The sequence below is a fragment of the Anolis carolinensis genome, chromosome 5 (assembly GCF_035594765.1).
Source record: "Anolis carolinensis isolate JA03-04 chromosome 5, rAnoCar3.1.pri, whole genome shotgun sequence".
Lineage (NCBI taxonomy): Eukaryota > Metazoa > Chordata > Lepidosauria > Squamata > Dactyloidae > Anolis > Anolis carolinensis.
Window position 1 is genome coordinate 139,493,230 of NC_085845.1, and position 288,358 is coordinate 139,781,587.

Here is a 288,358-nt window from a genome sequence, read left to right on the forward strand (position 1 = left end):
ATTTTACAAATTAAGCACCAAAATATCATGTTAGACAACGAATTTGGCAGAAAAAGTAGTTCAATACACAGTAATGCTATGTAGAAATTACTGTATTTATGAATTTAGCACCAAAATATCACGATATATTGAAAACATTGACTACAAAAATGCGTTGGATAATCCAGAACATTGGATAAGCGGGTGTTGGATAAGTGAGACTCTACTGTAAATACTACATAGCATTACTGCGCATGGAACTACTTTTTCTGTCAAATTTGTTGTATACTATGATGTTTTGGTGCTTAATTTGTATAACGATTACCTAATTTGATGTTTAATAGGCTTTTCCTTAATCCCTTCTTATTATCCAACATATTCACTTATCCTGCTGGCCTGTTTATGTTGGATAAGTGAGAGTCTACTGTATATTTCTAATCTTATATTATCTGCTTAGAACTGGATTATATGAGGCCCTGTCTTCACAGCTGGATAAAATGCCCACTGAAGTGGATTATATGGCAGTGTGGAGTCAAGATAATCCAGTTCAAAGCAGATAATATAAGATTATAAATGGGTTATATAGCTGTGTGGAAGGGCCTTGAGTCTACACTGCCATATAATCCAATGCAAATTAGATAATCTGTGGAAGAAGCCTAAGTGAGGCCTAAATCTCCCTGTCCCCTAACTGAAACCTGGCTGTCCCTTGGCTGGTTGCTAGGCAACCAAATGGGCAGAGATTAGCCCTCTAAACTGGCAGCAATTGGATAAAAAAATTATTGCTCTCCCTCTAATTAGGACTTTGTTTTTCTTTTCTTTTTGTTGTATCAACCTGGAGGCATGGATGATGGGTTGTGTTGTCAAATTTCTAGGTTGCAGGGCCTGTACTTTTGTTGTTTTGTGAGTTGCCGTGATGCCATCACTCTTTTATATATATAGACTAGCTTTCATAGGGAGGAAGTTCCAGAAGCTAAAGTCACGAAGAGGGTCTCCTGAAGATTTAATGCAGAGATAAATTAGTATGAAGTTAGGAGAGGCATTATACAGCTCTTGTCTGTTCCTTTTACATCAGTCAAAGGTAGTGGACCTGATTTCATGGAAGAAAACCCAGTTTCCTGTTTTATTATGTTTGCTGTTTAGAAGCAGGAGGTAAACAGTGGTTTGTGGAGATTGCCTTTGGGGTGAGAACATGCTGAGATATGTGTGTGTGTGTATGCTTGGATGATCTGCTGCCCAGCCACATACTATTTGGCATTAAATTAACTCTACTTTCTGTTAAATATAAACACACCTGTAAAGAAACAGTCATCATATAAACATTTTTCTTTATTTTAATACGTTTGTTAGGTCATCACAATTATAAAGGTAAAGTACCATCCAAGTATTCAACTGTACAAACATCAAAATCCCTACAAGAATCACACTTTATTTACAGGTGTCCTAGACAGAGCATTATTCTCTCCTCATAAATAGCATCCCATATTTTCACACATAAACCTCCAATCTGCATTTCTCAAAGTATGTTTTTTACAGGTTTTTCATTATTATACTAAACCATGACATCACAAAAGTTTCCTTAGCCCTCAAGATCTTTTTTTTTTTTGTCATCTTCATTTGGCCCACAGCAGAATTTTTTGTGTGTGTTAAGGTAGCTCACAATTAACATTGCCTTCCACACACATGAAGCATTTGCTGTTGAAATGGATGTGGCAGTCTAATACAATCCAGGATTATCAGCAAGTAGTTTGCTTACCCACTCCAGCCTCATCATAAATCTTTCAGTGTATCATTTTCTCTCAATAGCAATAAATCTCCCTTATAATTGGATTCTTCATAAGCATTGCTTCCTCAAAGATCTTAAAAGTGCTTTTGATTCCAGCTACGGAGATTTTAACACATTAGGGTGGAGATGGCGTGCAACTGGCTCTTTATTATTCCAGTCTTTACAGTCAGGTTTTAAACTTCTTTACAACTTATGAATCAAACACTGACAAAATATTCTTGAAGTTTTCACAGTGTGGTATTTTATGTCCTAGCCAAACCATTATTTATACATCTTTATATCTATATATATAATTAAAAATAAAAATTTCTGTATAAAAATAGAATGCTTTGAAAGGGTTTACACCAAAAACAACCCCCTAGGTATTAATCCTACACCACTTTGTACAGTAGAATGCACATAATTCCACAGGAACAGAAATGAAAAATGGCGCTCAGTCAGAAGTTAAGAGCATAGTTGTTTTTTTTTTCAAACAAACCTTTTACATTATTTCTATTTTTTTTTTAAAAAAACCTTTTAATTTTGGTCATCATGAAGATATGTATAGTGTGCCACAATCTATAGGATCAGCTGAAGGCATTAAGAAGGAAATAGGTATCACAACTTCTCCCCAAATTTGCTTACAGAAAGCACACCCAGCTTAGCAGCAGCCTGCATTGCTGCACTACATTTGGCTCAAGGTTGCCCCCCATTCTTTGAAAAGATCTCCATCTTTTTTCTGTTGAAGCCTCTTCTTTGATTTAGCCTCTGTGGCTAAAATCTCCAGCCATTGCCTAGATGTCCTCACAGGTCTTCTGCATAATTTCTAAACCTTCTCTCTGAAACCTAATCTTTGGCCTACTGATTGCAGAGACTTCTGAAAAGATTAAATTCTTGTTGAATGTAATGGGAATGCTTTCTTCAAAGACCTTTTAAACTAACCATGTTCTCAGAACTGCCACATAAATACAGCAAAGCTTTCAGACTGATGTAGAAACCCAATCATTTTGCAACCTTGATCATGTAGCAAGCAGCCATTGGGTCATCTGGGCAACTGGATGCCTCTCAAGCAGAGTATTTGCTGTAGTGAGCAAAGCAAACTTTGACAAAGGATAGCAGAAATCTTTGCAATCCTGAAATATCTATTATTCAGTCTGGCTTTTATGCAACGAAAGAACTGCTGAGCAATAGTACAAGCTCATTCTTTAAGTGGTGGACACCCTGACTTCCTCATGAATCTCTGAGTTGGCCAGTTGTACATAGTATAATTTATAACAGCAGCAGGATTGCTCAGAGATGAGTAGATGCAGTATTTGTAACAGCAGTAGTGTTCACTACTACCTGTCACACTTGAAAACTGTATTCGGACAATATACAATTGTGTAGCTTTCAGCAACATGAAATTGTCTCCCCCAAATAGTGCAATTTGTACATTACACACACGTGCGCACGCACACATAAACAACAGTGCTTTCACAAAAACCAGCTGGCAAAAAAGTAGTTGGCAACTATTTGTTTTCCCCCTCCATTGTGATAGCAGTTAATATGCCTTGTCATGTGTCAGCATCCCGATCTATATTGTCTTGCGATGACAAAAGAGATGGATAGGGTGCAACACACTTCACATTGACATAGGTGGTGTTCACATGAACATAATGCTCCCCAACAAAAGTGGAGAAGATCATTGATATATCTGAAACCAATTCAGAAAATGCTGGCCGTAGTTCAGGTTTTGGATGCCAACATTTGAGCATGACTTCGTATCTGCAATAGAAAAGCAAGAAAAATTAACATTAATCTGTAAATATTACTAAAACCTGATAATATTTGGATGGAGCTTTGCAAATTATTTTCTTACAGTGCATCTGGGCAATATTCAGGTTGTAAGAGTCTTCTTCCTTGTAGTAAGTAAACAGTGATATCAAAAGAGTTGACATCAGGGTAGGGAGGGGCCCCTCTTGTCATCAGCTCCCAAAGTAAGACTCCAAAGGACCACTAAAAACAAAACAACAGAGAAAAACCAAATTACAAGCCTGGAAAGCCTGAACCCAGTGAAAGTGGTTATGTATATTTAAAATAATTATGGTTTATCTCTCATAAGGTCTATTAACTAAATAGTGTACTGAAAAAAATCAGCCAGAGAATATAAAGTCCAAGAAAAGTAAATACACAACCCAACAAAAATAAATACTTGGTGTTTTGGTTTTTAGGCCTATTCCTGGAGTTATCTGGGGTGCTGATTCAAAACATTGCATTGGCTAAATTGCATAAGCTCTAGTTTCTCAGATATGGTTATCATGATTTTCTATGGGTGAGCAGATGTAGACTAGTAGATGGCATGTTCTGTATCTCAAAAACAAGAACCAATAGGAGAAAACTGGTGCTACTTTTGGAACCAGCAAGTCAAATATCCCTAGAAACAGGTCTAACTTTTGAGGCACCAAAATGTGTGTTGCCCAGTGGTATCTATACTATAGTGGTTTCAGTAAATATAAATTATGAAATACAGTTAGGTATATTTAAAAGAAAAAAAAAACATACAGGCTTAAATCTGATGACTAGCTTCAACCAAAACAAACCCACTAGTAAATCAGTAAATCAAGCCTTATGTAAGTTCCACTAATTAAATGGTCTGCTTTAACAATTGGATTTAGGCTGAGGTACTATTATATAAAAATAAAGTGCTCTGAGAGTGCATTCATTCACCTACAAAATTACTACAGAAGATAACACTTGGTGTTTTTGTATAGTTTTAGATCAGATGAGTTGTCAAGATGTCCAGCATTCTGACTGACAGCATTAAAGGTCTCAGGAGAGAACTCACTTTCTACTTACTGTCTGATATTTTTTAAATTGCCAGTGATTGAACCTGTTGCTTCCTGCCACACTAATGATTGTGCATACTTACTACAATTAAAATAATTCTCTATGTAAGTTTTAAAAACAAACATTATTGACCTATAGTGGGAAAAGAAGGCACAAGAAGAATCTACGGGAACTCCCTTTAGGATTGGGACCAACCATAATCCTAAACAGCCAAAGCACACACTGATCAAGAAACAAGCCAATCAGGTCTAGGTAAGACATGAATAACACTATGCACAGCTACAACCCTATATAGCTCAGTGTAGTGTAGTTGGTCTATATACGAACCTGTACTAAACTGAGACATACATTCCCAAAATCTACTGAAAAATGTCAATAAAGCTGCCCCACATGGCCATTCAGATGTGGTGATCAGATAAGATTGTAGGAGTGTCTCCCCTATGTACCCACAGCCCGATAAGAAATATATTAGCTCTGTCAGTTTTCTCTGGAGGTCTCAATGCTGATGGGATAATTTCACTTAAGCTGGTCCAAAGAGCTGCAACCAGGTTGCTTACTGGGGCAGGTTACAGGGAGAGGACAACCCCCCTGTAGCAGCAGCTTCATTAGCTACCAATCTGTTTCCAGGCACAATTCAAAGTGCTGGTTATGACCTTTAAAGGCCTAGATGGTTCAGGTCCAGGATATTTGGCTGACCACATCCCCTTGTAAGAACCTCCCCTGACACTGAGATCTTCAGGAGAGGTCCTTCTTGGTCCCACCTCCATCTCAAGCTCGGCTGGTGGGAATGAGAGAGGGCCTTCTTGGTGGCTGCCCCTCGACTCTGGAACTCCCTGCCCAGGGAAGTCAGAACGGTCCCCTCCCTGCTGTCCTCCAGCAGCTGGCTAAAACCTTTTTATTCAAACAGGCATTTAAAGCTGAAAGTGTTTTAAGATCTAGTCAGGGTATGCTATGGTTTTTAACTCTGAATATGTTTGATGGATTTTAACTGAATTTTGAAATACTTTTTGTGTTTAATTCTATTTTAATGTTTATATATTTGTATATTTGAAATTGTGTACTAATGCTTTTATGTTAAGCTGCTTTGAGTCTCCTTTGGAGTGATAAAGCAGGGTATGTAAATATAATAGTAATAATAATAAGTATAATCGATTGTGATGTGTATATCAATTCTGAATGTGTGCATTGCAAAAAAAAATGATTTGTTGTCAAATGTAATGCATAGCTTCCCCTTGCCTGTCAATCATTCTGTTGCCCATCTAGAAATAGCTGACAGGGAAGAGGAAGCTGTGCATTACATTTGCCCCTTCATAAGGTGGCTTCCCAAGTAAGGTGTCATTTGCAAGGCCTTCAAAACTGAGAGAGGAAGTTTTAAAGACCTCATGACTGAGGCCAGTTGGGAAGCCGTGCCCCTCTGTCAGTCTAAGGTGGGTTTACATGCACAATTCTAAACTGCCATCAAATCTAATGTACACCTCACTTTTGGCTATGTAATTTAGCCCCCCCAAAAAAGAGATGGGCATTCAATTTCAGTAAATATGGTAGTTGGGTATTTTTCTCATCTGAAGGATGGCATAGTCATGCAGGACAGTTTTAGGGGAGAGGGAGGGTCTTTGCACACGGCAAATGGAGGAAGGGAATACCAACCCTTACATTGTTACCCCAGAAAACACTATCTGTACATGGAAAGAAAACATATTATCTAACAGGATGTCAGCTCATATCTAGACATGAGAGGTTTGCAGACAAAATAACATTTCAAAGGATAAGAGGGATTCTGACCCACAATATTCTTGACTCCCTCTCCACCCAATGTTTCTAAGCCAAATTACTTAAAAGTGAGAGCTTTGAGTCTTAGAGGAGAAACTGAGTTGCTCAAACCCAACTTCCAAGTAGGTATCTTTTCCTGAAGTTATGGTTATGTTTCTTCTAAAACACTGTTATCTACAATTTTGTTATCTAAAATTCTGTGGTTTGAGGCTGTGGATAGAAAAGCAAAACAGGAGTAACCCATGACCAGTTTATTTTGCAGGCCAAGAGAGCTGCAACTTAGTTCAGAATTAGAATCCAAAGATTTTTTTTACATTAATCGACCATATCATTCTTCTTGTTTAATATTTCCAGGAATGTCTTGAAATGTGGAGAGTCAGCAAGACATAAATAATTATAGACACATTACCACATCTGACTTCGTAGTGAACTTCTGCGTTTGCAAACTTTCTAAAGCCATCCATTTTACAGGCAGCTTGGCTCCTGTTTTATTGTGTACACTGTAGTACTCCTTATCGTAGACATCTCTAGCAAGGCCAAAATCAGCAACCTTGACAGTAAATTTTTCATCCAGCCTAGAAAAATGACAAAATCATTATCGGGAATTGAGAAACACAATTTGTATTGCTTTATGACATCTCTATAACCATAGCTTTTTAACATCATATTTCATATTTTAACAAATAATAAAATAGAGACCTAGTTTAACTGCTATATACCAAAGAAAAAGAACAAATCTTCAACAATCATGCTTTTATTTCCATTAAGTTATTATTATTATTTTATTGCTTGTCCGTCTCTCCTCATGGCTTGAGGCGGGTTACAACATTGCTAAAAACACATAATCATCTAAAAATGTTCTATAAAATACACATATTAAAAATATCACTACAAAATACACAGAATAAAGATTAAACATAAGACCAAGTTTAAAATTTGTGTTAAAACTGGCTGGGTAGAGGCCAAACTACAAAGATTGAGTCTTTGGAGATACTGAATTGAAGGTTTAATGGATGCTGGATTAGGATGGGAAAATGTTGGTTCAAATCTGCACTTGGCCATAAACCTCACTGGGGAAGTCACAATCTTTCAGCCTGATCCAGTGGTTCCCAACCTTTGGCCCTCCAGGTGTTTTCGACTTCAGCTCTCACAGTTCCTAAAAGCTGGTAAGCTGGCTGGGATTTCTGGGAGTTGAAGTCCAAAACACCTGGAAGCCCAAAAGTTGGGAACCACTGGCCTAATCAATCTTATAGTGTTGTTGTAAAGATAAAGTGAGTAGGAGGAACATGTATGCTACTTTCGGCTCCTAAGGAAGAAAGGAAGGATAAGCACATAAACAAAGAGAGCACCAGCATCTCTTATTTAATTGCTCTTATTGTAAACTTACTATGAATTGAATTATCTATTTAACATAGCTCCTGTACAAGTATCTTGTTACATTCAGGTTTGCATCACAAGAGAAGCCAACACTAAACAAATTTTAGAGTCACGACACCACATGCCAGCTAGTGGAACATGTGCAACACGTTTCTGTTTGTCAAGTGAATGGCATCTGACTCCCTGAAATGAGAGTTCTCATTAGTTTGGTGCTTTGTTCCTATATTATACTAGCCTGCTTCCATTTTTTTTGTACTGATGACTAAAGTTGAAAGACTTGGATAGTCCAAAATGGCTTGAATCTTTCTCTTCCTCCCTCCTTCCAATAGCTTATAACCTCATCACTATTTAAAAACAATAATAAAGGAGATAAAAAAGTGCTAACACTTATCTGCTATTTTAATAGCAGATATAGAGCTTCTTTATTGATATACTTATGAACCCTGTAAAGAAGCTGCACTTCTTTTCAAAGGGATACTTGTGTTTTTATGATGATGGAACTCAATCACCATGCCTAAACAAGAAAACTATATTAATTAATGCTGTTAAGCTCATTAATTCATAATGTAGGTGATGAATCAGCATAATGATGCCGACAACTATTGTACCAATCAGTCATTGTGTGTACTAAACTGTCTGGTCACCCAGACACTAATAAGATGCTTTGCATAATGTTTGTTTAGTTTACAGAGGTCAGAGAAAAATAGAGCCGTGCTATGCACAAAAAGCCCCTATCAGACCAGATCTTTTGTTTTCTTTCAGTAATTCAACCATGTTTATTTCAATTAGGCATGCAGTTTATGACTAACTTTAAGCCACGGCATAAAGGGACTTGTGAATAGTAGTTCTCTAAAAGCACAACTGTTGGCAGTGCAGGAGCTATCCAACGTGTCAAATCTGCTTTGGGGATACAGTTGGGCAACTTGGCTATCTCTTGGAAAGCCCAGTATAAATTTTATGCACTGACATGCAATTCATCAGTTGTTTAGGCCAGGGCCAGGTATATAATGAATAATTATTCATTTATTGTGTGCTCAGGTTTACGGCCCACTTCTCAAAATATATTTTTCCAAAACAGCTTACCAACAACAAAAAATAATAATACCAGCATCGGAAAAAGGAAAGAACATTAGTATTTAGAGCTTACTTCACAAAAAGTAAAAACAAGGAAACAAATTGAAAATGGATACATTCAATTTCATGACATCATTGGTTTAATCTGTGAATTACATCTTAAAACAAAATGACAAAACAATGTGCCATAGACTGCTTGTAGCCCTCAAAAACTTTTCTGTAGACACCAAGTGCGTTGAGAGCACTCCAATCACCTTCTTCCACAAAAGGGCCACAATTGCTCATTAAATACTGACAAACATGGAGCAGCTTTTTATTTAAGACACCCTCTAACTGCAATTCATTATAATCGTATAGAATCATAGAGTTGGAAGAGGCCTTGTGGGCCATCCAGTCCAACTCCCTGCCAAGAAGCAGGAAAATCGCATTCAAAGCTCCTCCGACAGATGGCCATCCAGCCTCTGCTTAAAAGCCTCCAAAGAAGAAGGAATTGAAGTCTTGCCACACTGAAAACCAGCTGAAAGCCAGAAATGTGAACTGCAGGTAGAATTCTGGTCACTTTTGCCTGTGGAGATCAAATTTGGCTCCTCCTTGCATCAATTGCTCTTCTCTTTCTTAAGAGATCTCCTTCCTAATGCAAAATCATATCAGGAATGTAAAATCACAGACTGATCAATGCCCTTGCTGGCTGTGGCTGATGGGAGTTAGGGGTCTAGTAACATTGAAGGTTGTAGTTCCCTAACTTTATATCACACAGCAAAATAAATAGTAAGTAACAAGTTATCAGGACATAATAACATGTCAGAAAAGAATATCAGGAACACAGAAAGAATGAGCTTCATAGGGACATTTTGGGTCTTCCTACTGAGCAGCAAACACTCTTGGTCAGGAATATTTCAACACAAGAATGCTACAAAGAAAACAGGTTTTGATGGAAAGATTCTGTAGTTTCCTGGAAAGTAAGTCTAATTGAATGCAGTAGGACTTGCTTCTGAATAAAATAAAATGCTCTGTAAGTGATACAGCTATCAGGCGAAGGATCATAGTTCTAGGTGTCGTGACAGTCAACAACTGGAGAATTCCATTAATGTACATTTATAATGGATGGGGTACAAAAGCAACAAATTAAATTGTGCTGAGTTCTTTTAAGAACAACTCTTTAAAAGTACTTTGGAATGTGATTACTTACATGCAATTTCTTGCTGCTAAATCCCTGTGGACAAACTTTTTGCTTGCAAGGTATTTCATCCCCTTTGCCACTTGCAGACCAAATCCAATCAAATCCTTTACTGTTGGGTTCTGTAAATTGTGAACAGTGATGCAAGTTGAAACAACGAACAACAAATCACAGAAGAATTAATTGTAGTTTTTTTTAAAAAAATAACTCCCGAGATGAATATTCAAGTTTCTACTTTAGTATCTTACAGGGTTTTGAGTTTTTTAATGGTTTTTTCTGAGCACTAGATGAAAGACAGAAACAAGTGGTACACCAAAGAAACAACCCTTTATGTATACTGTAATATATAACTTTTTCTAGCTATTTAAAGCTACATTAGAAAAATAAGCTGTATAAATACCAGATAGAAAGTTAATCAATGGTAACGTGGTTATACAAATCAAAGTATATCACTTGTTAATCTAAGTACTATCTTCTATTCCTTGCAATTAATTTTCAGTTCCACTAACACCTAATTTCCAAGGACAACAGGAGGACGACTTTTGGACATTACCTGGTGCCAAAAAAACTCAGGTATCAAAGCTCTCATTTTTTGGGAGTTTTAGAAACTTTTTTCCCCCAGGGATTATTCATGGTTGACTGCATGCTCTAACTATATGTACAGATAATGTTTTTGAGGTGTTTAACGCACATTTACCATATACTTTGTGAAAGGGAAATAATCTACTGTTTGAAAAATGTGGCTTAAGTACACAAATCAAGTGATTCACATAGACAATTTAAAACTATTCCTTTTGATTTTTATTCCACAGCAGAAAAACACGAGCAGACCACATAAGAGTTAATGCTTTTATCATGAACAGAAAACTCTAAACTATTGCCTTCCTAACCAGCTCCTGAATGTACTTACATGAGACTCATTTCTAATAAAGTTTCGAAGATCTCCATGTTTCATGTAAGGAAGCACAACCAAGGGAGACCCTTCACTGGGCAAGCAAATTCCAAGTAATGACAGGACATTAGGATGTGTGAAATCTTTCATTATTATCCCTTCTTTTAGGAACTGGGCGACTTCATCCAAGTCTGTAATCCCTGAGAAATGCAGTAGCAAAAATAAATAAATCCAGGATGCATATTTCTAGTACATTTCAAAACAATGGAAATTTGCAGGAAGAAATATCAAAAGTGATACTTTGAAGCCTATCCCTGTAATTACAATAAAATACAACAAAGTAAAAACTGATCATATCATATCCAAGTCAAAGACAATAAATGTCATATCCACATCAAAGAAAAGAAGGGTCTTTCCAGATAGGACTTTTATGATTGCCATGACATGGATGACCTTCAATTACTGGTTATTCCAGTTTTTCTGACCACTGGTGGAAAGACAAAACAGTTGTCATCCTGAACCCTCCATTAAGGGTTTGCAGGACAATCTGTAGCCTACTAGGAATGCTATTTATGTATATTCATAGTAGGTTGAGATCTTGGGGAGAAATCTGGCCCCTGGGATATCTTGGATGGCCATGCATGCTTCCCCACGTTTTTGTGCTTTACTATACCTCCTTTCAAAACACTGAAATTCCTCTCTTAAGGCTAATTCCCAGTCCATAAAACCTGTAGATCAAAAGTGCTTTTGGCCCTGCCCATCTTTGATAAGCAGCTCCAGAATTTCTCTGAAATTGAATTGGGTTCTTGGACTGAAAACTGATTCCCCACCCTTGATATATATGAATTGATGTTTATCATTGGCAGAGTGTACTTAATATGTCCTCAATATACACTTGTAATTTCAAAATTCTTTCCTTATGTTTATTATTGCACCTCCCTTCCTTTTTCATAGACTAGTAACAATAAATAGAAATGTCCCAACTGAAAAGCAAGAAGAGGGTCATTCCTTGTATGTGCCAATTCACTCCTGCTGATTTCCAACTGTCTTACTCATAAAAAAGCAAACATAAAGCAACTCTGCAGCATGTAAAATGATACTGCTATACATCTTTCAATCTTCCATTTATCAGTGGAAGAATAATGATATGAACACGCTCATGCATGGATATGATTAAACATAAACAACAAAAAAGAACTTAATGAAAGTAGACCATATTCAAGTAAAACTACGTAATTCTATAATACAGTGTGATATAAATTGCTTCTGTTTATTCTAAAATTGATTATAGCTCATTCTATTGAAAAGTTGTGTGACTCACTGTTCAAAGACTTCACAGCACAATGAATTTTCCGGTCGTCAGTATCCAACAAAGTTCCATGATAGACACATCCAAAGTGTCCTGCATAAAAATAAGCAAGACTAATGTAGTAGACTCTATTTTCTTGTAGACAGTTGCAATATATGATTACTTTAATCTAGATGCCCTAGATTCACACTAGACAAAAGCAAGTACCTTGCATAATGCATAATCAATTTACAAAATTGACTGGTACATTTAAGAGTGAATAAACATTTATCCAGATGGCTTAAAGAGATTGAAACAAAATCATGGAAAACAAGACTGCTGGACTACTGGATGGTGATGTCAAACAACAAGAGAAGCCTCTTGCTTTCTTTGTGCTCTACTTATAGGTTTTCCCAGAAGAATTTGGTGCTCCACTGTTAGTAAGAATGACCACAACTTATTGATAAGATCCGCATCTGGAGGGCCACAAATTTGACCCCTGTGGTTAAACCAGTGGTTCTCAACCTGTGAGTCCCCAGGTGTTTTGGCCTACAACTCCCAGAAATCCCAGCCAGTTTACCAGCTGTTAGGATTTCTGGGGGTTAAAGGCCAAAACATCTGGGTTGAGAATCACTGGGTTAAACAATTTGGACATTTTCTTAAAATAAGGAATAGTGGCACAATTTTAGTGTAACTGCTTCACTTGGCTGAACATATGTACTTGGATAAAATCTGCACATTTTATATTGTTATGGAACTAATACTAAAAACATGAGAAAATCTATTTTGTTAGGATCCAGCTGAAGTCCTATACATGATTACTTGGGAAGACAATTATATTTCATTAATACAACTACAGTACTTGATAATCACGCAAATAGTAAAAAGCATATGATACATGCTGCTAGAGAACTGTTAACTGAGAGAACCATTTAATTACTTACCTCTTCCTATTACTTCATTAAAATGCACAATCAGGCTATCAGGACCAATAACCACATGCTCAACTTCCTTGACCAAGTCTGGATTTAAGGCACTGATGTCAATGTGAACATTAGTCTGTAGCAATGGACTGGCTAAGTCAGAGTCTCCCGTAGACATAATGGGAGATAAGTCTCCGTGAGGATACTGGGCTGGTCTGCATGAACCATTCTGAGAAAAAGTTGGAAACTGATCTGCAAGGAAAGTGGCAGTAGTTATTTCCATCACGGAAAGGCTTAAATCTTATTTATTTAAAATTTTCAAATCTCTTTCTAAATAAGTTCAAGTATGATTTCCAGAATTACTAAAGCACATCAAATCAATACATGTAATATAACTTTCAAAATTTCATTCAAAGTAGAATCTAATAGGACTAAGATAAGAAAATCTTTGTTGTATTACAACCTTGGGAGAAAAAGAGAAAACAGATAGATCTGTTTGCCTGGCCCCATGTCTGTCTGTTTACGTATTCTTAACAACATGCCTGAAGCTTAAAAGGGAGGGGGAAGCAACTACCCTTCTTGAAGATGGTTCTCCACTATGGACATTCCTGTATCACTAGATCCAGCTCTAAGCCCCAGACCAATGAAAGCAGTTACTTCCAGTGTCAAAGGGGTAGCAAGCGTTCTATGGGTTTTAGTCAGAATATTAAGTGAGGTATTGAAGGTACTGGATCTATTTTGGGATTAGATTCACCACCTTCAATGGTTTTGTCAAATCTGGAATAAACTCCACAGCAGATTTGCTGCCCTATGATATCCCCAGCCACCAGGGCTCATATCTAAAATTTAAGTATTCATTATTAGCAAGAAGTCCTTCGAAGTCAAATTATAAACAACTTGCAAAAAAGCAGGGCATTATCTCTCTTGTCTTATATTACCATGTTCTGCTTAATCTTTCATGTATTATGTGTTATTATTGTTTGTTTATTTAATTTTTAAATTGTTTATATATCTATTATGATGTATTTTATTAATTTTATATTATTGTGAGCTGCTCCGAATCCCTTCGAGGAGAGGGCACAGGATACAAATAATTTTTATTATTATTTATTAATAATTGTATGATTTTTCCTTCATTTGCAAATGGGAGTAACACTGATCATCTCAAAACTTTTACATGCTTTATTTTAAATGTTAAATAGTACCTTTCCCACTCATAAAGCCACTGCTACTTTGCCAAGACTCAAAAAGATTGATTTGGTGTGATGCAAGTTCTTACCCTGAAGGAAGTAAATGATAAGGCTCCACCCGAGTCTCTCTACCTCAAATTGAACTACTCTACAGTCTCCTGCACTTGCGTTATATTTAAGGGACTATAAAACTGGAAAATTACACATTAGCATAAAAAAGGAAATACCAGAGAACATGGGTTATTGTCAGATTATAATTTGACGGGCAGTTGGAATCTGAGAAATACTTCCCAAGTGCCTATCACGTTATTTTTTCAGCGGTAAATATTCAACTAGGAAAGTAACCTGAATGATTCATTTCCTGAAGCTGTAAAAAGATAACCCTTTAAAATACAGCCCATGAAAAAAAATTCCTATAAATTTTCAAAATACACACATTGCAATATTTCACTTTAGAACAGAATTTAAAATGATTAAAAGCATATCAAATGTCTAAAAGGGTCTTTTAGACTGTTTTCTAGATCCTGAAAAGAAATTAGGGTTAGTCTATTGTTATCTAACAATTAAATGAGAAGGCTATACAATGCAAATCAGTAGTCAGAACTCCTTAGCAAGATAATCTACACTGTAAAAAAATCAATGCTGTGCAACACCACATTATTTGCCATGGCTCAATGTTATGGAATAACTGTAGTTCTGGGGGGGGGGGGGCAGCATTCTTTTGACAGAGAAGGCTAAAGACCTTGTAAAACTACAACTCCCATGAATCCAGAACACTGAGTCATGGCAGTAAAAATGGTGTAAATCTGCATTCATTCAACAGTGTAGGTACATCCTAGAAGAGATAATGTGGTCTTGTTTCGTCCACATACAAGGAAGTTCTTATGACAGTTACGGCAGCTGAATCAGAGCAACTTCATAGATCTTTCTTCCCTTTTGTAAAAGGTAACCTTTACTTGTGCAAAGAAATCTGATTTACTGGATCAAAGGGATGCTTTAAAATTGAATGACAATGACAATACAAGAGCAATGGGCATATTACTCAAGGCAGATTTCTATAATTTCATCTATTGCTTCACTTTTTCTTTTTGTTTGTGCTGTTGTTCTTATTATTACAATGATGGTAGCCTGAGATCAAGATACAATTAATAGAGTTGGAGAGCTACTATTTCCATTGTTGCAGCATAATTTTACTAGGATGATTATATCATGAGTCTAATTAATCCCAAGAAGGTACGTGGGTAAAGCAACAGCATAAGTGCACAGCTCCTGTCCACACTACGTCCTCCGTATCCGCCCAACAAAGGGGAAATGGGGACCATGGGGTACTGACTGGCCATATGTGACCACCTATTGGAGGCTGGCCTTGTCTTGGATTAAAAATATGCAGGGTGTCTTATCAGTCAGCAGCTCAGCTAACTTTTTGTCTTTGAAGCACATTGAAAAGAAAACTCAACCAAGAGTGAAGAATTATTACAGCCTGACATCACTTTAACTGCCATGGCTCAATGATGTAGAATCATTGGAGGCATAGTTTTACAAAGTCTTTAGCATTCTCTGTGAAATAGTGCTATTGCCTCAACAAATTACAAATCCCAGGATTCCATAGCATTGAGGAGTTGCTGTTAAAAGTGGTATCGAATTGCATTAAACCTGCAGTGTAGCTGCACCACAAGAATTACTAGCTAACCCACACTTCTGAAGTCACTGGGTTTTTCACCTTCCTAATAGAAACTGGATTCACCTTCTAATAATTGTAGTTATCTTCAATGTTGTTTGATGGTTGGTTTTATTCTGTCACATTCCAACGGGGCATGGGAGGCACTAAGTGTGAGGGGGGGGGGTATGCTGCCCCCCAGTGAAAGAACACCCCAAGGATCATGGTTTATGAGGCTACCAAGTGAAAGCCTTATAATCATAGCATCATATAATAAGACTTGGAAGAGACCACATGGGCCATCTAGTCCAACCCACTGCCATGTAGAAAAAGCATAATCAAAGTACCCCTGACAGATAGTCACCCAGCCTCAATCAGATGCAGGATCCATGTGACTAGTGTAGTCTTCAGTAGTCCCAGTTAACTCTATACCTCAATTTTCCTGTTTTTTTTTTAAAAAATGCATGTATTAATTGCCTTACATCTCTGCCAAATTAATGCAAACTGTAAGCTAACAAAGGGATATGGCCTGTTTTCCCTATAAATGGACTCAACTGTGTTTATTTCCCATTTTTCTTTTTCTGCTATAAGGGGTGAAAATACTGTAACCTTTTTGCATTTACTAATGAGAAAAAAGATAATACCTTCTAAGAAAGTTGACCTATAGTCTACAGATTCACTTGAGACCATTTCTGTTGTAGGGCTCACACTCCTTGCACTCACAAGTCTGTCCAAGTGAGGAGTGTGCACTCTTCCATCATAGCGAACAATCTCTCTGCCTAAATCTTCATGTGGAAGAAAGCAAGATTTTGTGATTACAATCCCACATTTTTCCAATCTAGTAAAACCAATGAACATTAAAACAGACACAGCTTTAAAAAGTATCACATCAAGCTTTAAAATATATTTAAACTATCAGTAAAATTAAATTTAGTTAAAAACATAACCATGAAAAAGAAGAACAAATATAAGTTACACAACACATGAAACACTCTCAAGCAGTTAACCCACAACTAACATGGTGTTAATACTAAACTTAAAATTATCTATGGGACTAGATTTTATTGTTGCTTTTTCAACGTGTCAGAGAAGCAAAAGCAGTTTTACAAAGGGTTGGTATGAAGTTTTCTTTTAAGTCTCAAGTCTTCAAGGCAGTGCTAAATTGGAATTATACACCCACAGTTCTGCAGGAATGATGCTACAAAATGCACATCTTCTCCATGTATCAATAAACAAATGCATACATTGTCAGTTTGGTGTTAGAGTGACACCAGAAATTTACTAGAGGCAAAATATGCACATTATACCAGGCAACATAATGATATTTCATGTCCATTTAAATGGTAGGTACTGAGTGAACAAGTTGCAGCTTTTCTAGGTAGTATTTGGAGCTGCAGTTCAACAACATCTACAAGGAACTTTGATAGAAAGTTTTAATAATGTCACCTTTCTAAAAATCTATTATTAAGAACTGTTTGTTACTGCTGCTCCTATGACTGCAATCCTCTTCCCAAATCTCGGAACAATCTTTTATTTTCTCTCTCTTTCAAACCTTTTTCAAAACACATCTTTTGCAATATGCCATTCTTTAACAGCCTAATCTTCACTCTAAAGTGTAAACAAAATTCTAACGTCAGAGATGGGAATCATGCACCCTTCAAAATGCTATTTAACTATAATTTCCAGCAGTCATTGTCATTACAGCCAACTGTGCGCACTGTTGAAAACTGCTATCCAACGACAAGATTACCACCACTGGTCTAAGCAGATATATCCAGATTTCCACATATTTTATCATTTCCTACTCATATGTCATTTCCCCATGTAATCTTTTTGGGAGAGAAAACTTGCATTTCACTTAATCGAAAGTGCAGTAAAGTGAAGAAGAACAATAATTACTACCTTTGATTTGTTTTCTCTTTTTTCTCCACAAGAAAAGTCCAAAGAGCAACAGTGAGAAAAAAATTGTGGTTGACACAACACCTACAATGAGCGCTGTGGAATTCGGATCAGGCTGAATCATTACTTTCCCAATAACAGCGGGTGCAACTTCTTTCTTCCACTAAAAGGGGGGGAAAGAAAAGTAAAACTTTCAGTAAGTGTTTAAAAACACACTGACCAGCACTCACCATAAAGTAACTAAATTTCCCACTGTAGAGATACCCATGAAATTTGGATATGTAATTCCTTTCTCCTGCTGATTCTTGTTTATTTGTTAGCCTGATTTCCAGCAGGTAAAAAAAGGTAAAGGTTTCCCCTGACGTTAAGTCCAGTCATGTCTGACTCTGGGGGTTGGTGCTCATCTCCATTTCTAAGCTGAAGAGCCGCCGTTGTCCGTAGACACCTCCAAGGTCATGTGGCCGGCGTGACTGCATGGAGCGCTATTAATAATGCCGTTAGCAGGTCAGGCATTATTTACTTTTTATTAACATCTACCACTCATGTTTCCAGATTGCGTCTTTTAACGTTGGCTAACACACATTTTGGTGCCTCAAACGTTAGACCTATTTCTGGGTATATTTTTTGTTGGTCTGTGCTAATAAAAAATCCTTCTGAAAAGATAATAATTGTGCACATCTTATTCTAAAGCAAAACATGAAGGGGTGAGTTGTTTGGGCTGCTACAACAATTACTTTCGCAACCATGATTAGATGGGCACCACAAATTTGGCCCTCAGAGATCCAGAGAAGTTGTCTCCTTGCTCTAGATGTCATCTCATTCTCAATAGTTCTGCTTTGTACACCAACTTCGGTTTCACACATCTTGAGAAGATGGAGGACTCAGATTTTGTTATATTCAAGAATTTTTTAAAAAAATAATATGAAGTATATTAAATGTTCATTAAAAGATCATATTATGTTCCTGTTATGCTACCAGAAATCCTAGTTGTTTACAGGTTTACTAACTGAAATACTGGCTTACCTATTTGCACTAATATTTTACTCTAGCCATGTAAATAATTACCAATCTACTAGTCTGCTTTCAGCATTCCTTTGTTAAAGACCTGCTAATCCTAAATGGCTTCCATCTTCAGTCTTTCAAGGATCTTTGCCAATTTTGTTGTTTTGCTGAAAACTCAAAAGCATTGTAACAAGAAGTAACAATAGTAAATGAAGGAAGCCAAATTATTTGATGTCACATGACAATATTTCAATCAACTGGAATGCATTTGGCAACTCCTCTGCCTTCATCAGTCCATAATGTTGTTGCCCATCAGATATGTATGTTTTTCTTTCTTGCTGGGCACATAAAGAACACACAAATGTCATTAAAACAGTGGACAGTAGAAACACCTTAAAATGCCTGCATGCACCAATGAACACATACTGGCTCCATGTTTCATGGAAAGGCAGTCCCCAAGTTACAAACAAGTTAGGTTCTATAGGTTTGTTCTTATGTTGAATTTGTTTGTAAGTCAGAACAGGTATATTTTAAGTGTAACTCCAGCCAAAAATACACATAGTTAGGCTTTGGATAGCAAAGGGAAGGCTTAATACACATGTAGGGTTTGTTTTAATGTCTGTGTCCCTGTTCAGAAGACTTCACCTCACTTTCCGTTCCTGTGATAACTGGATTTCGGGGAAAAAATGCTTGTTTTAAAAACAAAGGTTGGTGATAAAGCTTCAGTGGAGACACCTTTTCCACATGATAACTCTTTCAGGAGTGAATTTCCCTTCCTAGGGGAAGATATCTCTCACCTTCTGTTGTCTCAACCTGTTTGTAACTATGTCAGTATCTGAATTATTTTAATGTGATTTAACTGAATGATGTAACAAAGGCACAGATTTTGAACCTTTTAAGAATATATAATTTAACATACTCATGTAAGATAGTATAGGCTGAGACACTGTGCAGCACTGAAAGTAGAATACTGATTTTTGTGAATGGGGGGGTGGGGTTCAATCATTGTTGGGATTCCTCAAGTCTATGAGAGGATACCACAAAGGCTTACATTATGCTTGTTTAGGTACCACTCTTTCTATGTTAACAATATGAAACACAGATGTTTTGTTTTCCAGTGCCCAATTGACAATCTTCTGAGGGCCAAAAATAAGCAACATTGAAATTTCGTATATGAATAATCTATTTTTGAAGCCACTGTGGGGTAGCTCGAATTTTTATTATTCATGCCCTCCCTCATGGCTTTTGAGATATTAATCATCTCCTTGAGTCTTGGATGGGGGAGGGCTTGATACAGATATGTGAATTTCCCCAATTAAATAGAAAGCACCTGGAAGAATAGAAATGGTCAGGAAGACCAAGGCAGGGAGAGTATTAGAGCTTCCTTCTCTCAGAACCATTGTTTGTTGTTTATTCATTCAGTTGCTTTGTGACCTCATTGACCAGCCCACGCCAGAGCTCCCTGTTGGCTGTCGCCACCCTCAACTCCTTCAATGTCAACCCAGTCACTTCAAGGATACCATCCATCCATCTTGCCCTTGGTTGGCCCCTCTTCCTGTTTCCTTCCATTTCCCCAGCATCATTCTCTTCTCCAAGCTTTTTTGTCTTCCCATGTGGCCAAAGTACTTCATTTTTGCTTCTAATATCCTTCCCTCCGGTGAGCAGTTGGGCATTATTTCCTGGAGTATGGACTGGTTTGATCTTCTTGTGGTCCAAGGCACTCTCAGGATTTTCTCACAGCCATTACTCCAAACAAAAACTTCAAGAGGATTTTTTCTAAGGCAGTGCTTCTTATGGATAACCAAACCCCACGACTTTAGATTAACTTCATCTTTATTTTCCACCACGATCCGAAATCACTTCTTTTCAAACATGCTTTTTAATCTATTGATGTTTATCACAACCTTAACAAAAATGTAGGGGTATCTCTGAGTTTTTCTCAATTAATGCTGCTTTTTCTATATTAAAGCTTGTTATGAAGATGGATTATTATTTTTATTTTATTTTATTGTTAATCAAATAACTCCCTTCTAGAGGATAATATAACATTTTACACAAGTTATTTTTGAAAATCTTTCCACAGAAAGTCAAATTTGTATATTAATGGGACTTTTCTATCACAACAGCAGATAGAATTGGCTTAATTTGAGGGGCGGAGTGAGAAGTGTCCCATTAGGACTGATTTGGCAATATACTTCCAGCAGCCACAGCTGTCCAGCAAGATAAATTGGCTGCAGCAAGCAGATTTTTGCCAGAGAAATAAAGAGTAAATTATGCCAACAGCCATCATGGAAAACAACCTCTCACCCCTTGTTTAATCACAAAGCATACTACATCAAAGGACATAAAAACTCAGTTCCACTGATTTGATTACTCTTGCATTTAAAATTGCAAGGATATTTACTATCAAGCAACTGTAAATTTGGCTACAATAGATAATGGCTTATGATCCTGGAAATCAAAACGTGGAAAACCAACTCTAATGTGATTTTTCTGAAAATCCGAACAGATTGTGGAAATGCCATGTTGACAATTATTAAGGGCAAACGTCAAGTTAGACTGCCAAGAAGACTAGTTATTTTTAGACATTTCCAACTTTAGAGCAGAAAAGACCCCAGCTGACACCTCCAATTGCAGGTGACATAACAGTAGCAAAGGATGGAGTATAAAGTCCTTTCCCTACACCATACAGACATACTATCCTTCTATTGGATATGACAACATTCTTCAAGCCTTCTCTAGTAATGTATATCTATGATCTTGTTACTTACTGTTTCCTGTATGTATGTTTTGGTATGCAGTTTCCTTTACTGTATGGTTCCTGAGAAATTACAAAAAGAGCTGCAGAGCACATGCTCTCATCACTCTCTCCTTTTAACTATGTGACCTGTTGATAGCTGTTCTGTTATAAGAGAAATGTCCTGGCCGGATGGCACAGAGAATTATCTCAAACATATATGAATCTGGATTGATAAATTTTGTACCTGTGTATGCTGAACACATGAAGGTTGTGAGTAAACCTAATCTATGTTATTTCCATCAAAGTCTTCTTCATTTTTGTCTCTTGAGTGCATGAGATAAAACAAGTTGTTTTATTGGAGAGTATATATTTTTGGGCACTGAAAAACATTTCTAAAGCTCTGCTATTTTTTATGCACTGGCAAAATCTGTATTCCTAAAAGAGCAGCGATAACAGGTTATCTAACAAATGGAACCATTGCTTAGCATAATTATATCTGGTTGTATACCACAAGAGAAGATTCTACTCTAAAGGGTTTTTGGCTCTTCTCTGAAAGATCGTGAATTTCTAAAAGTAATGATCTCCAAAAGGTGTTTTCCACAAGGTTATAAATGATATTTTCCACAACCTTCACTGTGTGTCAGACCATCCATGTCAACACCCAACTGCCAAAAAAGGGAGAAAGTACATAGAAGAAAGAATCATGGAGGATACAAGATCAGGAAAAAGCTGTGTGATAGAGTGAAGAGACTTAGGTGCCCACCATTTTACTGTAAGTGTTGTATCCAACTAAATGCATAAAGTAGAAAAAAGTTAGAAGCATAGTGCACGAACATCCCCAAACAGGATTGGGACATGAATTCTGAAAGTAATACAATAATACAGAGGTAAAATACCATTAGATACATAATGTAAATATAAATAGCCTACCACTATATTCAATTCGCTGTTGGTATCCAGGAGCTCCTTAGGAACTGTACAAAAAATAGACTGCAACTTCAAGGTGATATTCTCACAGCTTTTGTTTCCAACTTTTAGCACTTCACCTTTAACAGCTTCCGAGTCAAGGTTATTTCCCTAGGAAAGCAAAATATAAAATAATTAGGAGGGCAAACTACACTGAAGACAATATGAAAGCTTTACCAAATTAGATTCATTTTTCATCAGTAAGCTTCTTTATTTCACTCACAATTCAAACACAAGATTGAAAAAGACATCAGTTTACACTCATTACTTTCTTAGTTTTAGAAATATAGTGAATTTCTGAATTGATTAGAATGCAATACTGAGGATGACCACTGGCTGAAACCCTGTTTTGTAAAATCCTGTTGTTCCCAAACATTACCCTTACTAATGGCCACAGCAGTGTATTTTTCTTTATTTGTTATTATGTATTTTATTTTATATTCTGCCTTTTACCAGTATGGGACTCAAGAAAGTGTTGCTATATGCTGTAACCTGACCCATCACTTCTGTCCAAATTCAAATAAAAATCAAGTTGTTAAATCACTGAAACAATGAAACAAATGATAGATTGGTTACAGATTTCAACTATTGAAGGTGTTGACTCTATTCTGGGAATAGAGTTTAGCACAATGGAAAGCTCCTTTAAAATGTGGACTAGCTTTTCAGCCCAAATTTGCTGCCCTAAAAACTATGGAGCCACTGACAACCACTGGCAATCGCTATGGGAGGCTGAAATGGGACTGGTATTAAAATTTATTTATTTATTTATTTCAAATATTTCTATCCCGCCCTTCTCACCCGGAGGGACTCAGGGCGGCGTACAATTGGCAACAATTCGATGCCGATACATCATTAAAAACAACAACATATAAAAAATACAACCAATTAAATACAGTATAAAATATAAAACATAAAACGTGTTTAAAATCCGTTCGTCCAATATCCTCCAACTTTATCCATATAACAATCTGGGTCGTCTTTATCATTTATTCATTAAAAGCCTGGGCACAAAGCCATGTTTTTAAGGCTTTTCTAAAACTCAAAAGGATTGGGGCTTGCCGTATATCTCTGGGGAGGGTGTTCCATAGCCGGGGAGCCACCACCGAGAAGGCCCTGTCCCTCGTTCCCACCAGCCGCGCCTGTGAGGCAGGCGGGACTGAGAGCAGGGCCTCTCCAGATGACCTCAGGGATCTTCCTGGCTCATAGGAGGAGATACGTTCGGACAAGTAGATTGGGCCAAAACCGTAAAAGGCCCTTCCATGATCAGATGCACTCAGGAAATGTCATCTCAACATGCATAATTATCTAAATTTATATTTCCATAATACTTTGAACTAAGATTAATGTTAAATTACTGCCTTAGACCAATATGGCCTTTAGAACACACTAGCATAGGCCAAGTCCTAAGAGATTGTATGGGTACTTCAGTTTTGGCCATACGACAATCAGGTGGAATGCTTACTAAATACACTGGCAAAGTACTGATCTTGTGAAATTGTACCTAAAATGTGAATCTCATCTGCACAATATTAATTGTGTTTCCAAGTGGACACAAAAATCTATTGCAGTGTGTTATGGTAATGTGCTATGATCTACAAGTCTTGAAATAAAACTGTTTGAAATATGTGTTATCTTGGATGGCTAGGGATTCTAAACAGTTCCTTGACAGTATCAAAATGACAATATAGGTTGTCATTCAAAATGCCTATTGAAATAAAGCATGCTGTGAGGAAAATGTGATCCTTGGCTCAAGCTGGGTAACTGCAATGAATGACCATTACAACAAGATGGGGTCCTGCTATCATCTATGGCAAACACCCAATTATGTTTGCTATATATGGAAACATCCATTATGATACATGGAGAGATATTATGATACTAACACACACCACACATCCATTCTCCTGAAATTTTTCAATTGCACTTCAGACCATAGCAATATTGCTATGGTCCTTACAACAACAATTTCAGGATATCATATTCTGATATTGTACTTGAATTTAAGTGGCAAAGTACTGATCTTGTTAAAGTGGAGTAATGCATGACTGTACTATGCTTTGACTGATCAACTGTGCTATGTAACCCAGAGGTGAAGGAAAGATAAAGCAGTAGAACAAGTAATATCACAAGTTACTTATTTCCTTATTAAATTGATAGCACAATTTTACATAAATTTTAACATTTTGAATTCTGTCTGGGAACAGAGTGGTAGCCAGCACTAATAAAGCTGTGTATTGAAGAAGGTGCATCTTTCCTGCATCAATAATAGTCTGACCACAGCACTTTGGAGTAAATATTTCCAAATACTTTTCAAAGGCAGTCCCACACAGAACATGTTGCACTAGCCCAGTGGTTATCAACCTGTGGGCCCCCAGATGTTTTGGCCTTCAGCTCCCAGAAATCCTAACAGATGGTAAACTGGCTGGGATTTCTGGGGGTTGTAAGCCAAAACACCTAGGGATCCACAGATTGAGAACCACTGCACTAACCCAAACAGAATGAAAATGAGATGTCAGTAGGACTCAACCAGCCATTTCCAGAAATAAGTAGTCTTTATATTGGTCTCATATGGACCCCGGTCAGCATGCAGATTGAGAGATGACTCAATAAGTATACCACCCAAACTGTGAATATCTTGCTTTGTTGTATTATTACTCTGAATTGGTGTTTACACATTATGTGTAACTGTTTAAACCATCAGGTTATATTTTACAGGTTATACAGACCACACAGATGTCCATAAAACATTAGACATGCAATATGAACATCCTGGTGGCTTCTGTTTATGCAGTTTAAGAAAATCATTATATGGTTCAGTTTATATAATCAGGCATTCTGCTATACCCAAGATTCTTTGGAAATCTGAAACAGACATTAGCTTGGTTTGGAAGGTATTTAACTAGATATGGGCAGAAAAGCTGTAAGACAGGATATAATGTACTTTTTCCTCTGAAGGGAGGGAAAAAGTAAGCACAGGCAATACAATAGAGGTTTTGTTCTTGATTAGGACTCAGGCATCACTACATTGTCAGTGACTTGATAATGATTACCATTTATAAAATGGCAATAAAGAGTTATGCAAAGAAACTGAAACTGGCCTGATGATTCAGACTCAAATACCATGTCTGTATTTCCTGGATAATGTACAACCTTCAAATCAATAAAAAGTACATTCAAGGAGAGGCAAAAGGTGATTTCCAAAACCCAAATCATGGACTGCAGCAGTTCTATCAACCAACCTGCTTTGAAGTTGCAAAGTGTCTCATTACATTAGTTGTCCTAGGAATGCTTATAAAAGGATGAGTGTAAATCGAGGATGGGAATAATGGGGCCTTTCAGATGCTGTTGGAGTTTATCTCCAAGCATTCCTTAGCATTTGCTTTGCTGACAAAGAGTGATGGGAATTGCGGTTTAATAAAACAGAGGAGGCCACAGATTCGCCAGAAGTTGTAAAAACAAAATGCTCCAAATAAGGACAGGTTGCTTACCTGTAACCGTGTTTCTTCGAGTGTACTCTGTGAATTCACACTAATGGAGAAGGCTGCGCCTGCGCAGGCTCCAACGGATACTCTTCCAAGCTAAAGTTTGAAATTTGGCGGTAACCCCGCCCCTCTTCCCGGAGGGTATAAAGGGCGCCCTCCGCGCCCGCTCTCCAGTTCCTACGCCGCAAAGGCAGCGAGAAAGGGAGAGGTTTGCATGTGGGGAAGGAAGGGCGGGATTGTGTGAATTCACAGAGTACACTCGAAGAAACACGGTTACAGGTAAGCAACCTGTCCTTTTTCTTCGTGTACTCTGTGAATGCACACTAATGGAGACTAGCAAGCTGAGGTGTAGGTAGGTGGGATAGCAAACCCGATAACCAGTCTAGTGTCCAAACAACACATTTATTGAGCACAAGGTGCAAAAATAGGCAAATGCAACGGTCAAAGAAGCGATGCAATAGCATATAGTGCAAAAAAACCGATCCTTGTTGTTAGGATCCAGAACACAATCATAACATTGTAAGTGGGCAATAGTCTGTAAGAAAATACAGAGGTAGGCATAAACTCATTCTCTGAAAACAGAGGGAGAAGTATTCAAAAAAATACATTTCAGTGCAGTGGGTAAGTATAGTACACAAGCACTATGTTAAAGAAACCCTGAGCACATTGATTACAAACGGGGTGGATGACAACGGTCAGCCTGTAAGAAGGATAAACCCGAAAACTGGGTTTGAGTAAGGCAACAACATTAGGTAAGGCAGGAGGAAAGGACGGACCTGGCAAAAGCCGAGTCCTTGAGGTTCTTTGAGTCCATCCTGTAGTGTGAAACAAAGGTGGATGGAGTGGACCAGATAGCCGCTCGACAGATGGAGTCGAGAGGGACGCCCCTCAGGAAGGCCGTAGAGGTGGAAAGGCCCCTCGTAGATCTAGGGCGGATCGAAGAGGGGGGTTGGCGTTTGGCCAGCTGATAAGCGAGCTCGATGGTCTGAGCAATCCAGTGTGAGAGTCTTTGGGAAGAAAGTGGTTCGCCCAGTTTATGGGTAGCGTAAGCCACAAACAGTCTAGGTGACTTACGTATGTCCTTAGTCCTGTCCTTGTAGAAAAGGAGGGCTCTCCTGACATCGAGGAGATGGAGTTTCCGTTCTAGAGAAGAAGAAGGATTAGGGAAGAAAGCAGGAAGTATTATGTCCTGGTTCAGGTGAAAAGCAGAGACCACCTTAGGTAGGAAGGTGATGTCCGGGCGAAGGACAGCCCTGTCGTGGTGGAAACGGAGATAGGGTTCGTCCACCCGGAGAGCAGCCAGTTCCGAAGGCCTGCGCGCAGAGGTGATAGCGATGAGGAAGGCAGTCTTCCAAGAGAGAAGGTGAAGGTCTGCAGAGGCCATAGGTTCGAAGGGAGCTGAAGCTAGTTGAGAAAGGACGAGTTCGAGGCTCCATCCGGGAGTCGGAGGTTGAACTGGAGGATGCAAGTTGTTGTAACCTCGAAGGAAGGTCTTAATGAGGTTGTTAGAAAAGAGAGAGGGTTGTCCCTGACGTTGGAAATGCCAGGAGAGAGCAGCGAGATAGGATCTTATCGAGGCCAGAGAAAGTTGACGATCCGCAAGGGAAAGTAGAAAGTCCATGACCAGCGGGATCGAAGTAGAGGCGGGATCGACGCGTCGGTCCCGAAGGAAAGTTTGGAATTTTGCCAGCTTGTAAGCATAGGCCTTCGATGTGGCCGGTTTGTGAGCGGCGCGAAGGATCGCCTGCAGGTCTGGGTGGAGAGAATTTAAGGAAGTATCCTCCAGGCAGTCAGGTGTAGGGATGGGACGTCGGGGTGGAGGACCTGTCCCTTCTGTGAAGATAGTAGATGAGGGAGAGTTGGGAGAGTGCGGGGAGGATCCGCACACATCCGGAGTAGCGTGGGATACCACGGCTGGCGTGGCCATGCAGGGGCGATCAGGATGGCCGATGTCGGTGTTAGATAGAGTCTCTCTATCACTCTCGAGATGAGAGGGAAGGGAGGAAAAAGATAGACGGGTTCGATAGTCCAGTCGAGAAGAAACGCGTCTCCGAGACAGCCCGGAGTCGAGTTTGGAGGTAGTCTCGCTCCGAAGCGAGGAAGTTGAGCGTTCGAGGGGGAGGCAAAAAGGTCGAGAGCTGCCCAGCCCCAATCGTCGAAGACGGATTTCAGGATCTCGGGATCGAGACGCCACTCGTGGGGGGAGGTCGTTATTCTGCTTAGAGAGTCTGCTAGAGTGTTTTGAGCCCCCGGAAGGTGAACTGCCGACAGAGTTATGTGTCTCGCTATGCACCATAGCCAAATGTCCATCGAGAGAGCCATGAGTTTTCTCAAGCCCGTACCCCCTTGTTTGTTGATGTAGTACATGGCTACTACGTTGTCCGTTTGGATTAGAACAGACTTGTGGGGAAGAAAGCGAGCAAACGCCCGGAGGGCTTTGAAGATTGATAATAGTTCTAGAAAGTTTATGTGGTGAGACCTTTCTTGGGTGGACCACAGGTCCCTGACGGTGAGGTACGACATGTGGGCTCCCCACGCAAAATTGGAGGCGTCGGTCGTGATGGTGACAGACGGTAGGGAGGGATGGAAGGGAAGTCCCACACAAACGTTCGCTGGGTCCTGCCACCAACGAAGGGAGAGGCGAACGTGGTTCGGTATCGTGAGAAGCATCGAGCTCGGATGCCGATGGGGTTTGAAAGAGTCTATAAACCATCTTTGGAGAGGTCTGAGACGTAATCTGGCGAAAGGGGTAACCATGACCGTGGAGGCCATGTGACCCAGAAGAACTTGGACCGCGTGGGCTCGGATCCTGCGGTTGCGGAGGAGGAGAGAAAGGTGCTGTTGAAGGGCTAGGAACCTGTCCTTCGGTAGGGAGGCGGTTTCCGTGATGGAGTTGAAGAGAGCTCCAATGAAACGGATCTCTGTGGTTGGGAGGAGTTGAGACTTTGAGACATTCAACTGAAGGCCCAGCTGCTGCAGGAGAGAAAGAGTCTGTGAGACATGGTTTTGAAGGGATGAGGGGTCGGACGCGACAATCATCCAATCGTCCAGATAAGGAAAGACCATAATGCCCTGTTTCCTGAGGTGCGCTGCCACCACGGCGACCACCTTTGTAAAGACCCTTGGGGCCGTGACAAGGCCGAAAGGGAGAACTGTGAACTGGTAAGAGTGTCCCAGGAGCTTGAAGGAAAGGAAGCGTCTGTGGGATCGACGCACCGAGACGTGGAAATACGCGTCGCGTAAGTCTATAGAGGCGAAGTAGTCTCCGTGTCGGAGCATCGGGAGGATGGAGGCCACTGAAACCATTCGAAATTTTGAAGGCAGAATGAAGAGGTTTAGAGCCCGTAGGTCGAGGATAGGCCGAAGACTTCCGCCCCGCTTGGGAACCGTAAAGTATCTCGAGAAGAAACCTCGAGTGTCCTGCTCGGAAGGAGAAGGCTGGATTGCGCCCTTCGCCAGAAGGGAGTCGACCTCGGCGCATATTTCCGGTGAAGGGTCGGTGTGGAGGATGTGACCCGTGGGTGGCAAGGTTTCGAATTCCAAGGCATAGCCGTCTCTGACAATGCGAAGAACCCAGGCATCTGAGGTGATAGACTCCCATTCGCGGTAGAAAGGAGCTAGGCGGTCGAGAAAAGAACAGAGAGGAAGGATCTGGTCGGGGCCTAGGAACGGCATGGTAGTGGCAGTAGTAGTGGAGATAGAAAGATCCCCGAGAGAGTGGGCGTCAGGCCCGACGTTGGGGTTGTGGCATAGCTGCAGGACCTTTGCCCCGACCTTTCGGGACCTGGTGCTGGCGGCGAGGTTGTTGCTGATGACTGTGGTGACTCGAGCTCGACGAGCGTCGAAACGGCTGGTGACGAAAAGGCTGAGGGTAGCGATGGTACCGTTGCGGGAACCATCGGGTCCGCTGAGCCTGAGGTTGATTGGTCCCGCACTTTGTTGCGAGAATCTTGAAGTCGTGATTGGACTTAAGTTTGTCATCAGTGCCAGAATTGAAAAGGCCTTGGATGTCGAAAGGAAGGTCTTCGATCACTTGTCGAGAGGAAGAAGAGAGTCCTGAGGACCGAAGCCATGCATGCCGTCTGATCGCGACCGCGTGGGCAATCATTTTTCCGGCGGTATCACCGGTATGCTTAGCCATTTGAATTTGGTGGTGTGCGAGAGAGTCCGCCTCCTGTTGGAGGGTCGAAAGGACTGACCGGTCTTCGTCAGAAAGCTTGGCGAAGAAAGGTTGGGCTTTCTCCCAGAGGATCTGTTGATAAGCGCCCATGCAGGCCCCGTAGTTTGCCATACGGCAAAGGAGGAGAGCACCGGAGTACAGCTTGCGGCCTACCGCATCGAAGCGTTTGCCCTCTCTGTCGGCCGGGGAGTTGGAGTGTCGACCCGACGATTGGGAGGCCTTAATCACCATGGAGTTTGGGTCAGGGTGATGCTTGAGCCATTCCAAGGCTTCGTCATCGGTTTGGTACCAGGCCTCTATTTTCTTAGAGGTTGGAGGTATCGAAGATGGAGTCTTCCAAGATGCCTGGATGACGTCCAGGAGGTATGGAAGAAAAGGCAGCAAGGTGGCTGGCGGGGCTTGGGCTTGAACCCTCTTGAAAACGGGGTCGGTAACAGCCTTTGAAGTTTGTTTAATTTCCATCCCCAGAGCGTCTGCCATTCTGACCATCTGGTCGGAGAAAGCCCGAATATTATCCGTCGGGGAAGGTGGGTCGACCTCGTAGGCGTTGTGAGGCGGGGAGAGGTCGAGACCGAGAGAAACAACGGAGGCGGAGAGTATCGACTCGGGGCGTTCGATATCGGGGTCATCCTCCTCGGGCCCTTGAGGGGACCGTGGAGGAGAAACAAGCACAGAGTCCTGATGGGGTATAACCTCAGGAGCAGGGAGAGCCGGCTGTGGAGGAACGCCCTTGGACGCGGAGGCCTGGGCGGTGCGGGCTAAGCGCGTCATCTGTCTACCCCTCTCAGGTGTTTGAGCCGGGGGAAAGAGCTCTTGTCGAGCCGGAAGACGAGATGGTGCCGGCTGGGGAGCCTTAATAACTGTCCTGACCGACCGGTCGGGGGAGGCTTGAGCGCCCACATCCGAGGACTGACCATGAGGAGAGGAAGAGGAGCGGAGGCGTTGTGCTGGTTGGATAGGAGAGGATCTCCTAGAGGAAGGCCCAGAGGAGGGGACGTCCTTCTTCAAAGACGCTGAGGAGGACGACCTCTGGATCATTCGTTTCTTTGCTGGGGGTTGTTTCGACGCGACCCTCAGCGATTTTCCCGGCGTCGGGGGAATCGGGCACACAGCTGCCGAGTCAGATTGAGCCCGTCTGGATTCCTCCTGAGCCCTCTTGAAGGCAATCTTCATGGCAGAAGAAGATGGCGGCGAAGCCAGGCGGGATCGAGTGGAAATGGCCGAAGCCACCGAACTCGAAGTTGATGAAGGGCCCATCTTGCCCGACCGGGTGGATACCGTAGCGGTGGTCACCGTGCAGGGCGGTTTGGTCGGTCGCGGTCTCGAGGTTTTCGAGGTTTTAGATGATACCGACGGAGCAGGCCTGGACGCCATCGAGGCTGAGGTGGAAGTGGAAGCCTCAGGAGCAAGAGTTTTTTCGTAAAGAGCTGCACAGAGTCTCGCAGCTCTATTTCTTCTGGCCTGAGCTGTAAAGGCCAGGCAAAAACGGCAGGTACCGACGACGTGGCTTTCGCCAAGGCAGAAAAGGCACTTAGCGTGGCCGTCGGAATCTGGAATCTTAGCGGCACACTGAGTGCACCGTTTAAAACGCGTGGTTGACATAAGAACGAAGAGTCCGAAGTGAGCTTTGCAGCGGAAAAAAAGGAACTGGAGAGCGGGCGCGGAGGGCGCCCTTTATACCCTCCGGGAAGAGGGGCGGGGTTACCGCCAAATTTCAAACTTTAGCTTGGAAGAGTATCCGTTGGAGCCTGCGCAGGCGCAGCCTTCTCCATTAGTGTGCATTCACAGAGTACACGAAGAAAAAACATGTTAACAGAAACATTTAAAATTCTACGCCCAAGCAATTATCTGTTACCAGTTGCTGGGGTTCAATTTCAGACAAGAAAACTATAGCACTATGCATGTGAGAAAACAGTGACATTTGTAGAAGTACCTAAAAAAGGCGCGCCGGGGGGGGGGGCGCTAGGGGTGAGAAGCTCCATGGAAAAGTGACAGAAGGGTGCAAGAATGGAACAGAATGGTAGGTAGGGAGGAAGAGACAGGTAGTGCATCTACACTATAGAATTAATGCGGTCTGACCCCACTTTAACTGCCATGGCTAAATGCTATGGAATCTTAGGCATTGTAATTTGGTGAGGCACCAGTACACTTTTGGCAGAGAAGGCTAAAGACAACTTCAAATACAACTTCCAAGGTTCCATAGCATTGAGCCATAGCAGTTAAAATGGTGTCAAGCTGCATTAATTCTATGGTGTAGATGCACCCAGGGACACATTTAGCCTGGACAAGAGAGTTTCCTCCTGCCTTCCGATTGTTTCCTCTTACAGTGGAAGATATAAACAAACCACAGATATCAGTCTGTGGTTTGCTTTTTTTGCTATGCTCATTAGGTAGCAGCAGTCAATGATCTGGATTGTTTTTCAGTCAAGCCAAAGAAACCACCCCAAGACAAATCCAGGTGACAAACATGCTGGATTATCCCAGTATCACATCCCTTTGTTAATTTATCAGTGAATCTGCCCAGGGTTTTAGTATAAATTTTTAAAGAACTATCCAAAGTGCTGAACTATTTCAGCACCTTGGATAGTTTGGGACTGATTTACCATCTCACTGACATCAGAACAACCAGCCATTGTTGGCATGCTACCTGTTGCTACATCTGGACCGCATAACGAACCACAGGCCAAGAAATGCTAATTCTGCAACAAATTGAAATTGGAAGCTAATATACTGCCCCAATACCAAAATACTACAGTGAGCTTTGAAAAATCATATGTGCTGGATGGCTTTTTCCTAATGGTTTTAATGGCTGCATGTTTTTGTGAAATTATTAAATTGGACTGCTCAAACTGTTATTTAAAATGTTATTAGAGGTCATTAGCCTGCACTTTTTAAAACTGCTGCTGGAGAATTGAGCTAAGAGCTGTTGGATGGTCAACATTTTATGTTATGTTTTGGGTTGTATGCCACATTGTTAGGGTCATGTCTTACGAGACAGCTTCAAATGTTTACAAAAACAAGAGATAGCTGCATAAATAGGTTTTTGGTGTCATATTTAATAATAGAAGAACTTTGTTCTCTTTGAGTTGGATAAAAGCAACATTGTGGTTTGTATATATGCACTTGCTGGAAGCAAAATGTGCCACATCAGATTAATTTTCCTGAAAAACCAAGTGATAAAGGCTCTGCTATTCTTCTGAAACTAATTAAGAAAATAGATAAAAGAATTTTGGTTTGGAAAGAATTGTTTGTTCACTGAACCAAGTGGCCATTTAATTTCATGCTGTGCTTGCTTAATTATTGGTCGACAAAATATGATCATGAGGCATGTAAACTTCTGTTTTTCTGTGTACATAAACTCATAGTGCTGCCAATCCGGCCCACAGTGACCTTTTGACTGAAGGAACTCAAAAGCTGGCCCACAGTTTATGAGTGCTTCTCACTTTGTGTTTCAGCTTGTGGGGGAGGAGGCTGAACAATCATCGTTTATCCTATATTGCATTTCTCATTTTAAATGGGAATTAACTTGGTGATATTATTTAAGGATATAGCAATATTCACAATGTGCAGAGTAATCTTATACCAAAGCAATCAATGCTAGTCTCCTAACAAGGATGGTACAGAGATAGAAGTAAGAATAAATATTCATTTTCAGTGTAGATACATCCACTTTTAACTCCCGAATTTAATTGAATAAGAAAACAGAAACAGTGTTAAATATTTCTACAGCCACATAGTACCTGTTCACATGGATATCGGCCAAATGTGCAAGTTATAGTAAGTCTATAGGGAGATCATCAGGATTAAAAAAAATAGTCTTGTTAGTTGCTTCTGATCAAATTGCTTCCAGATACTTTTTATTCTCAACAAGTTATGTATGTTTGAGAAGCCCAGAGCACTGGTAGAAAAAGCCTATTTGTCACACATATAATTGCTTACCTTAATCATTATATTTCTGTTTTTCTTTGAGATTAGCACTGGTTTCTCTGAGGAGGAAAAGACTGGGTCGTTCACATAATCAAAGTTGAAACCAGATGGGATGACACCATCAAAAATGAAAAAAACCTTTGTCACAAAAGGCAGTGTCAGATTAGAGGATTTCAGTGAAGGAGTTGGGCAACAGATTATTTCTGAATTTGAGCGATGGTTACATGCCTGCAATATAAAAGGAAACAAAATATTTCAGCATCAAGTGCAGGCCTGAAACATTTTATATGAAAGGCTATGGATTTCACCTTCCTGATGTACTGTGTTTAAAAGAAATGGTGAAAATATCATTGATAATTCCTTTTAATATAGCTCAAAATTACCTATAATAAAACTTCACACTTACGTATATGATGAACTAATGTTCAACCATGAATGTACTTTGTCATACATAGCTAGTACAGTATCAATGAAAAAACAGTATTAGAGTGGATGGAAGTCTATGGATATTTGTTTTGGAGATTCATTAATGTTTTCTTCTATCTTTACATCTCACTAGCATTGCAGAATTCCAGTTTAGTGTTAATATTCAAAACCGAGCTTTTTAAATCTAAATTTTGACCCATTTCATATGCCAAGCATTGATGCTGGTATCAAACAAAGAATAGTTTAATAGTCATTACAAAGTACTAAGTAAGTCAACAAGGTGTTCTTAAAAAATTGTCGTTGTTAATGATGATAATAGGAAAAGATGGATAGGCAACAATGACTGCTGTTGCTACTACTACTACTACCACCATTATTCTGCCTTTTCCCCAGATCAATACTCAAAGAAGCTTATAAAAACTATAAAAGACATTGCCAAAAATCCACCAGATACAAAAATTAAAACTAGATTCAATTAAGTACATGTATACCAGCACAAGAAATAGCAATATCTAATACACTGTGTAAGAAAAGTTTCCAGACATCTTATACCAAAGAAGTAGAAGGAAGATGTGAATCACAGAAGCTTGAGTTTCATTAGACTGGCATCTCATCATGATAAACCATGGTTTATCCTGGCCATCAAATGCAACCTACACCCAGACTACATAAATGTATTTCATATGGACATTTCTATTAATCTTATGAGCTATCCATATATTGAGGAAAATATCTCTAACCAACTTGATACATAAAAAAAATCCAAACAAAAACAGATGATTAAACTGTTGGTGATCTGTCTTTCACCAATGTGGAGATCCTGATGCATTTTATGACTGATTCAAGTCCAAACTACACATTGTACTGGATCCACAACTAACAGACCCCTTTTAAAATTAAAACAAAATTAAAGGGTAATGATCAGATGAAATGGCAAGTGAAGTGTTCCGGATCATTTATTACCTCTTTTTACTTCTCTAAACAAAACATTAGGTGCCATTTGAACTTTGTAATCTTGGTTTAACAGCCAGCATTTTATAGTATTTAAAACACTGAGCTATGGAGTAGTTGTTGTGTGCCTTCAGGTAGCTTCCAACATATGGCAGCCCTAAGGCAACCTATCATCGAAATATCTGTTCAGGGGGTGGAAGTTGCCTTTACTATCATCTGAGATGACTGCTCGTGACTCACTTAAGTGGGTTTTCATGGTTAAACAGGGATTTGATATGTCTCCAGTGTTGTAGTCTAATGTTCAAACCATTACATCACATGGCTCTGAAAAAACAGGTTTCAAATTCTTGCTCCGTCATGGAAACCCATTGAGTAACTCACATGTTCTTTGCTTCAGAGGGAGGCAAAGGAAAGCCTCCAAATCTGGCCAAGAAAATTGTGTGACAGGTTTGCCTTAAATCAAAAATGACTTAAAGACACTTAACAACAACACTCCCCACGTCTGTTCCCTGCAGAGAAAATAGCTCTGTGAGATTGTCATTTATAACATAAAAACAGTGCAACTATGCAGGATTAAAAGAGTTAAATGTCTCCTGCTCCATCACATTCACCTTCCAATCAGATTGCTGGCCACCCATGCAGTTGATTAAAAAAAACAAAAACGTAAAAAGGTAGAAAAAACAGGAGATCAACCAAGGTCTTGCCAAAGCAATGTGTAGTTGTCTCTCCAAAATGTGAATAAAGGAGCTGACCCCTGTCACCTTTTTCTAAACTCATTTGCACATAAAACCTCCCTAGAATTAATTTGAGGCTCTTGGTTCATATGTCCCTGGGAAATTCTGCTCCAATTGCATCCTTTTTCATTAGACAGAGCAGGATGAATAGTACATGGCAGAGAACTGTGGCCTTTTATTCAACGGGAGCAACAAGAAAAATAAACCAGCAATGGAATTTAGTTAAGACAATGGGAAAAAAACATTCCAAATGCCTGCCAGAACGCTATGGGCACCTCAAGCTCAAAACTGGCAACCATTAGGAATGTTTTTTCCACTGTCCTACCTAAATAAATGTAGAGTTACTGATTCATGCATTTGGCAAAGGGTGGGAAGGTCAAAAAGAGATCTTTCTGCACAGCACTTGCTCAGCTAAAAGCCATTTATCTCTTATGCCAGAAATTGTCTTATGTTTGCTGCCTAGAAAATCAAAATTTTCCACTCAAAAAGAACCACACAAAAACAAAGATATATGCTAGTTTTATATACTTTGAGGCCAAACTATATTTGCATTTTGTGCTACAGTTCATGCAAAAGCTGCTCCCCACAGAAGGAAATTTGGATAAACTAGCTCTGCAGGCAGTTCCACTTGTTGACGTTTCCTCTCCATTTTTATGATAGTTGTTTTTCCTCTTTTTTCTTTCGCAAAGTGATACAGTTCTGATTCAATGAACTGAAATGAGCAAGACTGGATTGTGTACATGCATACTTAATTTCCCCCCAGTTTTAACATGTAAGCATACATATGGAGGAGTTAAAATAAACGCATCAGGTGGCTTCTAAGTGGGACAACAATGACAAAAGGATTGTATGAAACAATCCCTGCCTATATGTTCCTGGCATTATATTGCCTCCAGGATCTTTGCCAGATAAGTCTACTTCTGGAGGTTGTAAGCTCATTCTTACAGGAGGTATTTATGCTTGGATGCAAATCCATCAGGCGTGTTGTAATTATGTCCTACCATGTAGCTCTGGGAATTAGGTGAGCTCCAAGAACCTTCTTATGATTTGATTTATTTAGTTTAGCATTACAGAACATAAAAAGGGATTCCTCTACCACCTTCAGGGGAAAATGATTCAGTTTATTCATCCGCTTCCTTCTGTTGATGAAGAACAGATTGGTTTCTCTTCAGATCGTATAAATCTGAACAGATTGATATGAAATAAGGCACAGCATTAATTATTTTAATCCTATGAACTTCAAAGTACAACTAGCCTGGATCAATGCAGAAGGTTTTATACTGAATCAATGGAAACTTAGTAAATCAGCACTTACTTAAGTTTTACTTGCTGAATGTATTTACTTCAGTTAGGACTCACAATTGGAATTAGGTCTTTGTGTCGCATAAAATAGACAACATTAAAATAATAGCAGTATGGCACTGACTGAATTGTGTGATCCTAAGCCATTTCGTTATTGGTTACTGGGTATCCTGAAGTTAGGAATTGGTTGGGTTGATGAGAGAGGGTCTTTTTAGTCCTTATGAACACTTTTCTAAAAAGGAATATATTATTTTTAACAGGTAATATATGTTTTATTTCCCTGCCTGGTTCTAACTCCTTGTTGTTAAACCTGATTTTAGATATCTTGCTTGTGTTTACACTGCACTAAATGTTTCACGACTGTGTTGTTCTGGTCTTAATGTTATTTTATTGCATTATTGTTTATTTTCACTTTGTAGGACTTGTTTTATAGAGGACTTATTTTACAAGTGTCTTATAAATACAGACAGTTAATAATAAATTATATTAAAACATTAACTGTATACTACATTTAAGGAACCCAGAATGTTGATGGCTGGCTGCTGAAACATTTATATGCATCAAAACAAATCCCTGGCAATCATTACAGTGATTTTATTAGGGTAAATTTATTGCACATCTTATCTACTGTAGAGCACCAATGTCTTTTAAATTAATAACACAGCATTTGTAACCTAGTTTGTGGGCATCTATCAAAATAGTCTATAGCTCTTTAGTTTATTATGCTACCTTCCAAAAAGGATGCTTTCAGAGCATGATAAAAAAACATCTAATAATATTGTTTAGTGGTGATGCAATGTGACTGATTGGGAAGGTCAAGAGAAATTGCATTTGGTGTGCCCTTATTCCTATGTAATTTGAGTTGACATTTTTACTTTGAAATTCATTGAAACCATTGAAAAATGTGATGCTTTTCATGAAATACCAGATTGATAACCTATACATGAAGAAAACAATCAAATGTAATCTACTCAAGCGTAAATTAAGATGCTGCCTATTTAATTTGGGTTTTAAATGTGTTTACTGCAAATGTTTATATTTTATTTCAAGATGAGCTCATTTGAATGGAAATAGAATAATTTGATAAAAAGGAAATATTACTGAAATATAGTTTAAAAGGGCCAAAGGAAAAGGGAAAGAATTCCTCATAAAATGTATGCAGTTTACAACACAAAGGAATATCTATTGTTCCTTCAACACTAATCATTACCTGTGGGACAAAAAATGCAGACATGACCAGAAAACCTGAACTCCAGCATCTAACCTTATTGTAATTTAAGTATTGCAGTAGGATAAATATGGAAGAACATCTATGAATTTGAGGTTACCACTTAGTAGCTGACCCAGATGAAACGAGGGGGAAAGAGGTGGTGTGTTTCAGAACCCCGACCATCAGGAAAGCCCTGAGGGTAAAAGCCCTTTGACATAGAATCTAAAACATTTGTACTTTATGGTGCTGGAAGGAAAGATTAGGCAAGAAAATGGGAATAAAAATAGATGGATATGAAAAGGATCGAAGTGTGGCACAGACTGATGCATCTGTTCAACTGCAAGACTTTTTCCTGACCTTGTCAGCTTCACTAGAGATGAAGTGAAGATGGCAAGTGAAAGAAATGACAGGGAGGGCATATGGGAAGGGACCAGAACCAGAGAGGATGGTTGTATCGATGTATACCAGTTTTGGGATGTAACGCTCCAAGCTTATTAAAACCATGGTTTCAGAAAAGGTAGCAGCATCAACTCATCTGTACTCTTCCCTCACTGCTACCTTCTGTGTTATTTCTTTGCTGGTCTCTTAATTTCAAAAGATGATTAAACCATGGTTTGAGCTAAAGTTAGGATTCCAGTTTCACTTTCTATCACACATTATCATTCACAGAAAGGGATCATTTCATTAATAACCTCTATAGTATTTTTAGTATATTTTTTTCAGTCATGTGCTTCACTTAATTCACAATAAATGAATAAACAATAAGTTTCCTCTTCCATTCCAAGGTAGAAGCATTCAAAATTCAAATCCACCATCCCTCCAAGTAATGTCTCTCTCCTCCTTCATAAGTAAAGGTAAAGGTTTTCCCCTGATGTTAAGTCCAGTCATGTCTGACTCTGGGGTGTGGTGCTCATCTCCATTTCTAAGCCGAAGAACCTGCGCTGTCCGCAGACACCTCCAAGGTCATGTGGCCGGCATGACTGCATGGAGCGCCCTTACCTTCCCGCCGGAGCGGTACCTATTGATCTACTCACATTTATATGTTTTCGAACTGCTAGGTAGGCAGGAGATGGAGCTAACAGTGGCCGCTCATGCCGCTCCCGGGGCTTGAACCTGGGACCTTTCTGTCAGGCTCACTTCAAAGGATCAGTTTGAACGCAGATCAAAGATAGCTGCTCTCAAATTCAATCTTTATTGAAGAATACATGACTTTGGAAAAGTCGAGAATGACCTAATGTTTACATACATCTAATTTTATCACTTCTGATGCAACGTAATATCACACGCAAATATCATCATCAAACCCCACCTTCGGGATCACATTTCTACCATGATTTCTATTCCCACACACTACAGCAATTATAATTGTTTATACTTTCAACTCTGAGTTCCCAGGCTCATTTTATCTCCTCCCGCCAGGTGCTTGCAGGGTTGTTTTATGTTATGAAGTCAGATTCAGGGCTTGGAAATTCAGCCCTGGGATCTGGCTCCATGACATGGCGCCCTCGTTTTCTTCGTCCTCCTCTTCGGTTCTTCTTTCATCATAGTTCTGAAACAAATCAAACAATAACTCTATGTGTCCATTTTGTCCAAAGTTCCCATATACTTTTTCAGTAAGCTGCGATGGAATACTGGGTGTATTTTCCCTAAACTTTTTGGCAATGCCAACTGGAAAGTCACTTCATTGATAACACCCTGTATTCTGAATGGTCCAATATATTTGGGGCCCAGTTTTCTTGAAGGTAGCCCCAATTTGATGTTTTGGGTACTTAACCACACTAGATCTCCTTTATTTAATTTATCGCCTTCCACCCTCTTTCTGTCTGCGAACGCTTTATACTTTTTGTGTGCTTCCTTTAAGGATGCAGTCACTTGACTCCAACATTCTAGCATTTGCGTTTTCCACTTCCCTGCCTCTGTTTCCTCATTTTCTGTCCACCTTGGCAACTGGGGTAAAGGCTGTATTTCATACCCGTAAACTACTTCAAAGGGGGTTTTATTTGTTGCTGAATGTATAGTTGAATTAAAGGCTAGTTCCGCAAAAGCCAACCACCTAGACCAGTCATTTTGTCTCAAGTTAGAGTACATTCGAAGGAACTGCCCAAGCGTTTGCTGAGTACGTTCTACCGCCCCGTTTGTCATGGGGTGAAAAGCAGAACTTAGACTCCTTTCTGCTCCTAGCATTTCCAAGAATTTTTCCCAAAATTTTGCTGTGAACTGTACTCCTCTGTCACTGACTACTCTACTGGGACATCCATGTAGTTTGTAAATATGATTTATGTACAATTCAGCTAGTTTCTCAGCCGATGGTAGTTTCGTCAGCGCTATAAAGTGAGCCTGTTTAGAAAACAGGTCTAATACTGTCCAAATATAACGATGTCCTTTGCTAACCGGCAGTTCTCCCACAAAGTCCATAGCTACACATTCCCAAGGTCTGGTAGGTTCCGCTACTGTTTGTAACAATCCCATAGGCTTCCCTCCTCCCGATTTATTTCTGGCACAATCATCACATTGAACAACATGATTCTTTATGTCCTTCCTCATTCCTGGCCACCAACAATGTTTTACTATTGCCTTTGTTGTTTTTGTAATTCCTGTATGACCAGCGCTCTGGTTGTTGTGAAAACGATGCAGAATCTTAATCCTTAGTATTGCTGGGATATACAGTTTCTTGTTTACAAACCAAAATCCCCCCTTCTGTTCCCCCTTTTCTGCGTTGGACGCGATCCATTGATCTCCTTCATAAGACTGTTTAAGTTCATTTCCCCAGTTTTCTTCCCCGCCGAGTTCAACAAAAGCCGTGTCCTCCTTTTGGGTTTGTGCTCTTGTCCTGACAGCTAAGCCCCATTGTTTGTCAGAGAATATTGTCCCCTCTTTTGCTGTGGTTATGCCTTCGTGTTGAGGCATGCGTGAAAGAGCATCTGCCAAGACGTTCTGCTTCCCTTGAAAAAACTTTAATTGGAAATCGAATCTGCTGAAGTATTGCGCCCATCTAATTTGTTTGGGGGACAATTTTCTAGGAGACTTTAAATACTGTAGGTTCTTATGGTCAGACCAAATTTCAAATGGGATTCCGCTTCCTTCGAGGAAGTGTCGCCAGCATTCTAAGGCTTTTAATATGGCTAATGCCTCTTTTTCCCATATTGGCCAACTTTTTTCAGTTTCGCTGAACTTCCGTGACAAATATCCACAGGGTTTTAAGTTCCCATTTTGATCTTTTTGCAATAGTACTGCCCCATACGCACAGTCTGAGGCATCGCAATGGATTATGAAAGGGCTCCTGATATCGGGGTGTTTTAGGATGGGTCCTTCAGTGAAGCATTCTTTTAAGGTTTCGAATGCCTTTTGGCATTCTGGCGTCCAACTCAGTTTGGCGCCAGGAGCTTTCACTTTTGCTGTCTCCCCTTTCCCTTTTGTTTTTAAAAGTTCTGTAAGGGGTGCGGTTATTTGCGCGAAACCTTTTATGAAGGGTCTGTAAAAATTTGCAAACCCCAGAAATGATTGTAATTGCCTCCTTGTTTGAGGCACTCCCCATTCTTTCACATCTGCTACTTTAGCTGGATCCATAGCTAACCCTTCTGGAGATATCCGATACCCCAGAAAGTCAATTTGAGTTTTATTGAATTCACATTTGGACAGTTTTGCGTGCAGCTTTGCTTCTCTTAGTCTCTGCAAAACTTCCCGGACCAATTTTACGTGCTTTTCCTTATCTTCAGTTACAATCAAGATATCATCAAGGAATATGAATACCCCTCTGTACAATAACGGGTGTAGTATTTCATTTATAAGCTGCATAAAGCAGCCGCCTCCGTTTTTTAACCCGAAAGGCAAAATTTCGTATTCAAAATGGCCGAATGCGCAGGAAAACGCAGTTTTCCAAGTATCCTCCGGTTTGATCCTTAATTTATGATACGCTTCAATTAAATCCAGTTTAGTAAATATGCTCCCTTTCTTCAATACGGTAATTAAATCCTTGACTAAGGGCATAGGGTATTTATTGTCCTTAGTAATTGCGTTTAAATTTCGATAATCAATGCACAATCTTAGGGAGTTGTCTTTCTTTCTCCTAAATAACACTGGGGCCCCGAGAGGAGAATTGGATGGCTTAATGAAGCCTCGCGCCAGGTTTTTATCAATGTATTTCCTCAATTCCTCCTTCTCCTGCACAGACATGGGATACACTTTTGGTTTGGGTAAGTTTGCTCCTGGGGTTATTTCAATTTCTACTTCTATATTCCTTTTGGGAGGTAATTTACTGGCCTCTTTCTGATTGAAAACATCCACAAAGTCCCTGTATTCAGGTGGCAATAGCTGTGGGTCTATTTCCTCTGCTTCATCTTCCTCGTCCTCCTCTTCTGCAATTTTGCTTATCTCCCATTGCATCTGCTGTTCTTTGAATGCTAGGCTTTTTCCTCTCCAATCTACTTCAGGATTTGCCTGTTCGAGCCATGGTATCCCTAATATTACGTGGTATGTGGCAATAGGGGCTATCACAAAGGATATTCTTCCTTCCCATTTGCCTATTTTACATGGGATTCCTCGTATTTCCTTTGTAGATACTTCCCCAGCAGCGACTGATCCATCTAGCTGCGAAAATGCAATTGGGGAGTCAAGCGCCATCTGCTGGCATTTCAGCGCTCCTGCTAACTCCGGGGTTATAATATTTCTAGAACACCCACAATCCACAAATGCCTTGCAGGTGGCCCGATTTTCTAGCCCTGAGAGGCCGATTGGCACTACTATCATGCGGTTGTCCCGACTCACCAGTTTTTCTGAAGATTCTGGGGCCTGCACCTCCTCTTCCGCGCGCCTCCCGGTTGCTGGCTTGGGCTTTGGGGCTTTTGGCGGCTCCCCCTTCCGGGCCCAGCATTCTGCTGCTCGATGGCCCGTCTTCCCACATACAAAGCATCCCGGTTTAGGTTTGTTGTCGTCTCCTCTGGAGGGAATCCCCGGCCTCCCTCCGGGTCTTTCCTGCTTCCTCGTTTCTCCTCGACCCCTCGCCACCGGTCTTTGCTGGCCGCTGCCGCTCCTGAAGCGCTTTACTTGGGCCAGGGTGGATTCGACGCGCCCCGCTAGTTGAATCCATCCCTGGAGCGTTTCGGGGTCGTCTCTGTGCGCTGCCCAGCTGAAAATCTCGGGGCGCAGTCCCTCTTTAAATAACTCCACTTTGGTCACTTCAGACCATTCTGGTACCCTTTCCGCGAGGTGAAGGAATTCCTCTGCGTACTCGGGCACTGTTTTGTCCCTCTGCTTTATTCCTTTCAGCTGGTCTCGAGCCCTCAATTGCTCTAGCCGGTCTCTGAACCGGTTTTCCAGTGCGGCGAGGAAGCGGGGCACTGACCTCAGGCATGGGTCGCGTCTGGCATGAAGCTGCACATACCAGCTGGCTGCTCCTCGCTTTAGTGTGTTGCCGATGGCTCGAACCCTGCTTGCCTCGGAGGGGAATGTGTGTGCATTGTCTTCCATGTATCCTCTGATGCTAATTAGAAAAAAGTTCAGTTCATCTGATTCCCCTCCGTATTCTAGTTTGAGATCTTCCCTTCTAGGCATCCATTCTGCAGCCCGTTGATGCTGTCTGGGAGGCATGGGGAAGGGTTGCATCAGGTTTCCTCGGGCGGCTCCTTGGAACACGCCGCGCCCCACTCCGGTGGTCAATCTGCGCGGCTCCCGAAAGTCTGCCGCCGCTGTCGGCTCTTCCGCCCATCCGCATACTGGCCTTGCTGTAGCCCCCTCATCTCGCCTTTCCTCGTCGTACGGCACATCCTCCTCCTCTTCCTGGATCCCCCGCTCCTCTCCGCCTTCGTCTGCTAATCCACTGGACCCGATCCCTGGCCCCAGTGGCCTTTCCACCCCGACGCCCATTCGGGGGGTTGGGAGCTCTGTTGGAGATGGCGGCCTCAGAGTTCCCAGGGCTCGCTGACGCTCCACTTCTCGCGCCATTCTGTCCCGGAACTCCAGCTCCCGCCAGTATTCCTCATCTCCCTCGTCCCTTGCCGCCACGGGACTCTGCGTTGACGCTCGCTGGCCCCTCTGGCTCCAACCTCCTTCTTTACTTGGTTCTCTCTCGGCGCCATATCGGCTGGGCTCCTTTTGGAGATTCTCTTCCAATAATGGCACCAATCTCCCCACGGTTTCCGACAGCCTGGATAAATTAGTTTCCAGGATGGATAACCGCAGGGCCACGGTCTCCGGCATACTTCCTCCAGATCCCCAGCTGGTTTCTGCAGCCGCAGAGACGCCTCTTCCTCCCCTGGGAATTCTCTGGGTCACGCCGTTCGGCCTGGGGTACCCCGTAGAGGAAGCTATGGCTTGCAGCGTTTCTTCTCTCTTCGGCCGGGCCCCTTGCAAAGGCCTCTCTACCCCATTTGGGCTTTGATCTCCTTCTTCACTCATTATCACTTCACTGCGAATTCCGCAGGAGGGTGAGAAATGGATTCTCGACTTTAATGTCAGGCTCACTTCAAAGGATCAGTTTGAACGCAGATCAAAGATAGCTGCTCTCAAATTCAATCTTTATTGAAGAATACATGACTTTGGAAAAGTCGAGAATGACCTAATGTTTACATACATCTAATTTTATCACTTCTGATGCAACGTAATATCACACGCAAATATCATCATCAAACCCCACCTTCGGGATCACATTTCTACCATGATTTCTATTCCCACACACTACAGCAATTATAATTGTTTATACTTTCAACTCTGAGTTCCCAGGCTCATTTTATCTCCTCCCGCCAGGTGCTTGCAGGGTTGTTTTATGTTATGAAGTCAGATTCAGGGCTTGGAAATTCAGCCCTGGGATCTGGCTCCATGACACCTTTCGGTCTGTAGCTTAGTGTTTTAACGTACTTTGCCACCGGGGCTCCTCCTTCATACTTGATCATAATTTTTTTTTTTGCATTTTGCACAAATATTTCTCTCTATGCTGACATTTATCTCCATCTATATATATACGCCTTGCTAGGATAAGAATTTGGGGGTAAGGCATACTTTCTTATCCTTAGAGGATGGCAATGGCAAACCTTTGAATAAATGTTGCCAAAAAACTGCTAGCACAGGTTCATAAAAAGTTGGAGTAACTGTAACTTGAAGTCACATAACAAGAACGCAGTCAAAAATTAAAGGTCCAATGGCCTGCCTACTTGGAGTATGGGATTACAGTATAACCCTTTATTCATGGATTCAATATCCACCAATTCACTTACTTACAATTCATAAAATATTCCCCCAGAAATGACTGTGGGCCTCTCTAGGTCCTCCAGTGTGATTATACAGTATGTTTCCAGCTGAAGTATAGTCAAAATAGGTTCACTATTATGCATGGTCTCAAATTTTCATGTGGGGTCTTGGAACAGATTCCCCACAGATACAGGATTTGTATTGTGCAGAAGTGCTAGAGACTGATAAAAGAATCAGCAAAAGCAAGGAAGAAAGGAAGTTACAATTGTATGCTGTTGAAATGCTTTGAGTCCCCCTAGGAGTGAGAAAAGCGGTATATAAATGAAATAAATAAATTAATATGCACAGCTAACTGGAAATATACTCAAATGGTTACAATGTGACTTGCTTCTGAGTGACCATTCATAGCATTAAGCTACGTTCCCTGTGAAGGTAGACTAGTACACATCAAATGTTAGAAATGTAAGATGCAAGCTTACCACAGTAAAGTTTCTGCCTAGTTTAGGGACTGTTACCACCATCTTTGGAGAGAATGCTGAATTCAGGTTGATCCCCTGGGCTGTAATTGTACTTCCGCCACTGATAAAGACAAAGAAAATAGGAATCTTAAGAAAAAGATAAGTGTTTTCATTAGAATAGAAATCCATGAATTCTTTGGGCCCTACAGCTTAGAAAGACATTGTGAAAAAATCAACATGGGGAACATGTTACAAGCCACACCACATCCTATGCTGGTAGAGAGAGAAGCTATATTGAGAAAATAAATACAGTAAAATAAGTAAACAGCGTAACTGTTGTCCTTGTTCTGACCAGCTTCCATCTGGAAATCTATGTCCTCAATGTGAAAGACCATGTGGATCCAGAATAGGTCTTCACAGACCTATTCAATGTAAAAGACCCTGTGGATCCAGAACAGGTCTTCACTGCCAAGACTGTACTCTATCTCTGGAAGACAATCATACTTCGCACATGATGATGCAGCACTGGGTGTTTTAATAATCATTATAACAAGAATCTCACTTCACATTCATATGATTTTAGTTGCTGGGAAAATACAGTAGAAATAAAACCTTTAATAGCTCCCAGTAGCATGATTCTGTTGTTATTGATTTACCACACAGATGTTCCCTCCAGTCCTTTCAAAGACTAGCTGCTTGTATGGATTAGGAAACAGAGGCCAGGAAGCACTGGAGTATTTTCTGTTTGATCGAGTTACTTTCCATAGACTGGCAAAACAGCACTCCCTTATGAATCTTGAAAAACCATTCCTGGAGCAACGAAACAGTCTGCAGCAGGCTTTTGGCACACAGCAGGAGGGAAGAAAAGTGTCAATTCCACTGGTGTCAGATATAAATATACATCACTGGATCTCAATGAATTGGATCTTGGCCTGGGAAAGCAGGCCTCACTTCTTCCTCTCTTGCATCTAAAGTAGATGTGAACAACTGACTTAGAAGATTTTGCAATCATCTAAATTGTGCTTTTGGGAGAAGAGGGCAGGAAGCATTTCAATTTCAAAAGATCTGAGAATACACCAAATTCAAATCCATGCACTATTTCCAAGTTTGAGAATGTATTTCTGTCTTCGATTAGAAGGACTTGCAGTTGTAAATTATGAATGTGCAGGGCATTATCATTTCTAAATATGGCTCAAAGAAGGAGGAATTAATGACTATATGCAACACACCAAAAATTTTATCCTTAGAAAAGTGGTTCCGTCTATAAGAATGGCCAATTAATACTGGTTATACTGTTTACTCTTTATTAGCATTCTGTGTTAGTCAACATTTACGGACAAACACTAGATCAGGGGTGTTGAACTCATTTTCATTGAGGCCACATCAGCTTTATGGTTGTCTTCAAAGAGCCATTGAATCCATGAATGGAGAATCCATGGATTCTGAGAGCCAACTATATTTTTTTACATAGTGCTTGGTGTTATTGAACAGTAACTTCCATCATTTTTGATTATCCACAACAGCACTTGTGGCAATGAGGTTGAGGAAAGGTTCAAGGACATTTTAAAATCAGACATCATATCCACAAACATTGTATCTAAATTCAAACCCACTATCTTGATAAACAGAACAAACTGCAGCCTTCCAGATGTTACTGTATCAGAAATCCCATCAGCTCTAGTCATGATGTCTAATGATGAAGACTACAGGAGCTGTAGTCCAACATCTGGAGGGCCACATAAAATGACATGGTGGGCTGGATTTGGCACATGGACCTTGAGTTTGATGTATGTGTGCTACAGTAGATGGATACACTATGTGACTGACCCACAGTTCCTCTTAATTATAACACAAAAAATGAAAATACATGGATTGAGCATAATCAATTGAATATTGAACAGGATACAAGCGTTACCAACCTAATCATTGTTTGTCAAATGTTATTTTTCAGAAACACAGAATTCACCTTCAAAGGCATATCACAGATATGATATCACATAATGGGATCAGGTTTCCCAAGAGGAAGAGGGAATCTGAAAAGCTGCAACAGCAGCAACACTCCTAAATGGCTAGGACGTGGGTTGCCTCCTGAGTATAATGCAGACAAGAACAATATTACTTGGTACAAGACATACAGACAAAATATAGTTGTTTTATTTTGATAGCAGTCATATTATTTTCCTCTAAGTACTAAATGGGAAAATCTTACTCACCTGAGAAAAGACTTGGCAGGATAAATTTTAGCAACAGAAGAATCTTCTCTGTATGTAAATTGACCTGCTGGGCGAAAGGCTGAATCGATTTTCATTCTGACAGGACACTCTGACACTTCTCTTTGTGGAGGGGTGTAGCATTCTATTACATGATCAGACACTCTGCACAAGAAAAAATAAAAAGGAATGCTACTATTAATATTACAAGATACATACATCATGGATTAATTAGTTTGAACTCAATTGGAAAATGCACTCAGTAAGAACCTGTCAGTAGGTGCTGCAACCTGAGATAAATCATAGTCTCTCGCAGTTTGGGTGGAATGGGAAATTACGGTTTCACAAACATTCTAGGTATTACTTTGCAACACACTAAACTCAGGCAAGAGAAGCATGCAGGCATAGCACTACTAGAATGATAGTTCTTTAGGTTAAGGTTCAAACAAGGATAAAGATTTGTCTAAAGCTTGCCCTTCACTTCAGGAACCACATCAATTCAGTATAGAGTATTACTTTACCTCTGCTCCAATAATATTCCTAAGGGTATCCCCCTTTCTTTTCCTTGACATAAATTCATGTTATTCACCCATACAAGATTGAACAAGATTATTTTTTAAATAACTGGGCATCCTTTGGCAATTTTGTAGAAAAGCATGCATAAATGGACTGATTTGGATCTTTACAAATCCCTTGGACACCTCAATCATGGTCTCTCCCCCCTCCATCCTTCCTTACTCCCTATTACAAACACACACAATTTTCTTCTCTAAAGGGTGGTTATAGTTCTATTTAGTTTAACCTTCTCTGCTTTTGGATATACATTCAGCCTTTCATATTTGCAGATTTAACTTTTGTGGATTCTATTATTCATAGGTTTGATTAAAATGTTCTCCTTAAGAATCTCTGGGACCTCTAGGGAAAATTGTGTTAAAATTAAAATTAGGATTTCATGATTTGAATATAACACACATGAAGCCTATAAACTGTATAGAAATACAATTTACTTACTTAGAGACCTCTCCTGAGAAAATTTATTTTAACAAACATATAAAACAGTGAATATACCTGATTATGCTGCATTGCTTCCTACCAACATAAACCTCTCGAGAATTCCCACTACTTAGGTACTCCCCAGTTAACGTCAGCAAGGTACCACCATATCTTGGACCATAAGTGGGGGAGATGCTCCTTATTACAGGATTCTGCACAATAAAAAAGTGGCTTGTTACTTTAGATCAAATGCTCCGAGTCACATTAAAATAAGAAACAAGCATAATACGTACAACTGAACACTCATTTAAATTGATATGTATGAGATACAAAGCTGGATCCATAATCTTCTATAAGCCATGAGTAACAAACAGAAAAGGCATATTTTACAGTTTTAATAAGGTAAAATAAACTAAAACATGAAATGTTTCACAATATTTAAACTCATAGATGTTTAAAATTGAACCATTAACTATCAAATACGTACCACGAAAGAGAACGTACTGAATGATGCATTCACTTGTCCATTTGAAACAGTGCTTGAAACATTAAAACTTGCTTTTTTGACAGGACCAACTGTGCACTCCAATCTTCAACAAAAAGAAAGAAGACCTTTGTCATAATTATGTTATAAATTAGACAGATTGGCACGGGCTCATCAAAAAAAATGTATCTAAGCAACAGAAAATGACAATTCAACTAACAGCTTTTTTGGTGTGGGTGTGTACCTAATATTGATTCCTTTTTCTTTTAATCTGTGATGATAGATAGCATAACAGAGCCTTGACTATATGGATACTAAAAATTGGCAAGTTACCATAGCAGAAATGTACTAAAACTCAGGTACATGGATTCATCAGTGCACGTACCCGAGAATTTGTTTCTCTTCCAGTTATCTGAAAACTGTTTAAAAGGAAGGGGAGAAAGCTTGTCTCACAGAAGGCACTTCTGCTCAATTTTTAGTGTATCTGACTTTCTACCAACCTAGCTGCACATGACTAATAATAAATCTAAGTTCAACTCTATTCAGGCAGGGAGATCACAGTGTACACAGTTATTACATATCTGCATTCTGCAAAACAGATAGTAAGACATATGTTATGCCGCAGCTATTGAACTTGGGAAGCTCTGCTGCACTCAGTGTCTGCACATAAAATGGACATTTAGAGGGGTGTCTGCATGTAAGCAACTCTTTTTAATCCAAATACTGTACTGACTTTGCAACAAAATGTCACTTTTCAAGAACTCTGCCCCCAAAAAAGATTAGAGTGGTAAGGAAACCATTTACCCTTTCATATTTTTTGAGAACATACCATAATGAAGACATGTTAGGACACCCTTATCAGAAACATTCAAAGACTTTGCGCTATGAAGTTTGTATGAGTCAGTCATAGAAAATCAAGTACAGTGCTTTATTTGCATTATCTGTACTGCTGTGTCAGCAACAAACCACAGTATTTCCCCCAATTTGCTAGAGGGTTACGAGGCAAATGCTGGAGAGCTAAATTCCAGAGTACCTGTTAATATTAACTATCTGGGACCTAAATCGGTGGTTGCAAGAACAAACAAGTTCCTAAAAGAACTGCTTTGGCACCTCAACTATATATATTTCTGCCAGCTGTGCTAGAATAATGCTTCTGATTGGTGATTTAATAATACAGTAGAATCTCACTTATCCAACACTCGCTTATCCAACGTTCTGGATTATCCAACGCATTTTTGTAGTCAATGTTTTCAATACATCATGATATTTTGGTGCTAAATTCATAAATACAATAATTCCTACATAGCATTACTGCATATTGAACTACTTTTTCTGCCAAATTTGTTGTATAACCTGATGCTTTGGTGCTTAATTTGTAAAATCATAACTTCATTTGATGTTTAATAGGCTTTTCCTTAATGCCTCCTTATTATCCAACATATTCGCTTATCCAACATTCTGCCGGCCTGTTTATGTTGGATAAGTGAGACTCTACTGTACTATGGTCTGGAATATGGTGTTAATTCTATTTTTTGCACAGATCTCTTCTCAATGCTGATTCTAATATAGCTGAGGTGACAAAGTGGTTATTTTAGGATCTGATGTCTTTTAGGATCTGCTCACCCCTCAAGGGAAGAGCCATACTGTATACATATACAGACACATAAACAGGTTTTATGATAATTTTTCAGCTGTATTCATCTTGCTTTCTTCCACTGGGAAGAATGGGAAAAGCAAAGCTGACTTTAAGACTCAGATGGCAGTAGGAACCTCTTTCCACGTCATACTTTTTTCTCAGGAAAGGTTTCCTGCTGGTATCATTGACTTAATAAGAGATAAATGTGGAGACTACTTTGCACAATGTTAGTTTTCCTACAGTAAGTAGCACAGGAGAATCCTTGCTGTTAACTGTGAGCATCCTTTTGGGAAGGGCATTAGGGAGAATGAGGAATTTGGGGAAGGGAATTTCTTTGACCCTTTGTAGATGACATTAGGCTCACAGACGATGTTCCATTTTCTTGTTATACACATTTGCATCAAAGATGTTGCAAAACCACACAAGTTAAAACTAGTTGAGACAGTGTAAAACAACTTCACCTTGGTATTTTTAAAACACACTCGGTATGGTGCAGGTCCAACAAAATATACACAGGATGAAAGATATTATACTCAAGAATTCTTAAGTTAAGCGCAAAGTCAGTGAAATAGATATTTAGAAAGTTTCTTCACATTCCCATGAAAAAGCTACTCACATGGAATGTGGAGCTCATAACAATTTTATCAAGAACCATTAACAAATAAAATGCAATTATCTGGGATCTGAACTATCCTCTGCTGATACAGGAAGTTTGTCAAACACCAAAACTGTAAATATGTTTTAATGATTTATTTAAACCAGTGGTTCCCAACCTTTTTTTGACCAGGGTCCATTTGACCAGGGCCCATTTGACCAGGGACCACTTTAACCAGGAGCCACTTTGACCAGGGACCACTCTCCAACATTAGTACCAAAAGGGTTACAAATCAGTTTTTGGTCAACTTTAGATTCTGTTTGGTTATTTGGGGTGCTGATTTAGAAAATTGCATTGGACAGACCACATCAGCTCTAGTTTCTGATACAGAACATATGCCATCCAGTAGTTGCCATCTACTCACACACAGAAAGCCACATTTAATAATCTAGAGCTGATGTGATCTATCCAATGCAATGGTCAGCTCTGTGGAAAGGAACAGAAATAAAATTAATAAAACAAAATAAATAAATAAAGAGGAAGGAGATTCACGGACCAGATATTTGTTCTCAGCAGGTTGAGAACCACTGATTTAAACAATTATATTTCATTTTATAAAGAATAAAAAGATGTTACATAACCACACGAGTTAAAACAAGACAGTTTAACTAGTTGAGACAGTGTAACACAACTTCAATCCAAGCACAACTGCAGATTTAAATGAAGTTAATTGGGCACCAAAGGCTTCAATAAAAAAGCCATGTTTTTACTTGGCTCCTGAATGACGCCAGTATTGTTGCCATTCTAAAGGGAGAGTGTTCCATACTGAGGTGCCACAACAAAGAAGGGTTTTTTTCCCCTATGTCCTAACAGCATATCGATTCCATTGGGAGGAGAAAGAGGAGGGCTCTTCAATAAATTTCAGTTCTCAAGCAAGTATATAGAGGGCAGAGGCGCTCTTTCAGATAGTAAAGGCACTCTGCACAGAATGCATAGCATTGTTCTAATAAAGAGGTTGGCAATGTGTCAACTAGTGTGACTTGGTTGTTCCTGTCTGAGAAAATACTGTAGCCCATTTCATTTTTATGTTAATATTTATTAGTTAACTTTCTGAACCATGTCTACCTACTGCAATGAATAAACTATGAGTACAAAATATTAAAATCTATGTTTTAAAGGTGTTCAAAATCTAAGAATATTATAAAATGAAATTTCATAATAATAATATATGACAGCAGCCACAAGAATTGTATATGCCCAGAGATGGAAAGAACCAGTTATCACAACACAAGAAAAAATGCTGGTGAAGACTCATGAACCTGCTGAGATGAACAAATTTACTATGCTGATTAAGAAGACTTGGTTAACTAACTATAGCAAAGATTGGGATTTACTCATTACTTTTTTCCAACAACGATGGGGCATTTATCAATGGGGGGTTCATGTTGCCTCAAGTGTTGCCTCAAGTACATCGTTCTGAAACACCCTGTAGTATCATTTAAAGCTAGTACATGAACAAGGCATAACAACCAACAGATGGAGAGTAGGAAGCTTATAGATTCTTTTGTTTGTTTTAGTGTGTGCACGCATGTGTTTTGTTCTTGGTTTTGTTATTATTATTAACCGTCACTTAGTTGTAGTGACATCCTATGTATACAGGAAACACACAGAGACATTACAATGAGAACACCAAAAATTCTTGGAATGCAGCTGGCAGTGGAACAACCTCACAGACAATATGGCAGTGCCATTTTTGTACGATCTGGTGTAGCAATCTCTGCAACTTCCCTCACAGAAGTGAACAACATTGAAATCTTATCTGTGGAACTTGATAGTTGCACCGTATCATCACTCTATAAACCACCTGGGGCTGATTTCTATTTTACACCCCCAACCAGTTGCCACAATCATGAAGCCCATTTTGTTGTGGGAGATTTCAATAGCCACAGCTGTGTCTGGGGCTATGACGAAGATGATAGAAATGGCGAAGCAGTTCTAACGTGGGCCGACAATAGTAGAATGAGCCTCCTTCATGACAGTAAATTACCACCATCATTTAATAGCGGCCGATGGAAGCGTGGTTATAACCCTGATCTGATTTTTGTAAAGGAAAGCATAAGCCACCAATGCACCAAAAGGGTATTAAACCCAATACCTAACACACAACACAGACCAATATGCTGCGTAGCATATGCAGCTGTAAGACCGAAAAGTGTCCCATTCCGCAGAAGATATAACTTCAATAAAGCTAACTGGACAAAGTTTACAGAGACCTTGGAAGCTGCTATTTCTGATATAGAACCTTCTATAGAAAATTGTGACCTGTTCGTAGAAGCTGTGAAAAGATCCTCAAGGCTCTCAATCCCTAGAGGCTGTCGCACAAGCTACCTACCAGGCCTAAACGAAGAATCACTAAATCAGCTACAAGAATATCTCAGATTATTTCAAGAGAACCCATACAGTGATGGGACTATAGCAGCAGGCCAAAAACTATCTACAGCCTTAGCTAATGCTAAGAAAGACCGTTGGATAGAGCTGCTTGAGAACCTGGACATGTCCAAGAGTAGCCGAAAAGCCTGGCAATTGCTGAGACGCCTGGATAGCGACCCTCTGGTCAACCCTGGACACGCGAACGTGACACCAGACCAGATAGCTCACCAGCTAATTCAGAATGGGAAAACCAACTGCAGCAGAATAAAGATGAAAATCAACAGCGTGCCAGAACTTGAAACCCACCAGTTGTCTTCTCCTCTAAACCTGAAAGAACTCAGAGAAGCCATCAAGCGATGTAAGACTGGTAAAGCACCTGGCCTAGATGACCTGATGATGGAGCAAATCAAACACTTGGGGGCCAAAGCTGAAAACTGGCTTTTGAAATTCTACAATCAATGCCTGGCACACAAACAGATTCCCAGAGCATGGAGGAAAACGAAGACAATTGCCATCTTAAAACCTGGTAAAGATGCCTCCAATGCCAGGAACTATCGACCAATCTCCCTCTTATGTCATCTATATAAAGTCTATGAGAGGATGCTATTAAATCGACTAGGACCTATTATCGAACCCAAGCTTATTGCACAACAAGCAGGTTTCAGACCAGGGAAAAACTGTACAGGTCAAATTCTTCATCTGACTGAACATATCGAGGAAGGCTACGAGAAAGGCTGCATCACGGGAACAGTTTTTGTGGACCTTACGGCAGCCTATGACACGGTGTAACATAGAAAAATGCTGCATAAAGTCTACCATATCACCCGGGACTTTGACTTTACAAAAACTGTCCAGACCCTCTTAGAAAACCGCAGCTTCTATGTGGAGTTTCAGGACCAGAAAAGCAGATGGAGGAGGCAAAAGAATGGTTGACCCCAAGGCAGCATTCTTACACCGACCTTATTTAACATCTTCACGAACGATCAGCCACTACCACCACTCACAAGGAGCTTTATATATGCTGATGACCTTGGCCTTACAACACAAGCAAAAGATTTTGAAACAGTTGAAAAGCAACTCACCAATGCCTTGAAAGATCTCTTCAGTTACTACAAAGAGAACCACCTGAAGCCTAACCCTGCCAAGACACAAGTGTGTGCTTTCCACCTACGTAACCGCGAAGCCAACAGGAAACTGAAAGTTACTTGGGAAGGCCAAGAGCTCGAACACTGTTTCCATCCTAAATACCTTGGTGTCACCTTAGACCGAACACTAACATATAGGAAACACTGCATGAACACCAAGCACAAAGTAGTTGCACGCAATAACATCCTGCGGAAACTGACTGGCAGCGCATGGGGAGCAGACCCACAAGTAGTAAGAACATCAGCCCTGGCCTTGTCTTTCTCAACTGCAGAGTATGCCTGTCCTGTTTGGCACGAGTCTGCCCATGCAAAGCAGGTGGACATAGCACTGAATGAAACATGCAGAATCATCACGGGATGCCTTAAACCTACACCTGTTGATAAACTCTACAAGTTAGCTGGCATTGCCCCTCCTGACGTGCGACGGGAAGTTGCTGCTAATGGTGAGAGAAATAAGGTCGAACATTGTGAATGCCACCCACTGCATGACTACCACCCTCCTCCCACCAGACTCAAATCAAGGAAGGGCTTCATGAGAACCACCACTCCTCTTGATGTTCCTCCAGCAACAGCAAGGGTGTCCCTCTGGGCAGCTAAACCTGGCAATTCTAACTGGATGGCCCCCCAAGAGGGTCTTCTTCCAGGGGCAAACCAGGAATGGGCAACTTGGAAGTCCCTGAACAGACTCAGAAGTGGAGTGGGCAGATCAAAAGACAACTTGGCAAGGTGGCACTACCTGGAGGAATCCTCCACCTTGTGTGACTGTGGAGCTGAACAAACAACTCAGCATATATATCAGCCCACAATGCTCTGCCTCATGTACGGAGGAGGAGTTGTTTAAAGCTACAGACAATGCGGTTGCTGTTGCCCGCTTTTGGTCCAAAACTATTTAGTTGCTTGTGATTTCTTTTCTTTTCTATTTTATTTCCATTATTTGAAATGTATTTGCTGTACCAATGCTTTTGACACGAAATAAATAGTTGTAGTTCAGTAGTAGAATATAGTATGTAGCTGTGTCATTTTCTGTTATATATATCTAAAAATGTCCTTATGTGTTTTATTTTAGTTTTTTTCTAGATTTAAATTACTTTAAAAACAGTAAGTATAAAAGGTTACACATTTGACAACAGATATATACATACTTATTATGAACAGGCCCGAGCAGAGATGATCAATCCCCTGCTTAGAAACTTACCAGCTACTCCAGTGAAATTTTATGCAAAGTTTGTATTTAGTGATTATTTTCCCCATGTGACTTTGGCGGTTGCCAACTTTCTTTCTGAGGCAGCCAGGATTACACAATTCCCAATTTTAGACACAGGCTGAAATACACCAGTACCTTTTGTAGTATTTTACCTATGTTCACAGCCATCATGTATTTTAAGCAGTTTTTAACTGTTGTAAATTTTATTCAACCGCATGTTTAATCAGTCGGCTGTTGTTAATCTTCTTAACCCGCATACCCTGTACACCCAAGTAACAATAAGAGTCTCTGGACCATAATAAAAGTTGTTGTTGATATATAAAGAATTGATGGGTCCAGGTTTTTTTTTTATAGTTTTCATTCACTGCATGTATGAGAAACCTTGTTTTGAAGGAGTATTGATAACTTACTTGTTTTTGTCACTAGCTTTGACATCCAGAATGCACTGGTCTCTCCCTATAAGAACTGTCATTGTCTTTAAATTGAACTTGTTATTTTTGTTGAATCCAAAGTCCCATCCACACAGTGTCAGTCTTGTTACACCATCAAAAGTGGCACTGCTTGGAATAATCTAAAAAAGAAAGGAAAATAACAGTATTGAACTTATAAATTCTGATAAACTTTGAAGGTGTTTTATTTTTTTAAGCCAAAAATAATTTCATCAAGAAGAGAGTATCCTACCCTTTATCTTAATTGTTCCTCACCTTGCATTCATCACAGCATGAGTCTACTCAGACAGTAGCAATAAATAATCCAGCCACTGCTAGAAAGCTCTGAATTATTATGTTTAGGGCACTGAACAAGCTCTGCATTGTAATAGTTTTTTTAATACCCTCTTTTATGTCTTTCGTGTGGTATGCTGAAGAATACAATATACTTATTTTATTAGAAGAATGATACTGAATAAAAGAATATCAGACTGAGCATGCTACTTATTTCATCAACTTGATGAAAAAGTAGGAATTCGTGGTGATGACAGCTTCAAAGACATCTAAATCAAACATTGCCTTAGGATCCAGAAATTCAACATAATGTCTACAAAATGTTTTGGCTGAACAGCTATCATTTGGGCATTTCTAAAATTGAAGTTAAAAATATCCTACCTTGTAGCAATGTAATGACAATCCAGAAAGGAAATGCCCGCCTCCCTCCCACACTCAGCAACCTTCTGTATATTGTAAATTGTGTTGTAAATATAACAATGGTGGGAAAATGTATGAATGCTATAGAATTTGTGCAGATTTCACTAAAGGATATTCAGCAGTGTCAATAAAAATTGACAATGCTGTAGGGTTTACACAGACTTAACAATACCATTTAATTTTGCAACCATTTCAAGCCGAGGCCAGAAAACAAAAGGCTTAATGCATGCTTGTGATGGAACTAGAGAAGTGTCTTTGGCTTAATCTTTTATAGAGATATTATATTCCTATTAAGCAGCACAATTATTCCTTTCATCATGAGCTCTGGTTTTTTATGCTGCACCTGAGAAGAACATTTCTAGCAAAACGCTCAGGTTACTGCTCTCTTTTAATATCCACTAAGACTAGTACAATTCTTTTCAACTTCATCTACCCAGTTTAATACTTGCAAGGATTGAAAAAAATGTAATGCCAAGGGAAAAGTAGGCATTGTGAACATACTGCACAAATTAAACCACATAATGGTAAAATAATCGTCCCTGGAGAAAAATGAATGAAGAAGTATATCCAAACCCTAATAAAAACCATTTCAAATCTCTTCCACAGTCATCTTTTGAGCATGCTGTCACATTTCCTCAATATATTATATAGTATATTATTCAAGTCGTACTAATAAGAATTCTCCTACAGGTAATTGATTCCCCAACTCATTCGTCTATCAAGATTGAAAAGCAAACAATAAAAAAATCAATACTTAAGCAGATTGGTGGCTGATGAGCCAGATATTTGGTAGATAACCTCCCAAATGCTATTCCAGAATCTGTGGGAAGATTATTTTTGTTGTTGCGTTCCTTCAAGTCTGAGGATATGTGATGTCCCATGGGCCTTGGAGTTCTGATCCCAGCGCCATCATGGATGATGGTGACGAAAACATGGATTTTTTGCCGGCTCAACAAGAGACGAATTTTTCCAGATGCCTGTTGTTGATGATTCTACCCAAGAGCCCATTAAAACAGACCTTGAGCAAGCCTTTCCCACTGCCTCCCCCCCTTTTGCTAGGAAACAGTCCTATGCTGCCAGTCGGGGTGAAAAAGAGCAGTTTCGGAGGAGCTTGAGATTAGCAGCTAAACAAGACATTAATTAGCTATGTTCCCCTGGGAAATTCTAGGGAGGAACGCATCTGGAGAGAGATGTGTTTCGCTTCTCTTTCCCTTGGGAAAGGAAGCCCTGGACACCTGCTTTGCAGGAAGATGGGACTTAGTTAAAAGTGCCTGACACGGAGAATTCCGTGCGGAGTCAACAGATCAGCTTCAAGAGTGATTTCGTGTTTCCAGCCTAGTGTGGACTTCGTGAAGTCTGCAATCCAGTTTCTTTGCCTTGCCTTGCCTAGCCAAGTATTCAAGAACTATCTTGCCGTGTTTCCAGCCTTGGACCTTGTTTCTAGTATCAAGCCTTGTTCCCAGTTCTTGCCTTGGACTTACTTTGAACTTTGGAGAGATCTTTGGACGTTTCCCCACTCTATTGCTTGTAAATAGAGTGTGTTTCGGTTTGGGATTACAACTTTGGACTCTAATCTATATATATAAAAGAGTGATGGCATCACGGCGACTCACAAAACAACAAAAGTACAGGCCCCCCAGCCTCAAAATTTGACAACACAACCCATCATCCACGCCTCTAGGTTGATACAACAAAAAGAAAAGAAAAATAAAGTCCTAATTAGAGGGAGAGCTATAATTTTTTTTATCCAATTGCTGCCAGTTTAGAGGGCTAATCTCTGCCCACTTGGTTGCCTAGCAACCAAGGGGCAGCCAGATTTCAGTTAGGGGACAGGCACATTTAGGCCTCACTTAGACTTCTTCCACAGATTATCAGATTTGCACTGGATTATATGGCAGTGTAGACTCAAGGCCCTTCCACACAGCTATATAACTCATTTATAATCTTATATTATCTGCTTTGCACTGGATTATCTTGAGTCCACACTGCCATATAATCCACTTCAGTGTGCATTTTATACAGCTGTGAAGAAGGGGCCTCATATAATCCAGTTCTAAGCAGATAATATAAGATTAGAAATATACAGTACTCACTTATCCAACATAAACAGGACGGCAGGATAAGAGAACATGTTGGATAATAAGAAGGGATTCAGGAAAAGCCAATTAAACATCAAATTAGGTAATCGTTATACAAATTAAGCACCAAAACATCATATTATACAACAAATTTGACAGAAAAAGTAGTTCCATACGCAGTAATGCTATGTAGTAATTACAGTAGAGTCTCACTTATCCAACACTCGCTTATCCAACGTTCTGGATTATCCAACACATTTTTGTAGTCAATGCTTTCAATATATCGTGATATTTTGGTGCTAAATTCATAAATCTCTAAAACCAGGACAGTAAATAAACAGGGGAATTCCACACAGGAAACAATCAGGGCCAGCTAACACCTCCCAACAAAGTATTCCCATCATCAAAGTCTGGCAAATCCTGTTTTCTCAGGGCCACAGACACTAGAAGCACATAAAATATCGCAAACAACACCACTCTGAAAACAAGGGAATTCCAGACAGGAAATAATCAGGGCCAGCTAACACCTCCCAACAAAAAATTCACTCAGGGAGAAAACAGCCAGGCTTTAAAGCTGGAAGGCCATTACATCCTAATCATTTTTCCTAATTGCAGCATTCATACTTGCCTCCAACAGACAAAAAAACCCAATCAGAAATATTGTATATTCACAACCTTTAGGAAATAATATCCCCTGATGGTGCAGTGTGTTAAAGCGCTGAGCTGCTGAACTTCTGGACCGAAAGGCCGCAGGTTTGAATTGGGGGAGCGGAGAGAGCCCCCACTGTTAGCCCCAGCTTCTGCCAACCCAGAAGTTCAAAAACATGCAAATGTGAGTGCATCAATAGGTACTGCTCCAGCGGGAAGGTAACGCCGCTCCATGCAGTCATCCCACATGACCTTGGAGGAGTCTACGGACAACGCCGGCTCTTCGGCTTAGAAATGGAGATGAGCACCAACCCCCAGAGTAAGACACGACTGGACTTAATGTCTGGAGAAAACGTTTACCCTTTACCTTAACTACCACCAATTCCTCAATACTTTCTTTCCCATACCACCAGACTTCGCCACAGCAACGCGTGGCCAGGCACAGCTAGTATAATATATTGGACAAAATATTTCTGGACTATATTTGGCCTTCCCTGAAAGGTCTTTTACTGGACTACGTTTCCTACTTGTTTTTATTATTCTTATATATTTCCTTAATAAAGATATTAGATAGTTTTTGGCCTCCGTGTATCGGTTCTCCGTTGCCTTGGGCGTGACAGGATGAGAAGTATGACTTGCTTAAGGTCACCAACAGGTTTCTATGGCCAAGCAGGTTTTCAACTCTGATCTCCAGAGCGCCATTCCAATGCTCAAACCACAATATGCTATTGGCTCTCAAGAGCATTATGCCAACTAATAACAGGTAACTTATGAGTGCCATTGTGTACATATGCAACAGTAGTTAATCATAATGCTTGATTCAAGGATTCCCAGCACATAAGTGAAAGTAAAGGTTTCCCATTGACATTAAGTCTAGTCGTATCAGACTCTGGGAGGTGGTGCTCATCTCAATTTCTAAGCCGAAGAGCTGGCATTGTCCGTAGAGGCCTTCAAGAGCATGTGGCAGGTATGATTGCATGGAGCGCCATTACTTTTCCACTGGAGCAATACCTATTGATCTACTCACATTTGCATGTTTTTAAACTGCAAGACTGGCAGAAGCTAGGGCTAATAGAGGGAGCTCCCCAGATTCGAACCACCGACCTTTTAGTCAGCAAGTCCAGGAGCTCAGCAATTTAATCCACTGCACCACCGAGGGCTCCATCCACATGGAGATGATCATAATGAGAGTAACCCTTCTAGGAAATTAGATTCCTAATCCTCTGGACAACTAAATTATCTACCAAGAAGTCTGAATTGAAATTCAATTTATTAGCCCCCATTTGGACTATGACTGTGCCTAGATACCAATTCAGAAAACTAATTCTGACACCTGGATTTGATGAAAAGCAGACAAGACTTGGTATCATTCACACACTTGTGACATATGAATCTGCATTTACAGATGATCTCTCCCAATCATTTAATGCTGATGGGAACCAGTAGGGATTTTAAAAAGCCTTGATGCATTCCGAAATATAATAGTCAGGCGTGAAAATTACCCACGTCATCTCTATTCCTCAAAAGAGACATAATCCTACAGGGTAGCTGCCACAACTCCTCTCAAAGTAAGCTTGAAACCCATCTGAAAGCACTTGGATCAGAGGGCTTGGAAAAGGCCATCAACCACTTTCCCAAGGATCTGGCTCATGAAAGAAATTTTAGAAACCATCTTGACACTTGTGCATATTTTCTAAAACAAGATCAGTTATTTTCAAGAGCAGATTGCAGGCTCTTAAGAAGTTGGTTGTAACACTTCACTTGAGGGCAAATTTACTTCCTACTCAGTCTCCTCAGATATCATCACCCTATTAGAGATAATAAGCCTGAAAGGACCAGGGGCAATGCAATAAATGCTGCCAAGCACTGCATTCATATCCTCATCCCTCAGCAACTGAAAGTCACCAGATAAATATGGACCAGCTGGTAATCTGGTCATCATCATTGTTGAACCTCATTAGTGCCTGTTTTCAAAGTTTCTGACACATGCTACTGAAGGTTTCACAGGTATTTCAGTAGGCTAGATTGTGTACCACTGTAATGTTCTGCCTATAACTGTTTGTCAAGTTTCTGTCATGGGTGTTGGGGTCCATGTATCATTTTAAACCACTCCTGGGTACTTCAAGGATTTTGGAAACAACTTTACAATCTCATACTGAGGACAAATCATAGAATCATAGAGTTGGAAGAGTTAGAATCATAGAGTTGGCAGGGGTTGGGCCATCCAGTCCAACCCCCTGCCAAGAAGCAGGAAAATCACAATCAAAGCACACCCAACAGATGGCCATCCAGCCTCTGCTTAAAAGCCTCCAAAAAAGGAGCCTCCACTACACTCCGGGGGAGAGAGATCCACTGCTGAACAGCTCTCACAGTTAAAAAGTTCTTCCTGATGTTCAGGTGGATTCTCCTTTCCTGTAGTTTGAAGCCATTGTTCCACATCCTAGTCTCCAGGGCAGCAGAAAACAAGCTTTCCTATGACTTCCCCTCAAATATTTATACATGGCCATCATGTGTCCTCTCAGCCTTCACTTCTGCAGGCTAAACATGCTCAGTTCTTTAAGCCGCTCCTCATAGGGCTTGTTCTCCAGACCCTTGATCATTTTAGTCACCCTCCTCTGGACACATTGCAGCTTGTCAACATCTCCCTTAAATTGTGGTGCCCAGAATTGGACATAGTATTCCAGGTGTGGTCTGACCAAGGCAGAATAGAATTCCCTTGATCTAGACACTAGACTCCTATTTATGGAAGCCAAAAATCCCATTGACATTTTTGCCACTGCATTGTATGTTGGCTCATGTTTAACTTGTTGTCCACAAGGACTCCAAGATCTTTTTCACATGTACTGCTGTCAAGCCAGGTGTTCCCCATTCTGTATCTTTGCATTTCATTTTTTCTGCCTAAGTGAAGTATCTTGCATTTGTCCCTGTTGAACTTCATTTTGTTCGTTTTGGCTCATCTCTCTAATCTGTTAAGTTGTTTTGGATTCAGCTCCTGTCTTCTGGAGTATTAGCTATCCTTCCCAATTTGATGTCATCTGCAAACTTCATGGTCATGCCTTCTAGCCTTTCATCTAAGTCATTAATAAAGATGTTGAACAGAACCTGGCCCAGGGTTCATTCACTTAACCATATAGATCCACCTAGCTGTAGTTTTGCCTAGCCCACATCTGACTAGTTTGTTTGCCAGAAGCTCATGGGGGACCTTGTTGAAGGCCTTACTGAAATCCAGATAAACTACATCCATGGTGTTCCCTGCATCAACCCAGCTTGCAACTCTATCGAAAAAAGAGATCAGATTAGTCTGGCATGACTTGTTCTTGATAAATCCATGTTGACTATTAGCGATGACCACATTTGTTTCTAAGTGTTTGCAGACCACTTCCTTAATGATCTTTTTCAGAAGCTTGACTGGTATTGACGTGAGACTGACCAGACAGTAATTGTTTGGGTCATCCTTTTTTTTCCCTTCTTGAAGATAGGGACCACATTTGCCCTCCTCCAATCTGCTGGGACTTGTCCATTCTCCAAGAACTCTCAAAGATGATTGCCAGTGGTTCCAAAATGACATCTGCTAGTTCCTTCAAAACTCTTGGATGTAGTTGATCTGGCCTTGGAGACTTAAATTTGTCTAGAGCAGCCTGGTATACCTGGATGACTTGTTTCTCTATTTGGGGTTGGATTTCCCCTAATCCTTCATCCATTCCATGTTGCCGAGGATGAGGACGGCTTCCTTTTTGTGAGAAGACTGAGGCAAAGAAGGCATTAAGAGGTGGCTGCTCCCTTACCCAAGTCCTAGAGCTGTTTGCCCAAATATAACAATATTCTATTGCACAGGTACAAAATGCTTGTTCACAATAAAAGCTTGACACTATTTTTTAACTGTCAGCAATGTCAAAACAAACACAAAAGACTTTTACCCCTTTTAAAACCAAGGAAAAAAGTCAAAGCCATAATTATGTTGTGTGTGAATTCACCTTTTTTAAATGACCTGAATTCCACAGCTGAAATATTTGTTTTTGTTGTTGCTGTTCCATTACTCTCTCTGGTGACACTCATCCAAATTTCCTGAATGCTTTTGGCCTGTTTATCATCTCAGTTAACAATCACATCATTTTTTCCCGGCTGGCCTAAGAAATAATTGCAAAGCCTTTTGACATAGTTCTTGAGCCAAGTGAGCATAGCTACCGAATGCCAAATAAGTAGGCATTACAATGAAAGTTTCTAGGGAAAATTATTTCCAGGGCTGTAGCTGTGTTAGCCTAATGCAGTAAAGCAACAAAGTACTGTGTGACACCTTAAAGAGTAACAAATTTTATTTGGCATAAAGCTTTTGTGGAGTAATGTGTAGTCCATGAAAGCGTATGCCAATTAAAATTCATTAGTCTGTAAATGCCTAAAGACTGCTTGTTGATCAGGAAAAGTTAATTTTATGCCAAAATCTCTGAGACAACTGTTCAGTTCTATACATAAGGAAAAATATGAGGTGTTTTGATGTTTTGGAACTCTTTGGGAAAATGTCTGTCGATTTCTTAAAATTAGCTCTGCATCTCGTGGTGCCAGTGCGCAGTCTGTTCAGAGCCTTTCAAAAAGCCCAATCTTCTGTGTGCCCAGGAGGGAATTTCCTTTCTGGTATCAGCCATGGATTGAGGTTCAGAGTTTTAAACTGCCACTTTTGGACTCTCGCTTGCTGAGGTGTTCCTGCAAGTGTTTCTGTAGATCTTAGGAAGTTATTTCTTGATTTAAAGCGTTGGCGTGCTGGCTGATATCAAAGCAGGGGATGGGCCAGAGATGTCACTGCCTTGGTCCTTTCATTATTGGCTGCTACGTCCCGGAGGATGTCGGGTGGTGAAATACCGGATAAACAGTATAATTTCTCCAATGGTGTAAGGCGTAGACATCCTATGATAATGCGGCATGTCTCATTAAGAGCCACATCCACTGTTTAAGAATAGTGAGATGTGTTCCACACTGGGCATGTGTCCTCAGCAGCAGAGTAGCAAAGCGCAAAGGCAGATGTCTTCACTGTGTCTGGTTGTGATCCCAAAGTTGTGCCACTCAACGTTTGTATAATATTATTTCTAGCACCCACATTTTGCTTGATATTCAAGCAGTGCTTCTTTTAAGTCAGAGCACGGTTCAGAGTAACTCCTAGGTATTTTGGTGTGCTGCAATGTTCCAGTGGGATTTCTTCCCAGGTAATCCTAGAGTTTGAGATGCTTGTCTGTTCTTAAGATGAAAAGCACATTTCTGCATTTTAGGTGGATTAGGAATCAGCTAGTTTTTCCTGTAATAGGCAGTAAGAGCACCCAAAGCTTCAGAGAGCTTATGTTCAACCATTTCAAAGCTCCCTGCTTGGGTAGTGATGACATGATTGTCAGCAAAGATGAAACTCTCTGTCCCTTCTGGCAGTGGCTGGTCATTTGTGTTAATGTTAAACATTGATGAAGTAAGAACGTTCCCGAGGCTTAAATGGTTGAACAAATAGGTAAATCCTACTCAATCAATGGAGCAACTCCAATTGGGACTAACAGGAGTCAAATGAACATGTGTCAGATCATGTATGTGAGTTTTACTTGTGTCCTGTATCACAGATGCCTTATCTATGACATTAAAGCTAAAAATCAGAATGGGACCAAAAGCACCCCTGTAATTTGTGGAATTAACATTTGATGGCACCAAAATAGTTTGGAATAATGGAAACTATCATAATAAAGGCAAAAGGAACATTATCACCAACTCAAACCTTTGCTACTGCCACTTACATTAGCACCAAGGTATTTAAACACATTTTGATCATAGTGCTAGCCAAGCTTTAAAATATTAAAGGATTTTCAGTTTCTATTGCAAATGCCACACAAAGGAGGTTATTATACCCCCTCCTCCCAAAAGGTGGGGTGGGGAATCCACCAAGTCTCCGTATCTTTGCTAGATTTAATGTGCATGAGTTTAAACCAACAGACGAAAGTTGAATAATCTATTTTTTTTTTATTTTTAGCAGTAATGCCAACTGTCATGGTCCAGCAAAGCGTGAAATCTGCCTTAGCAGCTAGCAACCATAAAGAGCTAGGTACTCAGCTGCATTATTTTCTTTCTTTTCAGAAGCAGGTTTCACAAAGTTGCACATGATGTGGTGCATACTATTAAAATATTTCACAATTTATCACTGCCAGGGAATAATATTTACTACAATTTTAAAGTAGCATATTGAGCAAATGATCTCAGGGTTTAAATCAATCCAGCTGCACTCTGAGAAATCATTTTTTCCTTTTATGAACTTCACACAAAACACTACTAAGTACAAGAATGATGTTCACTGAGTCTCATTTCAGGAACTGACAGTTTTTAAATGATGTGCAAGTGTTTTACCAAGACTTTAAAATTAATTTATTCAGGTAAAAACACAGATACAACATACTTTCATTTAATTATTAAAAGCATAGAAATGATGCAGGATGAAACTGAGTAAATTCAAGCTAACCTCACAGAATCTTAGCATGACATCTCGTCCATATTATGGCCTCTTTCCAGTCCCCTGGCAGGGGTAAGGGGCCTTAATGTAGTTTTAAATATGATTTACATTCATTTCAAGGCACTTTTACACTATGCGGACTACAAAAAAGCCTAATGTAACTATGAATCAGACTTCATAATTTAAAAATTATTTAGGACTTGCCTTCTACTCTATTTAAGCTGTGTGCTTTGGCTTAAAGTGAATGTAAATGTCCCCTATTTTTTTTTTAAAAAAAAACAGACTTCCCTTCATGCTGTACATCTGTACATGACTATAAAGTACAAGGCAGTCAGTGGATTTTTCACTCATAATTTCTTAACTCACAACTGCGTTATAATCTATTATATTAAAAAATCTATTTGTCATTATCCTGTTGTGTTCTGTTACTTTGGCCCTCTCCCATTTCACTTCAATACTGCTTACCACTCTTCTAGCAGTAGGAAATATAGGATATTTATTACCTCCATGAGGTTTGCTCTGGATGCAGTTTTATATGGTTTATTTCACATGTTTTGTTTAAATATTCTATTTACACATTGGGCTGTTTCAAAACAATAACACTGTAAATACATCCATAGTATAAGCGGCTTGCGCATGTACTAAAAGGGATTAGAAGAGTCATGATCACTCTGTAAAACTAGACCTTCATAATAATGTCACACTTAATGCAAAATGACTTGGTTAAATGCAAAGGCAGCCTATACAAATCTTGCAACGACCATAACTAAATGAAAACAGCAATGGACAACTAAGCTCATTCTCATTTGGGTAATTTTGCTCTTGCTTTCTTTTTCTATACATGACCTCCCCACCCAGCTGAAACCAGTTTCTGGTTGTCCCTTTTCCTGAGGATCTATCTATAGTCTTTGAAAAAAAAACCCACCCTTATTTACTGGGCAACAACAAAGGAGAGAGAAACATTTTCTAAAAAGGATACTCCATCCAAACACGCCTTCAAAACTGACAGCTCTGTAGAGTTCCCATGGGGAAAAAGGTCTTAACCGAGCCAAAGGAGTGCATTTTACTCCCATCAATATCAAGGTTTTTAAAGAATTTTAAAGGCTTACAATATAGAGGAGAACACAAGTTTCTCTTAAGAATTCTTATAACCAAGAACAAGCAACTCACTCCATGGTGAGAATTCTCAAGTGAAAAAGATTTGGGTGCATGCCTAATTGTAAGTCCAAAGGTGGGTAAGCCCAGCAGCCGGTTTTCTGGATTCTATGCAGATGAAACTTATTCAGGTGAAATTTGCAAAAGGCCTTCCCTATACACCTGTATTTATTTTAGTTGTGGGGCTAACAGAAGTTTCAACAGGGAGGGCACTCTAAGTAGGAAAATGGAAAGACACACATACACTGGCACACAAAATGATTTGGGGAAGGCCACATACACTTTTCCTTCAGAAAACGCATAGGTAACACTTCCAGATACATGCACGTGGAATATATATATTTATTTATTTGCTTCATTTATACCCCACCTTTTTCACCCCGTAGGGGACTCAAGGCGGCTTACAACTCTGGCAAAATGCAATGTTGTTTAAAACATAGCAATAAAACACATCCCATCCACTAAAACCATTAAAAACAGTTAAACAAATAAAACACATAACAATATACAGATTAAAAATGTAAAATGCATGATTCCATTCATCCATAATCCTTGCTCATAATCCTTATTCAGACTGTGTTGAATTCCATGATGGGTATACCCAATTATGTATTTCCCAATACTGTATTTACTTTGGTTTCATGCTGCACAGTATTTCACAATGTGGAAACATACATTTGCCATGTAACAGAAGCTTACAGCAGGGCTGTACAGGTCACATTTATCCCCCTGGGCTCTTTCAAGCTGTCACCTACACCATGCTGCTTCTCTTCTAGCAAGTGTCCCTCCAAGCAACAAATGGATCTTTGCCTAATTTTGCTAAACCAGCACAAAGCTATATTTAGAAATAGTAAAGATATTAATCTGAAAGGGGTTCATTCAAAGCACAAAAAATAAGACCATACCTGAGATATCTGGGGTGAGCATGTCTCCTGTGTCCACCCTCCGCTGCTGCACTCCCAAGAATATGCACACCGATTCCCACACCAGCCACAGTTCATGAAGGGAGGTGACAGAAGACACTGACTGCAGGTACTGAAGTGAGAGCATCCTGGTCCATTTAGTGGGATCTTGGTTATCTAATGGCACAAATATAAGTCCAAAAATGAGCCAGTGAGCGATTTACACACATCAGAGGTGTGTAACTACCATTAGAATAAAACAGCTCATAACTTTTATGAAACAGACTGTGCTGTGGAAGAACTGCTGAAAGCTATACAAGACTTTATGTTCCAGAGGTTGTGCCACCACCTCAAGCTGTAAAAAGAGGTGGGTAATAAATATTATAATTATCATAATTGAAGAAGCCCTTAGTCAGTTATTCAAAAATTAGCTATTTGATCACCCTATACAAGTGCTATACATGCTATCATACAAAACAGTTCATGTTATTGATACTAGACATCTGAATTTAAGCATGCTAACTGAGAAGCAAGTTCTACTGTGACTTAATACCAAATATGCATGTTTAGAATCACAGCTTGTATCAGTTAAATTTAAATAAAATGTCTGAACACCACTTTACAATTTCTTTATATTCTAAGAATGTTAGAGATCTAGATTGTGCTGTATGCTTATCAGAGAAGCTCAGTCCTATATGAGAATGATGTGTTCGCCTTCCATTCCTATTTGCTTGAAAGTCTGTCCTGTTTTTTATTTTAAAAAACCCATCACCATACAAACACACATATGGGTGCAAAATCCAATGCGTATTGCCCCAATTGGCAGGTTGATATTCCAAATAAGAACTGAGAATTAACAGTGCAATTTTTATCAACACATATAATGTGAATAATGGAACAGCTCTATTGATACTGGCAATGTCAAAAGAATACAAGGAACACACCAATTCCTATCATACAGAGCTGTTTATCTGCACAAGAGTATTAATAACTCTTGATCAGATCCTACAAGAACAGTAAAAAACAAAAAATGAGACCCGGAAATATTTACAGCTCCCCTCTCTTCAAAGATTAATTTTTTATTATATCATACAAACTTCAAGAGACACACATAAGGCTGATGAACCCACTCCTGGCTTTGGTTTGAGGAAGATTGCCTTTAGTTGTCCCAGTTTCTAAGAATACCTGACTGCTGTCACCACTGCCTACTGCTCTTTAGGTTACACCAAAATATTTTTCCAAAAAGATGCAGTGAACACTGCTTCATTTTCTCATTTTTCTACTGTTTGTATTCTCAAAGAATGAGAAATTGTACTTACCATGAAGGTTCATTCTGGGATGGCAGAAGGAGCAATCCACTACAATATCCAAGCAAATTATTAAGGTCTGAACAGAATATTCTTAGGGAATGGTCTCCAAATTTCTCAATGTTTCAACAGCTTTGGAAGAAATATGGACCATTAAAGCATTTTTGGGTAAACGTATATGTCATGGCCAAAAACACCCGAGTTTAAAAAACAAAACAAAAAAATCTTAATAGAAGTGGATGCACTAACAATTCTTTGGTCATAAGGCTTTGTTTATATGATACAGTCCTAGAATCGTAAGACAAAAGTTATCTAGGCTGGCTATTGGAAGATGAATTGATACATAGATATTGAAATACTTTTAATTCTGATAATAACTTGCAAACAAAATGTGCTCAGCATCATTGACAAGATCACATGCATCATTGACGGCCTTTTTCTGTTTAAGTGTCCTTTCGGGGTATTTGCAATGCTGCAGGATAGTTTGAGGCTTTAGTGTTTGTGAGATGGGTCCAATATAAATCAGCATGAGCAGCTTTTGAAGCACCATGCTGCAATCTGTAGTATCAAAGTGATTTTCTCACCCAGAAGAAGGGCTTGGGTAAGTTCCAGTTGTAGTGGATTGCTCCTCCTGGCCATTCCGAGAATGAGAAGGACAGGTTGCTCACCTGTAACCATGTTTCTTCGAGTGTACTCTGTGAATTCACACTAATGGAGAAGCTGCGCCTGCGCAGGTTCCGACGGAAACTCTTCCAAGCTGAAGTTCAAATTTTGGCGGTAACCACGCCCCCCTTCCCAAGGGGCATATAAGGCAGCCCCAGGCGCCCGCTCTCCAGTTCCTACGCCGCCAAGGCAACGAGAAAGGGAGAGGTTTGCCAGAGGGGAAGGAAGGGCGGGTTTGTGTGAATTCACAGAGTACACTCGAAGAAACATGGTTACAGGTGAGCAACCTGTCCTTTTTCTTCGTGTACTCTGTGAATGCACACTAATGGAGACTAACACGCTAAGGTCCCGGATGGTGGGACAAGGCAAACTCGACAATCAGTGAATGTCCAAACACATGTTTATTAGGACATAGAAAAAATAACCGTCCCAAGGGACCAGTGCAATAAATTGTCCGAAAGGACCAGTGCAATGCAACATGAGCATCATAGAAGAAGAACATAACATGGAAGGAATTTTTCAATAAACATGATAGAGAAAAATACACAATTGCGTAGTGCATATAAACGCTCTCCCAGGGGGAGAGGGACAAACACATCTTGGTCTTTGGCATATCCGCCAGGGCCAACGAGGCGGTACAAAGCAACAGAGCAACTGCTCAATACAATCATGGGAAAAAAACATATCCCTAGAGGCAGGTATGGGGAAAAAACCCCGTCCAACTTGAAGGAGAGGTATAGAGAGTCACCTGTGGGTGAATATGAAGAGAAAAAACGTCTGAGAGTCAGGAGAGGCAAGATGAGAGTACTGATCTTGCAAAGGCCGAGTCTTTAAGGGCCTTACTGTCCAGCCTGTAGTGAGAGACAAACGTGAGAGGGTTTGACCAGATAGCCGCTTTACATATGGAGTCAAGCGGAATACCCCTAAGGAAGGCGGTCGACGCCGAGAGGCCCCTAGTCGACCTCGGGCGGATGGAAGGAGGGGGAGGTCGCTTGGCTAGTTCATAGGCCAACTCAATGGCCTGAGCGATCCAGTGGGACAGTCTTTGGGAAGAGATGGGATTACCCAACTTGTCCTGGGCATAGGCGACAAAGAGTCTTTGTGACTTACGAATGTCCTTAGTACGGTCCCTGTAGAAAAGAAGTGCTCTCCGAACGTCGAGAAGGTGCAGTTTTTGCTCGAGAGGAGAGGAGGGGTTAGAGAAGAAAGCTGGTAAGACAATGTCCTGGTTGAGGTGGAAGGCTGACACCACCTTAGGAAGAAAGGTAATGTCCGGGCGAAGAACAGCGCGGTCATGGTGGAAACGAAGATAAGGCTCGTCGACTCTGAGGGCAGCGAGCTCGGATGGCCGTCGTGCCGACGTGATCGCCACCAGAAAGGCCAACTTCCAGGAGAGCAGGCGTAGATCGGTCGAGGCAAGCGGTTCGAAGGGAGCAGAAGACAGTTGAGAAAGTACAAGTTCGAGGCTCCAGCCCGGCGTAGGTGGTAGCGACGGCGGGCAGATGTTATTGTAGCCCCGGAGAAAGGTTTTGATCAGGTGGTGAGAAAAAAGAGATGGCTGGCCGTGGCGCTGAAAAGACCAGGAAAGAGCTGCGAGATAAGCTTTTATAGAGGCAAGAGAAAGTTTCTTCTCGACGAGAGTCATGAGGAAGTCGAGGACCACCGATACCGAGGTCGGGAAGGTGTCGACGTTACGGGATCGAAGGAAGGCATGAAAGCGAGAGAGTTTGTAGGAATAAGCCTTGGTAGTAGACGGCTTATGGGCTGCCCGCAGGACGTCTTGCAGATTCTGCGGAAGAGAGGCTAGGTAAGAATCCTCCATGCAGTGAGATGAAGGGAAGAAAGGTCCGGGTGAAGAATTTTGCCGTCCTCCCGTGAGAGAAGGTGCGGCGAGAGAGGCAGAGGGTGAAACGATCCTCTGGAGAGGCGAAGAAGGGCTGGATACCACGGTTGGCGGGGCCAGGCCGGAGCTATGAGAATCGCCGTGACCAAGATCGAGAGAAGTTTTTCGAGAACTTTCGGTATGAGGGGAATCGGTGGAAAAAGATAAAGCATCTCCGCCGACCAGTCCAGAAGAAAGGCATCCCCTAGGCAGCCGGGGAAAGAGTTCGGGGGGAGCCTCGCTCCGTAGCGGGGTAGCTGAGCGTTGTGGGGAGACGCGAAGAGATCCAGAGTAGGGCGCCCCCAGAGGCGGAACAGACCGTCGAGGACCTCGGGATTGAGCTTCCATTCGTGAGAGGAAGAAGTCATCCTGCTGAGGGCATCCGCTAAGCTGTTTTGGGCGCCCGGTAGGTGGATTGCAGAGATCTGTACGCCGTGGGCTATGCACCAAATCCAGAGACGAGAGGAGAGGAGCATCAGTTTCCTCGAACCCGTACCACCCTGTTTGTTGATGTAGAATACTGCTACTAGATTGTCCGATTGAATGAGGATGGACTTGTGGCGGATGAGGGGGGAGAATGCTTTTAGGGCTTTGAGAATGGCGAGAAGTTCGAGGAAGTTTATGTGGTTGGCCCTCTCTGACGGGGACCAAAGATTTTGAACCGTTAGACCGTTCATGTGGGCTCCCCAAGCGTAGGTGGAGGAGTCTGTGGTTATGGTTAGCGATGGCGGGGCTGGATGGAAAGGAAGGCCCTTGCACACGTTTTGGTGAGACATCCACCATGAGAGAGACTGGCGGACGGACGACGGTACCGACAGGTATCTGGAGTTGTGGTGGTGGAACGGTTTGAAAGTGTCTATAAACCACCTTTGCAGGGTCCGAAGGCGCAGCCTGGCAAACGGGGTCGTGAGAACCGTGGAGGCCATGTGGCCTAGAAGGACCTGAATGACACGGGCTCTGACCCTCCGGGCAGATCGACAAAGGGCGATATGGTGGCGGAGAGCCAGGAATCTGTCGAACGGAAGTGACACAGTCTCTGCGACGGAGTCGAAGAGGGCCCCGATGAACCGGATTCGGGTTGACGGGGAGAGATTTGACTTCTCGGAATTGAGTTGGAGGCCGAGAGATTTTAGAAGACGCAGCGTGAAAGAGACGTGATTTTGGAGAAGAACCGGGTCGGGCCCGACGAGAAGCCAGTCGTCCAGATAAGGAAAGACCGTGATGCCATGTAGCCTGAGGTGGGCCGCTACGGCGGCGACAACCTTGGTGAAGACCCTCGGGGCCGTGACGAGACCGAAGGGCAAAACGGTAAACTGGTAGGTTTGGTCGAGAACTTTGAAGCATAGGAACCGTCTGTGCGCCTCTCGTATTGCCACGTGGAAGTAGGCGTCTCGTAAGTCTATGGAGGCAAAGTAGTCTCCCCGCTGCAGCATCGGGAGGATAGAGGCAATAGAGACCATCCTGAATTTGGAGGGGCGGATGAATATATTGAGTGCCCTTAAGTCCAGAATCGGGCGTAGCCCGCCTCCTCTTTTCGGGACTGTAAAGTATCTGGAGAAGAAACTTAAAGGGTCCAGTTCGGGAGGGGAGGGACGGATAGCGCCTTTGGCCAGTAGCGCTTCGACTTCGGCCAGTATCTCTGGGGAAGGGTTTGAGTGGAGAACGTGACCTGTAGGAGGGAGGTCCATGAACTCTAAGGCGTAGCCGTCTTGGACAATGCGGAGAACCCATGCATCTGAAGTAATAGAGTCCCATTGATTGTAGAAAGGGGCTAGTCGGTCTGCAAAGATACCGAAGGGACGAGGCAGCGTGGGCTCTACAACGGTAGCGGGCGAGGAGCTTTGGCAGGGGTTGGCGTCAGGTACGCCGATTAGGCTGCGGAGGAGCAGGGGTGGATCGACCGCGTTGCTTTTGCGGATGAGGTCTCCGGCGAGGTTGGTGATGGGCTTGATTGTTCGAGCCCGAAGGCCGCCTGAAAGAATGGTGTCTGAAAGATTGCGGCGGGAAACGGCGGGAACGGTGCGGGAACCAGCGAGTGCGCTGAGGTTGAGGTTGGTCGCCACATTTAGACGCAAGAATTTTAAAGTCATGATTAGACTTGAGTTTGTCATCGGTACCGGCGTGAAACAGTCCGAGCGCGTCAAAGGGAAGGTCCTCAATGACCTGTCTGGAAGATGAGGAGAGACCCGAAGACCTCAGCCAGGCGTGGCGGCGAATGGAAATCGCGTGGGCAATCATTTTACCCGCAGTATCACCTGTATGCTTCGCCATTTGTATTTGGTGGTGAGCGAGCGAGTCTGCCTCCTGTTGGAGGGTAGTGAGGACGGAGCGGTCTTCGTCCGACATCTTAGCGAAGAAGGGCTGCGCCTTCTCCCAGATAATTTGTTGGTAGGCACCCATGCAGGCTCCATAATTCGCCATGCGGCAAAGCAAAAGGGCTCCGGAATAAAGTTTTCGACCCACGGCGTCGAAGCGCTTCCCCTCTCTGTCGGCCGGAGTATTCGACTGACGACCTGAGGATTGAGAGGCCTTAACGACCAGGGAGTTAGGGTCGGGATGGTGTTTGAGCCACTCCAGGGTATCATCGTCGGTACGGTACCAAGTCTCGATCCTCTTCGAGGTCGGAGGAATGGAGGAAGGGTTTTTCCAGGAGGCCTGGATAACGTCCAACAGATAAGGCAGAAAGGGGAGAAGCGTGGCCGGCGGAGCTTGGGCCTGCACCCTTTTGAAGACAGGGTCAGACACTGCTTTGGAGGTTTGCTTGATCTCCAAACCCAGGGCGTCGGCCATCCTGACCATTTGCTCAGCGAAAGCGCGAACATTGTCAGTAGGAGAAGGCGGGTCCGCCTCATACGCGTCGTGGGGAGGAGAGAGGTCGAGACCGAGAGAGACCACCGAGGCCGAGAGGACAGAGTCTGGGCGGTCGACATCAGCATCTTCCTCCTCAGCCCCTTGGGGGGACTGAGGGGGAGAAGACAGCACAGTCTCGGGAGGAGGCAAGGCCTCGCGGGAAGAGAGGGCCGGAGGCCGAAGGTCCTTAGAGGCTGAGGCCTGGGCTGCCCGAGCCAGGCGAGCCGTTTGTCTGCCACGCTCCGGTGTCGAGGTGGGAGGGAAGAGCTGTTGGCGCGACGAGCGAGGCGGCGCAAGGGGCTCCGGCACCGGCACCCTGACCACCGTTTGGGTAGAGTGGTGGGGTGAGTCCTGCAGCTCCCCATCAGACAGGGGGTGCAATGGAGACTGAGAAACATCTCTAGGCCTCTGGGCTGGTACAATAGGAGAAGACCTTCTCGAGGAAGTTGTCGAGGAAGATGGCGGGTCTTTCTTTGAGGAGGCCGAGGAGGAGGAGCGCTGAGTTAGCCGTTTCTTCGCCGGCGGTTGCTTGGATGCAACCCTCAAGGACTTGCCAGGTGTGGGAGGAACCACAGCTGAGTCGGATTGCGCTCGACGAGACTCCTCGTGAGCCCTTTTAAAGGCTATTTTGATAGCAGAGGAGGACGGAGGGGAACCGATACGAGAGCGGATCGAGGTCACCGAAGCCAGAGAGCTCGACGTCGAGGAAGGTCCCACCTTTCCGGAGCGGGTCGACACGGTCGCCGTCGTCACAGTACACGGTGGTTTGACCGGTTTAGCGGCCCTGGAGGTCTTGGACGCTCTGGACGAGACCGAGGAAGCCTTGGCTGCCGGAGGCTTAGTTGGTGGTGCCGACATAGCTCTCAAAGCTGAGGACGCCGACGTACCCGACGTCGACGGAGTCGGTTCTGGCGCGAGAGATTTTTCGTAGAGCGCCGCTCTAAGCCTAGCGGCTCTGTTCTTTCTGGCCTGAGCCGTGAGAGCTAGGCAAAAACGGCAGGTACTGACCACATGAGCCTCGCCAAGACAGAAGAGGCACTTGGCGTGGCCGTCCGAGTCAGGAATTTTAGCAGCACACTGCGTGCAACGCTTGAAACGAGTAGTAGACATGCGAAGAGTCCGAAGTGAACCTTGCGGCGGAAAAAAAGGAACTGGAGAGCGGGCGCCTGGGGCTGCCTTATATGCCCCTTGGGAAGGGGGGCGTGGTTACCGCCAAAATTTGAACTTCAGCTTGGAAGAGTTTCCGTCGGAACCTGCGCAGGCGCAGCTTCTCCATTAGTGTGCATTCACAGAGTACACGAAGAAAAAACAAGAATTAACACTTTGTCTATTGCTTGTATGTTCAAAGAATGCACATAATTCATGAGTAAAGAAAAGAATAATTAAGTTAAAAGTTGGCATTGGGGTCTTTATAACAGAAAAAAGGACAGCAGATATCCTTCCAATCCTTTCCCCACTTTCCAGTTCTGAAAGCAATCTTGTTTCACTAGCAAAATTTCTCTCCAAGACGCTGCTAGCTTCTTTAACTTTTCCTCATATATGTTTTGTTCTCCATCTTTCTTATCACTCTGAACTAGCAGGTGCGATGACTTCCCAATTTCTGAGAATATGAAGCTACCATGTAGAGGGGAAAAACACTGAACTCATTGCATGTGGAGACTGAACTATTGGATTCAAATCGAACCATTAGAATCAATTCCCTATATGAAAAAATCTGTATGCACTGTATCCTTTATTACATAGGGATTGAGGGTGATCATCAATTAGTTGATGTCTATGATGTTCCTAAAAAAGTGTGGCAAAACAATCGACAAGACACCTCTTTGCTTCATTTTAATCTCCCTTTTAAAGCATAAGACATAATACCATTTAAGCCTAGCACAAACCAACAAAGGCCAGGAAATGCTAAACACCATTCTTTCATTTAATGCATTGTTCGGTTTTGTTCCCAGTAGGTTCCACTGGAAAAAAGAAAAGAAAAGGTGTCAGGCTTATATTTGCATTTCCTCTCTTTTGCTGGTTTGTTACAGTTCTCTTGTTCAAACAATTCCCAATATTCATTTACTTACTTCCTTAGAGGAAAAACAAAACAACACAGAAAAAAAAATCTGATCTGTGTTTTTTTAGGAAACAAATAATAGACACGAGAGTCTGGAAAAGTATCCAAAAAGGTACCATCTTTCTTCAATTGTAAGACACCGATGATTCTAAGATTTTCAGTACACCACCACCAACAACAAAAATATACCTGCAAATTCATCTCATGTTTAGAGATGTTTATACAATATAAGAAAAAAGTGCATCTTCAAATGAGAAAAATGAGAGAGTGTCTAATAAGTTGAACCATACAATTTAGTGACGTAGTGTAAAAAGTTTCGGGGCATTTTTACAAGTTGCAACCATTTTTTGTGTTTCAACAACTAAATTCAAATGAAAAAGTTTGAACCTTTTCTGTAAATTTCTCAGAATACAGCCTCTGAAAAATCTTCTGTTAAATTAGCAATCACCAAACAATTTTAAGCTCTTTTCTCCACCTATAAAACAAGGGAATAATGACCTGACTTCCCTCTTACCAGTGTGAATGAAGAGAATCCTATGTTCAAAGATGCACCCAAACTAATTATTGTAAAATGGTCAATATTTAGAGGAAATCTCTAAAGGTGTACATTACCAAGAAATCATGACATATTAGGAAATATTTACCCTCTTTCCAGTGATCGCCAGCATATAACCATCTTTGCCAGGTAAATTCTCAATTATAACCTCTGGAGAAACAGGTTGGAAATCCAGGTGAAAGTTCACATGTGGTGTTGTGCGCTCTGAACGGGAAATCACTATCTAAAAAAATATAGTAAAAATAATAGAAATCAAAGCAAGGAAATAATGTATATCCTTATTACACAGTGCTTTTGATCCACAATTATTGTTTATCCTAAATCATTCAGCTATACCTATCAGACCAGTGTGGGTACATTCTATTTGACTGTGGTGGGTGCATATGAATCATCTACAGCCTTGCAAGGGAAATTCAGTTGGTTGAGAAAATGGCACAGAAGACTGTTTGAAGCTGGCAGTAAAGTTTTGTGAAGTTTTACCACCGTACTTACACAGAGGTCTGGTCTCTGAAATAGGATTATTTTGGCCAAGCGTCAGTGGAAGGGAGCCCCCCCTCCCAGATGGACCACTTTGGCCAATCAGTGGCTATTTGGAAGTGATTCAAGCCAGGTACCATCTAGTAGATGTACTGTGATGCAAAAACTGTTGCATAAGGAGATACCATACAACTATTTAAAGGATGACAGAAAAAGTAGCTCCACAAGGCTAAAACCCAATAATATTCTGGCACAACTATCACTGCTCTATTCAAATAGGCTAACTCCAAGGAGAAAATATTGAGATCCCATGTTGATATTTTATATAAATATCCATGTACCTCAGTTCTGATAGTAAAACATCAGTGCTGTACCATGTCTTCAAATCAACTTTGACTTATGGTGATCTTATCCTAGAGTTTTCTTGGAAATATTTATTCAGAATAAGTTTGTCATGGCCTCCCTGTAAGTGTGACCTACCCACGTTTGCCTCTAGCTTGAATATACAATTAAGGACAAAATGCACCAATGGAGTGATTTATAAGGAATTTTACAGGCTAAGAAAGTCAACTGAGTTTAACTACTGTAGAAGTAATGTTGGTAACTTGTAACATCCCAACAAATACTTTTCTTGAATTTTCTTTTTTAAAATGTTGGAATATATTTAAAAAGAGGTGATGCTTCCAAAAGTAAAAGTAGAAATGGGAACAGATATTCAAGGAAATCTTACAGATATTTTAATTTGTATGCTTGCTGAGTATTTCATTTCAGAACAAATTGCAATGACTTTCACAGAAACCCAGAATGTAAGCGATAAGTGTGCATTGACTATGTTTTTACCAGCAGAAAAAATGAAGTCATTTACTCTAAATTTCTAGGGTAAGCCTTGTGTAATTGGTATAAATTCAAATTCAAATGAGATGAGATCCTAGTTGAATACAGTGGACACCTTTTTAGAATCATAGTAATAGAACTAAATACTTCTGACATTGTTCTGAGGATGCAACCTAGAATTGTTTTAAGGGTTAATAGTGCCGCTTACTCACAGAATAATATGTGGAAATAATGACGAATGCATGATAAAAAACTTTCTTTGGTATTTTGTAGCGATGGGCATTTGAGAGAAAAATTCAGCTAATGATCCACTATAAAGGTATTTGCAGCTGTGGATGTACCTCTCCCTAATACCAACATTAATCTGTATTTTCACGCAGCTTTACAATTTATTCATTTTCACTCTCTTTCCTGGCCACAAAAACAACTCATCTGAAATATGTTTGATGTTTCTTTCGAGTTAACATTCTGCATTTTAATTGACTGTTTGTTGGTTGGTTTTTTGGCTCTACAGTGTCAGACAATGGTCATACATTTTACCAACATTTGTTTGTAAATGCACAACTGAAGCTAAAATAACTGGCCATCAGATTCCACATCTGTTGCATTAGCCATGGTAGTCTTTTTAAAGGTTTATTTTAGCCTGACTCAGTAGGCTTCACTAAAATTTCACAGAACCTCTAACCAGAGGACTTTTACTATGCTGTCGTGTACCTATTCCTAAGAAAGAAATTGCCTAAAAAGAACAAGAAGTACTATTCATTCAAGTAATTCATTTTATTCGATTAGCAGAGGAATCTTCTAGCCTGGGTTTTACCAGAAATGCCAAGAGTACAAGAATGGACTAAACTCATATTCAGCACAAAGTTTTCCAAGGTTAAGTTACAGTTTTCCATGGTTAAGTTAAGTTTAGGTATTACACTCCATGCTATATTACCATTATTATTACCATTAATGTCAGATAGTTTTCAAAAATTCTTCAGGAGAACCTATTAGCATAGATGTTAGATTAGCCTGATGAACACTGCATACTTGCAAGGAAGTAACGAGTTTTCAGTAACTGCCTTAATTGTGTTGTATACAGTAGAGTCTCGCTTATACAACAAATGGGCCAGCAGAATGTTGGATAAGCAAAAATGTTGGATAATAAGAAGGGATTAAGGAAAAGCCTATTAAACGTCAAATTACGTTATGATTTTACAAATTAAGCACCAAAACATCATGTTTTAAAACAAATTGACAGAAAAAGCAGTTCAATACATGGTAATGTTATGTAGTAATTACTGTATGAATTTAGCACCAAAACATTGCAATGTATTCAATATATTGACTACAAAAACATTGACTACTAAAAATTGACTAGAAATAAAGATAGAATTGCATAAAATCAACTTATAGTAACAACATTGTTGAAAGTTACATCTGTAAAAAGTTCAGTCCTTGATGCCTAGAGAAACAGCTGTGGATCTGAACAGGAGACAGACTGCGTTGGATAATCCAGAACGTTGGATAAGCGAAGGTTGGATAAGTGAGACTCTACTGTATTTCAATGAATTATAGTTTTAAAAATGCATATCTGAAGTTCTGTGCCATAAATTGATGCTGGTTTTACGTGCAGCCAGAATATTTTCAGTATTACAGCAATTCAGAAAAAATAAATTTAGATTAAATAAAAAACATTTAGCCACTTATTATCACAGTCCCCGGATCCCCTGGTGGCATAGTGGATTAAAGCCTTGTGACTTGAAGGTTGGGTTGCTGACCTGATGGCTGCCAGGTTCTAATCCCACCCGGGGAGTGTGCGGATGAGCTCCCTCTATCAGCTCCAGCTCCATGCGGGGACATGAGAGAAGCCTCCCACAAGAATGGTAAAAACATCCGGGCAACGTCCTTGCAGACGGCCAATTCTCTCACACCAGAAGAGACTTGCAGTTTCTCAAGTCGCTCCTGACACATAAAAAAAATCACAACCCCCCCCCCCAATTATTTTAAAGCAATGGTCTCTCTCCCCCCCCTCTCTCTCTCTCTCTCTCTCTCTCTCTCTCTCTATATATATATATATATATATAGTCTGAATATGTATATGCCTCTAGAATTTGAAGTCCTCTTTATCTGGTAAGGAAGATAACATGAAAATCACTGTTCACTGTTTATAGGGACACTGATTTGACTTTACATTTTACATAGGGGAAGGCAAAGCTTGCCCTAGGAAACCTTATTTAAACAGTGTGCTTGAGATGTCCTGGATCAGCCTGCCTTAGGCTTTAAAAACAATAAACTCATTTAAAATTTGTCCCAGAAACATAAAAACAGCCAATAATATACCTCTTCAATCATCCCTTGCAAGAAGTAAATAACTTCAGTTACATCTTCAATTGATAAGTTCACCATCATAACTGAATGAAAGTAGATAAAACAGATGGTATCAGCACATTTAACCCTATTCTCTCAATCATGGCATTTTTAAAAATTAGCAATGTGCATCCTGCAACAATGGTGGCTGACGGCTTCCTTGTCAATGGGGTGGAGATTTCACTTCGGGATTTCACTCCAGAGAGCTCTTCAAGGTATTGAGTCTTCCAAAACATGGAATGGATTCACCACCACACTGACATATGAGCACTTCCACCATTATTCTGCAAGGTTTTCTAAAGATCGAGAGGGCAGTAGAGGGATGTATCGCAAGTGATCCTCTTGTGTGGGCATTTGCTAGTCCACTGCTTCTTAAATTGTGAATCCTGACCCCAAATGGGATCCTCAGTGTTGGGGTCATAAAAATTTTGGCAACTGTAAAAGGTTTCTGAATGTCACCTAGACATTTAAACCAACCTGTTAGCAATTGCATGCAGTGTTCACAGTGAGTTCTGCCAAAAAAAAAAAATGCTTCAGCTGCACTTCATAAAAAATAAAATCAGCCAGTTCAGCAAGACTTGCAAATGCTTGCTGAAGTATTTTTATACTTATTTTATATACATATATACCTGAGGTACCTTGAATGAAAAGGGGTTGCGGAAAAAAATCTCATGCAGAAAGGCTTTGCAAATGGAAAAAGTGTAAGAAACCCAGTGCTAGTCCATGCTGTGATTTGATTCAGTTAAAGCAGAAGAGTGGTGACAACATGCCGGAGATCCAAATTACTAGTAGCAGGGATAATACAAATAAGCACATGCCAAGTAGTTCAGATTTATTCCATTTTCCTTGCAGTAAATTCTGCAGGCTGGAGTTTGGGCCAAGCAATACGTACCAATGTCTCCTGATTGAATGGCTGAGTTAAGAGTTATAATGCTGGCTCTGCTGATAGATGCATTTTGGCACCAAGATATAATCAAAGACAAATGTGTAGTGGCTTTCAACAGCAACTCAGAATATTTCAGTAATTGCAGTCTATGGAGATGGCAAGTACTGAAAATGCAAGATCCAGAGATTAATGTCCCATTTATACTGGAAGTGAGTAATAAGTTTGAAATGCATGGCTATCAGATAGATTATCTGCAGCATTTTTATTACTATCAAGGTTTTTTTTTTACTATATGTTCCTAATATATAGCCAGGAGTTTCAACTATCAGGTAAATCACACACAATCAATATTTCAAGTTTACAGTTGTTTCAATAAGATGCAAGGAGTAATTTTTATCACAGTGAGAATAGAGTATATTTCCTGCAGATATTTTCGACCAAAAAAAGAGATTTCCTTGAAATTAAACCAAATTTTGCCATGATCCTCTAGCAAATACGCCCATAGTCAACTCTACGATATTTCACAGCATATTCTTGTAGAAAGGAAATGTATATTGTTATACAAATAAGATCTCTGTATTCATGGCTTTATTAATCCATGTCTAAGAAAATGTCATCTCTAGACATTTTCTAAGTCTCTAGGATTTCAATGGTATTTTTGGCCAGAGATTCTTCATTGAATGGAGTTCAATATTATCTATGGTTTCATGTATATGTATTCCTATGGATAAGGGGGTCATACTGCACTATATATCACTATAATCCATTGAATATAAGAGATCTACTTTGAACACTTTAACCTCTTCCAGTTGAAAAAAATTGTAAGAACTAGGATTTTTTTTCAACTCTGTCATTTGGTTCCAAGCATTTATTTAATTTAAATGTTTCCCCACAATATATGCCCAACCTATCAGTTCACTTAGAAACACTGCAACCGCTTGAAATTCAGGGAATTAAATTTATCTGAATTTGCTAGCATTATCTTCAAAGAGTATTTGATTGGCTTCTACCATTCAAATGAAGCAGGAAGGCCTAAACTGTAGCATTCTATCAGATTTACATTGACAATAATAATATTATTGACATGCACAAAGCTTGAAGTCTCTTTAAGAAATTGCTTCAATATCTTTAATGCAGTTATTGCCAATGGAAGGTGTATTTGCACACATTCTTTCGATTCTAGCCCTGTACAAATAGGCACTCTTCAAAGCCTCTATATCACAATTTTTGCAGCTGTGGGGGGTCCTAATGTTCATTTAAGATATTACTGCTGGAGTCTGTAAACTAGATCGTGCTGCCTTGAAGAGCAAACATCAATCAAACTAAAGAATATAGAGAAAACTCCAGTTATACGATTTCTAATCTGGCTGGTTTTTGGTTCCCACTGCAGGACAATCCAAAGGGGTTTTGTCATACTGAAGCATTTCAGCGATATTGCAATGCTAAATCAAATTTTGGTTTGGTTTTGCTGCACATTTGCTTACATGCTAGCCAGCAGCTCAAAAACATTTATGCAGTTTTGTGGATTACTTCAAAAAATGCTGGTTTAATTGCCCCAACAAGTTTCCTATAAGGAACTACTTATGTTTTGAGAAATACTTTCCACATATCCACCTGGCAGATGCAAAGGCATTATCAGCAGCTTTTGCATGGATCTATTATTTAAAATAATGTCAGACCTCAACATGAACTTTCTTGGAATAGTAGCATAAAAACAAAGCGAACTACTTTCTATAAGATATAGCATCGAAAAGCTATTGCATACAGACTCATAATGATTTTTTAACACAATATTACTGGAACAAACAGTTTTTTAAAAAAAAATGCTCTGTGGTTTTTTGTATCTTAGATGCAGAGGCTTCATTTTCTAATAATAAGGTGTACCCCTGTTAAAAGGTTAGGCAGAATTACAATATATTGCTTTTTATTTGAAAAGCTTATGGAGACATAAGTGAGGTGACTACCATTGCACTGGTTTACAAATAGCAAGCAATAGAGTTATATTTTTGCATTACTATGTCAGAAATACAATTTAAAATTTCATTAAAAATTATTCAGAAGATCACTATTCTAGTGCTTTCACTATCAGCTTGTTAAAACTTGATTATGCCTGGAAGAAAGAACCATGCTTTCTAATTGATAGTGTAGAACACATCAAAGCAAGTCTACATAAATGATGAAATGTTGTACATCATAAAAGTTTTCAAACAAAACCTTCTGCTATGGTTCTCTTTATATAAAAAGATGAATATCTGTTTTTCACCTTACTTTAAAAACTTTTGGGAGGTAATGGCCAAATCTATCCCATTCCTACAATACTTACGAATCATTAAGTATTGCAGGAATGGTTTTTGTTGCAATTGTTTTGAATTTTCATTGCTAAGTTGCTGGGACGATTATGACAATATGATGTGGCACTTCATGTAGAAACTGTGGAAGTTCTTGGACATTCTGCATTGAGTTTTTCATGCAGACCTTACACTATGCTGTTCTTATCCCCTGAAGCCATTTCATACGTGCATTCCATGCTTTGATGTGAACAAACATGATCAGAGAAGGTGTAGCTACTCCTCCCATACCTGGACATGCAATGGTGACATCAGTACTAAGAACTGCAGGGACCCCATAAAATGCATCCTCATACACAAAGAATACATTTTCTTTACCTGAAATCTGTCCAGGGTTAGTTAATAAATCAAAATAAGAAGGCAAAATCCAGGTTATGAAATATGGATCAATGTTTGGACATCCCTAATGAGATTATGGCCTGATTAGTCATGGCAACATTGTGATAGATTACTAATTGAAAACAGAGGTTTACAATTAAATTCTCAATTTAATATAAGTCAGCATAAATCTTAAAATTCCAGTAAACTATGCCCAGCTTTCAGTCATTGAGAATTTATCTTTATATCCATAACACTGGATATGTTAGTTGGACAGCATCAACCACTGAGAAATATCCAATTCACTTTGCATCCAACAGCTGTACTTACAGACTGTGTTCCCAGCTGCACACCAAAAGCAGTCACAATAGTAAAAAGCAGAAACAGCTGCAAACTCTTTGGAGGGAAAGCAAGAGAAAGGGGGGAACAACTTGCAGAGAGCTTGTCAAACAGCACTGGAAGGAAGTAAAACCATTTTTCTTTCCTCATACATGACAGCTGTCTTAGTTAAAATTATTAGCAGCTTGTTTTGTAACATAGACTCAGCAATATTTAATTAACTCTCAAGTTAGGAACATTGAGGGACTAACTCTAGGTTTAACACGTTTTGTTATAGCCAAAACAATGATGTGTGACTGGACTGCAAACCTTTTAGTGTATATTCCGCCTTTCCCATATCATCATTCACTTTTTTTAAAAGGCTGAGATTGTTATCTACACTCTAAACATATTATCAAGTCTAATACTTAATTGCCCACAGCACTTGATGTTGAGCTTATCATCCTCTTTCCAGTAGATAAAGTGGTTTGATCTTCAAAATAAAACATCAGATGGTAATTGAAAAGGATAACTTTTCAGTAGTTCAGTGTCTTACATCACCTTATGCAAGCCTTAAAAGACGAAGATAATTTTCTTATTAATTTTTAAAAAAATAGAGGCAGAATCCAAATTACCCTTTCTTGTTTTAATCTGACACTAATTTTTGCTAGATCTACATGATGAACATAAACAGTAAGCAGTGGAAGGAATATATTTTTAAAGGGTAAAACCTTATATTCTATATATTTTGATGATTTCTTACAATATCATTGTAATCTAATGGGTTTACACAATAAACACAATGTTATTTGGATCACTCAAGGTAACGACTATAACTGACTTTAAGGGGGCTCTAATAATTGTTTCTTGGTGGGTTTTACTTACACTTTTTAATACTTTCCCCTTTCATGTGGCTTCTACAATGCTGTGCCTTTCTGCTGTACACAGTACAGGAAAAATAGGTGTTTTGAAACACGAGCTCCGAGTCTTCCAATCAGTAATGACCACTGACCATTTGCCATACAGTTTGGGGGATTCAGAAATCCCATTTTACAATTATGTAAATATTATCCTGAAGTAATACAGCCCCATCCCACAAAAAAATTAATTAACACCTGTTCTACTGACTATAGATAACACAATTACTATACAAATTGATGTCTTATCTGTTATAAATTAATCTCAAGGAAAGATGTGTTGTAGTTGGGTCAAGGGGCAGTAATGGTTCTATGGGTGAAACAGCTAGAAGGAGAAAAAGGGCTAATAGAGAACAGGTGCTTATGGCTCCTTCAGAGGATGAGACGTTTTATGGGTTTTCTAGTGATGAGGAGTCCATACTAGATGATGATTTTGTAGAGAGTAGAGGAACTAAAAGGACTACTCGAGAGGAGGAGTCGGATGAGGAAAGTGAAAGGAAAAAGATCCGGGATATACTCACTGCTCCCACGGATGAGGAGACTTTTGAGGGATTCTCTGGGAATGATGGGTCTGGGAGTGAGGTGGAGAGTGCTGACTGGACTCAAGTAAATGAGGATGATGAGCCAGCCCATGGGGCTGCATCAGGGGATTTGCAAACCTCTCATACTTCTGGGACATGGGGAGATCTAAGTCTTGAACAGAGATGGAGGGGCTGGAGGGATGGGAGGCAAGGTCCACTAACAAGATCAAGATCAGCTGTGATTGATGATGCTCATCAGCATCGGACTCCAATGAGTAAGTTAAAAGTAGAGTTTGGAGAACTATTGCCTTGCAGAAGGCAAGGTGTCATTTTGGGGACATTGCTTTGTCGCTACCTGTTTTCCTTGGGTCCTGGCTGTACAGCTTCCTGATAATCCGGATTGAATCCTGCTTCGGTGTTCCTGGCTTCTGACTCCTGTTCAGCTCTTGACAACGATGTTCTAGTTTGGCGTTTGCCTTGGCATTTCTGATCCAGTGCTTCCAGTTCAGCGTTTGCCTTGGCGTTTCTGCTCCAGTGCTTCCAGTTCAGTGTTTGCCTTGGCGTTTCTGCTCCAGCGTTTCCAGTTTGGCTTTTGCGTTGGCGTCCCTGCTTTGGCACACATACTTCGGCTTTTCTGGCTTCTGAACCCGGTCCAGCTCCTGACCTTCGTCTGTGCTTGCTCCTGACTTGGTGTCTCCGGTTTTCTCCCTTTGGTCTTTGAAACTCGGCCTGGCTTCGACTACAATTCTGCTTGCTGCCTTTTGGGAGTGTTTTGCTCTTTTCCAGCTCTTTGTGCCACAGCATTGAGTGGCGTCAGTTCTGGTAACGTTTCTGTAACATTTGCTAATAATAATAATCCGGTTTATACTTTTGTTCTTGCTTTTGACTCCTTTTGAACTAAGACGTTTACTTTTGAAGAGAACACTGAAGTTAAGTGTTTTTGAGTATAAAATATCATTTAATAAACGTTTAAGAACTTTCCTTTATGTGTGTGGCTTTTTAAGAGGCGGCTGTGTCACGACAGGATGGCTACTAGGATTGTCCGACATTAGGTATTTAAGGAAACTCATGTTCACCTACATTTAAAAGTTTCAGAGCCAATGGCCACTGAAATTGGGGGGGAAACCATAAATGAGGGCGGGTAGAGCCTGTGGATTATTACAACAGGATCTTCAAGATTACTTTGGTCTGTAACTCAATCCAGTGGATGTGAATATTCTTGCTAATGGCACTATGTATTTCAGACAATAGCACTCTTTTGATCCCTTGGCTGGCTTTACAAAAGGAAACGTGCTCTGGAAGTATTGTGTAAGATTTTTTAGCGTTCCACATAAGGGGTTAGGGGATGCTGAGTGAAAAGATTTGTTTCAAAGCATGACTGAATAATACTACCATTATGAAGTCGAAACATCAAACTATTTGTACTGCTACAGGAAAATATCAAGTCTTTTTATGCTAAGTATAGAAAATTTACAGGAGGCTACAGCAGATTTTAGAAAAGGAGAAAAAGTTAGTACTAAGATTTTCCTCATAGTCAATTGTTTGTTTTGCACTGTTTTCAAAATTATCAGTCTGAAAATGAAATTCAGTGTTACTCACAACTGACCCAGCTGTTTGCATGAAAAAAACTAAAATAAGTATAGGGCTGCCAATACAGAAAACCAAAGGAGCCTAAATATTAAAAGCAGAAGATCCTTTCTAATCTTGGAAGCTAAGCAAGATCAGTCCTGGTTAGTGTAGGGTGTATTATTCCTTGCCTAAGAAAGCACAACTAGACTTAATGTCAGGGAAAAACATTTACCTTTACTTGTTAGAATTAGCAACTGGATTTAGTCCTCTACCCGTATGTACTTTCAAGTTGTCATATGTTGATGGGTAAGCTGAAGAGCCGGCATTGTTTGTGGATACCTCCAAGGTCATGTGGCTGGCATGACTGCATGGAGCGCCATTACCTTCCCTCCAGAGCAGTACCTATTGATCTACTCACATTTACATGTTTTCGAACCGCTAGGTTAGCAGAAGCTTGGGCTAACAGCAGTAGCTCACCCCACTCCCTTTCAGTCAGCAGGTTCAGCAGCTCAGCAGTTTAACCCGCTGTGCCACCATGGGGCTCCCATTCTAACTAGTATAGACCAACAATTAATAGGATTTACATAAATATTGACTTAACAAGTTCTATTCCCCAGTGGGTCTGTTCTAATGAAGGTTTACATTTGGATTTAACTCCAAAGTGTCAAGAAACAAACGCTTTAAATAAGACTTGTGACTTAATTTGATGTTCCTTAATAGATACTCCAGTGGAACATTCAGACATATCTTCTATTTTTATTGAACACACGGAAACAAATTATTTTCATTTACATCATTGTAAAAGAGATTTAGTGTAGTGTGGTGGTTTCAGAACAGAATTTGAATCATCACTTGGCCATCAAAACATATTGGGTGTCCTTGGCAAATCATACTCTCTGTCTCACAAGGTTAACTTCCTCTGAACAAATCTCTCTCCCACCCCCAAATTATAGGGTCATTAAAGATACACAACAACAAGAAAAAGAGAATATGGCCTGGCAATCATGCCGGCCACATGACCTTGGAGGTGTCTACGGACAACGCCGGCTCTTCTGCTTAGAAATGGAGATGAGCACCAACCCCCAGAGTCAGACATGACTGGACTTAACATCAGGGGAAACTTTTACCTTATAATTGGTTAGTACAGAACTAACAAGCATAGACCCAATAAATCAGTCGTTGAATGAAGGGATGAAACACAGGAAATCCCATTGATTCAGTGGACCTACTCTAGGTGGGATTAACAAAGGTTCCACAGTGTAAAAATTGAAATGTCTTGGTCCACATTGTATAAATGTAATAATTTGGTGTCTCTGCTAGAAACCATAAAATAAAACTTTATTTTCCTAATGTAGAGTGAGTAAATGGGAATATTATAGGAACATGGTGGCACTTAGATGCTGTTGACATTAATGAGGCTGTAATCTGTCACATGAAGCTGTTTAATGGCCCAGCAGCAAAAACGGAAGCCCTGGCTGCTGAGTGAAATAGATGGTAAGCAGCAAGATAACAGAACCATGCCATCAGCCTGAGTCAAATGAATTGCCAATTATGAACGAACGAACATTTTTATTTCAGTCAATGACCAGCACTAAAAGAACCAGTAGAACATGAATAAAAACATGCATTTAAGCATTAAAATACAACTTTTAAAAGATGAGTTTAAAAGAAGTGCTAAGTATAAGACTTAAAATGGCATTAAACACTTGTATATTAAAATAACAATGTTAGCAATTATAAAAGTTAAGATAAAATAATAAAATCTTTTGAGACTGCACTGACAAGCTATTGCTGATGAACAGACACTTGAAACAGGAAAAAATCTAGAGGGAGAGGTAGGAACACGGGGGCACAAGGAGGGGGAGCACAATCAAACACAAATCCAAAGACTAGGTGTAGGAGCACTAGCTATAGCTGTAGTTACAAATTTTCAATAAGTTAAATGCTAGCTCGTGAAATTAGCTCATTACCTAGCGAATTTTAAGTGCTGCTGCACAGAACTTGCCTACTTTATATGCTGTAACAGTATTGGTGGATTGCCAGGTATAAATTGAGCACATAAGAGCTACATAAGTAAAAAGTGGAAAATATATAAATATTAGAAACTGGAAAATTCAGACCAATAACCCTTTGTGCATTACGTCATCTGAGCGCTATTCCAAACATTTTCAACTAAACAGTCTCATATAACATGACAAGGAAATACTTCTAGAGAGGCTAAAGAACCATCAACTAGTTAGACAATACTGAGCTAGGTGGATCAATTTTTTTAAAATGAGGAAGCCAATATAATCTTGGAGGGAAACCACAAAAATTGCAATATTACTCACCTGCATGAAGCGGCCTCCTGATGTCCCAAGGTTTGCTATTGTAAGATGCCCTTTTGTGAACACAGATATAGACGTTAACAAAACTGTGTTGAACTGCTCCGGGAATAAGTCAATCCGTTGCAAAGCTGTTGTGACTTCCACCCGATATTCCTCATCTTGTTCTCCACAATAGGTAGTATTTCTTGAAAAAGTCTGAAAAAATTAGATGTGTGTTAGCAAATCGCATCGGAGAAACCAAACAGTTGAGAGGAAATCAAAAGCTGTCCTGTGCCACACAGAGAGTCACCTTGAAAGATAGAAGACAGCTTTTTAATGATTTCATGGTTTATTTATTTATATTCTGTTTTTCTGCAAGTAAAGGGCATTCAAGGAGTACAGGTACTACCAGTAACTACCAGAATGTTAAAGAAAGACAATTTTCTTTTGTAAGAATCTTTTCCAATTTTTGAATATTTTTAAATTTTGTACAAAATAAACTTGTATATCTACTCTCTGTACAATATATTTTCTTTTAAATATGCAGCAGCTTAAACAAACTTAAACAATCAGGTGTTACAGTACATTTTCAGACTCTTGATCAGAAGAGTGTGCAGAGAAGAGATATAAAATCAACACTTACTTTAAAAATGAAAATGTGTTTACTTAGGTCCCCTAAATACTTTTTGACCAAGCACAGTGCCTGCAGAATAAATGCTGTCTATTTGTATCTGCCTTCAAATTGCCTGTTGACTTATGGTGACCCATGATTTCATGGGATTTTCATGAGCAAGGAATATTTCTGCAAGGAATTGTGGTTCGCCATTTCCTTCCACTCTTTTTCAAATAGCTACTGCATACTGGAATATCCTGGCTACTGTGTTCTAGCTTGCCAAATTAATGTTTAAATATATCAATAAGAGCATTTTAATGTCTTCTTTGCACTTATCAATTTTCTTTAATTACATGAAGCTCGGAGTACTCTGGGGGCTGCAAACAAGGCAAAAAATAAAACAAGATTTTAAATGAGGCAAATAATATTGTGACTTCTATTGTGCTTAAAATTCAAACTTGCCAATGTTGTTGTTTGTTCTCATAGTTATTATCATTATAGATTATTTGTTCAATTTTAATCCTCCAATTCATACACAAAGAAAATGTGTCATTTTCTAGAGAATATTCCCAGAGCATACATACTACAAGTTAGCCCTTAGGAAGTGAACACATTCACATTATATGGAGAATTCAATGGTAATCTATTAACTGGGAATTCAGTTACCATTGATGCTTTGTCTTCTGTTTTGGATAATAAACAGAGACCATTTAGATGTCAATAAGCAATTTAATACAAGAAAACATATGGGATCTTCTTATTTTCAAGAATATGAAATGGAGCAGTGTACAATGAAAGCAACAGAATGTAAGTGTACTATAATCAATACTATGATCATTTTTCTTCATAGTTTATTAACTGTAGGGGTTTCTTTAGAAATTAAGGCAGATTATGGCATGACTGACTGCTTATTGAAAAAGCAATAAAGACATGTCATTTGGTTTTCCAGCCTGCTGCAACAGACCTTTAAAAAGGAAGCCAAAATAAGAATAAAAATATTATCATGTCAAGTTGAAATCAAGTTTTTAAAATGTTAATGTCCTTCAAGCCTTGTGTCAGCTTGTCATAGTTGAAGGTGACATCAGAATATCATGATACAAATAATAAACAGCTCTCTAGACTGTTGATTTTATAATACAAACTAATAATAATAATAATAATAATAATAATAATAATAATAATAATAATAATAATAATACAAGTTAACTATCCCCTATGTGGAATTCCGAAATCCAGAATACTACACAGATGGCTAAGATGGCAACATTTTTTGCTTATCATAATTTTGTGTTAATTTCATGGACAAAATTATTAAAAATTAACATTTGATGTATTTGATGTATATGAAGCATAAATGCATATAGTATTTAAACTTCGGTAATATCTCCTCAATATTTTATTATATACATGCATACAAATATCCATGTACATGTATACAAATATGTACATTAGGTACATGTATACAAATATCGAGCCCCCGATGGCACAGTGGGTTCAACCGCTGAGCTGCTGAACTTGCTGACCAAACGGTCGAATCTGGGGAGTGGGGTGAGCTCCTGCTGTTACCCTAGCTTCTGCCAACCTAGCAGTTCGAAAACATGCAAATGTAAGGAGATCAATAGGTACCACTTCTACAGAAAGGTAACGGCGCTCCATGCAGTCATACCAGCCACATGATCTTGGAGGCATCTACGGATGATGCTGGCTCTTCAGCTTAGAAATGGAGATGAGCACCACCCCCCAGAGTCAGAGGAAAACATTTACCTTTTTTATACAAATATAGGTATTCAAAGATAATTTAAAATTTAAAACACCAAAATCCCAAACACTTCTAATACCAAGCATTTCAGATAAGAGATAGTCAACTTGTAGGTCCAAAATCAACAATACTAACAACTAATGGAAAGTAATGATGTTGTAAAATTCCTTGCAGAACCAATGGTCTTCAAAGGATTCTGCTTGGCCACTATACTAGACAGGAATAATTCACCTTTAAAATTCTGCATGTTCCTGCTATCTTACCTCAGCTGAGCACACAGCATTCACACACAAAGGATATGTAGCTGGGTGTTTGTTTTAACATTCAAATGAGATACCTGGTATGCTCAATAATATACACATACATTCCTCTCCGCCACTGAGCACTGTACTTAAAATTCAACCACATGTAATCAACTACTGCTAGCAATTCCCAACGGTTCCTTTACGTAATGCGATTTCATTTTCTTAACAAGAAATGTCTAAAAATGATTTGCTCGTGCATTCAAGCAACCTCCTGTCTCCTAGGAAGTGCAATAGCAGTGGAAAAGGAGCTGAGTACAATACTAAGACATCTTTTTTCTACACATAATCTTCATAAGTATTCTAAATATATCACAGTTATTCTTCAAATAAATAAAAGCCTTAAACATTAGAACAGTGCTACCGCTAAGGATTAAGCCATGGATGATAACACTGCTGGGCTACAAATCCCACCACTCCTATTTCTGGATGTACTGGTCAGATCTGATGGAAGCTGTGGTCTAACAATATCAGTAGGGCCATAGGTTCCTCATGCCTGCCTGAAACAATTCACTTGGCTGACAATATAGAAAATGACATTCTTGTTGGATTAAATGTTCGCAAGTCTGGTGCCAAATTCCAGTGACAAATCTCACAAATATGGTTTTTCAGCAAGGGTCCTACTAGTAATAGAGTTTCATATTGCTTCTTCCTTCCATGTACATGAATGAAAGTACATAGTATCTGTTGACTCATCCATAAGAAACAAGTTTTTGTCTGATGTAGGTCTGAACTGGAATGTGATGAGATAACATAAAATTTATTTAATCCGTGTCCAAATTGGATATGCAGTCAAATTGTATTATGCTTGCTCATAGAATAATTTGTGGCTAGCTGGCATTTACCAGTTGATCTTTATGATAAAAAAAACTACAAGTTTAAAAATGCTCTAGAAAACCAATCTATTTCTACACAAATGCATCTTGCTCTTCTCATAAACAGTTGAAAGTACTGTTTTAACTTCACGTTTGCTATGAAGCAACTCAGAAAAAAATATTAATATTAATGAACTGCTGCCACACATTCGACAGAAATACATATAGGAGAGTTTCTACAAAATCAGCACTTTATAAAAAAAGACTTTAAAAAACTTAAAAGGAAAACAACCAACTTGCCAACCAAACATATATTTCTTGCTTCAGACAACCTGGTATATTTGTAGCTAAAAGAGGATTTGAAGTTTGGTTTCTCATATCTAAATGCAATACCGTAATCAGAGCACACAGCTCTCTAACCCAGGCTAGTAGGAATCACTAGTGTGTGTAATATAAACACATTTCAGGTTTCCTGGGATGACATTTAACAGTGGAATCAAAAGTCTGTTTTAAGTAGGTGTTAAATATTTTATGGCAACACCTAAATGACACTGTAACATTTGTATAAGGATAGGAATTTTAAGTATTCAAATATAAAACATAAACTGGAAAACAGATGTATTATCTGGGACAATATGTTGCTCACGCAAAGGCTCTTAAATAATAAATCCAATGGATATTTTTACAACTTCCAATCCAAACTTCTTCATATATAAATTTTATTTAAGCCATACTGTTATACTAACCTGTAATTTCTTACTAATACATTTTAATCAGAATAAATTTATTGAAGTCATGGAGATAGGATTCCAATCCAGAAAAAGTGAGAAAAGTTTTTATTGAAACTGATGTACCTATACATCAATTAAGGTCTTCGTAACTGTACTTAATCTGCAAAATGGGAATGGAAAAGGACTCTCCACTAAAACATTAAACAGGTGGTTATAAATTTGATTTTGGACAGTGTTCGTTTGATGCAAGATGGTTAGAGCACTGGAACTTAGGTGATCTAAGGCACCATCTACACAGTCCTTTAATGCAGGATGGGAAATGGATTAACCTGAAGCATCAAAACAATGGGTTGCTGTGAGTTTTTCAGGGTGGTGTAGCCACATCTATGGCGGTGTAGCCACATCTGTGGCAGGCATATTCAGAGGTTGTGAGTTTTGTTGGAAACTAGGCAAGTGGGGTTTATATGTGGAATGTTCAGGATGGTAGAAAGAACTCTTGTCTGTTTGAGGCAAGTGTGAATGTTCCAATTGGTCACCTTGATTAGCATTGATTAGCCTTGCAGCTTCAAAACCTGGCTACTTCCTGCCTGGTGGAATCCTTTGTTGAGAAGTGTTAGCAAGCCCTGATTGATTCATGTCTGGATTGTCTTTGTTTTCAGAGTGCTGTTCTTTATTTACTCTCCTGATCTTAGAGTTCTTTAATAGTGGTAGCCAGATTTTGTTCATTTTCATGGTTTTCTTCTTTCTGCTGAAATTGCCCTCATACTTGTAGATTTCAATGGTTTCTTTGGCTTCTCCAAACAATGCCTCAGGCCAATCCAGTTCAACCTGGAGTAAACCTGGAAATCTAGGTTTATTCTGGGTTAAAAAAAGTAGGAGGTGCAGACCATCCCACCTCCTCCGAGCTCTGGTAGCTTGGGGGCGAGGGAGGGCACTATCAACCTTTATTCTCTGCTCCCCGTTTTGGCCTAAAACATTTCTGAAAGGTTTGGAGGGGGAATGAATTCACACACACACACACATCCCATGCCAGCTTTCCCTTTTGTCAAGCCTCACAGCCCCAAAAAGACAGTCTCACCCTTTGTTCATTTGCCCACTGACATGGAAACCAACAAACATGAAACTGAAATAAAACTGAAGATAAATCCAGGAACCATACATACATGCTTGGACTTATATGTTGTATAAACTGAATTTTAGTTTTAATAGAACCTAACATGGTGCATGTTTTGAGACTGCTGTACATTTTATGTTGGTTAGAGATAGCAAACGTATCTTAATCCATGTTGATAAGACTACTAATCCCATTAGTGTAACCACTACATCGAATGATGAGGAAAGCTGAGAGCTGCAATCCAACATCTGGAGAGCCACATATTCCCAATCTCTTCCCCAAGTAACATTAATACCATCCTGAGTCACCATGTAATTAACACAAATTCAAATGGTTGGCTCAACAAAATTAATTTCATATTGTGAAAATCTAACATTTTGCATGATAGCTTGATGCAAAACTATTTATACATGACAAAGGTATTTAGAAACTTTATCTGATGATTTATTAATTACATTGATATGTCATACTTTGTCCAAAGAGCTCAGGGCAGCATCTCTCTATCTCTTTCAGTCATCAAAACCTGAGTAATACATTGGGATAGTCAATATCCCTCCAGCTAAGTTACACACCAAGCTTTGTGATTAAGCAGAAATTTGAACCTATGTCACTCAGATCACCGTCTGAAATTTTAATAATTGTATCACTGATATTTTCAATATTTGTGCCTAAAAATTTGGGATTGTTAACATGAGAACATTATTAGTTAGGTTGATTTCTTGTGGCTTTCTAGATGCTTTTGGACTACACTGTCCAATAGCCCTAGACAAACTAGTCACTGGTGAAGGATGATAGAATACATCACCTGGAGTCACAAGCTGTCTACACCTTCTTTAAGTTAATATGGGTGAGGAAACTGGCAATCTTGAATCCAAAAGATAATTAACTATTACAAATCTGACCAGAAACACATTGATATCAATATAAATAACTGGTTAACATACAAGAGAAACACATATAATACAAAGGATCGGCTACAAATTTACATTTCCAGAAACGAGTAGCAATCATTTCCTGATAAATTGAGGAGGAAGGGGAAGCAATTATGTCCATGGTGCATTACGTAAGGTAAAAAGGGATAAATGTTGATGTAATTAGCTAATACAAATTAAAAACATTGCACATTTTCTTTTAAAAGATCATTCATAGTATTATTCACTTTTGATATTGATTACCAGTGCATCAGTTCTTGTAATCTGATTAGTGCATTAGTACTAAGTAAATAGTATTGATCTATCTATACATATAATGTACTCATACAATCTTTGTATTTTGCCCATTTCCTTTGCATTAGGATGCAGCAGCTTATGGATCACCAAAATAGAAAAACATGTCCTAGTTACTGAAAAAACAAATTTTAAATGATACAGGTGTGTCACTATTCCTTTACAAAGGTAGATCTTGGAATGAATAAATGGTTTAATGTTGTTGTTTTTTTTTTAAAAAAATCTTAAAATATTTAATTTGTAGCTAAGGTATTAATTTGCAGCTTGGGGAATTGTTCTCTGGTTCAAATAGTCCGAACAGTGGTGGTGATAGTCTACATGGGTTGAAAATAATGCTGCTGAATGTTAAGTTGGTGAACTGTACACTTGTTAATCAGCACTTCATTCTGCACAAGTTTATGACCTCAGTTTATATTACAGAAACTTGGTTGGATGAGGTGGTAGCATTAATCTCTCTCAGCTTTGTCTGTCAATAATAATAATAATAATAATAATAATAACAACAACAACAAATTGACAAACGTTCAATGCTGTAAGGTGCTGAACGAACAACAAAACAACCAAAACCATCCAAGTCCCACAAAACAAATTGGCATCCACATTAAAATAATAAAGACATTACCAGAATTGGGGTATAACATACTGTCTAGATCAGGGGTCCTCAAACTTTTAAAGTGGAGGGCCGGTTCATGGTCCCTGAGACTGTTGAGGGGCCGAATTATCATTTGGGAAAAGAAAGAAAAAACAAACAAATTCCTATGCAAATTCACATGTCTTATTTGTAGTGCAAAAAAAAAAAACCCCTCCCAACAACTATTCATTTATTTATTTACTAAATTTATACCCTGCCCTCTCTCGCCCTGAAGGGGACTCAAGAGCAGCTTACAAGTTGTATGTACATACAACATATTATATTAATGGCATAGCACAATATTAGCATTATATATTACTATATTGTACTATACCACTATACCGTAATATTATTAGTAATATTGCATTTAATATTTAATGTATATTTAATTTTATTATGTTGCATTATTGTTAGTATTATATTGTATGACATTATAATATTACTATCAATATTATATGTACATATAATATATATTATATTATTAGCATAGCACAATATTAGCATTATATATTACTATATTGTACTATACCACTATACCGTAATATTATTAGTATTACATTTAATATATAATGTATAATTAATATTATTATGTTGCATTATTATTAGTATTATATTGTATGACATTATAATATTAGTATCAATATTATATGTATACACAATATATTCTATTATTACCATAGCACAATATTAGTAAATGAAAGAACAATACAATATTTAAAAATAAAAAACAGTTTTAACCAACATATAGTAAACCTATCAGGATTTCAATGGGAAGTGTGGGCCTGCTTCTGGCCAATTAGATACTCAAGTTAAGTAGAATTGTTGTTGTTGTTGTTGTGTGCCTTCAAGTCATTTCAGACTTTGGGCAAGCCTAAATCTAAAACTGAGAGCAGGGGCCAGGTAAATGACCTTGGAGGGCCGCATCCGGCCCCCGGGCCTTAGTTTGGGGACCCCTGGTCTAGATACTGTACGCAGCACCATGCATGACCTGAAAGTAGAAGGTTGGTTACCCTGGTTCTCGCATGGATAATCAGGAGAGAATAGAATTCTACTGGTGTACTCAAATAGACTACTGCAACCCATCTACGTGGGGTTGCCTTTGAAGACTGTTTGGAAGCTTCAAGTGGTCCAATTTGAAGCAGCCAGATTTCTCGCAGAAAGCAGCATACAGGGAACATACAACCCCCTTGTTATGTAAGCTCCACTGAGTGCCTGTCTGTTACTGAAAACAATTCAAAATGCTGGCTTTAGCCTATAAAGCCCTAAACAGTTCTGGCCCAGCTTACCTGTCTAAACACATCTCCCTCTATGAACCAACTCTGAGGTTAAGATGATCAAGGGAGACCCTGCTCTCGGTCCCACCTCCTTCACAGGTGCGGTTGGTGGGGATGAGGGACACGGCCTTCTCAGTGGGGGCCCCTTGGATATGTTACTCCCCAGCGAAATCAGGTCAGCTTCCTCTCTCCTGAGCTTCAGAAAGCACGTAAAAACATGGCTCTGGGACCAAGCTTTTGACCAATCGTGCAGTGAAATAAATGAAGATGCAAAATGTACAATATCAACTGGAATGACTTTTTTGCGTGATTTTAATAATGTTGATATGGCATCGAATTATTGCCTTTGTAAGGCTGTGCTGAGTCCCCTATAGGGGTACCTCAGGTCTTCATGGCTGCCATGATAATCATGGATGTTTAACAGTAGCATCTGGTCCCAGTCATATTTCTGGCTACACTCTGGCTCGTGTCGTCTATGTTTGGTAGGATAATTGTGGTTTTGGTGATTCAGTCCAGCATGGACAAATTACTATCTGGCCACATTTAGACTCACTGGGACTCAGAACCTCTACAAGGGAGGGGACTAATTCAGATGTTATGCTACAGGGGCTAATGCAGCCAGGTTTCCTGGCAGCTCCTGGGAATTTTCCTGTTGGTTTGGTAGATCATTCTGCTGGGAGTCCTGGATTAACATCTGGAATGGGGAAGTGTTCAGCAAAGGATATAATAGATCCTGAGTATCCTCTTGGAGTGAAACAAGATAAACTAAACCTGAATCATTTGGGAGCTGTTTACAAGAAAAATCAATTGGATGGCTAGAGCTATGCCAGAGCAAAATATAGCGCTACTCCAATTGAACATGGGCTAGAATCTATTTGAAGGCCTTACCTGTAGTAATACAGCCAATAAAAACCCATTTTTCTCCACTACCACTGTGTCTGAAAATAACCATTTAGTGAAGTTGTTGGTTAAGGATCTTTTACATTTTGACCTAACATAACAGGAAGCAGACCGCTTGACAGTCTACTGTGAACAAGTTGCTAAGCATTTTGCAGATAAAGTAGCTTGGATGCACTCTAACTTTGATGCATTAATAAATATAGACCTGTGGGTGTAACCTTGGCTTCTGCATGGCCAACTCAGATAAGTAAGTGGTAGGGTTCAAACCTAATTGTTAGACGCAATATAGGAAACACATAGAATCAAAGGAATGTAGGTAAGCGTTGACTTCCCAACTTTCCACTGAATCAATCAATAGGTCAGCTCTAATTAGGAATAGAAACTGAATTTAGGCTCGGGATTACAGCCTTTGATATATACCATTTAGCAATGAAACACAATCTAAAGAGTGAGCTCCAAAGAGCAGACAAATTGTTTCAAAAGCCGTGAGGGAGTACACCTTTGCTTGCCTCATTGCTTTCCTCTGTATTGCATTTTAGGACCAAATGAATGAACTGGAAATTGGTATGGGAATCAGGAAACATACTTCTTGTTCTGGAGTGAAACATACATGATGTACATACACAGGTATGTTTGCAAATATGTATAAATATGCATGCATTAAACATAGGCGACTTTATGACACTAGCCTGTTGTCTTGCATAAATTGCACTGTTGAAGCAAACAGAAACATACCAGTTTGAAAATAATCTCTATCACACTTGTCAGCATTATGCTGCTTTGACAATCCATAGTCTCGCGCTCACTCTTCCGCACCACCCGGCTAACCCCACCTTCCCCTCCACCCGTGTATGCCCTACCGAGAGAATGTCTGGCTTTTGATTTTATTTTTGCTGTGCACTGACAGCAAAACGGTCAAATAAAAATATAGTTAGATTGAGAAGGACAGGGTTTTTTTCCATTCAAGGGGGAAATAAATGCTTTCTTAGTTGAAGAAATTATGGAATGGCAGAGCAAATATAACTAATAGGCTTTTATTTTTCCTGAAGGGCCATTGAGGCTTCTATGACCATAGAAATTAGTGAACGGGGAAGGATATTTTAAATGTATTTATTTTCTTTCTATGTGATTGAGCATTTTGATAGGCAGTGGCATGAGCTGAAGAGAACAGTCAAGGAAAAGCATTATGGATGTTCCCACAGCATTCTTGATGGGCATCCCCAGACTGGTGAGCAGCCTTCCTTCACCTGCATGGCCGGAGAAGAAGAACCAAATTCCTTGTTACTATCACTGCTGATAAACCAGTCCATACTCCTGGAAATAATGCCCCACTGCTCAATGTAGGGAAGGATATAAGAGGCAAAGATGAAGTACTTTAGCCACATAATGAGAAGACAGGAAAGCTTGGAGAAGTCAGTGATGCTGGGGAAAATGGAAGGGCAAGATGGATGGATGGTATCCTTGAAGTGATTGGCTTGACCTTGAAGGATCTGGGGGTAGCAACGGCTGGCATGGAGCTCTGGTGTGGGCTGATCCATGAGGTCATGAAGAGTTGGGTAGATGCGGGGAATGCCATGGATGTAGCATATCTGGATTTCAGTAAGGCCTTCGACAAGGTCCCCCATGACCTTCTGGCAAACAAGCTAGTCAAATGTGGGTTGGCAAAACTACGCTTAGGTGGATGTGTAATTGGTTAAGCAAACAAACCCAAAGGGTGCTCACCAATGCGTCTTCTTCATTCTGGAAAGAAGTCACGAGTGGAGTGCCGCAGGGTTCCGTCCTGGGCCCAGTTCTGTTTAACATCTTTATTAATAACTTAGATAAAGGGTTAGAAGGCATGATCATCATGTTTGCAGATGACACCAAATTGGGAGGGATAGCAAACCCTCCAGAAGACAGGAGCAGAATTCAAAACGATCTTAACTGATTAGAGAGATGGGCTGAAACTAACAAAATGAAGCTCAACAGGGACAAATGCAAGATACTCCCCTTAGGCAGAAAAAATGAAATGCAAAGATACAGAATGAGGAACGCCTGGCTCGACAGCAGTGCATGTAAAAAAGATCTTAAGAGTCCTCGTGGACAACAAATTAAACATGAGCCTACAATGTGATGTGGCGGCAAAAAACAACAACAAAAAAAACGCCAATGGGATTCTGGCCTGCATAAATAGGAGTATAGTGTATTCCAGGTGTGGTCTGACCAAGGCGGAATAGTGGGGAAGTCATGCTACCCCTCTATTCCGCCTTGGTCAGGCCACACCTAGAATACTGTGCCCAATTCTGGGCACCGCAATTGAAAGGAGATGTTGACAAGCTGGAATGTGTCCTGAGGAGGGTGACTAAAATGATTAAGGGTCTGGAGAACAAGCCCTATGAGGAGTGGCTTAAAGAACTGGGAATGTTTAGCCTGCAGAAGAGAAGGCAGAGAGGAGACATGATAGCCATGTATAAATATGTGAGGGGGAGTCATAGGGAGGAGGGAGCAAGCTTGTTTTCTGCTGCCCTGGAGAGTAGGACGTCGAATAATGGCTTCAAACTACAGGAAAGGAGAATCCATCTGAACATTAGGAAGAATTTCCTAACTGTGAGAGCTGTTCAGGCACTCTCTGCCGTGGAGTGTAGTGGAGGCTCCTTTTTTTTTTTTTTGGAGGTTTTTAAGCAGAGGCTGGATGGCCATCTGTCGGGGGTGCTTTGAATATGATTTTCCTGCTTCTAGGCAGGGGGTTGGACTGGATGGCCCAAGAGGTCTCTTCCAACTCTATGATTCTATGCTTCTATAACTGAACGAATAAACAACAAAATCATCACTGAGCAATAGGATGCAGAGTATAGTCAGAGGCGCTGGCTGTGGGTACCCCAACTGTGACAGTAGTACAGCATAGTAAAGCAGTCCAAAATAGTTCTTCAGAAAGCTACAGTTAGCCTGGGTGGCAATGTCAAGCCTGTAGGCACCTACAACTGTTCTCTTCAGCCTATGTTGGTAGCCAAAATCCTTCCTCGTACAGAAAGCAAATAATTACAGTATACTGAAATAGTATACTTCACTCATTCAATATTGTAAAAGAAAAGGAAATGACAATGAAGTAAAAGCAGCCTCTTTCTGCTTGTTAATAGCAAGAGGAAAGGAGGCAATCACATGGCAATCATGCCATGATTGCTAATATTGGAATTTCAGCTGAAGGGACCTATTGTGGCAAACATGGATAAGCAGTGATGTTGGAAGCTACTGACAGGTTTTTTACCATTAATGAAAGGTGTGCTACAATAAGTGTTGGGATGCACATCAGCAACATAAAATTCGATGTGTGATAAGAAAGGGCCTCAGATATTATTATATACCAGCAATTGTACTGTACCAGCTTCAAGTGATCAATTTCAGGGACTCAATTATAACTTTTAGGTTTTTAAACCAGTCTTTGTTGGGTAAGGGCACATTTATTTTCAGACCCAAAAGCAGAGATAATGAAATGTTATGCAGTTTTGTATAACATAAACATAGGCTTTAATAAAAAAAAAACCTTTAAAATATATTGAGCCTATATCTACTTGTTGTGCACTCTATTACTTTAAGGTGGGAATCTGCTAAGAATAAGTCACATCAACGAGTTATGGTCAGGCAATTTGTTATTTTCAGTCTTTTCAAAAATGTATAATAAAAATAGAGATTACAGTTAGAGAACCTTGAAGGGGTTATTTGTCTCTATTTATTTTATTAAATATTACTAGACGTCTGCTGAGGACAACAGATCAATAAAGGTCCTTGTGGTTTCCCGATGGAAGGTTGCAATTATTTTCTCCCATTACAAAATAAGCATAACTCAATTCCTCTCATCTATCATCTTTGTAAAGAAATATCACTGTGTGTTTATTTCACTGTCTCTCTTGATTTCATTTTAGGGGCCCTCTTGCTTTCATTTCACACTCCTAAATCTTTTCTTCCCATATTTGCATGTTCATTTGACAGTAATGGTGACCAGTTTATCATGTCTTGGCAGAGTGATTAAGTGAGGGAAAGAGACAGTAAAATGAAAGATATTTTTATGAGCTTTCTTGGGACTGAGATGTTACGCATTTTTAAAGCCACACCTTAATTTCTGTGAAGAATAAACTATATTTCAAACCGAAAATAGGCTGTCTGGTGACTTTATAAATTTTTTTAAATAATGCTTACTTTTGAATCAAATTATAAAAAAACAACATCCTTACTGAAAATGACTAAAATTGGGTCTATGACCAGTATACTTTATTCAGTTTCTTCGTAATGTGGTTTTATATCTATCTATCTATCTATCTATCTATCTATCTATCTACCTACCTACTAGCTTAGGTACCTGGCATTGCCCAGATTGTTAGAAAAAGTCGATTTTTTATTTGTACAAAATGCAAAAGGTTGTGGGTGAAATACAACTGACATAATGCCAGGTTAACCCCAAGAAACTACGACTGAAATCATGCCAGATTAAACCCGAGAAACTCTATCAGTACTTAAAGTTTGTTATGTCAGGCAAGTTTGCTCTGGATGCATCATCGGAGGGGTTCAGTGTGCTCTCTGCCTGTAAGTTAAACTACAACTCCCACTATAATGAGTCAAACCCCTCAAACTGCTCCAGTAGGTGGAGTTAGTCATAGAGGTTCTGTAAACTACAACTCCCAGAAAGAAAGGCCCATCCCTCCCCCCTCCCGAAAAAACCCCCTCCAGTAATCCAATTTTGACATATCAGGTATGTGTGCCAAGTTTGGTCCAGATCCGTTGGTATTTGGGTTCACGGTGCTCTCTGGATGTAGGTGAACTACAACTCCTCCAAATCAAGTTGAATTTCCCCCAAAGATCTCCAGTATTTTTTGCTGGTCATGGGGGCTCTGTGTGCCAAGTTTGGACCAATTTCATCTTTGGTGGAGTTCAGAGTGCTCATTGATTGCAGATAAACTATACATCCCAGTACTTACAGCTCCAAAATGTCCAGGCCAATTCCCCTCAAAACCCACCAGTATTCAAATTTGGGCATGTCAGATATGCAGGCCAAGTTTAGTCCAGATCCATTATTGTTTGGGTTCATAGTTCACTCAGGATGTAGGTGAACTACAATTCCTATAAATTCCTCCAAAGGCCTCCAATTGTTTTTTGTTGGTCATGGGGGTTCTGTGTGCCAAGTGAGTTCCAGGATCATTATTGGTTGAGTTCAGAGTGCTCTTAGATCGCAGGTGAACTATACATCTCAGTCCCTACAACTCCTATAAATCATGGTGAATTCTCCCCAAACCTCTCTAGTATGTTCAGTAGTTGATTGATTCCTCTGTTTGATGTGTGCCATAGAAAAAAATAGGAAAGGGTTATGGGAGAGGTAGTGGGTGTGGTCATGCAAATTCCACACCAAGTAAGAAACACTGGGATGCCTGTGGTGGAGGGAAAATAATAAAACCTAGGATGAAACTGTCCTCGTATGAAAGCCTTCACTTGGGTAGTTGGCAGGATGGGGTTTGTGGAGGACATTGGCAGGGCTCTTGGACATACATGTTCATGGCACTCTCTATAACCTGCAAGGTCATTGGAGGAAGGGCCATTGGTGTCTCCTGAGTAGTGGAAGCTTTGTGGAAGTAGGATTTTTTCTGTGGAAGTGGACAGCTGGCCATGCATACACACACACACACACACACACATACCAAAGAAGTGAATCAGAGGCTTTTGGGATTCTATCTTTTAGTTTCAATGGAACTACTCTAAAGCTTCCCACCCCCACCATCCCCAGGTGTTTTATTGCTATTAATTGCTGGCAACCTGACTTCATTTTATGGAAAACCTGTGAATGAGAGACCTCCAGGTCACATTGTTGTCATCTGTTTCACTCTGGTCTTGCAAACTCAGAGTCCTGGCTTCCCTGATTGGGTCATTCCACCTGAAATGCCAAGCTTTATTGTCCTTTCTAGTGAATCATATCTTCTCAATCTCAGTTTAGTCATATTGACTTCAAGGCTTGATTTGCTCTGTATGTACGCATGTGATTTCAAGTTGCCTGCCAATTTATGTGTAATTAATTCATACAGTTTTCTCAGGTAAAGAAGGTGGTGGTTCTGCAAGTTCCTTCCTGCGTAATACAGCCTACAGCACCTGATACTTATTAGTTGTCTGTGATCTGACTACTACTCTAGGATCCATTTGTCTCTTTTTGCAGTCCAAGATATTCAGCTACTGCGTAAATATTTTTCTCTCTTCTATTTTTAATTAAATTAAGACCTGTTACAAGGACAATATTCATCAGCACTATTCCTACTTCAAGAATCTTCAGTGAAACTAAGGGGACCAAGCTGAAATCGCTGGGGATTAGTAGATTATGCCCTTTGCCAAGAATACTGCACTTAGAGATGAAAAATTTTGAAATACGGGTGGGAATATATGGCCCTCCCAGTGCTGATGGACTGTAAACCTCACCATTCCTCATCTATTTTGCTTTGGGTTACTGAGTGGCAATTCTACAACATCTGAAAAGCTGCACGATTCCATCTTCTGGATAAAACAGTGAGACAAAATGAACTGCAATTAAGATTTCAAATTTGAGTTTGGAAGTCAGTATTATAATGTAGTTGTAGCATACATTGTGGATTTATGTACTGCAGTATAACTTCTTATACCGTTGTTGTTTGAGGTAAAGTTCAAACAAGAAAACTAAGAAGAGAGCTGGCCCTGCACTAAATAAAGGGAATTTATTTTACAATATTTGATGAAAACCAGTTGCAGACAAGAACAAACAACTAGGAATACTGTACCTAGATTCAGTATTGGGAATTTTGAGGCAATCAACATCCTAAATTGGATACACAAACCAAACTGAAATTAGTGAAGTTCATGTAAGAATATCCACTCTGTTCAATTTCTTGGCATTTGAAATTCTGATCAATGTGTGTGATTCTAATGCGCCTTCAAATCTAATGAGTAACTCACTTTTGAATATGTAATTTAGTGAAAAAGGTGAGCATTACATTTGAGTAAATATGGTAAGTGGGTCCAGAAACAGTCAAGGGGTGTTGCATTTCCCTACTACTAGTTTAAACTATACTCTTCTCCTAGGTAAGCAGACAATGTAGGAATATTCTTCAGAACAACTTTATTCAGGGTCTACTGAACACTGTAACCTTTACAGTCCATATCTGTTTAAGCTCAACATCTGCTGACATGACCACAAAAGGTGAACCCATAACATAAAGTTTGTTTAAGTCTTTACAGACCTAATCCCAGTTATCTTTGTTTGCTATCATTTTACCTTATGATTGCTTCCTCATGGGAAGAGGTTATGCTGAACCCACAGTACAGTCCGGGTTATCATATTGCAAGTTCTGCTTCATATACATTTCAGCACTAAGCCAGAGCCTCAGAAATCTCATAAGTTTTTTTTCTTTTAAAAAAACAACAACAAAGCTTTCTGGTGTGCTTTCCAAAAGAAAATATTTACAAAGCTTATGTGAAGGGGAAGAAACTGGGAGAAATAAATGAGCAAATTTTTATGAAAGAGACACACTAGAAGCATATATTCATTTTACTCCTCGGCAGTATCTTTTTATCTGTGTTATGCATCAAAAGCTTCCAAGACCTCTTATTTAAGCTGTTATGACATTTCTTGAATTTCTGTGTGTTGCCCACATAATTAAACTTCCAGCTTCTATAATATATCTATCAATGAAATGCTAAACACTGGCAAACTCTAGAAAATATCAACTATTTACAGTATTATTGGTTAGTTTCCACTAACTGGGGAAGAAAGTTTTTCCCACAGTTAGTAGAAACTAACCAATAATACTGTAAATACTGTTCGAGAAATAGTATGGAAAGAGAAGTATGAAAATAGCCCAACAGGTTATAAAAATGATATTATTAACAACAAGCAAAACAAACAATTAAAAGGAAGATGCCAGACACTAATCTATTATGCTTATGGGTAAAAATACTCTGAAGACAAATATTTGATATTTTCTAGAATGAGAAATGAGTAAAGGAAGTAGAGTCTCACTTATCCAAGCCTCGCTTACCCAAGCTTCTGGATTATCCAAGCCATTTTTGTAGTCAATGTTTTCAATATATTGTGATATTTTGGTGCTAGATTCGTAAATATAGTAATTACAACATAAAATTACTGCGTATTGAACTACTTTTTCTGTCAAATTTGTTGTATAACATGTTTTGGTGCTTAATTTGTAAAATCATAACCTAATTTGATGTGTAATAGGCTTTTCCTTAATCCCTCCTTATTATCCAAGATATTTGCTTATCCAAGCTTCTGCTGGCCCATTTAGCTTGGATAAGTGAGACTCTACTGTAATATTGATCCAACTGCTAAAGGAAGACTGGTTAAATTGTAACCACCACACAAAGAATAATATCCTATACAATTTAGAAACAAATTTTCTATATTTACAAAAATATTAATAAAAACTACCAGATGCAAACTACAAACTATGAAATCTGAAGAGCTTTAGTTTTAATCTGTTAAGTCTCAATTTTAATACACTATTTTAAATTTAAATACTCTGGATGTAACTGATTATTGATTAAACGGAGAGCTAGAAAAACGAATTATTTATCTTTCTTGGGTTTTTTTAAAGCCAAAGTTACATATAGTGTGTGTGTGTGTGTGTGTGTGTGTGTGTGTGTATATATATATATATATATATATATATGTATATGTATATATGTATATATGTGTGTGTGTGTGTGTGTATATGTATGTGTGTGTGTGTGTGTGTGTGTGTGTGTGTGTATATATATATATATATATATATATATATATATATATATATATAGAGTTAAAACAATAAAAAGGTACACAATATAAAACTCTTCCACCAATGATAAATTATAAAAATAATCAACTGAATTAAGGCAGTTAGTTAAAAACTGGCTAATTATGTCCTTGGAGTTGAGAAACATGTTGACCTACTATGGAGACTTACAATGTCAGAACCAGGCTGGCCTCCCAGAGGAGAATATACCAGAAATGGAAAACCACGGTCAAAATAATTCTTTTCCTTGTCACCACTCTTCAGGCCCTACTTGAAGCAAGTACTCTTGATGAAGATTTCAGATGTCAATCACAGGGTGCAAGCTTGTTAGTAACTGGAGGGGTGTTGGGAACTAACCATCTCTGTAAATACTTCAGCTTGACATTAGTACATTTTGAATAAGATTTCCAAAAATAGAGGAAATTTAAGATTATTGTTGCACAACTAAACAACTTAGCTGCAACATGAATATGTGGATTTTGGATAACGAGAATACATAGATTTTGCAAGTCATATATTGAAGATATTTCACGGAAACAGCTATAACAAGTAGGGCTAAAATATAAAATAGAGACAATGTATGGCGAGTTTTTGAAGTAGAGGTTTCACAATCTTCCTGGAAGGAAAATGTGCTTCAATCAAATACAGACAATTTGTCCACAGAAATGGCCTAAGATAAGGGCAAGATACATTTCAGGCATTTCAGGTTGTTATCGGTTTCTCTCCCGCTCCCTCATCATGTGTCTGTCATCTGGAGGAAAAAATGCTAGCCCTGAAAAATACTTACTACTCACAACAGAAATCAATGAAGCAATGTAATTAATAACAGGCTACTCAATAGGAATGAGACTGGAAATGGATAGGGTAATTATCTGATTCAGGCAACTAATTAGCATCATGCTCACTTACCCTGTTCAGACAGTACTTGCTGTTCTTTTCATAAAGATGCTGAAGACATTTCATGTTTTGTTTGTCCACAATCTTGCCAAAGAATTCATTTATGGTTTTGATGGCGACTGCACAGACAGCAGATTTGTGAGTTGGTTCTGAAGAGTCTGGTTTACTTTGGGCAAATGCACCAAACAAAACATCATCATTAACATCAAGCCCCATTTCCTGGGCTAAGGCTGCACCCGGCTTGCCAATATAGGCAGCCTGTAGAAGATTAAACACCTCATTTGACTGCTTGGTTGACCTCTTTTTACGTTTTTCAGTATAAATACATTCAAGGGGCATTTCCATGTATGAACGCAGCTCAGAATCAAAAGAACAGAACCGTATGATCCTTGTGTGAAAAGCCTGGGAGTCTAGAGATTCTCTCTGGACAGTGAGAAAGTACACAAAGTGGTCCTTTTCAAATGCATGAATGTACTTAATGGGGTATGAATTCCTGAATTCTGGAAGGACGTCAATATAAGAGTAAAGCGTGAGAAACTCAAAACCATCCAAGGTTTCTTTTAATCTCCGGACTGATACTGAATGTAGCAAATGGTCTTGCTGAGATGAATTATTTACAGTATTTCCAACATAGAAGTACACAAATCTTTCCTTTTCTGTCACCAGAACTTTGCTGCCTAAAGGGCTTACAACACAGTCAGGACACTGGTCTGATTCTTCATCCACTTGCTTGGAATACATACAGTGTACGTCACTTTGAATGTCAGCGGGATTGCTAGGATGAATGACATGACGTTGGCAGGTTCCTTTTGCAGCGCTCCCGCAGCTGATGAGTTGATGATCGTAGTATGTTTCTAGGAACAGAGCCATATTCTTGTTATCCTTCCAAATGTTTTCAGATTGGTTTAATCTAGGTGCACACTCTGTACAGGGAACACAATCTGGGTTCTCCAAAACAGGTCCAGTCTTGTACACAGAGACACTGTGAAGGCTTTCATTTAAAACATATATCTTGTTGATGGCTCCTACATAGAAGTGATTCTTGTATAGGACTATGTTTTGTATTGGTGTTTCTGCAGTGAAATTAGGGAGGTGATATTTCACATTCCAATTCATCTCCAGCCTTGAAACTGCTTCTTTACATTTGCCATCACTCCTCTGTATGAAGGCGAGCAGAAATAAAATAATCCCAGAAGCAGGAGTAGCAAAAGCCTTCATTACTGCAGATTAATCCTGTCAAAAGACATTTTTAAAAAGTTAGTAATAGAAATTGTAAGATTTTTAATTACACACTTACCTAACTTCATAAAAAACATTTTTAATAACCCGCCTCCATCTCCCTGAGGGGACTCAGGGTGGCTTACGTAAGGACCAAGCCCAAGAATCAACAGATAGAAAATTAAAACCACAAAAAATATAATTAAAACAGGTAAACAATACAATAACATCATAAAATACACTGACAGGCACAGGGAAACTTAATGTCAAGGTAAGAGGGTGAAGCTGTGGGCATGATTACACCACCAAAATAACCAGCTGTAATTTAGGTTACTTAGCCTCGGCTTTTACCGATTGACCCCTTTAGCACCACATACAGTAGAGTCTCACTTATCCAACATAAACGGGCCGGCAGAATGTTGGATAAGCAAATATGTTGGATAATAAGGAGGGATTAAGGAAAAGCCTATTAAACATCAAATTAGGTTATGATTTTACAAATTAGGCACCAAAATATCATGTTATACAACAAATTTGACAGAAAAAGTAGTTCAAATGCTATGTAGTAATTACTGTATTTACGAATTTAGCACCAAAATATCACGATATATTGAAAACATTGACTACAAAAATGCATTGGATAATCCAGAACATTGGATAAGCGAATGTTGGACAAGTGAGATTCTACTGTATATCTGTAATATGTACCTCTGAAGTTGTATTACTGCCAAATCCCCAAATTCAAATGAGCACAATTTTTATATCTCTTTATCCTCCAAAATCATTTGCCTGCTTTTGCCTTCCCAGGCCAATAACTTCCCCGCCATGCCCCATTGGGGAAGTCACTTGCTTGGACACCATGCAATTCATGCAAACCATTTTCTAAATTGATCATTCTTGCTACAACAGTTGTATCAACCAAAGATTCCCATGCATAAACTAGGAAAATATAAAACTACTAGCAAGTTAAGGAAGCACACAAAGCACAAATAGGATTCCAGCCATTGATACACACACACACACACACACACACACACACACACCACACTATAGTGAGCAGTCGTTTATAAACAGGTGCTTTATGGGATCTGCAAAATGATATAGTAAAAAGTTTTATTCCATTGATTTTTAATGAACAGGCTTCAGAACTTTTAGAAACAGAATCATTCTGCATTAAAGATAAAAGTAAAATAAACCACAGCTCCATTCAAAGATTGAAGGTCAAGGCGGTACAGATTGTTAAACATTTTAGGCTTCCAAATTTCCACTGGTATTTTGATATATTCTGGAACTAAAATAAATCATTCATGGTTTTTTGACCTTATAATGGTAATGTGTTAATCACTACCATTACTGACAGATTATATGCAAATATATTCATGGTGTCGTGATTTCATTGGCTATATTCCAAGGGTGACTATATTTGACTTTAAACCATTGTGAGGAAAAAAAATATTAACCAAGTACTTTAAAAAAAAAAACTCACAAAATATTGTTTTCAAATTGGGTTGTGAGTTTTCCAGGCTGTATGGCCATGTTCCAGAAGGATTCTCTCTTGACAACCTCTGAGGATGCCTGCCATAGATGTGGGCAAAACGTCAGGAGAGAATGCTTCTGGAAAATGGCCAGACAGCCTGGAAAACTCACAACAACCCAGTGATTCCGGCCATGAAAGCCTTCAACAACATATTGTTTTCAAATTGTTTAAGAAATTGTTTATGATTTGTCTTATACTCTAGATGATTTGGGGATATCATTACTTCACACTCTGAGTGATGCTTTTTTCATGTACCTAACGTATTGACTGATTTTGCTGAGCAGAAAAAAAGACTCACTGCAATACTTGGTGTTCTGGAATGCCTGGGTAGGCAAAAAACACTAATAGACAAAGAACTGACAAAGCATTTTGGTTGAACAAGAGTCTAACCTAGCAGTTTTTTCCCCTTTTTATTCATTTTTGATGTGGTTTTCAAAGTCAGGAAATTCATGATTAGGGTAATATGAAAAACTTGCACATGACTAAATAAATCAATTCCTGTTTGCAAGAGCAAATTTTGCACCAGTTTTCAACATTATACTACATACCACATCAAACGTTGTTCTACCGATATTTAGGCACAGTTGCTAAACTAAATTTAGTTTCCTTAAAGGAAAACAATTAAGTTACCTAAAAAGAGATTGACCATATGCTGTTTACAAGGTTTTGTGGAAAATATTATTTAGCTACAGATGAAAAATACTGTAACCAGTACACAAATGCTCACAGCAGTTAGCTCAGATATTTGATTTCTAGAACCCTTAAACTAGCCTTCAAAAAAATGTTGACAAAATTCTTACTTTGGAAATACTAATAACAGTTTTTCTTTCAATGATACATTGGCATGGACCTAAAATATATCCAGTACAAAGCAGAAGGCTCTCCCCGCCCCTATAGTCTCCTACACTGCATTGCTAACCATTTTGGATGGAGCATCACAAGCATCAGGAGTAGGTTTTAAAGGCAATCGAATAGGAAAAGAAAGCTCCACTGCACAAGTTGTTCTGCCAAAAACATGAACAAGATTTTGAAATTAATGTGTTCCGAGGGCCCTCTGGATCTCCCAGACTATTGTACCCCAAATTAGTAAATGGCAGGCCTACCCAGTCAATTTTGACTTGTGAATTACCTGTATGTATCTTGTTATATGTATTTTAATAGTGTTTTAACCTGTTTTAACCATGTTGTATTCTGCCTTGGAAGGAACCCCAGTGGCGAAGTGTGTTAAAGTACTGAGCTGCTGAACTTGCAGACCGAAAGGTCCCAGGTGCAAATCCCAATAGCGGAGTGAGCGCCTGCTGTTAGCTCCAGCTTCTGCCAACCTAACAGTTCAAAAACATGCCAATGTGAGTAGATCAATAGATACCGCTCCGGCGGGAAGGTAACGGTGCTCCATGCAGTCATGCCGGCCACATGACCTTGGAGGTGTCTATGGACAACGCCGGCTCTTCAGCTTAGAAATGGAGATAAGCACCAACCCCCAGAGTCAGACATGACTGGACTTAACGTCAGGGGAAACCTTTACCTTTACCTATTCTGCCTTGGGCCCGAAGGAGTCGCAGATTTTAGGGTATTATTAGGGTATTTATTAGTATTATATTATTATTATTTGATGCACAACAAGATTAGTACACAACAAACAAGATTACACAATGGATACTTCCCAAGTGTCTAGGACTATGTGAGGTATCAGCGAATAATAATGCATGCAGATCCGAGTAGGGATATGATTGTTGTTGTTACTATTATTATTGCATACCTTATACTGTCAATTAGACCACACATGTGCACACCATTCTCTAAGAATACAGACAGATTTTTATGAGCTCCAGGATTATTCTACTGAAAGGATAATAGAATTCTGACGTGCAATATAAAAAGCATCCTTCGAGAATTTACAGAATTAGAATGCCTAGGTTGCCATTTTTTATAGCAAGGACAAAGGAGCCCCCGGTGGCGCACTGGATTAAACCCTTGTGCTGGCATGACTGCTGACTTGAAGGTTGGGTTGCTGACCTGAAGGTAGCTAGTTCGAATCTAACCCGGGAAGAGCACGGATGAGCTCCCTCTGTTGGTTCCAGCTCCCCATGCGGGGACATGGGAGAAGTCTCTCACAAGGATGGTAAAACATCAAAACATCCGGGCATCCCCTGGGCAACGTCTTTGCAGACGGCCAATTCTCTCACACCAGAAGCGACTTGCAGTTTTTCAAGTTGCTCCTGACATGAAAAAAAGCAAGGACAAAAATAGATTGGCATTAAACTGGATACTGAAGCTGTTTTTGAGTTGCTGATTGAAACCAACACCTGAAACATAGTCAAAGTTGTGTCATTTTAAAATGATCTTTATAGAAGAAATCTTTTTGAAAGCTTCTTTACAGAATAAGTGCTTTGAGAGCCTTCAAGAGAACAACATTGGCTATTAGATTCAGTGAAGTGCTCAATACACATTTACTTCGAGCAAATGAGTAATTTCCATTGAAATGATGAATGAGGAGTGTGCTCTTTTTGAGTGTTTGTTCAACAGAATGAGGTATCTAATACCAAAACGGTCTACAAAGAGACTTTTTCAGTTTAAATTACACATAAAAGTGACACAAAGAAATGCAAACACCATTAACAAAAGATTTGTGGGTAGACAACAAAATGGTTTCCAAAGACTCAACGCAGTCACCAGTTATTCTGTTTGTGGAGAGCATGATCTCATAATGGAACATCCATCCTGTATTATAGATGGCTGTCAGCCAACTACCACAAGTGTGGTCAGCAGTGACATGTCATGTTACTCAAGGGGCAAAAATAGGTGCTGCACTTTCTAAGATGACGATGGAAATTGATGTGGCCTAACTAACGTGCATCACTGCATGTGTGAGGTTAATTTTTCTTCTTACTAGTAAGCATAATTCCTACCATCATACATGGTTATGTGTGTAAATCGTCTTTTAATTATCTAGGCTATGGCAAATTCCAAATCCAAAAAAATTAAACTGTCTTTTTAGAACCATCTGGAAACTGCACATTGGACTGCATTTCTTACTCAGCAATAGATTCAGAAATACAGAACTGGAAAGTAACTTGTTGGATCATCTTGTCCGTAAATACAGACAGTTCCCAAGTTAAGAACAAGATTGGTGTTATAGGTTTGTTCTTAAGCTGAATTTATATGTAGGTACATTTTTAAAGTGTAACTTCAGCTAAAAATATAACTTTTTAAGCTTTGGTTAACCTAAGGAAAGTATTTGTTCTGCTTTCTGTGCCCCTGCTCAGAAGATTTCACCCCACTTTCTGTCCCTGAGATAACTGGATTTTGAAAAAAAAATGGCTTGTTGTGGAAACAAGGATTGGGTGATAAAGCGTCACCTTCCACCCGTGATAACTCTTTCAGGAGTGAATTTCCATTCCTAGAGGTAGATTCCTTTCCCTTCCTGCTGTCTCATCCCAGTTCTTAACTATGAGTCATTTGTAAGTTGGATGTTTGTAACTTGGGGACTGCTAATATAATAGTCAAAGAAAATATGCATGTACAGTCAGGCCTCCACATTGCTGCAATTTTAAGCTAGGATTTGAAAAAAGGCCATATTGAGAGGGGGGGGCTTGTTTTCTGCTTCTTTAGAGATTAGGACACAGAGCAATGGATTCAAGCTGCAAGAAAACAGATTCCATCTAAACATTAGGCAGAACGTCCTGATGGTTAAGAACTGTTCAACAGTGAAATATGCTGCCTTGGAGCATGGTGGAGTCTCCTTCTCTAGAAATTTGTGAAAAGAGCCTGGATGGTCATCTGGCAGAAGTGCTTTGATTGTATATTCCTTCAAGGCACAGGGTCCTACTAGATGCTCCGGTAGTCTTTTCCAACTATGTCAGTCTATGATTCTAAGAAAAAAATGTTCTGGGAATTTCTAGACCCCCAGCATGATTCTATGGTCAACGTCCATGGAAGTTGATTATAGAATTGCCTGAAGGACCTAAAAATACCTAGAGAATTATTCTATAGGAATCTGTAGTTCCTCTAGCCCAACTCTATGACCGATTAATTTCGGGCTGAAGTTAACCAAAGAGGATGATCTGGAACAGTGGTTCTCAACCTGTGGGTCCCCAGATGTTTTGGCCTTCAACTCCCAGAAATCCTAACAGCTAGTAAACTGAATGGGGTTTCTGGGAGTTGTAGGCCAAAAACACCTGGGGACCCCAGGTTGAGAAACTCTTATCTAGAGACTCCTAGAGATAACTTTTTAATTGAATCCACAATGAATCGAAGCTAAAAACATCAAAACTCAAAGTGTGAGTTTCTGAGCTGACTAAATGTCTCCCAACAAAAGCCTCCCCAACCTCTTTGGAAAACTACAAAGGGGGTGCAATGCATCCATTCTATTGTGCTGAACAACACTCCCGATGCTGGTGAGAAAAGGCACTGGATGCAGATCTTGAGGAACCAGAACATTTCAGTGAAATTTTCATCTTGTTCTATTAGATTTCTTTACACAGATAATTATACACACGGGGAGTCCAGTTCAAACATGTGCATTCTGACACAATACAATCCCCCCTTAAAATCAGCAATGAATTGCACTAAGAAGACTGGCTTTTCTGAACATCTGAATTGACTGTTATTCGCTATGCTTTGAAACGACTGCATCATAGCCAATACTTTATCCCCTGTTGGGCTATTCAACAAGGAATGGAATAGAAAGGTTACCTCTACCAGGCAGAGGACAGAATATATTCACACATCATTTTCACTTTCACATTTCAATAGCTCAAAGATACAGATTCAGTGGTGCAGCAAAGTTTACAAAAGGAAACAATCTTAAAATAAAAGTTTACTTTAAGTTAGCAAGAATGAGGTCATGCTTCATATTTCCATTATCTGTATCACCCTGAAGAGAAATGGTGGCTTCTGCATTATTTACCTAGGTGCAACTGTGGAACATTATAAATGTTTGTTTGCAGTTCTCAGAAATGATTGCAATATTTACCTAAGATAATGCTGTTCTCATCTTGTGACCACACCATATCCGGAATTTCAGATTAAATATAGCAGTTCTATTATAAGTTGAAGGTCCCTCTGAAAATCTGGCAATCATATTGACATATATTAAGTTTTAAATGAAACTACCAAGCCCGGAAATTATTCATTTTTATTTTCTTGCATCAAGAAACATTATTTTGGCTTCCAACATTTCTATCCTTGCACCTCTATATAACTTCCAAGCAAAACAATCTCCTCTAATAGTACATAATGCTACATTATCATGCTGTACTGAAATATGTGTGAAAATGAAGCTTTATCAGTTCCCATACTGTAATCCACTTTTCAACTATGGATCCTGACCCCTTAGCTCAATATTGGGGTCACAAAAATTTGGTAACAGTAAAGGTTTTCTGAATGCTACCTACCTAGTAACTGTTTCAGATATTTACATGCATCTGTTAGCAACAACGTGCCATGTTTACAAGGGGACTTTGCAAAAAAATGTTTCACCTATACTTCATAAAAAGGAAAATTAGTCTATTTAGCAAACCTTGCAAATAGTACATAATTTATTATCAGTAAATGTTTGATTTTAATACCTATTTTAGGTACTGTTCCATTATCTGGCCAGATGCCACTAGGGGGTGCTAGAGAGAGAATAGTCAATTTTATGGGGTGGAGGGTGGTTTGAGGGAGGAAAACCATTCCCCCGTTTTCCTGTTATTCCCCCACTCATGTCCCTGTCATGGAAACAACCCTTGTTTATCATATGGGAAGAGGGAAGGGAATAACCAGCAAAAATGGGAGAAATTGTTTCCTCCTTCAACTACCCCCCCCCCCCCCACCCCCGGTATAAAATGGACTATTGGAAAATGTTTAAGAAGCCCTGCTGTAATCCAAATAACCAATTTCAAATGCTGAAGAAGCAATACTTATACAACTTCAAGGCTTCTATGTCCACACTGAAGTAAAGGTACAAATGAAAATGCATGTACCTATAACATGACATTAAGAACCTAGAATACATTATACATTTAAATGAATGATTTATTTATTCAGGCAGTTCATTTTCCATGGACATTCTCTGCTAAGATTAAATGTTTTGAGGTGTCCAAGATCCCCAAACAAATACAGTAGAGTCTCACTTATCCAAGCTAAACGGGCCGGCAGAAGCTTGGATAAGCAAATATCTTGGATAATAAGGAGGGATTAAGGAAAAGCCTATTAAACATCAAATTAGGTTATGATTTTACAAATTAAGCGCCAAAACATGTTACACAACAAATTTGACAGAAAAAATAGTTCAATACGCAGTAATGTTATGTTGTAATTACTGTATTTATGAATTTAGCACCAAAATATGATATATTGAAAACATTGACTACAAAAATGGCTTGGATAATCCAGAAGCTTGGATAAGCGAGGCTTGGATAAGTGAGACTCTACTGTATATATATTCTTTGCCACAAAAACACTAGTTTCTAGAAACCAAATTTTACACATATGTATATGAGCTAATACATCTTATAAGAAAAACATTCAGACCATTTGTTTGCTTTTTAAAATACTAATATATTTGCACACCAAAACAACTCTGATTACAAACTGTAAGACATTCCAAAATATTAAATCATTAGTCTTCTATCTGAAATGCATTAATTCTATTCTGAAAGTCAGTGGCAAAGATAAAAAAAACCCAAATTAAAACATATCCAACATGTTATTAAGTAACTAGTATGTTTATGTGCATATCCTCTTAACAGATTTGGTATATTATTGTCTTTTGAACAGCATTTTAAAAAATAAAACAAAGGTTGTTTTACTTGGTTTAGCAAATTCTTAAAATACACACATCCTCCATTCTGAAGAAAACGTTCTTTTTATCCATTCACTGTTAATTTACGGTAAGTAGCCTGGAGTGCAATACAAATCATAGCCTTTCCTTCCTAACTGGCTATAGTGCTTTAAGTCCATAAGAAAAAGGCAAGCTTTTGAGCTTGTCTCAGATAACTAGATTTATTTCTTTGCCTCTGGTAGTGGTAGTATTAGGTGAGAAAGGCACTACAGGCTGCTTCTTTTTTAATATAATGAACCTTCAAAAATATTCACCAGTGTTCCAAAGGAACAAAGCATTTCAATCACATTGCCTTTTTGAAAAAAAAACTGAGAAGGAAGACTTCCAGCCAGGTCCTGCACTACTATGACGGGTAAAAGTTGAGTGATTGAGTTCACAATAAGAAAGCTGAAAACACTTAAAGAATCAAAAGAAAAGCCTAGAAAGCAGAACTTATAAAAGAACTTTGAAAATAAAGGACAAACTTTAAGGGATACTAACATTATATAGCTCTAACACTATAGTTTAGCTTTACAAAATCAGAGCATTAAGACTTTTCCCCTTCCCCTCATTCTCGCTTTTTCAAGGCACTTGAAAGTACAAAAGAAGGGAAATGACAGAGCTTGGAATTTACTTTCTATGAAAGCTGTCCACTGGCCATATTAGCTATGGGATTCTGAGAGTTGAATCTCAACAAAATAAAATTTATAATTTCATCAAAATGGGAAACTTGATAGGCCTTTCTCTCACAGCCATTTCCCTGAAATACAGATGTAAATAAAATTTACCATAACAGGCTTTTACATTTCTCTATACATTAGTAACTCACTTCTCTACAACTAAATTAAAAAGTGGTTCACTAGTATATAAAATGAATGGCACAGTAAATATAATTTTAGAGAAATTCTATTTAAGTTGGTAGTTTCCTACATATTGATTGAACGTCCCATTAAGTTTGCAGTCATACCCTAAGAAAATGAAGCAAAGCCCTCTGAATAGGCTTTTTGAGAACTACTTCTTTTAGAACAATGTTTTTGGGTACAAGGCAGCTCTGTTCTGCCTCCTAGGTGTTGACATTATCAATTACCAATGGCTTTTAAATGGCCTGTGGCCATTCAGCCTGCCTGACAACCCACTTCATTCTTGGCAAGATGCTATCTCAACTACAAATAATTGAGGCTACCATATTTCCTCTTGGCCAGAGTTTATCTAAGGTCGATCATGTTTGTTATTCATCCCCATCTCCTACGCATCATAATAAATCTGTTAAAAGCCCACTCTTATCTTTTAACATATTATTTGGAACAGCCACGTGTTTCTAAAAGGTGGAGATGCTTTCATTCCATTCAGATAAGATTTGTATCGGGTGGGACCAGTTTCATATACTAGCACTGCCAAGTACATATGGCTACAACCTTGGAAATATGTCCCAGTGGACAGAAAATGAGTATTTTCTACTCAGATCTATTGCAGACATACCTTAAAAAAGAACAAAACACAAAGCCTCTGGCAGAGGTATTTGTAGTGGGGACATCTAACTTGCAAACAGAAATATTCCTCCATGGGGATTTCATTTTTCAGACACTGTTATAAGAAAAATAAATGCACGGGTTTTACTAGTGTTGACTTTGTTTGTTTATTTAGTCTTGTTTTAACTTTTGTACATTGTTGATTTTTAGCAATGTCTTTTTTCATTGTTACAAACCATTTTCAAGTCCCCATCTGGGAAAATAGCAGGATGGAAATAAATATAATAGCAACAAGACCTGAGAAGAACAATTTTTGGAAAGCTATTGAAATATTTCATGGAAAGACCCATATCATCCTTCACGCTGCTCTGTGCCCTTCACTATGGGTTTTTCTATTGTTTCAGTCACTACTGTGATCTTATCAGAAATAGGGAGATCACGCTCCTAACCTGTCTGAAAATCCAATGATGTGTAGTCATTATTTCCAATTAATTTGAACTAAGAATATATGCTTATTACATACAATTCAAACACTTTGTGAATGTCTTATTTTAATCACTAGGAAATGAGAATTCTAGCAGTATTAGTTCAACTAGCTTTGCAGTTCTATAAGACTCCTACCCCATCTAATGTAATAGAATAAAATATAAAACCCCAGACAAGTTGTACAAGTTATGTGACATCACTGTGTACAAAGCAATGTCGAAGTTATTGGAATACTGTATAAACAATTGCATTTAAAGATAATTTGAATCCAATCTAGTGTGTCCTACATCAAGGCTTCCTGAGCACCTCATATGAAGGACAATGTGCTTCAATGTGCCAGGGATCACTACCATATTTGTGCCCACTGATTGCAAGTATTTCTTTCTTTCCTGGAAACTCACCACAGACTGGCAGTCAATGGCTCATGGATGGATATCTGTCCCCAGACAAAGATGCACTGCTCTAGATTCACAGTGGAGCATTATCACAGTCTCTTGATGTCAGGTATTGGGGATATGGCAAGATGGGTGGGACAATAAGTTTCATCTTGTTGTAAATGTTGTCTGCCTTCATGTCATTTCCAACTTCCAGCAATCCTATGACAATCCATTCCTAGAGTTTTCTTGAACAAGTTTAGTTCTGAAGGGACTGAGCAATGACGTCCTTTTTAGTTGTGAGAGAATGACTTGCTCAGGGTCACCCAGTGGATTTCTATAACTGAGTGGGAATTCAAATCCTGATCTCCTGGAGTCCACATCCAACACACAAATCATTCCACCATGCTGGCTCCTCAGCATGCATTTACCTGCCTCAAAGCATTTCTACCTTCCTTTCTCCCTCACACTTTCTATGGCATAAGGGTGGCATTTCAGACACATAAAACATTCATAAAAAATGTCCCCGTTTTGGCTCACCCAACTCTAGTGGAAATAAATCACATTTTTTCCATTACTCAAAACACCAATATTTAATTTTGCTTGGAAAACTATTCTTTTCTCAGTTGGTACATTCAGTTCTATCCTTCACACAGCAATTTCTTTTGTGTGAATGTCAGAGCTACTAAACTGCTAAGCTAACCATAATGACTGCAAACTACTATCAATTGTGTAAGTTTGACCTTTTCAAGGAAATATATTTTCGAGACAAAACCATACGGAAGGCTCTTGGAACGCTTCATGAAGTATTTTGGCGAAGGGAGGAGGGGACAGAAGAAAATAATGATCCTACCATACTGATCTATGTTGAGAAGAAAATAATTTACAACAATGTAAAAGTTTAATGCAGTATGTATATGGTGTAAATTGTTTTAAGCCTCCACAATCTCTAAACCCAAAGAATCTTTAGTGAAAAGTTTTAACTTGCTATCAAAATGAAATTAGTATCATACCAAATGGGCTTCCATTCATAAACAGTGGCAAAGGCAGTGTTGTATCACAAAAACCCATGTTCAAATACCAGCTAAGCAACAACCTCGTAGCTCAAGTTGTAGAGCATAGACTTCATAAGTTTTTGTAAAATGCTAGAGATCCTGTCAGGATGAGCTTGTATCCTATTTAATAAAGTTCACTATTTGAAGAACTGGTGTGATTTAAAAGATAAAACAATAATAAGATAAGAATGTGTAAATTGCCAATCAGTAGTTATCACCTGAACCAGAGATTGGAAAGATAAAAGAAAAGAAAAAACTAGTGAGTTCAAAATTTGTCTCAGTAAAAATTTAAACCTTTTAACAATAACAATTATTAACTTAACAATTATTAATAATAATTTTCTGAGCAAGCACACAGGATAACTAGTAGAAATCATGGACTCTATGGTAAGATGCATTGTATTACTCTTTTGTTAATTATTTCTGAATTTGCACCTATACATACAAATCTACATTTCATCCAAATCACTGCAATCTTTTAATACTCCAGCATGTTTTATGTTAATTAATTATTACAGTGGTATATGATAATCCATAAGAATTTATTCCACTTAAATATGCATAAAATGTTCAGCATCCCATTTTAACATTTCTGTCTTTCTCCTACTCTTTGGAGTTAGTTTTTAAGATACACGAAGGTAAGCAGATGAAGAAAAGAGCATTGCTGACTATAATGAGGGCTACAGAATCCACCTTAGGTATCCAGTTGACTCCTGAGTTTGATTTTAGATAGCCATTTTTGGAGTTAATTGTGAATGTGGAAAAACAGAAAGGGCAAGAGAGAGAATCATCAGCTTATATTAATGCCAAGCTTGAAGGAGTGACTTGAGGCAACAGATTCGGTTCATTACAAGTGATCTTGAGTCAGACTTCCCTCCCACTTGAATTTAATATCAATCTGATTAAGAATTACTCACGTAAAAAACTGATTTTAGCCCTTCAATTTGAACAGGATACACCTGCCTGGGGGAAAATTCAGAATTACAACATACCTAGAAACTTGTACAAACGAATGTTGTGAAGTGATTCAAGGACAAGGCTTGTTTGGGCAAATTCTGCTCTTTTGTCATTTGTGTACCATTAATTTCTGCTTTATACAGAACATTAATCTCTGGCAAGAAGTATTTTGTTCACTGTCAGTCACGAATTGCAGCGCAAGAAGTTACACTGCCATAAACACAGCCTCATGCAGATCAAAATGTGGCTCAATTTATGTACACAATAATCTCAAAAATGCATTTGAAGCATAGAATTACACCATTTTTTTCTACTCAAAAACTGGGGATGTGTTCAAATAAGACAAGTATCTTACAACTCGTTTTTAGAACAGAGTATTAACGAATATTGTCATTAGTTTAGCAGAAGAGGAACTGCAATATTATTTTAAATATTTAAATCTATGGGAGTTATTCATAAACAGGTTGGAGAAGAAAAAAGGAGAGAATATGAGATCAGCTTTTCAGGTATTATATGACAAATGCATTTGTTGAAAGCATACTTGTAAATCCAATCAGTAATATCAATAAGATCACAGCCACTGAATCCATAGAAATTTGGCTAAGTCAGCACGTTCTAAAAAATCCACTGATGTGAATCTACTATTTTGGAATAACAAACAGACTTCTGCCTCTAGACAACAATGATGTAGCTCTCCAGATATTACTGGACTCCAACTCCCATTGTTCTTTGCCATTAGCTATACTGGTGAAGCCTACTAGAAGTCTAACAACATCTATGTTAAATCTATATTGGTGAAGCTTACTGACACTTGCAGTCAAATAATATCTATGTTATATCTATGTTGTTTTGCACTACAATCTATGCAGAATGGTACCAACTTTTCCAATAGTCTATACACCTCTTTTTCTCCAGACAAAAGTACAAAGGCACAGACAGAAGCTCTTTTCATTTATGATTTTTCGCTGCAAAACAGCATGGGTTCAATGCACTGTGCGATCTTCAGTGATTTCTCTCTCCTTATATATTGGCTACTGGGAAAGGGATATCATATGGAGAAAGTTGGTATCACTATTCTGCACAGATTGCTCTGTAGTCTTTGACTTTTTAGTAGAGTAACATAGACTTAAGGAAATATTTAAAAGGAATTTTGTTGAAGGTTCCAAACTTGTAAAATTTATGGTGGGCATGGGACTTGTGCTGCCCTCCAGATACTGCTGGGCTCCAACTCCCAGCATTTTTTTTATCACTGGCTATAATGGTGAAGCATACTGTCACTTGCAATCCAGCAACATCTGGAAGGCTATACAATTCCCATACCCAACACGGATTTGTCACTACCACAATGAGAACAAAAAGCGGACAACCAGGACTCCTTCCTGCTGCCACAGCATCCCAGGAGCTAGCCATATGGACAGCAGGGTTGATTCAGAGTTCTGTACTTTGGATCAGCAAAATGTCTATGTAGATGTGGTCTTGGTGAGCACTCTGCCCCATTTACCATGGTTTAGCGTTACAAAGTTTGCCAATTTCTTTGCCTGTGACATAGGATTGCCAGACTTTCAAAACATCAATATGGAAAGGCTAACATACATGATGCACAGGATTTGCAAACACCTACAATGTAGAATGAATGCATTTTGATATTACTTGAACTGTCATGGCTCAATGCTATGAAATCCTGGTATTTGCAGTGTTGTAAGGTGCCAGCACTCCTTGGCAAAGAGGGCTAAAGACCTCGTAAAACTATAGCTTCCATAAATCCATAGCATTGAGTCATGGCAGATAAAGTAGTGTCAAACTGCATTAATTCTACAGTGTAGATGCACCCTCAGTCTACTACATTTTATAGATTCAGTCTACTTAATTGTAACTAGGACCAAATCTACACTAATCACCTAACAATTTCAAACTGATAATGAAGAAAGTGGTTTACATAGCAAATCCTGGAACCAGTTTGAGGTCTAGATGGTGCTTATAAAAACCACAGAACACTTATGCACATTTAAAGGCTTTCGTTTCCATGCTTTAGTAGGAGTTTGTTGTCTGGCTGGTGCAGTTTGAAGCTAGTTGAGAGCTGCATTAAATGGTTAGTGTAGATGGGCTCTAAATCTACAAAAGTATATCCTACACATCTCTTTATCTCAGTCTAAAACAGTGGTTCTTAACCTGTAGGTCTCCAAGTGTTTTGGCCTACAACTCCCAGAAATCCCAACCAGTTTACCAGCTGTTAGGATTTCTAGGAGTTGAGGGCCAAAACATCTGAGGACCCACAGGTTGAGAACCACTGGTCTAAAAGAGGCTATAAAATCCCTTTGTATAGCTAATATCGGGTTTGAGCTCTACCTAAATAGCAAATGAAAGAATTGATTTCAGTTGACTTAGCCCTTGATTTCTTTGTAAAAATAATATATTGTTCACATTCATAAATTACATGATGTACATACTTCTGTCTTTATGGGGTTCCGTCTATATGAAAAGAGAAGCTTTCCAACCCTCAAATATGGGACAGACATGTAATAATGGACACTTGCCAGTCCTATAAGGAATGTGCTTATAATAAGGGATATCTGTCGTCAAAATGTCTTGGACATTTGTGATGTCGCCTAGATTTAAAAGTTACTGTATTGCTCTGTGCTGCATGATATACCTTATGAATGTTAGTGAAAGTCTACTGCAAGCTCCCATTCTTGCTACCATATGGGTTATCACAAAACTGATGTTTGAGACTATTTTGGAATTTATTTATTTTTTTCGTGTCAGGAGCAACCGGAGTTGCTTCTGGAGTGAGAGAATTGGCCGTCTGCAAGGACATTGCCCAGGGGACGCCCGGATGTTTTGATGTTTTTACCATCCTTGTGGGAGGCTTCTCTCATGTCCCCGCATGGAGCTGGAGCTGATAGAGGGAGCTCATCCATACTCTCCCCAGGTGGGATTCGAACCTGGCAGCTTTCAGGTCAGCAACCCAACCTTCAATTTTGGAATTAAATTGGTCATCCCAAACCCTAGTCCATTTAAATGCAGTTTGAAAAGTAAAAAATCCCAGGAGAGAAAAATGTGTTCAGAAGGAATAGTTGGAAGGCAAGGTTAATGCTTTAGTTTTTTATGTTTGCATGTTTCTGGTTTCAGTGAATTCCATAAATGAAAGAAAGCATTTTTGTCAATAAATAGCTAACAAAAAATTCTCTCCTTCAAATTCAAGCTTATGTAGCCCAAGGGATATCCAAAATATCTGGCCATTTAGAAGATAAGATAAAAGACTGACATATTCAGAAGTCATGTTGTTATGGGACTAATCCAGAGGTAAACAAAATACATTGACAACTAAGAAGTCAAAATATGCATGGTTCAATAACAGAAATTAACATACTTTTGGCCATAACTTCAAAAGAATCTATTGGGAAATCCCAACTCTACAACTGGACATTATCAATTACAATACCACAAACATATGAAAGCAGGCAACTTTTACATTCACCACTTTCCAAAAGAAAACACTAACATGGAGACAAAAACATAATGAAACTGAAGAACTGTAATGGTATATCTGTCTGCCTTAAAAACAAATGTATTACAAGCAGTCTCCAAGTTACAAACATCACACGTACAAAGGACTCATAGTTAAGAGCAGGACTGAGACAACAGGAAGTGAGAAAAATCTACCCCTAGGAAGGAAAATTCACTCCTGAAAGAGTTATCGTGGCAAAAAGGTGTCTCCACTGAAGCTTTATCACCAATCCTTGTTTCTAAAACAAGCATTTTTTTCAAAATTTAATTATCATAAGGACTGAAAGTCAGGTCAAATCTACAGAACTGGGGCACACCTGTATTTGGAATTTCTCAACTAATACCATTTATATAGTTGACTTTTTTGAGCAAGAATTTTTAAAGTAATAAGTCAGTTGATGAAATGCATTTGTCACTATCTTTGAAGCTGAATTGTCATATGGAAGCTTCAGAAACAACTGGTGTGACCTGTAATTAGAGATAAACATTATGTTCTACAAAGATGTTATGTTCTGGAATAAAGGAGAAGAACAGGTCAAGCAGGCAACCGGGCAACTCTACTTTAGCTAAGTTTACCATTGTATGATCTGCAAAGAGCAAATAAGTGGTGTCAGAGTGTTGGAGGTGAGCTGCTGCAGAAAATTATCACTGCCATCCCAGTGCAGTGGGAAAATGCTTATGTCTTATTTGACTCTGAAGTAAATAAAAAATCTATTTCAAAAGCTTACAGAATACCAACCAACCATATACACTCTCAAAACAACTGCCAAAGCAAATTAACCCACACCTTAGATGAGTTTATGGGTTTATTCTACTGGTGAAACTACTATTTCTGTTAGAATAATCACAACAGGGTGTAATCTTTTCTCCTGCAGCTCCCCATGAACCCTGAACACATACTGCTAGGAACTAGAAGTTTCAAATTGTTCATTGTACTGTTTATAATATTGTATCTCAATCTCTTGCTGTGTTATTTAAAAGTCAGCTCAAAACCAGAGAATCATTGAGTTATTATAATGCGCATGACAGTCCACTTTAGGTGGGAAAATGTTTGATCCAGCAATGGCCTGTGCTACAAATGAATATTTCTAGCTTTCCAAAATGTGCATCTCTCTTAAAACTATGTAGCCCTAAATAGATGCTTCGGGAAGAACGTTATTTTGCAGCAGCACCATATGGGAAAGACATACTGTAGCTGCTCTACCTTAGCAAGTACACACCTGTTGTTCAGAAAAAGCAAAGTTGAAAAAAAAAAAGACTTGAAGGCTTTGATACTGCAATAAAGAAATGAAGGTCCAAACAATAAGGTAAAAAAACTAATCTGGGGCCCATCTACATGGGTCAAATGAGGCAGACTCAGTGACACACAGGGCCAATTCTTCCTACATTCCTTGGCAAGGTCACTTAACACGGTTTTGCCCTGCATTATCCAAAGTCATGGGATGCTCTGAAGCTTTCCTGAAACTTTGTAGAGCTCCTGAATTTTTTAGATGTGGAAACAGTTGAGCAAGTTCTGATTTGGAACTGGCTACTTCTGTTTACATGGCTATACCACTTTCCCTGGGACCGGAGAATCGTCACCATTCTTTCCTCACTGTAATGGTGACCATGGGCTATGAAATCACTAGCTGGAGCACAATAGCAATTGTAGGAACAATGCCTCCTCCTCTCTCTGAATTGCTCTGGCACTCTGGCTAGTGACTGTCCTACCACGAACAATTCCATACACTGTAGTCACGGCTACGACAGGACAGTGATGATAAAGACCATGCAAGCTCTTCCCACCACCAAGATGGCTTAGACCATACGCCTGCCCACTGGACGGCTTGGAATGCCCTGAATGCCCTTTACAGGAAAATTAATGTAATTTTGGGGAACATTTACTAACAGTTCTTTTAGATTCCTCTAAGAGCTACGAAGAATGGGTGGAGGGGTGACTACTATCAGCAAAACCATAAGCATGTGTATGAAGATAATGTTTGAGCTCAACAAGCCACAGCACCAGAGATAAGAATCAACAAGTCTGTCCATTACCAACTCATATTATCAATGTAATATGAAGATACTATGTGGAACTTAATATTTCATTTAACCTTTTTGGAATTAAAGATTTTAAAAGTCTAGCCAACTCAAATGGGAAGGAAGGTTGAGTTCTTGCAGCAGCACACACACACACACACAAACAGGAAATATCTACAATAAGAAAGTTTTTGTTTTCATACAATGGAACATGAAGATGTGTCATCCTGCCATTTCAGACAAACAACATGATTTCGAAGTAAACTTGCACATTTTATTAGTGCTGGATTGCCTTAGGTTTCCAGTATACTTCATAGCCTGTTGAAACTTGCACAAGAGAGATGGGGGAGACAAACAAATATAACCTATTCAACTCTGTGCACAATTCTTAATCAGTAAGTAACTCCAGCTCAGGGGAGGGAAATCAATTTTTCACAAGTCAAAGAGTAACAACTGTAGATTTAATCAAATTGTATTTGCAATCCCTTACTATTTTCAATATTTCTGAAAGCAATGAGCTTAATGGAAAATAATTAATTTCAATAAATGTCACATATTTAGTTACGAGGATTAATTCTTAAAATTTATAGGGCTGGATCAACTTATCCGAAGCAAAAATGCTTCTGGAATGCCTGATGCCATTTAACATGGATGGACATTTCTACAATGGTACAGAAAGAAATCAAAATGGCTAGCCACCCTACAGATTATTTATATAAAATGAAATCCTTGAATTCCGATTAAGCTACTTCAAGATAATACAAAAATGAATGAATGTAATAGATTTTAATATCAAAACACTGGTAGGATTCATAGTGATGTAGAAAATATTACAGTTGTATTTATCTTTGTTATCTACAGAAGTCAGAATGCAAAAGACACACACAAATTACGCAGGTTACAGAAGTACACAGAAAAAAACAATGCTTTTCTGTGCACAATGTAATTTTCTGTGCACAATGTAAAATTCACAATGTAAGATCTAAGGTGTGGTTAAAAAATATTTCAAACTCCTATATACTGTACCATAATTTCAGTTACATTTACTGTTCACTATCCCATCAGGCTAGATATTGCAATTACAAAGATGCCAGAATATTTAGATTTTGTATTTCTTCAGCATTTTTGTAAGGGCCCCCTAATGAGTATATGAAATGCCTTGATCTCCCATTAAGTAGGAGTACATTTACATTATGCTGCTGTACTAAGCAATTCATATATTTAAAATACACTGTACAGAATGCATTACAGTGCATTGTTTCTTTATCTCCCATATCTATATATATAAAATGATAAAGTTGTTTGCGCAGTGACTATAACAACAAAACTAAACATCCCAGAAATACGAAATTTGGCAACACAATGCAAAAGGCTTGCCTCCAGGTTACAACAACACAACCACACCACAAAACCACAATCCAGACCCACAAAACTCACAACAACGCATCATGCGATAACAACACAACTAAACGCCCCAGAAATACAAAACTTGGCAACACAATGCAAAAGCCTTGCCTCCCAGTTGTAACAACACAACCACACCACAAAACCACACAGGACCCACAAAACTCACAACAACGCATCATGACTATAACAACACAACTAAACGCCCCAGAAATACGAAACTTGACAACACAACGCAAAAGCCTTGCCTCCCGGTTGTAACAACACAACCACACCACAAAACCACAATCCAGACCCATAAAACTCACAACAACGCATCTGACTATAACAACACAACTAAACGCCCCAGAAATATGAAACTTGGCACACAACTAAACGCCCCAGAAATACAAAACTTGGCAAAACAATGCAAAAGCCTTGCCTCCCATTTGTAACAACACAACCACACCACAAAATCACAATCCGGACCCACAAAACTCACAACAATGCATCATGACTATAACAACACAACTAAACGTCCCAGAAATACGAAACTTGGCACACAACTAAACGCCCCAGAAATACAAAACTTGGCAAAACAATGCAAAAGCCTTGCCTCCCATTTGTAACAACACAACCACACCACAAAACCACAATCCGGACCCACAAAACTCACAACAATGCATCATAACTATAACAACACAACTAAACGCCCCAGAAATACAAAACTTGGCAAAACAATGCAAAAGCCTTGCCTCCCAGTTGTAACAACACAACCACACCACAAAACCACACTGGACCCACAAAACTCACAACAACGCATCATGACTATAACAACACAACTAAACGCCCCAGAAATACGAAACTTGGCAACACAACACAAAAGCATTCCCTCCCAATTGTAACAACACAACCACACCACAAAACCACAATCCGGACCCACAAAACTCACAACAGTGCATCGTGACTATATCAACACAACTAAACGCCCCAGAAATACAAAACTTGGCACACAACTAAACGCCCCAGAAATACGAAACTTGGCAACACAACACAAAAGCCTTGCCTCTCAGTTGTAACAACACAACCACACCACAAAACCACAATCCGGACCGACAAAACTCACAACAACGCATTGTGACTATAACAAATACAAAATTTGACAACACAACTCATCCACCTCCCCAATCCCTACATTCACACTTGGCCTCCAAAAAAACAATTACAATAATAACAATGACAACAACAACAACAACAAGAATCAACACCATCACAGCCAAGAAACAGCCAGGCACTGAGGCTGAGAGGCCAGTCAGTGCTACACTGGGCCTCCAAAAAACAATACAGTAGCATCTAACTTATCCAACCTTCATGACCACTACAACAACAATAATAATAAACACCTACACAGGCAAAACAAAAAAAAGACTATTGTACCACAATAAAAATATAAACCGCACTCAGCAGAATCAGACATTACAAATAACAACAAACAAAAGACAACAGGGATCTCAAGCAATTATCAATCAACACAAAAATTGAAGAAGGTAACAGACTTCAAATACTACTACTAATGTGAGTATAAAGAAGGTGGAGCTCACAGCATAAATACAACCTAATGTAGACTGACCAGCACCACCAGACTAAGCCACAGCAACGCGTGGCCGGGCACAGCTAGTGAAATATATAGAACTTAAGATGATCAACGTTTGAACAGTATTGGTAGCACAACACATAAACTCATTCAGTTCAAAATACAGTAATGGGCATCAGTATCCCATTCTACAGTGATCTTTTTGTTAATTGCTATTTTTAAAAATTGATAGATACCATGCTTCTTGGGCTATAGTGTATTTTTGACTAGCAATTCCCTGACCTCAATGTAGTCAGGACCAGTACCATATTTGTGTCTGTTGACTACAGCTGTTTATTTCTTTCCCTGAAGCAACCCAGAGACTGGCAGCAGATGGCTTGGTGTCTGGCACTCATCCATGAACCATCTATTTCAGTAACAATGCCCTAAAATGTGTATCCTCACTGAAGTCCTATTTTATTTATTTTATATTAAAATATAAAATCAGTATCTTTAACATTTCTCCACCCTCCCACACACACTTACATACAGCTAACAAAACTGGTAAGCACCATCATTTGCATACTAGCATAACCAGAAGTTAACAAGTGGAATACTATACACGAATGTCATACTACTTGATCCACTGTGTCACCTTCATCAGCTGAGATAGGAGCTACAGTGGCACAAAGGGTTAAACCCTTGTGCTGGCTGAACTGAAGATCTGAAGGTTGGCAGTTCAAATCTGCGAAACAGGGTGAGCTCCCACCTGTCAGCTCCAGCTTCCATGTGGGTACATGAGAGAAGCCTCCCACTGGATGGTAACACATCCTGGGCAATGTCTCTGTAGATGACCGATTCTCTCACACCAAAAGCGACTTGCAGTATATTCTCAATTCGCTTCTGACACAATTAAAAAATCTGCTCAGTTTAGGGGTGGGAGTCATGTGTCCTCCTGATGATAGACTGCATCTTCTAGCCATCATACTCAACAGGGTGAATTGTTGGGAGATACAACCCAGCCAAATCCAGAAGGCTGCATAATCTTGCTCTTGTGCTAGAGATTATATATACGGTATTCCCAATATTTTAAAAAATCATTTGGTATATGATCTCCAAGTTCAAGTATTCCTGTCCTTCAGTATATCCTCAAGACAGCATAGATAATTACTACCCTATACAACAAATTATATTACTAGAGGCAAATAGCCTGCCAATTCCAAAGATTTGTTAACACTGAAAGGAACAAGTCTGCACACATTTGCTGGGTTAGGGTGCCTTTTGAAATTAGATTGCAACACTGATTCGATTTCCTAAAAAGGCATCTGAAACAAGAAAATACCACAAGGTTAAATATTCTTAGTGTAATTAGAGTTTGTGGGATTTCAAAGAGCTCAGTGCAGAAGAGATCTTGTGTTCTAGAGGGAAATGAGGAAGGAGATGGAAAGGAGAAAGGTCGCTTAATTATTCTTGTCTTTAAAGTGTCACCTACACAACATTTCTCCTGCGTAAATAAATCAGTTTAAAGATTATTTTTGCTAACATGCTTCTGTCAGTTAATAAATACTCAAATATTGCTACAGGAAAAAGCATACTGTAGTCTTTAACACACTGTGGAAATCCTTGGGCTGCAGGAGACACAACCCACATTTGCATTCAGGTGACGTATCTCAGCAGTTATTGAATGCTTTCTGGTGAACAAGGTAAAATGCCTCTCTAAAGAAAAAGTACAGATCAGGACTGTGGAACTGAATGCTCAAGGATGGGAAAACTCTACTATGCAGGCCAAGCCACAAACTTTTGAAAGGCATGAATAACCAAATAGCATCTTGTCTGAATTCTGTCTGAATCGGCTCATCCCTCTCCATTCAACAACAATTATTAGGAATTGGTGAAGAAGAGCTGTGTTGTGGCTTCCTAGAAAGCTAAACTTTGTTATAGAACCAAGGACTGCCCAGCTCATGGCTCTACTTCTACTTCTATAGTACCCACGAAATTGGATGAGGTTTACAATCAAGAAAGCTGTTGCATTTCAGGTTACTCTGATAATTTGGAAACCACTAATTAAAAATCTAATTAGTTACCTTATCCTCTAGTACAATGATTCTCAACCTGTGGGTTCCCAGATGTTTTGGCCTTCAACTCCCAGAAAGCCTAACAGCTGGTAAACTGCCTGGGATTTCTTGGAGTTGTAAGCCAAAACACCTGGAGACCCACAGGTTGAGAACCACTGCTCTAGTAAAGCTTAATAAAGTAATTTGTCGGTTAATATGAACTCACCAACAGGGGTAGAAAACAACCTAAAACTAAATTACTTGTTTCCCAATTCATTGTCAACTTCCCTGAAAAAAGCTTAACAAATAATTTTCTTAGTAACAACATTCACTATTCTAGTGATACAATGATTACTATAAAAGATTTTTCCTTCTTATTTACTACTGAATATGTTCTCAGGAAGACAATGACTGGTCTGGCAGGTACTTGGACTGAGAAAAACTGAAGGGAGTAGCGATCAAACCTTACAAGCCAATCCCTACATGCAAATCAGGTGCCAGCATTGATTTTATATGCCACACCTCTTGATTCTAGATGAGCAGGAAGGCAAGAGACGTTATTTCAGTGTGCTGGAAAATGTTCTGCCAAAGCTCAAAGACACTCAGAATAGTTTCAAAAAAGAATTGTCCACTCTCCATTCATCAACTGACATTTGCAAGACATGATTTCTGCTTGATGCTGAGTTCAACTTATGACGACTCTAAGAACGAGAGATCTCCAAGTCATCCCATCATCAACAGCTTTTTTTCAGATCATGCAGATTTGAGGCCAGGGTTTTCTTGTCTGAGACTATCCATACATAATTTCTAATTCAACTTTTACAATAGAAAAGAACAATATATGTTTTTTGAAGGCTGAGTGAACCGCATATTGGCAGAAAGGAGAAATATGGAGATCTGTAATAAAACTGAACTTGACAGGTTGTTGATCCCATTTTTTATGACAGGCTTCCCCAACCTGGTAGTTTTCAGACAGTGCATTACGAAACTCACTATTTCCAGTCATTTGTAGTCCAAGACATCTGCAAATTGCCAGGTTGGGTTAGCCAACTTTAAAATGACAACAGAAGTGCTTTTAGAGGATCCAATAACATAAAGTGCTAATAATGGTAGTGGCAACCATGTGACTAATTATAAAATTCAGCTAATTTGGCTATTTCAGTTGTTAATATTAACAACAATGAACTAACCTCCCCATTTCTAACTATCAGTATTAATTTTGAAACATAAGAATTAAAGTTCTGCTTACTTTTGTATGAAACAGCTGTACCCTTTGTATGCTTTGTTGGGAAATAGTCAAGTCAACTAGCTAATACATCTGACCCCACCCCTTCATTTTGGCCGTGAACTGTATCCTCTGCTCATGGACTACTGGACTGTACCCCCAAAAACTCTTATTAAAATGGAATTTGGCTTTTTAGTCAAAATGTTCCCAATTCCTATTACTATGCTATAAGGAATATTATACACAAATACTTGTAATAATACTACAAGAATTGTGCTGTGGATACATGTTGTATACAATGATAAATATGAAGCCCTGGGACAAGACACATATTATCTTATATTCTAACTCTGGGCCCTTCCGCACTTCCCTTTATCCCAGGATTATCTGATTTTAACTGGAATATATGAGTTCCCACTGCCAGATATCCTGGGATAAATAAATACTGGTAATCTGGGATCAGATCCTGAGATAAAGCTGCCTTTGTGATTATGATTAGATCAGTGCTGGTTAGTGGGACCAAGTTTAGCCGCTGTCTCCTGCTTGTTTAAATACATCCTAGTTGACTAGTTGATGATTAGGGAGTTACAGTGTCAGATGTAAAAGACAAGAGTTGTAATTAATTAATCAACAGCTAGTTTAAGAATGACAGTGACAAAACAAAGTCAGGTACCAATACTAGATGAACGGCTGCTGTGACCTTTGTGAAATATCAGAGCATAAAATTAACTGGGAATTTTAATACTGTGGGGGCAGGGATGAAGTAAGACTTGAGGGGATGAGACTATTTCTAGTCTCAGCTTCAAATGAGCTAGCCTCCACCACTCCTTCATGATAGCCCCTAGATGCCATGTTCAGTGGACAAAAAAAAAGAAAATAATGGGGTACCAAAGATAATATATAGGCTGCGTTAAACACTATTGTATGTTGGATTCCATAATTAGTCAAGTGGCTCAAAGTGATTACATGCATGGAATATTTGTTGAGAATTAATTCTCAAGATTTTAGAAAAATCGCAAAACAATTAATACCGGCTGAATGCAGTAATTTGTTTTTTAATCACTGACCAGAGCTATTTTAAAAAATCAAAGTAAAATCTTTTGTGCCATGCAGGAAATATGAGTAATAAAAACAGGACTTCCTAAAACTCCCAAAAGGTTTTGCCTGAGCTGTATAAATATTGCATCGTTTTACATTATCAGATTTGTATTTTAAATAGTACTCAAGAATTACACACAAAAATCTTGTTAAAGAAAATATCCACATGTTTCAGCTCAGGTGTTAGAAGTGGGAGCAGAATATGTTCATGAGGAAGAAGATGAACAGTGTGGCTCAGCTAAATCTGCATATTTGTTGCCGGCCTATCCATGCTGTACCAAGTCTTGGATGCATCATGTGATATCATGGAGCTATATCAGAAGACATGACCAGCTTCAGCAAACCCAGTATGGTTTGCCGAATACATCTTAATGCCAGATATGGAGAGGGCTGCACCTTTTAACACTGCATTCTTCACTTTTGGTGATGTTGTGTGGTCTGATAATGACATGGCATACTGGGGTGCAAATTATGTCATCATTATCAACAAATACACACAAACAAATACACAAAAACATACCCCTTCTTGCTTTCTGTTTTACATCATTATCCACACATTGCACATCATAGGTTTAAGAGAAAAAACAAACAGAGGGGAAAAGGTCTGGCAACCCCTAGCACACACCTGCTAGAACATTCTTTGCAGAAAGCATTACTAATCAATAACTCAAATCACTGCAGCATAGTGCATACACATAAGAGTGTATCACACCCACTTTCTATATTATAAATATATGGTAATGCAACTGCAGTTTTGTATTCTTTCACTACTCCCAGATACAATTTTAATTTTTTTTACTTAGGCTAGGGCACCAATTTAAATGGACATTAGCTTTCCAAATAACTATTTAGGACCAAAGTATTTCCATGGCTATCATTCTCATCTACGAAGAATATTATCACCACCTTAAAACAATTAGAGATTCTAAATCGTGAAGTCTTGGCTCTCTGTAGATTATTAATCAAGATGCTACAATATCTCATATTCAATATTTACTGGAAATCACAAAACATTTAGGGGGGGAAATTAAAATATATTTGCATTTAAGTAGGTCTGGGATGGTGTAGTGGATTGAGAACTGGACTATGACTCTGGAGACTAGAGTTTGATTCCCCATTTGACAATGCAAACTTACTGGGGAATTTGAGTGAATCAATCTCTCAGCTCAAAAAAATCCAGTGATAGCTCCCCTTAGGGACATTATAAATTGGTAATGACTTGAAAGAAAACAAAAACAACAGTGTGGTTCACTTCAATAAGAACACAATAATTAAGATTAAATCTCACCTATCAAGGAGTAAACCAACCTAGAAGATTTTTATTTCTCAGTAATGATGTATACGATTGCACTGTAAATTGTTCAAGGTGGACAGGTGTTCACTGTCAACTCCCAAAAGCCCAAGTCAACATGCTCGATAGTTTGAAATATAGTTAAACAACATCTGTGAACCAAATTTGCGAAATATTTACTGATCAAACTAACCCCAGTGGAGATTTTCAAAACAGGATGTGCATCCTTTAGTATGGACTAGTTTTGTTACTATTTTTTTCGTGTCAGGAGCAACCGGAGTTGCTTCTGGAGTGAGAGAATTGGCCGTCTGCAAGGACATTGCCCAGGGGACGCCTGGATGTTTTGATGTTTTACCATCCTTGTGGGAGGCTTCTCTCATGTCCCCGCATGGAGCTGGAGCTGATAGAGGGAGCTCATCCGCGCTCTCCCCGGGTGGGATTCGAACCTGGCAACCTTCAGGTCAGCAACCCAACCTTCAAGCCAAAAGGCTTTTATCCCCTAGACCACCGGAGGCTCCAGTTTTGTTACTATGACATAATACAACTTCAGTCTGATAAAAAGAAGCGACTTGATGCTAGAATTGTACACACACTAATTTGGGAGCCAATAGCTTAAATCCAGTAGTCACTGGTGGACTCTAGTTGACAAAATGAATAAAAAAGCTGAAATCAATCTTGAGTTACCCACTTAACATTGATTTAATAGATTTACTTTAGTTTGGACTAATTGGATTTCAGCCAATACTTTGTTAAAGTCCTCTGTTTAACAAATGTGTGTACACTGAAACTTTACATCTGCTAACTGCTAGTCTTCTGCTCATATTTCTATCAAGTTTGAGAACTCTTTCTAGCAACAAAACAAAACCTAACAACACCCAAATTATTTTAGTTCAGAAACAGTATTTGTCTAAATAAGGCCAGAAAAATGTGAAAATACTGCACCTTTAACAATACATGCATAATTGTAATTTTAAAAGGAACAGCACTTAGTACAATGTGACATTCTTACAATATTTCTTCCAACAGCATTGCCTACATTCCTAATTTATCTGCAGAAGCATTCAGAGAATTCATGTAACCCCAGATTGACAAAGATTCCCTTAAAATCATAAATATTTTGGATTCAAAGCACATCTTATCTACTATATTATTCCAAGATAGTCCCATAATTTTTGTGTGTCAAGAGTAAATTTATGAACATCACATTATATTTAAGCCAGCTTTAAGACCCATTAGCTGATTGCAGGTGTATTGCTCTTCTCCCAGATTATACTGTTTAAATTAACATGAAATCCAGCTGGCACACTGTAAATGAAGGAGCAAGCATCCAGCTCTTTTGGTAAGAGGTGGTTACTGCTACTTTCACACACACCCACTCCTGATTTTGTACCTACCAGGCAATACACACCAGTTGCATTTCTAAGGAGTAAGTAGCTTGTTATCTCATCAAGAGTCCTGATAAGAAAACTGCAAAGAGATGTTTCCACCTGCACAAAGGCTGAAGAAATTACTCCCTCCAGGCACGGTTGTCTCAAAAAAGAGATATATATGTGTGTGTTGAAGCAATCACCTCCTTACAACCCTCCCAGTGCTTTTTTTGCCAGCGTTGTGATGAGTTGGTAGTGGAGATGCTGCTGCTAATGCTGCTGGTGCTTCCACTAACATCAGACTGACTAAAATTGTGGTTCGCCAAACTTCTTTGCAAGCAAGCTCCTGTGGTACTGCCTCCAGACACTTCAATTCTTTCTCATCGGCTCCGCTCCGCCCAGAAAGTGAGAGTCACTCCTGAATCATCCAGGAGTTCATTTCAATCATCTCTTAGAAAAAAGGGACTTGGCACATTCCCGTAAGAGCAGCATGCCTCCCCAAGGGATGATTCTACTACTACATGCATTGATTCTGATGACTCGTTCTGGATCCAGGTCAATGAGAAATCAAAGCAGTGCACCAGAGCCCACATTAAGACCACAGGCATGGAAACCTTGAACGCAGTTGGGAAGAAGAAACAGGTATGCAGAAGCTTTGAACACAGTTTGATACTGCTTTAACTGCCATGGTTCAAGGCTATGAAATCATGAAAATGAACAACATCTGGCTACCAGTATTAAAAAAAACTCTAAAATCAGGAAAGTAAATAAAAAACAACATTAAAAAACAGAGGAATTCCAGACATGAATCCATCAGGGCCAGCTCCCAAAAAAGGATTTCTGCAGGCAGGAAGCAGCCAGACCTTGAAGCTGCAAGGCTTTTCCATTCTAATCAAGATGGCCAGTTGCAACATTCACACCTGCCTCAAACAGATAAAAGTTCTTTCTCCCACCCTGGACCTTCCAGAGATATATAAACCTCACTTGCCTAGTTTCCAAAAGACTTCACAACCTTTGAGGATGCCTGCCACAGATGCAGATGAAACATCAGGAGAGAATGCTTCTGGAACATGGCCATACAGCCCGGAAAACTCACAGCAACCCATGGGAATCATAATTTGATGAGGCACCAACACTCTGTGGCAGAGAAGGCTAAAGACCTTGTGAAACTACAACTCCCAGGATTCCATACCATTGAATCATAGCAGTCAAGAGTGGGGTGAAACTGCATTAATTCTACAGTGTAGAGATGCACCCATTTTTCCAGATAAGCAGAGGCAGGGATTACAGGTGATGAGTAAGAAGCACTCTATGTACCTTCAGAGGCACTATGTCACATGTTTTGGGTAAAACTGTGTTTCAGCCTTTCCCAAGCATACTACCCTGCTCCTGGAGAGCAAACCGTTCATATTATTATGTTTATGTTTGTTTATATCTCATTTTGTCACCACAAAGGAGACTCCGTGCAGCTTTGGTGGTGTGGGTGTTATTTTACTTTCGATGGGCCAACTTGGACACAGCATATTATTTGAGAACACAGAAATGCTGGACCACTCTAACAACCGCTGTATCAGACTACACAGAGAAGCCACTGAAATACACAAGAATGTGGACGGACAATTTCAACAGAAAGGAGGAAACCATGAAAATGAATACAATCTGGCTACCAGTATTTTTAAAAAACTCTAAAATCAGGATAGTAAATAAAGAATAATACTCTGAAAACAGAGAATGAAACAATCAGGGCTAGCTAATACTTCTCAACAAAGGATTCCCCCAGGCAGGAAGCAGCCAGGCTTTGAACCTATCAGGCTATTCAATGCTAATCAAGCTAGACAATTGCAACATTCACACTTGCTTCTAACAGACAAGAGTTCTTTCTTCCACCTTGGACCTTCCAAAGATAAATAAATCTCCCTTGCTTAGTTTCCAACAGACCTTACACCCTCTGAGGATGCCTGCCATAGATGTGGGCAAAACATCAGGAGACAATACTTCTGGCCATACAGCATGGAAAACTCACCACAACCCAGTGATTCCGGCTATGAAAGCCTTCAATAGCATATTTTACTTTTATTTCTGGAAAAGACAGTCCATTGATTAACTTGGCTATCATGTGACTTGGCAACCTCACCTGTTAATCCAACACATACAAGGGCAGGAAAGCACTCTGCACATGCTCAACCTCCTCTCCCTGTTGCTATTATCATCAGGAATGACCCCTGGCATGGAGAGCAGGATCCATGAGGCTGGGCCCTGCTGAGTCCAGGCAGGTCTCCAAAAAGTGGTGGCAGCCAAATTCCAGGCACTCTACAGTTTCCTCTACGAAAAGCAGCCCTCTTCGATCAACAACATTTGAAAAGGGAGAAATCTACCAACCATCGCCACCACCCTGAAGGGGAAAAAATATCAACAAACACATACATTCACACACTCTTAAAAAAATCGGAGAAAGAAAAATGCCTCTATGGTTGTCTTGTTAAGGCTGTAATTGAAGCCGCTTTGAGTCCCCTTGAGATGAAGTGGAGTATAAATACATAGAATAATAATAATAATTCACCTGGATGTTTGCCTGAATGCTTTAGGAATGAAAGGAGGCGTCTCCACCCGCCTTTAGCAGCCAGGTTTCTAGAAGAAAACCTCATCTCCACAAAGGGGAGATTCCCACCTAAACGTTTTAGAAGAACTTCCTGATGTGTTGTCCAAGGCTTTCATGGATGGAATCACTGGGTTGCTTTGAGTTTTCCGGGCTGTATGGCCATGTTCCAAGAAGCATTCTCTCCTGACCTTTCGCCCACATCTATGGCAGGCATCCTCAGAGGTTGTTAGGGTTGTTGGAAACTAAGCTAGGGAGGTTTATATATCTGTGGAAGGTTCATGGTGGGAGAAAGAAACCTAGTCTTTTGGAGGCAAGTGTGAATGTGGCAATTAATCACCTTGATAAACACTGAAAAGCAGCATTTACACTTCATCAGCATAGAGCCCTCAACACCTGAGGATGCCTGCCACAGATGTGGGAGAATCGTCAGGAGAGAATGCTTCTGGCACATGGCCATACAGTCCGGAAGATTCACAACAATCCAGTATTCCGGCCATGAAAGCCTTCAACAGCAGCGTTGAAAAGCCTTGCAGCTTCGAAGCCTGGCTGCTTCCTAGGGGGGGGAATCCTTTGTTGGGAGGTGTTAGAAGGTCCTGGGTGGGAGAAAGGACTCTGGTCCGTTGGAGGCAAGTGTGACTGTTGCAATTAATCACCTTGATTAGCAGTGAAAAGCCTTGCAGTTTCAAAGCCTGGCTGCTTCCTGCCTGGGGGGGGGATCCTTTGTTGGGAGGTGTTAGAAGGTCCAGGGTGGGAGAAAGGACTCTGGTCTGTTGGAGGCAAGTGTGAATGCTGCAATTAATCACCTTGATTGGCAGTGAAAAGCCTTGCAGTTTCAAAGCCTGGCTGCTTCCTGCCTGGGGGGGGATCCTTTGTTGGGAGGTGCTAGAAGGTCCAGGGTGGGAGAAAGGACTCTGGTCTGTTGGAGGCAAGTGTGAATGCTGCAATTAATCACCTTGATTAGCAGTGAAAAGCCTTGCAGCTTCAAAGCCTGGCTGCTTCCTGCCTGGGGGGGGGATCCTTTGTTGGGAGGTGTTAGAAGGTCCAGGGTGGGAGAAAGGACTCTGGTCTGTTCGAGGCAAGTGTGAATGTGTTGTCGAAGGCTTTCATGACCGGAATCACAGGATTGTCGTGTGTTTTCCGGGCTGTATGGCCATATTCCAGAAGCATTCTCTCCTGACGTTTCGCCCACATCTATGGCAGGCATCCTCAGAGGTTGTGAGGTGTATGTGAATGTTTCAAATTAATCACCTTGATTAGCAGTGAAAAGCCTTTGCGGCTTCAAAACCTGGCTGCTTCCTTCCGGGGGAGGGGGGAATCCTTTGTCGGGAGGAGTTAGCTGGCCCTGATGGCAACTATGCTGGAGGTGTTTTATTGTAATCCGCCCTGTGTCCCCTGTTGGGTGAGAAGGGCGGGATATAAATCTTGCAATAAATAAATAAATAAATAAATAAATAAATAAATAAATAAGGATGGCCATCTGTCGGGAGGGCTTTGAATGCATTTCCCGGGGGGGGGGGGGCTTGGACAGGACAGCCTTTGGGGTGTCTTCCAAGGCAAGGGAATGAAATCAACACATGCTCAGAGAGGCGATTACACACACAACCCCGCCACGTTCGACGTTGAACAAAACCCAACAACTTCTGGGAATAAGACACGATGAGACAAAATAAAGAAAAGGCGTCGGAACAAGTGGCATCGGCAGCCTGGGCGCCTCTCCCTTCCCGTCCCTTCCCCGCTTGATTACCTTGATTGTTGAAGGCGGCGGCGGCGGGCGAGGCGTCTCGGTTCAGTCGCCACGCATTGGGATGCCTTGGCTTCAGCTCCCGCCGCGGAGCCCTCGCTTTCCGCGCCCGACGAAGAGGGAGGGAAAGAAGGAGGGAGCCACCTGGAGGGAGGAGGCGCCTTGGCGGCAAGGGGCGGGAGGCGGGCTGGCGGGGCCTCTCTCCGCCGCGGTGGTGGCGGCTCCCAGCGGCCAAGGGGCTGCCTATCCCTCCCTCCCTCGCTGCCTTCCTCCCGGATCGCTCCTCCTGACCTGCCCGTGACTCACGAACCGGAGGGAAGCGAAAGGAGGCGCGGATCACAGCAGTAGGCGTCGCCTCGCCGGTCACTCTCCGCGGTTATCGCGACCTTATGCCTGGCCTGCCTTCCTTCAATGGACCTGCCTGCCCAATGAGGCGCTTCTTCTCTCCCCAAGGAAGCAGCTCCCGCAGTCACTGCTCCTACTGACCCGCCTTCTCTCTTTCCCACAGAGATTGGATCTCCTCACCAGTGCTTCTCAACCTTCCTTAATCCAGTTCCTCATGTTGTGGTGACCTCCAACCATAAAATTATTTTCGTTGCTACAGTAGTCTCACTTATCCAACACTCGCTTATCCAACATTCTGGATTATCCAACGCATTTTTGTAGTCAGTGTTTTCAATGCATTGTGATATTTTGGTGCTAAATTCATAAATATAGTAATTACTACATAGCATTAATGTGTAATGAACTACTTTTTCTGTCAAATTTGTTGTATAACATGTTTTGGTGCTTAATTTGTAAAATCATAACCTATTTTGATGTTTAATAGGCTTTTTCTTAATCTCTCCTTATTATCCAACACATTCGCTTATCCAATCTTCTGCCGGCCCGTTTATGTTGGATAAGTGAGACTCTACTGTACTTCATAACTGTAATTTTGGTACTGTTATGAATTGGGTTGTTATATGTTTTCCGGGCTGTATGGCCATGTTTTAGAAGTACAGTAGAGTCTCACTTATCCAACATAAACGGCTGGCAGAACGTTGGATAAGCGAATATGTTGGATAATAAGGAGAGATTAAGGAGAAGCCTATTAAACATCAAATTAGGTTATGATTTTACAAAGTAAGCACCAAAACGTCATGTTATACAACAAATTTGACAGAAAAAGTAATTCAATACGCAGTAATGCTATGTAGTAATTACTGTACAGTAGAGTCTCACTTATCCAACATAAACTGGCCGGCAGAACGTTGGATAAGCGAATATGTTGGATAATAAGGAGAGATGAAGGAGAAGCCTATTAAACATCAAATTAGGTTATGATTTTACAAAGTAAGCACCAAAACGTCATGTTATACAACAAATTTGACAGAAAAAGTAATTCAATACGCAGTAATGCTATGTAGTAATTACTGTACAGTAGAGTCTCACTTATCCAACATAAACTGGCCGGCAGAACGTTGGATAAGCGAATATGTTGGATAATAAGGAGAGATGAAGGAGAAGCCTATTAAACATTAAATGAGGTTATGATTTTACAAATTAAGCACCAAAACATTATGTTATACAACAAATTTGGCAGAAAAAGTAGTTCAATACGCAGTAATGCTATGTAGCAATTACTGTATTTATGAATTTAGCACCAAAAAAAATCACAATATATTGAAAACATTGACTACAAAAATGCGTTGGATAATCCAGAACGTTGGATAAGCGAATGTTGGATAAGTGAGACTCTACTGTATTTACGAATTTAGCACCAAAATATCACGATGTATTGAAAACATTGGCTACAAAAATGGCTTGGATAATCCAGAAGCTTGGATAAGCGAGGCTTGGATAAGTGAGACTCTACTATACATTACAACTGCACCCTCGGTTTGCTTCTGATACCTATGGAGAGTATGAGCTGTGTGCTTTGAGATCTCTCTCTCTCTGTACCAGATTTTTATTTATTGTGTCAAAAGCGAACCAAGGGTACAAGTTGTAATGTATTTGAAAACAAACAAAGTTTGCATTATACTAAATATTATTTGACCAGTAGCTGGCCACTTGGAATACCTCTGGTATTGCTGTAAGAAGGTCCTCCATTGTGCATGTGGGAGGGCTCAGACTGCATTGTAATAAGTGGTCTGTGGTTTGCTCTTCTCCACACTTGCATGTCGTGGACTCCACTTTGTGGCCTCATTTCTTCAGGTTGGCTCTGCATCTCGTGGTGCCAGAGTGCAGTCTGTTCGGCACCTTCCAAGTCACCCTGTCTTCTTTGTTCTCCAAGGGGGAGTCTCTCATTCAATATCAGCCATGGCTTTTGGTTCTGGGTTTTAGCCTGCCACTTTTGGACTCTTGCTTGCTGAGGTGTTCCACACTGGGCATGCATATTCAACAGCAGAGTAGCAAAGCGCATAGGCAGATGTCTTCACTGTGTCTGGTTGTGATCCCCAGGCTGTGCTAGTGAGCTTTCGTATGATATTATTTCTAGCGCCCACTTGGGGGACATGAGAGAAGCCTCCCCGCAGGATGGTAAGACATCCCTTGGACAACGTCTTTGTAGGCTGATTCTCTCACAACCAGAAGCAACTTGCAGCATTCAACCAAACAAACAAACTGTCCTATATGCCGGGGTATGATCCTATAATTATCTGCTTTGAACTGGATTCAGTGAGTCTACACTGCCACATAATCTGGGATCAGTTCCTGGGATATCATCAGGCAGTGTAGATCTAAGCCTAAACTAAATGAAATGCCACTCCTTACACAAATAAAGGGTTTCGCTTCCTTATTATGGGAAAACACCTGGGCCAGCTGAGAAAGATACACTTTCACTTCGCCTCCATCTCCATCTCCACTGCTATATAATCCAATTTCTGGATCCAGATGATCCGCTTTGGCAGTCCACACTGCCACCTCATCTAGTTCAAAGCGGATGGTTCAGAAACTGGATTACAGGCAGTCCCCAAGTTGCCAACAAGATAGGTTCTGTAGGTTTGTTCTTAAGTTGAATTTGGATGCAAGTTGTTGTTTTAATAATTTATGTTTTAAATGTTTGATTTTAATTGTAATTGCATTTTTGGGATTTGTATGTCGGGCATTGTGAAGCCGCCCTGAGTCAGCTTTGGGGTGAGAAGGGTGGGATACAAGTATGGGAAAGAAAACTATATATACAGTAGAGTCTCGCTTATCGAACATAAACCGGCCAGTAGAATGTTGGATAAGCAAAAGTGTTGGATAATAAGGAGGGATTAAGGAAAAGCCTATTAAACATCAAATTATGTTATGATTTTCCAAATTAAATACCACAACATCATGTTTTACAACAAATTGACAGAAAAACAAATTGACACATATTGACAGTGACATTATGTAGTAATTACTATATTTACAAATTAAGCACCAAAACTTCGCAATGTATTGAAAACATTGACTACAAAAACATTGAGTACTAGAAGGCTGACTGTGTTGGATAATACAGAATGTTGGATAAGTGAAGGTTGGATAAGTGAAAATCTTCTGTGTGTGTGTGTGTGTGTGTGCATATATATACAGTAGAGTCTCACTTATCCAAGCTAAATGGGCCGGCAGAAGCTTGGATAAGCGAGTATCTTGGATAAAAAGGAGGGATTAAAGAAAAGCCTATTAAACGTCAAATTACATTATGATTTTACAAATTAAGCACCAAAACATCTATATATATAAAAGAGTAATGGAATCCTGGCACCGAGCAAAACAACAAAACTAAACACCCCTCAACCTCGAAATTTCACAACACAATCCATCATCCACGCCTCGAGGTTGAAACCACAAAATATCACATCACGAACCTCCACAGGGCCTAAAAAACTCCAAAAACTGGAGCTATTCAGTGCAATTCCAATGGGCCACAGCAAAGCGTGGCAGGGCACAGCTAGTCATGTTATAGAACAAATTTGACAGAAAAAGTAGTTCATTACACAGTAATGTTATGTTGTAATTACTGTATTTACGAATTTATCACCAAAATATCATGATATATTGAAAACATTGACTACAAAAATGGCTTGGATAATCCAGAAGCTTGGATAAGTGAGACTCTACTGTACTTATATATCTCCTTGTTCCAATCACTTTGGATAGCATAGGGAAGGGTTAACACTCCTGTGGTGTTTGCTTTGCTTTCCGTGCCCCAGTTCAGAAGATGTCACCTCACTTTCTGTCCTTGTGAGAATTGGATATTGTGCAAGCAAGGACTGGTGATAAAGCTTCAGTGGAGACACCTTTCCTCCATAATAAAACTTTCAGGAGTGAATTTCCCTTCCAAGGGGTAGATTTCCCTCACTTCCCTCACTATTGTCTCATCCCCATTCTTAACTATGAGTGGTTTTTAAGTCGGATGTTTGTAACTGCCTGTAATATGGCATTGTAGATCCAGCCTCCCTCTCCACCAGTCCCTCAGGCGCTTTCCTTCCTGAGGGATCTTGGCTCGACCTGCCTGCCGACTGAGGTATCTCTCTCCCCAAAAGTCCATGGTGGCTAAACAAGGAAGTTTCCTTCAGTGACTGATGACTGGCATTTCATTTTCATCAGAGAGGTGGCTGGCAGGGAATTGAGCTCTTGTTATTAAGAAAAATGAAATGCCACTCATCAAATAAAGAAGGCCGCACTTCCCTATGAGGAAACAGCTGGGGGTGCATCTACACTGCCATATAATGTCGTTTCAGAATGCAGATTAACTGCTGCATTTAACTGGATTATAGGAGTCTGCATTTCCGTATGGAAGAGCCCCCGATGGTGCAGCGGATTAAACCGCTGAGCTGCTGAACTTGTTGACCAAAAGGTCGGTGGTTCGAATCCAGGGAACAGACTGAGCTCCCGCTGTTAGCCCAGCTTCTGCCAACCTAGCAGTTCAAAAACATGCAAATGGGAGTAGATCAATAGGTTCTGCTCTGGCAGGAAGGTAACGGCACTCCATACAGTCATGCCAGCCACATAACCTTGGAGGTGTCTATGAACAATGCCGGCTCTTTGGCTTAGAAATGGAGATGAGCACCAACCCCCAGTCGGATATAACTAGACTTAGGTAAAGGTAAAGGTTTACCCTGATGTTAAGTCCAGTCATGTCTGACTCTGGGGGTTGGTGCTCATCTCCATTTCTAAGCCGAAGAGCTGGCGTTGTCCATAGACACCTCCAAGGTCATGTGGCCGGCATGACTGCATGAAACGCCATTACCTTCCTGCCGGAACAGTACCTGTTGATCTACTCACATTTGCATGTTTTCGAACTGCTAGGTTGGCAGGAGCTGGGGCTAACAGGAGGCGCTCATTCCGCTCTTGGGATTTGAACCTGGGACCTTTTGGTCTGCAAGTTCAGCAGCTCAGTGCCTTAACACACTTCGCCACCGGGGTTCCCGACTAGACTTAATGTCAGGGGAAAACCTTTACCTTTACCTACATTTCCATATGATCCAGTTCAGTTTATCTATATTCTGAAACTGCATTGTGTGGCAGTGTGGATCCAGACTGAGAAAGAGACACAATTTTTCCCTTCCTGGTCTCCACCCAAAAACCCTTCAGGTGGTTCTTGGCCTTTTCCTTTCCTCAGGTGACTGAGGCCTTTTCCCTCAGAGACCATAGCTACACAAGGGAAAAATCCCTCAGCTATTTCTGACCAGCCTTTTGTTTCCCTCAAGGGGATGGATGTGAATTAAGCTGTTGATATTATTAAGCATAATGAATTGACACCAATTAATGACTAGATAAAGCATCATTCCCCTGTGAGGAAACCAACTGCGAGGAAGAGACATATTCCAAAGTTAATATTCATTGGCGCCAACTAAAATACTGCAACAGAGTTGGAATTGCCCACCTGTGGATTTCCATTTTCCATTCTCATCCAATATCATTATTTTTTTCCTCCTTAAAATGACAAACTGGAGGGAGAGATAGGACTGCCAATGCCCTTAAGTTGTCTATCATGAGTTTTTTTCACCCTGAGACAGAAAAAACCTTCCCTCTGCGATTTTTGGACAGCATTTCATTTTCCTGAGAGAGGCAGCTGGCATTGAATTGTGTTGTTGTTGTTGTTGTTGTTGTTGTATGCTTTCAAGCTATTTCCCTATTATAGGGCTTTATTGGCAAGATTTTTTCTGGGTGGGTTTGCCATTGCTTTCCTCGGAGGCTGAGATAATGTGACTTGTCATTCAGCAGGTATCGATTCCCAAACTGGGATTCAAACCCTGGTCGCCAGAGTCAGTGCTGAAACCAATGCTCCATGCTGACTCAGCAATAAATTAAGTTATTATTGAGTTCCTGTGAGTTTTCTGGGCTGTATGGCCATGTTCCAGAAGCATTCTCTCCTGACGTTTTGTCCACATCTATGGCAGGCATCCTCAGAGGTTGTGAGGTCTGTTGGAAACTAGGCAAGTGGGGTTTATATATCTGTGGAAAGTCCAGTGTGGGAGAAAGAAAGAACTCTTGTCTGCCTGAGGCAAGTGTGAATGTTGCAATTGGTCAGCTTGATTAGCATTGAATAGCCTTGCAGTTTCAAAGCACAGCGTTTGGTGATCCCTATGGAGATTTGTCCATAGCTGCGTGGTATATGGTAGATTCCTACAGAGGAGTCAACCTCTGAGGACGCCTGCCATAGATGTGGGTGAAACGCCAGGAGAGAATGCTTCTGGAACATGGCCATACAGCCCGGAAAGCTCACAGCAACCCAGTGATTCCGGCCATGAAAACCTTCAACAATGCATTAAGTTATTATTGTTAAAGAACATGAAATGCCACTCATTAATGACTAAATTAATGCAATTATTATTAAGGAAAATGAAATGTCACTCATTAAATAAAGAAACCAGTATTTCCCTGTGAGGAAACAAATGACATGCAGAAGCCTGGATATTGGCCTGAGTAGAAACCAATACGGAAGACACCTAATCTGCAGCAGACCACTATCTTTATTGGGATCAACTAGTTGGAACTGCCCACCTATGGATTTCCTTTTCTTTTTTTATTCTGGCTCAACATAATTATCTTTTCCCCATCAAAATGGCATAAGTGGGGTGGTGGCAATGCCCTTGAATGCCTGCCATTACTTTTTTTCCTGAGGGGGGAAACATCCCTTCAGCTATTGTTGACTGGCCTTTTGTCTTCCTAAGAAAAGCAGCTGGCTGTGAAGTAAGCTGTTGATATTATTAAACAAAATGAAATTCCAGTCATCATGACTAAATACAGAAGCCAACTATTCCCTGTGAGGAAACAAAACTATTTGCAAGAATCGGAGGTAGGAATAGAAACTAGTGAGGAGGAAGATATCTAATCCACAGGAGAGCAATACCTTCAAAGATTTTTTTGAAAGGAACTGCTAAACCCTCATCTGATATCTCCTGCTTAGTGAACCCGTACAAAATGCATTGGGTCTCCATACATCGACTGGTAACTTGAAGACACATCCACTAAATATTGCCACAGAGTTGGAATTGCCCAGATGTGGACATAATTATAAGATATTGCCTGCCATGACTTTTTTCCCAATGAGGTGGTTCCTATGATTTAAAATACCAAACGAAAGACAAGAATAGAATATAAACTTTCACGGTCTAAAGTTGAGTTGCTAAAGCCAAAATGGAAGACTCTAAAATTCAGAACATTTTGGACTGGATATTATTATTTGTTCAGAGTATAATAGATCTTTCTATTCTCACATGTTGATTCACAATTCAACAATTATTCAATTAGTCCTCTAGATGAATTGACTTATGAGATTTCAGTCTATAGGTCATGATAATTTTGTTAGTTTTTAAGGTATTGCAAGATGACTCCTTGGTATGTTACTGTGCACCATGAAAGTCTGAAAAGCAAAGGGACACCACCACCACCAACAACAACAGAAAATTAGAAATATGTATGTGGTTACGAAGCTATTATACTCCTATTAATATGAGCTGCTACATTCCCTTTTTTCAGGGTATATACTTAAAGTATGGAAGCCTGTCATTTTGAGTGGGTTCTGTACAATAGGTTCTGTCCACTGAGTTTATGACTGCCACCTCCAATGTATCTGAATTCATAGGAGGTGCCAGGCATATGCCCAGTCCCTCTCCCATGGCTTTATCAATATGCATCTTTTGTGCTAAAGGATGCAAAGTGTTTAGTTCTCCTGCACAACTACTATGAAAAATATCTCCTTAACTATGATAGGAAAAGAAGATATCACTGATAATGTTGCTGTACATTTAATATTATCCCTCCACCTTTTTTTAGATAAAAGGAACCACGGGCCAAAGACAGCCACCAGCTGATAGACAACAAGCTACAGTAAAGATGGTAGGAACGACAGAACTCCTGTTCACAATACTTAATAATGCAACTATATCTAAAAGCTATTCTTATTTCTGTTCTAGAATTACCATCAAACAATGCAAACAATATGGCCCATCAGTATCTCTATAGGGACGTATGTGCTCCAGTAAATACCAAGAGTCCACTGAATTGGTGTGTGTGTGTGTGTGTGTGTGTGCATGTGCCTCCAAATAATCTGTGGACATATGGTTTTTTAAAAAAAATCATGTCAGAAGCGACTAATGAACATACTGAGAACAGGGCTGGGCTTTAGCACAGCAGTTAATCACTAAACTACAATAAATCTTGTCAGCTGGAAGGCTGAGAGTTTGAAGCCCGGGTCAGGGTGAGCTCCTGACCTTTAGCCCAGCTTCTGCCTACCTAGCAGTTTGAAAACAAATGTGAGTAAATACATAGGAACCACATTAAAGCAGGGAGGTATTTAGGCTCGGCGTTTCGATCAGAAAAAGGAGGAAGTTTACGAACAAAGAAAGCTCTTTGGCAGGGAGACGGAGTCACCGCACTCCCCCCCCCCCGATGACGAGAACTGAGCACAGTCTCTAAAGTTGCCGAACGATGGGAAAGCCTATATCTCTCTCTATCTTTGTCTGTCTTGTCATCATTATAATCAGCATTTAATGTTTGCCATATATGTGTTCTGTGATCCGCCCTGAGTCCCCTTCCGGTTAAGAAGGGTAAAATATAAATACTGTAAATAAATAAATAAATACTGCAATTCACTTCTGGTGTGATGGAATTGGCCATCTACAGATACGTTGCCCCGGGGAAACCCGGATGTATTACTGGGAGGCTTCTCTCGTGTCCCCACAAGCTAGAGCTGACAGACGGAAGCTCACCCCGTTTCGCAGATTCGAACCGGCAACCTTCAGGTCAGCAACCCAACCTTCAGGTCAGCAGTTCACAAGGGTTTAACCCATTACGTATGGTGATGCCATTAATTTTATAGGGTTTTCTTCAACAACAAAAAATCAGAAGTGGTCATGCCAGTTCCTTCCTCTGAAATCTAACCTTAGCACCTGCTGTTTGTTGGGTGCTTCCCACTTAGGTAATATCCAGGTCTGTCTGCTGTGTTTCCAAGATCAGACATTCCTTTAGGATATTAGTCCCTATATCAGTATACAAGCTGCAAACAAAGGACATGGCTGATTGTCAGAGTAATCTAGTTCTAGCCCAAGAGCTGAGTTTAACTTGCTTGTAGACTGCAGTATTTTTGTTCTAGAATTTAACCCGTTTAGACTGTAAGTAGTAGCTCTGTTATTTTCAGAGAGATTTGCATTTTTTCTAACTACATTTCCCTAGGATGGTTTTCTTTCTCTGCTGCTGTTGTTATAGTAAACGAACATAATTATATCAATGTAAACAGTTTCATAATCAGTTTTTTTGTGAACAGTATATGCTCAAATCCTCTGCTAGGGCTACATGCATCTATATAAAATAATAAACACATTTAAAAGGGGTAATTCATTAAAGCAATCTCTTTCATTCTTCACTTGCAAGCACCTCATTAGAGATTTGCAAATTCCTCCACTCCTGATAACATTACATGAGCTTTCCGATTTAAATGTTGCATACATGTAAAGCCGTGGTCTTTCATTTAAATTGTTGTCTGTAACCTTTGCCTTCCTTCACCATTCCATCTTACTGAGATAATACAATAGATGTGAGAAAATCTAATCTGTATTCTCCCTGCTAAGACTGTCAAAGGTGAACATCAGTCCCTAGAGACCCAGACTTAAATCACATCATAAACATCATCAAATGGCCATCTATTTGTGAGTATATGGCTCCCAAGGGGAAAGGAGTACTTAGATATTAAACATGTGAAGTGTTCTCCTTGCAACGCTCTGTAAGTTATTCATTGTCCTAAGATACTGCCTATCAGGTGGGGGAAGATGGGACAGGGGAGAAACCCTTGGGATTTGCTATTACAGCAATTTGAAGATTGCATCTGTACCAAAACATGAGTAGCTAACAACATATTCTGTGGTCTACTTTTATTTTTAATGCTTGTCTAAAATGCTACACTTCCATGGAGAGAAGTATGAGGGAGACCAGAAGGACAGCAAAATAGAATCCACCCAAGCCGTTTTCTCAGGCATTCCAGTGTTTCAGTCTGCAGGAGTGCAATTTTTTAGATGAATAATAAAAATATACCAAGGATATTATGTGACAGCATTCAAACTGACAGAAACATGAGTAAGAAAAGTATATCTAATTATATTTAATTAACTACAAAGAGGTTTAACCCTATTACTTCCCCAACAGTAAGACATTCCAGAGACTGAACATTTATTGGGCAGAGCTTTCTTTATAGAGGAAAGATCATTTGAGGCTGAAGGCATTTTGCAATACTGGTTTTTAATAAATATTATGTAGGTAGATAGAGCACAAAATAGAGCATGTTGTGTCAGTTTGGGTGTTGGTATAGGACAGTGGGAGACAAGAGTTCGAATCCTTGCATGCGCACGGAAACTCACCTTGGGTAAGACATATTCTCTCAGCCTCAAAGGAAAGCAAAGACAAGCCCTCTCTCAGCTAATTCTGCAAAAACAATCCAGTCTAAATGGCTGAATGTACAAAACAACAGCAGGGTAGCTAAGAAAAAATAGCATATATTCTTAAACCAGACAACAGATCCACTATCTCATACCAGATCTACAGAGACTGGCATCATGTAGTTTCAAAGTATTTTGGAGCTTCAGTTCACACATCTTTTCCTTCTGTTATATCAAAATGTATGTTTATTCACTCACAAACATACATCCTATATGCATCCTAGCTTCTTAGTTGAAGGCAGAAGAAGCTACATAATCTTTCCCATGTTCTAATATCATCATAGGCTATTACTCATGGCCGAGTATGACTGCCTTCCAAGTGTAGGATCTTGGCGGTTGGTCCGCAAGTGACTGTAGAGGCCTATTCTTGATCCGTATGTTTTGTTGCAGTAAGGAAATTGTTTTCTAGATGAAAGGCGGTTCCGACAAGGGTTGGCTTTCCCCTTGACTCGTTTCTCCCTTTCGTCCTCCATTTGTGTTTCTTCGAATTTGACAGCACTGTTGGTAACAGCTGACCTCCAGACACTCGAGGGCCAGGGATTCCCAATTCTCAGTGTCTATGCCACAGATTTTAAGGTCAGCTTTAAGCCCACCTTTAAATTTTTTTTGCTGTTCTCCAACATTCTGTTTTCCGTTCTTGAGTTGGGAGTATAGTAACTGCTTTAGGAGACAGTGATCGGGCATTCGGAAACATAGCAAGTCCAGTGAAGTTGATGCCAAAGGATCATCACTTCAGTGCTGGTGGTCTTTGCTTCTTCCAGAATACTGACGTTTGTCTGCCTGTCTTCCCAAGAGATTTGCAGGATTTTTCGGAGGCAATGCTGATGGAATCGTTCCAGAAGTTGAGTGTGTTGTCTGTAGACAGTCCACGTTTCACAGGCATATAACAGGTTTGGAAGGACAATAGCTTCATAAACAAGCATCTTGGTATCCCTACAAAGGTCCTGATCCTCAAACACTCTCTGTTTCATTTGAAAAAATGCTGCATTTGCAGAGCTCAAACAATGGTGTATTTCAGTGTCGATTATGACTTTTGTGGAGAAGTGGCTGCCAAAGTAGTGGAAGTGGTCAACATTTTCTAACATTACACCATTAAGCTGTATTGCTGGCATTACAGAGGGATTGGCTAGTGCCTGTTGATAGAGCACTTTGGTTTTCTCAGTGTTCAGTGGGAAGCCAAGTTTTTAGTGCTTCTGCAAAGGTGTTTAGATTTCCTTGTAGGTCTTCTGAATAAGCACAGACTACATTATCATCAGCATATTGGAGATCTATAACAGGCATTGTTGTAACATTGGTTTTGGTTTTCATTCTGCTGAGGTTAAATAGCTTGCCATCTGTCTGATAAATGATTTCCAAACATCTTCCAAGAGAAATAAAACAAAACCAACAAAAGTCCCATGGCGATTAGCAAATGGTGGCAGAGTAGGACTATGAAATCAGGAAGCCCCTAGTCACAGACTGGCACATGGGTGGTGGATACGAATTCAGCTGTTCTCCCTTAAGGTCCGAGGCAGTTGAGTAGTTTGATAACTTTTCCATTGAAAACATTCCAGAGAGACTTCTTTATCAAGGAACAATAGCTGAACAATTAGCTCTAGTCACCCCCTTCAGTCATTATTTTTTTCTCAGACTTTGTGTTCAGATTCTGCTTTTGGCTCCAGGGATTACATGTGATGTTTTATGCATGTGCATTTAAAACTTGCAACCCTCTTTCAAGGAAGAAATAGAAGGCTATTTCTGTATTATTACCAGTTTCAATGGTCCAAAATACCTTAAAGGCACCAAATATTGTCTTGCCTTCGAAGGTAAACTGGGTAAGCCCTGCTTACCTTCCTAGTACGTGAAAGGGAGACCACCAATGAATTCCAGGTGCTCCAGGCTAAATTTCAAAGGAAGGAACTAGTAAAACTCTATGAAATTAATGGGATTGCCAACTTGCCATACACTGGTGTCTTGAAGGCACATACATTTCTATGGATACCATGGCCTGACAAAAGACAAATGAATGGGTTTAGGAGCAAATTGCCTGAGTTTTCTCTTGAAGACAAAAATGACAAAATCGAGGCTATTGTAGTTTGTATCGAAAGACAAAATGTCTTCTTAAATCAGCTATAAATATTGATAAGATAGAAGACAGTAGGAAAAGAGAAAGCCTACATTACAGGTGGGTAAGAGTCAGTTAAGGATGTCACAGCCATGAGTTTGTGGAAAGTTAACAGGGCTGTTAATAATAGGGTTTCTTGAAGGCTCTTCTTTCATAGAATTGCCATGAGTTGAAACTGACTTGCTGAAAATAAATGACAACACAAATGCTAAAATAGCAGCACAAAAGTGTGATCTGTAAGAAACTGAGGGGGGTGAGCACTCATAGTACTTAAAGCCTTATGGGGCTGCCTGTTATACATTCCTGTTTTAATGTAAAACTGTAATGATAGCTGTACTTATATAATATCCCATCAATCACAATCTCCATGATGACTTTAGAAATAAAGTATTGGAACAAGGGTATGGAATGTAAAGCTTTCCAGATGTTGTCAGACTGCAACTTGAATCGCCCCAACCAGCAGAACAAATAGGGGAGAATACAGGGAAGTGCAATACAAAAAGGAAATACAGAATTTTTTTCTTGTTCCCAATTGACAATATTTTAGAAAAGCTGAAAAAAGTCCCTGCTAAGAGGCAAGATGTTTACTTGCCCCCTCCCTCAGCTACACATTGGAGACAGCCTTGGACAATGAGAGCCAGTCCCAGATTCCTTACAAAAAGTTGTATTTAGGACCTATTTGTTCAGGAAAGGGAAATAACAGACTATGTCTAAAACCCATACAGGACCTTGGGTCAGGCTGCATACTTTTCAAAACCTTTAAGAATGCCACAGAATTGGAATACCAATGTAATTACAATGTAGAAATCAGAACTTAATGAGACTTCCCTTTTCTCAGCAGATCTGTCAGTGCTTGTTTAAACAGGTTTTTTTGGTGCGTGGAATGCAGATTTTAGGAACTACTAGTACAGAAGCAGTGTGGTAATAGTTACTCTATATTAAAAATTAACCTGACCTGTACAAATTTTGTCAGCATATCAGAATTCCTTGCTGCAAGAAAAAGGTTTTATTTCTGATCCTAGAAGTTGTTTGCTTACATTTAATTCTTTAATTCTCTACATATTTCCTCAGAAGTGGAGCCACTTTGGTCAGTGGGACTTAGTCCCAGGTGTGCATGGATTTTGCAGACTCAAACTATATGTTGCAGACAGCTTGTAAATCTAAAAAATGTTACTGCATTCGTTTAGTATTTTATCACACTCAAGCATCTATCCACCTTAAATCCAGTTTCTGCCTCATATCAGAATTCTGAGATTTTCAGTTTAGTGAGGCCCAGGTGCACAACACTTTGGTAATCTTTTTGAATCCTTTGGATGCACACTAAATCTTGAAGTATATGCACTGGGGGAAAGAAGAGTTGATAGATTTCAGCATGTGCAGAATAACTATTCCATGCCATTGATGGCTCAGTGTATGGATTTTAATGCAATATTTATGAGCAAAACTCCGTCGCTTTTATTTAAGGTTTTTTTTTCTTTTAAAAAAACTTTAAAACTCCAGAAGGAAGATGCCAAATGCAGGTGGAAAATATGCAAAGCTTTGCACCAAGAAAGTAAAAATAAAAATGCACTGAAATATGACAGAAGCGCTGGTGCAGAAACCTTCTCAAGTTGTCAGCCTTTCTTCCTGACCAATGATTGTTGATAGGAAAATCTAGACATGGATGACAGAGTGAAGGAAGACTATATGTGCCTGAATTTGTTTTGTTTAATTTTGGAACACATAGCTTCCAAAGACTGCTTTCTCATTTAACTTATAAAAATACACAACTTAGCAAAGACCAGAAAGACTTCAGAGATTGGGCAAAGTGATACGCAGATACTTTACGGAGAAACTAATACCCTAGTACTGACTGCTGTTTTCATTTTTATTATTAGGACATCTGCCACTTAGTTACTGAAGATGATATTATGGAGAGGTTTTAATACACAAAACCTAAGCAACTTCTAACACCAAAACAAGCCTCAGATGAATACGCTGCTGTCCCGTTAATATTCAGGCCAAGTTTCAGGTGCCTAGCATTCATGGTCTTGGAGCTATGGAGAACGAAGACTGATACACACACATATCTGTCATTAAAGATAAAGATGTATCTACTTCATTGCATGAGAATGTGAGCCCCTGCTGAGCTGGAACCATATATATGTGTCTGTGTGTATATGCATGAAAATTTCCACTTTAAGGAATTTTCCACTTTATAAAACACAACTTCCCGCTTTACAAAGCACAAAGAGGATATAAAGAAGGCGAACATTCAAACTTTTGGCACACTCTACTATACACATGTAGAGTCTGAAATGGTTGAATCCAGCAACAGGAGCACCATGAAATACTATTGTTCTCAGAAACCCACTAAGCCTGCAATTCAAAGCACATTTAGGCTTTAATCCTAATTTGAATAGATTGGCTTTGTCAAATGGGGCAGCGCTACAACTTGGGGAGATGGGGCATTGTCTGCATAACTCCTTAGCCCGAACCACTGGGAAAGGTAACGTTGTGTACTGTACTTAGACCTGTCAAGTGAGAAGTCTGCTAACAGACCAAGTGTTCTTCATTCTTTTGCTGGTGATACCAAGAATTTGCCTGTGACGATCTTACTCTTTGTGACACCAATCCTACAGTGTAGCAGCCACCACTGTTATTGAGTTACAATCTTATATTTATATAGAGAGCAGGAATGCTACTATTTGAATGACAAATCTCAGCATTCCCCAGTCCTGATGGTTGGGGGAATTCTGGGAACTTTAGTCTCCAAAGCATTTTGGAAGGAACTAAGTAGTATGCAAGCCACATTGCATTCAAGTGATTAACATCTGAATTAACCCTGAACTGTGTCTGCAGGAGTGGCATCAGTAGTTTCATTTATTCTCTTCTAACATTTTCTAGACTTTCAGGTGAGGTTGTATGGTATTTTCAGGCCAGATGTCCTTCATTTCAATACAGTTCACTGGTATCCATGGTTTGACATAGCCATGTGAAGTATAGAAATGTATGCTCTGTGGATATTGGGGTCGTATTGTATAATACTGTACTATTGCTCGGGAATATGTTTCGCTGGGCGTGTTCTTGGCACCACTCTTCACACAACATACTAAACATTCTGTTAAAACAACACAGGTTGTTGCCAGAAAAGAAATAATTTATCCCAACCTTTTCATCAGATGTAATACAAAGTAATAAATGTGATGGGAAACTGCATTTCTCCCAGATCATAAGTTTTGCTGTACACATGCAGAGATTTGAACTAGAAAACGTGTTCAGAATGAATCTCCAGCAAGACTAACCCTGCTGGGCTTCATAAATATTTTTGAAATATGTTTATCTTTCCACATTTCCTATCATTCTACAGATATCTAACCTTCTTGGAACATAGCCACTATGACCTTATCAATAACGAAGTGAATATTTATATTCTACATGTTTGTTTGGTTTGGAGTGTCAGTAAAAATACTCACATTTTATTCGTTCTTCCAACAATAATTGAAGAAAAAATCTAAAACAAAAAACAAACACTTAATTTATATTATTTTTAGAAGTACTGTTGTGACATATACTTGGATTTGCAACATGGAAAATCCCGAAAGAATATAGATAATAAAAGGATATTGTTAATGTGAAGGCACGCTGGGGGAAAATGGCTATCTCTAGGTCTGGCTACCCAAGTGGCTTCGGTTTACCTTATAATTATACCTCAAACCCCAAAGTAAATACTCTAGAAGCTGATTAAAGATAACCAAAAATATGTTTATTGAAAACAGGAAACAGTCCTTTTAATGCATTAGAAATAATATGAGGTAAAATCACTGAAATTATACAGAAATAAAACTATATTGATTGAGAATGAAAGCTATAGAGACTATAAAGGATAAACACACAAGCTATGAGGAAACTATAAGGTAAGGACTATAGGGTATGTACAAGGCTATGATAAGCACTATCTATAATGACTTTAGTGGTAAATACCAGCTATAGTGAACTATCTATAATAACTCTGAGGTAAACTATAAGGTGATAAGCTATAAGGTAAGTACATAAGGTAAGTACATGAGGTAAATATGAGACTATGAGGTGAACTATAAGTTCTAACTATGAAGAAACTATAAGCTCTATCTATAATGGTTATGAGGTAAACTACGAGGTGGTAAGTACACAAAGCTATGGTGGTAAGTACAAGGTGAACTATAAGCTTTGCTATCTTTGAGGTAAATACATAAGCTGTAAGGTAAGTACAAGGCTATGAGGTAAACTGTAAGGTAAGTACGTGATTTATGTTGCCTATTTGAATTTGCCAGGTCAAAGAACCCAGACCAATTCTAAGACCTATCTCTAAGGTTTTTCTCTGGAATGGCAATTGGAGGGAAAAAAGCCTCTAGAGATTAGCTCCCAGGCTGAACCATCTCATCCAAACCTAAAGGGGAGTCCCAAGCTCCACCCCCAAAATGAGAGCCAATGGAACATTCCTCCCAAGAACAGCAACCAGGAAATAAGCAAGGGAGGGAAAGCCAAGTAGGACAGCACAGTTAACAAAAATGCATTCCTTATGTTTTTAAAATGTTCCTAATTTATTTCATTGATACTAATTTCTACGCTACATTTGTTTTGCAAATACGTTACAATATTCCAATATTTGAATCATAGAAGAATAACATTTATCTAAAGGTTTAAAAAAATCTGAGAGCAGTGAGAAGCAGTAATCCTACACTAAACAAATACAGGAATTTAACAGATACTTACACATTCTGAAAGTTTTCACTTGCTATTTGAAGCCATGCAAAGAAACATATATTGTCTTGAGAGAGACTTTATCTTTGAATAAGAGAGAGGCTTCATGGCTACGCTGCTCCAGCTTTAAAATAACCTTCCATAAAAGTGCAACTGACACTTCAACCACCTCAAAATATTTTTGTATGCCAAAACATTTTAATTGATATTTTCAATCTGTTGTAGTGATTGAAAGGAGAAATATATATTAAACGTAATAACTATATAAATGTCTTAATTTATTTCTAGGTATTCCCAATCAATTCTCCTTCTTCATTAAATGAATGTTGTTCACTTCTGTGAGATAGGTTGAAGAGATTGTTACACCAGATTGTACAAAAATGGCACTACCATATTGTCTGTGAGGTTGTTCCACTGCCAGTTGCATTCCAAGGATTTTTAATCTTCTCATTGTGATGTCTCTGTATGTTTCTGTATACATAAGATGTCACAGGAAATGTCCTCAGACATTTTGGCCAGTAGCTCTTCATTAGCAAGTGACAAACCTTCTATATTTATAGACATAATTGTTAGCACTGGTTTTGATAAAGGCCTTTGGTGTTCATCCATTTGCGGAGGAAAAAAAACACACCTCCAATTTAAAATGTTTAAAAGCAATGTTTTGGGTTTGGAAAGATTAGCTGTTTACAAGAAACATTGCCCAGGGGTATTTATTCAGTCTTTGAGAAGGCTCTTTCCGGTTTCAGACCAGGAAAAGACTGTACAGACCGAACTCTTAATCTGACTGAGTACATTGAGGAAGGATATGAGAAAGGTTGCATTATGGGAACAGTTTCTGTGGACCTTACAGTAGCCTATGACACAGTGCAACATAGGAAAATGCTTCATAAAGTATACCATATTACCCTCCAGACCCTCCTAGAAAACCGCAGCTTCTGTGTGGATTTTCAAGGCAGGAAAAGTAGATGGAGGAAGCAAAAGAATGGTTTACCCCAAGGCAGTGTTCTTGACGTTGTTTAATATCTTTACTAACAATCAGCCACAACCACCACTCACAAAGAGCTTTATATATGCTGATGACCTTGGCCTAACAACACAAGAAAAAGACTTAGAAACAGTTGAAATCCAACTTAATAACGCCTTGAAAGATCTCTCCAGCTGCTACAAAGATAACCACTTGAAGCCTAACCCTGCCAAGACACAAGTGTGTGCTTTCCACCTATGGAACAGTGAAGCCAATAGGAAATTGAAAGTTACCTGGGAAGGCCAAGAGTTGAACATTGTTTCCATCCTAAATATCTTGGTGTCACCTTGGGTTGAACACTAACATATAGGAAGCACTGAATGAACACTAAGAACAATGTAGTTGCACGCAATAACATCCTGTGGAAACTTACTGGCAGTGTGTTGGGGTGCAGACCCAAAATTAATAAGAGCATCAGCCCTGGCCTTGTTTTCCTCAACTGCTGAGTATGCCTGCCCTGTTTGGCACAAGTCTGCCCATGCAAAACAAGTGAACATAGCATTGAACAAAATATGCAGAATAATCACAGGATTTCTTAAACCCACACCTGTTGATAAACTCTACAAGCTAGCTGGCATTGCCCCTCTGATGGAAGTTGCTGCTAACTCTGAGAGAAATAAGGTCGAACACTGTGAAAGCCATCTACTGCATGGCTATTAACCGCCTCCCAGTAGACTCAAAACAAGAAACAGCTTCATGAGAATCTCCACTCCTCTAAACGTTCCTCCAGCAACAGCAAGATTATCCCTCTGGGCAGCTAAACCAGGAAATCCCAAATTGATGCCCCCCCTCCCCCGCACGAGGGTCTGCCTCCAGGGACAAACCAAGAATGGGCAACTTGGAAGACCCTGAACAGACTCAGAAGTGTAGTGGGCAGATCAAAAGACAATCTGGAAAAATGATACTACCTATACGAATCCTCCACCTTGTGCAACTGTGGAGCAGAACAGACAACTCTGCATCTGTATGCTTGTCCGCAATGTCTTGCCACATGTACAAAGGCTACAGACAATGTGATCGCTGTTGCCCGTTTTTGGTCAAAAGATATTTAGCTGCTTGTGCTCCTTCTATTTTTATCAGTTTTGTACTAATTTATGCAATGCTTTTGATACGAAATAAATACATTAAATGAATGGGGAAAGGTCTTAAGATTCAAACAAAACTTGGTTGGAGCCATGGAAACTGCAATATTTTGAAAAAAATGTTTTGTGTTCATTTTATGAGAGCCCATCACTCTGATGGAAGGTTTCAGCAGTGGTCTATCTATGTTTGAATAAATTCTTAGCATCACCTTGGGGAGGCAGTGCTAAAATGTTCAAATAGAGGTACGTCTTATCCCTGAAATGCTTGGGACCAAGAGTGTAAATAAATAAAACAGACAGAGAGAGAAAAACAACCTATGTGCAGAATGTGGGTTTTCTCTCTATGCTTCTGTTTCAAATACTACCCATTATCCAAAATGCTTGGAACCAGAAGTGTTTTGGATTTCATTTTTTTTCTTCAGATTTTGAAATACCTGTATTTGCATATACATACACAATGAGATATTTCAGAGCTGGGACTCAAATCTGGACACAAAATTCATTTATGTTTCATATATATCTTATTCACATAGCCTGAAGGTCATTTTATACAATATTTTAAATAATTTTATGCATTAAACAAATTTTATGTGTACTGAACCATCAGAAAGCAATGTTTCATTATCTCAGCCAATTTTGGAGTATTTTAGATTTTGGAATTCAAGCTATGGGAGGCTCAGCCTTTACATAAATGTAACCTTAATTACTCACAGTGTGAATCCATACATTGCTCTTCCTTTCACCATCTGTTTTAAATAAACAGTAATATTTTAAAGGACAAAATTAACACAATAAAGTTCTATAAATATAAGGGTGATTAATCATGTTTCTAAGACTGAAACAAGGGCATAAGTACACCAAGACAACAAATTAAGATCAAGTGGTTAGAAATAAATACCTAGAACTAGGCTGGAACATCAATTAAATTAAACAGCAGCCTTTTCATCAGTTAATGTAAAGTTGATTTATTCAAATGTTTCTAATTTCAGCACCATCTTTATTTTGTTCTCTACGAGAAAGTGTGTATACTTTTACAGTGACGTTTCCATGTAGTGTGACAATATTGGAAATTTGTATGATGTGTTTAAAATAATGAGAAATATATTTATAGAGTGCCTCTACACCAGGGGTCCCCAAACTTTTTAAGCCGAGGGCCGGTCCACAATCCTTCAGACTGTTGAGGGGCCGGATTATCATTTGAAAAAAAAAAATACAAATTCCTATGCACACTGCACATGTCTTATTTGTAGTGCAAAACAACAACAATAACAATGAAAGACCAATACAGTATTTAAAAATGAAAATAATGTTAACCAACATAAACGTATCAGGATTTCAATAGGAAGTGTGGGCCTGCTTCTGGCCAATGAGATAGTCAGGTTAATTGGGGTTGTTGTTGTTGTTGTTGTTGTTGTGTGCCTTCAAGTCATTTCAGACTTTGGGCGAGCCTAAGTCCAAAATTATTTATTTATTCACTTACTACATTTATTTACTACATTTATATCCCACCCTTCTCACCCCGAAGGGAACTCTGAGCAGCTGTATGTACATACAATATATTATTATATGGTATTATTATTAGTATTATATTGTACAAAATGATAATATTATTATCAATATCATATGTATATACAATATATTATCTTATTAGCATAGCACAATATTAGCATTATATATTACTTTATTGAACTATACCACTATACTATAATATTATTAGTAATATAGAATATATAATTAATATTATTATATGGTATTATTATTAGTGTTATATTGTATTACATTATTATATTATTATCAATATCATATGTATATACAATATATTATCTTATTAGCATAGCACAATATTAGCATTATATATTACTTTATTGAACTATACCACTATACTATAATATTATTAGTAATATAGAATATATAATTAATATTATTATATGGTATTATTATTAGTGTTATATTGTATTACATTATAATATTATTATCAATATTATATGTACATACAATATATTATATTATTAGCATAGCACAATATTAGCATTATATATTACATTATTGAACTATACCACTATACTATAATATTATTAGTAATATAGAATATATAATTAATATTATTATATGGTATTATTATTAGTGTTATATTGTATTACATTATAATATTATTATCAATATTATATGTACATACAATATATTATATTATTAGCATAGCACAATATTAGCATTATATATTACATTATTGAACTATACCACTATACTATAATATTATTAGTAATATAGAATATATAATTAATATTATTCTATGGTAATACTATTAGTGTTATATTGTATTACATTATAATATTATTATCAATATTATATGTATATACAATATATTATATTATAAATCTGAGGGCGGGGGCCAGGTAAATGACCTCGGAGGGCCGCATCCGGCCCCCGGGCCTTAGTTTGGGGACCTCTGCTCTACACTATAGAATGAATGCAGTTTGACACCCCTTTAACTGCCAACATTCACTGCTATGGAATTCTGGGAGTAGGAGTTTCACAAAGTCTTTGACAAAGAGTGCTGGTGCTTCACCAAACTACAACTCCCAGGATTCCAGAGCATTGAGCCATGGCAGTTAAAGTGATGTCAAATTGCATTAATTCTACAGTGTAAATGTATGCAAAATTGAGCAGATATAAAACTAATGTAGGAAATACTTGTCTGGAAACAACATCAACCAACTTGCCCATCAATGCAAAGAGGAAACTCTTGGATTTTCCAATGGCCGGTCTTTGCTTAACAAATAACCCCATCTAATCCATACTTAGGGAGCCCCTGGTGGCACAGCAGATTAAACCGCTGAGCTGCTGGACTTGCTGACTGAAAGGTTGGCGGTTCAAATCCAAGGAGCGGTTAGCCCCAGATTCTGCCAACGTAGCAATTCAAAAACATGCAAATGTGAGTAGATCAATAGGTACTGCTCTGACAGGACGGTAACAGTGCTCCATGCAGTCATAACTGGTCACATGGCCTTGGAGGTGCCAACGGACAACGCCGGTTCTTCAGCTTAGAAATGGAGATGAGCACCAACCCTCAGAGTCAGACACAACTAGTCTTGATATCAAGAGTCAGACACAACTAGTCTTAATATCAAGGGAAAACCTTTACCTTTATCTGTTCCATAGTTTACAAATAGCTTGCTATTGTCCTTTGAGAAGGCCAGGAAAAGAGGTGTGTCTCAGAGACAGCCTGGGAATTATGTACACCCTTTCTCCTACTTGACATAATATGTCTGGTTGGGTTTTTTTTCACCTCTGTGATGTGAAGCCCCCCTCCCCCCAAAAGGAAGGAAGGAAGGAAGAAAGGAAGAAAGGTTTATTTGATTTGAGCTTCAGACACCATGTAAAGTACACCTGTGTCTGTCACTCTGTTTATTCTGAGTTTTTTTAAAGTAAGGACATAAGGTTATCTAATCAGACTTTTAGATTTCCAGAATTCCAAACGCTTGGCTTCTCTCCACCTTCGCAGTTGCCTGGCCAATGGGGACACATACTAACTAAAGCAGAATTTGTATTCACATTTATTTGAAAGTTAACATCATGTAATAACAGGGACTGACTCCAAGTCATATGTTTAGGATACTGGGTTCAAAATGTGTATCAATATTAAAATGAGAGTTCTATTCAACGAGACTTTAAAGAGTACTTCCTCATCATGCATTAATTATGGGCCCTTCCATATAGCCATATAACTCAGAATATCAAGGAAGAATAACCCACAATATCTACTTTGAACTGGGTTAACTGAGTTATCTCAGTTCAAAGCAGATAATATGAAGTTTTTTTCAGCTATGTGGAAGGAGCCTATGAAGTGGCAGGGGAAATGGTAGAAAATTTAATAGAAGAGACAAGCACTGTTAGTGACTAATAAGCTAAAAACTGTAATTTAAACATATTTGAGGCCTCATCCACACTGATCACTTAAAGTAGTTTCAAACTGATATTGAAGCAAGTGTTTGTGCTGTGCAGATGATCACATAGGAATTCCTGAAACCAGTTTGAAGTCTGAATGGTGACTACACAAATCACAGAACATGATGCACATCAAGGACTTTTTGTGGGAGTTTATCTGGCTGTCACAGTTTGAAGTTAGCTTCGAAATGCATTAAATGGTCAATGTAGATGGTGTTTATGTTAGAAGTGAAGGGAATGTAGCCATCATGTTTATGTTGCCAGAATAAAATTGACAAATTAATGGTTGATTTTACTCACACTCTTTCCATTCCTTTCTTGTATACAGGAGAGAAGGAAATAACTTTATACAATTTTGAGAAAGTAATTTTACCACCAAAAGCTCTTCGCTTATTTTGCTTTCTTTTTTCTTTTATCATCTCATTTCCTTAATCTCCCTTTTTCACTTTTGAAACCTGACGTGAATCTCAGCAAAGAGGATAACTCCATTCAAAACTCCTGGGATAGATGAAGAGCTTCCCAAAAGGACCACCTAGATGCAAATAAAATCAATCTCTTTAAGTTGCTTTTTTGCTACTTGTTATCATAAAAACTTTTAATTTTGAAATTAACCTTTAATTTACCTTATCATCAACAGTTTTGCTCAGCTCTTGCAGACTCAGAGCAGTGACTTCCTTGAGTGAATCTACCCATCTGGAATGTGGTTTTAATCTTTTTCTACTGCCTTCTACCTTACAGAACATTATTGTCTTTTAATGAATCATCTCTTCTGTCCAAAGTACAAATTTCCTCCTCTGCTATATCTTTTGAATGCAGTGAAGTCTCTTCTGAGCTTTAAGCCAAAACCTACCTAATTAGTGGGTCTTTGAGGACCATTAGAGCAACTGGAATAGAAACGTTTACGTGGCATTTCTACTTTGATGTATTGGTCAGACAGCAATACTTTTGTTTGTTTTACTGCTTACACAGTTCATCAGCACAAAAAATATTGATCAGCCTAAGAATAGGCAGCTGTTCTATCCCAATCATTGGTACAACGTCCCCAATGAGTCAATTATTTTTCTGTAGTTTCACGAATTTGATAAGGGAGTACTAAACTTCTTCAGAATCAGAGAAGGGTTGTGTGGGCTCAGCTACAACCCTGAAGTTAAGGCCAGTTCCTATGATATGTTTGCCTACTTTGATTCTGTGACACTAGTGAATGTCCAGGCACAAAGAGTTTTGCAGTGCTGGGAGAGGGGTTAGGTAGAGCAATCAGGAGTCAGAAATCTGAAGGCTTTTGTTTACTTTTTTAGTTAGTGCCATTTTAATTTTGGAGTTTTTCTTTAAATACCACCTTTCCTGAGTCAGTATGGCAGAGAAGTTTGAGTGCTGGATTGGGATTCTGGAAGACCAGGGTTACATCTGCACTGATTAATGCAAAGGGCTGGAGATTCAGCTCCATGGTGGTTGAATGATGTATTGAGCTGATCCATCTTAATACAGGCCAAAGCTGCTTAATGCAGCCTTGAACCATGTTAACCAAAGTTGTGGGCTGCTCTGAATACTCCCCAAGAATCTGGAACAAACAGTGACTTTGGGCCCATGGAAACAGCTGAGCTGGTTCAAAGGTGAGACTAGCCACAACTGTTTACGCTGCCATCCTGTGTTACCTGGGCTCAGACGGTCCAGGGACACAGGATGGGAGTCACTGGCCCCTCCTGTTCTCTGTGTCATAGTGGCCAGCAGGTGAGACATGGGCCACGCAGTTGTCATTTAGCAGAACTGAATCAGATTAAGAAACACTAGATGGTCAAGACTCCTACCCACACCCAGAGTAGCTGGGGTGTGGCAGTCTAAACCATCCTGGGGCCAATCCAGTGTTCGCTTTGCAAGGCCAGCCTGGGATAAGTGGTCAGTGTAGATCTGCCCTAGGGTTCAAATCCCCATTCATCCATGGGAGTCAACTGAGTGCCCTTAGGCAAGTCCTGCTCTATCAGCCTTAGAGGAAAGGAATGACAATCTCCTTGGATTAAATTTCATCAAGGAAAGATCGGGTTATCATATGTCACAGTCAACATAAGTCAAAGTCCACATGAAGGCTCTTATGGGGTTGTCATAAGACAGGGAAGTTTTGACAATTCATAACATCACAACCCTGATCAAATGCTAGAAAATGTGAAGACTTGCACTGGATTTTGGGACCAGCAAGACCATCTTTGTCTTGCTGTACTAGCAACAGCAGCAGAAGTTGCTGCTGCTAGGTAAAGGTAAAGGTTTTCCCCTGACATTAAGTCCAGTTGTGACCGACTCTGGGGATTGGTGCTCATCTCCATTTCTAAGCTGAAGAGCCGGCATTGTCCGTAGACACCTCCAAGGTCATGTGGCCGGCATGACTGCATAGAGCACCGTTGTTGCTGCTACTACTGTTTTAATGAACTTCAGGCACAGTTACACTTGCGGAATCTGATGAAATAGTAACAATGTTGCTTCCTGCTGTAAGAATCTGCATGCTTTCACTATTTTTGGTTTGTATATCTACGAATAAAGAGACATTGCAAAACCTTAGTCATAGAGAATCCAAGATAAGCATATCCCACTCACTTGGTAGCTTTTAATTTTGTTGTTGTTTATTCGTTCAGTCACCTCGGACTCTTCGTGACCTCATGGACCAGCCCATGCCAGATCTTCCTGTCGGCTGTGGCCACCCCCAGCTTTTAATGACACGAGTCTATAAAATAGAATTGTGCTGATCTCTGTCAATCCTGATTTTTGTTGCAGCAGACAGAATTATTGAAGAAGCCATATAAGTTTCCATATCCCTTGTAGGCATAAAGACCTTTGGGGGAATCCCTAACAATCCCCAGGAGAAGTGTGATTATTGTTAACATGAACAGATATGCAAATATGCTCAAAACATTCATAACTGAACAATGCCACTATCACTGATGTTCTGTCTATTCATTCTAAATATTTCTGATTGAGAATAATTAGACCAAAAGAAATGGATGGGGCTTCTTAGACACAAAGTAAACATTTGATTTATGTGGCTTAGTTAAAGTTAGTTTGGATTTAACCCTGTATACCTGGGGTTTCTGAGCTGGAAGTGCAAATCTTATAGTTCTCCAGAAGTTGTTAGACTGCAGCTTCCAGAATTCTGCACCATTGGGAGTGTTGGCTGGGGTTTCTGAGAGCTGCAATCAACAAGATCTGGAGAGCTAAACAATTTCCATTCCTGGGCAAAGCAACTACTGAGGAAAAAGCTGCTTTCAGTGTCTGTTTATTTTCCCAGGATATTAAAATTCCCATCTGGATGTTGACTTGTGCCAAGGTTTTCAGGAATCTAAGCCCTTCTCTAAATTGCTGGCAGAAGAGTTTCATGCCCATGCTTTTATATACTGCATGAAGAGGGAGTTCGGGTGTCAGGAGGAAAGGAAATCAAGAAATAAAAAGTAGAATCTTTCTGAAATGCAGCACTAGAAAATGACTACCTGTCCACCTGAAGTGTCTGCATTACTCATGAATGTGCAGTGTGAACGAACAAATCGGACCGGCCTTAAATTAGGGATGGAAAATAATTTTGTTCTGTTCAAGATTCCTGAAGAAAGTATGTGGTTCATTTTGCATCCAATCCAAGGAGAGGAATTTCAGCCAGCCAGTTTGGGCAGGCTACCAGAACAGCATGCCTCAGAGAAACTGGGTGCTAGTCAGAGCTTGTAAAAGGCTCTTCTATCTGGAGATTTCTGGGACTTATCCTACATAAAAGTCATAAAAGTCAGGCTGGGGTATGGCGGTCTCACTGTATAACTGATGGTTTAAATGTGACAATTTTTAATGGCTTATACAGATGATTGGATCTCACTCTGGGAGGAAAGGCAGCATATAAATGAAAGATAAATGAAATGAAATAAATAAATGAAATAAATAAGAGCCCTTGAACGGTTCCCTCATGTCTTACCAAGAACTTGGGAATAACTGCTTAAATGTAAGTAGCAATGTGTCAGTTAATTACCCCCAAAGAGACATAATAATTTAATGAATGTGTACTATGGTCCTTTTCACACTGCACGAATACAGAATTGAGATTCCATTTTAAATGCCAGGGCTCCATCCTAAAGAATCCTGGGATTAGCAGTTGAGAAAGGGATCTTTCTAATTCTTGGTCAGAGAGCTCTAGTGCTTCACCAAACTATAAATCCCAGGAATCTACAGTATGCTATGACAATAGTTAATGTGAAATCATAATGCTATAGTTTGGTCGTGTGACAGGTTTCCAGGAGACTTTGAAAAAAGATCCAATAAGGCTTAACAAATAATTTCCTGCTAAACTGCACACAATATTCTTGTAGTGCAATGAATCAAATATTTTGCCCTCTCATTTATTGCTGGGGGTGGTCTCAAGGGGAGGATGCTTGTCAAGCAGTAGAGTTGTTAGAAACTGGAGATGACAGGGATTGAATTTAAAACCCTGGTCCCTACACACAAAACATTTGCTGCAGCATTGATTTTTGTACACCAGCCTCTTAATTCTAAGCGAGCAAGAAGGTAGAGGAAGCCATTATTATACTGTACAAGAAAATGCTCTGCATGCGCTCAGCAACATTGAGAATATTTCTGAATAAGAATTGCCCACCCTTAATTCACGAACTGATCTTTGTAGCCACTTATTGCTGCACTTCAGAATTGTGATGGATAAGTGTCCTCTAACTAAAATTGAACACATCTGAAGGGACTTGCGGATGAGTAAAGAATATTGATTCAGATAGAGATGAAACTTCATTTAACTGGGATCCCACACTTCAGGACAGCCTACTCCAATCTGACAGTTTCGAGATGCAGTGCGCTACAAAATCCATCGTCACAGAAGTGCTTTGAATTTTGATTTTTTTTCCAGATTTTGAAATATGTGTATTTTTACATCCATACATAATGAGATATCCCAGAGACAGAACCCAAATGAAAAAATAAAATGCATTTAGATTTCATGTACACTTCACGCACCTAGCGTGAAGGCATTTTTATTCAATATTTTAAATAATTTTGTGCATGAACAAGTTTATCTTATCGGAAAACAGAGGTGCTACAATATCAGCCATCCATGTGGACAATTTTGGATTTTGGAGTATTTTGAATTTCAGAATTCCAGATCAGACATGCCCAAGATGTTTAGCATTATAATATCACATTTTTTTTCCAATCAGAGGAGTAATTTTGTTCTCCAAACCACAGGATCATCTCAGAAAGCCATGCTCTGGATTTTGGAAATCCTTGGAAGAAATTGAGGTCATATTCAAGAAATCGCTATGAATGATCCCCATAAAGGATGACAACCATTAGCAGAATTGAGCAAACCCCAATATATCACAGGAACTCGAAATTTCTTTAGATCAGTCTACAAAAATCTAGTGTTCTGTTAAGAGTAAAGACAGAACATAATGTTGTCTGTCAGCACTTTGCAGAGGATGGATGTAATCTGTCATGAAAACATCCTGAAGTTCCATCATCCTGAAGTTGCAGCACTTATGATAAGGCAAGGAAACAGTATCAGAAAACCGAGTATGCTTTCTGGGAGAGGCTTCCTCTTATCACAAGGCTATATTTCAGGTTTTTATGCCAAGTTATGATTATGCTGATTATTAGATAAATATACAGTATGACTTAAGCAAAAAGAACAGGGTTACTATCTCTATTTAATAATAACAGCTGTAATCCCACACACGAGTTGGCTACTAATCTTTGTGTGCAGGATTGCCACCAATATATGCAACCAGAAATGGAAGGCTGTGTAAAGGACATTTTTATTTTCTGTCAAAGACAAACTATTAGGTTTTATGAAATGGAGTGATTGTTGTCATCAGTATTATCCCCATTGCCTTCACTAGACTTACCCTATCTGTACTGACCACTTAATCTGCTTGCCTTCGAAGTGGCCACATACTCAGTATCTGGCCCGTAGTGGTGGCAAGACAGATTTTATGCTGTCCAGCCAGGTTTAAACTGGTTCAGCCCCGTTGGACCATCGCCATATCTTTCTTATTGCTGTCACTGCGACCTAATGGCCACAGAGCTCTGTGAGAGCTTCTGGCCATCATTGGGTGTCTTTGCTGACAACAGTAAAGATGCTAACATGACTAGGAACTAGTGGCAATTCCTCTTCCTCCTCCATTGTGTCATGAGCTCCTTCGCTGATGTCAACAAATGTGTCTAATGACAGTCACGAGGTATCACATATTTCTGCAGCCATCTGACAGTGGTGATGGGGGCATAGAGTATTTGCAGATACTCTAAAAATTGCCCAGTTTTTCTATCACTCCCACTTTCATCTTTAGTTTACTTCAGTTGGTACAAGCAGAGTTCAAAGTACAGTTTGCACTCAATGAACTTAGCAAAGAGAAGAGGAAAAAACAGTTCTTCCCAGTTGGCTCAGGCAATAGCAAGCTGCTGTAGCATCTCATACTATAGTGAATAACTAGGACAGCAGATAAGAGGATTCATGCCCAGTGAGCACAAGCTAAATCAAATGGGCCAAGACAGAGAAACAGTCACCAGGTTGAAGATAAGTCACAGATGTTTATTCAATTTGATCAAAAGGGATCTAAGTACAAGCATGATGCTTCAAAGGTACAAGCATAAAACATACAAGAAAGAGCAATCTGTCCCATTTTGATGAGTGCAGGGAAAAGGGGATGGCCGTGCTGGACAATGTGGATAGAAGACAGGTTTGCATTGGAGCTAGTTTGCTGTCTACACTGTCCAAGGTTTGGCATTCTCTGACTTTCCTTAATGTGGGGATAAACCTTGTTGCTCCAATTTACCCTGCTTTGAGCACTCCCTGGACATGATGTGGACTTCCATGAGCGACTTCTGACTCTCCTTGGGTTTTTGAGTTTGTGTATGAGTTTATGTAGAGAAGCCCACTGTCACTCTCATCAACATCATGATGGATTTCTTTTTTTAAAAAAAAAACCGGGTCAACTTCTGTAAACTGCATTTTCTATATCACTTTACCCATTGAAGAATGTTAATTTATGTACACAGATCACACAAACAACTTGAATGAAAAACCTCCCCACAAGCCACAAGTAAACCTTAGGCAGTGTACCATGGAAAGCAATGTTTAATCTGAGGTTTATACTAAACAAAACATCTTCTCAGTGAACCATGTTTCCTTTCAACTTGTTGATGACTTGTACAGAAATAACATATTGCAACCCATTGAGACAAATGCTTTCCCACTTCCACTACCATAAATGTTAAAAGTGGTAATCATTCTCACTTTTTGCAAAACATTTCCATCTATATTAACATTTTGAGTTGCAAGAAACCTGAAATCATTTATATTGGCTGAGCATTTAAATGAAATCAAAGCAAATTGGCTAGATTTCTTTATTTTGTTTCTGACTGCTGTATCACTACAGTGAAGAAAGTCCTTTCAAGAATTACTAGATGTTAAACATCTGGGCGTTGAAAGTCATAATCCATATAGAGATGTTACAAGATGATTCTAAATCCCATATTTTTATGAAGTATGGGTAAGAAAAGTTACTGAAAGCTGAAGATCTATATGATGTGTTTGGGCTGGCATGATAACTGCTCCTCTTCTTCTCTGGCTAGACTAAGCAGTAAGGTTGAAGAGTAAACTTAACATTTGGCAGTAGCTACTGATATGCCATTGTAAGATCTGTATTCATTTTGGGTTCCTTCACTGGAGCCCAGAGATTTCATGAAGGCTTTCCTCCTTCAGACTTTAGATGAGTTTCATACAGATCTACTTTATGACTTCTCATCCCATTTTGAGTGGGGAACTGACTCCTTGAAAACTTAATATGGTTGCCTCCAGATAAAATGTTTATTTTGTGAAATTGTCTTGCCCAAGATATTAATTCATACAGGGATCCTGGATAAGCAAGTTCCATATTAATCTTCCCATGTGTGCTCAATGTTCTTTTTGTCCTTTAAGGTGAGAAAACAGAAAATTTGTTAAGATTTATATTCTGCTTTTCCCACTATGACCTCAAGGAACACTTCATATCCACATTACTTCCCAACAATCCTGGAAGGTAAACCAGGCAGAGAAATGTGAGACTGTCCAAAGGAAACCCAGTAAACATTATGGCTCAGTGTATCCTTCAGTCTATCTCTCTTAAGTCCCATTTGTTGTTGTTGTGTGCCTTCAAGTAATTTCTGTCTCATGGTGGACCTATCATGGAATTCATTCAGAAGGGCTTTTACCTTTCTCTGAGACTGAATTGCCCAAGGTTTTGATGGGTTTTGATGACTGAGTCAACTACTACACTCTTAACTTCTATGTTCTCAGAAAAAGTACACAGTGCCCTTTGACTGACAGAACTAGAGGCAGTCCAACTGGAAGTAACAACACTCTAAATGGCTGCACTGAAGAAATTACATACTGGAATTCAACAAGTTTTGAAGTGTCAGTGGTTTCCTAGCTCTGACACATGCAAGCTATGACATGCTGTGTTTTTATCAACATCCTCTGAACTAATTTCCTTCTATGGCTCCTCTTTACTGCATGTAAGGGGGGATGTTAAGGAGTGCCTTTCTGAAAGACCCCTTAGCCTCTTCTGAAACTAGTCCCAAGACCACAGGAAAAACTAGTAATTTACTAACAAGGAACCATATTGTTGTGTTTAAAAAAGGAAGCATGCAATGCAGCATGTAAGCTACATAAAAGTACAGGAACGCTGAAAACTTCCTCATGCATTCAAAAAGCTAATCTCTGTGGAAAGGATAATGTAATAAAATTTTTCTTGGCAAGATAACAAGTTTACAGGATTTCAAATTAGGAAAGCAAGTGTACTGCAAGTGCTGCCACCTGGTGGGGAGTATTTGTTGTGACAAAATTGCCAGCGACAAATTTATGAATAACGTTTTACTAATGCAAAAATCCCTTCCCAAAAACAAGTATATATATTTTTAGAACAAGTACAAGTTGTTTATAGACTCCAGTTTCCATCCTCTGTTTTAATGGTACATATTCTTATGGTCTCATAGAGTTGCAAGTGCTTATGATGGTTTTGTAAAATTAGGTAAAGGTAAAGGTTTTCCCCTGACATTAAGCCTAGTCATGTCCAATTCTGGGGGTTGTTGCTCATCTCAATTTCTCAGCCGAAGAGCCATGGACACCTCCAAGGCCATGTGACATGACTGTCTGGTGTGCCGTTAGCTTTGCTCCAGAGTGGTACCTATTGATCTACTCACATGATTTCAAACTGCTAGGTTGGCAGAGGCTGGGGCTAATAGCAGGAGCTCACCCCTCTCCCTGGTTTCGAACCACTGACCTTTCAGTCAGCAAGTTCAGTAGCTCAGTGTTTTGTAGAATTACATCATAGTATTTCTTCATTCAATGAGTTAATAAATGCAGGGTGGTCTTAGTACGAGTATTTGCATTATATTTGAATAATACATTGTAGATTGTAGCCATATATATGTGTGTGTGTGTGTGTGTGTATCCTATATTACAAGTTCTGTGTGTATATATATACATATACCACCCCCACCAAATCATAACAAGCAACATTTGCTACATGCTATACGACCTTAAATTATAATTAATTACTTTGTCATTCATGTCTGGTCTGAAAAGGAGGAGATGCTCTGACTGGACACAATTGGATATCCCAGGGTCCGGGATTTCTTCAGGTTACTACAAGGATTTTGTTAGAAAATATAATGAATGAATGTCATATTTTAATAAACTCACTATCTTAATCTTTCTTTTCCTATTGTCTCAGTTTATATGTCAGTGATCAAAGACTTGGAGGCTGAGTCAGGTGCCAGAGGTGAGAAGCACACAAGAACACATTGAAGATAGGAATAATTAGAACTCAGATAAATAACTTTTTGGATGAGAATTCCCTAGCCAATGCAAGATGGTTGATTCTAGGAGCTACAGTCCAAAAACAGTTTATCAGAACCCTGGATCATCCTAGTGTCTATGTATGAAACTTCCTCCCACCCCAAACTAGGCTGGGCACATTTAATGAAATCCATATGTTCCAAGGCATTATTAGGTGAAATTATGATGTATGGAAAATTAAATTCCATTAAAATTCCTGGTCCTGTTAGAAATTTAAAGAGATAGAACTTAAATTTTCATAGCTGTCTATTTTTTAAAAATAATCCTTAGTGAACTATCGTCAGTTATGACCAGTGCCTGTGGCTCAACATTTACTGCTACTACACTGGCCATACATGACCATGTATTGAAATGTTGGGAGTGGGAGCAGGTACGGGAATAAAGGGAGACTTTAGAGTCTGAAAGGCAGATTGGAGCATATAGGAATGTGAGGACTATACCCAGATCTGGTTAGGATGGATAGAAAATTCTACAAGTAGGTATTGTGAGGCTATTGATTCATGTCCAAGCAATCTAGTAATGGTACTTTTGACTCAAACAGATTTTTTTGAATGTGAAAAAGTAACTATACAGTGTAGCTCGTAATAAAGTTCTTTAGGTTTCGTGCAACTGGACAAAATCTGGAAAATACTGCCTGCTAAGTATTTGACAGCTAATTTATATCAAGTTTCAATTAACTGAGTTTTAAGCTGGTTTTCTTCAGCAGCTCTGGTTCACTGTACAGTAAGCGGTGTTGGGGTGGCAATTATTTTTAATGCCAGGATGTCATCAAGACTGCTCCTTGTATTTCTATCATACAGCTCTTATCTCATTAATGGTGAAGCATTGTTGTTCTAGTGAGTGAAAACTATCAATTCCAGAATTCCACATAACAGGGTTGTGATAATCAAATTGACACCGTTTTTTATATAGTGGTGTAGTATATATACTCTCTAAATCTGTGTCAAACCTATTCACTTTTAACAAAATATTTTAGGCAAGCCAAAACACAACACTGAACCTTTCTTCAGAAATTCAAACAACTTTGCAAATACTGTAAATTCTTGTCCAAAAATTGACCCCCTCCAAAAAGGATGAATTAAATACAATATTCATATGAAATGCATTTATATTATTATTTTAATCATGTTTCGAAATTGTGAAACCTTTCAATTCCATCTTTCAAAAAGGATTGTTTTCCCCGAATCCGCCCAGAGTCCGAACATTCCAAGGAGAATTAATCACTCATTCATTAAGCCCAAAGACCCAGAGGAGGTAGCGGGAAAATATGCCTAAACAATAGATTGATCCTATATCTCCTCACAAAGGAGTTTCACCTCAAGCTTTAGAACTATGCACCCTGAGTTTTCCCTTTAGATTTCATTCATGACTTATGGTGTAAAGATGAGGTCTTTTCTGCTTACATTGGCTACTTGAATGAGCTCACCTCATAGCAGTATGTTGGTAGAATTTCACAAGCACAAACGTAATATTGATTGGGATTCCTACATATATATTTCATATTAAAGGAGACTAGGATGTTCTGAAATGGATATGTGCAGATACGGTCCAGTGCATTTAAGAAAGTCTTAAAATTTCATATTATGTTTATGCTTGTGAAATTCTTCCGACATTCTGCTGTGAAGTGAGCTCACTCAGGTAGCCAAAGCAAGCAGGAAAGACCTCATCCAGATATACAAAGCAGATTAATCTTCTGAAGTTGGTGGGAAACGCCAGACACAAACAGCACCTTAATGAAATCGGTATAAATCCAATTATTTGTTTATGTTTGCATAATCTCATCATTGTCTCTGAGGTTTACTCTTTTGTGTACATTGGAGCTCACATATAATCCCATCTTGGACTATTTACATATTGCCTCAAACCATTTAATCAGCCTAGCCTGGGTGGACTCTCTGAATGGCTCCAGCTTCAAAGGGACAAATGATATATCTTCATTTATCCTGCCACAAGGGAAATTCCATCAATCTCTGATGACAGTGGGATTCCCCAGCCAACGAGAAGCTAGATCCTAACTTGACCACTTTTCAGCCAATCAGGGGAGGGAACGGGAACTTGGAATGGCTATCAAAGGGAATAAACTATTTTGCATTGTGTTGCATGGTTATGTCCAATTCCTTTAGCATGGAAACTCTATATCAGACATCCTTTTAAGCCTGAAAGCTAATAAACCTCTATTTGTTGCCTTCAAACCCAATCTGCATTTTTTCATTTGGCTATCAAAGTAGCAAGGTGCACACTGCTCCTTAAGCAGATAGCTGAATTTTGACTTCAGAATGTTATCATTTATAATACTAAAGTGAGGCAGGAACCTCATCAAACAGAAGTGTCTAGTTTGATTATTCTAATTTAAGGCCAGCCTTACTCTCTAACTTCCTCTACATTAAGTTGTCATAAACAGTTGTAAAAACTGAAAGGCTTGCAATGGCCTCGTTTACTTGTCAGATTAAGATGGATCTCTCAATTAACCTGATTTTTCTCTTTCTTTTCCATCCGCTTTTCTTTTTGTGTTGTGTCTTTTTAGATCATATGCCTGCAAACAGTGATGATTTTATTGATTATTTGTACGCTGCTCTGGGAGACTTTTTGGCTGAAGATCAGGATAAAAATGCCTGAAATAAATAACTTAAAAATACCTTGGCATTAGATAATTTCACACAGAGATATTTATTCCAGAAGCAAGCCCCTTATTTAAACAAACAAACAAACAAACAAACAAAAAACACTCCTAAATGATCCCAAGTACAGATATAATATAACCACTAAGAATGCACCCATTTTAAAAGCCTCTGTAGGTCAGAAACTCCTAAATAAATAATGGCAAGAGATATGCCATTATTACATCAAATGGGATAATAGACTGTGGTATTCCCATCATTGGCAGGAGCTTCGTTGTAATTTATATTAAGGCTAGACAATGATTCATGCTGTTCTGCTTGGCCCAGCGTGCTACAAAATGGTCCTTCAGATAATTAACAATTAGAATTAAAGTACTTAAATTTCACACCACCATCAAACACTACATTGCCTGTTATCCCATCTGCAGCTGTGATTTATTTCCCTCTATGATTTGCTCCACTCATCCATTGTAACAGTAAGTGATATTTGTATTTAGTGGCTTTTGAAATGGCTCGTTCTTTGAACCTCCCTTTTGCAGTAAGCTTAAGCAGCAACTAATTATTTTGTTTGGGGTTTATACATTACTCATGTTCACGTGTGTGAGTGACAGCGTGTATTTAAAGTAGCATTGTCACTACTCTCAAACAGCCCCGTGTCATTCTGTCTCAATAATTATTCCGGCTGTAGCTTTGGTTATTGAATCCTTATTTACTTTACTTCAGAAGCCAACAGCTTGACATTAGCTGAACCACGAGAGACAAACAGAGGCTGACCTTCACTTTCCACAGTGCAAAGGGGGCTCATTTCAATGACTAGTGTTGCTTTCATGGTATATTTTCACATCTGGTTTATTTATGTTTTTTGTCAAAGGGGAAGAAGGTGAAGCATGGCTCACAGGCTGGAAATAGCCTGCAAAGTTATTCAATACAATCACCATATCTGCAGCACTTGTATCAAGTACAATAAAATATATATTTTCTAGTCATCTTGTGCAGTTCTATGATCTTCTTGGTCCAGAAGTCATTTCAATAGGGTTCACTATGTTTTGCATATGCACTGAAGTCCAAGAACATATCTTCTGTGGATATGGAGATTGTACTGTATTTTCAGCTTCTGGGTTTCTCCTGAGTAGCCTCTCCCTTACAGGTGCCTTCCGATAGGCAAAACATATATAGACAAAGATCCACTCACTCACCCAAATGAAATGAGTAGAGTCCTTCTAGTTTCAACATGCATTTTCTGCCTCGGTGCTGAATGCAATAGGTCTTGAAGGCCAGCGTTGACCACTAAAAGTTGAGATTACCTATTGTTGTATTAAACAATTTGTTGTGCTTATATACCTTCAAGTTAACTCTGATTTACAATTACTCTATCATAGTGTTTCTTCACAAGATTTATTCAGAGGAGCTTTGCTATTTTTTTTTCTTCTGAGGTGGAGAATATATGACTTGCCTAAGGCCACACAATTGGTTTCCATAGCCAACCAGGAAATCTGACTCTGGTCTTTGATGTCCTAGTTCAATACCTAAGTTACCATCCCACACTGGCTCCCATAAAGCATTTATATCCCACTATTTTACCAAAAAGGACCTTAGAGTGGTTAACAATAGAAGGAGTATGACCATTTCTGCCCTGGGCTTGCATATAATCATAGAATTGGAAGAGACCGTCCAATCAATCCCATGCCATGCAGGAATACACAAAGTGTCCCAGACAGATGGACATTCAGTCTCTATTTAATAACCTCTAAAGAAGGAACTCTACCGCACTCTCGGGAAGCATATTCCACTTCCTTTCAAGTATTTACATATGGTCATCATGTCACCTCGTAATTTTCTATTCTCCAAGCTAAACATACCCAGTTCCCTAAGCTGCTCCTCATAGACCACAGTTTCCAGATCCTTTACAATTTTTAAGCATGAATTTTAAACTCGTGTCCTTTGTTTAATCCCGGTTTTGTGTATTTTAATATGTATTTCATAGACATACATTTTAATATGCGTATTTGTGATATTTTTACAATGTTTATGTGTTTTAATTATTCTGTAACCTGCCACGAGGAGAGGTGGGAAAGAAATATAATAATAATAATAATAATAATAATAATAATAATAATAATAATAATAATAATAAATCATTTTGGTCACCTTCCTCAGGACAAGTCCCATCTTGTCAATATTTCTTCTTGAATTAATGTTGCCTAGAACTGGACAAAATATTTAAGGTGAAGTCCAACCAAAGCAGAGTAGAACTGTAGCATTACTTCTCTTGATCTAGATCAGTGGTTCCCAACCTGTGGTCCGACGTCCGTGGATCACCTGTGGTCCACAAGAACTAAAATAAGATCTGTGGCCTCACCATTACTACTATGGATAATAAGATTACCCAACCAAAAAAATTATCGATGTCTTCGTTTTTAGGCTTGTTTCTGGGGTTATTTGGGGTGCTGGTTCAGAAAATTGCATTGGATGGACCACATCAGCTCTAGGTTATTAAATATGGTTTTCTGTGGGCGAGCAGATGGTAACTACTGGATGGCATATGTTCTTTATCAGAAACTAGAGCTGATGTGGTTTATCCAATGCAATCTTCTGAATCAGCACCTCAAATAACCAAACCAAATCTAAAGTTGACCAAAAACTGATTCGTAACCCTTTTGTTACTAATGTTGGAGAGTAGTCCCTGGTCAAAGTGCTCCCTAGTGAAGTGGACCCTGGTCAAAATAGTCCCTGGTCAAAAAAAGGTGGGGAACCACTGATCTAGACACTATACTGTTAATGCAGCTTTTGTAACACTGTTAACTCATGTTTAAATTATGATCTACAGAAACTCCTAGCTGACTTTGCAATCTAATCTGAAGATGTAACACACAAAGATTAAGCAATAGAGAGGGAGAAGAGAAAACTTCACCCCAGCACTTGCAGTCAGCGCTAAATGGTATGTGTTATATTTTAATATGCTCAGTCCATGGAGAGAAGTGGATGATGATGATGATGATGATGATCTGATTGAAACAGTGGCGAGATGAAATGGCTCCAAATGGAATGGATAAAGAAAACTACTTTCAGCAGGAGTAAAATAGGCATATCTCATTCGAGGTTGCGGGAACAGCTACATCATTCCTCATCATAGCTGATCAGTCATCAGTTTCATCAGATTTTGTTTCTTATTTGTTTATTTTAAGTGCTATTTTGCAATTATGGTAATTAACATTCAATTAATAAATGATTGTTTTGGCAGTGATTAAACACTCTCACGCACAGGGAATAGCAACTAACAATGTACAATTTTGAAGAGCTGTGGCTATGGTAATGAACAGCAGAAGAAAGAATGACAGAAACAATATCAGAAAGAGAAAACAGAATTATAGGGGTGGTGGGATAGAAAACAATGGATTTTACATAAAGGGACTTCTTTCTGAGTAAACAGGATTTCTTTGACAAATAGGAGAGATGTAGCTCACTTTTTAAAAAATGGGAGTGTATTAATATATTAGTCACACCATAAGCGACTTGCAGTTTCTCAAGTAGTTCCTGACACGAATATTTATATATATATAAAATATATATATAAGTCTGTGGTGCTCAACCATTGAACTTTATTCCAAGCAGATTGCACTAAAACAATGCCTCAGCACAGCACAGAGTGTGGAACCAATCCAATACAGTTTAACAGGGTGGTAAAATGTATTAGCAGCATTAACAGAAGCTTGCCGTATAAATAAGGAAATAGCTGTTCGCGTAATGTAAAGCAGCATGTTTAACATACTCGTTCTGTTAGTAACAGTATAAATAGTTAGCAAATATGCATCAATTATAGACCTGAGTTATACTATTTACTGACTTGAATTCTTATGATGGTTTTATGTGAAGCTGCCTATTGGTTCAACCCCTGGCTTTAAGGAGTCTTTAAAACTAAAGTACTGTAGGATGAGTAGCTTGGCAAATCCCATGTTCTTTAGCACCCTTCCAATTTCTCACAGGGTTTTCACTCCAAGGAATCCTCAGAGATGGAAAATAAATATGTAGTGTTTAACAACAACAACAACAACAACAACAACAACAACAATGGATTGAGAGGAAAACAACAAATATCGAAATACAGCAACAACTAGGACATGTAATACCTGTATAAAAACACACATTAAAACATATAAAATACATATTAACACAATTTATATTATTTTAAATATAATGTAGACTTTAAACATCATAATTCAAAAATAATCTGAACAGGACTGCTGGAAGAAACTGGTCTTTACTGCTGCTTTGAACTCAGGCAGTGTATCCAGCCAGGTCTTTCCATAATCTGGGTGGTGACCGTAGAAAATACAGCTGGCTTCAGATGAGAGGAGATGCACTGGATGGCAGCTTTTTTCTTTGGGTGTCACAGGAGTGTAAACGTGCAATGAATATGTAGGACTTCTTAGTGCTTTTTGATGTTATCATTGCTTTTCTGCTTGTACAAGGAGATCTTGCATGTATCGCTATATCCATGGTCCAAGTGGTTGGACACCATAGGACCCTAGCCCACAATGGTAACTGTTCCAAAACCTACTGAAAGGTAAAAAACATTCAAGATCAAACTACACAGTGTGATAGTAAACAGTAGGGCCATTTGAAGTAATGTTTCTTTCTTCCTTTTAAACATTTATATGTATAGGAGTAAGGGACCATGGTGGTGCAGTGGGTTAAACCGCTAAACTGCAGAACTTGCTGACCAGAAGGTCGGCGGTTCGAATCCGTGGGGCGCAGCAAGCTCCCGTTGTTAGCCCCAGCTTTTGCCAACCTAGCAGTTCGAAAATATGCAAATGTGAGTAGATTAATAGGTACTGCTTTGGTGGGAAGGTAAAGGTGCTCCATGTAGTCATGCTGGCCATATGACCTAGGAGGCATCTACGGACAACACCGGCTTTATGGCTTAGAAATGGAGATGAGCACCAACCCCCAGAGTTGGACTTGACTAGACTTAATGTCAGGGGAAAACCTTTACTATAGGAGTAGATTGATTTTAAAATGAAATCCATATGCTGAGAGTGTTTAAACTTGTCTTAATGCTGGTTTCTATCCCTGAATTCAGCTGTCATTAAATATTTACTGCATTTGTAGGAAAGATGGGAAAGTCAGCTCTCTTAGTTTTTTTTCCTCACATTCCCACATTCTGTGCAGTCCTCCACTCTCTTTCTTTCTGCATGTGTGTATATAGCGAGAACACTACATTTCACAGTTACTAAATTTGTAGTTAAACAACAGCTGGCTGCTAAATTATTGGTTCCGTTTTTTTATCCTCTTTATCTCTGACTGGCTTTATAGAATAGATTACTCAAACATCACAGCTGGCTATCCCTTGGAGGTTTGCAGCCATAACACAAATCCACAAACACACAGCCCTTCCTTGCCTATGAACAGGGAACAAAGTTACCGCTCCCCTCCTTATATTTTTCTCATAACAATAGAATAAGACATTCTCCTTGGTGGGAGGTGACAGTCCAAAAGGCTGAAGCACAAGTAATTTGGCAGCTAGTTGGTGGCAAGCCGTGTGTTTTGCAGCTTATACTTTAAAGCCTAAGATTAACAGTTTCCTGCAGTGCTATTTTCCAGGTTTTCGGTTTCAAGGACTGGGGGGAAGGGAGGGAAGGAAGGAGGGCTTTTGTCAGTGTGATGATCTTTAGATTACAAAGGGAGACAAATGGACTTGCTGCAAGTGAGACAAAAAGATCTGAGCGCAGAAGTAAACATCTCAAGTCTATTTGGAAATTAATGATTTTCGGAAGAGGTCCTAATTATACCTGTCCTCTCCAGTCTCCTGACTAGAGACCTGCTACTGGAATGAATCTTCTTTGCTCCTTTTCTACCGACAGGTGTGTGGCATGATCAGGAGAAGCAAGGGCACCTCTAAAAGGCTCTGCCGAATACTTCACCCATGACATTTGTTAAGGCTATAGCTTCTGTTCGGTTCCCATGCCCACACAGTCCATGGTCACTCACCAGATAGTGCCTACAAAAGCTCCATTGTGGTGGCATGATTTGGCTCCATAGTTACCGCACACAAAAAAGGCCAAGTGATGTTCCCAGGGACCCTCCAAATTTCTTGCCAATTATATCTTGAGGGTTTTTTTTTCAATAGGCTGATTTCTAATTTTGTTTTGTTTTGTTGAAGCTATGTGTTATAATCGGGCAGTGAGCATAAAATTGTTCCCCATGACCCAACTTTTTTTCCATGAAACAACAATGGAAACCTAGGATGGTTCAGCCACATTTCCTAGCTGATTGTTCATAGGTCATGGTGCTGGGGAGTGTGAGCTCTGTCCCTTAGTGATAACTTTATTTATGCAATTATTTATCCAAGGATAACAGATTCTCAGATTCCCAAATCTCAGTCAATGCCAGCCTTTGTTATCACTCCTGCTGGGAAACAGCTAAAGTGAGTTCAAGGGCTGGATCAAGGGCAGGTTATGACAGAGAAAGGGTTTGTATGGAGAAACCAGTGATAGGAACAAGCCCATCATTAAGCGGGATGAGACATCTTCCTTAGGCAGCAAATATTGAAAAATAGCAGCCACAGTCCCCCTCCTCTGCCACCCCTCCTCGCCTGAAAAAAGAGTTGTGTATGTCACACAGCTTGGCATTCACTCTATAAGTGAGATTGTCAGTATTGAAGTAAGAGTCAATTGTCAGTTTAATTGGCCCACACACTGGTATGGAGGGGAATGCCATCTTGGGCCCCTTCATACTACATAATTATAGAACCATCATTCCCCTTTAACTCTCAGGACTGTGTCCTATGAAATGCTGGGATATGTAGCTTGATGTGTGCCTCATGCTCTCTGGTTGAGAATTCTAAGGTAAAAAGGTAAAGGTTTTCCCTTGACATTAAGTCTAGTCGTGTCCGATTCTGGGAGTTGGTGCTCTCCAAGGTGACCAGCATGACTGCATGGAGTGCCATTACCTTCCCGCCGGAACGGTACTTATTGATCTACTCATATTTGCATGTTTTCAAACTGCTAGGTTGACAGAAGCTGGGGCTAACAGTGGGAACTCACCCCGCTCCCCGGAGATTCAAACCTGTTAACGTTTTGGTCAGAAAGTTCAGCAGCTCAGCAGTTTAATCTGCTGCATCACCGAGGGCTCTGAGAAGTCTAAAGCCACTCCTTAAATTACAAATAACAGGATGGAACCACAGCAGTTAAAGCGGAATCATAGTGCCATGACTATAATGTGAAATAACCCCCTGTTTTGGCCTTTGCTATGGGCAGCAAAATGTCTTTGGTATAAGGAAGGGAATGACCTACGATGTGAACAATAGAGCTCCTGAAGAAACATCAGTGGTAGGAGGAACATTTAGAATTACACGAATTGGCAACTGGTGTTGGGGACGAAAGTTTGGAGATACATAGCAATGATTGATTGTGAGGGACCATGCCTCCAAACCGATGCTGAACCAGATTGCCTCTAGGTTCACCCCTGGTGATATGATTTATTATACAGCAATATATTGAGCAAATTATACTGGGTGTTGACTGCTGACTAATTGATCTCAGTGAGGTTAGTTGGAAGAGGCTAAATAAACATTTTCAGCTTGAAGCAGAAATGCAGAATCTCTGGCTTGATTTCATCTGTTCTTCCTGCTTTTGACTTCCCAGGAGCATTACTTTTAAACAAATACAGTAGAATTACACAATTATGCAAACCTTGCTTTTTCCCCTCAAGCATCGACTTGTCTTTGATTCAGTAAGCTAATAAATTACGGGTAGTGTCTAGGATAAACAGATTTAAGGACTAGTAAACATGAATTACTATATGGGATAGAAGTTCGGGTCTGTACAAGTCTTAATTTTTCAACTTTATATTCTAAAGGAATACAGGGTAAGTTTCTGCTTCCAAGAAATTCTAAAATAATAATAATAATAATAATAATAATAATAATAATAATAATAATAATAATGGAATAATAATAATAATCGGCACACCAGATGCCGTGCCAAAAGATCTCAGTTGGCATTTGAAAACAATAAACATTGACAAAATTACGGCCTGTCAACTGGAAAAGGACATCTTATTTGGATATGTGCGCATCATCCGAAAATACATCACACAGTCCTAAACGCTGGGAATTGTTCAAATTGCGATTTTGTGATACGAAATCCAGCATATACATCTGGTTTGCTGTGTCATACTGTGTTTTTGTGTCAGTAAAATAATCATCATCATCATCATCATCATCACCATCTTTATTTATATGCCCCCTATCTCTCCACTCAGGGCAGTTTACAACAAATCGGCAAACATTTAATGCCGTAAGGTGCTGGACGAAGAACAAAATAACGAAAACTACCCCAGTCCCACAAAACAAAGCGACATCCACATTAAAATAATAAAGACATTACCAAAATTGAGGGATAACAACTAAATTATGAATTCACACCTAACTTAGGGAAAACAAACAAAGAACAAGACAAACAAGATAAAAAGTATGAAATTAGTTAAAATTTACAAATCTAAAAGTCAACAGAGCTAAAGTGATGGACCATTTCTATTCCAGGATGACTATACATGATATTCTACACCTCATCCTCTCTATATGCTTGGGTGCATAAGAAGGTTTTTAGTTGTTTTTTAAAGGATGGTATGGAGGGGGCCATTTAGATATCATTACGGAGGGAGTTCCAGAAGCTAACTGAGTTTTTTTCTCCCATGTGGAAAAGGGCAAAGGAAATGGATGTATGATATAGCATTATTATATTTAGACTAAATATTTGCTGGAATGTTTTAAGATGGAATTGTGCAACAGAAAAATCTGCTTTTTGGGATGGTAGATGATCTTTCCTTGGAAATGTTGGAAAGGTTTTGGGTAACTCTGTAAGTCTGCAATCCTGTGGTCTCAGCGCAATAGGATAGTTAGATACCCCCCTAACCATGAGGAACATGGATTCTACGTTTCCAAAACTGATTTGGAAATATAGACTCTATGCTTTCTGTCCCATTTTCATGCACACCCCTAGAATTGGCAGAAAATGTACTCCAGTGTTCCTCATCTATGATCTCACTGAAACAAAATTTGACTTGGGCTGTATCCACACTGCAGAACCATAGCAGTTTGACACCATATTAACTGCCAGGATTCCGTGCTATGGAGTTTTAGGATTGCCAGTTTTGTGAGATATTTACTGTTCTCTGTCAGACAGTTCTGTGGCCACAACAAACTACAAATCCTAGGTGATAAACTGCTATAATTCTCTGGTGTGCATGGTCTGCTGGAAGAACTTTAGTTTCATCAACCATTTTGTCTTAAAGAGATGTCCAAGCATGCACTTGGAAGTTAACAAGAAAATTTATGTTGCTGTATTTATCCTCAGCACTGAAAAACCAAAGGAATATTATGGATAAAGCTAGAAATTCTACTTTGCTGCCACAGCTTATCTTCCACAAATAGGCCCAGTCCATTAAAAACATTAGAATAAAGGCTGTGGGTGTTCAGACAGTACAATCCTTTACATTTCAACTCAGAAATAAATTTCTGTAAGATTGCTAGGACATTCTCTCAAAGCAGGAGGCATACCAAACAGTGCAAACATGGTACACAAACTACTCTTTTATATTGGTGATACTCTATTTAGACAACAAGATCAAACCAATAGAATGGAATAGATGACTTCTGAAAATAAATAGCATCCTTGTTGATGCCTCATACTATCTCCTTTCTATTGCCAGTTCCATGGCCCGTATTAGGCTTTTTCCAGCTTACTCTTTTACAGATGCATTGGAATACAACTCTCACCTTCCTTGTCCAAGACAGGGATGATGAAAATTGTAGTCACAGATATATAGAAATGCTTCTCCACATTTCTGCTCTGGATTTGAGTGGGAACCTTGTACATCCAAATAATGGAAAATCTATCCTCACATCCAGATATTGTAACCCTGTGGAGGGAAATAACCCTTTCTTCTTCCCCTTTAATTCCTGGACTGAGATGAGAAATGAACAAAGCCTGCACTAAAAACCTTGCCCAGTGATACTTTTGAATGAAAGGAAAAACAATATTTTTGAAACCAAAGTCCATAATTATTATTTATTTCATCAGCAATTTGCTTTATTACCGTGCACAGCATTTGTTACTATGGGAACGGGTCCCTGTGAAGGTCCTATTCAAATGAAAGTAAGTCAGGCAAGACCTAAAGTCAATATCAATAACAGAAATTAAAACTAAAAGGCTGGTGAGCCAGCAGTCTGGCCTAACTTTATCTTTCTTTAATCACAGGCAGATGGTAACGTAATGGAGCCAGGGAAAGTAGATTGAGAAAAGAAACACAAGAATTGGAGGTAACAAGGCCAAACAAAGGCTTCTGTTGTGTGCTTGGTTTTGCAGGTTTGGGTTCAGCAACTGTGGGCTTGGGGAAATGGGTCTGGAGATTTCAAAATCTGAATGTCAAAAGCAATATACAACCAATACTCAATTGAAGCATTAACTGGAAGTCAAGATGCTTTGGGAATTATGAAATGGAACGAATTGATATACTGACCTAGATCAAACTAGCCAGGGCAGAGTAGCAAGAGCAAGCAATGCCCATGAGTCTTTACCATTTACGTTTACATACTCATCAACTGTCCTGTTTTGGTAGAAACAGCCCAAATGAATCCCCTATTGATTCCTTTTTTAGCTGTTTAAAAATTTCTTTCCTTCTCTTTGTCCTCAGTTTATTTTAATTGATGCAAACTGCATTCACATTGCAGAGATAATTTGAACTCAGTTAACATAGTAGGGAAGGGGAGAAGAGGCCAAAGCAGAATCTTGCTCTTGCATGTTGTAGATTTAGGGCAAAAGCAAATTGCATCAGTCTTTCCTAGGTTGTGTGATCTTCCTCACTAATAACTTTTGCCATCTTAACTCTGATTTCCTTGCCAACCCATATCCCAGTTTTCATTTGTGAAATGTTGGTGATTATGCATCAATGATAATAAACATGTAACATTAAAATGTTGTCAGGATGTCTAAACTTATGAGCCAGGACTGCATGTAGATTGGATTTTAAAGGAGCTATCCAAGGTGCTAGATCCCATCTGCAGAAATACATCCAGCACCTTGGATAGCACATAGTTCTGTCCTGATTCCTTGCCTTTGTGACATGGAAGGGTCTATTTCCAGGTCTGGTAGCAGGATCCTTTGTTGCCTGAGGTGAACAACACCACCGGGGTCTTTTCCCTCCCTCTTAACATGCATAGAATTTAAAACCAAGTAAAGTTTTTTTGTGCATGTGGCAGAAAATCCCAGAAGTACTTCTTTCTCCTCCTGGTAGTAAAAAACAAAGATCTAAATCTAATTGCACTCCCCAAGAGAGTAGATTTCAATGAATCAATTCCTGAATGATGTCAACACTTGTGCTTATTCCTCTGATTCAACGGTTCTACTCTAGTTGGGACTAGTAATTGGACTTTATGAATGCAGACATCCTACCAACATGCACATTGACATCACCAACATTTATTAATATGGGGGATCATCATCATCATGTTTTTTTTTCATATTTCTAAAACATCCTGAAATCGAATCACACAGATACAAAGGATCGACTTGAACCAATGGTTCTCAACCTGGGGCCCCAGATGTTTTTGGCCTTCAACTCCCAGAAATCTCAACAGCTGGTAAACTGGCTGGGATTTTTGGGAGTTTTTGGCCAAAAATATCTGGGGACCCCAGGTTGAGAACCACTGACTTAAACAAACCTTCAGTGTTCTTTAATCGACTCATTTGGAAGTTTGTGTCAATTGTGTATGGTAAACTGCAAATGTAAAATCCTAGGAATAATTGGACAGACCAGAGAGGAGGCACAAAATGAACTCAAGACAGAACGCAGCTTATCTCTTTTTTTGTCCATCTCTGAATTATTCTTTATGCAATGATCAGCTAGACTATAAGGAAACAGTGCTCACAAAACAGATTATAGAAAGCAATGCACTTTTTTTACATAAATGAGCACACCAACTTAAAAATAGAAACATAAAGTCAATATACAGCCTGGAAATTGTTAATAATATTTACTATAAATAGTTTCAAGCTATCATGTCATTTATTTCATCAGTAGGTTTGTCAGATTGAAAACTGACAAACTGAGCTCTCTTACCTTTAATAGTTATATATTGGAGCGAATTTCAGAAAGTGCTGCTTGTTACCTGATTGCATAAATAGCTACACCTGATGAAATTCCATCATCCATACAACCATTAAAGATATAGGAGCCTTCTCTAATTTTGAATCCAGCTATCCTAAATTAAGGCCCAATAATTTTGCTCACCATCTACTGCTTTTACTCTGATTCTATGGCAGGAGAAGCCATTCATTTCATGACAACACATGTCATGTTCTCCAAACCTGGCAGTTATGTGAGGGTCAACTATTCAAAGAACATCAGTTCAACAATTCTCCATTTATTGGATTTTGTAAAATATAAAGATGGTTCCCTCTGCCTCGGCCTTCTTTCTAAAGTGATCAGCAGCTGCCCAAATGGTCAGGCAGCAAAGAGTGGAAGGATGGGAAGAATTTATTGGAATGCTGTTATCGGTGCCTTAGGTAATGTCCACCCTCTTGGAAACTTGCTTTGAAAGTCTATGGCTCAGACAATAAATCTCACAGTGATGGGCAATTATTCTTCACTGATTTAGTGACCTTTGAAAAAGGATCATTCTTTGAGTTTTAGCTAGGCTATTCTGCATTTGTCCTGTATAAATAAATGCCGCTTTGAGAAAGCAAAGAAATAAAATGTAGTTTGTTGGTCCTGATCGTTATTGTTTTGATTTTCTAAGGAGATTGTTTAAGAAGATTGATTTACTAAGTGTGCTTAAGACTGCAAGCAAAGAAAATAATATTCAATATACAAATAGAACAAGCTTACCCACTCCCATTCATCATGTATATTTTAAAGAGAATAATAGTTGATGATGAGAAAATTTAACTTATTGATTATCACATGATTATTTTGGATTAGTGCTCTTAACTTCAAACAGTCATGCAGTGGTTGTTGTTTTTGTCTTCAAGTCATTTCTGGCTTAAATCAACCCTAAAATGAACTATTATTGGGGGGGGGGGGGTTAGCAAGATTTTGTCAGCTGAGGATTGCCATTGCTTGGAGCTGATATAGAGTGTGGCTTGCCCAAGGTCATCCAATGGGTTTCCATGGCTCAACTGGGATTGGAACCATTGTCCAAGTTCAGTACTCAAAGCACTGCACTATACTGGCAGAAAAATTAGCAATTTATGAATGTTGGGAAATTCTTCCAAATCTGGCTTTGGGAGAAAGCCTTTGAGAAGTAGTTATGCAATAAGTTTACTTGGAATTGTGAAATTGATTCTGGATCAGCTTTAGACCCTGCTTTTGGGTGCTGTGTCTTAACATAGGATTGTATTTAAATATGTTTTTATGTATGCTTATTTTAATTTTAATGTAACTTTTCATGTTTTATGCTGTTGGCACTATGTAGTGCCGTTTGTAAGCCGTCTTGAGTCCCCCCAGGGGTTGAGAAAGGCAGGATATAAATATGGCAAATAAATAAACTGAAGCAAATTATCTCCCATTTTATCCTGCCAAATTCAGTAGATATAACTCACAGAATGGAGTGGACCATTTTTTGCTTGCCAGCTGTATGCAGTACATGTTAAAGGTGAGCAGTCTCCAAGGGAAAAAAGAGAAGCGGCAGTCCTAATTCAACACTAACGTGACTAAATGCCCAGCAAGTCAAACCCATACTTTAATAGATAAACTGACAAAAGACCCGGCCCGGAATGGGAGGATCTGTCCATTTTGGCTACTCTCATGTTTAGATTTTTAAAATTACCCATTTATTTCCATCACAAATACATGATCAGATTGAAATAGAAAAGTCAAGTGTTCCCGTGCAGAGGAGAGGAAGACACAGTGGAAACCTGGAAGAGTTTATCTTATGTAGGAGAGGTGGGAATCATGTGGTCCTCCAAACATTGTTGGACTACAAGCCTCATCAGTCATAGCTAGCATAGTCAATGGTGAGAATGGATGCATGGTTCCTTTTTCCTGCTGTTGCTGCTATATACCTTCAAGTTGTTTCCAACCCACGACAAACCTAAGGGGAAGCTCTAATGCAGTTTTCTTGTCAAGGTTTGTTCAGGAAGATTTTCATAAAGTACACATGGGTTGGGGAGTTTTAAATTTCACCCTTCTAATTTCACCTCTCTGATTTTTCTTAAAGGAGGGATGTTCATTGGCATCACTCAATGTGAAACCCCATGCATTGTTGTTCTGTGCCTTCAAGTTGTTTCTGATTTATGGCTATTCTAAGGTGACATTATCATAGGATTTTTTTTGATGTTAAACATATGTGGCTTGCTCAATATCAGCCAATTTGTTTTCATGGATGAGCAGGGATTCAGACCTTGTTCCCCAGAGTCAAAGTCCAATGCTCAAACCACTACACCATGCTGACTCCTATAGATAAGTCTTGCTGAATTCAAGGGGATTATTTTTCTCTAGGCATGCATATGGTAGGTTTGACACCCACTAGAGCATGTTAAGACAACTTATTAAACTGTAGACTTAGGGAAGAAAACCAGTTCACTGTAAAAATGTATGTCAACAGATTTCAAAATAGTGTGCAATGAAAATCTAGGAGGCAAAGCACAATGAATGCTCATTTTTCATGAGTTTATCTGGGTAACAATTTCTTTGGCAGCCAAGACCTATCTCTTTCCAACACTTTCACACACCCATGTCCTTCTTTGCTTTCTTAACATTGTATTATTTGGTTTCTCTGGTTCATCTATCCGTTCAGTGATCACAGGCCATTGTTATGTCTGCATTTACTCCCATTACAACCAATGTTTTGAACATAAGTCAGTATTTGAAACAAAAATGCACAAACATGTATAATAATGAATCCTTTGCATCTCCGTCCACCTATCCCTGTCTCTCCCTGAAAACAGACTATTTTATATAACTTCATTTTGATTTATCCAAGTTTACACAGATCTGAAAGTCTGTTTCACCAATTCATGATTTGTTTACAGAAAGTCAAAATACATCTTGTCTTTGAAAGAAGCAAATGTGTACAGAACAGCATGGACGTTCCACCTTTCTGGCTCAGATTGTATAAACACCTGACCCTTGGGGTTATTGAAAGAAAGCACACCACAGCAGACCCATCAAGACCAAATAAACATTTCATGCAGTGTAAGAATCCTTGTCATCAAATTAGTGTTGGATTTTTCTCATCTCTAATTCAAATTCTGTTCTCGTGAGGAACTATTTCATTCTGTTCCAGTCTAGTACTGTTCCTGAATATTAGGGAAATGGTATCAGGAGACCTAGTGGGATGATTTTAATGATTAGAATATTACAATGGAACAATATAATCTATAGTATGATCTCCATAACTGTGGGACTAGTATTTGCAGTTTTACCTAACCACATCTGTCAAAGTATATCTTTTCTAGGTGCAGGTGATTCTACAGTATGCAGCTTAGGGTGGAAAGATCCTTATCAAGTTTGCAGACAACACAAAACTGGCAAGGACAATGAACACACTTTTTTGTGTCAGGAGAGACAGGAGAGAAACTGGAGTCACTTCTGGTGTGAGAGAATTGGCCATCTGCAAGGATGTTGCCCAGGGGGCACCTGGATGTTTTTGATGTTTTTTCCATCCTTCATATCTCCGCATAGAGCTGGAGCTGATAGAGGGAGCTCATTCACACTCTCCCCGGGTTGGATTCGAACCGGCAATCTTCAGGTCAGCAACCCAATCTTCAAATCATCAATGAACACACTGGGAGATAGGAACAGAATTCAAATAAACCTAGATGAACTAGAAAATTAGGCAGAAATTAATAAAATGGAATTCAATAATGACAAATGAAAAATTCTACCTTTAGGCCACAAAAACACACACATACACATGCACAGGTATAGGATGGGAGATACTTATTAGCTCAGCAGTTCTGCATGAGGTTATTGTTGATCATACATTGGGCATGAGATAGCAGTATAATGCTGCAAATGCTATTTTAGGCTGCATTAATAGAAACATCGTTTCCAAGTCGAGGGAAGTAATAGTCCTACTGTATTGTAAGCTGATCTGTCCTCATCTGGAGTGCTGCATTCAGTTCTGGGTGCCTCATTTTAAGAAGGATATAGTCAAGCTGGAGAAGGTTCAGAGAAAGGCAACAAGGATAATAAGGGGTATGGAGAACAAAGCATATAAAAAGGTTGAAGAAGTGGGGCATGTTTGGGTTGGTGAAGAGAAGACTGCTGGCTGATATGGCTGCACTCTTCAAATATTTCAAAACTGTCATAGAGAGGAGAGGGCAGGCTTGTTCCCTCCTGCACCAGATGGGAAGACAAGGTTAAATGATTTAAGGTTACATGAAAGTAGATTTTGATTGAATACTGGAAAGAACCTCTTGAAAATAAGAATACTTTGACAATGGAATCAATTGCCCGGAAAGGGTTTCCTTCTTCAAAATTGGGCTGGACAGCTATCTGCTGGGAATGGCCTAGCACAGAGGTTCCCAATCTTTTTTTGACCAGGGACCACTTGATCAGCGACCACTCTCCAACATTAGTACCAAGAGGGTTACAAATCAGTTTTTGGTCAACTTTAGATTCAGTCTGGTTATTTGGGGTGCCGATTCAGAAAATTGCATTGGATAGACCACATCAGCTCTAGTTTCTGATACAGAAATATGCCATACAGCAGTCACCATCTGCTCACCCACAGAAAACCATATTTAATCATCTAGAGCTGGTGTGGTCTATCCAATGCAATTTTCTGAATCAGCACCCCAAATAACCCCAGGAACAGGCCTCAAACAAAGACACCAAGAAAAACTTTTGTTTTGGTTGGGCTGTGTTATTATCCGTATTGTAATTGTCAACTTTAGATTTGGTTCAGTTATTTGGGGTGCAGATTCAGAAAACTGCATTGGATAGACCACATCAGCTTTAGTTTCTGATACAGGACATATACCATGCAGCAGTCACCATCTGCTCACTCACAGAAAACCATATTTAATCATCTAGAGCTGATGTGGTCTATCCAATGCAATTTTCTGAATCAGCACCCCAAATAACCCCAAGAACAGGCCTAAAACAAAGACACCAAGAAAATCTTTTTGGTTGGGCTGTGTTATTATCTGTATTAGTAAAGGTGAAGCCACGGACCATATTTTAGTTTTTGCAGATCACTGGTGGTCCACAGACCACAGGTTGGGAACCACTGGTCTAGCAGTAGCTAGGGATCCTGTATTGGACTCAATGGCTCATGAAGCTTTTTCCAATTCTATGATCCTATGAACCTTATTTCCCAGGATTCTAGTCCATCTTTCAAACCACTGTATCATGCTGGCTCAGTTATCTGTACATGAATTGTATTAATTGGAAGTCACTTAATATTGATTACAAAGGCACCATAAAATATACTGCTATCCGGTCTTTGATTCCTTCAAAATATTAACACAAGCAAATAAGTGTTCCCATAGCAGCCTTTCCCTTCCTTTGTACTCTTTTAAACTGATCTAAATTGGAAACGCTTCTTAGTTCAATTAAACTAATGATCCCCTGCAGGTACGCTCACCTGTGTGTTTGAAGATATTCAACGAGAAAATTTGGAAACAATTCATAATTCCGTTGAATACTCCAGAGCTTATTATGTGGCCGCTCTTGGAAACCAGAGGGAAATGAGCAAGGCTCGCATGACAATATGCCCAGCTTTAAAAGAATTTGCCTCAAAGAAATGTTCCTTTGAGAGAAGGAAAACGCTGATGAAATACTTATGAGTTCACATGCTGGCAAGATAAGCATGAAGCCAAACACTTAGGTAGCCCTTCTCTGAAGGAAAAGTGGGGGGAGGATTCTTCTTGGAAGAGACTTTTCTAATCATCTCAGCAAAGGAGCTGAAGCACAAAGAGCTCACAGGGATTTAATGCATATATTTTTGAATAGCCTTTATATGTTTGGGGGATTTTTTATTTGTCCCTACTTTCTTGATAACATCTCTTTTATTTTATTTGCCTTCACTTTGATTTGATTCCTGGCACACTGTGGCATTGACGTGATGTAGCAACAGGCTCAGCTAAGCAGAATATTTCAGTTCCCATTGTATTCTTTATTAACTTGTTTCATCTGAGCACCTCCTTTAGATGCGCTATCATTTTCTCTGCTTTTTAATGGTCTTGTAGATTAATTAGGTTGTCAAATTCTGAATCCTCAGATATGGAATGTAGAATTTGCAACTTTATGCAATTAATTGTTAGTATCTCGAAATGACAATGAATCTTAACATTGGCACAGACTATAATTCAATGATTTCCGGTGACTTCCACATCAGTAAAAAGAATCCATTCTGGTTTTTTTTAGTCCAAAGTATAAAGTGTCATTCATTATCCCTGTATAACTTCAGATAGCTCCATCAAAGTTTCAGCCATCACCATCGGACATTCATGGAAGTCTTCAGCCTCTGCTACTGACAGAACTTAATATTTTGGCTTTCTCTCGGGAAAAGTCAGTGTGGTGTAGTAGTTTGAATTTGTGCTAGGGTTCCAGGAGTCCAGGGTTCAAATCCCTGTGGTTCTGCTCCCACAGTTCAAGAAGGATATGTGTTGAACAAGATGATAAAAAGGTTTGGAAACCAAACTTCATAAAGAATGACTCAGAGAGTTGGTTGCGTTTAGCTTGGAGAAGAGAAAATGAATGACCTCATCAGACTGACAGTTTTTCCAATTGGAGGACACTTTTGCTCCAGTGGGAGGGACAGATGCCCTCACACGACACACCCATACTTCTAGTCATAATTTCTGCCCCCCCCCCCCCCCCGAACTGGTGCACAATTGTGGCAAAAGGGATGAACTCTGAACATGGAGTAGCAATTGTGTTCAGAGATCCAACCCCGTGCTAGATCCATAGTATCTGCTTGAAAGCATGTATGAAGGGAAACATCACAAGCTCTTCCCATGTTCCTTCTGAGAGAAGCCGTCTCTTGTGAGGAAAAGCCAAACCCTGGATGGACCATCTTAGAAATGGGATTAAAATTACACTGCTGTTTCAAGGGAAAGCCAAGTCTTGGATGGGGCATCTTGTTTGCTTTGGCTTGTAGATGTCAGGTAAGTATTATCATTATTAATATCAAAGCGAAACATGTTAATTGGCACGTTACACTGGGGCTTGAGGAACCAAACCCTTTGCTCTCCAGATCAAATCTCAAAAGAAAAAAGAGGAGATGGGGGAGAGAAATAGGGGTCTGAGAGGGAACTGGAGGCATATTTTATTTCCTTGTACCTTCTAACAAATGCCTCCATATTTCAAATACTACCTTAAAGTCTCCCATCTCCTGATCCTAGATGGTGTAATTCTGTTTGGTTGGGCTCTGTTTATGAAAGTAGTATGTGCAAGACAATAGTTGTCCATCCTATTGATGTGTTTGCAACAATACTACTCATATTGGGACTGTTGAGGAGTATGGGTGGTCAGGTTTCTCCTTGCTGCTCCTGGATGTTAAGGCACCTTCCTTATAACGGACAAGTCAACTGGCAACTGCATGCCTAAGAGATCATTAATATGCTCTGTCCATCCATCCCAAATATTCTGAAATCCTGTAAGAAAGAAAAGATTCCTGAGTTGGAAGGCTAACCATTGGGCAGAAGCTTAATTCCCCAGAAATGAGGTCCAAAGCTTAAGTTAAAGCCATATTTTCTTGCTTCTTCACCTCAGATATATAGATATATATATCTATATGCTCAGCTATATAGAGCAAATGAATATAGCCACATTTTATGGATGTGTCCTTATAAGTTGCACAACTTTGTTTTCCCATTAATACACTAAAATGATAGCACCTCCACTAACATTTGGCCTTTGAATTCTTCTCATAGACAGTACTATTTGTGCGCTATTTTAGCCAATATGTCTTAAATCCAATAATACTGATTTCTCTGAACAGTAACTGACCATACTAGTACATTAACACTGGATTTATGCTGAAAGCTAAGATAATCCTTTCCCTCTGACATAGGTTTTAGCTTAATTATCTCATTACTTTTTGTAGTCCAGCACAGAAGCTATTGACCTTAGCAATAAATTCAGTTCAATAAGCAAAGTTTAAAATCTGTGAGACAGAAATATGGTACTACTTTGCTCACATTTGGATCAATGTTGCTTTATTGTTGGATATGCATGTCAGAATAAGGCTTCCCAGGCAAAGGGAACCAAGAGAAATCCAGAAACCGGTTTTATCTGTATATTTGTTAGTTTCATGTTGCTTCTCAATTGTTTCCATTTTAAAATGTATTTTTAAAAATTTAAATATCATAAGCTTCCTTGAGTTTCATTGCTGGCATAAATAAATCCAGTGAAGTGATTATAATATCCAAAATTCTAGTGAAATGCAGCGCAGGATGAAAGGGGGAAATAGGAGGAGGAAATAGAAATCGGGACATTTTAAAAGCTCCTGAAAAGTTGGACTACATAGGTTTAATGAGTAAAGTTCCTGCAAAATGGGGACAATTGGAAACACTAGTTGAATCCCCCAAACTGTTTGATAATATGAGAGTTGGGAGTTGCAGTTTTGAGAACATGTGAAGATTGCACCATTCTCATTAGAGGTTGGACTGGATGGCCTGTGAGGTCTCTTCCAACTCTACGATTCTATGATTCCTTGATCTCATAGACCTGTCAGCAGCTTATGATACTGTAATTTGTCATCTCCTCCTGAAAAAAAATGTATAATATCACAAACGATTACCACCTCAACTGCTTCATAGGAAATCTGCTACAAAACAGGAGCTTTTTTGTTGAGTTCCAGGGTCAGAAAGGCAGATGGCAAAACAGAACGGCCTGCCTCAGGGGAGCGTGCTTGCTCCATTAATGTTTAACATTTACAGAAATGATCAGCCACTGCTAGAAGGGACAGAGAGTTTCATCTATGCTGATGATCTGATAATCATGTAATCACCGTTCAAGCAAGGAGCTTTGAAATAGTTGAAAATAAGCTCTCTGAAGCTTTAGGTGCTCTTACTGCCTATTACAGGGAAAACCAACTGATTCCTAATCCATCTAAAATGCAGACGTGTGCTTTTCATCTTAAGAATAGACAAAAAACTCGAGCTGTGAGGATTACCTGGGAATAAATCACACTGGAGCATTGCAAAACACTAAAATACCTGGGAGTTACTCTGGACCATGCTCTGACTTACAAGAAGCACTGTTTGAATATCAAGCAAAAAGTGACTGCTAGAAATAATATCATACGAAAACTGACTGGCACAACTTGGGGATCACAACCAGACACAGTGAAGATATCTGCCCATGTGCTTTGCTACTCTGCTGTTAAATATGCATGCCCAGTGTGGAATACATCTCACCACGTTAAAACAGTGGATGTGGCTATCAATGAGACATGCCGCATTATCACAGGATGTCTACACCCAACACCACTGGAGAAATTATACTGTTTAACCAGTATTGCACCACCTGACATCCATCAGGAACTAGCAGCCTATAATGAAAGGACCAAGGCATTGACATCTCTGGCCCATCCTCTGTTCAGATATCAACCAGAAAGCCAAAGCCTTGAATGAAGAAATAGCTTCCTAAGATCTACAGAGATACTCACAGGAACACGTCAGCAAGCAAAAGCCCAAAAGTGGCAGGTAAAAACCCAGAACCTCAATCAGTGGCTGATAATGGATGAGAAACTACCTCCTGGGGAGACACAGGATTGGGCGACTTGGAAGGTGCTGGACAGACTGTGCTCTGGCACCATAAGAATCAGAGCTAACTTTAAGAAATGGGGCCACAAAGTGGAGTCCACAATATGCGAGTGTGGAGAAGAGCAAACCACAGATCACTTACTACAATGCATTCTGAGCCCTGCCACATGCACAATGGAGGATCTTCTTATAGCGACACCAGAGGCATTCCAAGTGGCCAGCTTCTGGTCAAAGGAAATGTAGTACAATGCCAAGTTTTTAACCTTGTTTGTTGTTTATACATTATAACTGTAGTCTCAATTTGCTTCTGACACAATAAAAAAAATCCTTGATCAAACAGATATGGAAGAATCCATATTATACCATTACTTGATTTTAATTTTTATAGATTTTGAAGCACTCTGTTCTCGCTATTGATTCTAATGAAGTCAAACGGAGACAAAACTGAGACAGCACAACAGTGAGCAAAAACCCTCAAGTGTTAAAGCTTTATCATGCAGGCTAAGAATTCCAAGGGGGTGATTTATCCTCTCCATAGACATTTTGTTTTGTTTTATTCAACTTGGCTTGGTTGCCAATTCTGTGGCATTTAAAATGTAAACTGGCTGGGATATATGGCCTTACGTCGAGCATTTGTAACCTCTATTGATTGACTCAAGTGGAAGCACAGAATTAAAGGTCTTTATTATTGATGAGGAAAAGATGACTTCCCTGCTGTTTTCAGTCTGAGGATATCCATCTCTTTCCCCTATGTAACTATCTGTAATTCTTCTCTCTCTGGAGCTGGAGATCATCAACTTATCAATAGTATTTCTGTATCATTTAATTAGACTCCAGATACAACCAATCCCCTTAAAATTTCAGGTAATTGAATCATTTTGCTGTAATTGTGGCATGCTGGCAAGCTTATAATTGTTTTTTCAATTGCAGTGAACCTGAAAGATTTGGAGATACTTGTTCAGAGCAAAAATTGGAAGGAACTAGTTACAAGTGAGCACCTTAGAATTAGTTTCTTTTTGTAGTGATTAAAGTATAACAAAATTCTTTATAATTGCAACACAAGGAGGATAACCACTCTTTAAGGGTGGTATAACTATTTTGGTTTCTTTTCAAAATGATAGGGACTGTTGTAGCCCAGCCTGAGATTGGGCCCATTCAGCCAGCAATTGTCCCTGCACCTGCCTTGCCAGAGGACTCTGGGTTTAGGCCTGAGATGCAGCCAGAGCCTGTGATTCAGCCAGAGTTTGTCCCAGTGGATTCTGGGACCAGAGACAGAATAGTTGCAAGCAGGCATTGTGAACCACATTCCTCCCAGCAGTCAAGGTTAGATCTCCAGGTGCCAGATGGACATTCCAGTTTAGAGGATAATGCATTTGACAGGAAAGCAGCGATAACTCATCAGAGAAGGGAACTAGAATGTTTGCAGAGAAGCAAATGGTTGCTTTTGAAGCAGTTTAATGAGTAATTTTCTCATGACAGAAAGACCTTGGATTTTCTTTAAAATGGCTTGCTTTCTCTACCACAGCCAGAGGTGATAACATTGCTTATTCAAGAAAGAAGGATCTTTGTTCTGTGTTTCTGTGTATTCCTGCAGCCCTGTATCCTGCTTCAAGTTCCAGCCTTGCCTTGGCCTGTGTATCCAGTTGAATATTCCAGTGACTTTGCTGTTTGGTTTTTATTCCAGTGAAGACTCTTGCCTTGTGTTTCATCATTGACTTTATATCTTGGACTACCTTGGAGTTAATTCTGCATTTTAGTCTTGTTTCCCTGTGGTTATCCTTGATTCATGCCTTGGAAATAATCCTGTTTGGACTATCCTGATATCACTTGGGACTTACTTTGATATCCAGTTTTGGACTATGCTCTTTGAGTGGTTTTTATAGACTCTTGCTTCATGAACTTGAAGTACCTTGCTCTTGTAGATTTAAACCTATTTTACTGAGTCTGAACTTTATTTTGCTTTTGTTTGCATATAATCTTCAATAAACAACTTGCTTACTTATATTCTGGGGCTCCAGTGTGGTTTTGAGGTGCCTACGTAGCCTAGGGGTGCAACAGGGCGGGTGAGACTCCTACATGCATGTGTTTTATATCATAAACCAATGCTATTAACTTTTTAATTTATAAAAATGTAATTAGAAGTAACTACTTAATTACTTTGTATAAACAGAAAGTAATACATAGTTTTTTTAATCGTGTCAGAAGCGACTTGAAAACATACTACAAGTTGCTTCTGGTATGAGAAAATTGGCCATCTACAGAGACGTTGCCCAGGGGATGCTTGAGGTGTCTTCTTTCATTTTCCCGCAAGCTAGAGCTGACAGATGGGAGATCACTCCATCTCGTGGATTCGAACCGCCAACCTTCAGGTCAGCAACCCAACTTTCAAGTCAGCAGTTCAGCTGACACAAGGGTTTAACCCATTGTGCTACTGCAGCTCCTTCTTTAACATAATATACATAGTATAACAGCAACGATTTAGAATATGTATACTACATATAGTATATAGTACACATATATATGGTAGGTAGTTTGAGGATGGTAATATTGTAATATTATATATTACCGGCAGTGAATAGCATGACCAGAGGACTTTTGTCTGTGCTCTCTGTTGATGGAGAATTTTAAGGCTCCTAATCTTTATGGCTTATGGGTTTTTTTTTATTTTTAAAGTGGATTAGGAAAGGGCAACCCTTCAGTCACTTTCATAATCAAGACAGCCTTCTGTAAAATGGGGCCCATGGCCACTTTGACCTCACACCTCTGCCATCACAGACACATAGAGAGAATGGATTTGATCCAGATTCAAGTCATACTTGAAACTGACCCTTGGGAATGGATAGGGCTCAATTTAATCAGAACTAATTTGTGATATAGATTTTAATGGGTCTACTCTGAACATGTCTTAATATAACACCACTGTAAGTGAGGGTTCATGGGCTGAGGCCAGTCCCCTACTCCTTTATTTCCTTATTTATTTATTACTCCATCATTCTTCTAAGATGGGACTGTTGGTCTTTAGCAAATTTCCAAAATTTACTAGAAAATATGATAGCCAGTGGGCACAAAGAAAGGACCAGTTCCTGTCATATTGGAAAAAACTGCTGATTCCCTTCATCAGATATCTTGGGAAACAGCATGTATATTCATCAAAGCCATTCTCACTGTATATTTATGTTACAGCAGATGACTGTCGACAGAGTGCCTATGTGTCCTACTGAATGCTTGCATTCAGAAGCATGCATCTTCTGATATATGACAGCTGACTGGCATTTTAAATATCTGATGGAAAGGAATATGAAATCTGGGCCGTGCATTTTCTGAGATAACACTTCAGGGTTTTAAGACTTTATCGGTGCTGTCAAAATCTGCAGGGCAGACAAACAAAAAGAGGCAGGTGAAAACTCTTTCGACAGGGATAGCACGAGACAGGTCGACCTATTTGGCTCTTACACCAGACAGGCAGACTACATGAATTATTATGGTGGTTTCTAGGCCATGTAGTGAAGAGCCTGAAACCATGCCTTCATACACATTCACATATGAACTGGCCATCCTTATTGTGCAACCACAATGAATAAAGTGAAGTAGGAAGCATTACCACTGACAAAGTATATGCAGGTATTTATTTGCTTTAGATCAATCCATTCACCTAGATTTTGAGACTCTAGTGCTGGCTGTAAAGGCAGTCTTAGGGTCTCTCTATAAAGGTAAAGGTTTCACCTGACATTAAGTCTAGTCGTGTCCAACTCTGGGGGTTGGTGTCATCTCCATGTCTAAGCCAAAGAACCGGCGTTGTCCATAGACACCTCCAAGGTCATGTGGCTGGCATGACTGCATGGAACACCATTACTTTCCTGCCAGAGTGGTACCTATTGATCTACTCACATTTGCATGTTTTGAACTCCTAGGTTGGAAGAAGCTGGAGCTAACAGTGGGCGCTCACTCCGCTCCCCAGAGATTTGAACCTGCGACCGAAGGGTCTATCTATACTGTATAATTAATGCAGTTTGATTCCCCTTTAGCTGCCATAGCTCAATATTATAGAACCATGGGAGTTTTACAAGACCTTAGCCTTTTCTGCCAAAGGGTGCTTTGCCTCACCAGACTAAAGCTCCTAGGAATCTATAGCATTGAGCAATAAATGGCAGCTAAAGTGGTATCCAACTGCATTAAGTCTACCGTGTAGATGCACCCCTAGTGAGGGTTTGCACTTCAGAAGTAAGAAGTTTTGAAAAGTTACTACATGGCTGCATCCAAGGCAAAAAAAAAATCCCATAAGCTCTCCCTGCCCCTGCAGTAGAAGGACACTAACATACTTTCCAACTCTCTTGATTTGGCAGAGGTGATCCTGATCAATGCTCTGTTATCTCACTTTTTCAGTTGCTTTTACAATTTTCTAGTTTCTGTCTCCTTTTCCTCCTTTTCACTTTTGCCCTCAGTTCACTCCAATTGCTACAAAGTGCAATCAAGATACAATATTGGCTTGCATTTAACTTAGTGGGGTGAAAAGGAGAGGGATCAAAATCTTTCGTGGCTGAATAGGAAAACATGATGGCTCTCACAACACCACATAGGGTAAGGTTGTAGAAAATGCACTGGACTGCACTAAATAAAAGCCAAACCAAGAGGAGAACTCAGTATACATTACAATTATATTATTGTGTTTTGATGGAACCCCCGTGGTGCAATTGGTTAAACCCTTGTGCTGGCTGAACTGTTGACCGAAAGATCGGCGGTTTGAATCCAGGGAGCGGGGTGAGCTCCCATCTGTCAGCTCTAGCTCCCCATGTGGGGACATGAGAGAAGCCTCCCACAGAATGGTAAAAAATTAAACATCCCAGAGTCCCCTTGGCAATGTCACACCAGAAGCTATTTGCAGTTTCTCAAGTCGCTTCTGACATGAAAAAAAAGTGTTTTGATAAGACGTCTCCTTTTGTATTGTAAGGTTTGCCTTTGAACTCAATGGAGTTCATTCACTGGGAAAATATAAAACTTTTAAATTCATTCCCAAAGGGCAGAACAGGATATGTGCAAAAGGGGTGGGCATGATACAGTTCTCATATATAAACCAAAGTGTAATAAAATGCTTCAGAAATCTCTCGTTTCCTGGATTCTTTTTCTGTTTCAGCTAGATTTCAATATTTTTTATGGTGCCCCAACAATGCAGAGATAACAAGAATTCCGTCTAACAGAAGAAGTCACATTTGGATGAATAGCAGTATCCTTCTTAATACAGAAAGCATTTGATCTGGCAAATCCATCCAGTGTTTCTCACCACTTCCTGGCTCTTCCTCCTGTTCAGAGCAGAGGTCAACGCACAGGTGCTCTTCAACCAGCCTTGATGTGAAAGCCACTGAGTAAAACTGTGCTTCCAGAGTTATACGGCTATTCTAAAGAACAGCTGGAGGAGAAGAGCTGGATTTAGACACACTCATTTCAAGATCTCCGGATTTCACATTAATGGTTGGCTTGTGATATCCAAAACCCAGGCTCCTTGTGTCTGACTGAGCAAAGCGAGCAGCAGTTTTCAAACAGTGCATGCGTATGGTTTGCACCTCTTTCACTAAAACTGTAATCCCACCAGGCTTTGTAGCTTGAAGCGATACAGTTTATGATGCTGAATGACATTTCCAGGTTTTCCAGAGCCTTTTTGCGTTTTGTACCTCAACAACAACCACGAACGTTATCATGTACAGTAGAGTCTCACTTATCCAAGCCTCGCTTATCCAAGCCTCTGGATAATCCAAGCCATTTTTGTAGTCAATGTTTTCAATATATCATGATATTTTGGTGCTAAATTCGTAAATACAGTAATTACAACATAACATTACTGCATATTGAACTACTTTTTCTGTCAAATTTGTTGTATCACATGATGTTTTGGTGCTTAATTTGTAAAATCATAACCTAATTTGATGTTTAATAGGCTTTTCCTTAACCCCTCCTTATTATCCAAGATATTCACTTATCCAAGCTTCTGCCGGCCCGTTTAGCTTGGATAAGTGAGACTCTACTGTATTATATTAGTAGAAATCAAAGGCACTGGGATATTGCAGCATCTTTGAAATTAATGAGAGAAAGAAGTTTGTAGAATAAATTTTCACAAACTAGTATCATCTGATGAAGGAGATTCAATCTGCAAAAGCTTATGTTACAAACGTCTTTCTCTCATTAATTTCAAAGGTGCTACAATATCTCTTTGTATGTATTGTGTTCTTTGTTTATTTCTCTTGTTTTATTCCACCCATCAAAGCCCAGGCAGTTGGACTACGCTGAATTCCAAATGAAAGTTGGTTTGTTTATATAGTTTTTTTAAAAAACAGATTTGGAAGGTAATCAGAGACTGAAGGTGGTAGCAGATGAATGGGTGTCTCTTGATTCTGTTCTGTTTGTTCTTCTCAGATCATTTCTGTAGACAGCCAGTAGATGGTGTTATCTGCACTAATAATATGCAGAATTTCTCACGTGGACATAATCTGGTTTAATACAACAGAATCCAAAATGTGCAAAAAAGGGTGTACCGCTATTGGTAAACCGAAATGCAGACAATACACAATGCAAGCTTTCAAAACTTATATAAGTACCGTATATACTCGAGTATAAGCTGATCCAAATATAAGCTGAGGCACCTAATTTTACCACAAAAAAACTGGGAAAACATTGACTCTAGTATAAGCCGAGATACCAATAAAATTACATTGAGACATCAGTAGTTTAAATGTTTTTGAATCCTGACATCAAACTGTAATTTATGATATGACTGTTCAACGCTGATTAAATCATTATTTTCGTCTTCTTCAATGTAAATGTGCTTATGTATCCTTTTAATAATAATAGAGGGAAATAATAAATGTAATAATAATAAATGCAGTAAAATAATAAATGTAATAAATAGAGTAAAATAATAAATGTATTAATAATAATAAAAATAGAGTAAAACATGTATAAGTAGATAAAAGGGTGTAGTAGAGAGATATGTAGTAAAGTTGTAATGGAAAAGTCTAAAACTTATGTGTTTTGGTTTTGATTTTTCTTTATTGTTGGATTGCATACAATGTGATATGTCTGGGATACTGTAAAATGAGGAAAGAATGTATACTTATACATTTTGAATTATAAATTAATAATAATAATATTGATAATAAAACATGTATAGGTAGATGAAGGGTGTGTAGTGGAGAGATGTATAATGAAGTTATAATCGAAAAGTTAAAAGATTGATGGGAAATATGCTTGGGGATGCTCTTGATTTTTTTTTTTTGCTGTCGGATTGTATGAAACGTGATGTGTTTGAGATATTGTAGAATGAGGAAAATGTGAGCTTGTACATTTGGATTGATAAATTAATAAAAACAAAATTTAAAAAATAGAGTAAAATAAATGTAAAAGTAACAACAACAATAGAGTAAATATATGTAATAATAATTAATAGAGTAAAATAATAAATGTAACAATACCAATAATAATAGAGAAAAATAATAAATATACCATATATACTTGAGTATAAGCCAACCTGAATATAAGCCCACCAGGACCCTCACCCGAGTATAAGCCAAGGAGGGTTTTTTTTTTCAGTCCTAAAAAGGGCTGAAAAACTAGGCTTATACTCGAGTATATACAGTAATTTGGTTTGTCAAACTTTGTTTTTTCCTCTCTTTTAGAATAACAGATTTAGGTTAGTAGTTGGGCAAGTGTCCAAAGTTCAACAAGTAAGGAGAACTAGAAAAGAAGCCCCCAGTGGGGCAATGGGTTAAACCCTTGTGCCAGCAAGACTGCTGACTTGAAGGTTGAGTTGCTGATTTGAAGGTTGCCAGCTTGAATCCAAGGAGAGTGCAGATGAGCTCCCTCTGTCAGCTCCAGCTCCCCATGCGGGACATGAGCGAAGCCTGCCTCCCACAAGGATGGTAAAACATCAAAACATCAGGACAACGTCCTTGCAGATGGCCAATTCTCTCACACCAGAAGGGTCTTGCAGATTCTCAAGTTGCTCCTAACAAGAAAAAAAGCTGGAAAAGTGTTGTGAAGTTCCTTATATTTCTTGCCACCCATTGCTAAATATGATGGAGGGAAAAAAGAGAGGTGAGATGGTTGACATTGTGCCTCTTTCCAGTCTCACTCGAGGCCTGTGACCAGATGCAAGCTGGTTCCACTATGGCCACTAGAGGGAGAGGGCACGGCAGCCTTTCCACAGTAGTTAAATCTAGAGTTTGGAGATAATATTTTGAGGAATGCAATGCCCACAACCCCCTCCCCTGGCAATTGTAGTTATGGGAATCTGGGATTTGTAGCCCTCAAAGTCACTCCTCCAAATCCAGTTTTGTAACTCATGGTGTCATTCAAAATAGTTAACTGGGTTTTGATTGCTTGCCAAGCTGCCCCCTCATGCTAAATTTCCATATACTGTACAAACATATTCTGGTTCTTGCATAGGGCTGAAAAAGGGAACACGTGGCTCATGGGGCATAGTTCGACAGGGCTTCATTCTTCCAATTGATGTTCACTGAAGCCCAGCAACATAGAGAGGGCTACACTTCCCCACACCTCACACAGTTCCAGTGCAATTCCCAGTCCTCTATCATTTTCCTGCTTGAAAATATTCCCCTCACCCCAATTATTACTATTGTTATTTTAAATAAACAACCCTAATTTTACCATTTTACCTAAGGGATGCTATTTTATTATACCATTGTAAATGATGGGACTTAAGCATCCACAGATTTTAGTATCTATGGGAGCGGAAAGGGAGGATGAAGGCCCCAGAACCAAACCTCAGCAGATACCAAGGGTTACTATTCTTTACTACAGTAAAATCTCACTTATCCAACATTCACTTATCCAACATTCTGGATTATCCAACACAATCTGCCTCCCGCCCGGATCCACAGCTATTTCTCTAGGCAGCAAGGACAGAATTTTTTGCGTATTTAATTTCCGACAAGGTTGTTACTGTAAATTCATTTTATGCAATTCTATCTTTATTTGTTGGAGCCCCGGTGGCGAAGTGTGTTAAAGCACTGAGCTGCTGAACTTGTAGACTGAAATGCAAGTTCAAATCCCGGGAGCGGAGTGAGCGCCCGCTGTTAGCTCCAGCTTCTGCCAACCTAGCAGTTCTAAAACATGCCAATGTGAGTAGATCAATAGGTACCGCTCTGGTGGGAAGGTAAGGGCGCTCCATGCAGTCATGCCGGCCACATGACCTTGGAGGTGTCTACGGACAACGCCGGGTCTTCGTCTTAGAAATGGAGATGAGCACCAACCCCCAGAGTCAGACATGACTGAACTTAACGTCAGAGGAAATCTTTACCTTTACCTATCTTTATTTGTAATCAAATTGTTAGTAGCCAATGTTTTTGTAGTCAATGTTTTCAATACATTGCAATATTTTGGTGCTAAATTCGTAAATACAGTAATTACTATATAACATTACCATATATTGAACTGGTTTTTCTGTTGATTTGTTGTAAAACATGTTTTGGTGCTTAATTTGTAAAATCATAACGTAATTTGATGTTTAATAGGCTTTTCCTTTATCCCTCCTTATTATCCAAGATTTTCACTTATCCAACATTCTGCCGGCCCGTTTATGTTGGATAAGTGACACTCTGTTATGGGTTTGTGGAAAAACAAACTGCGTGTAGTCCTGTCCAGACTTATCCAGCCCTTTTGTACATCCACAATGAGCAAAAGAAACAAGCTAGGAAAATGGAAAAATCAAAGTTTACTCTTAAGTAGCAGAGTCAAGGAGAAAATTAAACAAGCAACTTCAAAATCTCAAAATCTCCAGCTTCAAAATAACTCAGTCCATTTGTAGCAACAAAACTCACATAAAGTTCTTTGCATTAAATTCATGCATCTTCTTTGGAGCCTCCGATGGCCTAGGGGATAAAAGCCTTGTGACTTGAAGTTTGGGTTGCTGACCTGAAGGCTGCCAGGTTTGAATCCCACCCGGGGAGAGCGCGGATGAGCTCCCTCTATCAGCTCCAGCTCCATGCGGGGACATGAGAGAAGCCTCCCACAAGGATGGTAAAACATCAAAACATCTGGGCGTCCCCTGGGCAACGTCCTTGCAGACGGCCAATTCTCTCACTCCAGAAGCAACTCCGGTTGCTCCTGTCACGTAAAAAAAAAAAAATCTTCTTTGGAGATTTCTTCAGTGGTGCAAGGAGATAAGCATAGTAGGCTCTCAGTCAGGAACTTACTCCGAATAAGTGATTCAGTAAGTCCCAAAAAACATTACAAACATTCCCCAAGTTATACTCCATTCAGGGAGTGGTTCAAGCTTGTTATCCTTGATTGTTCTAATTACTCAACTATGAGTTGTAATTGACCAGGTGTTTTCCCCTTAACACACACATACAAAAGTAGTGATCCCACAGAAACTTAGTCAAATACATGCATATACAGCAATAGACTCTACTGTATTACTACAGACACCCCATAGTTAAAGAATTGTAAATTACCTGAGTCCCCCTTACACTTCCTGCCAGTTTTCTGCCATGTCTGGAAGGCCCTCAAAACTTTGTTTTGTTTAGAGGGTAACATTAACTGTGAAGTTACTTTTACTGTTTTCACAAAACAGTGGAGGAGGTATATCACATTGTCCAAGTGCTTTGCTGCTCTCTCGTCCTTTGCTGTGGGTCATGAGATGACAATGAGGAGCAGGATGTTTTGTACAACAGACTTGCAACCTGTAGCGTTCAAATATATTTTAAATGAAAGTACTGCTTTGTAAGAAGAGGAAAGAAAATAATATGTTACAACTTGTAACTGTAGCATAATGAATGGTGGAAGGAAATTTAGGATTATAACTGTAATTAATGTTTTTAAAGTAACTTTTAAAACTCTGGAAATGTTGCTCAAGTTTCAGTGTAAAGTGGTTCTTCTAAAAGCTTTGGATTCACAATGAAAGGCTAAGAACTAGAGTAAACTGGAATTTGAGCAGCAAATCAAGAACTTAAGTGATTGCCAGGATAGATTTTAGCTGAGGAACAGGGTGAACTAACAAAAAAGCTTTTCAGTTCCTTACAAAACTGTTTTTTTTTAAAGTCTTGATCAAAAGTATCCATTATTAATAGAGAAGATGTGTCAACATTTTGGCAAAGAGGAACTATTCTCTCCAGTAATTTATCCAGGTAATTCTTAGCTCTTATACTGTTTGTGATGTCTTTTCACCACTAACAAGGTGTTGCCATGAAAAACACAGACATCTGCCATGATTAAAATGAGAAAGCTTTTACGAATTGTGTGCTCAGACAAAGCCAGTGTGGGGTAGCATCTGAGTCATAAACTAGGAATGGGGACGCCCAGGTTCAAATCCCCATTTGGCAAGGTGACTTGGCAACAGTATTCCTAGTCTTGAACTTCCACAGCTAGTATGACCAGTGGGACTTTATAGTCCCCCTCTCCTCTGTTCCTTCAAGTTTGAACAGGTTTGCCACAACAACCTTGCTTTCCATACCACTGATTACTTTAATAACATTAATTATTTAATAGCATTTTTGTAGATGGGCCAATATGGGGATTCCATCCTTCAAAAGATTATATTCTAATTCATGAAGTTATCTCCATTCTCCCCAAATGACATATGTGGCTTTCTGGATAATACTGATGTCCACGCTCAGCACTCCATCTATTTATTTCGGTTTGAGATTTCTTACAGTGCTTCTGATCTCACATTAAAGCATTGTGAGAAATGAGAATTGCTTGTTTAGCTGGCTGGCTTTAATAGAACTGCTGATGAAGAATGGGTAAAAATGTTGTTTCAGTTGGTTTTTGATAAAAAACAGCCAAAATCTGAAATTTCTTCATCTTTACGATGAAACTAATAAGTGTTATTTTTGAATGTGAGAAAAAGTATAATCCAGGCCTGATATGCTTCACATTTCTGTGTATTCAGTGACACTAGTTGCTACCATTTGTTTTCAAGTGGCCTTTCAGCTGTAAACATACATATAAACAGTAGGTACAACGTGTTCCTTGGAAGCGCTTTACCTACTGAATTTGACTTGTTCAAATATTTTTTGGCGAAAAAAATTACCAAATGATTGTCATTCTTTATAGTGTGTGACAATTTTAAAAGGAGATTATTGGATAATAGACTAGAAATTACTTGTGAATTCCTGAAGGTAGTAGCATTGAGTGGAGAATTCATTATATAACATCCACAACCAACTTAGGTCCTCATCACACTAGAGCTGGGATCCACTTTAGGGAGGGGTTTTTAAAAAGCTCAGCCAGACAGATCCTGGGCCTCACCAAATTACAAACCTCAGAATTCTGCAAGAGGCAGAAACTGGATTTAAAGTGGATTCATGCTCTAATGTGATGAGGCAGATAAAAGAATGTCTTGAGTAGGTTTGATTACTTGAAGCTAGATATCGAATTAGATCAGGAAATGTGTTGCCTTCTAGACATTTTTGGTTGATGACACCCACAAAATGTTGATAGCTCCTTTCTCTTCTCATATACAGTACAATCCCTGTATTTTTTTAGGACTGCCTTGGTTTCACCTTCCTGCCTCTGACATATGCATCCTTTAGGAATGTTCTCAGTCCTCAAGGCGATTCTATGGTTTGATTTCTCCAGAAGTTGCGATATAGGACAGTGGTTCTCAACCTGTGAGTCCCCAGGTGTTTTGGTCTACAATTCCCAGAATCCCAGCCAGTTTAAAGCTGTTAGAATTTCTGGGTGTTGAAGGCCAAAACATCTGGGGACCCATAGGTTGAGAACCACTTATATAGGACATAACAAATTCTTAAAGAGGACCTCACATTAGGAATTATTTAGGACTTTAGGATGACCCTGTGTTAACTTTGGGCAAAAGTAATTCATTTACATAGGATTTGCTATTATCTATTGTCACGAGTCAGATGCCAGCCAGTAAGATAAACTCAGTTTATTTAGTAATAACTCAAAAAAGCTCAACAAAAGGTCCTGGGAGCTTGCAACACTTTAACTTCAGTGTGATTAAACAGTCTGAAACAAAGAAACCCCAAAAACACAAACCGGAGTATAATCCGGATTATCTGGAGATATAATCCGGATAAACAGGACAAAGTGCCCCAAAGTTCCAAAATGTTCTGAAACCCAAAATATACAGGAAAGGTCCCAAAACTGAAAGGAAGCCCAAAGCGGGCTAGAGTCAACAGCTGAAAGCAGTGAAAACAAACCAAAGCCAAAAAACACAGACAAAAGCGAAGAGTCGGAAGCCGGGCCAGTGGTCAAAAGAACGGAACGTAGTCATAGTAGTCGTAAGCCGGTCCGGAGTCAGGGCAGGAGAGGAACGTCAGGGTCGGAGACAAAGCCAACGGTCAGCACAGGAAGTAGCCACGGGGACAGGAATGAAGCCAAGCCAAATTCAAGAACGAAGAGATACACCAGGTCGTAGTTCAGTCCAGGGTCCAAGGAATGAAGTCGTCACAGTAAGGTCCACGTCACGGGGTAACACAAAGAGCCAAAACGACGGAGGCAAGCGGCAGATCGGTTGCAAAGTCCCAAGCCAGTCTTCGGAGTCACGTACAAGAAACCCAATGGCGCCCAACAACACCTTGCCACACGCAAGGTACAATGACCAAAAGTCCCCAATTTATTTAGGTTTCTTTGGGCCTCCAAACAACCAACGCCTTAGGATCAGGTGTCCCAAGCTTCTCATCAGAGTCTGAGCTCCAAACAGCCAACGCCTTAGGATCAGATGTCCCAAGTTCCTCATCAGAGCCAGAATCGCCCTGCCCACGCCCAAGCCTGTCCACACCTGCAGAATTACCCTCATTCCTCCAAGCAGACCATGTAGGGTCTGCTTCTGAAGGACTCCAAGCTTCTCCTGCGTCCTCAGCATCCATGGGCCCAGTTTCCTCCCCAAGATCCTCTGGAGGCTGTGCCCAATCTATGCCAACCCCTTCCACCACCACCACCGGGTCCTCAACAGTCATTTCCATCTCAGGATCCCCTTCCAAATCCCCAAATGAATCCTCATCTGAGGATTCCTCAAGTATCTCCCAGAGCCTTTTCCTGTGTAAGTCTTCCAACGAGCCCTCCTCGCGAAGAGTCTTCCTTCCCCTCCTGATCCTACCATTGGCACTAACAGCCTCGGAAGACTCACTCACAACATCTATCATCTCCTTTTTCTATGGTAAGTTCAGGAACATACCCTCGTGGATACAAGGCTTGTACTGTTTTATTTATCAAACTTGTTCAATCACATCTTTTTAGAAAAATGAAGTTTTAGGCATGAATTTCTATTAAAACAGCTTTTATTGTGAAGATTGTAGCTTTGGTTGTTGAACATGCAGAATAAAAAAGTGTCTGTTATATAATGTAAGCATACAATAGCTTTGTAAATATCCTGGATCAGCAATTTATTGGTATTTGGAAGCTCTTTCTGGATACACAGTTTTATGCAATAGATTGCAAAAGTGATTTTCCTTATGCAAAGATATAAGGCATCTTGTTTACATTCTCACCAAAGATGTGTTGCAATACTGCAAAATATATATTTCATAGTACACTCTCACTTATGTACAGAATAAAAAGATAAAACTATATAGCCAGACCAGTGTTTGTTTTTAAAATGCAAAGAGAGAGAAAGTGACTTCATTTGTAATTTATGTGCCAAAAATAAAGGAAATGTTCTCATTATTTGATCTCTTAAAACTCTGTAGGTTGGTTACTACTGAGCACATATATTAGAATTACTGAAAACCAATTACATTTTTTCTCCTTCCTTTCAGTAATAACTTGCACCCTGAGTAGTACGGATCATGTAGGCCCCGCTCTATTGTATTTTCTGTTAACTTAATGAGCTTTCTGTGAAAATCAAATATGCCCTTGACCATCTTGAGCCCAATTTCTGCAACTACATGGAAACATCTTGTTTGAGAGCATGTGCTTTCACAAAACACCCTAGCAACAAGGGTCGAGCTGGCCTAAGCTACAGTATTCAATCACATCTACAATGTGTTTCCGCCATGGTGAAATGAAATAGATTTAATTTATTTGCATTTTTGGAGGACAGTGTTGCTCTAAGCTTGCACTATATAAAGCTGAAGGGTAGGAGATAGCCTTGCTGTAGGTGAGGTACAAATTTAGGAACACAGTTCTACCTTATACTGAGTTAGACTAATGGTCCATCTGGTTTCCAACAGTTGACACTATCTAGGGTGTCATGCAAGTTGCTTTCTTAATGTTACCTGAAAATGCTGGAGTTGAACCCAGGACCTAAACATGAAAGAAATGTACTCTGCCACTGAGCTGCATGAACTGAAAAACAATGTAGCAATGGCAGGGATGGCTTGTGTAAGTGTGTGCACTGTGCACAAAATGGGGTGACTTGTACTGCACACATTAAGTTCACACTACAAGCTTTTGTTGGGGAAAATGTAAAAGAAATGGGAATAGTGTCATAGCTGGGTTAGTATGAAACTAGAGCTAATATGGGCAAGATCCTATGATAATTATTAAAAAATAAAAATAAAAGTTAAATGAAAATAAAGCTTTCAAAAAGATGTAAAATTGTGTGGCCATGAAATGGAGATTGTGCATTTCCTGGCACCAATGAAAGTGTAACATTTCTTACTGCATGCCAAATATGGCAATAAAGCTTCTGGTTGGAGGAAGAACTGCATCTCTGCAGTAAAACATTCCCATTTTATTTTTTACAAAAATGTGAATAAATGTCATGGTCATGGTCACAGATTAATAAGGGAAAATACGTTTGTCCCTCCCCCATGAAGGAAATTATTTGTCTGGATGTCCCACACCAACCATGCATCTTTTGTGCTGTTTATAAAATGGAAACAAAGACTGCACTTTTTAAAGAACAATTGGCTGATGTGTGATGGGAATCCCCTATGCATAGCACCTGAGATCAAGGTAATTGTCTACCACTCATACTATCCAAAGACTTTACTGAATGATGCTGCTATCTGTGCCACTCATGCATTCAGGGATAACAGCAAATTAATGACATGATTACTGTCCCTATCACACCTTAAAGCGCTGCACAACTGTGACACTTTGGTGACCTGCCATTTCGTGACATTTCCGGTTAAAGGCCCAGCAATCTACCCTCTGCAGTTCAGCCACTTCAGTATTTTTTACAAACTTATTTCATGAAAGCAACTTCGCAATTTCTGCGAGGTATAGTAAAAATGCCGGCACAGAAGCCACTGGGGGATCATTGCACCAGGTAAATTGTGGTACTGTGATGTGATTGTGACTATTGGCAAGTTTTTTTCCCATCAATAGCAGAGGACAGGTTTGTCATGGGGAGGTGGACCGGCAATAAGTTGCACCCAGCATTGTGCTGTAGGAACAATCCTGCTTCTATGCCAGTTTGCCAGGGCGAGAAAGTCCTTAACTTCAACTGCTGTGGCAATTGAAGGAAACATCTTGAGGAAAAAAGGGTGGTAATGCACACAATGTAGTGCAATAGGGTCCATCCTGCTGCTATGCCAGTTTGCCTGTGCGATAAAATCCTTAACTTCAACTGCTATGGCAATTGAAGGAAACATCTTGTGGGAAAAGGTGGCAGTGAATTTAGCAAAGGAAACCGGGCTCTGCCTTGGAAAAGACTTTAGCAACATTGGTTGCCTCCAAGTCACAAGCTGGGCAGTATTGGTAGGGGACTAAAGGCTATAAGCTCATGCATTTCAGGACCTGCCCTGTTGTGCAGCAGGACAGAGCTGTCTGCTTCCCATCAGTGTGTATGTGTGTGTGTGTGTAGAGGGGTACAAAGAAGAAAGCAGGATGTGAGGCTTTCAGGAATACAAAATGTGCCTGGTAAAGGTTGGAAGTAGGGTAGAAGTGCCATTCGGGCTCCACTTCAGACAGCAAAGTATCTTCAGTCAGCCCTAATGATAATTCACTAAAGTGAGGATGATCAGCATGTAGCCCGCATGTAATCTGCAAGGTTAGTTTGGCATCCCCTCCCAGCACCCTATATTTGGGCATGAGCAACAACTCAGTACAAGCCATGGTCTTTTAAATGGGTTTTGCAACCAGAAAAATTACCATTAAACAAGGATTTCCTGCATGGGTCAATGCCATTTCCCACTTCGCTGCTGAAATCTGCTGGTTGCCATCTTTTCACAGTGCAGTTGCATGGGCAGCCATGGCATATCTGGATGGGGAAAACCAGCCCCTAAACCCACTGCTTGTGGGCAAAGCTGCTTAGGACAGCACTGTAAGTATACTATAAATGTAAAGATAAAAGAAAGAGGTTGAAGCCATTACATAGTATAACAAACTATGCTGAGCTTTACCACTAATAATAACCCTTGGGCTTGCTCTACCTGGAAGGCACTCCAGACTTTGTGCTAAGAATTCAAACAAGCCAGAGTAAGCTTGAAGTTTCCAATTTCCTCAGTTTGAATTCAGAAAGAAGTTTATCCCAACAAGTTGTAGCCTCACAGTTTTTTTTAAAGCAACAAGCAGATTCACACAAAACCAACAAACCACAATTAGGTTGTGGTAATGACAAAGCCACCAAGCAGGTCACAGCATGAAGAAAAAGTAACTGGAAACGATTTGTTTCTGTATTTTTCCAGTCTGCTTCATTCGGATTTCCTCCATGAAGTCTTCCTGATTCATAGGTAGAGTTCAACTTAGGAAGGGAGTGAATCACAATGTAGGGTTGCAGAAGTCACTCTTGTGGTGTATTATTGCGAAGTAAAGAATGGATATGCTAGTAGCATACTGATTTGAATGGACGAGAGATGGCAAAGTTAACCCTTCCCACCACATAACCACACCACTGTTGCAAACACAGTTCATAGTTTGCACTGCATTAGTTGAACAAACCTTGATAGTCATTTTTCCAAAAAAAAAGAAAGAAAGAAAAAGAAAAGTGTCCCTCCGCAGGGACTAACATTTGCTTACTCACTTCGAAACTTCTGTTTGTGAACATGTTACTAAAAGGATAGTTCTCTCTTCAAGGACAAACCATTGCATTGCAAGACGTGTGCCATAAATGGCCTTTTTGTTGATGGAAGTGCTGCGTAGAAAATACATTCACAACATATTTCTGACTTGAATTCTGATCTTGAATATCAAAATCTGTAGGATCAATAGCTCAGCAAGGAAGTGTTGGTGTGGCCAAGTAAGGAGGAGGAGAACCAGCAAATCAGGCACAAAAGCAACCAATCAGAAGGTTCATGATACTGGGTTAGATGAAGGATTCTTTTTTTCTTTTCAGAAATTAGGGTTTCTCATTAGAAAAAGCACTTGGGTATATTCCTTTTTGTGATATACAACAAAAAAATCTTCAAATAATCTCCCAGGATGAACAATAAGGCAGGAAAAAGGAAGCACACTGCAGTAGTTTACTGTGGACAGGAAAAGTTGTTTGAAGGCACTTTCCTCCTAAAGGATTTTCTTTTTTTCTTTCTATTATCCATTGAGCATATATATTATTTATTTACTTAGAACTTTCTCTCTCTCTGCATAGCAGTTATATATAGCTCACTACAGTACAGAGCGACAGCTGACTGACAATACATCTGAAAAAAGAACATTCTATTAAAATCTGCCAGCTTGTCGTGTTCATTATGCTGTAACAGCTTTAGACCCTTTTCGCTCACAGTAAAATGAGGAGCAGTGTTACAGTAGTGCTGGAAAGCAATTTTTTTTGGCAGTTCTTTATTATAGCGTTGTGAATTTAACTTGCAACAAATGAACAGAAGGTGTAAGCAGAATAATGAGTCAGTTTGTTAAGGGTCAGCAAATCAATGGGCAGCTAGGGATGAAAAAGCAGCCATTTAAATTTGTTTTTTTTTCTTCTTCTTTAAAAATACAGATTGTTTTCCCTCCTAAAACACTGAATAATATAAAATTCAGGAGGAATTAAAGAAAGTTGTGACTTCTTTGCCTGAATTCAGGTTGATTGCTTTATTAACTGATGCTGCTGGATTCTGGTAATTGCTGACATCCTTGATAGTCTTCAGGTTCCTTCGACACATCATTTACACTTCCTTCTGTACAGTTGCTCTGATGGAGCTGAACATTTTGCCAATAGCCTCGAAAAGTGGGTCACAGAAGGTGTGGATGAAGATAGAATAAACTCGGCCAATGCACTGGATCTCGATCAGATAGCTCCTGATGCAAGGCACCACCGCCCAGATGTGGAGGAACGACAAGATGGCAAAGTAAATGCCCCAGATGAGAGCCATGGGAATGCCAAAGAGTGCCGACAATAAGCGATAAAACCAGTATTTTGTCACAGTGAAGGTGGTGAAGCTAGCTTTCCAGATTCCATCGAAACTGTGGGTTCCCTCAGGTTCAGCAATCACATCTTCAAAGTCAATCTGCAGTCAAAAGGCAACACAAAGGTCAGAAAGTGAGGCAACACCGATAATCCCACATACACATTTTTATGCCAGTAATCAGAAAATAACAATAATTGCAACTCTAACCAACCATTTAGTGGTGAAAGACTGAGGGCCCTTCCCCACTGCCATATAACCCAGAATATCAAGGCAGAAAATCCCACAATATCTGCTTTGAACTGGGTTATCTGAATCCACACGGCCATATATTCCAGTTCAAAGCAGATAATGTGGGATTTTATTCAGCTGTGTGGAAAGGGCCTGAGAGATAACTGCCATGCTACTTCATATTTCTGACCAAGATATCTGAAAACAGATACAGTATGATCTCTGGTATCTACTAGACCAGTACCTGTAATTCCATATATTCACAAGAAATGTGGAAACGTATTTCTCATGGATACAAGGGTCATATTGTACTGGGAGAGGAGACCGGCAGAAAGACTGGGGGCAATGGGGAACAGGGGAGTAAAGCAGGGTCGAACCGGGCTTAATGTCATCTTGTGTATCAAAATGCTGGGAAAAATGCAAAAAGTTTGCTTTACCCTGTGAGTAAAAATAATTTCTTTGATACTGGGGATCATCTGGTATAGATAGTTTTAAAACTTTTAAAAAATCTTTGAAATCTAACTCACTGTGTTTCATATGCCTTTCTGTTATGTCAGGCTATGTTAAGCTATTTCTCAAAACTTTCTAGAGGTGTTTAGAATGGGGCCTTGGATCTAGGATCGGGTAACCAGTGATGGTCAGTTATTGGTAGCGGATAGGGGTATCATTGGGACTTGTGGTATTTAATGTTATCACTCAGGTGAGGATGGGACACAAAATAGCTGCTGGTGGCTACAGGACCATGTTGAGGCATCTGCACAGCTGGATCATCACGTGTCATTCCAAGGACTCCATATTCACTACAATATAATGCAGTTTGAAACTGCATTATATGGTAAGTGTAGACCCATATAATGCAGATCAATGCAGGTAAACTGCATTATATAAGTCTACACTTATATAGTACAGTTTCAAACTGTGTTATATGGCAGTTTAGGTAGGGCCCAAGATTGGCTCTATTTATTTATTTATTTACAGTATTTATATTCCGCCCTTCTCACCCCGAAGGGGACTCAGGGCGGATTACAATGAACACATATATGGCAAACATTCAATGCCAATAGACAAACAACATTCAGTTTTAGACAGACACAGAGGCATTTTTTTAACATCTTCCAGCTTCACGATTTCCGGCCACAGGGGGAGCTGTTGCTTCACCGTCCATTGGTGGCTGTTCTTCCTCTTCTTTTCCTCGTGAGCAGTTTTATGGTGTTGTAGATTAGTTGAATTAGCCTCCCGCATAAAGCATCCCTAAATTTCCCTAATTGACAGATTCAACTGTCTTTCGGGGCTGCTAGGTCAACAGCAAGCCGGGGCTATTTTTTTTTTTAATGGTCGGAGGCTTAACCCGACCCGGGCTTCGAACTCATGACCTCTCGGTCAGTAGTGATTTATAGCAGCTGGTTACTAGCTAGCTGCGCCACAGCCCGGCCCCTGCTTGGAATTTTGAGCTTGTAAATCAGTATCAGGTTGATTGATGCCTGGATCCGGACCCATGTATGTACCAACCCTACCTAATAAAGCTGTGATCTATTTATATCCAAAACTTTGTGTTTGTCTGGTTTGTGTAGAGAATATCTGTTCATGGAAATTACTAACAGTTTATTGCCTTTGCATGACACTCCAGATCACTATCTCAAATCAGTTGCATCACTGCTGCTAGGCAGACTGAGACGTGGAGCAATAGATTCAAGCTACAGGAAAAGAAATTCCACTTAAACATTAGGAAAAATGTCCTGATAGTAAGAGCTGCCTGGCAGTAGATTATGCTGCTTTGAAGTCTTAGTGGAGTCTCCTTCTCTGGAGTTTTTTTTTTTTTAAAGAAGCTGGATGTTCATCTGTCAGATCCTATGTGGCAGAATGGGCCCTTGTGGTCTCTTCCAACTCTATTTCTATTATTCACTCTGCATAAGGGTAGAACTAATTCTGTACACAGCCAGCCTACAGTATGTACTTGGACTGCAAATCCTCCATATCTCAACACACTTAGACATCTCTCAGGTAAATGTTTGAAGTGATATGTCCATCTGAGTATGTATCACTTACTGTGGTAGTATTTGTGTGTTCTCTTCAAAACCACAGTACTGTGAAAATGTTAATACTGTTTACATTTAATTCTGTTTTAATATTTGCATGTTTGTATATTTTAAACTGTATGCTAATACTTTATGTTAAGCAGCTTTGTGTCTCTTTTGGGAGAGACAGAGTGGGGCATAAATAAATATAACAACAACTACTACTACCAAACTTATCCTATTACTACTATTACCAAGCTTTTTGCCTTTTCATACTGAAGGACAATAGTTTCCTTGTAATATTTGACTGCTCAGAAAAAATCCCACTTGTTTATATTTTAATGCTTGAGGATTTATCATATTTTTAGTCAATTGATGACTAGCTTTTATCAAAGGAAGCACGCATTTTCATGGCTTCATTCTGAAAAGCCAAGGTATCCAGGAGGTCGTCATAACATTTCCACAAGAAAATGAACAGAAACATGTTGAAACAAAATGGCTTATCCACACAACACATGAACATGGCTTTGATATAATCCACAGCACAGGATGTTCATTGGAGCCAAAATAACCAAACGGGAGGCACGTCAGGTACACAGTGAAAGGAAAACACAAGAGGCTTCGATTCTAAGAGCTATGTATTGGTTCAGAGTACACAGACTATTCTAACCCCTTCACAATGCACCCTGAAAAATTGCTCTCTAGAACAGAAGTCAATGTATAGCTCTCTGCCCATATGCAGCCCCTAAGGCTACTTCTGCAGGATTCATTCCCTCTAGTGACCCATGTTGTTTGGCAGAAAAGGCAGGAAATCTGTCAAACACTCTGCCTGATGTCTAACAGTAGAATACAGTAACAACAAATTAAGTTTACAATATATTAAACTCCCAACTTGGAAGACACACAACTAACCGCTGGGCCTTCAACTCCCAAAAATCCTAAAACAGGCAAACTGGTTGAGATTTCTGGGAGTTGCAGGCAAAAACACCTGGGAGCCCACAGATTGAGAACCACTGCTACAGAATCATGGGAGTTGTGTTCACACAAGATTTTTTTCTTTCTCTGCCAACTAGTATTGGTGTGTCATCAAACACCAAATTTCAGAATTCCATAGTCATGGCAGTTAAAGTGGCATCAGACTGTATCAATTCCACAGAGTAGATGCACCCAAAGACCCCGAGGGACTTGGCAGAAGGCAGCTTTCTATAAACTATGTCTACTCTGCTGATTTCAGTAAGATTTACTTAGCACTAAATAGAGTTGGAATTCCAGGCTTAACCTAAAAGAATTGTGCTTATTGAAACCTGCAGAGAAAGACTAGGATTGAAGTCATCTCATAGTTCTACACCTGCAAGGATCTACTTCTATCCAAGTTCAACATAGATGAAAAATATGAAAATTAAGTTTTTGGAGGTTTTTACATCTCAATAGGGAGAACATATTGCTCAGCTGGCTGGAATAACTGTTCTTCTGTGATGAACATTAAAAGAAAAATATACTCCAGTGACTTATTTCCACAGGCAGGTTCCTAACGCTGCTCAACAGTTTATATTTTCACATTCTGTATAAATGATGATGGATACTTCCATGTAGCGTGCTGCCTCATAAAACACCTTGGTTACTTTAAAAGGTACAAGTTAAATAAAAAGCTAGATGGCTTGCTTTTCAAGGAAAAACACTCTTGATGTGTTTGACAATTCTTGGCTTCAAGTGGTGATTGAATCCGGGCTGTTTAGGGCTGTATCACGAAATATGCATTATCCACACTAAGAAGCTCAAACAAACCATATTCTCTGGTGACAGAAGATTGATATCTATTTCACAAAGAAAACTTGAAGCTTAAGAGGGTTTTCTTCTCCATGGAAACTTAAGATTATTTGAAGGCAGGGACAGACATCTTTGTATCCACCTGCTCCTACTCAGTATTACTTAACTTTATTTTCATCACTTTCATTTGGGATTAAATTTTATTTTCAGTTGATTTTCAGTTATTGGGGAATAGTGGGGGCAAATAAAGCCAACCTGCAATGCATTGTTATGTTTCCGTACCCTGTTTTCCCGAAAATAAGACAGTGTCTTATATTAATTTTTGCTCCCAAAGATGCGCTAGGTCTTATTTTCAGGGGATGTCTTATTTTTCCACAAAGACGAATTCACATTTATGGTTGAATTTTTAAAAATGAAAATGTATTATCTACTGTACAGTAGTTGTCATCATAAAACAGCATAACCAAACTGTGAATCCTTTCAAGAATTTCTATATTATATTTTATTGCTATACTGTTTTTAAATCACTGTTTTAAATTTCTGTTTGTATGTAAATTTATGTTGTTGTTGGGCTTTCCCTGTGTAAGCTGCCCTGAATCTCTTCTGGGAGATGGAGGTGGGATACAAGAATAAAGTTATTATTATCATTATTATTATTATTATTATTATTATTATTATTATTATTATTATTATTATTATTTCTTGTTACTACCTTTATTTCCATGTACAACAATCTATGGCAGGGGTCCTCAAACTTTTGAAGCCGAGGGCCGGTCCACAATCCTTCAGACTGTTGAGGGGCCGGATTATCATTTGAAAAAGAAATACAAACAAATTCCGATGCACACTGCACATGTCTTATTTGTAGTGCAAAAACAACGACAACAACAAGAACAATGAAAGAACAATACAATATTTAAAAATAAAAACAGTTTTAACCAACATACATTGATCAGGATTTCAATGGGAAGTGTGCTCCTGCTTCTGGCCAATGAGATAGTCAAGTTAATTAGGGTTGTTGTTGTTGCTGTTGTTGTTGTTGTTGTTGTGTGCCTTCAAGTCATTTCAGACTTTGGGTGAGCCTAAGTCTAAAATTTATTTATTTATTTATTTATTATTTACTGCATTTATTTACTACATTTGTATCACACCCTTCTCACCCCAAAGGGGACTCAGAGTGGCTTACAAATTATATGTACATACAATATATTATATTATTAGCATAGCACAATATTAGCATTATATATTACTATATTGAACTATACCACAATACTGTAATATTATTAGTAATATTATATGTAATATAGAATATATAATTAATATTATATGGTATTATTATTAGTGTTATATTGTATTACATTTTAATATTATTATCAATATTATATGTATATACAATATATTATAAAACTGAGGGTGGGGGCCAGGTAAATGACATTGGAGGGCCGCATCCGGCCCCCGGGCCTTAGTTTGGGGACCCCTGATCTATGGTATGTACATTTACCGATTCTGCATGCTTCCAAACAAAAACTTTACTAGGTCTTACTTTCGGGGGAGGCCTTATATTTAACAATTCAGCAAAACCTCTACTAGGTCTTATTTTCTGGGGATGTCTTATTTTCAGGGAAACAGGGTAGCAATTCAGGGACTTTGTCAGGCAGAAAAAAATCAGAGGAGTTCCAGGGGCTTTTAGAGGAAGGGTGGCTTGGAGACCACAGGTTGTACTTTCCCCAGCCCTCGAGGATATTTCACACACATTTTTCTAGAAAATATAGGGGATATATATCCTATGGGAAATTTTTATTGTAAGTTTATTTATATATTGTTGCATGGCTCCTTGGAAATCATAGCCACCTGTTTTATTCAACTTGGGGTGGGCATGATCCAGATTCCAGGGGGACTATACCATTGTTGACTTTCCAAAGCTCTGGGTTCATTACCTCTGGTCACCTTTCAGGCCAATTTGTTTTTTTTAAAATGTGTCATAGTGATGTGTCCCACTCCCAAAATAACATTCTGTGTTGTTTTTTGGGGGAAGGTGGGATCTGAAAATGTTGCTAGAATTACCACGATCTTTGGGGTTGGTCTGTGCAAATCCAAAGAGTCACACTGGACTTGCAAGAGGGATGTCTGTGGCTGCTGACTGTAGTTGGCATCTTATTCAACATACACAATACCAAAGGACATATGAGCTGATCTCTACCTGCTACATCCATTATTGTTGTGTGCCTCCAAGCTATTTCCAGCTTATGACAACTAATGTACAGTATGCACAGAAATTAGTACATGTTTTTGTAACACTATAGTTCTCCTCCCCAATAGTCTGAAGGACCGTGAACTGATCTTCTGCTTAAAAAGATTTAGAACCCCTGCTATAAAGTATGTGAGTTTCCAATCTCCACAACTTTCCCTTCAAAAGCCCCTCTCCTTTTTACCTTTGGTACATCTTCCTCAATTCATCACGGTTCTGTTAATAATGCATGAATACTAAAAAGTGCAAAATTATTTATAAACATCACAATAAAATTAAAAATATGGTGCACACATCCCATGAAAAGACTGCCTGCAGCCAATCAATCAATGGTTGCCTATTGAATAAAAAACGGTATTTGCCTCCCAAGTTTACATCTGGGGAGACATACACAACTTTGTTGTCCCAGCAGTCTTAGTCAAGAAAGTACTTATCTTTGTCAAAGGTCTTCCAAGTTTCTTTTGTAATGGAATGCTATGCTGTTGAATCAATCAGTTAAAGGGACCATTAACTGATTGGAAAAAAAAGGCTTCAACACATTTCAACTGGCATGATAAATAGTCATTGAATACAAAATCAATTGTCAGAAAGGCTGCATCAACTACATGATTGATGTTGGCAGTGGGTCATTTTCAAGGTGCCAAATATATTCATGTCAAGTTTTGAATCTGCTTAAAAGATGTAATTATAATCTCTAGGCTTCTCATTCACAGGGTCCCCTTCAAGTTGAAGGTGACTTGAGAGCAACTAACACAGCATCACTGATACAGTGCAGCAACAAGTATAGTAAATGGGCACACTGTTGTGCTATGTTAAGCAACACTTTGTGTACAGTATACGAGAGGGAGGGAGGGAGGGAAAGAGAGCTTGTCCTACGGCAAACCTTCTGTAAAAAATTACAGCCTAAATCCTGTGATCAGTCTAAACTACCATTGCCTAAATAGTAACTTGGTAAATCAACAATTATATTTCATTGATTCAATGGGTCTGCTTTAGGCCAACAATAGGGTTCGGGCTTTCATCTGCTAATGAGTGCCATCAATTCAGTGACTGTGACCTATTCTAGAGGTTGAGGACTTCTGAAAGGCAATGATAGACTAAGAATAATTTCAGGTTCATAAATTAACTTTGGGGAATGTTGATCATTATGGCAAGAAGCTGGGAGAGGTCAAAGCTTTCTCTAATCTCATCTGAAACCTCTTTGGTTATTTTCTCCCCAAAGCATTTGTGCTGTCCTTGTGATGCCACAGGTCACCTGGAGAGACAGCTAGTCAAAGGTCCACCCACTTGTATGGATCATGATATCATCACATGACGGCTGTTTTGATGGAAGCCTCTCATCAAATATATAATGTATGTAGTCGTGCAGTCTTTGGAGGACTACGAATTCTATTGGTTAAGTGGTGGTAAAATGAGAGCAGCAATCCACTTAAGTTTTGTACAATATCCAAATAGAAATCAGAAAAGTCTTTTTTACAGTCTAGTCGGCTGGGTGAGATAAAGGTCATGAGACTGGCTGAAAGGAGTATCCATATCTATTGTTCTTGGGCACTGAATATTAAATATGTCATGTTGATTTATATATAAACAGCCTGCTGCTTACCACCACTTATCTGAAGTGACTCACAGTGCTTTAGGCTTTGGGGCATTAGATGCTGAACTGAAGTCAAAAGTCAGCTTGGCTTCTGTCAGTAGGGGAAGATTAGACTTTAGAAGATATTAGGCCAAGCTATAAATAATATAGTCATCCTGCACATGTATTTATGCTTGATCATTTTGTTTTCATATACAATATTTCTTGTTAGATTTTTATCCTTTTCTTTCTCCAGGCAAGTCAGGGCACCATAAATGTTTTTCTATCCTTACAAAAACTTCTCAGGTGAGCAAAAGCGATTGATCAAATCCTACCCAGAGTACTGAGTTGGGAACTAAACTTGGCTCTCCCCAGTCCTTCTCTGTTATTCTAAAGACAATGGAAGAAAACACATGGAGTATATGTTGTTTTGGGCTGTCGTATTTGTTGTTGTAGCTCTGTTTAAAACAAACAAACAAACAAAAAAAACAACAGACAATTTTGGGTCAGAATAGTGGATTCAGTGGCAATTCCCAGCTACTGCAGCAACATTTAATTCTATCTAGAGCGTATTTAAAAGAAATCTAGGATACATCATGCCAAAAATGAAGTTCTATACTTGCAGTACATAAGGGATTCCCCAGCCATTCCTCCTTCTCACTGCCTGGAAAGTAGCTAAGAAATAAATCCTTAAACTTTCATGAAAATATTTAGAACACTGTTCCTTTAAAAAAAGGTGTCCCCTGGGCAACGTCCTTGCAGACTGCCAATTCTCTCACTCCAGAAGCAACTCCGGTTGCTCCTGACACACACACACACACACACACACACACACACAAAGAGAAGTTGCAGGTTGCTCTGAATTTCCCTCCAGGGAATGTAGAGCAAAATGCGACTTTGGACTTGTGTAAGTTGTTGGGCCAGTTCCGAGACAGAATAATAACAACTTTATTTTTGTATCCTGCCTCCATCTCCCCGAAGGGACTCGGGGTGGCTTACATGGGTCGTAACTGTTTATACTGCCATCCCATATTCCCTGAGCTCACTGTCCCTTTCCTGTTCTTGTTGTAATACCTTGTGTTGTCTGCTCGTCACCAGGAGTGACATTAACCAGTGATGAGGCAATCAGAGAAGTGTGCATGTGTGTGTGTTATTTCTTTTCCTTCCTGCATCACTTTGGCATCCAGGCTGATGTCATTCCTGGTAACAAGTGGTCAACAAGAGCCAAGTTGTGCCCCCTTCCCACTGCAACAATGAAAAAGGCAGCGGAACCAGGTTTGGTGCCACTGGATGATCAAGACTCCCTTCTGTCTCTACTGCAGGCAGGGCTCCCCAGCCCCAGATCAAAATCATCCAGGGACAGATCCAGCATGTCATTCCAAATCGGTTCTGAGATAAAGAGCTGCCCAATGTTTCATTCTCTGTAATGCTAGAAACATGGCAACTAAAAGAAAACATCATTGTGTGTGAAGGAGAAATCTTAAGGGGAGTCAAGGCTTTTGTTTTGCCCCCAGTAGCCACATCCCTGGTGGCTCCATAGCAGCACCTGTCAAGCCCCCAAAAGAGGGTATGGCTGAAGAGGGGAATTTGGCACTTACTGTGCATGTGATAAGCAAAGGGATGCAGGACCACTTCAAGATATTTTGCTGACTGAAGCCAAACTGAAGGCTACTTTGCTTTAAGGACTGATCAAGTTATTTTAGCAATGAGATGAATAAAAACCCACATTTTTCTCCCTCTCTTTGGTAACGAAATACAACAATAATGAATCAAATTACCAGTGATTTTTCTGATCATTTATGATATTGAATATCAGCAGCCGGCACTTCCTTCTGCCTAATGACAGGCATTCCAGAGCCAATAAAACATTCTCTCTGGCTCATATATGGCTGTACTGAGTATAGTAATTAAATGCTTTGGATTGTAGTAAAAATGACAGTTGAAAAAGAGAAATGTTCACCCTGACCTTTGTAATGTAGTTCTCCTCATGTGAAGAGTAACAGTCTGAAGAAAAGAACCTCTTCATGAGGCGGATCTCCAAATCAACTGGACTGCAGAATCTTAAAGAGTTCTAGGTGCTGCTTCCATGAAGAAATAAACAATGGAGGTCAGGGGAGTAAATGAAATGGGCTTAATTTCTGTGTAGACATGGATTCAAATTACAAGATAAACGTTTCCACCTAAACTTTCGGAAAAACTGTTCAGTAGTGGGATACGCCACCTCAGGGTATGGTGGAGTCTCCTCTAGAGGTTTTTAAGCAAAAGCTGGGTTGCCATCTGTTGGAGATGCTTTCCTGCATGGTGGGGGTTGGCTTGGATGGCCCTTGTGGTCTCTTCCAGCTCTATGATTCAGTGGACTTCATCCCATGGCTTTAAGCCTCCGTTTCCATGCACTTTGGAAACGGAGCCCCACTGAGACCATCAGATGACATAAGGGCAATTCTAGTGGGACTCAAAATTCTACATCGCATGGAAACTGAGCACTAAGACCATCTTCAGGAGTAGGGTGTTACCTGACTCCAAATGACAGAAACCAGGGGGAAGTGGAGGGAGAGACAGACTTCCTCTCTGAAGGGATGTGGGATGTCTGTTCATCCCAGAAGATGGGGAAAGATGGGAAGAAATGGGGTAAGATGGTTCCCTCTGCTTTCCCGCCACTCATGGGATGAGGTCATATGATTCTATGTATAGGAGTGCACTCCTAATCATCTGCAAAAATGACAAACCAATCATACAAATTATTAAAAGAAATCTATTATACAAATGTTGCTTCATAGGCAGTGGAACTGGCTAAAGCTATTTTTTATTTAATTTTATTTGATGTATTTTATCTATATGTCATCCTTCTTCCAAAGTGGGAAACTATATCTAGAGTCCCTCTCTAAAGTCTAAGATCAGTGATAAATTATAAATGAATACCTCCAGCTATGACAGCCTGAATTCTATAGTAGTTTGAGTGTTGGATTATGACTCTGGGGTTGGGAGTTTAATTCCCTTCTTGGCTATGCAATCCTAATGGATGCCTTTGGGAGAGTCATACACTCTCATCTACAGAAAACCCCATGCCTTAGGGTCACCATAAACAGGAAAAGGCTTGAAAGCACACAACAGTAACCCTCTGAAGGTTAAATGACTGTGTTGTATGCACGTGTTTTAAATGTTTAATTGCAGAAAGAGATAGTTGTGGCACAGTGGTGGCTGTTTTTCTAAATCACAAAAATTTGTCACGTTCAAGAACACATAATGGGTGTCCTTGCACGCTTAATGGCCCAAGCCATAGAGCTGAAAACAGATAATATTATCACAATGCAGAAAAGATTTTATCACACTCCTGTTCCCAAAGAGCTCAGTTTCCTTTTGAAACAATTCACTTGGAGCAAATATGTGTTGCTCACAACATGGCCATAAGTATGAGTCATAGACATCTTGTTCTGGGGAAGCAGGAGTGTCTGTATGTGTGAGAGAGACAATCAAACTTTGCCTGGTAGTATTCCAAGTTTGATTGTCTCTCTCTCTGGCTTACTGTGGCACCTACAGGGATATTTTAAAGGAGGAGTGTGACAGTGGCATTTATACTTAGGCTCTAGATCACAATTATAGGGCAATTAACAATTTTTGGTGATTGCTTTAAATTTGCCTTAAATAGGAAAAAAACCCACTTTCATTGAATTGGCATAAACTACGAAGGTATTCCAGAGGAAGTACTGGAACTATTAAACCTTTTTGTTTTTTGAGCAGGGCTTTTCCACTTCCTTTGGAAATAATGTAACCAACAGATTTCCGGATATTCTTTCAACTTATCAAAGAAACATTGCTCTCAGAGGGGAAAATCTCAGTATATGAGTACATGCACTGACCCAAAAGATAACATGTAGGAGAAGCATGGTAGGAATTATTCAGGGCTGAAGCACATCCTGAAGCATAGTGGGTCTGTGTTTCCTCACAACCATACGCTCCATGAATTTAGTAAAGTAGTTTTCAGGGTGCACTACAACCCTCATTTTAAGTGCTTGTCCCCCTTACATTTATCCATAGCCATTATTTCATTTTTTAAAATCTGGAAGCATTATAAGGATTCTAGATACTTATGCTGATTCTGAAGAATGTGGTCATCACTTCAGATTTCACTTCTTAATGAACAAGGTTGGAAGTGGCTTGAATTAAAGCCTGTATATGTACCTTTGTTAGACTATATCTCCCAGAATCTCTTACTCAAAAATATCACAAAAGTAACACTGGTCCAACAAAGATAAAAAAGGTAACATCGCTTTAAAAAAAAACTCTAAATAAAAACAATATCTGAGAACTGGGGGTGTGTTAGTCAGGTGTTGGTCAGGAATGGGTCAGAGGCATCTGCCAGGAGCCAGAAAATGAGAGCTGAACAAACACCAGGAACACCCTGCCATTCAAGGCAAACTCTTAGTCCAAGCGGGAAACCTTCTGTAAGTCTTTTCTGCAGAGGGGAGCACAGTGGCAACCCTGCGTGAGTAGATCTAGTACACAGTCTGAGAATAATTTGCTAACAGGAATATACCCCAACTGTTCTTCTAGTATCTTAGTAGGCACATAATTACATGTTTCTAGTTCTAGCCAGAGCTTGGAAAAGTTACTCCTTTGGATTACAAATTACTCCTTTGGACCTAGAGAATATCCCAGTGAGCATGGTCAATACTGATGTTTGCTGAGGGTAGTAGTTAACTAAAGAATTTTGCCAAACTCTTGTACTAATACTGGTGACTCCTGTTTCTTCCCCTGCTCCAACAAAAGCTACTCAGAATGGGAATGGAATTCTTATTTTTGTCCATGATCTAGTTCCCCTCGCTTGGATTGTGCTAATGCTTTGGTCAAATTATGATTCTATATGAAATATGTTTTCTTTCTGATGTTACTAGAGAGCATCTCACACTGTTCTTCCTCAGTGGCTGTGTCAGCTAGGACTGATGAGTCCTAGCTGTGGTCACAAGGTACAAAGGCTCAGTACTGATCATATTCTGCAGGTACATAGCTTTCAAAAATTAAACACAGACAACACTTTTCTGATTACTGTCACCAAACCAAGGCCTATTCACACTACCCAATGTACTATCTTTATGTATTGTTTGAACTGCTACTTGTTGTAAGCCGCCCTGAGTCCCTTCCGGGAGAGGGGGCGGAATATAAATAAAATGTATTATTATTATTATTACCCAGTTATATACTCTTATCCCACTTTAATTGCCATGGTTCTATGTAGCCTATTGAGCTGGGAAGTCTAAATGCCCTCCCTAAACCGCCAATCCAGGGATTCTAAAGGATGGAAGTTAAAGTGGAATCATAGTGCTATATTTGTGTAGTGTGAATGCATGTCAAATCCAAGCCCTATTTACCCTAAAATTTGCCACAGCAGATGAGACAGACCATTTCTTTCCTTGAGGGGAAGCACTGAGTCAGGAACTAGTTTGAATGCCATTGAAACTCTTCCTTATTCATAGCTTGAAAAGGTTACTTTGGGGGGTTGCAACTCCTGGTGGGATTCATTGAAAACATAGCCTCCAAACGTAACTTTTTGAAGCTGCAGAACTAGTCTCTAATAATGGCACCAGAAGAAGAGATTCCCTGTTGTGTACATTCAATTAACAGTTAATCCTGCATGCTAAGTCACTGTGCAAGTTCAGAGAGCTGGATGTCAAAGAGCTCTTTCACTTTGACTTCTTTTTACTAATAAAGATCTTCTTTCAATCAAAGAAGGGGGATCATCATCTGACTTAAGACGTCTGCTGCTGCCTATTTGCACTTTTGTCATAAGACGTTAGACATCTGGGTCTTCTGTTCCATGAACTGTCCTTTAAAAAGCCTTGTTTTAAATTCCCCGGAGAGCCAGGCTGATGAAAGAATGCAGCACTTTCACCTTTAGCTGTGATGGAATCTTTTCCTTTTCCTATTTCAGGAGCTGGACGTATCAGTCACCACTTGGTTGAAAACTAAGCAAATGTGCCATATATAAACAAAACTGTGGATCATATTCAACCCTTGCGCAGTTCCTCCCAAACTGAGGAACTCTACATCTAGGATGAATTTGGCCCTCTCAAGAAATGTTCAGAGTTGAATGCTGTTAATAGAAATGTACTGGTAAATATAGAAGGCCAAAGTGCATTGCTTGGCACAAATTGAAGCTTAATCCAGACAAGACAGAGGTGCTCCGGGTCAGTTGAAAGACAGATCTGGAAACAGGAATTCAGGATGTGTTAAAAAGGGGTTACACTCCATCTGAAAGCATGGATGGCTGCTCCCAGACTTTGGAACTCCCTCCCTAGAGATACCAAGATGGCCCTGTCCTTGCTTTCTTTTCATTGGCAGGTCAAAACATTTTTTTGCTATCAAGCTTTTTCAAATATAAAGAAAGGTTAAAAATAAAGATCTTTTTATCCCATTTCTCACAATATAGGGACTCAAGGTGGCTAACAATAAATATCAAATGATGCAGATTCCAACAATATAAATGCACTAAAACACAAAAACTACAAAACCCAATTAAACTATTTGTGCCATTAAACCTTAAAGATTAAAACTTTAAATTATGTTAAAACTCTACATCCACCCCAAAAGCCCAACACATCATCCTCAACAGCCCACCTTTCATTGGCCCATATATCCATGAAGTTCATAAAGAAAGATATGGCCTTCGAAAAGCATGGACCCAAAACGTATAGGCCTTTATAGGTCAAAACCAGCACTTTGAATGGAGCTTCTGGTTGTTGTTTATTTTTTTGGGGAGGGGTAACAATTGAAGTTTCTGAGCACTTTTTGTAGTACATTGCAGTAATATGAACATGGTATCTGTCTGGACAGTGGGAACTGTACCCAGTCTCACTAGTGAGATGGCCCCAAAATAGTTAGGGTGAAGTCAGTGGTTCCCAACCTTTTATTGACCAGGGATCACTTGACCAGGGATCACTCTCCAACATTAGTGCGAATTAGTTTGGTTATTTGGGGTGGTGATTCAGAAAATTGCATTGGATAGACCACATCAGCTCTAGTTTCTGATACAGAATATATGCCATCCAGTAGTCGCCACCTGCTTGCCTACAGAAAACTATATTTAATAATCTAGAGCTAATGTGGTCTTTCCAATGCAATTTTCTGAATTGCCACCCCAAATAACCCTTAGGAACAGGCCTAAAAACAAAGACACCAAGTTGCCCCCCACTTCCAGGTGCTACATGGAATGGCTCCACTCAGGAGGAGGGAGGAGGAGAAGCAGCAGTCAGAAGGCTTGTTGTTGCACTTTTCGTGGGTAATCAGACTCCCCCCTCCCAACATCCCCGTTGGCTTGGCACTATAAGAGGGTTTTGAGAGACCAGTCACTTTCGTTGCAATGGTGGGTCATGGACCATATTTTAGTTCTTGGGGACCACTGCTGGTCCATGAACCACAAGTTGGGAACCACTGGTTTAAAGTGAAAATCTCTGGAAAACTCCTTGGAAACTGCTGTGTGTCATGAAGACAGTCATGTGTGGTGTTTACAGGGTTTGGGGTTCACACAGACAAGCCCTGTGGCAGAGAATGTGGAAACACGGGTATGTTCCATCAAGTACATTCTAAGGAGCAGAAGTCACATTACCATGACTGCTATGCTACTTGGTAACATGCTGCACAAAACAATCGGGACATTGCTTTGGACTGCCTGTGCAAGTGTTAAAAAGAATAGTCAGCACAACTTAGCATTTTCCACACAAATATCCTACGCAGGAATATTTGTGACTTCTCCAGCAGGGTTGCTTATTCTTCCTCACTTTATCGCTGCCTCCACAACCCTTTTACAAGCTTGGTCCATTCTCTTTCATATACTCAGAATGCAAACAAGGCTGGTCCTTCATCATTCAGAGAGGCAACTGCCTCCTGTCGTTCCTTCTAAGTCGTCTTGGTCTTTCCTCTCTTGAAAGACACACAAAACTCTGTCCTCCGTCCCCTGAACTGGCATGCTTTCCTCAAATGTGGTGGAGAAACTTATATAGCCAGTGTTGAAAGAAGGCTTAGTTCCCACTTCAGTCAGCTTTAGTATATGGAAGGAAGGGAGATCTCTGCCTCAGGCCAAATATTGTATTAGATTAGCTCCAAGCAGAAGAAAAGAAAAATGATATTACTTTCCCCAGACGTGGCTACAGGTGTTTTGACACCGAGTTCAAAAAAACATCTCAGACTTGTTTTCCAGGCTCTGTTGCTCATTCTGGAACGGACTATCATGATAAAATGTAAAAAACAGATGTGTGAGTGAGCTGTATCCTCACTTTCAGTGCTGCTGGAGTATTAAATTAAATATATTAAAGAGGGAATTGGCACACATTCCCTTTGAGCAGAGATCTTATGATGGGTGGTGCATGCCAACAAAACATTTACAAGGACTGGCCTGAATGAGCCATTGGTCTTGCCCAATGAACTGTTATTTTGACTCCTATGCACATGATCGCCACATAGTTAGCATGTCACTATAGCAAGCAAACATTTTCCTATGGAGTTATGACTCATGGGCACTGGCATTGAAATGGAAACCAGTACATAAGGATCCAATTATGCTGAAAAAACAAAAACAAAACAAAGCATAAACAGAATGAGCCGTTGATCAAAACAAACACAATTGGATTGCTTTGAGTTTTCCGGGCTGTATAGCCATGTTCCAGAAGCATTTTCTCCTGGAACATGGCCACACAGCCCAGAAAACTCACAGCAACCCACTGATTCCAGCCATGAAAGCTTTTGACAACACACAAACACAATTGTTGGCATAATTCTTAAGGAACAACTCTGGAAGCCTAAGCTAGGAGAAAATATTGACTTTTACATCATGGAAATGGAGAAAAAAGCAAAGAAGGTAATTAACTCTTTTCTTGCCAGATATCCTTCTGCATCAGATCACCATCGCTGGATGTTTTTCCCTTCTCCATTAAGTTCCAACCACACATATTGCTTAACTTTACAAACATTTGGAAATCCCTGGATGGAAAACATTTGGAAATCCCTGCATGGTGTGTGTTCTTAGGTTCTTAGTTTATTTCACCTAATTATACTAGATTTCAAGAGGCCTGATTAACAGAGTAATCCTAAATATATCTATTCAAAGCCAATGCCATTAAGATTGTCATGTGTACAGGATTCCAGACGTAATAGAGAGAAAACAGGCAACCAAGAGAGAATTAAGCATGCATTCTTTCTGCAACTTTCAGTGACACTTCCTGCTTTTTAAAAATTATTATTTCAATGTTTATAGTTTTATTATTATCATCATCATCATCATCATCATGACCATTTATTTATAGTGCAATCACTGTACTTTATTTTACAAGTAAAAGAACAAAGCAGTTCCTTGCCCTCAGGTGTACAATGTAATTATCATGGTACAAAAGGAAAAAATGGGATGGCAGTGTAGGAAGGGATTAAGTTCAGGAGGCATTGCTTTTTCTTCTCTTTAGAAGGATAGGACACTGGCAGGTAGGATGGATGGAGGACCTTTCATCTACTTCTGGGTTTTGGCATCATGAAGCTGTACCTGCTTCTTCTCTCCCATGAATGCCTGGCCAATGACAGTTGGGATGGAGGGAGGATTTTTCACCAGCTTCTTGACCCAAGCATGATGAGGCTGTGCCTGTTTCTTCTCTCCCTCTGAGGCCAAAGCAGTGGCACCTGGAATGGAGGGTTGGCCTTTCATATCTTCATACTATATCGTGGCCACAAGTTATATAGAAGGCACCTTTAAGTGTCTGATGCATTGCTTATCTTTGTCCAGCAGTTGGTACCCACACTTCCTCCATCAGCTGCAGTCATCATAACCAATGATGGTAAGGATGATGGGAGCTAGCACCAATTTTGGCAAGGCTGATTTTAGTCACATCTAATAGTCAAGAATTAATACCTTTTCATAACAGCAACAAAGCATTTTGGTAATTATGTGTTCACAGCTTGCTTTTCAAACCTCTAGACTCTGTTTGCTCTTCCTCAAACTTCAGTAATGAAAAGTTTCAGTTTGTTTTACTCCCATGTTCAGTAGAAAATCAGTAATGTCCCCCTTCACTGCAACCTTGTGCATGACTCTTTTAGAATCAAGTTCCACTAAGCTCAATTGTTCTTCAACTCAGCTGTTCATACAGGGTCATAGCATTAAAGTGCTAGTTGAAATAGATGGTGAAAACGACACTGATGGTTATTATTTTAAAAGAAAATACACTTTCAGTTTGAGACTCAAGTTTAATTCCAGTCAGTTCAGCAGTCGTTCTTATAAAATACATAATTCCAGATTAGCATGGCTGTGTAAATATTGCCACCCTTTCACATGCCAATGTACCTACGTGATGGGCAGAAATTTTGTCAATCTCCAATCCAAGAATCTGGAATATGATTAATCCTGATGAGAGCTGAATTCCAGACTGCTGAAACAGCTGCTTAAGTGGATGCTTTGAATGATTACACTGCACACTGATGCGTTTGATCATGAAAGTAGATTTGTAAAGACTTATAGTCTCAATCTAAGCTAGTTGTATGTACTAGAAAGTCAACACCTCTAAGTTAAACTTTGTTGTTGTTATGTGCTTTCGTATCCTTTCTGACCTATAGTGATATTAAGGCAAATATATCACAGTGCTTTCTTGGCAAGGTTTGTTTCTTGGCAAGAAGAGTTTGTCTTTGCCTTCCTTAGATATTGAGAAAGAGTGACTTGCCTGAGGTCACACAATGGGTTTCATGGCCAACTGGGGATTAGAACACTGGTCCAATGTTCAAACGACAACCCCTTGGCCCTATATCCCAGAATATCAAGGCAGAAAATCCCACAATATCTGCTTTGTACTGGGTTATCTGAGTCCACACTCAAATAATGTGGGATTTTCTGCCTTGATATTCTGGGATATAGGGCTTTGTTGGAAGGGCCCAATTCTGGCATTATGTGAAACTTACTGGGAAATAAAAATTAATAGGACTACGGTTCAGATTTTTTTTTAAAAAAACAAACAAACAAGAAAACAATGAAAAACGTTAAGTAGCAAGTATGGCCCACTATGAGTAGGAGTTTCTGGAGAGAACACAAACAAGGAACTCGTTCTCTTTGCTGTATCCCTTTAGCATGTAGGCATAATGCAGCTCTGATTAAGGATATCAAAATGCAATGGTTGCATACATACTAGGATTTACTGTTTCAGAGAAATAGCATGTGTGGGTGTTGGGAGGGACTGTGCCTGTGGAAGAAACAAGAATGCACTGGAAAACAGACTACATATGGCACAAATCCAAATGTATACACTAGTGTGGATAAACCCTGAATGCGCAAGCGTGCACACACATCTAAGATGCAGCATCTGATCCTAGTATTTCCGAGTAGCAAGGCTTTTCCAGCACCTTTTCTCTTTCTCTGGCTCATACACATCCCTATTTGTGTCGTGGTTAAGTGATTTTATGTTGCAATAATTTTTTTGAAAGTGCTGTTTCCCCATGTGTCACATTACATTATGTCTGTTTTAGATTTCAGCTTTTGAAATGCAACTTTCAAGGCCTCATGCTGACATGAAGGATTATGAACTCTAACTACAAGGTAAAAAGGAAAATAAACAAGTATTTATTTCCTTCGTTTCTACAGCCACTTGTGTGGCTTCTGGGACTTATATATCATGGGTTTATAAGGTACATGAAAAGCAAAGGAAGCTCCGTAAGAAGAACTTCCAGAGCTGCCAAGATTTTGCAAAATAGTGAGCACGTTTGATATGAATACACTTGGTGGAGAACTCCAAAGCTTGATGATGTTATCCTTTTTTGCATAAAACTGCTGCCCAGCTGTGAATTCTGACATTATTTTTTCAGAGAAAAATCAAGCATATGCCCTAGAGTCTCTACACCAACAGCTCATTAGAATACAACATCTCAGAACTAGATGTAGTTGTGCTAAAAGCATTAGCACAAGAGTGGTTTAATATTGTTGCGGTAAAAATAAATGTCATATTGGTAAAAAAAATTATTGGAATAAAATTCAAAAGTATTAGTTAATATATGTTAATTCCAAGATCCAGTTTATAATAACCAAGAGTTGCTACAATTGATATCCTGCTGTATGTATTCCATGGCCATCAAAATAAAAATGTGGGTGAGATTAGCCAAAAGGATGCACTACGACTGGTTACAATCTACAAAAATGCTGGAATTATTACACCATGTAACAAAACTTGAAAAAAAATATGTTCCTGGTTTGAAAGTGTTAATTCTGGTTTAATTGTGAAGTACAGTAGAGTCTCACTTATCCAACATAAACGGGCCGGGAGAACGTTGGATAAGCGAATATGTTGGGTAATAAGGAGAGGTTAAGGAAAAGCCTATTAAACATTAAATTAGGTTATGATTTTACAAATTAAGCACCAAAACATCATGTTATACAACAAATTTGATAGAAAAAGTAGTTCAATACACAGTAACGCTACGTAGTAATTACTGTATTTACGAATTTAGCATCAAAATATCACGATATATTGAAAACATTGACTACAAAAATGCGTTGGATAATCCAGAACGTTGGATAAGTGAGTGTTGGATAAGTGAGACTCTACTGTACTTACTTTGAAAGTACCGTAGTTATTACACTCCAGAAAATTCGTATTGGTAGCTGCCACAAACTATGCTGAATTGGTTGAGATTCTATGTCATAGCAAAATATGCTGCAGGGTGTCCTGCCAAAGCAAGTGTTTGCAGTTTAATCAACTTTTCCATGTTTTTTTATGATAGAACCAATTAGGAAATGACATGTATAACCCAGGAACAAAAACTGTGTTACATAGTGTTATTGGGGCAGCTTTTTTTATTGGGCTGCCATGGCAAAGCAGATGAAATCTGATGACACCAAGCAGTTTAATTCTCCAATGTCTCAGGGCCCTTCCACACAGCCATATAACCCAGAATAACAAGGCACAAAATCTGTTTTGAACTGGGTTTTCTGAGTCCACATTGCCAAATATTCCAGTTCAAAGCAGATAATGTGGGATTTTATTCAGCTGTGTGGATGGATTTCCTCCATCCACAACTATTTTCTTCCTGTTGCTACCCTCATATACACTGAATTAGTGGTGGCAGAGTGTGCCAAAAGGGTTCTTGCCTGATCATTCAAATTAACTACATTTGCATATATTTCTATCTAATTATGACTTGTGTGATACACATAAATCTGTTCTCCTGCAGCAGGGAAGGGCTGAGGGGCTCCAAAAGAACAGCCAAAGGACTGCTGTTACTGCTGCCTGAGGTGGTTGTTCCATAATGTCTGTCTAATGATAGGGCCGGTCTTGGCAGAAACATCAAATAAAAGGAATTATAACTGTTTCAAGGGGTGAATCTATACTGTACTGCATGCCTCACAAATCCCTGGATTCCATTACAAAGAGCCATGGCAGTTAATTTGCATTAAACTGTATGAATTCTACAGCATAGATGTTTCCAGGGATTACTACCTGCTTGATCTCTCGCTGTGTCTGTTTGAAACGTACCCATCTGGAAGTTTGGACATGCAAATACTGGCAATTTCTACAAAGCACCTTTTATTGTATATAGAGCAGCACATCTCCTGATTTTTACACATTACAAGGCACTTTTAGAACAAATACTGAAGCCTTTCGAAGAACTGCTTACAGGGCAGATTCCTCCTCCCTTGCCTAATCATTTGTCTTCCACAGTTGGCTTTGCTTTTTTGCTACTGTGTAGGTGTCAGCATGGAACGGAGTGACAAAAATGCAAAAGTTCTGAACAAATGGATACAATGCTCAGAACTGGGGAAAGGGTGGGGTGATTCTAGAAACCATGAAAAAAATGAAAAAAGAAATAATTACAATAAATAAAGTGGTCATCACCGTTGGACTTTGTGTTATGCAGGTGCTAGAACTGCCATTTCCTCTTCAAAGCACACATTGAAAGATTGAAACATCAATTTATTTAACTTATTAATTACTTCAACACCAAGACTGATTCAGCACGTGACATTCTTTAGCATTTGCTACAGTTCCAGGTAGTGCACAAAGACCCACTATTAGTGTTGGCCATGGGCTCCCTCCCTGTGGCAGGGCACCATTTACATTTTCCCCATCCTCTACAGAAGTTGATGTAACATCATTGCAGAAAACAAAACAAAAAAGTCATCTTGGATTTCTGAAATAGTAACGAATGGACTTAATGTCAAGGGAAAACCTTTACTAAGTGGTTTCTCAAAATCTAAGTGGTTTCTCAAACTAGCAGCCAGTCCACTGAATAATAATCCATATTGTAGATTACATGACCACAGACCAGGGTGGACAAGCATAATATGTCAAGGATACATTCATTTGTGGGCAATCTGTTGAAGCCCATATGTTAGTGGCATTTAATTTTTTTCTATCCTGTACAGAATTGATGTAACATCATTGTGGAAACAAAAAACAATAGCTTGGGTTTCTGAAACAGTAAGGAGTTCTTCAAACTAGCATTCAGTACAGTGAATAATAATCCACATCTAAGATCCTGACCACAGACCAGGGTAGACAAGCGTGATCTGTCAAGGATACATTTATTTGTGAGTAATCTGTTGAAGGCCATATGCTAGTAACAATAGGAGGATGTACTATATGTAAAAGAGAGTGCTCTATGGTGACTGTGAAAGCTTGAGTTTTTAAAAGTTTTTTTTAATACTTCATTTTGGTTAAAAGTTAGCACGCCATTATTGGACTGAGAGTTCACTATTTGAAATGTTTGCTAATTTTCTCATTTGTTTTCGGGACATTGCATATAACAGATATTTTCAGTCTCTCCCAAGAGGGATGCCTAGAAACATTTCCTCCAAGATATGTGGGGTGTTTTCTTCCCCTTTCCTCATTGGTGATTTGCCTCCTATTCCCAACAGGACTCATCTTTCTCTGCTTAGTAATGCTCTCTAGATCCCATCCAGCTCTGAACATATCACTAACCTCCAAAGGTCTTGCTGCTTTGGGAACCTCAGCTGTGGCTGATGAATGAGCTAGAAAATATGTTCTTTTGCTGCACTGCCTGAACATTCCCACATCTATTTTCTCATCCAGGCTAAAATAAATAAATATGCATGTTGATTTATTGTACACTGATTTTTTATGATACTTAAACTTTCACAGTTTACTGAAATACACTGCATCTCAATATGGAGAGGTCTGATATAGTAATACTGTAATTTTATAGCTCTAAATCCTACTGTTACTCCTGACTAGAGAAAACCCATTGAACCAATGGGATTTACCTATATATTGATTTACCATACAAGAATTTACTGAATGGATCTTCTTGAATTGGAATTAAAAACAGAATTACAGGTTATGAATGTTCACTTGGAAGCAAGTCTCTCACTGTTGAGTGGGTCTTATTCCTAGCAAAAGATCATTGGATTACATCAGGGTTAGACAAAGTGCAGCCCTCCATGTGTTGTTGGTCTCTAACTCACATCAACCCTAGTCAATACAGCCAATGATGAAGGACAATGGGAGCTGCAGGCCAAGAAATTATGGAGAGCCACCAGTTGCCTGTCATGAATTACCTTGCCAGATCGGTAACATTTCAGCCAGAAATCATTACTCTCAGCTTTCCACCTGTAAAATGGGAATTTTAAAATGATCTGAGAATTCTGTCACAAAAATTCTGTTAGCATCTTTAAATGAAAGTTCTGTCTATTGGAACAGGAATAGAATTCCTTTTGGCCATACTCTACAATGACATAATAAACAAGGAAAGAAAGTGAATATTTCCTGGTATAGTTTTTAAAACTATGGGGCAACTGAAATATTCAAGTGGAAAAACATGTTGGGAAGCTCTCTTTGGATGGGACCAGTTTAATAATAATAATAATAATAATAATAATAATAATAATAATAATAATAATAATAATAAGAAGTTATCTGCTTCTTCTCACAGTGGGGTACAACATAGTTTTTTTCCGTGCCAGGAGCGACTTCAGGCAACTTGCTTCTGGGGTGAGAGTATTGGCCATCTGCAGAGACGTTGCCCAGGCGATGCCCAGATGTTTTACAATCCTGTGGGAGGCTTCTCTCATGTCTCCGCATGGGAAGCTGGAGCTGACAAACGGAAGCTCACCCCACTCCCCGGATTCGAACTGCCGACCTTTCAGTCAGCAGTCCTGCAGGCATAAGGGTTTAACCCAGGGGTCCCCAAACTTTTTAAACTGGGGGCCAGTTCATGATCCTTCGGACTGTTGGAGGGCCGGACTATAGTTGGCCACCAAGCAATAGTAATAATAATAATAATAATAATAATAATAATAATAATAATAATAATAATGAGGATTAGAAGAGACCCTTTGGGCCATTGAATCCAATCCCCTTCTGCTTTTGGGCACCAAAAGCACAAGCAAAGCACCCCTGACAGATGGCCTCCCAGCCTCAATGTTAATAATAATAATAATAATAATAATAATAATAATAATAGTTGGAAAGGAAGAAGAGAACCCTTGGGTCATTTAGCCCAACCCCCTTCTGCCTTTGTGCCGTGGGGGCCGGATAAATGGCTTCGATGGGCCGCATGTGGCCCCCGGGCCTTAGTTTGGGGACCCCTGGTTTAACCGATTGCACCACCAGGGGCTCCACAACATAGTTAAAATACATAGATAAAATGAAGGACCACAAAATAAATACAGTAGAGTCTCGCTTATCCAATGTAAACGGGCTGGCAGAATGTTGGATAAGTGAATATGTTGGATAATAAGGAGAGATTAAGGAAAAGCCTATTAAACATCAAATTAGGTTATGATTTTACAAATTAAGCACCAAAACATCATGTTATAGAACAAATTTGACAGAAAAAGTAGTTCAATACGCAGTAATGCTATGTAGTAATTACTGTATTTACGAATTTAGCACCAAAATATCACGATATATTGAAAACATTGACTACAAAAATGCGTTGGATAATCCAGAACGTTGGATAAGCGAGTGTTGGATAAGTGAGACTCTACTATATATTAAAAACATTGAGCAAAGATTAAAACACCAATACTAATACTTTAGAATGCAGGTGTTCAGTGGGTTAAGCCCAATCTCAGATTCAGCAAAACTGCCTAGAAACCCTGGAAGATCAGATCTAGCAAACATACATTCTATTATTCCTACTAGACAACTGGAATTTCATATGTATATGCTTTTTCATAGAACTAATGTTCTCATGATGTTTAAGTAGAATGGGTTCACAACTTGGAAAATTACTTTTTGAACTACAACTCTGACTTCTCAGACAGTAATTCTGGTAGCTGTAGTTTTTAAAAAGGCACTTTTCTAAGATCTGATTGGGTTGCAGAAAGTCCACCAAATCCTGGATCTTGAAGTGCAGTAAGGATGACATCAACCTTGGCCATCACATCTGCATCATGCATGACGTGGCTCTGCCAAGAAAGGATCGTGTCCATGATTTGCCTGATCCAGATGGGCCATGACAGTAGTTTCCATTGACCCAGATTTGTTGGAATGGTTAAAGGTTTGGCATTTACAAGACTGGAGAGAGCTCCAGAAGAGCCCTGGTGCCAAGTTATTTAATTATTTCACCTCCATTTCTGACATGGAGTGGGGGATATCTATCTGTCTGTTTGATTCCATGATTTTGAAAATAGAAACCCAGTTCTATATAGAACAATAACTGAAGATTAATAGGAACTTGCAAACAAATTATTGCAGGGTAGGGTGTTCCTATACAGGAGAATACATTTGTACTTTCCCAAGATGCTCCATTACATGTTCCTCTCCCTTGGCTTTCCATGCCACTTGGCATTTAGGATCACCAGACATGCGCAGTCTTAATTTGAGCTTTTTAAGGGTTCCATCTCTTTATTTTCCCGCAAAACATCCTGAAATACAGGCATTCTTTTCAAGACTTCAAGAGTGGTGCAATTTTGGCAAAATATGTAGAATTCTTTAAAAGAGTCTAAACTATTAAGATTCAGAATTATGCCTTAATCTCTTTAGATTAGGCTACTGTAATGTAATCTATATGGTGCTGCCCCTGAAAAAAATATTCAAAAGTTACAGTCTGTACAAAATATGGAGGCCAGGTTGTTGACTGGTATGTATTTTAAAGTCCATATGTTAGAAACCTTAGAACAAATTAGCATCCACCATGGTTCCATATCAAATTAAAGTACTGAACCAGAATATCTGAAAAGACCTCTCCTTCCCTATGATCCAACCTGGAATTTGAAATCTTAGGGATAGGCGCTGTTATGCGTACTAATTCCAAAACTATTTCAGGACTAATGTTTATCCTAATTTCAATGAATATTTTTCATAATCTTCTTCTGTTTATGCATATCACCTTGAGCCCTAGTTGGCAGAAAACTTACTGGCCAATACTCCTAATAATAGATCAATGAAGCAATTATGTGAAGGTTTTTATCCATATAACACAATTCTATCCATGTCTCCAAGGTGCTACAAGATTCCTTGGCAATGATCTATAGTAGTGGTTTCCAAACTTTGTCTACAGTAATTTACATTGTATTTATTAGAGCCTGCCATTGAAACCTTCATTGTACACATAAGGGTGCACAGAACTGATTAATTAGCAGTAAACTCTTATACATGCTTATCACAAAGGAGGACCTTTACAGTGTTCAGTGTGGTTTATTCCCACAGAAATTAAAATGCCAATTAATATAGCTATAGGCTATATTTTAGAGTAAGGAAATGACAAAACCACCTATTAAATTCATGGGATCACCATAAGTCAACAGGCAACTTGAAGGCACAGATCCCCCCCCCCCACCCAATTCATCCCCAATAAAATAGGATAACTTATAGAATAATGAATCAATATTTAAGTTAAATCCAATTAATTCAACTGTTTACAACACTAGAAGTAGCAATAACAATTAGGCCTAAATTTGTTTACCTATAGGTAAAAAGTACTTCTCCAGGGGGAAAAATCTTATTTACTTTTGATATGCAGCTATTTAGATGTTGCGGTATTAGAAGTCCAGATAGACCTACCATCCACTGCCAATGATGTGGGATAATGGGAGCTACAATACAAAAACATCTAGAGGACCACAGTTGCACATAAAGTTTCATTTAATAACCAAATTTCTCCTTGGGGTAAGGTACAGATAGCAAAAAATATTCCACAGCTAGAAATCCCCACACATTAAAACACTTTCAAACAATTTGATATTTGGTCTACCACATCCAATCACCAGATGCTAGTCTGGCCATGACCCATAGATCCATAGAAAAACAAGGTAAACCTTGTTTTTCACCAAAAATTGGTGAAAAACAAGGTTTACCTTGTTCAGTTTCTAATTGGACAAAAAATGTCTGCAATTGGGAAAAATACGGTTCAGACATATGTGCAACTGGAAAAATGCAGGTGTGACATGGAAAAAATGTTGGCAATGGCGCACTGGAGTGTGTTTGTGAGAGATGGTTGCCTGGGCATTTACTGGACAGTTTGCTTTTGGAAAATCTGCCTAATCTGCCTTTAAAAACAACAACACTGTAGTTTAATAGGGAGGAATAGTTGAGGAGGAATGGTCAGAGTTCCTGCTGCTGAGGTCAGGGATATAGTAGCTAGCTACCATTGGAGAAAATCAGTGGGAGCTTCCAGTAATTTCCTGCCCTACCCAGAAATCCTTGCCGTCAAACCCAGAGAAAGCATTTTTACTTCTTTTTCTCCAAGTGCTGAGCAATGCCCCTGTTTTACACTTAACAGGACTAAAACCATGGCACTGGAGGGTTTCTGATTTTTGTATCCTGTGAGAAGGGACGGGTGAGCTTTTTCCTCTGAAGATATTAACATTAAATAGCTGAGACCAAGCCAATAAAAGAACAGTTTTCTTCTCCCAAGACAGCAGTGGTTTTCCTCAACATACACTAGATTTAGCAGCCCAACACATGTGGACTTTTATGGTTGCAGAGACTGACAAAGAAAAAGCAGTGTCCAAAAAGGGCAGGGGAGAGCAAAGTGGTAGGAAATAGCTCTAAAATACAATTAGGATTTTAAAAAAATCTCAGTCTGAAACAATATAAATAGTGTATATCAAATTTTGATAATCAATCCCTATGCCCAAATGCAAAGACAGTGCCTCTCAACCTCTGTCCCTGTCTGTGTAAAGAAGATGCCCAAACTATGAGTAAGATTTTACTTTAAAACATGGGCAATACTCCACTACACTCAAGAGCAGCCCAGAAACTTAGGAGATGCAGTACGGAAAACAAAGCAACCAATCTTTATCATCTAACACCTTGCTTCCTCCCATTTATCAGAAAGTGATGCTTGTAGTACATGCTTCACTCAGCCAAATGTTAGGATCCATCCTACATTATGGCCTTGCTATACTTTTTCTCTCACATGCACACTTATGTATATATATGCGTATGTATACAGGTTCCTCCCACACCAAAAGTAAGAGTCGTTAAAGCTAATAGAGGCAACAGTGATTATTTGAAGGCTACGTAAATGCATTCATATTGAAGAAAATGTAACAGTAATGATTTAATGAGAGTCACGGAATTTCAATTACTGGTATGTGGAAGATGTTCAAATTGCATTGTTGCACTGCTCAAATTGTTGAAATATTCTTTAAAGTTTCTCTTGTAATTTATGACATTTCTCTACTACTGGAAATTTTAATCCTGCTGTGTATCTTTTTTTTTGTGTGGAAAAAATGTAAAAAGAAATACCAGAATATAAGTGTGTATATACATTTTTGAAGTACACCTTGTTTGTGGGGGGACACCTTGTGTGTATATATACATACTGTGTGTGTGTAAACACACACGGACATGCAATTCTGACCCACTGGTTACCATAATTAGCTACAAACATGGCTGATCCTAATCCTTAAACATGTTAAATGTGTAAAGATTTTTGGGAAAAAAATAGTAAAGCAAAATCCAGAATTATATGATGCTATGGGTGCATAATTTATTTTTTTGGGTCATATTAGGATTATTATAATTCAGAAATTAGTTGAAAGCATACAGTCACAATATATATAGGTTTTCCCTAACTTTTGTCTGCAGAAGCTGCTTTTTTGTGGGCAGCTTAATACTTAATGTGAAAATGTACAAATATGTCTTTTTTATATTGAGTCAAAACAACAGGTACAAGTTTCCTCTTGAGATAGCAAAATTGCCTTGCTGTGCATGAATATGGAATACAATTCCTGCATAATGGTGTGACCCAGATAGGATTCACTGTAATATGCATATCCTTATCCTTCAGAGACTGCAACAGTGCAATCCTGAGTATGTTTGCTCTGCAAAGTGTCTTAACATATCTAATGGTCCAGAAAGTATGCCTAGGATTTCATCCTAAGAGTAAAAACAAAACACTATCTTGGCACAGCCAAGGACGAATACATTTTATGGCCTTTCCTTTTTAGGAGCCTGAAGAAGTAGCTTTTGTGCAAGAGCTACAGCAGATTTTCACAAATGTTTCCGAATCTTTGAAGTGCTCACATCCATGTTGCTGAGATGCTGGGTAAGTCTCCATTTTACAGGTGAGCAATTGAGTATGAAGAAATGACAATTCCATTGTAAATGGGGGGGGGGGGGGGGTCACAGCCAGTTCTTCCATATCATTGTTTACGATACTGCTCAAAACCCAGTAAATATCCTCAAACAAAAGCTCAACTGGAAAGTAAATAGGAAGAAGCTTCATTCTTGCAACAGGATATACTTCCTTCACTGGACTTAACATGCTGCTGATTTATTCAAAGTCTGCCAAGTTTCCCCAATGGGGATAAATATCCAACATTTAGCACATTATATTCAGGGAAACTATTGCAGCTCATGCATCAGAACCACCCGCCCATCTCATAAAAACAAAATATATTCAGTACTGAATGGAATTATCCAACATTTTGGTAGAGACTGAAAACAAACAGTTGAGAAACAACCTCCAATGTGGTCAGTTTCCTTGGAGAGCCCCTGGACCATTTTCTCTGTTGATTTTCCAAACCAAACCACACACACTCCTACACAATCTCATGCCCTTTCTAGACTACCATATAAAATCCAGATTATCTCTTCTGAACTAGATTACCTGTCAGTGTAGATTAATATAATCCCGTTCAAAGCAGATAATGTGGATGATCTGCTTTGAAAATCTGGATTACCGTAAATGTCAGTGTAGAAAGGGCTTCAGGGTACATCTCCATTGGAGATTTAATGCTGTTTGACATGACTTTGCAATGGCTCAATGCTATGGAATAATGGAATTGTAAATTTCAGATGGTTTTTAGCATTTGAAATTTACCCTGCCAGAGGGTGCTGATGCCTCTCCAAACTTCTTTACTGGCATATAATCCAGATAATCAAAACTGATAATCCACATTGTTTGCTTTGAACTGGATTATATGACTCTACACTGCCATATAATCCAGATCATCAAAACTGATAATCCACGTTATTTTCTTTGAGCTGGATTATATGAGTTTACACTGCCATATAATCCAGATCATCAAAACTGATAATCCATATTGTTTGCTTTGAACCGGATTATATGAGTCTACACTGTCATATAATCCAGTTCAAAGCAGATAATCTGGATTTTATGTCAGGGTAGATCCAGCCTATTAGCTCCCAGGATTCCATAGCATTGAGCCTTGGCTGTAAAGGTGTCAGTGTCCATGGACCCCCAAGATCACTTTGGGCCCTTCCACACAGTCATATAACCCAGAATATCAAGACAGGAAATCCCACAATACCTGCTTTGAAATAGAATATATGGCAGTGTGGATTCAAATAACCCAATGGGATTTCCTGCCTTGGAATAATAATAATAATAACAACAACAACAACAACTTTATTTTTCTATCCTGCTCCCATCTCCCCAGAGGGACTGGGGCGGCTTACATGGGGACAAGCCCAGTTTCAACATACAATAAAATACAGCATAATTAAACCAATGAAAAACAAGTAAAATAGTATAAACATACAAACCAGCATAAAACATCAACATCAAAAGATTAGAACATTAGAGTCTGAACATAATATACAATCTGTAAGATAAAATTCAGCAGACTCTACAAGAAGGAATTAAGGATCTCATTATAGAGTTCAATCAATAAGAGTGGAGTGTGATAAAGTGCAGTAGTTGTGGCAACTAATAACTAACCAGAACTATTTATTCGAGTGCACATCGAAATAACCATGTTTTAAGGTCCTTTCGAAAGATGGATAGTGAGGGTGCCAGCCTGATCTCCCTGGGGAGGGAATTCCAGAGCTGAGGGGCCACCACCGAGAAGGCCCTCTTTCTCGTTCCCACCAACCACGCTTGTGAGGGGGTGGGAGCCAGAGGAGGGCCTCCCCAGAAGATCTCAAGGCCCGAGGAGGCGGTCACGGAGATAAGCAGGTCCTGAACTGTTTAGGACTTTATAGGTAATAACCTGCACCTTGAATTGGGCCCAGGAACTTATTGGTAGCCAGTGGAGCTGCTTAAAGAGGGGTGTTGACCGCTCCCTATAGCCTGCTCCTGTTATCACCCTGGCCGCTGATCTTTGTACCAACTGTAGTTTCCGAACCGTCTTCAAAGGCAGCCCCACGTAGAGCCCATTGCAGTAATCCAATCTAGGTATTCTGGGTTATATAGCTGTGTGGAAGGGCCCTTTCTACCCCATTCCCAGATCTTTTGAAGTGAGTTGTATGAAGGGGAAAAATGATGGGGGTGGGGTTGGAATATTGAAAAGATCGGGGGGGGGGGGGCTTCTTACCTTGACTACATCGTCGTTGAGATGCTTGGGGTCCCGGTCGACCAAGTCGATCTCCTTGGTGTGGACGTCGTGGTACTCTTTCTCATTCATCTCATCTGCCATGGCCTTGTTGTTGGGTTTGTAGATGTTGCCTTGCTCCCTGATGGGCGCGGTGTAGCTATAATCCTAGGAAAAGAGGGAGGAAAAGCTTTCAATCCGGAGCCCTTGAAGGGAACTGCTTCCTGGAGATGCAGGCACGGGTGGCGAAAGGACAGGGACGCTGCTTGGAGAGTCAAAATAAAGTTTCACTCCCGGATGGCGGGGTGTCCAAAGCAGCTAGCCAAGAGAGCAGAGAGGAACTTCATCCCGGGAAGGCCCCCAAGGCTGGATTAAAAGGACTCTATCCGTGCCTACACCCCACCCCTTGGTACCAAGCAGAGCTGCCGCCAGGGGTCCAACCTCTCCAAGTGCGCAAGGGTTTGAGGCGAAATCGCCCCGCCCCAAGGCTTGGCACTTTCGCTAGCCTCCAACCCCCAAAAGTCTCCTCGGTGCTAGATTTTTTTCCCCTTCCAGGGATCTTTCCTAAAGGGAAGGATCCGCCAGTTTCTGAGACGCGCCTCGTCGCAATATGGCATTTTCTGCCCTAGCGCGCAAAACACACCTCTCCAAACTTGCTGCCTGATCCTGATGAACCTGCACCGCGTTTATTACTAATTATATCCCCCGAATTCACAGGAATTAGAATTCACAGGGATTCTAAGACTAAGGGGAAGTTAACAGGGACTTTAAATATCCATTTCGCATTCGCTCCTTTCCAAATCTCTTCCAGCGACTGTCTCAGTCTCAAGTCAACTCCAAATCTCCCCCTTTTTGTTATCAAGGCTTGAAAAGTCCCTTGGCTTCCCTTATCTACATGGAAGCTATGAGCAAAGGGGGGCAAAGGACAGAAGAAAAACGCCTTCTTTATCTCTTCCCAAAAGGTTTCCCAGGGCTTTAAAAGAGAGGATGAGGAACATTTCTTGGGCGAGAGAAAACATGGCCAAGTCACTGCAGACTAACTCAACCAGAGAAGTCAGCCATAGCAGAGAACTTGATGAACCAACCTGGACACAGTATTCACTTTAATCTTTTAGTTTATTGTAGCCAAATTTGAACAAAATATGCATCAACATATTGCATGGAGAGATACCATGCAGCTGTTGACAAGTCTACATTGGGACCAACAAAGGCAGTGCCCAAACACGAGTCAAAGAACATGAAAGGCACTGCAGACTACTTCAACCAGAGAAGTGAGCCATAGCAGAGAACTTGATGAACCAACCTGGACACAGTATATTATTTGAGAACACAGAAATGCTGGACGACTCCCAACAACTCCAACAACTATCATGTCAGACTATGCAGAGAAGCCACTGAAATCCACAAGAATGTGGACAATTTCAACAGAAAGGAGGAAACCATGAAAATGAACACAATCTGGCTACCAGTATGAACAAACTCTAAAATCAGGACAGTCAATAAAGAACAACACTGAAAACAGACATGGAACAACCAGGACCTGCTAACACCTCCCAACAAAGGATTCCCCCCCAGGCAGGAAGCAGCCAGACCTTGAAACTGAAAGGTTATTCACTGCTAATCAAGGTGGCCAATTGAAACATTGACACCTGCCTCAAAGAGACAAGAATTCTTTCTCCCACCCTGGATATTCCACAGAGATATCAGCCCCAATCGCCTAGCTTTTAACATACAGTAGAGTCTCACTTATCCAACGTTCTGGATTATCCAACGCATTTTTGTAGTCAGTGCTTTCAATATATCATATTTTGGTGCTTAATTCGTAAATACAGTAATTACTACATAGCATTACTGTGTATTGAACTACTTTTTCTGTCAAATTTGTTGTATAACATGATGTTTTGGTGCTTAATTTGTAAAATCATAACCTAATTTGATGTTTAATAGGCTTTCCCTTAATGCCTCTTTATTATCCAACATATTCGCTTATCCAACGTTCTGCCGGCCCGTTTACTTTGGATAAGCGAGACTCTACTGTATCTCACAACCTCTGAAGATGCCTGCCATGGATGCAGGAGGAAGGTCAGGAGAGAATGCTTCTGGAATATGGCCACACAGCCGGGAAAACTCAGAGCCACCCACAAGGAAGGCATGGGTACTGTCTTGTCCAACTGTGTTACTTTAGTGTGGATGTACCCTACACTTCAGATTGTAGAATTATTGCAGTTTGATTCCACTTTAACTGCCCTGGCTCCATGCTATGAGATCCTGGGATGTGTAGTTTGGCGAGGCGCCAGCACTCTTTGCCAGAGAAGGCGAAAGGTGTTGTAAAACGACATCTCTCCTTTTCCAATTCAACAGCGTAGACGCACCCTACCTCTCAGGGCTCTTCCACACAGCCCTATATCCCAGAATATCAAGGCAGAAAATCCCACAACATCTGCTTTGAAGTGGGATATATAGCAGTGTGGACTCAGATAAACCCAGTTCAACATTTAAGGGGGTTAACCTGATGCACAAATATCCCACAGAGATGGGACGTCGATGGTTATCACTGTCTTCATGACAATAGCAATAGAAGGAGAGCCCTCTCTCAGTTGGGACAGATTGGCGCCAAAAGCTCTCCGGGCAGCAGTGCCAGTGAGCGTTGGCACAGACAAGAGGGCAAAGAAACAGACAGGCACCCCACCGCCCCGCTCCCGCCTCTCCAGCACTTACTGCAGAAGAGTCCCTCTGAAGTCCCTTTCGAGATCCACCTCCACTGCAGCTTTGTTGGAACTGATGTGAGGGAAAGAAGCCCGGCGAGAGAGAGGCATGCGGGTAAGTGGAGAGGGAGTGGATATCGCATTGAAAAAGGTGGGGAGGGGGGGGGAGTGAAAACAAGTGCCCCGCCAGCAGATCGGATTACCAAGCCAGGCAAATAATAATAATTTCAAAAAAGCTCAAACACCCCTCTTACGTCTTTGGAGGAGAGAGAGAGAGCAAGAGATAAGGGAAGAGCCAAGAGTGCTCAGCAGGTCCTTGAGGTGCCAGGAACCGAAAGCAAACAGCTCGCTAGCTAGCTATCAACTTTGCAACACACACACCAAAAAAGAGAAGGCGAAGAAGCGAAGTCCTTCCTACCTCGGAGTCCACGTATTTGCTCCCAGACATGCTGTCCTCAACTCCCAGCGCCCAAAGAAGGAAGATCCTGTATTGTATTCGCACACCAACCCCCCCCCCCTTTCTCTTCCCACCCGCGAGTGGGAGGTATCTCTCTCTCCAAGTTATGCGTCTGGACTCCCGCCAAGGGCTTGTTCTGGGTTTGGAGAAGCAGGAGAAGGAGGAGGAGGAAAGAGTTAGGGGCATCTTGCCTACTCAACTCCTTCCCCTCCCTCTCTCTTTTTCCCTTTTGGGAAACTTGAGGCCAGTCTTGCTTGGAAAGTACACACACGCGTGGCTTTGCGGGGACAACATGCCGGGGGAAGCCGTTGCTGAGGTTTTCCACGCTTTGCAAGGCTGGCTGTGTGTGTTTTGGACCGTTCACAGAAGGAACCTCCCGCCCTCTCCTTTGCACTTAAGCTGTGCTGACAAAAAATCAGAAGTACCTCAGTTGACCCAGCTTTTGAGGCTGGCAAAGCCCACCTATTCAGGAAAGTCAGGTTAAGGAGAGGCTGAATTGAGGAAGCTGACTTGTGGCCCAATTTTTCCTTTCAATTGGAAGACAAACCAGATATATATATATATATATACACACACACACACACACACAGTAGAGTCTCACTTATCCAACATAAACCCGTGAAAATGTTGGATAATAAGGAGGGATCAAGGAAAGGTCTATTAAACATCAAATTGCAGTATGATTTTGCAAATTAAGCACCAAAACATGTTTCACAACAAATTGACAGGAAAAGCAGTTCAATACATGGTAAGTTACGTAGTAATTACTGTATTTACGAATTTAGCACCAGAACATTGCAATGTATTGAAAACATTGACTACACTAACATTGACTACTAAGGCAGACAGCATTGGATAATACAGAATGTTGGTTAAGGGAAGGTTGGCTGAGTGAGACTGTAAAAAAGGTAAAGGTAAAGGTTTTCCCCTGATGTTAAGTCCATTTGTGACCGACTCTGGGGGTTGGTGCTCATCTCCATTTTTAAACTGAAGAGCCGGCGTTGTCCGTAGACACCTCCAAGGTTATGTGGCTGGCATGACTGCATGGAGCGCCGTTACCTTCCCGCCGGAGCGGTGCCTATTGATCTGCTCACATTGGCATGTTTTCGAACTGCTAGGTTGGCAGGAGCTGGGGCTAACAGCGGGCACTCATTCCGCTCCCGGGATTTGAACCTGGGACCTTTTGGTCTGCAAGTTCAGCAGCTCAGTGCTTTAACACACTGCGCCACCACCAGGGGCCCATATATATATTCTCACTTATCCAACATAAGCTGGCGAAAATGTTGGATAATAAGGAGGAATCAAGGAAAAGCCTATTAAACATCAAATTATGTTGTGATTTTGCAAATTAAGCACCAAAACATCATGTTTCACAACAAATTGACAGGAAAAGCAGTTGAATAGACGGTAACATTATGTAGTACAGTAGAGTCTCACTTACCCAACGTTCTGGATTATCCAACGCATTTTTGTAGTCAATGTTTTTAATACATCGTGATATTTTGGTGCTACATTCGTAAATACAGTAATTACTACATAGCATTACTGCGTATTGAACTACTTTTTCTGTCAAATTTGTTGTAAAACATGATGTTTTGATGCTTAATTTGTAACATCATAATCTAATTTGATGTTTAATAGGCTTTTCCTTAATCCCTCCTTATTATCCAGCATATTCGCTTATCAAACGTTCTGCCGGCCCGTTTATGTTGGATAAATGAGACTCTACTGTATATATATATATATATATATATATATATATATATATACATACAGTGGAGTCTCACTTATCCAACATAAACCGGAGAAAATGTTGGATAATAAGGAGGGATCAAGGAAAAGCCTATTAAACATCAAATTACGTTATGATTTTGCAAATTAAGCACCAAAACTGCGGGCTGTGGCGCAGGCTGGAAAGCAAGCCAGCTGCAACAAATCACTCTGACCAAGAGGTCATGAGTTCGAGGCCAGTCCGTGCCTGGTCTTGTCTCTGTCTCTGTTATATGTTATGGCATTGAATGTTTGCCTTTATGTGTGCAATGTGATCCGCTCCGAGTCCCCTTCGGGGTGAGAAGGGCGGAATATAAATGCTGTAAAATAAATAAATAAATAAAACATCATGTTTCACAACAAAATGACAGGAAAAGCAGTTCAATACACGGTAACGTTATGCAGTAATTACTGTATTTAGGAATTTAGCACCAGAACATTGCAATGTATTGAAAACATTGACTACACTAACATTGACTACTAAAAGGCAGACAGCATTGAATAATACAGAATGTTGGTTAAGGGAAGGTTGGCTGAGTGAGACTGTACTGTATTTAAAAACAAGTAAATTTTGCCATGGTATAAATCAGTGGTTCCTAAACTTATTTGGCCTATCGCCCCCTTTCTAGAAAAAATATTATTCAGCACCCCCTGGAAAGGGGGGCGTGGCTTAGAGGGGTGGGCGTGGCTCCTGCTCAAGAGGGCGGGGCTGAGCCTCTCCCCTAGTCCAAGATGCAGGGCTGGGAGGGAGAAGTGGGTGGGGCCACAAATGGGAGGCCAGGCTAGGATTGGCAGAGTTACGAGCTCTGATGCAGGGCTGAGCTTCTCTCCCTGTCCTGGACACAGGGGCGGGGCTAGAGGAGGGGGCGGGGCCTCTTCCCAAGTGCCTGACCCTATACCCTGCCCCCGTGTTCTAACAAGCACCCCAGGGGAGGTATACAGAGTCTCAGCCCTGTCTCGCACTCTTGGGACAAAGTCCTGCCCCCACCCCAGCCCTGCCCTTTAGTCCTAAAAGGCCTCTCAGGAGAGGTATAGAGGCTCAGCCCTGTCTCGGGCTCTTGGAAGGAGGCCCCGCCCCTTTTCCTGGCTCCGCCCTCTGTGTCCCAACAAGTGCCTCAGGAGAGGTATAGATTCTCAGCCCTGTCTTGGGATCTTGGGAAGAAGCCACGCTCCTCCTCTAGCCCTGCCCCCATGTCCCAATAGGTGCCATCACCGTCCCCCTGGATCACTGCAGCGCCCACTAGGGGGCGGTAGCACCCATTTTGGGAATCACTGGTATAAATAGAGGGGTGTCTCACACTAAAAAAAAAACCCACTTGTCAATTTATAACACTATGGCCCCTTCCACACACTGAATAAATTCCCACATTTTTCTGCTTTGTACTGGAGTATATGGCAGTGTGGATTCAGGTATCCCAGTTGAAAGCAGATATTGTGCAAATTTCTGCCTTGATATTCTGGGATATATAGCCCTGTGGAAGGGCCCTATGTAACACAATTGGAAACAAAAATCTGCTCCTGGTTTCAAAGGAAATCATCTGTCGGACAGATGGCAAGCTATTTAACCTCAGCAGACTGAAAGCCAAACCCAAGGTCACAACAACATCTGTTATAGAATTCCAATATGCCAATGATAATGTAGTCTGTGCGCATTCAGAAGACCTACAAGCCACTCTGAACACCTTTGCAGACACATACGAGAAGCTCTAATTGAACATCGAGAAAACCAAAGTGCTCTTCCAGCAGTCACTAGCTAATCCCTCTGCAATGCCAGAAATACCGTTTAATGGTTTTTCTTTCATGTCAGGAGCGACTTGAGAAACTGCAAGTCACTTCTAGTGTGAGAAAATTGGCTGTCTGCAAGGATGTTGCCCAAGGGACGTCCGGATGTTTTGATATTTTACCATCCTTTTGGGAGGTTTCTCTCATGTCCTCGCATGGAGCTGGAGCTGATAGAAGGAGCTCATCTGTGCTTTCCCTGGGTTAGATTCGAACCAGCAGCCTTCAGGTCAGCAACCCAACCTTCATGTCAGCAATCCTGCTGACACGAGGGTTTAACCCACTGTGCCCGGGGGCTTAGTGGTGTAATGTTAGAAAATGTTGACCATTTCCGCTACCTTGGCAGCCACCTCTCCACAAAAGTCAACATTGACACTGAAATAGAACACTGCCTGAGCTCTGCGAGTGCAGCATTCTTCTGAAGGAAACAGATAGTGTTTGAGGATTGGAACATCCCTAGAGATACCAAGGTGCTTGTTTATAAAGCTGTTGTCCTCTCAACTTGTTATACGCCTGCAAAACGTGGACTGTCTACAGGCATCACACTCAATTTCTGGAATGATTCCATCAGCATTGCCTCTGAAAAATCCTGCAAATCTCTTGGGAAGATTGGCGGACAAATGTCAGCATGCTGGAAGAAGCAAAAACCACTAGCACTGAAGTGATGCTCCTACGCTATCAACTCTACAGGACTGACCACTTTGTCTGGATGCCCAATCACCATCTCCCAAAGAAGTTACTATACTCCCAACTCAAGAATGGAAAACGGAATGTTGGTGGACAAGAAAAGAGATTTAAAGATGGACTTAAAGCTAACCTTAAATACTAGAGCCCCTGGTGGCACAATGGATTAAACCCTTGTGCCGGCAGACTGCTGACTTGAATGTTGGGCTGCTGACCTGAAGGTTGTCAGTTCAAAACCAACCAGAGGAGAGCGCTGATGAGCTCCCTCTGTCAGCTCCAGCTTCATGCGGGGACATGAGAGAAGCCTCCCACAAGGATGGTAAAACATCAAACATCTGGGTGTCCCCTGGCCAGTGTCCTTGCAAACGGCCAATTCTCCCACACCAGAAGCAATTTGCAGTTTCTCAAGTCACTCCTGACATAAAAAAACCCTTAAATAATGTGGCATAGACTGGGAAGCCTTGGCCCTTGAGTGCTCTAGCTGGAGGTCAGCTGTGACCAGCAGTGCTGTGGAATTTGAAGAAGCATGCATGGAGGGTGAAAGGGAGAAATGTGCCAAGAGGAAAGTGCATCAAGCCAACCCTGACCAGGACTACCTTGCACCTGGAAACCGATGTCCTCACTGCGAGAGAACATGTGGGTAAAGAATAGGGCTTCACAGTCACCTACGTATCCACTGCCAAGACACTACACTTGGAAGGCCATCATACTCAGACAACAAGAAATCGCCTAAGAGTGAGACTTATAGCTTTCCTGATGTTGTCACCTTGCATCTTACAGCAGTCCTAGACCCCATATAAACAGCCATATAAAATCCAGATTATCTGCTTTGAACTGGATTATATTAGTCTACACTGCCATATTATCCAGTTCAAAGCAGATAATCTGGATTTTATATGGCAGTGTAGATGGGGCCTTAGCCAACATAGCTAATGGTGAGGAATTCTGGGAGTTATATTCCAGATGATATCTGGTAGGCCACATGAATTCCATCCCACAACAAACATAAACTCTGGGACCTTTGTCTACTGTCAGTGTTGAAGGCAGTTCCGAATGCCACTTTGCTTCCATATGTGAGAATAAAGAAAGGGATATACAGTAGAGTCTCACTTATCCAAGCTAAACAGGCCGGCAGAAGCTTGGATAAGCGAATATCTTGGATAATAAGGAGGGATTAAGGAAAAGCCTATTAAACATCAAATTAGGTTATGATTTTACAAATTAAGCACCAAAACACCATGTTATACAACAAAGTTGACAGAAAAAGTAGTTCAATGAGCAGCAATGTCATGTTGCAACTACTGTATTTACAAATTTAGCACCAAAATATCACTATTGAAAACTTTGACTACACAAATGGCTTGGATTATCCAGAGACCTGGATAAGCAAGGCTTGGATTAGTGAGACTCTATTGATATGTCTTGGGATGGCTCCTGTGATGATGGGCAATTACAAGGATTTATTATGCTTCCAACTCAGAGCCAAGGCAAATGTTATGCATCATAGAGTTTGCATTTTATGTCAACCAAAGAAAAAGCTTCAACTCTTCTTCATGTGGCTGTTTCTAAAGCAGTAGAACTATGGCTTCAAACTAGAAGGAGACTTTGGTCCCTGCTAGTTCATTTCAAAAACATTGTAGATTTTTTTCCAGCTCTGAATCTTCATCCAAATCCTTATCATCAAATGGATTTCAGAATGGTTGCTTGTGCCAACCCATTTTATAACATGTTTGCATTTCTTATTGTTCTTTAAGCATGGGGAAAGGCCAGGATTGGTGCAAACTTGCAAAAATCTCTCCCTAAAAAGTCTTTCTACCTCGCAATTCAGCAAGATCTGTCCCTTCATGTTCATTTCAAGTGCTGCTGGTGGGGATAAACCCTGGCATGGAAAGGCAAAGCTGAAAACTATTATTGCTCATAGTGGAAGCATGGAATTCAGGGTGTGGTTCCTGGTTCTGCCCAAAAGAGAAAAAGAGAGTGAAAAAGTAGCCTGGATTTTTTTAAAGTCTTAATATTATTTTGCATTTCTAATATAATTAAGTGTTTTCCAAGAAATTACGTTTCAGACTTTATATAGAGAGACCACTCCCCATCCTGTATCCTATTTTGATATTTCACATTTACTGATGATCGATTGGTGTCAAGATCTTGAATAGACTACTACAATGTGCTCTACGTGGGGTTGCCTTTGAAGACTGCTTGGAAGCTTCAAGTAGTCCAACGGATGGCAGCCAGATTGCTCACCAGAGCGGCATACAGGGAGCATACAACTCCCCTGTTGTGTCAGCTTCACTGGCTGCCAGTTTGCTACCAAACACAATTCAAAGTGCTGGTTTTGAACTAAAGAACTAAAGAAGTTCTGGCCCAGCTTACTTGTCCGAATGTATCTCCCTCTGTGAACCTGCCTGGACGCTAAGATCTTTTGGGGAGGCCCTGCTTTTGGTCCCACCTCCTTCACAAGTGCGGCTGGTGGGGACAAAGGACAGGACCTTCTTAGTGGTGGCCCCTCAGCTGTGGAACTCCCTTCCTAGTGAAATCAAATCGGCTCCCTTTGTCCTGGCCTTTAGAAAGAAAGTTAAAACCTGGCCATGGGACTAAGCGTTTGGAGAGTAGTACAGGGCAACATGCAGCTATGAAGGGAATGGAATGGAATGGAGTTTGGAATGGCTTCTGGATTATGATTTTGGGGCTATGTGCAATATTTAACAGTCTATATAATGTATTTATATGCCATTGTTCATATGATTTTTAATTATTTTAATGCATACTGTATTCTGTATTTATGTTTAATGAGGCATATTGCCAATTTGGAAGCCACTCTGAGTCCTCTTCAGGGTTGAGAGAGAGCGGGCTAAAAATGCAGTAAAATAAGATCAAATGTAGTGGCTGGATACAGATGGTCATTATCAATATATCTGTCAGAGCTAAGGAAAAAAAACTTTTTTGGCCCACATCTCCCAGAACCCTCCTGTCAGCAGAGGCATAGGCTGGATCTTACACTGTCATATAATCCAGTTCAATGCAGAAAATCTGGATTTTTATGGCAGTGTAGATCCAACCATACTGATTCCACTAAAGAGTTGTTTTGGCCATATGTCAGAGTGAAAAATGCACTTTTATGTAACAAAAATATGTATTATTTAGTTTGGAAACCTATTGGATGGCCTTGGGTGAGTCATCATAAGCCAAAAAGGCAAGACACCCCCCTCTAAATAAATCTGACTAACCATGGTAGGTTTGCCCTGGGGTCATCATAAGTCAGAAGCAACTTGAAGGCACAGAACAATAAATAGGCTTTTCTATTTCTGTGCTTCAAAATCTCTCCCATGGACAGCCTTTATAACACAAAGATCTAAATATGGAATTATGAAATTTAAAAATGGACAGTCTGACCTTTTTTGTACTGCATATTTTTCCTGTTAAAAATGCATTCAGAACCAAACAACTAGAAAACAGCAAAAAGAAAACTAAAGGAGACAAACGTGGAAATACTTATTTTTTGGGATACAATGCACAAAGCTTGGTTTCCAAGTGCCAGGCCTACAATTAGAAGAGGGTGCATCTACACTGTAGAATGGATGCAGTTTGACACCACTTTAACTGTTCTAGATCAATGCTATGGAATCCTGGAAGTTGTGGTTTGATAGGGCTCAAGAGATTGTCAAACTACAACACTTAGTATTCCATAGCATTTAGTTAAAGTGGTACAAAACTGCATTGCTGTTACAGTCTAGGTGCACTCAGAGTGATGCAACCTGCCCTATATCCCAGGATCTGATGATCCCAGATTATCTAGCAGTATAGACTCATATAATCCAGTTCAAAGCAGATCATCTGGGATCAGATATTGGGCAGCGTAGATCTAGCAGAGATCACCATCTTGACTTTTGGCCCTGGTAACAGAAGAACTTGGGCTATGCCCAATTCCTCTGTTAATGTGAAGATTTGGTCCAAAACTGGCACATTCTGTTCTGTGTGCAATATTTTGCAAGCACCACATGGAATTGCAAAAAGGAATCTTTGATGCTGCAGAGTTTACATATTCAGGGCAATACATTTCAGAGCAGACAATGAAGGATGATGGTATCTAGAGAGACAGACAGACAGACAGAAAGACAGGAGGAGCTGCTTTAATTCAAATGGGAAATATGAATAAACTATAACCAGGAAGTGACACACCTCTGAAACCATTTATGCACAAACTGCATTATCACCTGTCCTGCGAAATCAATCCTGCACTCACTTGCAGAAATGCAGTTATTGTACTGGTGTAAATGTTCGACATATCAACTAATGCCTTTGCTATGGTGAGTTGTGTAGCACAGATTGAGCAAATTTACAATGAGATTAACTCTTCCTTTCTGCAAACTGTAAAGTCCCAAAATATTTTGTTTTGTTTTGAAAGATCCAGTCTTATGTGAACACATGCATCCAGTAAACAAATCCAAGATAAACCATTTTGGCCATACAGCAAAATAAAATAAACATCAAATAATACTTACTTGAGGAAATGACAGTTTTATGTCCAAACGAGATGGCTGGCATATCTAAGAGGTTTGTGTATGTGCCTTTAGATCACCTTGGGCACATCTACACTGACTATTTAAGTCAGTTTGGAATCGATTTGGGAGCAACAGGTTTTGTTGTTCAGGTGATTCAATAGATAGGTCTGGAACTGGTTTGAGGCTAGGAAGCTGCTTACCTTAACCACAGAACCTAGGTTCTAATATCTATATCTCCCCCCTTCCCATTTCTAAGGAGATGTCCATAGGTGAAAAAAGGCATCATGGGGGTTAGTTACACCTTCCAGGGAGTCAGTTAGTACCCTGCTAGGCAGCCATGCACTTGGGACATTTATTGGTAGGCCCCTTGCCCCGTTTTCTGAATTCTTTACAACGTGCATCAGCGAGGGCAGGTGTCTACAGTGAGTTTCATATCTTGCAGAATCGATTTCACCCAGTGATCTGGGATATATTGGAATCTGCTGCAACACATTAAAGGGCTTATCATGGACTTTCCTGCATCTTTCTTAAATGCACTATAACCCCTTTAATCTGTGCTTTAGAGTGCATTGGTGACATACATTTTATAGCTGCCCCAGTTTCAATATTGAAACTGCATTAAATGGTCAGTTTACGAGTAGATGGGGCCCTTGCCAACTAATGGCAGCCCTTGAATTTCACAGGGTTTTCTTAGGCAAAGAATACTCAGAGGTGGTTTTGCCAGTGCCTTCCTCTGAAATATAGCCTCCAGCACCTGATATTCATCTAAGTATTAAATAGTACCAAATACCCATCTAAATAGAGCTAACCTTGCTTGGTTTTCAGGATTAGATGGATACATTTCAGGGATATTTAGACAGTCTATCCTAGAAATAGATGTTTGCAAAGTTAGTTTTTAAAAAGTGTTTCTCCACTTCTCAGTGATTTATTTACTGAAGGAGAAGCATTACATGCGTGGCATGTCCTTGAAAAGAGACTTTAGATATTGCTAAGAATATATTGCTCTTTTTATTTGCTTTAGTTTCTAGATGCTGTTTTTATTTTATTTTTGGATCCATTGAACCTTAAGATTCCAACACATTTTGGAAGCTGACACAGTGTAGCATATGTTCATGTACCTACATATGATGCCAGCTGCCAATTGAGGAGAAGCAGATATACCGCCCACTTTTCAAATGGCAGAGTCCCCTTGTGGGCATACTTGGATACATGTAATGATCTTGTTAACAAGATGAAACGTTAGGGTAGCATTAGCTGTCTTAAACATATTTTATATGTGTTTCCTTTCTGATTGGTAGCCCAGCAGTTGCCCTGGAGCATTATATTGTTTTGCTTTGCTCCAAATGGCGTGCCATCCATCATCTCTTGGATTATCTTCACAATAGCCTCAGGGAGAGAACAGTCTGTAAGATGGTGACTGGTTCAAGGTCACCCATGAAAGTCATTGGATGATTAGATTTCTATCTGTTTGTCTGTCACATTTCCCAGTTTGGTTTCTACTTTGTTGAACAGAGTGCTGGCACAAGTGAATGCAGGTTCTAGTTCAGTGGTTCCCAACCTTTGGGCCTCTAGGTGTTTTGGACTTCAACTCCCAGAAATCCCAGCCAGCTTACCAGCTGTTAGGAACTGTGGGAGCTGAAGTCCAAAACACCTGGAGGTCCAAAGGCTGGGAACCACTGATCTAGTGATAGATCTCTGAATGATTTGCTGTAGATTACCAAGTGGTTTCTCAACAGCAATTTTTAGGTCTCAAGAAGTCTGTCAATATCCCTATAGTAACTCAGATTTCTATTTGTGTACACAGTTCCTCCCAGTGTATGTCTCCTGGGATGCCAGATTTAACTGACCCTATGAGTCACCATTTTGCACCACATTCCACTGGGTAGACCTCATTGGGGTTCTATTTGGAAAAAAAAGAGAGAAATGGATTCTGCAAGCTTGGAGTCTGCTTTTTTCTGGTGCAGAATATGATGGATCAATTTTTCACTGTGATAAGGACTTCTGTGATAAGGAACATATGGATCTCCAGATGTTACTGGACTGCAGATCTCACCCGTTATAAATATCAGTCAGTATTGAAGAGTAATAGGAATTAGTAACACCTGGAAGAGAACACATTCCCCATCCCTATAAATAGCAATAGCATGCATGTCCTAGAAAGTAGAAAAATTCTAAGTGTTCATCATTTAAGATGCACATTGCAGACATGAGACAAATGCATTTGGATTTTCAAAGGCAAGTTTTAAAATGCTGCATGGTTTGTGATAGAGTGCAAAATCACGCACCACATTGCATTGCTTTTAGAGGGATACCCACCCCACTACCTTTCTTTTTGTATTATTATCATTTGTATTGGTGGCTCTGGTGAGTTGAAAGGCCATAGATCAGGGGTCCCCAAACTAAGGCCCGTGGGTTGAATGTGGCCCTCTAAGTTCATTTACCTGACTCCGCCCTAAACTTTAGACTTAGGGTCACCCTAAGTCTGAAACGACTTGAAGGCACACAACAACATTCCTAATTAACTTGACTAACTCATCAGCCAAAAGCAGGCTCAAACTTCCCATTGAAATACGGGTCAGTAGATTAAAATTATTCTGAAAGATTAGTAGCTAGAAAGTATTGCACTGTATGCAACAAACACTTGCAAATATATGTATATTTGAATGAATTAAAATAAATAAATATTAAATGTAAAAAATTGTTCTTAATTTTAAATATTAAATTTTTTTGCACTAGAAATAAGATATGTGCAGTGTGCATAAGAATTCATTCATGTTTTTATTTCAAACTATAGTCTGTCTCCCTTACAGCCTGAGGGATTGCGAACTGGCCCTCTGCTTTAAAAGTTTGAGGACCCCTGTCATAGACAAATGCCTTCAATAACAATTTCTGTGCTTGATCATCAGCAGATTATATGTGCATGAGGCTTCAAGTTTCCTATGAAACAAATTTCATAGTGTTTCCTTAGGCAAAAAATACCCAGAGTTGTTTTTTGCTAGTTTCTTCTACTAAATATATAACCCACAGCCCCTGGTATTCATTGGTGATCTCCCAGGGCTGATCCTACTTTCGGCTTTCATAAAGTGGATACCATCTGTGAAGAACAGAGACCATATCATTCTGGTGTTGTTTTGGCACGGAGTTGGCATTTCTACATAGGCACTATTATCTTACTAAGTATTCTTTATTGTGTTTACAATACTGTACACCGTGAGATGCATTTCTGCTGTCATGATCTAACACTCCAAACATGGCTTGGAACATTTCTGAACTCAGCAAAACAGCTTAGTTTCCAGTGAAGTGTATAATATCTAACTCTGCTCCTAAGGATTTTGCAGTTCACTGCAAAAGAATTCCAGTGTTAGAAAGCAATGCTTCTACTGTTACAAGAAACAGGGAACAAAGATCAAGACTTCAAACCTGTTTTGAACACATTGATGCTTATTTAGGTAGTTTTATTCACTAATGTGAACTGCATGCACAATTAAGTCCTCTGAAACTTATGTAATTATGTTATCATAGGCATTGCATGTTTATTAAGGAAGCTCTTCTGAGTTCAAATGTATTCCCAGGCAGGTGCATGTAAAATTGCAAATCTGGCAACCTAAATATACTCCTAAATTTATTTAATTTTATAAGCAAATAACTGAACCATATCTAGCAAAGGCAGCAGCTCTCTTCATTAAAAACAACTGCAACAACAATAACACATCAAGAATTTTACTTTATTATTTTGTCCTTTGATGGACTGTTCACATCCTTGAATTCTGGAGCAAGGTTTCTGACTTTGATTCAGAGAAGTCAAATAGAAACATGTCCTATTAATATATAACTCTGGAAAGGGTCATTGGAATTATTTTTTGTTTTCATATTTGAAAAAGATAATCTAAAAATATTCAATTAAAGTGGTAACACTTTGAAGAAAGTATTTTAATTTGCAGCACACTGACATCCTTTACAAAAAAGTACAATCTTAAATCAGCAGTACATTTGAGTTCCAAATGAATGGAAATTTCATGTTTTATGACATGCCTATTGAACTCCCTAATCTTTTGTAAATGTATGGAAAGTTGACTTTTTCTGTTAGTTTCTAAAATAATATAGTTTCAAGACTTGAGACCAGGATTTCCTAATGTTCATGTTTCTTTTTATAAGAGAACATCCCACCAGCTGAAAGTGTCAGCAAAAGGTTTAGTTGTGTGATTGTGGTACGTACAAAAGCATAAAATTCTGAGAGTTATGTAGACAATTTTAATAAAAATAATTTTAAAAATACATACATACTGTATTTGGAATCTGTTGCATAGCTGTATTACAATATTTAGATATTAAAGTGGAATTGTACAACGTCTTTGGCTTGCTTTGCTTTGCTTTGAAATACAAACAGGTCTTTCAGTTGATGTTTTGCATAACCTAGATCAGTGCCACTCAAAGGAGTGGTCCTTGGACTGGTGTGGGTCTCTGGCCAAAGTTTCCAGGGAAAAAATTAAACAAGGAACTCAATGGCACTTTGGGGGAGATGGAGACTGCTGATCCCCTAAACCAGTAGCCCAAGGGTCACTGATTTAAACAACAAATGCCAGTCATTTTGACATGCATTGGCCTTACACTATAGATACTCAAGTTCCCATAAATGCCAAATGCTTTGCACATTGAAACTTCATATGCCAGGAACAGAGACTATCTACCTGTAGAAAATATGCTGAGATCAGACACTTATAGCATATAATTCTCCATGGGATACTGTAGCCTCTGAGAAACAAAAGGATTTCACACTGAATCGCTGATACAGAGGATACTGTATATTCGCATGTAAGGTTAAAGGTAAAGGTTTTCCCCTAACATTAAGTCTAGTCTTGTCTGACTCTGGCGGCTGGTGCTCATCTCCATTTTAAGCTGAAGAGCCGGCATTGTCTGTAGATGCCTCCAAGGTCATGTGGCTGGCATGACTGAATAAAGCACAATTACCTGCTGGGGCGGTACCTATTCTACTCACATGTGCATGTTTTCGAACTGCTAGGTTGCCACAAATTGGGGCTAACAGTGGGAGCTCACCCTGCTCCCCACATTTGATCCACCAACCTTTTGGTCAGCAAGTTCAGCAGCTCAGTGGTTTAACCTGCTGCACCATCGGGAGCTCCATACTTCTCATGTACATGTCTAGAAACTTTAATCAAAAATAAACCTCCAAAACACAGGCCAAAGTTAATATTGTGTCTTATCAAAGAAGGAACCATCACCTCTGGGTTAAGTGTGGAAGATGAGAGTTCATTCTGTCCCAAGAAGACTGAAAGGAAGAACTGGCCTCTTACTATCTCCACTGCAGTGCTACTTCTTTCCTTTTAAAAAAAAATCCTGGGTAAGAAAATGATGGCAATGACTAGGGCAGCTGGCACTTTCCCCTCTCTGCAGGACAACTCCTGATTTATCCATGGGTTATATAAAAATTCATAATTTTGGCACCAAAATCTACCCTCAGTTTATACATGAAGTCCACTTATACATGAGTATATACCATAATTCAAAAGATCCTCATTTCTTCCTGTGTAGAAAACTTTGCAGGCTTGTGCTCATGGTACAGCCTTTCCATGCCCAGTATCAGATCATCTGAGTGGGCAATTAGCTGGAGCAGCCCACTTGCCAAGTACACCAAGAGTGTAAAAATAATCCGTGCTTCAAGGTAACCCATCCAAGTTCATTTACGTCGGAAAAAAGTATATACAACAAAGTCAGAGGGCTCATTAAATAAAGCCTCAGGATTTACTTCTTGTTCCAAACCAACACCTTGTTTTGTAGTAACATTGCTTTATTTTCCTTCAGGTCCTTAAGAATTTGAAAAGCAGAAGAGAAAAGTATTTAATGATTTCCCTTTCTTCATACAGGTTTGCGTAGTGGAACTGTGTGTTCATATCCCTCGCAGAAATGCATACAGTTTCAAGATCATAGAATCATAGAATAGTAGAGTTGGAAGAGACCTCATGGGCCATCCAGTCCAACCCCCAGCTAAGAAGCAGGAAATCACATTCAAAGCACCCCCGACATATGGCCATCCAGCCTCTGCTTAAAAGCCTCCAAAGAAGGAGCCTCCACCACAGCCTGGGGGAGAGAGTTCCACTATCGAACAGCTCTCACAGTGAGGAAGTTCTTCCTGATGTTCAGGTGGAATCTCCTTCCCTGTAGTTTGAAGCCATTGTTCCGTGTCCTAGTCTGCAGGGCAGCAGAAAACAAGCTTGCTCCCTCCTCCCTATGACTTCCTCTCACATATTTGTACATGGCTATCATGTCTCCTCTCAGCCTTCTCCTCTGCAGGCTAAACAAGATACAGAATAAAGCTCAAAAAAGATGCCTTAAAGAAACACACCTTTCAGAATGAAGCAATGATGGGTCACAGTTACGTATGTTACGTGCCTGAGGGATGGTGATTTGTCACCCTACGTCCTGCCAAAAACCATGCGGTTACTGAAAAGGCTTCTCTGTTCACTTGAATGAAAGGCAAGAGGCTATACGCATTCTTCTTTTAGGAGGAGATCTTCACATGTGCTTAATGCTTGTATGGTTGAGCTCCTTATTGTCAGAAATTCCAAGGCCTGAACAGGAACTCTTCAAGCTAGGACTGGACCCTAGTCTAATATACTACCCAGGAATGTCTGTGCATAGGTTCCACAGAAGGGTGGCAAAGCGTATTTCCTGGACCCTACTCTTGTGGCCCTTGGACCCCGACCAAGGTCCCCCAAATTTCCAGGCATTTTTTTCTCCCAAAGCAAAGCCTCCTCCCAAAGGCATGAAAACATACAGAAATATCACACCCCATTTTCACAGTCACCCTAGAACCCTGTACTACTTTCCATCTCAAAACGATGTCAGAAGTTGTGATGTCATTCTTGTTACCATTTTGAGAAGGACTACAGAAGGTAGAAGATATTAGGGCTTGCTGTGTGTAGTGTGTTTGCTGCCTGTGCATAATTTGGGGGAGAATTCTCTCCTTTCCCCACACAGTTGACCACAATTGTCCTATAGCCTTTATTCAACATGGGAATGAAGAAGGGAAACACAGCATTGGTCTCTGTGATTGGCAAGCAGCATGAAGCTTCTGGATTAGTTAGGCCTACTCTAAACATCAGCCTGAGTTTCTGCCCATGGCTGATCAATGCAACCAATGCATTTTAGGTTCCTGCTCAAATCTCAGCTATAGCTCAAATTCTTAGCTCCCAGTATTGACTACATTATAGCTGCCCATGGACTGAACCCAGCATTCTGAGGATCCCTTGCAATTAGAAGTCACTGGATTTGGAACACTGCAGATGCATAAAAATACTAATAGGCTATGCAACAAGCTGATAGGATTATATAGGAAACCAGCTACTGAGGGAAGTGGAAAAGATGACCACTAGAATTCACATGAGGAAGGTTCCAAAGAGTGGTAATCTATATTTTGGATGCATTCATATATCTGTAGCATTGAGATATAGATAAAAAGCTGGCATAACTTTCAGGAAAACTGGGCACCTCAACAGATCTGGATACATCGCACAGCAAGTTCCCATAATCATACGTCATAGTAGCTTTATACTACAAAGGCTATTTCTAAGCAATCATATTTGATCTGTTCATTCATGTATGTCCTCAAAGACTCATCTGTGAGAAACAGACAATATATAGTACCATTAAATATAGTGTTTCCAAACATAGCTTGTTATTTTTCAGTTAGAAACAAGACTAGAGTTTTTCTCAAACAATACCTCTCCATCCCCAGAGCAAGCTTCCTTTCTAGAAAACAGTGCAACCCAACTGAAGAAAAACCAAGCAGCCAGCCATTTAAACAGTAGTAGTTTTGGAATGAACGCTTAAGTATCTTCATGCTATGTCAGCAAGGAAGTTTAACTTGACTGAAGAACAGAGACGTGTCAAATCCCAGATGTTCACTCTTGGTCCAGGCGTATCTTGATTCCAGAGAAGCACTTTCCTATGCTGCGACATACAGGTGCAACCAAAAGGTCTGTCATGCTCTTCCACACAGCCTGTATAGAGGGCAAGACCATCAAGCAAGACTTTATGAAGGGCACCACAAACCTATAGAGAAGACAAAAGAAACAAATATTAGTATACCTTTCCCCCCAACCTGGGATGCTTTTAAAATATTTTTTTCAAAAGCAGACCCAGGAGACACTAAGATAAGTTTAAAACAAATTTTAAAACGGATTGAGTAAATTTTGAACAGTTAATTTATGTACAACATTCAAATAAACAATGCAAGACACTGCACAGTTAATTTGTAGTTGTTTTCTTATGTGTATCTTACATTATTTTGTCATTTAAGTATTAGATAACAATGCTTAATAATAATACTCAATCCTAGATGATAATGTTCAAATTTGCATAATAATAATATATTTCTTTCCTGCCTCTCCTCATGGCTCGAGGTGGGTAACAACATAGCTAAATACACATAATCATCTTAAACATTTTATAAAATACCCATATTAAAATGCATTTCTATAAAATACATATTAAAATACACAGAACAAAGATTAAAACACAAGATGTGGATTGCTTAATAATAATAATTGTTTTCACTGGAACTTAGTCTTAATGCTCAGAGTTGCAGTCTTATTATTTGTAGCACACCTAACAAAATTTTAGAAATGAAACCTAGCCTATACATTTTGAAGAGTCAATTACTGAAGTGTGTCTGCTTACAAATTTGGCACCATGTTGATGAACAATTTAAGATCATGATAAAGAACAGCAAGCTCTTTCACCTTTTTTTTACCATTGTGAAGTTTCTATGGAACACAGATTCATCCATGTCCCATTTCCTCACTGTAATCTGAATATGGAGTTTCAGCAGATAGGATGGTAGAAGGAACATACTCAGCATAGCACGGAAAATATTCTGAAGGCATTCAATATATCTGTTTGACAATGGATTCTTTAGTTGTTGTATAGCTTGTGAAATACTCATCTCAATTAGACCACACTCGAAGGGAAAGATTTAGATTGCAGTTGAAGGAAAAGTTCCTGGAGGACTGTTGCTAGTAAATGGTGCAGTAGACTGACTTGATGCTCACCATCTTCATACATTCCTTCAGTGACTGAGAATGTCACAGTCAATATTATAATTTTTAATACAGGCCTATGAAGCATGGGAACTGCAAAGGCCTCTACTGAAATTGATACCAGGTTGCTATTTGGGAATTACTCAACACCTTTGGTTCATATAGTACATGCAATAGAAAACCTGGATCCATTGTATGAATGGCTACCTAAGACTATATTTATACTACACACAGATGCTTGGTATCACTTTAACTGTCACGACTGCTCCAGGAATCATGGGATTTATAGTTTGTTGATGTATTTACAATGCTTTCTGAGGTCCACTTTTGAAAGCCAACACTGTGTTCACTAGCACAAAACTCCGATTTCTGTCCAAACTTCAAATCCCAGGATTCCATAGTATCGGGTCCTGACAGTTAAGAGTGGATCCAAAGAGCCATAACTATGTAATATGTCACAAGATTCTCCCTAAATTCTAACAGTTTGCTAAACTCATCAAAGTATATTGGAGAAAAATGGATAAGCACATTAACTAGCTATTTTATTAGTCTTGAAAAAGTGCCTTGCATGGTAACATGATTGATGACACAATGATTGGTAGCAAATACTTGGCATCAACAGTTTTGTGTGTACACCTCAGCCAGGAAATGAGTGAAAAGTACTTGTTATCAATTTAATCTAGCCTTACCATCAGTGTGTGAAAAATCTCTGCTCTAAAAACAGGGCAGAGCAAAGCACCAAGTAATCCTTCTCATACAACACACATGAGAAGGATTGCCACATGTGATTCTGGGTGGAACAGCAACGATATTGTAAATGCTATATTGGCTCCAATATGAAAAGCATATGTTGTGCTTTAATTCCCCTAGCATGCTTTTTAAATTACATTATGCAGATTATTCCTGAGTACAATTCGAGAACATAGACAAAGGACCAGGAAGAATATTCTACTCAACTCTGAATTGTGACTGTGGGAAGCATTTTCAGAACATAAGGTATTTCAGCTCCCACACTGAGCCACTTAACCATTCAAAGTTCAGCCATGACAATGTGCTGCTGATGCACCTATTTGGCACTCTCAGCCAGTTTACCCTGATGCACAGGTTAGAAATGTACTTTCCTGGACTGAGTTATATGGTTCAAAATATAGCACTGTTACTGTTATGCTTGCAGCCTGCTGGATTTGAAAGAGAATGGGTTGGGGTTTTTTTAATGTTTCCTTCTGCTTTACTGGAACAGCAAACAATGTAGGCTTTGAGCTGAATCCAGATTTAGACATGTGCAGTTAGGCTGGCTGAAGAAGACATGCCTGCCTCTTTCTCTTGCACCAGATCAGCCAACTCTCTCTCTCAATCCTAAACAGGCTTCCTTTATTTTATGAAATACAGCTGAAGCATTTTCTGCAGAATCCAATGCAAATGCTGTATGTTTTTGCTACCAGATCTGTGTAATTTTTAGGTGGCCTTCAGAAAACTTTTACAGTTGCCAATTCTTTTGTGATCTCAACATTGACCTAAGGGCACCCCATTTGGGGTCAGGACCCACAGTTTAAGAAGCAGTGCTCTAAATGATTTAGGAGTTAGATCTGAAATATCAGATATTTTTACTTGACCTGTTCCTCTTGCTTGAACCAGACTGTTTTGCTGGTGAAAAGAAAGTGAGCAAAAATATAATTCTACAAACACTCATCATGATGAGAAATAAAAGAGTAAAAATGACCATTAGAATATTATTGACAGAACCCTAAAAGTTTAGGACCTAAACTGAATCTACAAGTGAACAAATGGTAGAATTAAATAGAACGTCCTAACTATAAAGCTCCTATAGAAGATTTCACACATCTTGTTGCAATGCAGCCAACTTTCCTCCCAGGTTCCTCCGATTTTGGCATTCGATTTGGATCAAATGTTCTGTACATGTAAAGCATGAGCAAGTAAGTAGTACATATTTCCTTACCAGGAATTCAATTCTGATGAATAATTCCAGCATACAAGTCTATACTATTTGCAAAGCATATAAATGTGTAAAAGTAGTATCTAGAGTAGTTGTTCCCAACCTTTTTTTGACCAGGGACCACTTTAACTGGGGACCACTCTCCAACACTGGTGCCAAAAGTGTTACAAATCAGTTTTTGGTCAACTTTAGATTCGGTTTGGTTATTTGGAGTGCTGATTCAGAAAACTGCATTGGATAGAGCACATCAGTTCTGGTTTCTGATACAGAACATATGCCATCCAGTAGTTGTCATCTGTTCACCCACAGAAAACCATATTTAAGTTGTTGTGGTCTATCCAATGCAATGGTCGGCTCAGCGGAAAGAAGCAGAAATGAAATCAATAAAATAAAGAGGAAGGAGGTTTGCGGACCGGATTTTCGTTCTCACCGCCCACTGCTGGGCCGTGGACCACGGGTTGAGAACTAGTGATCTAGAATGAGAAGTTATGTATGGTAAATACAACTACTGTACTACTAGTAGCCTAACAAATGGCACATCAGTCATTTGTGGCCTATGTTAAAAAGCAGCATAATTTTCATATAGCTTCTATGCCTTTAGTTTTATTTCAAAACAATTCTTGCTACAAGCAAGTAACTAAAAGCCTGAGACAACATTTATCTATGTATAAGGTCTCCTGATAAGTCATAGAACTCATGATATCTTGGAGGACCCATAACATTTCTTATGATACCATTACACATACCAGAGAGCGAGAGAGAGAGAGAGAGAGGGGGGGGGGGAACACTTTTCACTGAGCTTCATTCAAAGATAAACATAAACAATATTGTTTATATCCAAGAAGCTCAGGCCAGACTCTGATCTCTATGGTTACTGGCTGAATTTATCATGCATCACTTGGAGATGCTGATTGTGAGTCACTACATCACATCCATACAAGCAAACTTTTGCTGCAAGGCTCCATTGTAAAACTTAAGTAAATAATGTATTTCTTGTCATTTCGTCCTCTTAAGTGTGCAGCCAAAGGAAAAGACAGCGACCCATGTAAGCAATAGAAGAATGTAGAGTGGCAACCCATTCCTTAACAAGTTTGAAAAGAGTTCAGTGAACTGCTGGGTGGTACTGGCATGGGTTCAAATTGTTGTTTCATACCTAACAGATAGTGTAACTATGGCCACCAGTTTAACTAAGCCTGCAAGAGGAAAAGGTCAAAAGTAAGCAAAAAGTAACAAAAGCTTTCAACACACACAGAGCAAATTTTATATCCACCTTCCCATATTATTTTACAAAGAATCTATAATTTTTTCGTATTAGAATGAAGAAAATTTTGTATATATATGCAAGGTTGAAGGAGTAGAGAGGTAAAACCCTGCTCTCCAACATGGGTACACAAGGGCTCCTCTCCTCACAGAGAGTTCTGGGTGCAGAAGGAATGTGAGGTCAAGTTCTTATGTGGATTTTTGGCATGCTAACACTGTAACAACTCCTCTCTGTTGGCACTCCAGCAAGGCTTCCTAATGGAGGCTTTGCAAAACGGGTCTCTACACACAAGATGGAATTTAGCCTCTCAACACACAGGGCTCTCAGGCAAGTTAATAAACAGGCCCTCTATTTTTTAAGCCAAAGAAACAAAATATTGTGGCTGGAATTACACCCTCTTAGGGAACCGGTGGAGGCGGTGCAGGGGCAGAGCTGCAGCGGAGGGGGGAATCCAGCAATCCCCGCACCACTGGAGTTGCTTTGGCTTTCCCCCAAAGGACACTGGGAGCGTTTGAATGGAATTCACTCCCTGCTCTCCAAACAAGCAGCAGTTGCACACTCCCAAATTGAAAGGATTCCACAGGAAAACAGAACAATAGCCCCACAAGTCCACCTCCACAGTTTTGAATAAAGACTGCTCCTTTGCAAAAGGGATTGTAAAGTCATAAAGTGGAAATCAGAATATTCAAGACATTAAATGACCATGACTATTTTCCTGCTATGGAAGGAAAAATTACTTCATGCAATCTTTTAACTTTTTCAAACATCTGAACCCTAAACCAAGAGCTTACAGGAATTGTGCATTTGAGTATATTGACCTTTATTTGCAGTGTATTATTAACATCTCTACTCTAGCTTGTTCTATGATACGAGACAATGAAGAGCCACCAAGAGCTTTAACAGTGGTGTGGTGTGCCCCATTTGTGGAATTTCTTCCAAAAGGGATGACTGACTTTGAGCCCCAGGAAAGATCTGGATTTTTCAACACATTTTAATGCTGCTGTTCTTTAGCTTTCTCTTGCTTCTTGTAGTCCATCGACTACATACTTCGACCCAGTGGTTCCCAAACTTTAGTCTTCCAAATGTTTTGGACTTCAGCTCCCACAATTCCTTACTGTGTTAGCCAAACTAGCTGTAGCTTTGGGGTGCTGAAGTCCAAAACATTTGGAGGACCAAAGTTTGAGATCACTGTTTCAAGTGAAAGGCAAAACCACTAGTGACAGACAATCTGTGCAACTACATGTGCTTCCACCCATATTAGCATTCATTGAACCATGACAGACGCATATCATTATTTATTGCACAGATAAAAACTTTCAGCCCTCCTTGTGTAATGAGCCCATGATCATGCGTCAATGGTTTACATTGGCCTTATTGTTGCTAACATTCATGTATTAAGGACAGTGGATTTCAAGGTTTGGTTTTGCAGGATCCCTCACAATTGGTTACATTGCAACTTTTAGAAGTTTAAGTCCACAGATTGAAAACGACTCAACCAAAGGCTTAGAAGAGCAAGCCAGCTGTATTCATGTATAGTCCACTACATGGTGAGAGGGCCAGAAAGAGCTATGATATGAGAAGTATCTATCGTATCTATAACAGCCATTCCTGCTTTAGGACATCATCCAATATATGGAGGTTTGGGTCATGATGGAGGCAGCGTTGGCCAATGGTTTCCATTTAAGTGGGGTTGCACATCCATTTAAGTTTTAGTCTGAACTGTAAATAGATATCCAGGGTGGTGAACTTTTCCTCAATACATGTTCAGTACTTGGAAAGCTGCTTTAAAGCTTGGACTAAAAGCGGGGGAGACTCATCACCCACCCCATTGATATGGAAACTATCAGCAACCAGTATTCTTTCAAGTGGTCAGCACTAAACAAGGTCCACTCTTAAGGCTGGGCTTTCAAGAGGTATGCTTTTGGATGTATAGAAAATCCTGATACAAACTAAGATTCAGAACATTTGGAAAGAGATAAGAATATCTTCAATGGTAAGAATAATGCTGGAAATAAAGACAGCGTGAGCCCCTAGAAGATGCCTTCTTCTTCCATTTGTGGCTGATAATTGCACGGTATGTTTTAGCTGTTGTAGCATAGAAGTTATTTTTCAATTGTGAATATCTTTCCTCTGATGCTCTTCCCTTTTATGCACTTCTTATCTGCTTCGATAAGCCTTCATTAAACATTTGCCTCTTGTAAAAGGCACTGTTAGCCTTTCTGTTAATAAATTAAAACTATGATCCCTTTAGCTCCCCTAACTCAGCGTCTTCCTTGATTGCAAGCCTCTAATGTGAATCCTTGCAAAAGCAAGGATTATGCAAAATATATGTTAAGTCTGACAAAAGCAAGGGTTATGCAAAATATATGACCAAGGATAATGAATGCTATTTTCTACTTTCTATATTTGTTAGTTTAATAATCCTTTCTTCTGCCCTAGGAATGGAAGCATTTTTGCCCTGCCCTTCCCAACCCTGTAAAAGATTTCAGTCATGGAAAAGTATGTTGCTTTTGATACAATAAACAAAAATCACAAAAGCGAAGGAAACGTTTTGTACAATATGAGCTTTATTTTGGCTTGTTAAGATTAATTTTTTAAAAAGCCCTGCCCTTTCCATACACCAAAAGGTTGAACTGTGTCAGCCACCTGATGTTAATGTTGATGTGAAATCTACTTGTCCTACTCTCAAGAAGAAAAAAACCTAGAGTGGTTTTGAGCATTTAAGTGAGACTAAACATGGCAACTACATCAAGGGGTCTGATATACTTTCTGGGCGAAGTGTGCCAGTCCCTCGAAGGAATGTGTATGTGTATATGCACCTTCAAGTTGCCTGCTGATTATGGTGACCCCATGCTTTCTACAGATGGTTTTCTTGGTTCCTTCCTCTGAAATATAGCCTATAGCACCTGGGATTCATTGGTGGTCTCCCACCCAAGTACAAACATGGGCTGACTCTATGTAATTTCCAAGATCAGAGAAAATTTGGTATCTTTAGGGTAAAACAGCAATGAAATATGCCATACACTACGTGATGAAAAAGACCTAAAACAAAGTGTTCCAAACAACAAACAATTAAGTTAGGAACAAGCTAACATGGGATATAGCTTTACTCGGCTATGAATGCATGGAATGGTGCCAGTTCTGGATCTTTCCAGCAATCATTGTACTTTGGTGGGTAATAGGGGTGGTGCCTAAATGCATTTGATATATCTCGCAAACAATGCTGTGTGAAATGGATGAGCAGGATCAGCACAATAGGCGTAGAAGCCAATGCACAAAATGGAAGCTCCAAGAACCAACAGGTTTTCCTTATGAAGTACTTCATGTGTTGCCTCCTGGTTGGTTTGTCTATTTTGGCTCCTGAGGATGGTGACATCTTGAACACTCATACAAATGGCAACTCCTGACAAAGAGGCTCATGGCACGCTGCTACCATACATATAGATACATGTTCAAGGGGACAATTTTAAATAAGACTCCTACTAATGCATGCAACTAGAACACAGCGCCAATTGATACTTTTCAACAGTGTGGCGTTAACAAGCACTTTACTACAAATAGCAAACACCTTTACTCCCCTGCTCTCTCCCAATTCACACACCTGTTTATTGTACAAGATTTGAACATATAATGTCCACTGTATCCACAGGGGTTTGGTTGCAGGACTTGATATAGATACAGAAAAATGTGGATGATCATGCTTCATATTATTAAATGGTGATGATGTGTGTCTACATTCATATTGTCAACAGTTATTAACATGGGATGTTATGCGGTTGCTGGAAATTGAGGATCCTGCGAATCCTGAGGGGGCCGCTATCTATATGGCAAACAAGGCTAAATCCCTCTTTAAGTTATGTATAGTGATGTGGTGCTGAAAAGACAGCAGACTGTAGCTATTAACAATGTATATTTTACTGTGAGAGCTGGTATAGTGAGAAGAATATTGGATTGGATGCTACAGACGAGGGTTTTAGTTGCTTCTCAGCCATGAAAATGCATTGGATGACTTTGGACAAGTCACACGCTCAGTTTCATAGGAAGGCAAAGGCCAACTTCTTCTGAGCTAATCTTGCTACGAAAACCCTGGTCACTATGTGCTTATTAGGAAGCAAAGTCCCATTGAGTTCAGTGGGCCCTAAGTTGTACATGCATATTTATCCCTTGACAGCTGCAATCAAAATGATAATTGAAACTAAAATGATTGGTACGGTTGTCACAAAAAGAAACTCACACAAAAATCAATGCTTTTTGAAGGATCAGACCTGCACAATGGTCAGCTATCATGTGGAGAGGTTGAATGAAATACGGACATGAATGAACTCAGCTTTACTTCTAATTGTGTCAACTGAAATTTTAGTACAGTATGATAACACACACAAGGAAAGGAATGAGTGCACAGCAGTTTGCACATTTGGGCTGCAATGCTTGGTGTATTCGTATGAAAGTCAGTTTCACTAAACCCAGTAGGCCAATTAAACATGAACAGGCCTGGGCTCTGAGAATGATATAGATAGATAGGTTCCTTCTACTCCAGTGGTTTTTAACCTGTGGGCTCCCAGATGTTTTGGCCTTCAACTTCCAGAAATCCTAACAGCTGGTAAACTGGCTGGGATTTCTGGGAGGTGTAGGCCAAAACACCTGGGGACCTGCAGGTTGAGAACCATTGTTCCACACTGTCATAAAATCCAGATTATCTGCTTTGAACTGGATTATATGGCAGTGTAGACTCATATAATTCAGATCAAGGCAGATAATGTAGATTATCTGATCTGAAAATCTGGATTATATAGGGCAATAGATAAATGATATAGATAGAAAGAGAGGGGGGAGGGAGAGACAATGTGGAGAGAGCCAAATAATTCCCATTCTTAATACAAATCAAATGGAAGTAGGACATCAACCTAAACTTAAGCTCTGAATATACCTGACCCTTCCACACTACATAATTATAACATTGTGATTCTACTTTGTTGCCATGTCTGTATAGAATCATGGGATTTGCAATATAGCGTGATACTAGAACTCTCTGAGAGGAAAGTATAAATAAGGTAAAGATAAAGTTTTCCCCTGACATTAAGTCTAGTTGTGTCCGACTCTGGGGGTTGGTGCTATGGAGACGGTGTTGTCCATAGACACCTCCAAGGTCATGTGGCTGGCATGACTGCATGGAGCACCATTACCTTCCTACCCGAGCGGTACCGGTTGGCAGAAGCTGGGGCTAACAGCGGGAGCTCACTCCTCCCCCTGTATTCAAACCGCCGACCTTTCGGTCAGCAAGTTCAGCAGCTCAGCGGTTTAACCCACTGTGCCACCAGGGGGTCCTGAAAGTATAAATATCCCTCTCTTAATTGCAGATTTCAAAACAAAACATGTTGCTGCAGCGGTTAAAGTTGAATCATAGTGCTATAAACATGAAAGGATCCAGAAATCCTATCCCAGAGCGGATTCAACTATTTCTCTAAATCTTGTTGTTAGTCCTGACTAAAGCAGACCCATTGAATTGATGGGGTTTGCCTACATGTTGACTCACCATCCAATTGAATGGGTCTACTCGAGTAGGGAATGGCTGATCGGATATCAGCCACTGTGTGTTGACAACAGTCCCAATCCAGCAGACACACGATGGCAGAGCTCTTACCAGATGTGCAGGCAGCTGAGCAGGGCAAAGAGAAGTCCTGCCACCAGGGCCAAGGGGACCGCGAGGACAAGTGTCAGGACCTTGTAGACCAAATACTTGCTCAGCTCAAAAAGAGCATGGCTGCAGATCCAAATGCGATCAAAGGAGTGAGTGGAGGCAGGCTCTGCGATGACATCCTCAAATCCCAGCTGGAATGAAAACACAGGGAGGGTTATTAGCAACACTCACAGTCTCCAATGTGAAATGCAAATACTGGTTGGTTATGCAAGGGGTGGCGGGGAAGTCTATGGCTGGAAGGTCAGAGAGTTAAATTGTTGCTTCTGTCTCCTCAACTGAAAGAAAGCATCTTCATGGATCAATTAGATATCAGACTGGTACTCCCTTGGAGTAGAAAAAATACAGTACACCCCACCCCAATCCACAACCATCAATAACACTGGCTAATACACATTTTGGTGCCTCAAATGTTAGACCTGTTGTTAGAACTACAAATCCTTGTATTCCATGGCCATGAGCCATTGCAGTAAAGCAATATCAAATTGCATTAATTATATACTTTAGATGCACGCTATGCCTCTAAATCATTAGCTGGATTGCATTATTGGGAACACTCTTTGGAAGAGAGAGCTAAAGACCTTGCAGAACTACAAATCCCAGTATTCCATAACCTTGAGCCATAGCAGTAAAGTCGTGTTAAATACAAATCCCTTTATTTTCATAGCCTTGAGCCATGGCTGTAAAGTGGTCAAACTTTATTAATTCTACACTTAGATGCACACTAAAACTTTCAATAACTCATCATACATTCTTGGGGACACTATATACCAGTGTTTCTCAACCTGGGGGGGTCGTGAGGAGGGTTTCAGAGGGGTCGCCAAAGACCATCAGAAAACACATATTTCTTATGGTCTTAGGAACCCAAATCCCTCCAGTATTTTCTGTTGGTCATGGGGGTTCTGTGTGGGAATTTTGGCCCAATTCTATCATTGGTGGAGTTTAAGGGGGTCTTTGATTGTAGGTGAACTATAAATCACAGTAACTACAACTCCCAAATGTCAAGGTCTTTTCCCCCAAGCTCCACCAGTGTTCAAATTTGGGCATATTGAGTATTCGTGCCAAGTTTGGTCCAGATCCATCATTGTTTGGAGTCCACAGTGCTCTTTGGATGTAGGTGGACTACAACTCCAAAACTCAAGGTCAATGCCCACCAAACCCTTCCAGTATTTTCTGTTGGTCATGGGGTTCTGTGTGGGAAGTTTGGCCCAATTCTATCATTGGTAGGGTTTAAGGGGCTCTTTGGTTGTAGGTGAACTATACATCCCAGCAACTATTTATTTATTTATTAGCAACATTTATATCCCGCCCTTCTCACCCCGAAGGGGACTCAGGGTGGTTTACAAGTATATATACATACAATATATTATATTATACAACTATAATATAATAAGGTAAAGGTTTCCCCTGACGTTAAGTCCAGTCATGTCTGACTCTGGGGGTTGGTGCTCATCTCCATTACTAAGCCGAAGAGCCAGCGTTGTCTGTAGACACCTCCAAGGTCATGTGGCCGGCATGACTGCATGGAGCGCCGTTACCTTCCTGCCGGAGCGGTACCTATTGATCTACTCACATTGGCATGTTTTCGAACTGCTAGGTTGGCAGAAGCTGGAGCTAACAGCGGCCGCTCACGCTGCTCCCGGGGTTTGAACCTGGGACCTTTCGGTCTCCAGCTCAGTGCTTTTACACCAGAGTGTGTAATATATCTATCTATCTATCTATCTATCTATCTATCTATCTATCTATCTATCTATCTATCTATCTACAATTCCCAAATGTCAAGGTCTATTTTCCCCAAGCCCCATCAGTGTTCAAATTTGGGCATATTGAGTATTCATGCCAAGTTTGGTCCGGATCCATCATTGTTTGGAGTCCACAGTGCTCCGGATCTAGGTGGACTACAACTCCAAAACTCAAGGTCAATGCCTCCAAACCCCACCAGTATTCAAATTTGGGCGCATTGGGTATTTATTTCAATTTCTATTATATATAATACCCTATATATATAATACTAATATTATCCTATACTACTAATATAATATATTGTATATACATATAATATTGATAATATAATAACAATAACACTATTATAATTGTATATTATATATTACATGTAATATTACAAATAATATTGCAGCATAGTGGTATACTACAATATAGCAATATATAATGCTTATATGGTCTTATGCCAATAATATAATATATTGTATGTACCTATAACTTGTAAGCTGCCCTAAGTCCCCTTCGGGGTGAGAAGGGCAGGATATAAATGTCGCGAATAAATAAATAAATGGTGGAGGCTCCTTCTTTGGAGGCTTTTAAGCAGAGGCTGGATGGCCATCTGTCGGGGGTGCTTTGAATGTCATCTTCCTGCTTTTTGGCAGAGGGTTGGACTGGATGGCCCGTGAGGTCTCTTCCAACTCTATGATTCTATAAATAATATTTGTGCCAAATTTGGTCCAGTGAATGAAAACACATCCTGCATATCAGATATTTACACAATGATTCACAACAGTAGCAAAATTAGCATTGAAAAAAATAATTTCATGGTTGGGGGTCACCACAAGAGGAGGAACTGTATTAGGAAGGTTGAGAACCACTGCTATATACAATATGATCCCCCCATCCAATAGCCTTGAGCCATGGTTGTTCAAGTGTACAGACGGCATTTATTCAACACTTTAGAACAGGCTTGGGCAAACTTTGGCCCTCCAGGCTGTTAGGAATTGTGGGAGTTGACGTCCAAAACACCTGGAGGGCCAAAGTTGGCCCATGTTTATTGCTTTAGAAACACTGTGAAAGAAGGAAGCAGCAAGGAAGGGGGACTGGGGTAGCTTAGATGCCAAGAGAGGCAGCACGGTTTAGAGCGGCAGGTTGGTGTAGTGGTTGGAACGCCGGCTTACGATTCGAAGGGCCAGGGTTCGAATCCCCGCTGAGCCTTGACCGCGCTCAACAAGATGCCAGCGACTGTTCATAATAGGACACAGAGAAAATGGCCTTAAATGGAATACACACACCCCAAAGACTCAGAAGTTGGGAAGAAACAAGTCAGTCAGTCAGTAGCAGGTGGATAGAGAAGAAAGACCTACGTGGTAGGTAACGTGTGAACGGATGCGGGGTCTGGCTTACCTTGAGGTGCGTGTTGAGCCCGCGTGGGTCCCTGTCGGGCGCTTTCTCGGAGTTCTTCTCCGACTCCGACAAAGCCGGGCTGCCGCTCCGGTGGAAGTCGTCCTCGTCCATGAAGATCTTGGTGTCCGCTTTCTCCTTCTCCAGCCCCATGGTCGGCTCTGGTCCTGGGCTTGTGGGCCGGGAGATGCCCCCGCTTCAGCCCTTCCCCCGGGGCCTGCCTCCCTCCCTTCCCTGCTTCCCTGCCTGCTTCTCTCTCCGCAGGAGCCTCCTCGACCGCGCCCCGGAGCGCCAGCCAGAGCGGTAGACCGGGGTGAAGCTCGCCGCTGTGCCCGCCTGGCTGCCGCGCATGCGCCGGGGGAAGCCCAGGAGACAAGAGCCTTTGGGACAACTACCCCCAAGAGTGTGGGATCTGCAGCCAACCCAACGAGAAGCGTTTCCACTGGCAGGTGGCTTCAGATGATGCCTGATTCAAGCAAAAGGGAAACTAGCAAAGGGCACTTTATGTAGATTTATGATTCCACTTGAACTGATACTACGGGAACCTGGGAGTTGTAGTTTGGTGAGGCACCTGCACTCTTTGGCAGAGAAGGCTGTAGTTGTTGTGAAACTCCAATTCTCAATAATAATAATAATAATGGTATTTTTTACCCACCTCTGACCTGCCATGGCACAATACTATGGGATCCTGGGAGTTGTAGTTTGGTGAGGCAACTCCCATAATAATACTAATACTAATTATTATTATTATTATCATTATTATTATATTTCTTTCCCACCTCTGAATTGCCATGGCTCATTACTACGGGATCCTCGGAGTTGTAGTTTGGTGAGGCACCTGCACTCTTTGTCAGAGAAGGCTGTAGTTGTTGTAAAACTCCATTTCTCGATAATAATAATAATAATAATAATAATAATAGTATTTTTACCCATTTCTGAACTGCAATGACACAATACTGTGGGATCCTGGGAGTTGTAGTTTGGTGAGGCACCTGCACTCTGGCAGAGAAGGCTGTACAGTAGTTGTTGTGAAACTCCAACTCTCAATAATAATAATAATAATAATAATAATAATAATAGTTTTATTTCTTACCCACCTCTGAACTGCCATGGCTCATTACTATGGGATCCTGGGAGTTGTAGTTTGGTGAGGCACCTGCATTCTTTGGCAGAGAAGGCTGTAGTTGTTGTGAATCTCCAACTCTCAATAATAATAATAATAATAATAATAATTGTATTTTTACACACCTCTGAACTGCAATGACACAATACTATGGGATCCTGGGAGTTGTAGTTTGGTGAGGCCCCTGAACTCTTTGGCAGAGAAGGTTGTAGTGTTAAAACTCCAACTCCCATAATAATAATAATAATAATAATAATAATAATAATAATAATAATAATAATAATTCTTTCCCGCCTTTGAACTGCCATGGCTCATTACTATGGGATTCTGGGAGTTGTAGTTTGGTGAGGCACCTGCATTCTTTAGCAGAGAAGGCTGTAGTAGTAAAATTCCAACTCTAATAATAATAATGATGATTTTATTTCTTACCCACCTCTGAACTGTATTGGCTCAATACTATGGGATCCTGGGAGTTGTAGGTTGGTGAGGCACCTGCACTCTTTGGCAGAGAAGACTGTAGTTGCTGTACAACACCAATAATAATAATAATAATAATAATAATAATAATAATAATAATAATAATGAATTTTTTTCCTGCTGCTGAACTACCATGGCTCAATATTATGGGATCCTGGGAGTTGCAGTTTGGTGAGGCACCTGCACTCTTTGGCAGAGAAGGCTCTAGTCGTAAAACTCCAACCAAAATAATAATAATAATAATAATAATAATAATAATAATAATAATAATTTTATTTCTTACCCACCTCTGAACTGCCATGGCTCAATGCTATGAGATCCTGGGAGTTGTAGTTTGGTGAGGCACCTGTACTCTTTGGCAGAGAAGGCTGTAGTCATTGTAAAACTCCAACTCTAATAATAATAATAATAATAATAATAATAATAATAATAATAATAATAATTGTTTTATTTCTTATTCGTCTCTCATCATGGCTTGAGGCGGGTCTCATCACAGTCAAAACACAGAAACATCGCCAAAATTCTATAAACACATATTAAAATGTAGTTCTATAAGAGATACATATTACAATGTTATTTCTATAAAATACATATGAAAAATACTCCTATGATTCCAGAGCACTGAGCCAAACTGAGCCAAACTGCATTCAT

General features: G+C 39.7%; 3 protein-coding genes across 7 annotated transcripts; all 3 read right to left on the reverse strand.

Moving 5' to 3' along the window:
- Positions 1-1,287: 1,287 nt before the first annotated feature.
- met (MET proto-oncogene, receptor tyrosine kinase) lies at positions 1,288-144,564 on the reverse strand. 3 transcript variants are annotated; one of them, XM_008111166.3, is made up of 21 exons: positions 144,423-144,564; positions 110,674-111,894; positions 91,653-91,844; positions 78,871-79,005; positions 69,469-69,642; positions 57,482-57,642; positions 50,065-50,167; positions 49,653-49,789; positions 48,588-48,749; positions 46,396-46,495; positions 34,124-34,339; positions 22,487-22,633; positions 17,818-17,977; positions 16,560-16,700; positions 13,090-13,320; positions 12,179-12,259; positions 10,876-11,057; positions 9,978-10,087; positions 6,747-6,912; positions 3,600-3,736; positions 1,288-3,505 (listed from the first exon to the last, which is right to left on the reverse strand). In XM_008111166.3, the coding sequence occupies exons 2-21, from the start codon at positions 111,877-111,879 to the stop codon at positions 3,295-3,297; spliced, it is 4,152 nt and encodes a 1,383-aa protein (XP_008109373.1). In that variant the 5' UTR covers positions 111,880-111,894; positions 144,423-144,564; the 3' UTR covers positions 1,288-3,294. The 3 variants fall into 3 exon arrangements, with proteins under 3 accessions (XP_008109373.1, XP_008109374.1, XP_062838473.1); XM_008111167.3 differs by lacking the exon at positions 144,423-144,564 and adding an exon at positions 140,107-140,397; XM_062982403.1 differs by lacking the exons at positions 91,653-91,844; positions 110,674-111,894; positions 144,423-144,564 and adding an exon at positions 86,328-86,957.
- Positions 144,565-216,621: 72,057 nt separating this feature from the next.
- On the reverse strand, positions 216,622-256,469 carry cav1 (caveolin 1). 3 transcript variants are annotated; one of them, XM_003221213.4, is made up of 3 exons: positions 256,242-256,392; positions 253,122-253,286; positions 216,622-221,688 (listed from the first exon to the last, which is right to left on the reverse strand). In XM_003221213.4, the coding sequence occupies exons 1-3, from the start codon at positions 256,269-256,271 to the stop codon at positions 221,347-221,349; spliced, it is 537 nt and encodes a 178-aa protein (XP_003221261.1). In that variant the 5' UTR covers positions 256,272-256,392; the 3' UTR covers positions 216,622-221,346. The 3 variants fall into 3 exon arrangements, with proteins under 3 accessions (XP_003221261.1, XP_008109371.1, XP_062838474.1); XM_008111164.3 differs by lacking the exon at positions 256,242-256,392 and adding an exon at positions 255,837-255,993; XM_062982404.1 differs by lacking the exon at positions 216,622-221,688 and adding an exon at positions 236,500-239,077 and having other exon boundaries at positions 256,242-256,469.
- A 12,250-nt stretch (positions 256,470-268,719) lies between these two features.
- Positions 268,720-286,520, reverse strand: cav2 (caveolin 2). The gene is made up of 3 exons (XM_003221212.4): positions 286,111-286,520; positions 282,928-283,115; positions 268,720-273,085 (listed from the first exon to the last, which is right to left on the reverse strand). Exons 1-3 carry the CDS (start codon positions 286,258-286,260, stop codon positions 272,935-272,937), a joined length of 489 nt encoding a protein of 162 aa, XP_003221260.1. The 5' UTR covers positions 286,261-286,520; the 3' UTR covers positions 268,720-272,934.
- Positions 286,521-288,358: the final 1,838 nt, after the last annotated feature.

Bases quoted from the DNA above. Each gene is read 5' to 3' on its own strand.
- met (XM_008111166.3), bottom strand. From the start codon at position 111,879: ATGAAGGCTTTTGCTACTCCTGCTTCTGGGATTATTTTATTTCTGCTC. The intron at 48,750-49,652 runs GTATATTCACTG...TTTCTTGTGCAG, and splicing joins AAGCAATGCAGCATAATCAG to AGTGTCTGATCATGTAATAG. The intron at 3,737-6,746 runs GTAATGTGTCTA...TTTTGTTTTTAG, and splicing joins TCACTACGAAGTCAGATGTG to TGGTCCTTTGGAGTCTTACT.
- cav1 (XM_003221213.4), bottom strand. From the start codon at position 256,271: ATGTCTGGGAGCAAATACGTGGACTCCGAG. The intron at 253,287-256,241 runs GTAGGAAGGACT...CTCTTTTCCTAG, and splicing joins GCAAATACGTGGACTCCGAG to GATTATAGCTACACCGCGCC. The intron at 221,689-253,121 runs GTAAGAAGCCCC...TTTTGACTGCAG, and splicing joins TCAACGACGATGTAGTCAAG to ATTGACTTTGAAGATGTGAT.
- cav2 (XM_003221212.4), bottom strand. From the start codon at position 286,260: ATGGGGCTGGAGAAGGAGAAAGCGGACACCAAGATCTTCATGGACGAG. The intron at 283,116-286,110 runs GTAAGCCAGACC...TTTTCATTCCAG, and splicing joins GGCTCAACACGCACCTCAAG to CTGGGATTTGAGGATGTCAT. The intron at 273,086-282,927 runs GTAAGAGCTCTG...TCTTCTCTATAG, and splicing joins CTCAGCTGCCTGCACATCTG to GTTTGTGGTGCCCTTCATAA.